At 45.4% G+C, this 248,435-nt stretch overlaps 2 protein-coding genes and 1 long non-coding RNA gene across 7 annotated transcripts; 2 read left to right on the top strand and 1 right to left on the bottom strand.

Annotated features, from left to right (window-relative positions):
* Positions 1–74,599: 74,599 nt before the first annotated feature.
* On the top strand, positions 74,600–199,765 carry SLC9A7 (solute carrier family 9 member A7). Of its 2 annotated transcripts, XM_027053967.2 has the most exons (17): positions 74,600–75,079; positions 136,671–136,870; positions 138,246–138,323; positions 141,835–141,911; positions 144,763–144,875; positions 154,215–154,320; positions 154,661–154,802; positions 156,549–156,654; positions 157,890–157,978; positions 158,071–158,184; positions 160,613–160,724; positions 164,325–164,478; positions 174,995–175,054; positions 179,370–179,433; positions 186,537–186,619; positions 195,755–195,860; positions 199,461–199,765. In XM_027053967.2, exons 1-17 carry the CDS (start codon positions 74,749–74,751, stop codon positions 199,710–199,712), a joined length of 2,187 nt encoding a protein of 728 aa, XP_026909768.1. In that variant the 5' UTR covers positions 74,600–74,748; the 3' UTR covers positions 199,713–199,765. The 2 variants fall into 2 exon arrangements, with proteins under 2 accessions (XP_026909768.1, XP_026909769.1); XM_027053968.2 differs by lacking the exon at positions 174,995–175,054.
* A 6,521-nt stretch (positions 199,766–206,286) lies between these two features.
* On the bottom strand, positions 206,287–229,536 carry CHST7 (carbohydrate sulfotransferase 7). 4 transcript variants are annotated; one of them, XM_027053997.2, is made up of 2 exons: positions 227,775–229,523; positions 206,287–206,806 (listed from the first exon to the last, which is right to left on the bottom strand). In XM_027053997.2, exon 1 carries the CDS (start codon positions 229,265–229,267, stop codon positions 227,807–227,809), a length of 1,461 nt encoding a protein of 486 aa, XP_026909798.1. In that variant the 5' UTR covers positions 229,268–229,523; the 3' UTR covers positions 206,287–206,806; positions 227,775–227,806. The 4 variants fall into 4 exon arrangements, with proteins under 4 accessions (XP_026909798.1, XP_026909800.1, XP_026909801.1 ...); XM_027053999.2 differs by lacking the exon at positions 206,287–206,806 and adding an exon at positions 215,168–217,804 and having other exon boundaries at positions 227,775–229,534; XM_027054000.2 differs by lacking the exon at positions 206,287–206,806 and adding an exon at positions 218,094–220,750 and having other exon boundaries at positions 227,775–229,536.
* Positions 213,709–224,882, top strand: LOC128311591 (uncharacterized). Its single transcript, XR_008290096.1, has 4 exons — positions 213,709–213,910; positions 218,789–218,902; positions 224,372–224,445; positions 224,743–224,882. It is a non-coding gene; the product is annotated as an uncharacterized LOC128311591 (long non-coding RNA).
* Positions 229,537–248,435: the final 18,899 nt, after the last annotated feature.

Here is a 248,435-nt window from a genome sequence, read left to right as displayed (position 1 = left end):
CTGCGGCTGACACAGGAAGGGGCCCTGAAATTCGTTAATTTTCTCCTCATCACACCCGCGCCACACCGTCTGGCCAGCGTCGCCCCTTCCGGAAACTTCCCCCAGCCACACCCCCCTTTGCCCTCTCTTCTGTGTTTTCTTAATACTTCTGCATATCACTCTAAAATTGCACAAGTACTTAATAAAATAATTGTTTGTGTATTCTCTATTAGAAATGTGAATTTCTTGAGACCAAAGAGCCGATCTCAAAGAGCATGTATCTTTGAATTCCCTAGGCCTGGCTCAGCTCCAGGCTAGGTGCTCGATAAGATGTTTGTCAAATGAATGCATGCATGAATGAATGCATGCTAGTGAAGGAAGCATTTACAACCTTTTCTATATTCCTTATCGAAGACAGTGTCTGAAGTGTGTGTGCGATGAGGCGGGGGCGAGATGTCCTAGTAAAGGGGTTCTCTGGAATTTATAGCCTAGGGAAGGACACAAGCATTGCCATATAAACAGCTCTGAGCAAATGGCATAGGGTCTGTCTGAAGGTATTAAATATATGTATATATATATATATATATACACACTAAATATTAACATTTGTTACCCTTGGGCTAAATTTACTACAATACACATGTATTGCTTCTGTAATAGAAAAAAAGGTTATTTTAATTCTCTGAGTACAGTATTTTGACATCTTGGTGGGACAGCAAATGCAGATCAGTTCAGGTTCAAATTTGGTTAACTTTTTACTTTCCCACCCTTATTTACATTTAGAGTATGTATCCTAAATGGGTCTCTGACTTAACTTGAGCATTAAGAATGTTCCCTTTTTCACTTCCTGTCTTTTACTGCACAATCAGGAAGAAAAAGTGCATGTGCTCAGGTATTAGAAATTACTGCAAATATAAGTTCCAGATCTTAGGCAACAGGGTCTTGACCTAGCACATACTTTTTCTTCTTCAGACTGAGATGAAAGGTCTGTGTGACGATGTTTTGGATAAGACCCCTAGATATTTTAGAGTCATAGAAGGTTAAAATTGTGACCACCGTGTAGTAGAGTGGGGGAAACAGGTACACAGAGATGAAGGGACTAATCTGTGGTCACAATGAGAGTGGTTGAGCAGGAACAAGAAAAACCCAGAGCTCACTCGTACCCTGAATGTGTTCCCTTCTGACTGATCTGAAATAAAGAAGTAAAGTATCTGTGTAGGCCATCTGATGCCTATGGGGGCTCTGTCCCACAGTGATGCTGTTCCTCTTAATGAACAAACAACAAAACTAATTTTATTTTTATTTATTTATTTATTTATTTATTTATTTATTTATTTAGAGTGCAAGTGGGGGAGGGGCAGAGAGAGAGAATCCCAAGCAGGCTCTGCACAGTCAGTGCGGATCCAGATGGGGGGCTCAAACTCACGAACTGCAGGATCATGACCTGAGCCAGAGTCAGATGCTTAACTGACTGAGCCACCCAGGTGCCCCAACAAAACTAATTTTAGAGGAACGATCCCTAAAACTCTCATAGTTTTGCAGTATTCATTGACAAGAAACTCAAACCTAAAACAAAAATCTATATCCAGGGGCGCCTGGGTGGCTCAGTTGGTTGAGCATCCGACTTCGGCTCAGGTCATGATCTCATGGTCCGTGAATTTGAGCCCCGTGTCGGGCTCTGGTGCTGACAGCTCGGAGCCTGGAGCCTGCTTCGGATTCTGTGTCTCCCTCTCTCTCTGCCCCTAACCCACTCACATTCTGTCTCTGTCTCTCTCGAAAATAAATAAACACTAAAAAAAAATTTTAAAAAATCTATATCCAACAGTAATCTTTGGGATCCTAAGCAAAAGTGAAGATAAAGTCCCCTTTCTGTTAAATTCCATCCCACCGGGGTGCCTGGGTGACTCAGTTGGTTGAGCATCCAACTCTTGATTTCAGTTCAGGTCATGATCCCAGGGTCGTGGGATTGAGCCCCATGTTGGTTCTGTGCTGAGCGTGGAGCCTGCTTAAGAGTCTCTCTCTCTCTCTCTCTCTCTCTCTCTCTCTCTCCCTCTCTCTCTCTCTCCCCCTCTCCCTCGCTCTCTCTAAAATACAAAAAACAAAATTTAAAAAAATTGTAATCCCAACCCAGGGCAGGGGGGCGGGGGTGAGGTGGCTCAGTCAGTTAAGCATCTGACTTTGGGGCAGGTCATGATCCCCTGGTTTGTGAGTTTGAACCCCACATCGGGCTGTCTGCTGCCAGCATGGAGCCCGCTTCAGATCCTCTGTCCCCACCTCTCTCTCTGCCCCTCCCCCGCTTGTGCTCTCTCTCTCTCTCTCTCTCTCTCTCTCAAAAATAAACACTTAAAAATTTACTAAAAAAATTCCATCCCACCATCACTCCTCACCAAAAATAAAATAAAGAATTAAATTAAATTAAAATTTAAGAACTCAGGATTAGAAAGCCAGGGAACAGAGCTAGTACAGAGCTCTGTCCTGTTCTTTCTTTCTCTTTCTTACTCTTTCTTTTCTGCTCCTCTCTCTTTTTCTCTTCCTTTCCCACCATGGATTCTCATTACCGCTTTTGTGTGTGTGTGCAAACCAGCTCTCTTTACGTACTCATGGGCATATACCATATACATGGCTGAGAACAGCCATCCCACCCTGATTCCTCCTGGCCTTCCTGTCCAAGTGCATGCTACAATCTCTTTATATCTTAGTTCCCATTCTCAAGGAAGATAACCACAGAAACTGCTGGCCAATCAATAACAGAATGGTTATCCATCAGTCAAGTGCTGGGAGCCTGGAGCCTGCTTCAGATTCCCTCTCTCTCTCTTTCTCTCTGCCCCTCCCCTGCTCACTCGCTCTGTCTCTCAAAAATAAATAAACATTAAAAAAAGTTTTTTTTAAGTTGGGTTGTGGGTTTGTACCTAGCCACAGGCTCCTGAGAGAGTCTGGGTTCCCCACGTGTCGCGACCACAGAAGTGACATTGTGGCTTCTCAGAAGACAGACCTGAAGAGGTATACCTCCACAGCATGAATAAATCAATTACGGCAGCAACAGCCGCTGGAAAAAATCCCTACTCTATTTAAAAAAATTTTTTAATGTTCATTTATTTCTTTAATGTTCATTTATTTCTTTTGAGAGAAAGAGATAGAGAGTGAATGGGAGAGGGATAGACAGAGAGGGAGACCAAGAATCCCAAGCAGGGTCTGCACTGTCAGCGCAGAGCCCCAGGTGGGGCTCGAACTCACGAACCAGGAGATCCTGGCTGGAGCCGAAATCAAGAGTCAAGATGCTTAATGGACTGAGCCACCCGGGCGCCCCTTAATGGGGACACTTGAGCTCTGTTCCATGCTGAGTGTAGACCCTCAGCTGGGAGGATTCGGATGGCTAGGGGACTGGCCAGAAATAACTCTATATGAAATCTCAGGGGATCTTCATGTGATCTCTCCAGCAAGATGGCCTTAGGATAGTCAGGCTTCGCATCTCGTGCTGAGGGCTCCAGGAGTAAACGTTCCAAGAGGCCAAGATAGAAGCTGCACGCCACAGAAGCCACGCACTATCACTTTCACTGGATTCTATTGGTCGCACCAGGGCTGGTCCTGATTCACTAAGGGAGGGGACTAAACAAGGGAATGAATGACACCTTTGGGGTGTCATCTCAGAGGCTAGCCACCACAGTGGGAGTCAACTCTGTCAATAAGAATCCCATAGGTACTGAAGAAGGGTATTGGAAGGTTTAAAAAAAAAATTGCTCAGGCAATAATTTTTTTTTCTTTCAGTAGATTTTTGAGCCAACATTCAGCTCATACGTTAGCTTTTAGGTACTTCTTACCAATTTTCTTTTACTACCTTATTCACCAATGCTAATTATTTTTAAAAGCATCAAAAATCGTGTGTGATCAGGTTACAAATGCTGTGCTTTTCTGACTGCTCTTAGCATAGGCTATCTTAGTCACTGCTATTGCTAAAATTCTTAAAGTAAGCCAAGAAAAAAGTATTTGGAAGTTAGTACAGAAGAGGAATGACAGGGGAAACAGACTTCTTACTCAGATTAGGGTGGGGAGGGTGGAAGAGTCTAGAAAGACGTCTCAGCAGTGAATGGATTTAGCAGCATAAAATAAAAATAATTCCAGTAACTTTTTACAAGCAAAGCAGTTCCAATGGAAACTATTTAAAAAAATAGCTTCTGGAATTAAAAAAAAATTTATAGTAGAATTTCCATCTTCCAAATATTCATTTCGATACTTTTCAGGAAAGGGACAAACTAGGATAAAACTAAACCCACAGAGGTAATCAGAGTGTGGAAGTTCATGAAGTTTGTTTTTATCCTTGTGATTTTATTTTTTTTAATTATTTTTAAATGTTTATATTTGAGAGAGAGAGAGAGAGAGAGAGAGAGAGAGAGAGGGAGGGAGAAACAGTGCCTGAGCAGGGGAGGGGCAGAGAGACAGAGACAGAGACAGGATCTGAAGCAGGCTCCAGGCTCTGAGCTGTCAGCACAGAGTCTGACGTGGGGCTAGAACTCACGAGCCGTGAGATCATGATCCAAGCCGAAGTCAGAAGCCCAACCGACTGAGCCACCCAGGTGCCCCTCCTTGCGATTTTATTAACAAAAGAGAGCAACTTCCCATTTCACCCAAGCTAAATGAGAGATCATCTTTTCTGGTTTCCTCTACCCGTGGAGAAAAAAAAGAAAAAAAAGTCTTAATCTGACATCTAGAAGATCCCAACCCACATCGTGGCTACTCATCAACATTTGTATCATATAAAAATAATTCCACAATAGTGAAAAAGAAAGATTTGGGCAAAATAACTGATGCACAAGGCAAAAGTTTTAGTGAAAGGATATTTGATAACATTTCCTAAATATTACACAAGAAAATGGTTATCACATAGATGGCCAACACCTAACTAAGCAGGCCTGATACTTCCTGGGACTTTTAAGAGTAGGATTTCTTTCTTTCTTTTTTTTGGGGGGGGCGGTTGGGTCCTTTTTAAGAAAAATAATACAAAATTATGAAGAGCAAATTGCTAGGGCCCCTTCTAGGATACGTACAGGAGCCATACAACTGAAGGGCCCTACAACTTATGTTTCATTAGCTATACTGTAATGTTGTAGAATTGCCAACGACTTATGAAAAACCTCAATGGGAGTGGAAGTCAACTGGTGCAGCCTGATGAAAGCCAATCAAAAATCAGCTGCTAGAGGGGCACCTGGGCGGCTCAGTCCATTGAGCATCAGACTCTTGGTTTCATCTCAGGTTACAATCTCCTGGTTTCTTGAGTTCGAGCCCCAGCATCGGGCTCGGGCTCGGCGCTGGCAGTGTGGATTTTGTTTGGGATTCCTTCTCTCTCCTTCTCTCTCTACCCCTCCCCTACTCACGCTGTCTCTGTGTCTCTCAAATAAACAAGTAAGTAAACTTAAAAAAATCAGCTGCTAGAGTCAGATAAGCAAAGAACGATTCCTGCTGCAAACTATACTGCTCTGTTAACCATCCGCAGAGACAAGGAGACATTCAGACGACCAGACGTACTGATTTGGTCAAACTCTTAAAAACTTTCCAGTGAGAAAGATGAATTAGGATCTTGACATTTATATGCAGGCCCAGCATTTCAATTCTAAATTGGAATGACTACAGATTTTTCTTTTCTCAAACCGTTCATAAGACCGATGCTTACACTTTCTGTTGAGACAGTGTAAGCTGTTATCAAACCTGTTGTATTGTTCTTTCTTTCAAGCTGAAATAAATTCGATACCTACAACTCTTGTCCAGCTTTTTATTTTAACAAAGGTAACATTCCATTTTATAGTGACTTTCCATATTGTCTCCTAGTTGATAAGAAAATCCTTGCTTGAAGAGGGTACTAACAAAGCCTAATTTTCACAATATTAAAAACATAATTCCTATACCAACTGGCAGTGACCCAGTGTCCGATATTTATTTAAATCATTAACATTAATGAGGAAGTCAAAAGGTCAACCAGCTGGCTCAAAGAGGATACGGGAAGTAGGGCTTTATATAGTTAGGAAAGAAAAAGGACTATTGAAATAACGTTGCTACCATGGATACAAATCTGGTTAATGTCCTAAATGGAAAAAGACACATTAGGGGCGCCTGGGTGGCTCAGTCGGTTAAGCATCTGACTCCTGGTTTTGGCTCAGGTCATGATCTCACGGTTCATGAGTTCGAGCCCTGCATTGGGCTCCAAACTGACAGTGCAGAGCCTGCTTGGTATTCTCTCTCTCTCCCTCTGTCTCTGTCCCCCTCTGCTTGCTCTCTCTGTCTCTCAAAATAAATAACTATAAAAAAAGAGGTCAGAGTGGAAGAGAGCCAAAGCATAGAAGACTCTTAAAAACTGAGAACAAACTGAGGGGTGATGGGGGGTGGGAGGGAGGGGTGGGTGGGTGATGGGCATTGAGGAGGGCACGTTTTGGGATGAGCACTGGGTGTTGTATGGAAACCAATTTGACAATAAACTTCATATATTGAAAAAAAATAAACTTTATAAAAGAAAAAGACACATAAGTTTTGGGATCTTTTCAACTGGGCAGAAAAGAAAATCATCACACTTTACCAGTTTTCTGTAAGTTGGCCTCTAACTTTACAGACTTCTCAAATATCTGAGTACTGATCAGTAGCACATTACATACCAAACAAGTCACATTCCCTTAGAGAGTCAGCTGAACCTTAGTCAAGCTCATAGGACAGTGCTCCAGGACGGTGTTGTTGTTCTTTAAAAAAAAATTTTTTTTATGTTTTATATTTCAGAGACAGACAGAGAGCGAGCAGGGGAGGGGCAGAGAGACAGAGACAGGATCTGAAGCAGGCTCCAGGTTCCAAGCTGTCAGCACAGAGCCCGATGCGGGGCTCAAACTCAAGAACTGTTGGATCATGACCTGAGCCGAGGTCAGACGCTTAACCGACTGAGCCACCCAGGTGCCCCTCCAGAATGGTGTTTAAAGGCCACGAAACCACCCTGCTTATTTCCACATTGTATGTAATTTTTCTGAACGTTACTCAGGAGCAGTGTGATTGCTACTATTTTCCAGTAATCAACAGCTAAATCACAAGATTTGAAGATTGGTATGAGTGTGTCCCTGAAGAATTTTGGTCTGGAATTTGAAGCCTTGTTGGTTAACTCTTCTTTGGGTTTTAGGGTTGCAAAAGAATGTTTCCTCATGATTCGTTTTTCTAACCTCTTGGTCCAAGGGTATACTTGGACCAAATTAGCCAAACTGAGCAAAACTGGTGGCAGAAAAATCAGGAAAATCTTAGGCTGTGTCATGTATGGATTGAATTGTGTCCTCTCAAAACTCCTATGTTGAAGTCCCAACCTCCAGTACCTTAGAATGGGACCCTAATTTGGAGGCAGAACCTTTACAGAGGTAAGCGAAATTGAGGTCATTAGGGTGAGCCCTAATCCAATATGGCTACTGTTCTCACAAGAACGGGAAATTTGGACACAGACACTCATAGAGGGAAAGCAATGTGAAGAGACACAGGGAGAAGACAGCTACCTACCAGCCAAAAACAGAGGTCTGGACAGATCCTTCTCTCACAGCCCTCAGAAGGAACCAACCTCTGCCAATACCTTGATCTGAGACTTCCAGCCTCGGGTACTGTACTGTGAGACAATACATTTCTGTTGTCTAAGCCCCCCACCGCCCAGTCTGTGGTAATTTATTTTGGAGGCCCTAGGCTGATTGTGGGAGTTTCCCTTCTGCAATCATGTGGAATGATGATCTGACTTTGTTCAGGCTTATGATCAGGACACAACATCTCTCTGTGTGAGAGGTTTGGTAGTTATCAACAGGAGTCACGGGATTACACTCTCAAGTTCTGAAGTCCTGTTTCCCTCCATTTGCACATTGGCCACGCTAGTTTATATGTCCCATCCTCCTTGAGGATAAGTCCTCACATTCTCCGCGCACACCAAGCCCCAGGAACATTACTGAGAACGTCAGAGGCCTTCGTGAGGCCAGTGGATACGAGGGGGTACTCGGAACAGGCCCCACGCACCCGCTTTCTGGGCCATATTACGGCTCAAAGCCACAGAAAGAGCCAAGGAGGGTGTAGTGTTAAGGAGGTTCAAACAGGTGCCAATCCACAACAATTAGGATCTCTCTGGCAACAGAATAATTGCTGTAGGTGCAGAGTTTTCATCGCTCTTGTATGTAGTGAGGACCGTGGCTTGTTTAACACTAGTGAAGCTTTCTCTTAACTCTGCAAGTTATAAAAAGGTCTAGAATTCCAAGACCCTTTACCTGCATACCGTATGGTGCCCTGGTAACCTTGCACATATCCACATAGGTTACATAGACAAGGCTTGTATCCCTCTGGATCTAAGTCTTGGCACGAAGCCGCTGATCCTTCTGGAACATGAGACATGGGAGGCTTGTGAGAAGCTGCTTGGAAGCCATTTTGTCACTCACCTCCCTGCCCCTCCTCCCCCGGGGAGATATCAGCCTGGGAGACTGTCATACGATAGTTTTGTTTTTTTTTTTCATGGAAAATATATTTGACATATAGCATCATGTACATTTAAGATGCACACAATGCTAATTTGATTGATTTGTATATTGTAATATGATTGCCACTGTGATAATAATTAGCACCTCTATCAAGTAGCATAATTAAGATTTCTTTTTAGTGGTTGGAATAATTTAGCTCCACTTTCTCAGCCAGTTTGATGATTATAATATTATGAATATTCACTATTCTGTGCATTAGATCCTTGGGACTTATTTCTTACTCATTGGAAGTTTGTACCTTTATTTATTTATTTAGAGAGAGAGAGAGTGCGCGCACACATGCACATGTGAGCACGTGGGGGAGGGGCAGAGGGAGAGAGAGAATCTCAAGCAGGCTCCATGCCCAGCGCAGAGCCCGACTTGGAGCTCGATCCCACGACCCTGGGATCATGACCTGAGCCAAACTCAAGAGCCGGGCGCTTAACTGACTGAGCCACGCAGGCGCCCCGCAAGTTTATACCTTTAAACAGCATGTCTCCTACCCTTCACCCCCACCCCCCATCCTCTGGTACCCACCATTTTACTTTTTGTTTTCACGAGTTTGGTTTTTTTAGAATCCACGTATAAGCGAGACTGTACAGTATCTGTCTTTCTCTGTCTGACTGATCTCACTTAGCATAATGTCCTCCAGATCTGTCCATGTTGTGGAAATAACCTAAGCGCCCATCAATGAATGAATGGATAAAGAAGATATGGTACACACACATACACACACACACACAGGAATATTATTCAACCATGAGAAAGGACCTGCCTTATCATATCCTGGGTACTGACAGGTAAGAGGCTTTTTGCCTTGTCCCCTTCGGGCAGAGCTGCAGGCTATAAAACCATGCTGCAGTCTAGGATAGACTCCTTAGCAACAAAATCCTATTATTTGTGTCATGGTCACTTGGCCTCTTTTGTTTCAGTGCTGCCCTGCTCACTGGCCTTGGGGAGCCGGCACCTTTGACTACCCACTCCCTTTCACTATCTTTGTGAGTAAGGAACTGAGTCTGAAAAGGGCTTGTTAGGGACGCCTGGGGGGCTCAGTCAGTTGAGTGTCTGACTGCAGCTCAGGTCATGATCTCGCGGTTTGTGAGTTCGAGCCCCGCCTCGGGCTCACTGCAGTTAGCATGGAGCCTGCTTCAGATCCTCTGTCCCCACCTCTCTCTATGCTTCCCCTGCTCATGCTGTCTCTCTCAAAAAATGAATATACATTAAAAAAAATAAAAATGAAAAGGGCTTGTTATTTCTTGACCAACGGAATCGGTCAGGTCTGATTTTGCTTTGTGCTTGACACATAGCTTCACCTGCCGTCCAGCCAGAGACAAAGGCTGGGGTCTTGGGGGAAGAGGGAATGTGGAAAAGGTTTACCTGGGGCAAATCCAAGTATGTCTTCCAACTCTCAAATCACAGCACCCTCATTTTCTTTCCCAAAACTTACCCCTACTCACATTCCTTTAATATTTTCATCTACGTGGTATTTGATTGAAATGAAGAGCAAATAAATGGGCAAAGCACATGAATAAACAATTCACAATCACAGAAGTGCAGAGAGCCATTAAATATTTAAAATATGCCTATCACACTAGTAATGAAAATATGGAGATTAAACAAAACCAAATTAGCAAAGTGCTGGAAGGAGTCTGGAGTGGGGCAAGTAGGTATCACTTTTCTGGAAAGCAAATTGTCAATATGTAAAAAGAGCTTTAAAAATGTCTATCTTCAGGGCGCCTGGGTGGCTCAGTCAGTTGAGTGCCCGAGTTCGGCTCAGGTCATGATCTCATGGTTCGTGAGTTCGAGCCCCACATTGGGCTCTTTGCTCTCAGCACAGAGCCTGTTTCTGAACCTCTGTCCCCCTTCTTCACTTGTATTCTCTCTCTCTCTCTCTCAAAAATAAAATATTTTTTAAAAAAGTAAAGAAGAGGATACAGCTGTATCCTTAAAAAATTGTCTATTTCCAGGATGCCTAGATGGCTCAGTTGGTCAAGCATTGGACTCTTGATTTCGGCTCAGGTCATGATCTTGCAGCCATGAGACTGAGCCTCGCTTTGGGCTCCACACTGAGTGTGGAACCTGCTTAAGATTCTCTGTCTTTCCCTCCCTCTACCCCTCCCCTAGTCACGCTCTCGCTTGCTCTCTCAATAAAAAAAATGTCTGTTTCCTTCGATCCGGTAACTTCATTGATAGGAATCTGATGTGAGGAAATGGCCAGAAATGGGGATAAAGATTTATGACCAAAATTTTTTATTGTGATTTTTAATTTTTTTTTTAATTTTAAAGTGGGGGGGAGACGGGAAGTGGGGCAGAGAGAGAGGGAGAGAGAATCTTAAGTAGGCTCCATGCTCAGTGTGGAGCCCAATGCGGGACTCAATCTCATGACTCTGGGATCATAACCTGAGCCTAAATCAAGAGTCGGATGCTCAACCGACTGAGCCTTCCAGGGGTTCCTATTGGATATTTTTTTTAAACAATAATTAAAAATGGATACACGAAATATTCATTAACTTGACTATGGGGACATCAGGACACAGCCATTTAATGCAAGTATTTAGAATTATGTTGACAAAATTTTTGAAGTGTGTGTGGGAAAACATTCATATACCATGTGAAAAATGGAACACAAAGTGCATAGTGATATGAAAAAAATCAATGTAAAAGTTATACAGGCATTGACAAAATGTGCAAGGAGCCATATTAAAATATTAACTGCTTGTGGATGGTAGAGATGTAGTGATTATTATTTAATTATTTGTATGTTCCAAATAAAAATGGGTATGTATTATAGTTATAACCTGCGTCACCAAATTATGTCAAAAATCACATCTTTTTAAATATTTATTTATTTATTTTGAAAGCGGGGTGGGGGGCGTGCCTGGGTGGCTCGGTCGGTTAAGCATCCAACTTCAGCTCAGGTCATGATCTCACACTTTGTGAGTTCGAGCCCTGTGTCGGGCTCTGTGCTGACAGCTCAGAGCCTGGAGCCTGCTTCGAATTCTGTGTCTCCCTCTCTCTCTGCTCCTCCCCTGCTCACGTTCTGTTTCTCTCTCTCTCTCAAAAATAAACATTAAAGAAAAAGAAAGAGAGAGAGAGATTTGAGTCAGCAAGTGGGGGAGGGGCAGAGAGAGAGGGAGAAAAAGTTGGAAACAGGCTCTGTGCTCAGCTCGGAGTCTGATGTGGGGGCTCGATTTCACAACAGTGAGATCGTGACCTGAGCCAATGTCAAGAGTTGGATGCTTAACCAACTGAGGCACCCAGGTGCCCTTGGGCTTGGGTTTCATCCCAATTTCTCCTTTCTTCCCAGTGAGTTCCTTCCTGGGATCATTGGTGTTCTTTCCCACAAGTTATTCTTAACTGGAGTCACCCAGGGCCCGAGAAACAAGCTTCTATAACCATCCGTCTCAGGGATCCAAAGCTGAATTTGATACGGACACCAAGGAGCACTAAGAAGGTTCTAACTTTGACAAACCACAAAAAGATCCCTCACACCCTTGCCTCAGCGTAATGCTCAGCTTCTATGACTTTCTCCAACATCGACATAATGTTTGGAGGTTGCTGATCTTGAGGCAAGAAGCAGGTGGGAGGAGGTTTCTGACATTCTTTTACATAAAATAAGCATTCTTGCAAGGTGTTATGGGCTGAATTATGTCCTCCTAAAACATATGCTGAAGTCCTAACCTGTAGTACCTCAGAATGTGACTGTATTTGGAGATAGAGCCTTTAGAGAGGGAATTAAGTAAAACGAGGTCATATAAGTGGTATAGTCCAATATGACTGGTGTCCACAATGAGGGGCACTTGGGTGGCTCCGTGGGTTAAGCGTCCGGCTCTTGGTTTCACCTCAAGTCACGATCTCACGGTTTGTGAGTTCGAGCCCCGCATCGCGCTCTATGCTAACAGTGAAGAGCCTGCTTGGGATTCTCTCTCTCTCCCTCGTTCTCTGCCCCTCCCCCACTCGTACACACACACTCCCTCCCTCCCTCTCTCAAAATAAATGAATAAATAAATAAACAAACATTTTTTAAAAAAGAGAAGAGATTAAGACACAGACATCCTCCTACGTGGAGGAAAGACCATGTGAGGGCAAAGCGAGAAGGCGGCCATCTGCAAGTCTGGGACAGAGGCCTCAGAAGAAACCCAACAACCCGATCTTGGACCACCAGCCCCCAGAACTGTGAGAAAATACATTTGTGTTGTGTGAGCCACCCGGTCTGTGGTATTCTGTTATGGTAGCCTGAGCAGACTGATGCCCAAGGGAAGAGCATGGATGATGAGACCAAGCAGTGTGTGGTAGAAGCAGGGAGAAGACACTGGAATTGGGCAGTCCATGACTGTGTTGCCTCAGAAGCTTCCTTTCGTCCAGCTTCCTGCCTTCCTGTCCCGGGTCTCAGAAGTGGAAGGAGGCAATGGGAGGCCTCTGACAACTGCCTTAACTTGAGTTACCCCACGGATGTTTTTCTCTCACAGTGGTTATGAGGTGTGTGTGTGTGTTGTGTGTGTGTGTGTGTGTGTGTGTGTGTATGTGTCTGTACTCGTCAACAGTACCGTCTTACCCCCACCTCTGCCTTTCCACGTTTAGAAAATCCTATATTTCAAGGGGCGCCTGAGTGGCTCGGTCGGTTAAGCGTCCGACTTCGGCTCAGGTCATGATCTCACGGTCCGTGAGTTCGAGCCCCGCGTCGGGCTCCGTGCTGACAGCTCAGAGCCTGGAGCCTGTTTCAGATTCTGTGTCTCCCTCTCTCTCTGCCCCTCCCCTGTTCATGCTCTGTCTCTCTCTGTCTCAAAAATAAAAAAACGTTTAAAAAAATTTAAAAAAAAAAGAAAATCCTACATTTCTGGTATATATTGACCAATTCGTTATTTCTGTTCCATGCTATTGCAGCGTTCCCTACCAGCCCCACAATGGAGAATTTTGTCCTGCTCAGTTGTCGACGCTGAGGTCTGAAATGGACCTTGAACTTCCGAGTCATGGTAGATTGATTCTGAACGGCAACAAAAAGCAGAAGAGGTTAATATTCAGAGAGGCAGGACCCAGGAGACTTGGGTTCCTCACTGATTAATAGCCACACCCGTCCCAACCTCCCTGAGGGAAGAGAAGCCAAGTCAGCTGTGTAGCCCGGTCCAGAACCAGGGGTTCTGTGAATCGGTATTCCATGCACTCACTCATGATGGTAGCCAGAGTCCTCTCGTGTGGCGTCCAGGGAAACCCTCATAAAATCTAGGAAGGGAGTGTATTTTCTCTCTTTGTAGCACTGTTGGGGGTCTTGTCACCCTAAGGGGCAGTAGAAGGGAAGAACTGAGTCAAGCAAATACAATTTGCCTATCATCAAAATCATTGCAACTTTATTTTCATGCCAGATTTCTCTTGGTTGGCTCGAGGTTTAAGGGACACAATCCGACTTGCCCTTCCTTCTCTTACTCCTGGGAACTGTACCAAGAGGATAAGCTTTTCCTCTGCTCTTCTGGTGCTTAGCAGGTTTGGAAAATAAGCAAAAGAAATCACTAGTTGAAATATTTCGGTTATAGTTTACAAAGTTCCTTCAAGCAGTGTTTATGAACACAGGAAAAGCTCTTTCCAAACACAGTGTTTTTAAAACATTTTTAAAAGTTTGTTTACTTATTTAGTTTGAGAGAGAGAGATAGAGAGAGCAAGCACGAGTCAGGTAGGGGCAGAGAGAGAAGGAGAGAGAGAAGCCCAAGCAGGCTCTGCACTGTCAGCATGGAGCCCATAGCGGGGCTCGATCCCACGAGCCCTGTGATCACGACCTGAGCCGAGATCAAGAGTCGGACCCTTAACCCACTGAGCCACCCAGGCTCCCCTTGTTTCCAAACACGGTCTTGAAGCATGAGCCTTACTTAGGCTTTTATTGGGGCTCAGGGTGGAAGGAATCGAAGAGGGCAGGAGGCACAGTGTGAGTTGTGGCCCTAGTGCTCTGCTCTCATTATGCTTAAGCTACTTTCCGAAAGTCTGCTCATTTCTATCTGACTGCCAGTTTGTCTCCCCAATCTATCTCTTCCCAGTGCACAGAGCTTCGATTTTTCTAGCTTTATTGAGATATATTTGACATTATTAACATTGTGTAAGTTTAAGGTGTATAATGTGATGACTGGATACGTGTGTGTGTGTGTGTATTGCAAAATGTTTACTATGATATGGCTAGTTAACACATTCTTTGCCTAACATAATTACTTACCATTTTGTTGTTATGTCGAGACCATTAAAGCTCTACTCTCACAGCAAGTGCCAAGAATATAGTACTGTATCGTTAACTACAGTCACCATGCTGTACGTGAGATCCCCAGAACTTCATCTTTTCATTACATTATTTAAAAAACAATTTTTTAATGTTTATTTACACTTGAGAGAGAGAGAGACAGACAGACAGACAGAGAATGAGCAGGGGAGGGGCAGAGAGAGAGGGAGACACAGAATCCGAAGCAGGCTCCAGGTTCTGAGCTGTCAGCACAGAGCCCAATGAGGGGCTGGAACTCACCAACCATGAGACCATGACCTGAAGCATCTGAAGTCAGATGCTTAACCGACTGGGCCCCCCAGGCGCCCCCATTACATTATTTTTAACTGCCGCAGGGAATCCCCACTCATGGTTTTCTTTATTCATAGTTTCTGTTCTCTCATTGGGGCCACCTACTGTCCAATTATTTTGGTATTTCCCAGTTAGATTCCTCAGAGTGGAATATGACCCAGCTAATCTCTTGGTAGGCGAGATCCTCGATTGCTGGCTTATTGATTTGTTGCTTTTGGGTCAGATGAGTCCCTGACCTTCAGTCTAAACATATGTGGCTATACAGAGAAAGACAGATACCATATGGTTTCACTCTTATGTGGATCCTGAGAAACTTAACAGAAACCCATGGGGGAGGGGAAGGAAAAAAAAAGAGGTTAGAGTGGAAGAGAGCCAAAGCATAAGAGACTCTTAAAAACTGAGAACAAACTGAGGGTTGATGGGGTGTGGGAGGGAGGGGAGTGTGGGTGATGGGTATTGAGGAGGGCACCTTTTGGGATGAGCACTGGGTGTTGTATGGAAACCAATTTGACAATAAACTTCATATATTGAAAAAAAAAACATATGTGGCTAGTGGGCCATCACAGGACCTAATGGTGCACACACAAGGGCTACCCCTTGAGTGGAAGCCGTGGGTGGGACCCACATGCATACAAAGTCCCATGCCTACTGGCATTCAATTAACTCAGTGGCTCAGTTACTGTTTACTTACTGTTACCCGAGTATCTTATATATCTTCTTTCCTTGACTTTAATTATCTTAGAAATTTTGGGAAAAAAAAGGGGAGGGGGACGGTGGCACCTGGGTGGCTCAGTCGGTTAAGCATCTGACTTCGGCTCAGGTCATGATCTTATGGTTCGTGAGTTCGAGCCCTACATGGGGTTTCGTGCTGACAGCTCGGTGCCTGGAGCCTGCTTCGGATTCCGTGTCTCCCTCTTTCTCTGCCCCTCCCCTGCTCATGCTCTGTCTCTCTCTCTCAAAAATAAGTACACATTGAAAAAAAAAGAGAAATTTGAAAACCTCTTGAAAGGTTAAGAATGAGTAGGGACTGTAACTGGCTTATCTGCTGGGCTAGGAAAAGTTCTCATTGGCTCTGCCTGTGATTTTGCCGTAAGAGGAGGCTTACGTAATGACCATGTACTATCCTAAGACTTTTGGCATGGACAAGCAGAGCGCCTCTTTCCAGGTCCACGGACCCCCGAGGACTCCACCTCTGTTCTTCCAAGGCACCCGCTTTCGCCACAGGTAAAATCTGTAAACTCCCCTTTGTGTGGCGAGTTTGGGATTAAAGGCGTATATGGTCGGACCACGTGTCAAAAGAGCTTGACAATCATCGGGAGAGTAATTCAGCTTTTGTTTTGAGTCAGGAGTCATCGTGCTTCAGCTCTTAGACAGAATGTATGAGCACAATAATTATTGAGTATCTATTATACGCCGGGTACTGTTCTCAGCCCTGGAGATAAATTAGCAAGTGAAACAGACAACCTCTAGCTCTCAGGGAGCTCATGTCCTAGTGCGGTAAACAAACGTGAATGGTGTCGGGGGCGGGGCGGGGCGGGGGGGGGGGGATAAGTGCTGTGGCAAATGATCTTCGTTGTCACCATGGGCTCCTTCCCTCCCTGCACCTGTACGCTGCTCTTCCCACCTCGCAGTGGGGCCTAGTTTCTCCCTCCTTCTACCGGGGTTGGCCCTGTTTTTCTCCTTGAACACCACAAGCGCTGCCATATTAATGCTGAGTCTGGCTTTTGAAAAGCTTGGCTGGGGCGCCTGGGTGGCTCAGTTGGTTTAAGCGTCCAACTTCGGCTCAGGTCATGATCTCACGTCCGTGAGTTCGAGCCCCACATCGGGCTTTGTACTGACAGCCTGGAGCCTGCAGCCTGCTTGGGATTCTGAGTCTCCCTCTCTCTCTGCCCCTCCTGCACTCAAGCTCTGTCTCTCTGTCTCTCTCAAAAGTAAACATTTTTAAAAAAAAATTGAAAACCCTGGTGATTTTCACTTCATCTAAGGTAAAAGCCAGCCCCCTTGTAAGAAGTCCAGCTACCCGCAAGGCCACCACCGCTCCGCGAGGAATCCCAAGCTAGCCATGGGGTGAGTCCAGCATGAAGGAGAAATGGGGAACCCGGATAGCAGCAAGAAGTGAGGTTCTATACACGTGAGGTCGGCTCCCAGCCATTGACTCCATCCCAGTTGAGGCTCTGAAAAGCCCGGCTCTCCATCCCACAAAGCTCTGAATAAATAAAATGGTTGTCGTGTTAGGCCGCTAAGTTTTGGGGGTGGCAAGTTTTGGGGGTGGTTTGTTGCATAACAACGGATAGCCGGGGCCGATGCTCAGGAGAAGGCTCACTCAGGATAAGCAGATGGGGGAGAGGCAGGGGTACTGTTTTAGAAAGAGTGGTCCGGGAGGGCCCCGCTGATAAGGAAATATTTAAGTAGAAACCTGGGGGTAGGTGAGGGACCAGACCATTTGGCTATCTGGATTAAGCAACAGTACACGCTGGCGCTGAAAGGCAGAAAAATGTTTGGAATGTTCTAAGAACAGCACAAAGGCCAGTGTAGGTAGAGCACAGTGAGCAAGAAGGAGATTGGCAGAAAATCTAGGCGAGAAGGGAGGCAGCATCAGATGAGGTAGGGACACGATACGGGCTCTGAGTTGGACTCAGGAAGTCTGGAGCAGAGGTGAGACGATCAGATTTGCATGCAATAAGGGCTACTTTGGAGTGAAGAACAGAATGTAGGGAAGGCAAGAATGGAAGCAGGGCAGCTAGCTAGATAAGGCTATTCTGATAACCCAGGTGAGAGATATTGGCTTGGACCAGGTAGGTAGCCGTGGATATAAGCTGGGTTTTGGTTTTATTTTGAAGGTAGAGCCAACAAGATGTACTGATGAATTGAATTAAGATGGAGAGAAAGAGGGGCGTCTGGGTGGCTCAGTCGGTTAAGCATCGGACTTCGGCTCAGGTCATGACCTCACGGTTTGTGGGTTCAAGCCCCGCATCGGGCTCTGTGCTGACAGCTGGGAGCCTGGAGCCTGCTTCGGATTCTGTGCCTCCCCCCCCCCTCTCTCTGCCCCTCCCCAGCTTGCATTCTGTCTCCCTCTGGCTCATAAATAAATAAAACATTAAGGGGCGCCCGGGTGGTTCAGTCGGTTGAGCGTCCGACGTCGCTCAGGTCATGATCTCGCAGTTCGTGAGTTCAGGCCCTGCATCAGGCTCTGGGCTGACAGCTCGGAGCCTGAAGCCTGCTTCGGATTCTGTTTCTCCCTCTCTCTACTCCTTCCATGCTCATGCTCTGTCTCTCTGTCTCTCAAAGATGAATAAATATTAAAAAAAATTAAGAAAATTTTTTTTAATGAATAAACATTTTTTAAAAAAGGAGAAAAAGAGAGGACTCAGAGGTGATCTAAGCACCAGACAGAAGAAGCACCAGACATCTCTATTTTCTGAGATGGTGAAGAATGAGTAAGGAGCACAGAAAATCATTAATTTTGTTCCGGAAGTGTTTAGTGTGGGGTATCTATTAGACGTCTAAGGTGGTTGAATATGTGAGTCTGGGGTTCAGGAGAGCACTCATGGTTGACGGCTACTTATGATGCTATAATTAGTCACAGTATTTGATGAGATCACCTAAGGATGAATGTAGCTGGAGAAGAAAAGAGGTCTGAAGAGGGAACCTTGGGGAATACCAGAAAGAACCAGCAAAACAAAACCTGATAATGGGGTGCCTGGGTAGCTCAGTTGGTTAAGTGTCCAACTTTGGCGTAGGTCGTGATCTCGCCATTCCCAAGTTCGAGCCCCACGTCGGGCTCTGTGCTGACCGCTCAGAGCCTGGAGCCTGTTTCCGGTTCTGTGTCTCCCTCTCTCTCTGCCCCTCCCCCGCTCATGCTCTGTCTCTCTCTCTCTCTCTCTCTCAAAAATAAACAAACATTAAAAAAACATGATAATGGATGGAGTAAGCACCATCCACCTTAGTCAACCCAGTCATTAGAAAAAAAAAAATCCCCGGACGATGTTGATAAAACAACAGAAGACTCCAGAAGGTGGAGGAAAGGTACGCTGATTGGGAACCAGAACTTAATGAACAACCCAGTGGTGAGTTCCCTGTGTTTTTTGATCTGCTATATATCATGGCCTGGGCACTGCAGAGGCCCACAGTCCAGACATGTCAATGGGCACAGGTAAAAATATCCCAAAGAGGGGGCACCTGGCTGGCTCAGTTCGCTAAGCACCCAACTCTTGATCCCAGCTCAAGTCACGATCTCAGAGTCATGAGATGGAGCCCCGAGTCTGGTCGTGGAGCCTACGTAAGATTCTCTCTCTCCTTCTCCCTCTGCCCCTCCCCCATTTGCGTGCACTCTCTCTCTCTCTCAAAAAAAAAAAAAAATACCCCAAAGAAAGTCCACTCTCTCTGGCTGAAGAACCAGGAAAAGTGTGGCTCTGCAGGACAGAGACATTTTGATTATACCTTGTGCTCATTTCCAGGTGAACATCTCAAATAAAGCCACCCTCTTCCCCCCTCCCCCACCTAGAGAGTAGAGGGAGGATTACTGAGCGAAGAGAGAGAAAGAAAAGGATGTTTTAAATTATGAAATCCTGGGCAGACCTCCGAGTGTGAACACGAAGAGAGAACAAGCCCATGGGTGAACAAGAGAGAGAAAACGGATTGAAAAATAATGAACGGAGCCTTGGGGGCCTGTAGGACAATGACAGCTTTAATAAACGTCATAAACCTAAGAAATCAAGAAGTTGAGCAACTCTTAACAGGATAAACCCAAAGAAATCCACAGACCAAATTTCTGAAAACCGAAGGCAGAACCATTTTGAAAGCAGCCAGACAGGGGCGCCTGGGTGGCGCAGTCGGTTGGGCGTCCGACTTCAGCCAGGTCACGATCTCGCGGTCCGTGAGTTTGAGCCCCGCGTCAGGCTCTGGGCTGATGGCTCGGAGCCTGGAGCCTGTTTCCGATTCTGTGTCTCCCTCTCTCTCTGCCCCTCCCCCATTCATACTCTGTCTCTCTCTGTCCCAAAAATAAATAAAAACGTTGGAAAAAAAAATTAAAAAAAAAAAAAAAAAGCAGCCAGACAGAAACAACGCATTACCTATAGGTAATGTTCACGCAAGCTTTATTTGTAATGGCCAAGAACTCTAAATGTCCTTCACCTGGCAAATAAACTCCAGTACATCCATTCAATGGAATACCACTCAGCCAGAAGAAGGAATATGCTCTTGATATACACAACGATTTGAAAAGGATACTATTTGAAAAGGATACTATGCTGAGTGAGAAAAAGTCAATCTAAAAAGATCCCGTTTATATCATACTCTTAAAAAATTTTGTTTGAGTTTTTGATTTATTTTACAGCAAAAGAGAGAGAGAGAGAGAGAACATGAGTGGGGGAGGGACAGAGAGAGAGGGAGACACAGAATCCAAAGCAGGCTCCAGGCTCGGAGCTGTCAGCACAGAGCCCGACGCGGGGCTCGAACCCACCAATCATGAGATCATGACCTGAGCCAAAGTCGGAGGCTTACCCAGCTGAACCACCTAGGCGCCCCCGTCAGATGCTATCTTTAGGGAAAGCTGGATTAAGGGTATGCAGGACTCTCTATAGTATTTTTGTAACTACTTGTGAATTTGAAATTATTCCAGAATTAAAAAATTAAAAAGAAACTAATAGTGAATAACCAGCAAGTAGGAGAAGAGCCCAGAGGCCAAAGGAAGAAAGTCTTTCAGGTAGAACAAGATGACCATGGGATTTGGTTACATGGAGGCCACTGAGGACTTAGACAAGAGTAGTTTCAGTACAGAATTAGGGACAAAAGCCGCACTGGATTTTGTGCCAGAGGGACTGGCGGGAAGGGAAGTGGAAAACGAGTATAGTGTGGAAAAAGTTAAGATTTTTTTTTTTTTGTAAAGCAAACAAACAAAAACAAAAACCCAAACTCAATAATTTCCATCTCACACGCTCGTTTTCATGTTATATAATAATTGTAGGTCACCATTAAATTTACCTAAAACACCTGATTATCGAACTTTATAAGTAGACTCTGGGGCTGTAAAATACATGATGTTTTCCTGCCTCGTTTTGTGGCTCTGTTTTTAAAAATATAATTATGTCACTCTGAGAGCCTCTGAGGGATAAATTATACTCCTTGTTAATAACCAGGGTAGCAAGGGACTGTGTGTGAAGAGAAGATCGAAAAATAATGTGGCAGATTAATTAATAATGTGACACATCCGAATGTTTTCAGCTCTCAGACTACACTAATGATCCTGTCTCCTTGACTACCGGCGGTTCTTCATGTTTGTTGTCAAAAACAGAAATGAAGAGCTATGCAGAAGCTTAACTGGAAACGGTAACTAGAAAGTTGCCTTTCCTCGGCAAAAAAAAAAAAAAAAAAAAAAAGCCCCACTGAAACGCCTCCCCCACAATAACAGTACGGTTTGTTATGAACAAATAAATGATACATGTTGAAGACAAAGCCCTAAGAAATATCCAAACTAAGAGATTTATGTGGCCCTTTCAGAAAAACAATGAGCTGAGATCGCAACTATAGCATTTATGTTGAAAGGAAAAAAGTCAAAAAACCCCCATAATCAAAGAATCAGGTTCCACACTCTCCATGATTCTGTCTAATCAGGATCCTGAGACAACTTCATTATGTTTTCATAATAAGTGGAGCTAACAAATGCCTGGATCACTGTTCTTTTTTTCTTTCCTTTTTTCTAGCTTTATTGAGATGTAATTGACATATTCTTTAAGTTTAAGGTATATAAGGGGCGACTGGGTGGCTCAGTCAGTTGAGCATCTGACTTTGGCTCAGGTCATGATCTCAAGGTTCATGAGTTCAAGCCCCATGTTGGGCTCTGTGCTGACAGCTCAGGGCCTGGAACTTGCTTTGGATTCTGAGTCTCCCTCTCTCTCTGCTCCTCCCCTGCTCACGCTCTCTCTCTCTCAAAAATAAGTAAACATCAAAAAAATTTAAAAACAGTTTAAAGCATGTAAGATGTGGATTTGGTACATATTGCAAAATGATTACCACTGTAGGGTTAATTACCACCTGAAGCTCTGTTCTTAAGGAACACCAATCTATGTAGTTTAGCAGTTCTGTTCATTTATATCACATCACAAACAAGCTCGTTGATTTATTCTCTTGCTGATTCATTCATTCATTCATTCATTCATTCATCCATCCATTTACTTATTCATTCATGTCTCCAACAATTATTTATTGACACTAGGGGCACAATAATGGACAAAGTATGGTCTCTGCTGTTCTCACAGTGTTTACAGTCTATAGGGAAAACATATAAACAGACAAGCACAAGACAATGTAATTATTATTATTATTATTATTATTGTTTTCTACTACTAACATTTATCGTGTGCTGTCTATGTGCTAGGTGCTGTTCTAAATGCTTGTTATGCATTCTCCTGATGAATTCACACCAGTCATGTGCCTTGTGAGGCAGGTGCTATTAATGTTCCTGTCTCGAAGACCAGAAAACTAAAACAAAGTGAGTTTTGGTCACTTAACCAAAGTCCGACAGTTTGGACAACCCCAGGGCTATCTTACTCCAAAGTCAAGAGCACAGTGAAACAGCATCTGAAACCTAGGGGTTTAGGTGAGCTTTGCTGGACTGGGGAGTGTTAGCAGGAGGTGAGTTTAGAGAGGTGACCTTTCAAGCCCTTTAAGGGTTTAGGACTTTGTCCTGAAATCAGTGTAATAACATATGTTTTAGTTATCGGTAACTGTAACAATCCACTCCAAAATTGAGGGGCTTAATACAAGTACCACTTAATTGCTCGTGATTCTGTTGGTTAGGAATTTGGGCAAGGCTAAGCAAAGGCAGCTGGCCTCCTCTCTGTGTGGTATCAGCTGAGATGGCCCCACAGAGGCTGAAGGATCCCAGATGGCCTCACTTGCTCCTATGTCTGGGAACTTGGTGCAGGCTGTGGCTGGATGCCTCTGTTCTCCACCACACAGCTTCCAAAAGAGCAAAACTGGAACCTGAAAGGCCTCTTAAGGCCTAGGCCACGAACCCTCACAGCATCATTTGTTTCCCGTTCTATTGGTCAAAGCCAGTTACAAAACCAGATGCGATTCAAGGGAAGAGAAGTGAGTTCCCCCTCTTGATGGGAGGACTTGAAAGATCGCATTGAAGAAAGGCATTCAGGATGGAAGGGATTGCGGTCGCCATCCTGGGAAGCAATCGACCACAGCACCGCAATGCTTTACGAAGGGGTGCTGCTCACAGGAAGGAGGAAGAAGGGTCCCGCAGTGACCTGGGTGACAAGTAGCGTGGCCAGAATTAAAGCGTTGTTCTCCACCTAATTGATCACTAGAATTGCCTGGAAGAGCTTATTAACAATATAGATTCCCAGAACCTATCACAGTTTTATGGAAGCAGAATCCCCAGGGACGCCTCGGTGGCTCAGTCGGTTAAGCGGCTGACTTCGGCTCAGATCATGACCTCAGAGCTCGTAAGTTTGAGCCCCGTGCCAGGCTCTGTGCGGACAGCTCAGAGCCTGGAGCCTCCTTCGGATTCTGTGTCTTTCTCGCTCTCTGCTGCTCCCCTGCTCCCGCTCTGTCTCTCTGTCTCAAAAACAAATAAACATTAAAAAATAAAAGAATCCCCAGGAGCGAAGCCTGAAAATACACATTTTAATGCTCTTTCTTTCAAGAGATATTTTATTGAACACCTGCTTTGTGCTAGACACCATTCTGTGCTCCGAGGATAAGGTAGTGAATGAAACAGACAAGGGTCCTGTTCCCTCCTCGGGGCAGGGAGTGCGGTGAGGGAGACAGACAAAAACCAAATGGACAACTAAATCAATGAGCATCTTTTTTTGGATTTTGCAACCAAATCATTCTTTCCAAAAGGAGAACAATTAAATGCTGTGACATTGTAGTGAGTCATTGAGAAAACAGGTGGCGATAGAATGGACCCATTTGTACAGGTTCTTTATTACAGCATTACTTGCAGTGGCAAGAAATTTGTTAGAAGCAACTTCACTGGTGGGGCGCCTGGGTGGCTCCGTCGGTTGAGCGTCCGACTTCGGCTCAGGTCATGATCTCGTGGTCTGTGGGTTTGAGCCCCGCGTCAGGCTCTGTGCTGACAGCTCAGAGCCTGGAGCCTGTTTCGGATTCTGTGTCTCCTTCTTTCTCTGACCCTCCCCTGTTCATGCTCTCTCTCTGTCTCAAAAATAAATAAATGTTAAAAAAAATTTAAAAAAAAAGCAACTTCACTGGGGTATAGCCTAGGTACAATAAACTATACTCACCTAAAGTATAGGTGAGTATACTATACTCGATGAATTTCAGCAGGCATCATATCCCCTTTTATCCCTGTGTCCCATTCCCAAGCAACCGCCAATCCGCTTTCTGTCACCACAGTAAGATTCTCTTGTACTATTTAGAATTCTACACAAATGAGGGGTGCCTGGGTGGCTCAGTTGGTTGAGCATCTGACTCTTGATCTCGGCTCTGGTCATGATCCCCCGGTTCGTGAGATTGAGCGCCACATTGGGCTCTGGGCTGACAGCTTAGAGCCTGCTTGGGAATCTCCCTCTCTCTCTGCCCCTCCTCCCCCTCTCAAAATAAATAAACATTAAAGAAAGAATTCTATACAAATGAAATCATACAGTACATAATAGCAATAGATCTTTAAATAACTTGAAGGTGCAGCAATGGGGTACTTTATGGTACCTTTATTCAATGAAATGCCATGTAGCCATGGGAACGGGGAGTCAGCTTTTTATATACTAATTTGGAGTGATTTCCTAAAGCTATTGGTAGGTGGGAAAGGCGCGGTGCAGAACAGGGCATAAAGCGTGCTACCCCCTGTAAAGAGAAAAGAGAAAATATATCCATATGTTTGCTCGTTATGTGAAAAAAAAAAGCTCTGAAAAACACTGGTAACTTAGGTTGCTTCACGGGAAAAGAATTGGATGTCTGGAAAACAGGAGGGAGAAGAAGACTTTTCACTAGAAATCCTTTTGCTCCTTTTGAATTCTGTACCTGGGGAACTTATCACCTGTTCAAAGGACAACTAAAATTTAAAAGTTTTAAATCATAATAAATACAATGATCGAGGGATTGCCCCCAAACTTGGCAGAGGAAAGACTGTAATGTCCAGTGAAAGAACATAAGCTTCAAATATTCTAATTAAACTTGATTAAAAATTATAGTTAAAAGCAAAAGCCACAGGGCTCAACTATCGGCTAAAGAGAAAACCCTGAGGAAAAAACCTGTAAGTAAAGAAGTTGCGGATTGGAATCAAACAAGCTGATCCCGACCTTCATATGGAAACAAGCCACCCGAAAAATCTGAAAAGACGAAAACAAAGCCAAAAAACAAAAAGGAGCAACGACAGGGGACCAGAACCAAAAGCTATTAAAACATAAAGCATTAGGGTGAAACTAGCAAATGAAGAGACAGACCAATGGGATAGAAAATCCAGAAAGGGAAATTGATTCATAATGACAGTGATGTCTTGAACCAGTAGAAAAAAGATGAACTTAGTGAGGTACCAAGGGAGGTGGGACAGTGGGAATGGCTCACCTCGTGGGTTCATTGTTATAAAACAATGATAAGCGTGACTAAATCAACCCGCTTTCTATCATTATCAGGCATCATCGATTGTAAACCACGTCAGTGATAAAACAACAAAATTCTCCCTTCACTCCAGCAGCTGGGTGGACGGTTCCCACCTGCCCCTTCTGTGGAATACTGCTGAATGGAATCTTTAATGCATTATGTTGGGACAACTAGATAGTGTCGCAGAGAAACAAAGAAAATGACTCAACTAGAGGGTAAAGGGCTTTATACAGGTCTTGTGCGTCAGAGAACACCTCGAAATCAGGTAACCGTTAGAGCCACGCAGGATTGGAGTTGTCCTGGGGCAAGGAGAAGAGAAGTGTATGTGACTTTGGTCTTGAGTCACGTTGCAATTTTCTTTCTCTGGAATTGTTTGCAAAACTTTCTTTTGGGATGGTTGGGATAGGTCCAGTTTTTCAGCTCTTTCTTGGATGGTTGATGCAATGGGCAATCTCATTTTGACAGGTGCGTGCATGTGTGTGTGTGTGTGTGTGTGTGCGTTCACGTGAGTAAGATCGGGACAGAGAGAGTAAGATAGACAGGTGGGGACTGAGAGAGAGAAAGAAAGAGAGTTATCTTTAATCCACCCAAGGGATAAATGCTCTCTACTTGACACATTGACACATTTGGGGCCAGTTTGGGTCATGAGCCCACCTCTGGAGCACTACCAACTTCCAGAGGGGGAAATGCAGGATTGATTGATTAAAGCCCGGGACTTTGCATCCCTGGGAAGGTCAAAGGGGACAGTGCAACTGGCCTAGGCTTCTCAGGACCCACCTGTCAAGTCGAATCACCTTCGTCCACATTACATGGGCTCAACAGCAACAGGCAGATACCTAAATAAAATTCAAGAAGCTGGACGAGGGACGGATGCTGGGTAGGTAACCAACCGTGTCACCATATATGCTTATTCCAGAGTGAGGTGCACATGTAGACATTTTATTGTAATGGACTTTTAAAGAGTTCTTAAAGGTTTTTTTTAATTTATATTTTTAAATATTTATTTATTTTTGAGAGACAGAGAGAGAGAGAGAGCATGCACAAGCGGGGGAGGGGCAGAGAGCGAGGGAGACACAGAATCCGAAGCAGGCTCCAGGCTCCGAGTGCAGAGCCTGATGGGGAGCTCGAACCCACAAACCATGAGATCATGACGTGAGCCGAAGTCGGATGCTCAACCGACGGAGCCACCCAGGGGCCCCGCATTCTTTTATAAGTGTTTTATAAGTGTATAAATATTACATAAGTATATAACTATTTTCTAAGTTTTATAAATAAATATAGGCATCTCAGAAGGCAAAATAGCACTGTGTTTAAGAGCATGGGCTCTGAGGTCACACTGCCAGAGTCTGAATGCCAGGAACCTTGTGACCACAAGCAAGTTAACGTTCTCGAACTTCACTTTCCTATCATGTAAAACGGTGACAGTGACAATGATGATGATGGTACAGGTGGGATAGGATGCTACAGGTTTCATAGGATTGTTGGGAAGGTTAAAAGAGACGCTTTATGCTAAAGCACAGTACATAACAAGGGCTCAAAGCCACTGGTAAGTCATTGACCAGGGATTGGATTTTTTGTGATACCGAATTTAATTAATAATCGTGTTCATTGTGTTAGGATTTGACAGTATTTCCTGAGACCTTTCCCACTGACTCGGCCTTCTAGCAGATGTTTTCCTCTGCTAGCAGCGACACTTGTCAGTGGAAACAACCAGACATTCCCTTCACCGGACTTCTATGACAAGAGCAAGCTTACCTGACAAGGCGTGGGCTGATCCGCCTGGCCCCTCCGCCTGGAAGTATCAAAGCTCGGATGGCATTTTCATGATAACACTGACTAAAGACCTTCAATCCTTTCTTCACCTTTCAGGACGATGTCTGTAGGCTGACTTCCCTCATCCAACCCAACCTTAGCGCGGCTCCAGAGTTCCAGCAGAGCGCATAGGCTTCAGGCAACAGAAATATTAAGTAATTTTCATTTGTTTCTTTAGCTCAACCTAGCTAGGAGACCGGTCTCCGCACAGCCACGGACATTCCACTGTCCCCCTTTAAATTGAACAGAGTCCAATTTCTTACCTCTCTACCTCTGACCAGAGCAGAACGCGGCAAGATGCAGTGATCGAGGAAAAGAATTGAAGCTCCGCCCCCCTCATAAATTTCCTCAGCTCCTCCCATTTTTTTTCGAACAGTGACCGACGCTCTCAGTTTTAGGTTAACTGGTAAAATGCAGCTCCAAGACGGATCCCTAGAAGACCTTCCTTCACCACGGATTGCCACCGTTCGTTCAGATAGCCCCTTCAGTATCGTGGCAAATTCTGAAATCATCACCACCTGAAATCTGGCTTCTTCCTTCCGTGCTCCTCAGATTCCAGAATGATCCGATTCCTTCTCCCTAATCACAAGAAAGCTACTATGTTTCCCGAGGCTGAATTTCCAGAACATTACTCGCACCCTCCCATCAACTTTGACACTCCTCTCTTTTCCCAACTCATACACCACCCTTAAAAATATGCGCCCCCGAGGGGCGCCTAGGTGGCGCACTTGGTTAAGCGCCTGACCTCGGCTAAGGTCATGATCTTGCGGTTTGTGAGTTTAAGCCCTGCGTCAGGCTCTGGGCTGACAGCCTGGAGCCTGCCTCAGATTCTGTGTCTCCCTCTCTCTCTGCTCCTCCCCGCGTCTCTCAAAAATAAAGAAACATTAAAAAAAAAACAAAACCGTGGGCCACTGACCACCCCTGTTGTGTACATGTGCTGGGCACAAGTCCTATGTGAAGTGGGGAAGATAAAGCAGGCAAGCAGGACAGTGCAGGGGAGGCAAAAGCAACATTTTATAATGTATAAGGATATAGTCAGCATCATTTGATTTTAATCCCTTACCTCTAATGCCTGGGCTTGGACATTTATGTGTTTTCAGTTTTGCCCAACAAATTAGTTTTGTCTGTAAACACAAAATCTACTCTCCGTTCTTGGCTCACCTTACTTCAGAATGGCCCAGGAGTCTGTAAAGTAATTTTTGTTGTGTTTGTATAGCTTTCGTGTTTATGTCTGTGTTAACAATACATAATCTTGTTTTATGTTGGAATGTTTTCAAAACACTTTTGAACATTTTATGAGTGTCAAAGAACACTTGGTACTTGGTATTTTATATCCTATCCACAATTCAACTTATGTGAATGTAATATAACTGCTTCCAGGGAGAAAAGGAGATATACATTTTGGGACTTTTCTTTGGTCCCTTGGTAAAATGAAGTGCCCAAATTTGGAGAGATTTTTCTTCTCTTTATTCAGACAAGGCAGATGAGACTATGTGTAACCTGCACACAGATGAACTAAAAGGTCTTTCTTTTTTTAAATTTTTTTATTTACTGTTTATTTTTGCAATAGAGAGAGACAGAGTGTGAGTGGGGGAGGGGCAGAGAGAGAGGGAGACACAGAATCTGAAACAGGCTCCAGGCTCTAAGTTGTCAGCACCAAAACCTGATGCGGGGCTCAAACCCACCAACCGCGAGATCATGACCTGAGCCGAAGTTGGACGCTCAGCTGACTGAGCCACCCAGGCGCCCCTAAAAGATCTTTCTTTTAAAAATGGGACAGAGTGAATGGGGCGTGATCTCATGGTTCATGGGTTTGAGCCCCACGTCAGGCTCTGTGCTGACAGCTCGGAGCCTGGAGTCTGCTTCGGATTCTGTATCTCCCTCCTCTCTCTGTCTCTCCCCTGCTTGTGCGCTCTCTCTCTCTCTCTCTCTCTCTCGAAAATAAATGTTAAAATTTTTTTTAAATAAAATAAAAATAAATAAACGTTACAAATTAAAAAAAATAAAAAAACAGGACAGCGTGAAAATATGGGAAGGAAAAAAGTTAAGTAGTTGAAAGTCTTATCCCAGGATAGATGATGGGATGTAAAGAACTAAAGTAAAGCCTTTGAACAGAAAACGGGCCCATAGAAGCATTGATGACCACAGCCAGCAGATGGCAGCAGGGGGCCACGTCAGGAGAATTTACCCACCTGCAAAGTCCCTCCTTGGACCTTTGGGCCTAGGAACCAGCATCTAGGGAGAATTGATAGAGGATATGAGGCGTTTCCCATCAGAAAAAAAAGGAAAAAAAAACCAGTGCCAGAGTCTTCCAGGGATATAGTCTGGCATCTAAAACGAAGGGCCCACATAGCAATTATATTCCACAATACTGTATTATTCACTTCAAAGTTGTTACAAGACTAGATCCTAATTGTTCTTGCCACCAAAGAGAAAGGATAATTATGTGATGGGATGGAGGGGTTAACTAACACTATGGCGGTGATCATATTGCAATACATAAATGTGTCACATCTACATGTTCTACGCCTGAAACTTACACAATGTTCTATGTCAATTACACCTCGATGAGTATTTAAAAATAAAGAACAAATACATTGAAGGGCCCAGAGCCCTCGGCTGTCTTAGCCTGCAAGACTAAGAGAGCAAGGGAGGCACAGGAGTCAAGGAGTAGGAGAAAGAGCAGGCGAGGGTCAGCCTCTGACACACAGATGAAAGCGGAGAGCAGGAAGCAGGTCAGAGAGGGTGGGGGTCATTGCTTTTTGTGTGACCTGGTGGTGGCACTGATTTTAAAATGCTCTAAGACGGGCACCTGGGTGGCTCAGTCGGGTAAGCATCCAACTTCCTCTCAGGTCATGATCTCTCGGTTCATGAGTTCGAGCCCCACATCGAGCTGACAGCTCGGAGCTTGGAGTCTGCTTCGGATTCTGTGTCTCCCTCTCTCTTAGCCCCTCTTCTGCTCGCACTCTGTCTCTCTCAGGAATAAATAAACATTTTTTTTTTAAATAAAAAAAAATGAAATGCTCTAAGTGGAAGCAACCCAAATGTCCCTCAATGGATAAATGGATAAACAAAGTACAGTAAATCCACACAGTAGAATATTATTCAGCTTTAAAAAAGAAGGGAATTCTTGGGGTGCCTGGGCGGCTCAGTCGGTGAAGCATCCGACTTTGGCTCAGGTCATGGTCTCACGGTTCGTGACTTCAAGTCCCGCATGAGACTCTGTGCTGACAGCTCAGAGCCTGGAGCCTCTTCGGATTCTGTGTCTCCTTCTCTCTGCCCCTCCCCTGCTCACACTCTGTCTCTCAAAAATAAATAAACATTTAAAAAATAATAATAATAAAGGAAGGGAATTCTGGCACATGTTACAACATGGGTGACCCTGGAGGACAGTATGCTAAGTGAAATAGGCCAGTCACAAAAAGACAAATATTATATGACTACTTCACATGAGGTATCTAGAATGGTCAAATTCATAGAGGCAGAAAGTAGAGTGGTAGTTTCCAGGGGCTAAGGGGAGCGAGGAATGCGAAGTTGTTGTTTAACAGGTATAGAATTTCAGTTTTGCAAGATGCAAAAGTTCTGGAGGTTGGTTGCACAACAATGGGAATATACTTAGCATTACTGGACTGTATACTTAAAAATGGTAAAGACGGTAAATAAGGTTCCATCTCTTCTGATTCTTAAGGAGACGTAGACCATTCCAGGCAGGGTGGGACAGGATGTTGACATCAGGTTAGCCTAGAAAATAATAATGTTTCACTTTCTTTTAACTTTTTTAAATGTGTATTTATTCTGAGAGAGAGAGAGAGAGAGAGAGAGAGCGTGCACACACACGCACGCATGCCAGTGGGGGAGGGGCAGAGAGACGGGGAGAGAGAGAATCCTAAGCAAGCTCTGTGCTGACAGTGCAGAGCCTGACATGCGGCTTGATCTCATGAACCGTGAGACCATGACCTGAGCCAAAACCAAGAGTTGGATGCGTAACCAACTGAGCCACCCAGGTGCCCCAATAACGTTTCACATTTAAATCGCACTTTGCAATTTACACAGTTCTACTGCGGCTATACCTTACCTTGTCAGGTCCTCCTAGCAACCAGTATGGCGGCAGGTGGGTCTCTGGCTTAAAAGTAAACGGGTGGGCTACATGGAGGAAAAGCAGGGTTAACACGGAGTAAAGGGACACATGATAGACTTGGTGGGCAGGTGGCAGAAATGGAAGTCGAAAGAGGCAAAGCGACAGCTCACGATCTACTTGCTTCCTCTGTTTTTCTCCGGATGTGATAGGTGGTCACTTATGTATTCAAGTGTTTCCTACTGTTTCTACGCTCCGCTCTGAGAAGCAGGACGTCTCCATAATTAAAGGTGCCTGTGCTCAGAGTTGGGCAGGTTAGCTATCTCTCTTGGCTTTAGTTGCCCCTCCGATGATAAAGAGTTCCCGACACTTCAAGCCTCCAATGCGTATTTTCTCTGTTCATTTTTCTAGCCCTATGACCTCAAGAACAAATGTCCCCCAGTGACTGAAGCGATGGGGAATACCTCTTTGAGGTTTTGCCTCTTCCGATTTGTCTTGCCACCGCATGCATTCTTGAGAAGATCGCCGAAGGCATTAAGGAGGAAAAGACACTGTTTGCAACATACAGGTTTCAGGTTTTGTAAAACATCCTGATGGTTTCCAGGTTTAGAAGAAAAACAGTTGATGTGAGTGTGGAGTTGGCTGCCTCCCGAAACTTTTCAGAGGTCAGGTGGAAACCTTCCAGGGTGCTTCTTGTAGCTGACCTGACAATTTCCCTAAAGTACCTGCTTACAATAGCTGGGGAGACATTCTGGGTTATAAGGTAGAAATTTTCTTAAGTCCAGCCCAGAGAATAGTAGCCATGTTGAACACCAGGAAGATTTGGCTGACATTTCAAGAGGTAATGCTTGTTACATTGGGCCCGTTCTGACCTTCTGGAAATGGGGTTTTCAGTTCCTTCTATTCACCGAGTCTGTTTTAATTAAAACCTAACGTGGAATTTCTTACTTCTTCTGTTTGTTAACAATATCAAGTATCTTAGCTGCTCTGAAAACAAGAGAACTTCCTGAATTTAGATTTCTCAAACACTGATAGGCACTGGTCATTTGAGTGTATCTGGAAATATTAACTAAAGGAATTTATCTTATACAGGGAGAAAATTCTGAACTTTAGAAACTATTTAACTAAGATCACTTGATATATTTTATGACTAACACAACTGGACCAACCTGTATTTTATGCTCAGTCGCTACAAAAATAAACAAGAACCTAATGGCAACCAGATTAAATTGTAAAACATTCACACAGTATTTAGGATCAGAAACTAAACCTGTGTGGTTGATGACTGATGCCTCCCCGGAGACATCTTCACTCTTGGATTTTTTTAATGTTTATTTATTTTTGAGAGAGAGAGACAGAGAGAGAGGGGGGGGGGCAGCGCACAAGTGGGGGAGGGGCAGAGGGAGAGGGAGACACAGAATCCGAGGCAGGCTCCAGGCTCTGAGCTGTCAGCACAGAGCCTCATGTGAGGCTCGAACCATGACATCACGACCTGAGACGAAGTAGGACGTTTAACCAGACCGAGCCACCCAGGCGCCCCTTCACTCTTGGATTTTTAAGTGAGAGAGAGAGAGAATCCCAAGCAGGCTCTGCACTGCCAATGTGGAGCCCAGTGTGGTGCTCAAACCCATGAACCGTGAGACCATGACCTGAGCTGAAATCAAGAGTCGGACGTTTCAAAATCGGGCTTCTGATTCAGAAATTCCCCTTTCCCGTTCTCCAAAAGGGAGAATTTCTCTAGGCCATTTCCAGGTTCCCGCAGAGCCCAAAGAGGCAGAGAAACATATTCGGTAAGAGTGCACAGCCCGTGCTGAGAACTTAATCACACTCAGCTTTGTTAAGTCATGTATTCTGGTTACCACTGCTTGGTAACAAATTACCCCTAAGACTGAGTGGCTTATCATAACCATTTCATCATGCCCACTAGTTTTATAGGTCAGGAATCGGGACAGAGCACAGCGAGAGTCATTTTCCTCTCTGCTGTATCATGTCTAGGGCCTCGGCTGGGGAGACTGGGCTGGAATCATAGGGAGGCATCACCATTCACGCGCCTGTCTGGCTGTTGGCTGGTCAGGGGAAGGGGTTGACCAGAAACTCTACTACATGACCTTTCTACGCGACTGGGGCTGCCTCACAGCATGGTGGCCTCGGGATAGTCTGCCTTTTTACAGGGTGAGTCAGGGCCTTAACATGAACGTCCCAGGGAGCAAAAGGCAGAAGTGGCACTCCATCTTCTGACCTGGCTTCAGAAATGCGCACTATAACTTTTGCCTCATTCGATTGGTTACAAGTGAATCGCAAGCCATGCCAGTTTCAAGAAAGGGGACATAGGCCATACTTCTTTTTTTTTTTTAATGTTTATTTTATTTTGAGGGTCACGGAGAGAGAGTGAGCGAGCAGGAGAGGGGCAGAGAGAGAGAGAGACAGAGAGAGAGAGAGAGAGAGGAGAGAGATAATTGCAAGCAGGCTCCACACTGCGAGAGCCGAGCCCAACGTGGGGCTTGAACTCACGAAACTATGAGATCGTGACCTGCGCCGAGATCAAGAGTCAGATGCTCAACGAACTGAGCCACCCAGGTGCCCCCAGCCACACTTCTCAAAAAATTTGCGAATGCGCGTGATGGTGAATTGCATACATCGATTTCACTGGATCATGGGGTGCTCAGATACTTGGTGCGTCTGGGAGGACATTTCTGCATGAAATCAGCAATGAAACCCGTGAAGTCAGTAAAGTGGTTTGCCCTTCCCTCTGTGGATGGGCATCATCCAACCCACCGAGGGCCTAAATTGAACAAAAAAGTGAAGGAAGAAAGAATTTGGCCCTTCCGGCCTGATTGCTTGAGCTGGGACATCAACCTTATCCACTCTCAATATTCCTGGTTCTGAAGACTTTAACATCAGTTCCTTCAACGTTCATCCAAGTTGTAAATTGTAGGAGTTCCTTCTTTCTCAGAAGGAATAATAATAATAATTCCAGTGTGTGTGTGTGTGTGTGTGTGTGTATGTATACATACATATATATACATATATACACATACATATATGTACACACACACACACACACCACATCTTTATCCATTCATTCACTGACAGAAATTTAAGTTGTTTCCGTATCTTGGTTATTGTAATGCAATGAACGTAGGAGATCCGAATGCAATGCAACGTAGGAAATCTGAAATTCAATTCTTTTGTATACATACCCAGAAATGGGATTGCTGGATCATATGGTAGTTCTATTTTTAATTTAACTTTTGGAGGAAGCTCCATACTGTTTTCCATAGTGGCTGCACCGATTTATTTTATTTTATTTTATTTATTATTTTTTTAGAGAGAGTGGGGGAGAGGGGCAGAGAGAGAGAGAGAGAATCTTTTTTTTTATTTTTCAATGTTTATATTTGAGAGAGAGAGAGAGAGAGAGAGACAGAGCGCAAGCAGGTGAGGGGCAGAGAGAGAGAGGGAGACACAGAATCCAAAGCAGGCTCCAGGCTCTGAGCCGTCAGCACAGAGCCCGACGCAGGGTTCGATCCCACGGCCCTGGGATCATGAATGTTCATTTTCCCCACACTACCGAGCTGAAATCAAGAGTCAGATGCTCAACCAACTGAGCCATGCAGGCACCCTCATAGTGACTGCACCAATTTACATTCCCACCAACAGTGCACTAGGATTCCCTTTTCTCCAAATCTTTGCCAACGGTTCTTTCTTTGATGATAGCCATTCAAACGGGCATCAGGGGATATTTCATTGTGGTTTTCCCTGATGATGAGTGATGCTGAGCATCTTTTCATGTCCTTGTTGGCCATGTGGATGTCTTCTCTGGAAAACTGTCTATTCGGTTCCCCTGCCCGTGTTTCTTAAATTGGGTTTTTAATTTTTTTTGCTATTGGGTTGTACGAGCTCTTTATGGTTTTTTGGATGTTTACCCTTTATCAGAGATATGATTTGCCAATATTTTCTCCTACTCCGCAGGTTGCCTTTCATTTTACTGGTTGTTTCTTTTGCTGGGCAGAGGCTTTTTAGTGTGATGTGGTCCCACTTGTTGACTTTTGCTTTTGTTGCTTGTGTGTTTGCTGCCATATCCAGGAAACTGTTGCTGAAGCCAGCACCATTTCTCGAAGAGATGATCATTTCCTCGTCGAGTATTCTTGGCTCCCTTGTCAAATATTAGTTGACTGTATATGTGGAGGTTTATTTCCGGGCTCTCGATCGTGTGTCATTGTTGTACGTGCCTGCTTTCATGCCACTACCATACCGTTTTGTACTTTAGCCTTGTGGTAGAGTTTGCAAACAGGGAGTGTGATGCCTCCCACTTTGTTCTTCTTTCCCAGGGCTGCTTTGGCCATTCGGGGTCTTTTTGGCTCCATGCAAATTTTAGGATTTTTTTTTTCCTATTTATGTAGTGTTCAAAAAAATACGGTGAGATTTATCCCCTAAGTCTTCTATTGTTTTTGATGCTATGGTAAGTGGGATTATTTTCCTTATTCCATTTATAACTGTTTTGTTGTTAGAGTAGAGAAATGCAACAGGCTTCTGTATGTTGATTTCGTGTCCCGCAACTTTCCTGAATTCGTTTTTACTTCTAGCAGTTTTTGGTGGCATCTTTAGGGTTTTGTACGTCTAAGGTCATACCATCTGCAAACAAAGACAATTTTACTTCTTCCTCTTTGGGTGCCTTCCATTTCTTTTTCTTGCCTGATTGCTCTAGCCAGGATTTCCAGTACTATGCTGAATGGGAGTGGTGAGAGTGGCTACTCTGGTCTTGTTCCTGATCTTCGAGGAAAAGCTTTCATATACTTTCATCATTGAGTTTGATGTTGGCTGTGGGCTTGTCAGACGTGGTCTTTGTTGTGTCGAGGTATGTCCCTCCTATACCCAATTTGTTGAGAATTTTTTATCGTGAAAGGATGTTGTATTTTGTCAAATGCTTTTCCTGTATCTGTTGAAATGACCACGTGATTTTTATTTTTCATTCCATGAGTGCAGTGTATCACATTTATTCATATGTGTATGTCGAAGCATCTTGGCAGCCAGGGGGTAAATCCCACTTTTCATGGTGAATGATGCAGGGTACTGTTTTTTCAACTTCTATTTGCGATTGTTTATTGCTAGTGTAATAGAATTCGTTTTTTAAAAGTTTCTGTGTGGTGTCCTTGTATTCAGTGACTTTGCTAAACTCAGTGATGAGTTATAAGTCACTTTACGGAGTCTTGGGGATTTTCTATGGAGACAACTATCATGTTGTCTATAAATAGCAAGTGTTTTATTTCTTTCTTTGCAATCTGTATCCTTTTAAATATTTATCTTGCCTACCGCATTGGCAGGACTTCCAGTACCGTCCCTATTTGTAGATACCATGATGAATAATATACCATGAGCACACGGGATGTATCCTGGAAACGCAAAGCTGATTCGATATTCAAAATCGACCGGTGAATTCTACCATATTAAAAGAAGACCAAAACCACGTGATGATTTCAATTTATGCAGGAAATCTTTTGACAAAATCCAACATCTTCTCATTAAAGAATAACAACAACAACACACGACTCTCAGCAAATCGGGGAAGACAAGCAACTTCCACAATCTGACAAAGGGCACACACACACACACACACACACGCACATGCGCACGCGTGCATGCGACAGCCTCTAGCCAACATCACCTCTACCGGTGAAAGTCTAAGTGCTTTCCCCCCTAAGATCAGAAACAAGATAAGAATGCTCACTTTCACCACACTACTTGGAATCAACGTATTGTTTTCTTTCAAGTGAAACGTAGAGGCCTTATTACTGCCATCACCCATTGCTTTTAGGCCAGGTGTAAAAGAACCAAGAAAGCGAAAGAAAAACATAACTGAAGATTTCCGTTCTTTGAGTTTCAGAAGACTCCTTTCCCACCCCTCCAGCCTCAACTAGACTTCTTTTTTTTTTTTTTAATTTATTTTTCCAACGTTTATTTATTTTTGGGACAGAGAGAGACAGAGCATGAACGGGGAGGGGCAGAGAGAGAGGGAGACACAGAATCGGAAACAGGCTCCAGGCTCTGAGCCATCAGCCCAGAGCCTGACGCAGGGCTCGAACTCACGGACTGCGAGATGGTGACCTGGCTGAGGTCGGACGCTTAACCGACTGCGCCACCCAGGCGCCCCTCAACTAGACTTCTTTTGAAGCTCTCTTTGTCAGTGCTGAAGCCCGCTGATGGGTTTTGGGCTGCATTGAAAATTCAGGACAGGGGACGGCAGAGAAAGGAAAAAAACAAAATAGTACACTCACCATTGGTTCCGTGATGCTTTGAGTTCTGGCCTTTTCCCAAAGTGCCTACTCTCATTTACTTTTTTGATTCTTGAAATAACTGCCCCATGCAGTCGACCCCTGGTTTCTAGTTGCATTCGGTGGGAAAGACAGGTAGAGCGGGCCACGCCATAAAGAAATCCAGGCTATACGACTGAAGGGTTAGAGGCTGTCTTAGAACTTTCAGCCGCAGCCGCCCTTAGAGGTCAAAGGTCGCAGATGAACATAGCTACATAGCCATCCCAAGCCACACTACCAGAACCACCCAGTTGAATTCCGGCCCCCCAGAACTGTGAGAAAGAAATAATAATGACCCTTTGGGGCACCTGGGTGGCTTAGTCAGTTGAGCGTCCGACTTCGGCTCAGGTCATGACCTCGTGTTCGTGGGTTCGAGCCCCCCATCGGTACCCATTAAACAACTCCCCACTTCCCCCTCTTCCCAGCCCCGGACAACCACCCTTCTATTTTCTGTTTCTATGAATTTGACTATTTTAGACGCATCACGTGAAGTGGAATCCTACAATATTTGTCTTTTAGTGACCGGCTTATTTCACACGCACATGATACCTGCCAGGTGTACCTATACTAAGTAAATGTTCATTTTAAGGCACCAAGTTTTGGATGGTTTGTTATATGATAAGAGATAACTGATAAGGGCCCATCTGATAAGGCTTGTTTCTTGAAAGAAATAAACATCTTTATTTATCTATCGAAGGAGCTGTACCTTTAAGAGAATTAAGAAAATCAGCTTACTTTCGCTGATAGTTTGTAGCAGATTTCTTTTTAAAAACAAATCGGATTGTAGGATAGTGCCTCGATTAACAATCTACCTTCCCCCCCTTCCCCAGCTTTATTGAGATATACCTGACAAATAACACTGTGTAAGTTTGAGGCGTATAACACAACAAGTTGATGCACGTATGTATTGCAAAATGATTACCCCGGTAAGCTCAGTCAACTCCTTCATCACCTCACATAATTATAATTTGTATGTGTGGTGAGAACACTTAAGATCTATTCTCCTCCCCCATGGTAGGAAAAAAGTTAGAGAGGGAGGGAGCCAAACCATAAGAGACTCTTAAAAACTGAGAATAAACTGAGGGTTGATGGGGGGTGGGAGGGAGGAGAGGGTGGGTGATGGGTACGGAGGAAGGCACCTGTTGGGATGAGCACTGGGTGTTGTATGGAAACCAATCTGACAATACATTTCATATTAAAAAATAATAATAAAATAAACAAAAGAAAAAATGATCTATTCTCTTTTCTTTTTTTTAATGTTTATTTATCTTTGAGAGAGAGACAGAGAGACAGAGAACAGCAGGGGAGGAACAGAGAGAGAGGGAGACACAGAATCCGAAGCAGGCTCTAGGCTCCGAGTGGTCAGCCCAGAGCCCGACGCGGGGCTGGAACTCACAAACCGTGAGATCATGACCTGAGCCGAAGTCGGACACTCAACAGACTGAGCCATCCAGGTGCCCCAAGATCTATTCTCTTAGCAACTATCAAATATATGATACAGTATTAACTATAACTACTGTACTGTACATTAGATTCCCCAAATGTGTTACTCTTATAACCCATTCATCCTTTGACAGATGTTAGGTTGCTTCCATATCCTGGCTATTGTGGATTGCAATGAACATAGGAGTGTAAATACCTCTGAGATTCTGATTTCATTTCCTTGGAATGTATACCTAGAAGTGGAATTGTTGGATCATATGGCGGCTCCATTTTCTAAGTTTTTGAGGAACCTCCATGCTGTTGTCCACAGTGGCTGCACCAATTTACATTCCACATCCCCCCCCCCCCCAGAAGTGCACGAGTGGTCCCTTTTCTCCACATCCCTGCCAACACTTGTTATTTCTTGTCTTTTTTTTTTTGAAGTCTCTCTCTCTCTCAAAAATAAATAAACATGAAAAAAAAAAAAACAACACAACACCTAAGAAACATCTCCAGCCATGGAGATAATAGCATGTTTTCATTCAATGAACATATATTGAGCATCTCGAATGTGCCAGGCTCTATGTGAGAAGAAAAAGAGACAATATTCCTGATCTTTTTTTTTTAATGTTTATTTACTTTTTGAGAGAGAGAGACAGAGAGACAGAGCCTGAGCGGGGGAGGGACAGAGAGAGAGAGAGAGACACACACACACACACACACAGACTCCGAAGCAGACTCCAGGCTCTGAGCTGTCAGCACAGAGCCCAATGCAGGGCTCATGAACCATGAGCTCATGATCTGAGCTGAAATTGGATGCTTAACCAACTGAGCCACCCAGGCGCCCCTTGTCTTTTTGGTACTAGCCATTCAAACAGGTATCAGGTGATATCTCACTGTGGTTTTGATTTTCATTTCCCTCATGATGAGTGATGTTGAACACCTTTTCACATACCTGTTGGCCATGTGTATGTCTTCTTTGGAAAACTGTCTATTCAGAGTCTTTTTTTTTTTTTTTTTTTTTTTTTTTTTGCTATTCAGTCGTAGGAGTTCCTCATACATTTTGGATATTAATTCCTTATACGATCAATGGTTTACAAGTATTTTCTCCCATCCCGCAGGTTGTCTTTTCATTTTGTTGATTGTTTCTTGTGCTGGGCAGAAGCTTTTTAGTGTGATGTAGTCCCATGTGTTTATTTTTGCTTTTATTGCTTATGCCTTTGGTGTCGTATCCAATATAGCATATTTCAAGAACACTGCTTTGACTGGTTCAAACATTTGGTTTGATAGTGTAGCCAAATTTTTGGAGCTTTGACTCTCACTGCTTGGTTCAAGTTGGCTATCCATATAAAGAAACAAGAACTAAAGTCAAGATGCATTTCAGATGGCAGTACATTTACTAATTCATAGGGCTGGGAGGGAACTTCATAGAATATTTATTCAGCTCCGGTCTCTAAGCAGACCTATACTAGACAAATAGATAGCAGGCCTTTTAATTTTTTAAAATTAAAAAAATAGGTTTATTTATTTTTGCGAGACACACACACACACACACACACACACACACACAGAGCATGAGCAGGGAAGGGGCAGAGAGAGAGAGAGACACGGAATCTGAAGCAGGCTCCAGGCTCTGAGCTGGCAGCACAGAGCCCGACATGGGGCTCGAACACACAAACATGACCTGAGCCGAAGTCAGATAATTAACCGACTGAGCCACCCACGCACCCTCATAGCAGGCTTTTTAATTTTTTTTTAACGTTTATTTATTTTTGAGACAGAGAGAGAGACAGAGCATGAACGGGGGAGGGGCAGAGAGAGAGGGAGACACAGAATCCGAAGCAGGCTCCAGGCTCTGAGCCATCAGCCCAGAGCCCGATGTGGGGCTCGAACTCACAGACCGTGAGATTGTGACCTGAGCTGAAAGTCGGACTCAGTTTAACCGACTGAGCCACCCAGGCGCCCCCATAGCGGGCTTTTTAAAAGGGACTAGTAGACTTTTCTTAAAGAAGCAATGATATAGTGGTTAAGAGCACAGGTTTTAATGCTAAACCACCTGAATTTAAGTCTGGGTTCCATCATGAACTATCTCTGTGACCCTAGACAAAGTACTTACTTGCTTTGTGCCTCACTGTCCTCATCTGTGAAATGGGGATAATGATAGCACCTACTTCCCTGTCTCCTAGATGAGTTAACACATACAAAGGCATAGTAACTCAGTAAATACCGTATTAGTCAATCATTCCAGTGTTTACTCACATCTTCATTATCAAAAGCTTCCCTGTACTTTTCAATAGGTGTTTTTTTCTAAGTTTATTTATTTATTTTTGAGAGAGAGAGAGACAGAGAGAGTGAGCAGGGGAGGGGCAGAGAGAGAGGGAGAGAGAGAATCCCAAGCAGGCTCTGCACTGTCAGCATGGAGCCCAACGCGAGGCTCAAACCCCCAAACGGCGAGATCGTGACCTGAGCCCAAACCAAGAGTCGGGCATGTAACCAACTGAGCCACCCAGGTGCCCCCAATAGGTGTTTCTAAACTCATATTACAGAACTAAAAAAAAGAACACCTGGGGCGCCTGGGTGGCTCAGTCTGCTAAGTGACTGACCTTGGCTCATGTATGATCTCGTGGTTCATGGGTTTGAGCCCCTCATTGGGTTTTCTGCTGTTAGCACAGAGACCCCTTGGGATCTTCTGTCTCCCCCCTCTCTGTCCCTTCCCCGCTCACATGTGCATGCAGTCTCTCTCAAAAATAAATAAACATTAAAAAAAAAACCCCACACACAACACCTAAGGAACACCTCCGGCCATGGAGATAATAGCATGTTTTCATTCAATGAACGTATATTGAGCACCTCGAATGTGCCAGGATCTATGTGAGAAGAAAAAGTGACAATATCCTTGATCCCAAACCTGGCAGTGTATGGTAATGGAAGAAACAGAACACATAAATAAGCCAAACCAAGAAAGCAACAGATTGTGAACATTGCCGACACAGAATTAAACAAGGCACGGTAATAGAAAGTAGCTGGCAGGTGTAGAACACGAGTAGCATTTAGGTAGGGCCTTCAGGGAAGGTCTCTTCGCGAGAATGACATGTAAACTGAGGCTGGGACCATGAGAAGGAGCCAGACACAGGGGGGCAGGCGAAGGAACAGGGGGTAGGCATTTGAGGGAAATCATGCCTCTTCTCTAGTTCTCTTCTACTTAAAGGCACAGTTGAAGTTATCTTTTGCTGGAGTAACAGAAAACTACTACCCAGCTTTCCAACATTTCTGTTATTTTATTTCGTTCACGAGCAGATAGCCATGTTTCGTGAGGACGGCAAACTATAAAGACTGTGTGTGCAAAGAGCAAGAATTTAGAACTGCAGTGGGGGTTGATCCAAACCATACTCGCCTTCCAAATGATGCCACCAATCGCTTCATTTCCGAAGCCACGGCCGGAGGACCATGCAATCACCAAGTCCCAGATCCCTTGTCCTAAGTCAGTCTCTCGCTCATCCTCATGCTCATGACTTTCGTTTGGTTCTTATCATTCTTTTCTCTCTCTCTTTTTTTTCTTTTAGAGATAGAGAGCGCAAGTGGGGTAGAGGGGTAGAGGAAGTGGAAGAAAATCTTAAGCAGGCTCCACACTTGGCACGGAGCCTGATGTGGGGCTCGATCCCATGATCCTGAGATCACAACTTGAGCCGAAGTCAGGAGTCGCACGCTCAACTGACTGAGCCACCCAGGCGCCCCTCATTTATCTCCTTCTGAGTTACAAAAAGCTATCTGTCTCCCAGCTGGTGTGGTGACTCGTAGAAGTGGCCACAAGTGATCACAGCTCCTTCCACCACGAGATGGAATCTCTCTCTCCAGTCCTTGACTCTGGGTTGGCCTTGAGACCTGATGTGCAACTGAAGCCAACAATTGTGTGAATGTCCGGTGTGAGCCTCAAGGGAACCTGTGGGCTTCCAGTCTTGTTGGGGGAACCCTTACCACCACCGCCATGTGGGCAAAGCCAGACTAGCCTGCTAGAGGGTGGGAGCCCATGGGGAACAGAGAGGAACCATCTCATCTTGTCTTCTCTTTCCCCATAATTTCCGGCAGTTGCCTGAGGAGAAAATGTAATTTTCGCCTCCATGCCTTTGGGGATGCTTGTGTGGGGCCAACTCATGCACCCGCCCTGCAAATTCACACACTGGACGTGACTGTATGTGCAGGTCGGGCCTTTATAAAGGTACGTAGGGTAAAATGAAGCCATATGGGTGGGCCCTAATCCAATATGACTATTGCCTTTGTAAGAAGAGGAGGTTAGGGGTGCCCCAGTGGCCCAGTTGGTTAAGCATCTGACTTTGGCTCATGTCATGATCTCATGGTTTGTGAGTTTAAGCCTCACTTTGGCTGAGCGTGAGCCCCGCTTCCCTCTCTCTCTGGCTCTCTCTCTCTCTGCCCCTTGTGGGGTTCCCTTTCTCCGCCCCTGGCTCGCTTGTGCCCTCTCTGTGTCTCAAAAAAAAGAGGAGGTTAGGACATAGATAGGAGCAAGTTCTCTGCCAACGCCTTGACCTGGGACTTCCAGCCTCCTGATCTGTGGGGAAATAAATGTCTGTTGTTTAAGCCACCCGGTCTATGGCTTTCCAAACTTCCGACTTCACACTGAATCTACCACCTCCCATAATTCCCTTCAAGCTGGTTCAGTGGCCCTCGTCTGTGATTCCTCTCTACACACTTATCCAGGTGTATTAAAATTGTTTTTTCTCTGTGGTAAGAATACTTGGCATGAAATCTACCCTCTTAACAAAATTTTAACAATACAGCAATTTTAACCATAGGTCTTACGTCGCATGGCAGATCTCTAGAACTTTTTTATTTTTATTTTGTTTTTTTTTACAAACTTGAGAAAGCTTTTACTGTTTATTTATGTTTGAGTGAGAGACAGAGACAGAGTGCAAACGGGGGAGGGGCAGAGAGAAAGAGGGAGAGGGAGACACAGACTCTGAAGCGGGCTCCGGGCTGTGAGCGGTCAGCCCAGAACCCGATGCGGGGCTCGAACTCACGAACGGTGAGATCATGACCTGAGCCGAAGTCGGATGCTTAACTGACGGAGCCACCCAGGAGCCCATTTTTAAATTTTTTTAAATGTTTATTTATTTTTGAGAGAGAGAGAGAGAGACAGAAAGAGTGCGAGTGGGGGAGGGGCAGAGGGAGAGAGACACAGAATCTGAAGCAGACTCCAGGCTCTGAGCTGTCAGCACAGAGCCCAACGTGGGGCTCGAACTCACGAACTGCAAGACCGTGACCTGAGCCGAAGTCAGATGCTTAACCCACTGAGCCACCCAGGCGCCCCAACAGTTCTCTATAACTTAATCATATGGTATAACTGAAACTTTATATTCATTGAACACCAATTCCCCATTTCCCCTTCCTCCAACCCCTGAAAACCACCGTTCGACTCTCTGCTTCTACGTGTTTGACTATTTAGATACTTCATACAAGCAGAATTACGCAATATTGTCCTTCTGTGACTGGCTTTTTTTCACTTCACATCATGTTCTCCAGGTTCATCCATGTTGTCACCTATGGCACGGTTCAATTCTTCTTTAGGGCTGAATAATATTCCATTGTATGTTTGTATCACATTGTCTTTATCCATTCATCCATTGAGGGACATGAGATTGTTCCCACATCGGGGCACCTGGGTGGCTCAGTCAGTTGAGCGTCCAACTTCGGCTCAGCTGAGTTCGAGCCCCACGTCGGGCTCTGTGCTGACAGCTCAGAGTCTGGAGCCTGCTTCTGATTCTATGTCTTCCTCGCTCTCTCTGCCCCTCCCCCACTCGCACTCTTTGTCTCTGTGTCTCAAAAACAAATAAACATTAAAAAAATCAGATTGTTTCCACATCTTGGCTACTGTGAATAATTCTGCAGTGAACATGGGAGTGCAGGTATCTTTTCCAGATCCTGGTTTCAGTTCTTTTGGATATATACCCAGAAGTGGAATCATAAGGTAGCTCTAGTTTCCAGTTTTTGAGGAACTTTCTTACTGTTTTCTATAGTGACTGCACCATTTTATGTTCCCACCAAGAGGGCACAAGGGTCCCAATTTCTCCATACCTTTGCCAACGTGTGTTCTCTTTTGTTGCGGTTGTTAATAGTCACCCTAATGGGTGTGAGGTGATCCCTCGTTGTGATTTCCCCGACGATTAGTGATGTTGAGCATCTTTTCATACACCTGTTAGTCATTTGTGTGTCTTCTTTGGAGAAATCTTTATTTAAGTCCTTTGCTCACCTTTTAATTGGTCCTTCCTTCCTTCCTTTCTTTCTTTTTTCTTTTCTTTTCTTTTCTTTTTTCTTTTCTTTCTTTTCTTTTCTTTTCTTTTCTTTTCTTTTCTTTTCTTTTCTTTTCTTTTCTTTTCTTTTCTTTTCTTCTTTTCTTTTGGCTATTGACCTGAAGGAGTTCCTTATACATTTTGAATATTAACCCCTTATCAGATAGTTTGAAAATATTTTCTCAGGATGCCCAGGTGGCATCCCACTTTTGATTTTGGCTCAGGTCATGATCCCGAGGTCGTGGGATCGAGTCCTTCACTGGGCTTCCCATTAAGCGTGGAGCCTGCTTACAATTCTCTCTCCAGGGGCACATGGGTGGCTCAGTCAAACGTCTGACTTCGGCTCAGGTCATGATCTCACCGTTTGTGAGTTCAAGCCCCGCGACAGGCTCTGTGCTGACAGCTCAGAGCCTGGAGCCTGCTTTGGATTCTGTGTCTCCCTCTCTCTCTGCCCCTCCCCCACTCATGCCCTCTCTCCCAAAAATAAAATAAAAAACATTTAAAAATTAAAAAAAAAACATTAAAAAATTTCTCTCTCTCCCTCCACCCCTCTCCCCTACTCGTATTCTTTCTCTCTAAAATAAATAAAATGAAAAAAAAAGAAAAAGAAAAAAATGATAAAAAGTTCCTCCCATTCCAATTTGCTTTTTCATTGTTGATCGTTACCTTTTCTGTGCAGAAGCATTTTAGTTTCACGTGGTCTCTTCCCTCCAGCCTGAACACCTGAGGGGTAGAGTGTGCCTTTTACATCTCAGCCCCGGTGCCAAACAGAGCGCCTGGTACACAGCATATGTGAAATAAATGCTTGTTGGAATAAAACCCTGTCATTTCCTGCCTCCACATCTCCCCGACTCGATATTTGTTTGCTCACGTGACCCCGTCACTTGTGATGCTCTTCGGTAAATCTTCCCAAATCCAAACCATAGCACCCCACGAGATTCACCTTAAAAATCATCTTTTGGAGAAAATTTTCTCTATTGCACCAGCTAGAAGTAATCTTTCCTTCCTTTGAATGCTCATTACTTTTAACATTAAAAAAAAATTTTTTTTTAACGTTTGCTTGTTTTTGAGAGATAGAGAGAGACAGAGCATGAGCGGGGAAGGGGCAGAGAGAGAGGGGGACACAGAATCCATCTCACAGATGGTGAGATCATGACCTGAGCCGAAGTCGGACGCTTAACCGAATGAGCCACCCAGGCGCCCCTATTTTTAACATTTTTAGAAGTTTATTTATTTTTTTGAGAGAGAGGGAGCGGGGGAGGGGCAGAGAGAGAGAGAGAGAGGAAATCCCAAGCAGGCTCCACATTATCCGCACAGAGCACGACATGGACTGGAACTCAAGAACTGTGAGATCAGGATCTGAGCTGAAATCAAGACTCAAACGCTTGGCCGACTGAGCCACCCAGGCGTCCCTGAATGCCCAGCCAATGAAACACATCTTCCGGGCACATTGTATCGAAAGGTAAATAATTAGCGACACTGTCTCGGGTGGTGGTGACAGTGGCAGCAACACCCAGTCTCCGGGGCAGCAATGGCAATGAGACGCCAGGACCCCATGGTCACGGTCTAAACTGCAGCCTCCAGGAGTCACAGGAAGCAACAGGGGCGCTGTTGGGGGGCACAGTTGGGCCTGTCCTGGCTGCCTAGCTTCCCGTGGTCTCTGCCCCTTTTCTGAGTGTGATAGTCCAGCCTTGCGGCTGGTTCTATGGAAACCCCACATCTGTGGCTGGAACAGAAGAGTCCTGACCTATAAAGAATGATAAGGTCTGGGGCGCCTGGGTGGCTCAGTCGGTTGAGCCGCCGACTTCGGCTCAGGTCATGATCTCTCAGTCCGTGAGTTCGAGCCCCGCGTCGGGCTCTGTGCTGACAGCTCGGAGCCTGGAGCCTGTTTCGGATTCTGTGTCTCCCTCTCTCTGACCCTCCCCCGTTCATGGTCTGTCTCTCTCTGTCTCAAAAATAAATAAACGTTAAAAAAAAATTAAAAAAAAAAGAATGATAAGGTCTTTGAGGTCACTGAATTTGCTAACTTAATTGCAGAGCTTTGTACGCAGGAGAAATGCATTAAATATCTCCTGAGTCAATGAAAAAATAATTAGTGATTATTATAAGTGTATAGAGAAAGCAATTATTTATGGCTTTCATTGCCGTTAGCTTTTTGCAGTTTTCATCAATATCAGTTTTCCTTGATATGTGGATACTTATTTTCAACACACCCCATATTTATTTATTTTTAATTTTTTTTTAATTTATTCACTTTTTTCAAGGTAAAAGCTGATTACATTTATTAATTCATTATATCTGTTGTTCACTAATTCAAATATCACTAATAATATCCAAACTTTGCCAAGCGTGTTATCAGATGTCATAATTTTGTGTTTTTTTAGGACTTCAATATTTTTTTTTCAATATATGAAGTTTATTGTCAAATTGGTTTCCATACAACACCCAGTGCTCATCCCAACAGGTACCCCCCTCAATACCCATCCCCCACCCTCCCCTCCCTCCCACCCCCCATCAACCCTCAGTTTGTTCTCAGTTTTTAACAGTCTCTTATGCTTTGGCTCTCTTCCACTCGAACCTCTTTTTTTTTTTTCTTCCTTCCCCTCCCCCATGGGTTTCTGTTAAGTTTCTCAGGATCCACATAAGAGTGAAACCATAGGGTATCTGTCTTTCTCTGTATGGCTTATTTCACTTAGCATCACACTCTCCAGTTCCATCCATGTTGCTACAAAGGGCCATATTTCATTCTTTCTCATTGCCACGTAGTATTCCATTGTGTATATAAACCACAATTTCTTTATCCATTCATCAGTTGATGGACATTTAGGCTCTTTCCATAATTTGGCTATTGTTGAGAGTGCTGCTATAAACATTGGGGTACAAGTGCCCCTATGCATGAGTACTCCTGTATCCCTTGGGTAAATTCCTAGCAGTGCTACTGCTGGGTCATAGGGTAGGTCTATTTTTAATTTTGTGAGGAACCTCCACACTGTTTTCCAGAGCGGCTGCACCAATTTGCATTCCCACCAACAGTGCAAGAGGGTTCCCGTTTCTCCACATCCTCGCCAGCATCTATAGTCTCCTGATTTGTTCATTTTGGCCACTCTGACGGGCGTGAGGTGATACCTGAGTGTGGTTTTGATTTGTATTTCCCTGATAAGGAGCGACGTTGAGCATCTTTTCATGTGCCTGTTGGCCATCTGGATGTCTTCTTTAGAGAAGTGTCTATTCATGTTTTCTGCCCATTTCTTCACTGGGTTATTTGTTTTTCGGGTGTGGAGTTTGGTGAGCTCTTTATAGATTTTGGATACTAGCCCTTTGTCCGATATGTCATTTGCAAATATCTTTTCCCATTCCGTTGACTGCCTTTTAGTTTTGTTGGTTGTTTCCTTTGCTGTGCAGAAGCTTTTTATCTTCATAAGGTCCCAGTAGTTCATTTTTGCTTTTAATTCCCTTGCCTTTGGGGATGTGTCAAATAAGAAATTGCTATGGCTGAGGTCAGAGAGGTCTTTTCCTGCTTTCTCCTCTAGGGTTTGGATGGTTTCCTGTCTCACATTCAGGTCCTTTATCCATTTTGAGTTTCTTTTTGTGAATGGTGTGAGAAAGTGGTCTAGTTTCAACCTTCTGCATGTTGCTTTCCAGTTCTCCCAGCACCATTTGTTAAAGAGACTGTCTTTTTTCCATTGGATGTTCTTTCCTGCTTTGTCAAAGATGAATTGGCCATACGTTTGTGGGTCTAGTTCTGGGGTTTCTATTCCATTCCATTGGTCTATGTGTCTGTTTTTGTGCCACAATTTATTCATTTTTGAGAGAGACAGAGACAGCACGAGTGGCGGAGAGGCAGAGGGAGAGAGAGAATCCCAAGCAGACTCCAAGCTGTCAGCACAGAGCCCGACGTGGGGCCCGAACTCACGAACCGTGAGATCATGACCTGAGCCAAAACCAAGAGTCGGACGCTTAACCGACTGAGCCACCCAGGGGCCCCCAACACACTCCTTATTTGGAGAAAAGATGTCAACTAGTGAAAGTGATTCTATTAAACTTGAATGTCCACTGTAAACTACAGTGCATATATGTGATTGATCCCAGATATTTCAGTATTTGGCGAAATGGAGAGTGAAGAGCAACACTTTGAGAACAGTTCTTGCATGATCTGTGTGGCTGAATATGGGGAAGGAAGAAACCTGGGGCAAAAGACACACTTTTTCCAGGGCCGAGCACACATTCATCCACGCATCAGTAAGTAGCAGGCTGCACATGAATCAGTGATGTTCTTTTTTTTCTTTTTCTTTTAAGTTTTTGTTTTAATTCCAGTTAGTTAAAGAGGGGTTGAGGGATCAAGGAGTGCGCTGGTTGTGATGAGCACAGGGTGATGTATGGAAGTGTGAAAGAAATGATGTTCTGTGTGAACCGGTGTGCATGCATCTGATTGTAAACATGGCTTGATCCAACCCACGGATAAACTGAATTTAATGGCAGAAGAGGAAGTTTCTCTTGGTCAGTTCAAACACAGCTGAAAGAAGTAAAGATTGAAACAGATAATAGTTGGATATGACGTTTCTTCTTTTGTTCCTGCTTTGTCTATTTATTTTTACAATATCTTACTACAATGTTATGGTAGGAAAAAACATCCAGGTGACAGATGCCCATAAAATGCAAAGCTATAGCAGTTTATTTTGTGAGGCTATGCTTATTATACATGAAGCCTGGGCTCTAAGCTAGAAAGATCTTACAGTTAACCTGATTTTACCTAAAATCAGGTAGTTCTAAAAGCCCATTAAATGCCATTCAAGGATGGTTCTTAGAAAATAGAATAGAATAAAATAGAGATCAGGTCTGTTTTGTTTTGGCTCATTACTTCCCATTTTTTAAAACGTTTATTTATTTTGAGAGAGAAAGCACGAGTGGTGGAGGGGCAAAGAGGGGAAGAGAGAGACAATCCCAAGCAGGTTCCACATGGTCAGTGCAGAGCCTGACGTGGGGCTCGAACTCACAAACCTCTAGATCACGACCTGAGTGGAAATCAAGAGTCGGCTGCCTAACTGACTGAGCCAAACAGGTGCCCCTTCCTGCTGTTCACATGTATTTCTGCAGCACTTTGCTCTATTTTCAGGTCTAGATGTGGCTTCACATAATTTCAGAGACATTTTTGTTTCCTGGCTTTGAGAGATCATGGAACAACATTGGTTTGGTGAAAAGAGGAACAGAATAAAAACCTCTCGCTTCCGTTGTAATCAGAAACAAACCTAGATCTTGTAGGAAAAGGCACACAATTTTCTCTTTGGAAGATGATTTAAAAAACACCCTTTTCTTTTCTAAGCTCCTTTCAAAATACACTGTATCCATGAGGGATGTTTTAGGCCAGCACCGTCAAGCAGAGATTTCTCAATGAGATGTTCTTTTTTTTAACTTACTAATGTTTATTTATTTTTGAGAAAGAGAGAGAGAGAGAGAGAGACAGAGCACGAGCAGGGGAGGGGCAGAGAGAGAGGCAGACACAGAATCCGAAGCAGGCGCCAGGCTCCGAGCTGTCAGCACAGAGCCCAACGCGGGGCTCGAACTCACGAACCGTGAGATCATGACCTGAGGCGAAGTCAGACTCTCAACCGACTGAGCCACCCAGGCGCCCCTTGGTGAGATGTTCTTTTTTTATTTTTATTTTTATTTTTTCAACGTTTTTTTATTTATTTTTGGGACAGAGAGAGACAGAGCATGAACGGGGGAGGGGCAGAGAGAGAGGGAGACACAGAATTGGAAACAGGCTCCAGGCTCCGAGCCATCAGCCCAGAGCCTGATGCGGGGCTCGAACTCCCGGACCGCGAGATCGTGACCTGGCTGAAGTCGGACGCTTAACCGACTGCGCCACCCAGGCATCCCAAGTGAGATGTTCTTAAACTCTGGCTGTTTAACACATTGGCCACTAGCTACATGTGGTTATTGCAGACTTGAAGTTTGGCTATGGGCAAATGGAAAGACTGAATATTGAATTTAATTTATTTTTAATTAATTCAAATTAAAGTTTAAATAGTCACATGTGGCCACTACATCACATAACTAGTATCCAGCCGAGGAGCAATAAAGCCATCTGGTAATACTGTCAAGATGCAATCCTTTCCATGTTTCTGCCTCCATCCTTATGTTCCTTGCCTTGCGGCTGCAAAGGACCACAACGCCTCCAGCCATCACATCTGCATCCCAGTAAGAAAAAGGAAGAAGAGGAAGAAGAGAAACTAGAAATCATCTGTATATGTCACATGGCGACTATCAGCTGTGGTGGGGAGAAGGAAATGGAGTGTTTAGTTTTTTACAGTGTTTAGTTTTTTACAGTCTACAGCAGTAGAAGTAGGCAAAGGAAAATAGAGTTTGCGTCAGTCAATCTATAATGTCTGTCTCAACACCAAAACTTACTAGACCCTCATGGATTATGGAGAAACTAAATATGTGTTTCAAGAAAAAGAGCTGATTAGGTAGCTACCCCAGTGATTCTGGTGTAAAAGTAATCTCACCCATTTTCAGTTGATGAAATCCAAGAGACCTAAGTATAGAAAGGTAAAGTGATATGTCTAAGATCATACAGATAATACCTTAAGGAGCTGGGATTCTCAAACTTGGTTGAGAAGTGGAACTACCTGGGGAGGTTTAAAAAAAAAACAAACCCGATGCCCAGGCTATACCCCTGACTAATTAACTTATCCTCAAGGGGAGGTGTTCGGAGTGTAGCTAAGGTTGAGAACTGTGTTGTGGTTACCTATTGCTGAATAACAAAAATATCCCAAGAAGAATTACACAAAATGGGAACAGACTTAGGGAACTCAGTGACTTCATCAAATAGAATAACATTCTATTATAGGAGTCCCAGAAGAAGAAGAGAGAGAAAAGGGGGCAAAAAAATTTACTTGAAGGAATAATAGCTGAAAATTTCCCTAGTCTGGGGAAGGAGACAGATATCCAGATCCAGGAGGCACCAAGAACTCCCATCAAAATCAACAAAGGCAGACCCACACCAAGAGTTATTGTAATTAAGTTTGCAAATATAGTGATAAAGAAAAAAACCTTAAAGCAGCAAAACAAAAGAACTCATTAACTTACAAGGAAAAACCCATAAGGCTAGCAGGGGATTTTTCAACAGAAATGTGGCAAGCCAGAAGGGAGTGGCATGATATATTCAAAGTTCTGGATGAAGAAAAATCTGCAGCCAAGAATACACTTGATCCAGCAAGGCTATCATCCAGAATAGGAGAGAGAGAGTTTCCCAGACAAACAAAAACTAAAGGAGCATGTGACCACTAAACCAGCCCTGCAAGAAATATTAAAGGGGACACTTCGAGTGGAAAGGAGAGACCCAAAGTGACAGTATAGAGGTAGAAAACACAAAAAGGGTAAAAGTGAATATTTCTGTTAAAAAGTCAGTCAAGGAACTCACAAAAAAGGATACAAAATACAGTAACACACATAAACTGTGGGGAGGCGAGGAGAAAAGAATGGGCTCAAACTTAAATGACCATCAACTTAGTATAGACTGTTATTAGCAGAAATGCTGATTTACAAACTTTAATGGTAACCACAAATCGAAAACCAGTAAGAAGCATGCAAAGAATAAAGAGAAAGAAATCCAAATATATCACTAAAGAAAATCAGCAAATCATGAACAAGAGAAAGACAAGAAAGGACAAGAAAGGATCAGAGAAAATCTTCAGAAACAACCACAAAACAAGTAATAAAATGGCCATAAGTACATATCTATCAATAATTACTTTGAATGTTAAAGGACTAAACACTCCAGTCAAAAGACACAAGGTGACAGAATGGATAAAAAACAAGACTCATCTATATGCTGCCCACAAGAGACCCATTTTAGACCTGAAGTCACCTTTTATTAAAAGTGAAGGGGTGGAGAAACATCTATCACGCAAATGGATGTCAAAAGAAAACTGGAGTAGCAATACTTATTTCAGACAAAACAGACTTTAAAACAAAGACTGTAGGGGCGCCTGGGTGGCTCAGTCGGTTAAGCGACCGACTTCAGCTCAAGTCATGATCTCACGGTTCATGAGTTTGAGCCCTGTGTCGGGCTCTGTGCTGACAGTTCAGGGCCTGGAGCCTGCTTCCAACTCTGTGTCTCCTCTCTCTCTATACCTCCCCTGCTCATGCTCTGTCTCTCAAAAAATAATTAAATGTTAAAAAAAATTAAAAAATAAAATGTATTAAAACAAAGACCATAGGAAGAGACAAAGGGCACTATATAATAATAAAGGGGATAATCCAACAAGGAGGTATAACAATGGTAAATATTTATGCACCAAACATAGAAACACCCAAATACGTAAAACAGTTAACAAACATAACGGAAGTAATGGATAATAATCAAATAATAGTAGGTGACTTTGACACCCCAACTTACATCAATGGACAGATCATCTAAACAGAAAATCAACTAGAAAACAATGGCTTTGGATGACACACTTGGAACAGATGGGTTTAACAGATATATTCAGAACATGCCATCCTAAGACAGCAGAATACACATTACTTTCAGGTACACAGAGCATTCTCCAGAATAGGTCATATTTTAGCCCACAAAACCAACCTCAACAAGTTCAAGAAGATTGAAGTCATACCCATACATCTTTTCTGACCACAACACTATTAAAGTAGAAGTCAGCCACAAGAAAAATCTGAAAAGAGCACAGATATGTGGAAGTTAAAAACATGCTACTAAACAATGAGTGGGTCAACCAGGAAATAAAAGAAGAAATAAAAAAATACATGGAAACAAATGGAAATGAAAACACAATGGTCCAAAACCTTTGGGATGCAGCAAAAATGGTTCTAAGAGGGAAGTTTATAGCAATACAGGCCTATATGAAGAAGCAAGAAAAATCTCAAATTAACAACCTAACCTAAAGGAGCTAGAAAAAGAAAAAAAAAACACCTAAAACCAGCAGAAGGAAGGAAATAATAAAGATTAGAGTGGAAATCAATGATACAGAAAATTAAAAAAAAAGACAGGTTAATGAAACCAGGAGCTTGTTCTTTGAAAACTTAATAAAATTGATAAGCTTCTAGCCAGATATGTCAAGAAAAAAAGAGGGGCGCCTGGGTGGCTCAGTCGGTTAAGCGGCCGACTTCGGCTCAGGTCACGATCTCACGATCCGTGAGTTCAAGGCCCGCGTCGGGCTCGTGCTGACAGCTCAGAGCCTGGAGCCCGGTTCAGATTCTGTGTCTCACTCTCTCTCTGCCCCTCCCCTGTTCATGCTCTGTCTCTCTCTGTCTCAAAAATAAATAAACGTTAAAAAAAATTTAAAAAAAAAGAAAAAAGAGAAAGAACGCAAATAAATAAAATCTCAAATGAGGGAGGAGAAATAACAGCCAATACCACATAAATACAAAAATTGTAAGAGAATATTAGGAAAAACAATATGCTAACAAATTGGACAACCTACAAAAAGTGGATACATTCCTAGAAACATATAAATGTGTAAACTACCGAGACGAAAACAGGAAGAATTAGCAAATTTGAGCGGACTGATAACTACTGAAGAAATTGAATCAGTAATCAAAAAGCCAAAAAACAAAAAACTTGCAACAAACAAAAGTCCAGGACCCGATGGATTCACAGGCAAATTGTACCAAACACTTAAAAAAAGAGTTAATACCTAATGTTCTCAAACCATTCCAAAAAATAGAAAAGGATGGAAAACTTCCAAATTCATTCCAGGAGGCCAGCATTATCCAGATACCAAAACCGGATAAAGACGCCACTGAAAGAGAATTGCAGGCAATATTCCTGATGAACACAGATGCAAAGATTCTCCATTCTACCAAACTGAATTCAACAATACACTGAAAAAAAAAATCATTCACTACAATCAAGTGGGATGTATTCCTGGGTGGCAAGGGTGGTTCAATATTTGCAAATCGATCAACATGATCCATCACATCGATAAGAGCCATATGATTATTTCAAAAGATGCGGAAAAAGCGTTTGACGAAGTACAACATCCATTCATGATAAAAACCCTCCATGAAGTAGGTGTAGAGGGGACATACCTCAACATAACAAAGGCCATATCCGAAAAACCCACAGCTAACACGATCCTCAATGGGGAAAAACTCAGAGCTTTCCCCCTAAGGTCGGGAACAAGACAGGGATGTCCACTCTCGCCACTTCTATTCAACATAGTACTGGAAGTCCTAGCCACAGAAAGCGGACAACAAAAAGAAATAAAAGGCATCCAAATCAGCAAGGAAGAAGTAAAACTTGCACTATTTGCAGAGGACATGATACCGTATATAGAAAAACTGAAAGACTCTGCCAAAAAACTGCTAGAACTGATAAGTGAATTTAGTAAAGTCGCAGGATACAAAATCAATGTACAGAAATCTGTTGCGTTTCTATACACCAATAATGAAGGCACAGAAAGAGAAATTAAGAAAACAATCCCATTTATAATTGCACCAAGAAGCATAAAATACCTAGGAATAAACCTAGCCAAAGGGGTGAAAGATTTGTTACTCTGAAAACTAAACAACGCTGATGAAAGAAATTGAAGACGACACGAAGAAATGGAAAGACATTCCATGTTCATGGATTGGAAGAACAAATATTGTTAAAATGTCTATGCTACCCAAAACAATCTATACATTCAATGCAATCCCTATCAAAATACCAGTAGCATTTTTCACAGAGCTAAAACAAAACAAACAATCCTAAAATTTGTATGGAACCACAAAAGACCTCAAATAGCCAAAGCAACCTTGAAAAAGAAAAGCAGAGCTGGAGGCATCACAATTCCAGGCTTCAAGTTATATTACAAGGCTGTAGTAATCAAACGGGTATGGGACTGGCACAAAATAGATACAGAGATCTATGGAACAGAACAGAAAACTCAGAAAGAAACTGACAACTATATGGTCAATTAATCTTTGTCAAAGCAGGAAAAAATATCCAGTCAGAAAAGAACATTCTCTTCAACAAATGTTGCTGAGAAAACTGGACAGCAACGTACAAAAGAAACAAACTGGACCACTTTCTTACACAATACACAAAAATAAATTCAAAATGGATGAAAGACCTAAATGTGAGTCCTGAAGCCATAAAAATCCTAGGAGTGAACACAGGCAGTAACCTCTCTGACACTGGCCATAGCAACTTTTTTTTAGATATGTCACCTGAGGCAATGGAAACAAAAGCAAAAATAAGCTATTGGGACTACATCAAAATTAAAAAGCTTGTGCACAGTGAAGGAATCAATCAACAAAACCGAAAGGCAACTCATGCAATGGGGAAGATATTTGCAAATGACATATCTGATAAAGGATTAGTATCCACAATCTATAAAGAACTTATACAAATCAACACCAAAAAAACAAATAATCCATTTTAAAAAAGGGCAGAACACATGAACAGACATTTCTCCAAGGAAGACATCCAGATGTCCAACAGACAGACGAAAAGATGCTCATCATCACTTACCATTAGGGAAATACAAAGCAAAACTACAATGAGGGGCACCTGGGTGGCTCAGTCGGTTAAGTGTCCGACTTCCACTCAGGTCATGATCTCACTGTTCGTGAGTTCCAGCCCCGCGATGGGCTCTGTGCTGACAGCTCAGAGCCTGGAGCCTGCTTTGGATTCTGTGTCTCCCTCTCTCTCTCTTTGCCCCTCCCTGACTCACACTCTGTCTCTCTGAAAAATAAATAAACATTAAAAAAAAAAAAAGAACCATTGGCTCAGTTGTAATCATGTGACTTTCGGCATCCCGAACTACTCGTATTGCAAGACATCGCTTGTTTCTCAAGTTAAAATTTATTAGAAATGTTTGCTCGCCTTGTGGAACACTTGTGGAACAAGTTACTCGCAATCCAAGGTTTTACTGTATTTGTTTCACAACTGTTTTGAGAGCCTCTGGGCTGTTGCCCCTCTAAAAGGAACCTTTGTGTGAAATACAAGACTGCTCACCCCGTCGCTGGTGTAGCTCTTCTCACTCAGCCTGGGGAGCCCAGACGACCTTCGTGCAAATTTAAAAAAGGCCCCCTTTTCCCATTGGAGGTATCCCGCACCAGGGTGCAGGCTTGGTGAGCAGAAAGGGCTGTAGTTCAGTCCCGGCTAACCTGCTGTCCCCTTGGTGTGCACTCTTGAAAACGACCCGCATAAACATACCTGAAGCCCTGGGTGACCGCTATGCTCCAGGCCCCGTATGCTTGGTGCTGGTGAGACGGTGGTGAGACCAGCAGACGTGATTTCTGGCCTCAAAGAGCTTCCATTCAAGTGGGGCCAACTGATACCCCACGTTGTACGATCTATTCAGCAGCAACCGGGAAGCAACAGTAGTTAGAAGTCTGGATCCATAGTTGATGAGTGAACAGTCTATAGTTGATAAAGACAGACTGAAAATCCTTCAAGTCCAGATACAAGAAAACACGGACTCCGACCCAATTGGAATTGAAGTCCAGCATGACTGAGAAATGCTTCCTTAATCACATCCTACGGCTTTCTCTTAATGGAGAGAAATTCGAAATTAACATTGGAGCCGTGCGCTGTGTTACTTGTTGTCTGTTATCAGTGTGTCCGTATTTCGGTTCATTGCTAGTGAATCATTTCCTAGTGCAAGCTGAAACATTCTCGGTGAATTCTCTCCACTCCCTCCATTTGTAAAGTCGCAGGTTGAAAGAATCATTTCCAAGGGTGGTCCTCATGAATGCCTTCAGGAGCCCAGGAGGTTCTGTACATAAGTGAGGCAGTCAGTCTGAGAAAATACAGAGTGAGCGGGTCATGGGAACCTAGAGAGTACATGCCCTTCAACCCTATTCAAGTATCTTAAGTAAATAATAAAAAAGAATGACAACAGTATTAGTAACAAAATAAATGTGCTGGTTAAACAAAACATCCTTATAGAATGGGTTTGGCTAATCTGTGACCTCTGAGGTCTGTTGATAGAAATGGACACTTGATATACCCATTGGACAGACCAGGTAAGTGGCAGCAACACCTGTTATGGAACATGCTGTGGCCCAATTTTAACCTTGGAGTGGAGTATGTTACTCACACTCTGGGCTGTGCTATCTTAAATAAGTTAAAGAATGGCGGGGGGCGGCTGGGTGGCTCAGTCAGTTAAGTGTCCAACTCTTGATCTCGGTTCAGGTCATGATCTCACAGTTTGTGAGTTTGAGTCCCACATCAGGCTCTGCACTGATATTGCGCAGCCTGCTTGGAATTCTCTCCCTCTCTAGTTCTCTCTCTCTCTCTCTCTCTCAAAATAAATAAATGTAAAAAACAATAAGTTCAAGGATGAAGAATTGTCTGAAGTTTATGCTGCTGTATCTGCAAACAACAACCTCCTCCCCCCTAACAAATAACACGTTAGAATTTTCTCCCCTATTTCTCTCGGGGGAAGGAAATCTGAAAGCAGGCTCTCCATGAATGGTATAGGATCTTTGGATTTTTATTGGGAACACAGTCTCTTCCCTTTTTGTCCTACCGTACTCAGCATATAGTTTCCATCTTCAAGGTCACCTCATGGTCCAAGATGGCAGGTGGTGCTCCAGCCATCAAGTCTATCTTCCAGGCTGGAAGAAAGAAAATAAAAGAGGAAGGACAAAACGTCTTACACCATTAAGGATCCTACCTGGAAGACCTACCCAATGCAAGTGGGAACTTGCATTTTGCTAAGCAGAACTTAGTCCTGTGGCCATACCTTGCTACAAGGGAGGCTGGGAAACGTAGTTTTTTGTTTTTGATTTTTAGCTGGGCACATTGACTGGTTTCAGTTACTATGGAAGAAAAGGATAGAAGCGGGTATTGAAGGCTAATTATCTCTGCCTCAGTTGCAAATAAGTGGTGCTTATTGAAACTCCTGGGTTTGTAGGAGCTGAAGAATAAATGCTGTTTAAAGATTAGTTGCACAAAGCTAGTCTTAATTCTTTCAGAAGGCAAAAGGAATTCACATAACATCAAATTAACCATGTTTAAAGTTTATTTATTTACTTTGAGAGAGAGGGAAAGAGAGAGCACGAGAGAACGAGTGGTGGAGGGACAAAGAGAGAGAATCCCAAGCAGGTTCCAACACTGGCAGCGTGGAGCCTGATGCAGGGCTCGAACCCATGAACCATGAGATCACGACCTGAGCTGAAACCAAGAGTCAGACGCTTAACCGACTGAGCCACCCAGGTCCTCCCATCAAATAAACCATTTTAAAGCAAACAACCCAGTGGCATTCTGTACAATCACAATGTTGCATAACCATCATCTCTACCGAGTTCTGAAACTTTTTCATCACCCTAAAAGGAAACCTGAAATTCGTTAAACAGTTATTTTTTATTCCTCATTTTCCCCAGCCCCTGGTAACCCCCGATCTGTGTTCTGTCTCTATAGATTCATTTATCCTGCCTAATTCATATGAATGGAATCTTATCACATGCATCTGGCTTCTTTCTCTTAGCATAATGTTTCCACATTGTAGCATGTGTTTGTGTTTTCCTTTGTTCTATGTCTGAATGCAAGGGCAGAATCTTCTTAGCAGGTGCCGTACTACCTCTCCGTGCCACATTCTGAACAAAGGCCCTAGCCAAGATCGGTTGCCTTACATTTGGGTACAGTGTTCCCAAACGTTCTTGCTGAGACAGACGTTGGTATGAGTACCAAGCCCTTGGGATAAGTGCCCTTCCTCATCGCTCATGGATCCTCCGTTTGCTTTGAGGCAGCAATGTCCCAACCTCTCTTGCAGCCACTCAAGCTCTGGGTGGTGAGACCCAAGCAGAAACCTTGCTGGGTCTCAGGGAGATAGGTCTGGAAAAGATTCTGCCTTCCTGATAAAGGAGGCTGAAGGGCTCCTTCTGTCTTTTCCTGTTCTGATTGTTGCCCTGACGGTTGGAGCTGCGGTGTTTACATTTCCATGGCAAAGGCTCAACTATGCGACGATAAGGTTAACATCCTTGAGGCATCGAATCCACGCTAGCAGCTTCCTACAGAGAGAACTCCTGTTATACGAGAAAGAGAAATGCCTTTTTGCCTCAGCCATTGGGAGACAGGCTTTCTGCCACTTCCAGCAAAAGTATTTCTTTTTTTTTTTTTAAGTTTATTAATTTATCTTGAGGGAGACAGAGACAGTGCGAGCAGGTGAAGGGCAAAAAGAGAGAAAGAGAGAGAGAGAATCCCAAGCAGGCTCTGTGTTGCCATCTGCAGAGCCTGATGCGGGGCTCGAACTCACGAACCGTGAGATCATGCCCTGAGCCGAAAGCAAGACAAGACGCTTAACCGACCGAGCCACCCAGGCGTCCCAGTATTTCTTATGAACCTGCCGAGTTCCTTCTCAGTGATCAGTTTCCCTGTACATGTCAGAGGCAGAAACCACTTGTGCCAGGGAGAGAAGGATGATGCCTGCAAGAGGGGAGCCTGAGCTACACTGTGGCCAACCTCTGACTACAGCCTAAGACAGCACTTTCTAGCACAGCTACCGAATCATAACCGGACAGTCTGGCTGGCTCTGAACCGGCATGAAAGCCTGAGTCTTCCCGCAGCTTTCTGTCCCTCTTGGTATTTCTTGGTATTTGGGAGGATGCTAAAAAGAGCTAAAGAAAAAAAAAAAAAGCAATACCTACATTTTGCTTAATGGTGTGAGACAGGCAGATAGAGGAGACAAACCCGAACCATTAATAAAAGATTTAAGGAGTATCTTGAGCTCATAACAAGGTCTTTTTTTGATTTTAAAACATCTTGCTAATAAGGGCATTCTCTCCAGGATTTGCTCAAGTATTTTCAGACTACTTTAAGATAATTAAAAAGGAATCTGGAGGTTCCCCAAAGCTTTGCTTAAATGACTCACATTTAGAGGAATCTCAGTGTGTGTAATGAGGAACATAAAACTAGGAGTGCCTAGAAATGACTTTGCTTTTGTTCCAGAGAATCTGAATTGTGACTGTATTTTGAAATTCAGTCAGGAGGGATTTCTGGTCCTTGGAAATATAATAAAGAATGAAACACTCTGATTTGAGGGATAATATAATAGCTGAAAACCCCAAACCTTTTATTAAAAATTTTTTTTAATGTTTATTTATTTTTGAAGGAGAGAGAGACAGAGTGTGAGTGGGGGAGGGGCAGAGAGAGAGGGAGACACAGAATCCAAAGCAGGCTCCAGGCCCTGAGCTGTCCGCACAGAGCCCGACGCGGGGCTTGAACTCACAAACTGCGAGATCATGACCCGAGCTGAAGTCGGACGCTAAACCGACTGAGCCACCCAGGCACCCCTAAACCTTTTATTTTATATTTAAAGATACCTTTTATTGAATTTGGAACATGTTTCGGGGGGTATTGTAGCATTAAATATAGAAAAGATCCTCAAACCCTTTTCTAGGACTGTCCTGAAACAGAGAAGCAAAAGTAAGATGGGGCAGAAAATACACTAGACAAAAGCAAATAGTAACTAAGAAGATATGAATTCTAAGCAGTGTAGATGACCAAGAATCTTCAAGAGGTAACTTAGAAAGACAGAGAAGGGGCGCCTGGGTGGCTTGGTCGGTTGAGCGTCCGACTTCGACTCAGGTCATGATCTCACGGTCCGTGAGTTCGAGCCCCGCGTCGGGCTCTGTGCTGACAGCTCAGAGCCTGGAGCCTGTTTCAGATTCTGTGTCTCCCTCTCTCTCTGCCCCTCCCCTGTTCATGCTCTGTCTCTCTCTGTCTCAAAAATAAATAAATGTTAAAAAAAAATAAAAAAAAAAAGAAAAACAGAGAATTCACAAAACAACTTCCAGTTAAATGGCATTGTAGGCATCTAGCGAAACATTGAAAAAAAAACCCATATCCTTTGTTTTATTTATATATGTTTTATCATTTACTCAACAGGTGGTTTTGAACGTCCACTACGCATCAGGCATTGAGCTCAATGCATTGTTTAGCAAGAGCTAACCAAACACAAAAAGGAACAGTAAAGCATACAGGGACAACAGAAAGAACAAAAAGATTCAACCCCCTGCCTCCCAAGAGCTTAATGCAAAGTGGGGATATCAACAAATCATCAGGTAATGCAATACAACGTGGGAAGCGCCACATTACAAGTGAACACAGGGTATTTGGGGGAAAATATAGGAAAACAGACCTAACCCAGAACACATGCCGTAGCCCAGAGATGTTAGGATTTCTTGACGCTAGTGAGAGAGTAGGGGGAGTGGCCAGAGATGAATCCAGAGAGGTAGGCAGGGGCAAATCACAAATGTACTAGCCAGGTCAGCCTAGGTTCTCTCTTTTTTTTTTTTTTTATTTTTTAAACGTTTATTTATTATCGAGAGACTGAGACAGAGCATCAGCAGGGGAGAGGCAGAGACAGAGGGGGACACAGAATCGGAAGCAGGCTCCAGGCTCCGAGCTGTCAGCACAGAGCCCGACGCGGGGCTTGACTCACGGATCGTGAGATCATGACCTGAGCCGAAGTTGGCCCCTTAGCCAACTGAGCCACCCAGGTGACCCACAGTAAATGTATTTTTTTAATGTACAGTTATGTGGCTGAGGTTCCTTAGCTCAGGGGTTAGAGCACCGGTCTCATAATTTACAGTTGTCTGAATTTAACACGTGTACAGATTCGTGTAGCCACCACCACAATCAGGATGCAGAACAGTTTTGTCACCTCAAAAACATCCCTTGTGTCATCCTTTTATAATTACACCCTCTCTCACTATCCCCTGGCATTACTGATCTGTTCTCCTTAACTACAGTTTTGTCTTTTCAAGAGCCTTGTACAAATGGAATCATATAGCATATAACCTTGGAGACTGACTTCCACTCGGCATACTTATTTATTTTATTTATTTAAATAATCTCTGCACTCAACATGGGGCTTGAAGTCATGACCCCAAGATCAAGAGTCACATGCTCTTCTTCTTCTTTTTTTAATGTTTATTTATTTTTGAGAGCAAGAGACAGAGTGTGAACTGGGGAGGGCCAGAGAGAGAGGGAAGCACAGATTCTGAAGCAGACTCCAGGCTCTGAGCTGTCAGCCCAGAGTCTGACATGGGGCTTGAACTCACAAACCGCGAGGCCATGACCTGAGCTGAAGTCAGACACTCGACCGACTGAGCCACCCAGGTGCCCCGAGTCACATGCTCTTCTGACTAAGCCAGCCAGATGTCCCACTTTGATTTTTCTACTAATGTTAGATTTTCCTTGTCTAGATTTACAGAAAATTCTGCAGGGATTTTGATAGGAGTTGTATTAAATCTGTACATCACTTTGGAGAAAATTAACACCTTTGCTAGGGTTAGCCTTCCAATCCATGAATATGGTAGGTCTCTCCATTTATCTAGGTCTTCTTTGATTTCTTTCATGAGCATTTTGTAGTATTCAGCATATAGGACATGTTTTCTTAAATTTATATCTAAGTATTTCGTTTTCTAGTATTATAAATTACATATTTAAAAAGTTTTCATCTCAAATTGCACATTGCTAGTATATACAAATATGACTGATTTTTGTGTGCTGACCTTGTATCCTGACACCTTGCTTAACTCACTTATTTAGTACTAGGATTTTATAGATTCCTTGGGATTTTCTAAGTAGATAATCATGTCATCTCTAAATAGGAGAGATTTTCTAACATCCTTTGAAAACTCCTCTTTTTTCCTTCCTTTTCTTTCTTTTTGTTCCTTCTGGGTTGTTTGTTTTTCTGTTTCTCCAATATTCCACTGAAATTTATATATTGTGATTTTTTGCTACATGTGTGCCTTTTATTTCTTTCTCCTGGCTTATTTCACTGGCTAGGAATTCTAATACAATGTTGAATAGGAGTGGCGATGGTGGACCTTCCTGCCTTTTTCCTCATCTTAGGAGAAAGAATTCAGTCTTTAACCATAAGAATGATGTTAGTTGTAGTGGGTTTTCTGTTTGTCTTTGTACAAGCTCTTTATCAGGTTAACAAGGTTCCCTTTTATTCTTACTTTGCTCACAGTCATTATCGTGAATGGATGTTGAATTCTGTCAAATGCTTTCTCTGCATCAACATAACATGTGCTTTTTTTAAAAATTTCATTAGATAGTCAGGATCCCAGTATCCCAGTGGATTACATTGGCTGTTTGATTGACATTGAACCAGCCTTGCAGCCTTAGGATAAACACCACTTTTTAATGTTTATTTATTTATTTTTGAGAGAGAGTGAGAGAAACCCAAGCAGGCTCTGCACTGACAGTGCAGAGCCCAACGTGGGGCTCAAACTCATGAATTGTGAGATCATGACCTGAGCCAAGATCCAGAGTTGGACGCTTAACTGACTGAGCCACCCAGGTGCCCCCCGCCCAGTGTATACTTTTTTTTTGTTTTTAAAACTATTTATTTATTTTTGAGAGACAGAGCAAGACAGAGTACGAGTGGAGGAGGGGTACACAGAATCTGAAGCAGGCTCCAGGCTCTGAGCTGTCAGCACAGAGCCGGACTTAGGGCTCGAACTCATGGACTGCGAGATCATGCCTTGAGCTGAAGTCGGCTACTTAACCAACTGAGCCACCCAGGCGACCCATATACTTCTTTTTATACATTGTTAGACTCAATCTGCTAATACTTTGTCGAGGGTCTTTATGTCTAAGTTCATGAGAGATATTAGCTTGTAGCTTTCTTTTCTCGAACTCTCTGGTTTGGGTATCAGGGTAACATTGGCCTCATAAAATAAAGTGTTCACTCTCTTAAATTTTGTAGAAGGGATTGTGTGTTATCGGTGTTATTTCGTCTTAAAATATTTGGTGGACTTCACCAGTGAAACCACTGGGGCCTGCAGGATTCTTTTCTGGAATGTTTCTCTGACAAGTTGAATTTCTTCAACAAGTATTCGTTTCCAGAGTCCGTGAATATATTACTTTACTGGCAAGAGGGATCTTGCAAACGTTATTAAGTTAATGATCTTGAGATGGGGAGATTACTTGGACTGTCTGAGTGGGCCCTAAATGTAATCACAAGAGTCCTCACACAAGAGTCCTTAAAAGAGGGAGGCAAGGGGGTGCCTGGGTGGCTCAGTCGGTTAAGCATCCGACTTCAGCTCAGGTCACAATCTCGCGGTCTGTGAGTTCGAGCCCCGCGTCGGGCTCTGTGCTGACAGCTCAGAGCCTGGAGCCTGCTTCGGATTCTGTGTCTCCCTCTCTCTCTCTGCCCCTCCCCTGTTCATGCTCTGTCTCTCTCTGTCTCAAAAATAAATAAACGTTAAAAACAATTTTTTAAAAAAAAGAGAGAGGCAAGAAGGTCAAAGGAGAAAGCAGGAGGCGTGACAACAAAAACAAGATGCTACGCTGCTGTCTTTGAAGATGGAGGAAGGAGCCGTAAGGCAAGTAATGCAGTTCCATAAGTGGAAAAGGCAGGGTAATGGATTCTTTTCTAGAACCTCCAAAAGGAGCCAGCTCTGCTGACACCTTGGCTTTCGCCCAGTGAAACTGATTTCAGACTTTTGTCTCCCGTGCACTTAAAGACAATGTGTACCCCGGTGTTGCTGGGTGGAGTGTTATATAGACGTCAATTAGATCCAGTTGGTTGCTTGTGTTGTTCAGATCTATATCCTTACTGTTTTTCTGTCTGTAAGTTCTAGCTCTTACTGAGAGAGGAGTATTGAAGTCTCCAGCTCTAATGGTGGACATGCTTATTTCTCCTTTCTTTTCTGTCAGCTTTTGCTTCATACATTTTAATTTTTTTTAATGTGTATTTATTTTTGAGGCAGAGGGAGACAGAGCACGAGTCGGGGAGGGGCAGAGAGAGAGAAGGAGGCACAGAATCCGAAACGGGCTCTAGGCTCCGAGCTGTCAGCACAGAGCCCGAGGCGGGGCTTGAACCCACGAACCCTGAGATCATGACCTGAGCCGAAGTCGGACGCTTAACCCACTGAGCCACCCAGGCGCCCCTGCTTCATGTATTTTAAAGCTCTGGTACTGAAAAAAAAAAACAAAAAAAAAAAACAAAAAAAAACTCTGGTATTGGATGCATCTAGGATTGTGTGGTAGGCAGTCCCTAAGAAGGAGTCGGGGCAGGACCTGGGACTTGCTTCTGACCAGTAGAAGACGGCAATGGCGATGGGATGTCATGCTCTTGATTAAGCTCTGTTCAAGGAAATGAATTCCGCCGAAACCCAAATGAGTTTGGAAGTGGATCTTTTCCCAGTCAAGGTTACGATGATACTGCAGCCTTAGCAGACACCTGCATTGTAGACGCCCTAAAGCACAGAACCCAGTTAAGCCGTGCCATGACTCCTAACGTACAGAAACTGTGAGATAGTAAATGTGCATTGTTTGAAGTCACTGAGTTTGTGGTAATTTGTTCTGCAACACTACAAAATGAATACAGATTGTAATGTCTTCTTGGCGAGCAGATCTGTGATTGCGTCATGTCCCTCTCTGTTCCTGGTAATTTGTTTTGCTGGGAAGTCTAACCTATTTGATATTAATAAAGCCACTCTAGCTCTCTATTATTAATTTTTTAAATGTTTACTTATTTTTGAGACGGAGAAAGACAGAGCGTGAATGGGGGAGGGACAGAGAGAAAGGGAGACACAGAGTCCAAAGCAGGCTCCAGGCTCTGAGCTGTCAGCACAGAGACCGATGTGGGGCTCGAATTCATGAACTGCGAGATTGTGACCTGAGCTGAAGTCAGACGCCCAACCGACTGAGCCACCCAAGCACCCCTCTAGCTCTCTATAACTAATGTTTTACGTGGTATAAATGTTTTCATCCTTTTATTTTAAACCTACCTATGTCAGGATATTTGACGCGAGTTTCTTGTGAACACTCCTTTTGGGGTCCTAGTTTTTTTTTTAAAATCCATTATGACATTTCTTTTAATCGATTTGTTAAGACTGTTTAAATTTAATGTGATTTGTTAAGACTGTTTACATTTAATGTCGTTATTGACACGTTCGGATTTAGGTGGAACATTTTATGGTATTCTGTTTGTTCCCTCTGTTCTTTGTTCCTCTGCTTCCTCTTTCCTGCCTCTTTGTAGGTTTCCTTGAACATTTTTTAGTCTTCTCTTTTTTAAAGGTTATTTATTTAATTTGGGGGAGGGGCAGAGAGAGAGGGAAACAGAATCAATCCCAAGCAGGCTCTGCGTTGCCAGCACAGAGCCCGACACGGGGCTCAAACTCATGAACTGTGAGATCATGACCTGAGCCAAAATCAAGAGTTGGATGCTTACCCGACCGAGCCACCCAGGCACCCCTATCATTTTTTAGTATTCCACTTAATTTATCTACTACGCTTTTACTGTATCTCTTTGTATGTTTTAGAGAATACAATATACATACTTAAGCTTTTAGAATCAACCTAGAATCAACGTCTACCGATTCAAGTGGAATATGAAAAACACACTAATCTGTAGGTCCCTTTTTCGTTTTCCCTTTATGCCGTGCTTGTGAATTGCATCTACATATTTTGAAAATTCCATTAGGCCATGTTACAACTTTTGTTTTCTTCTTTAAATACTTTTTGTTTTCAATCGCGGATCATATCTTAAAGAACTGGTGAAAAGAAGAACTTCGCTTAGCCGTCTTTTTATAGCAGGTCTTCTGGCAATGGAGTCTCTCAGTTTTCCTTTCTTGGAATATGTCTTTCTTGTACTGTCGTTCCTGAAAGCTATTTTTGCTGGATGTATTATTTTGGGTTGACAGTTCCTTCAGCACTTTAAAAATGTTGTGCACTTCTTTATGACGTTCTTGGTTTCTGATGAGAAATTCATAGTCATTTGGATTGCTGTTACCCTCGATGTAATGTGCCATTTTTTTTCTTTTTCTGCTTTAAATGTATTGTCTTTGTCTTTTTTGCCACCGGCTTGAATATAATGTGTCTGGGCATTGGTTCTTTTGAGTTTATCCTGTATGGAGTGAGCCGAGGTTCTTGAATCTTCAGGTTTCCATCTTTTGGTAAGTTTGGAATGTTTTCAGTTTTTATATCTTTGTATTTTTTTTGCTGCATCACACTTTCTCCTGCCTTGGGGGCTTCAAAGACGTGAATACTAGACTTTTGTTAATATCCCACAGGACCATGTGGCTATTTCATTTACTTCTCAATTTTTCCTCTCTGTTGTTAAGATTGGATCGTTTCTATTGATCTCTTTTCAAATTTACTGACCCTCTCATCTTCATTCTAATCTAATCCTTTTAAAATCTCAGTTATTGGGGCGCCTGGGTGGCTCCGTTGGTTAAGTGCCTGGCTCTTGGTTTTGGCTCAGGTCGTGATTTGACAGTTTGTGGGCTCAGTCTCTGCACTGACAGAGCAGGGCCTGCTTGGGATTGTCTCTCCCCACCCCCCACCCCCGCCCCTCTCTTGCTCACTGTATCTCTCTCAAAATAAATAAATAAATCCCTCTCTCTCTTAAAAGAATAAAATCTTGGTTATTATATTTTTCAGTTTTAACATTTCTTTTTTTTGAGAGAGAGAGAGGGCACAGGTGAGAGAGAGAGAGAGAAAGAGAGAGAGAGGGAGAGAGAGAGAATCCCAGGAGGGGCAGAGAGAGAGAGAGAAAAGGAGGGGAAGAGAGAAGCAGGGCTCACCCCAAGTGGGGCTCAAGCTCACCTGAGGCGTGGCTCGAGCTCACCGGACGTGGGACTCAAACTCATGAACCTATGAGATCCTGACCTGAGCCCAAGTCAGACGCTCCACCGACTGAGCCACCCAGGGGCCCCGATTGATTGCCTTTTCAATAGGCAATCAATAGTTGAGAGTTTCATAGTTCTTCATGTGCTGAATAATTTGGGGTTGTATCCTGGACACTTTTTATAAATTGTTTTTAAAATGTTTTTATTTATTTTTGAGAGAGATAGAGACAGAGTGTGAGTGGGAGTGAGAGAGAGGGAGACACAGAATCTGAAGGAGGCTCCAGGCTCTGAGCTGTCAGCACAGAGCCTGATGTGGGGCTTAAACTCACAAACTGTGAGATCATGACCTGAGCTGAAGTTGGCCGTCTAACCAACTGAGCCACCCAGGCACCCCTGGACATTTTTGGTAGTATGTTATGGGGCCTTATGTTTTGTTTTAATCCCATGGAAGAATATTCATATTTTTGTTTTAGCTTGTAGTCAACATGGTTGGGGGTCCAGATTGCGAGTTCTGACCTTCCTTTGGTGGATGATGGTTCCAAAGTCAATTCAATCTTCAAAACTTTTGCAGAGCTATTTTGATTTGTCCCACTAGTGTTTTATCCAGTGGCCAGTCTAGGGTCTGGGTGGCGATCAGTTTCTTAGTTCAGTTTTCACAGTCTTTGGTATGTCCTTTAGGATAAGATCCACATGCAGGTTAGGGTGAATCTAGGAGCTCATAAACCACCCTATAGGGTTGTTTTCCCAAGTTCTTCCCTCTCCACAATCTCCCTGGGACTTTGCAGCTCTTTGGAGTTCCTCTTTTTAATCCTTCGGCGAGAAATCTGAGTATATTTCTCTCTGCCGTCCACTTCCTGCAACGTCACCCACGTCTGGGGCCAAGCAGCAGGAGGACAGAGAGAGAAAAAAGGTAAATCAATGGGCCTTTGCCCCCACTGTCTTGGGACCACAGCTATTCCAGACCAGAGAGGAAGTGTCCCCCCCTCCGTCAGCACTGCTCCCTCACTGTCACTGTTGACTCAGATGCAGGGGGGGGGGAGGTGACTATTGGCAAGGGTGCGAGAGAACAGGTAAAAGGAAAATTGGTGTACTTCCCTACTTTCTCCAAACATTAGGGGCTCTAGTTCCTATTCTTCCTGGTGTTCTCGCTGTCCATGTCAATGTCCCCTTCTGGGTTTTGGGCTGCCTTGAGTTCAGCCCAGTGGCTCCTGGAGGGAAAAAAAATGGCAAACTCCCTGCCTGCTTGTTGTTTTACTTCAAATTCTGCTGCTCTTCCTAAATTTACCTGGTACAATTTTCTTAGGGTCCTCAAATAGCTGATCCACACATTCCTTTCAGGTTTTATCGCTGCATCCAGTGGGAGAGAATGGGTTGAATGTGATTATTCTGTGTTAGCTGGAATCAGAACCCTTGTATTATATAGGTTAGTCTTCATATATAAATATGTATACATAATGGAGCATTTTCTTGGCTGTATATTTGTGAATACTTGGGACAAATCTTTTCATGCTCTATTTGAGGCAACCACTTTATACTATACATATTCTTCTGGTAATCTACTGCTATGGAAGAAATCACACTCAAACTTAGTAGCTTAGGGGCTCCTGGGTGGCTCAGTTGGTTGAGCGTCCGACTCTTGATTTCGGTTCGGGTCATGATCTCACGGTTTGTGGGATTGAGCCCCGTGTTGGGCTCCGTGCTGAGCTCTCTCTCTCTCTCAAAACACACACACACACACACACACACACACACACACACACACACACACACACTTTGTAGCTTAAAATAACACAAATCATTGTTACCTCATAGATTCAGGCATTGATTAGGCTCAGGTAGGTAGTTCTTCCTTGGGTGTCTCTCAGAGGTTTACAGTAAGATGGAGGCTTGGAATAAAAGAATTTGAGGGGCACCTGGGTGGCTCAGTCGGTTAAGCATCCCACTTCAGCTCAGGTCACGATCTCGCGGTCCGTGAGTTTGAGCCCTGCCTCGGACTCTGTGCTGACAGCTCAGAGCCTGGATCCTGCTTTTGATTCTGTGTCTCCCTCTCTCTCTGCCCCTCCCCTGCTCATGCTCTGTCTCTCTCTGTCTCAAAAATAAATAAAAACATTAAAAAAAAGAATTTGAGGGGCGCCTGGGTGGCTCAGTCGGTTAGGCGACTGACTTCCGCTTGGGTCATGATCTCACAGTTCATAAGTTTGAGCCCCACGTCAGGCTCTGTGCTGACAGCTCGGAGCCTGGATCCTGCTTCTGATTCTGTGTCTCCCCCTCTCTCTGTCCCTTCCCCGCTCACGCTCTGTCTCTCTTTCCTTCCAAAATAAATAAACGTTAAAAAAAAAAAAAGAATTTGAAGGCTCACTCATCAGGTGTGGTATCTGGGCTGGCAACACTGAAAAAGCTGCCGGTCCTATGGTGTCTGTCTCTACTGCTATGTTGTCTCTCCATGGTTTCTCTAGCATGGAAGCTTCCAGATAGATTTTTAAACATTTTCCAGCTTTATTGAGATGTAATTGACATATAACATGGTGCAAATTTAAGCTCATATATCGCACTATGATTACCATCTTAGTGTTAGCTGATACCTCCATATCACATAATTAGCATTTCTTTTTTAATATATATATATATATATATATATATATATATATATATATATAGAGAGAGAGAGAGAGAGAGAGAGAGAGAGAGCATGTACACATGAGCAGGCTAGGGGCAGAGAGAGAGAGAGGGAGAGAGAAAATCCCAAGCAGGCTCCGCGCTGTCAGCCTGGAGCTCGATGCGGGGCTCAATCTTACGAACCGTGAGATCACGACCTGAGCTGAAATCAAGAGTTGGACGCTTTCCCGACTGAGCCACCCAGCTGCCCTATCATTTCTCTTTTTTGTGGTGACCACATATAAGATCTACTCTCTTAGCAACATTCAAATATATAGTACAGAATTGCTATCTGTCATCACAACGCCATGCATTAGATCTCCAGAACACATTCATCTTATAACTGTAAGTTTGTATTCTTTGGCCAACATATCCCCGATCACCTCGCCTCTCAGCCCCTGGTAGCCAACATTCGACTCTCCGCTTCTACAAGTTCAGCTTTTTTAGATCCCACGCATAAGTGAGGTCATACAGTGTTTGTCTTTCTCTGACTTATTTCACTGACTTACAGGCCCCCCAAGATCCATCTATGCTGCTGCAAATGGCAGAAATGTCTTTCGCATGGCTGAATTTTCCATTGTGTGTGTTTATAGCTATGTCTATATATCGCGATCTCTCTATCTACATTACATTTTCTTTGGCCATTCATCTATTGACAGATACCTGTTTCCCTATCTTGGCTATTGCGAATAATGCTGTAATAAATACGGGAATGAAGATGTATTTTTGAGATCCTGCTTTCATTTGCTTCGGATAAATATCCAGAAGTAGAATTTCTGGATCGTATGGTAGTCCTATTTTTAATCTTTTGACGCCCCCCCCCTTACTGTTTTCCATAGTGCCTGTATCAATTTCCATTCGTATCAACAGTGCACAAGTGCTCTCTTTCCTCCACACCCTTGCCCACATTTGTTATCCCTTGTCTTTTTGACGGTAGCCTTTCTAACAGGTGTGACAGCTCGCTGTGGTCTAGATACTTCACACGGAAGCTCAGGGCTCCAGAGTGGAGAACAAGAGTGTGAGAGTGAGTCAGGTGGGAGCTAGACTGTCTTTTACGACCTGGTTTCACGAGTTACGTGGTCTCTATTGCCATATTCTATTCTTTGAGGCAGTCACAAGGGTCCACTGAAGTTCAAGGGGGAGGGAACACAGATGCCACCTCTTGATGGGGGAGTGGCAAGGTTCTGAGAGGCATCTGAAATTGGAAATATGGTTGTGGGCATTTTTTGAAAATACAATCTGCCGGAAGTACTAAGAAGTCTGCAGAGGGGCGCCTGGGTGGCTCAGTTGGTTGGGCATCCAACTCTTGGTTTCGGCTCAGATCACGATCTCACGGTTAGTGGGTCTGAGCACCGCGTCGGGCTCTGCGCTGGCAGCATGGAGCCTGCTTGGGATTTTCTGTCTCTCTCTCTCTCTCTGCCTCTCCCCCACTCACGCTGTCTCTGTCTCTCTCAAAAATAAATAAATAAACTAAAAAAAAAATAAAAGAAGGCTGCAGAAAGAAGTGCTGTCCTTGACTTACAGGAACCCAAGAGGGTGTAATATTAAATATTATGATCAATATAACCAGTTTTCAGCAAACCTGGATTTTAGTGAATCTCCAGAAATTAGTTTTCCTGTTGTTGTATAACTTTTTCTGCGACTCTCCAGGTTTTTAGTGTTTGCAACTTCATTGGGAACCTGCATGGAACTTCAGGAATATGGAATTTTGCAGGGGCTGGGTGATAGTCTGGACGAATAGGGAACAATGCTAGCTAAAATCCCGATGAAGAGGTTGGTACGGATTTCAGAGCAGTTCAACGAACGCTTATGAGCACAGCGTTAGGTGCTGGGGATTCAGTGATTAAGGATTCCATCTCTCTGGGGGCACCTGGTTTGCTCAGTAGGTAGAGCATGTGATGCTTAATCTCGGGGTTGTAAGTTCGATCTGCATGTTGGGTGTAGAGATTACTTTTTAAAAAATCTTAAGAAAAGAATTCAATCTCTCTTTTCTCCCTTGACCAGGGGAACAAGGTGCATTGAAAATTCTAGTTCCTAAGTTATTGTTCCAGAGTCTACTTTATTTTTTTTCTCAGAGCCGTCCTGAGAATCATCCAGAAACTCCCGGGGCTACCAGAAGGTCAACATAAAAGGGCCACCAGGGTAATCCCCACCCCCCACCCCTGGCAAGTGTTTGGTTCCTTCCGGTTCAACCTTGTTCCCCAAAGAGGGTTACTTACACAGTCCACGATAAGAAGTCAGTCTATTCCCCAAGTGGTTAAGGAGATATTTTAATGCTTGCACCCCATTCCAACCCCTTATCAGGCCTCACTTTGGGACAGACTTAGAGCAGAGGTTTGAATGAAGCCTGGCAGAGTCTGCTAAGCCCCCAAAACTGGAAGGCACGGCGGGGGGGGGGGGGGAATCGTGGAAAGAGAGGCGCAGGGGGGTAACCCTGCTTCGCGAAACCTCGCGTCCCCCAGAGCCCCCTCGTTCCTTGGCTCAGGGCAGCCATACACCGGCCTGAGATCGAACACTTGGCGGTGGCCCCAGAGACAGGACTCCACACCGCACGGCCGGCCCGCGCGAATCCAAGCTGATGCTCCTGCCAGGCACCGGCGACCTCTGGCGTCGCGTTTAGGAAGCGCGGCGGCGTCAGCCCAGGAACGGCCCCGCGACCCCGGACGGCCTGGCCAGGTACGCCAGGACCGGGTGAGGCGCGCAGGGAGGCACGGGGCCCGCGACCCGGCCCCCGAGTCGGAGGGCCCCGGCCCGGTAGGCCTCGGCGGCCAGGAGGGCGCTCGGCGCGGTGCGGCGTGGCCGGGGGCCGAACAGGTGCGCGGGCGGGGGGCGGTGCTTGGGGATCCTGCGCACTGCGCGCGCCCCTCCCCCACGCGGTTCCCGGCGCAGCCCCGGCCCGGCGCGCGCGGGGGGGAGGAGCTGCGGCGGCCGCGGCCACGGCCACTCGGGCAGGTCGGCGGCGCCGCGGGAACCCGCCGACGGCGCGGACTGCTGGTCCCCGCGCGCAAGAGGCGCGGGCGGCCCTGGGGCCATGGAGCCTGGTGACGCGGCGCGCCTCGGCCGGGGCCGGGCGGCCCGGGCGCTGCCACCGCGGCTGCTGCTGCTGCCGCTGCTGCTGCCGCTGCTGCTGGGTCGGGGGCTGCGCGCCGCGGCCTCGGCCTCCTCCTCTGGGGCGGCGGCCGAGGACAGCAGCGCCATGGAGGAGCTCGCCACTGAGAAGGAGGCGGAGGAGAGCCACCGGCAAGACAGCGTGAGCCTGCTCACCTTCATCCTGCTGCTCACGCTCACCATCCTCACCATCTGGCTCTTCAAGCACCGCCGGGTGCGCTTCCTGCACGAGACCGGGCTGGCCATGATCTACGGTGAGCACCCCCTACCGCGCCCACCACCCCGACACCCCTCCGGCGGCCGGGCCGCTGCGCTGCCCCCACCCCGCCCCGCTCTGCGCTGCGCTCCCCCCTTCCCTTGCCAACGTGTTTCTTTTCCGTTTCCCGCTGCGACGGGGTTGGTTCCCAAGGTCAACTGTCTGCATTTTTTCTGGCTTTCTATTCCCGTTAAAAAGAATTCCACCCCATTTCGCTGTGTCTTCACTGGGGAACCAGGATAATGAAAGGCACAGAGGTGGCCTGGTTCTGCCCACCGGGTTCTGTTTTGCGCTGCCCCCCCCTCCCTGCATCGCGCTTCCGCACTCGCCTCCCCCCACCTCCCGCCCCAGTTCAGCTTAACAGGGTACGTGTGCCGCGGCGGCAGAGGGTGGGTGACTTCCTTGGGGACCGCGTCACCCCAGGAGGCAGGCCACAGTGAGGGTGGGGGCGAGGACTGAGGGTTTCTGGGGTTGGGTCTTGGCGTCCGGGGCCTGATGGATGCACACATCCATGGTCACCCCGGGTGGGCGCCCACTTCTGAAATCCGCGTTCCTGGGTCTCTTGGTAAAGTCAGAGTGTGAAGCGCTGTGAAAAATGAGCGCGGTCCAGGATCCAGTGTGGTGCACTGCCACGGTCGGGCCTAGTCGGGGATGTGGGCACGCCTCCCACCCGTCTGTCCAGGTGGGACGTTCTACCCAGTTACTTGGCTTCTCCAAGCAAAGAGGAGATTTGTGTTCTTCAGATTTTAACGCGGACGTGACTTTGAAGACACGTTTATAAGTGCATGAAGAGGAAAAGTAGTGGTTTTAATCCTGGAGCCAGCCGTCTTTTGTTGTGAAGGGTGGGCTGATGCCATCATCTTTTTGTGGATTTAATGGCACCCGGTGTGTTACCCGCGGAGCGGTCAGCACCAGTCTGCTGTTGTCACACGGATGTCAGTTAGCTGTAATCTGAATCATCCCTCTCTCCCCGCCCCCACCCCCCATTCTGACTCCAGACTGGAACCCAGTATTCTCTTTTTGAATTGAATTCAGTGGCGTTAAGGCCCAGGTTGGCATCCTCATGTGAAATAGATGAGCCCGCTTCATGACTATTCCCAATAGGGAGCATTCTACTTCATTGCTTTTACTGGAGGGATCTCTCCACTCAATTTCCATTCAGGGTTCCCTGATAAAGAATGGAAAGCTGATGCCTTAATCTTTAATGTGAAAATTACCCTTGGCCCTGGGCCTCGCTTCTCAGGGTTCTTGATGGGTCGTTGACAGCCCAGGCTGGTGGCTTCCAAGGTTATGGAGTGCTGTCGGGAGGCCCTCTAGTTTTAAAGAGGTGGAGGCCTAAACAGATCTTTAACTGAAACAGGACCAGGTCTAAAAGCGAGTTTGGCTTTTGCAAATTACAGATGTGAACTCAGACTTTGGCCTCGATACCTGGCCATTCTTGAGCTCTGGGGTTTGTGTCCGTGGGTGACAAGTGACGGAGGCCAGAGCTGGAGGTGTACTGAGCAGGTAGCAGAGTGGGGAGTTGAAGCGTGTTGTCATTTCGGGTGGTTGACTCTGAGACGTAATGCAAATGAAGATCACCCTTATATGTCTATAGATAACCATGAAAATCTTTTTATTTTATGGCCTCTAGATCCAATTCATTAAATCACAGCGTGAAATACTTTTAGAAGGTAGATTTGACAGGCTCACGAATACATGTTCAAGTGCATGGAAAATAAATGAGGATTTAAAAATATTTTTTTTTTTCCTGAGGACTACTCCATGTTCTTAGCGCAGTCACCGTTATCTTGAGGCTTCCAAACAAGAGTGGAATTTTCCTTTGCTGATGTGTACGGTTTCAACTCCTTTCAGTTTTTTAGTCGCTGGGGCCGTGCTGCAATGTACTGTTTCATTTTGTGAAACTGAAATCTGGTTTAATTGATGTTTGCTCAGAAAAGGCAACATCGTCTCGTAACATTCTGTGTAATTTTGCTCTGCCTTTGGGTTTTAGTGTTACTTCGAAATATACGAAGATATTTTGTCTGCCAATATGTGATACGTATTGCTATTTTGATGTGGATATCTTGCCTGTAACCGTGAGAAAACATTTCTCTGTCTCATGGATATTTAGTCGTCTTTCTGTTTTAGCGTCCTCCTGCCCCATCTGAATTCTAATGTCATTTGATTAGCTAATTGTTCATTCTTTCCTGAAGGCTATTGGGATAGGGATTCTGATTTTTAAAAATTCAGCATGAAAATCTTTGAGCGCTGAAGTCAATACAGTACAGATTTTCAGGACTTCTCTTTGTTAATAATAGTAAGAAAACAGATTTCATTTCTTGATATCAGTAGAGGAAGTGAGTAATTGTCCTGTTGCCTCTGAGTAATAAAGGACAAAAAGACGTAAGGAAACATTTGTTCAGTATCTGCTTTTTTAATTTTTAAACGGGGGCAGTTTTTTTTTTTTAATGTTGGTAAAGTTTTATGAGTGAAAGAGTTCAACTGCAAGTTTCAGAACTGTTCGAAATTAAAAAAAAAAAAAACGTTAAATCCTGCCCCTTTAAAAAAATATTTAAGTGGCACTTTAATCTGAAAGGGAAGGCTTTAATGTTTATAAAAAGTTATGGTAAATATATATTTATATATAGTCATATATTAAGATAAATTGTGATTATATATATTTGTTGGTATACAATATCTCTGGAAGGACAGGCAATAGACTAGTAACATTGTTTTTTTTGTGTGTGGGGGAGGAGCTAGGTGGCTGTGACATGAGGTGGCAGGGAAATACACTGTATACTCTTTTGTGCTTTTCGATTTTTGAATTATGGGAGCCGAATTACCTATTAGCGTGTCCTTGCCTCCGTTCTGTGGCATTCGTGATGGCATTTTTAAGATGCTTCTCAAATCATCCAGTGTGATGCCCACTTCTCCCTACTTAAATTACATTATCTTACCGATTTTTGTGACCTTTCAATTGCGGATTGTACCCCTGGAACTTCTGGAGCCCCGTGCCTGGAATGGAGACAAAATGGGGCGTGGGGAAAGAGATTTTCCTTCCTTTCCCTCTCTCCTTTTTATTTCATTATCCCCCCAAAATAGTTGATGCTATATTAGGAGTGGTGTGCACAACAAATAGATCCCATAATAAGGGCTTGCTCAGATGCAAGGGATCTAAGGACAATAAGAGACACACAGTGAATGCTGGACATCTAAATTGCAAGGGGCGGTTACAAGCGCCCCTCCCTGACAACAGACCCGGGTAGCCATAAGGGAGGGTGACCACAGACCAGACTCTCCAGGGAAGTTGAAAGCAGCCCCCACCCCAGGCCCTGATGGGAGCTGCAGGGCAGTGCACCAGGAGCTTACCTGGCACCAGTCTGACCTGTTTTGTCAGGGCAGGGAGCTCCCAGCTGTCTGCCTCTGTACGTGACTAAGTGCCATCTGAAAGTTATCAGGCCCAGCAAGTCTGTGCAGCAGAAATAGCAAGTGTTTGAGGCAGGGAAAGGTGGTATAAACAGACTGTGTCAGTTAACTGTGGTTCTCTCTCATGCGTACGCTAGTTCCACTTCCCCCGTAATGTTTTTGTGGCAACTGATACAGGTCCAAAATATCTCACTTGGCCGTGGCAGCTTGCCACCTGCTTCTCGCTTCCTCCACGCCTATCAACTTTCCAAGTACGCGTTGGTCAGCCCCTCCAGGTTCTGTGGACCGTGGGCTCATTGTTGCTTTGTTGGAGCCGAATTGCTAAGCGCAGCGTGAGAGAGTGGGTTCATGGGCGAAATCTGCAAGGGGAAATATGACTCTGCACAGTAGCATAAAATTAACGTTTGAGCCTTGCGAGCACACATCTTGGAACCACGCTGTTCTTGGTTAATCGGGAGCCGTCATTTGTGTGTGTGTGTGTGTGTGTGTGTGTGTGTTTGAGTCCCTCACTTTGGCCCCAGTTTGGGGCAGCTCCACATGGTCTCACTTGGGTACCAGATACCTTGGGTTCACGTGCTGGCCGTGTTACTTATAAAGCTGTGTAACATTGGGTAAGCTCTCTACGTCTTGGTTTCCTCTTTTCAAAAATGGAGACAGTATCCCTCACTTCACAGGATTATTATATTATTGAGATATCATAAAGGTCAAGTGCAGTGTCTGATACTTAAACACTTGGTAGATATGAATTCTCATTCTCACTCTAGACTTCGTGATTCTTTGGCCAGCTTTGCTACTTGAGGTTAATTCAGGTAGAGGCCTGCTGTAAATTATTTAAAGTTTATTTATTTATTTTGAGAGAGAGAGAGAGAGAGAAAGAGAGCGAGCACGTACATGGAAGGGGCAGAGAGACAGGGAGAGAGAGAGAATCCCAAGCAGGCACCTCACTGTCATCGCAGAGCCAACTGTGGGGCTCGAACTCATGCACCGTGAGATCATTACCTGAGTCGCAACCAAGAGTCGTTTGCTTAAGCAACTGAGCCACCCAGGCACCCCTGTAATTTAAAAATGCATTAGGAGGGGCGCCTGGGTGGCTCAGTCGGTTAAGCGGCCGACTTCGGCTCAGGTCATGATCTCACGGTCCGTGAGTTCGAGCCCCGCGTCGGGCTCTGTGCTGACAGCTCAGAGCCTGGAGCCTGTTTCGGATTCTGTGTCTCCCTCTCTCTGACCCTCCCCCGTTCATGCTCTGTCTCTCTCTGTCTCAAAAATAAGCAAACGTTAAAAAAAATTTTTAAAAATGCATTCGGATACAGTTAGTAGGGATGAGGAACATTTGATTTTTTTTGGGGGGGGTGGGCTAATTGTTAATACCTAGAAAATATTTACAGTATGCCTACCCTGTCCACACATACTGCCGTGGGGAAAAAAAGAACGGGCAGAACAGTCTGGATAGTATTATCTCATTTATGCTTTAAAAATTATGGAATATGTGTATACAAACATGATGTATACACATTTCTATATGACATATGTGCTTCTTTGGAAGGATACACAAACTTAGCAGTGGTTATCCTTTGCTTGTGGAAACCGTTGTTGGGAGAGAGGGAAGAGACATGCTACTTTTCCCTTTGTACTCTTCTGAATGGCCTGAATTTTCTACCATACTGGCACACGTTACTTTTGTAATTGAAATGTTGTTTAAACATAAAGCAAACAGAGGCACCTGAGTGGCTCAGTCAGTTAAGCTTCCAACTTCGGCTCAGGTGGTGATATCACAGTTTGTGAGTTCGAGCCTGCATCGGGCTCTGTGCTGATGCCTCAGAGCCTGGAGCCTGCTTCGGATTCTGTGTCTGCCTCTCTCTCTGCCCCTCCCCTGCTCACGCTCCGTCTCTCTCTGTCTTTCAATAATAAGTAAACGTTTAAAAAAATTAAAAAAGAGTGCCTGGGTGGCTCAGTTGGTTAAGTGTCTGACTCCAGCTCAGGTCATGATCTCACAGTTTGTGAGTTCGAGCCCCACATCTGCCTCTGGGCTGACAGTTCAGAGCCTGGAGCCTGCTTCGCATTCTGTGTCTCCCTCTCTCTCTGCCCCTCCCCTGCTCATGCTCTGTCTCTCCGTGTCTCTCAAAAATGAATAAACGTTAAAAAAGTAAAAATAAAAGCAAACAGCGTTTATGTAGCAAAAAATACATTAGAACTAAGAGAACATAGTTATGTGGTTGGGTAGCATTTTCCTTGGCTATCAGGATGTTCTTTTTGAAATCTCTGGGCACAGGGAAATCTTTTAGTTATTTCAAAGTAATACACGGAAGCAAAACGTGTCTTAAAGTTAGAAAATGACATTTCCTGAAAGTGTTTCTTAGAACTTTCAGAAGTTAACCTCTCTGGAATGATGTCACTAGAAAACCACCATCTCACAGCCCCCAACGCCTTAGACAAGGATTTTCAAGGAATTCCAAAGCCCCAGGTGAGAAGTTGTTGGGGAACACAGTACTTACACGATGCCAAAGATAACTCCACAGGTTACTCGCCTATCGCGAAGGAAAGAAGGTATCTTTGTAGTGGCGAGGTCTGGCAGCCACTGTCTTATAGCTGAGCCGTCAAATTTATCCTTGCTCCTTGTGAAGCTCTACAGCTTTACCCGTGTCGGATTCATCCTCCAGATGTTCTGTTTGAATCGAATCGAGGTTTTAGGCACATCTTCCAGCTTACAGGAAATACAGGGGAGAGGGAAACAAGTTATCAAATACCGCGTGAAAGCAATTTGACATATCCAAAATGCGGGATAACTTACGAGACAGGTTGTCCTGGTCTCTTCAACAAGTCTGTGTCAAAGGGAAACAAAAAGGCAGGATAAGTGTCTGTTATAGACTGAATTGTAGTACCCTCCCCCTGCCCCAGCCAAGATTCCTATGTTGAAGTCCTGATCCCTAATGTGATGCTATTTGGAAGTGGGGTTTGGGGGAGGTAATTAGGTTTAGATGAGGTCATGAGGGTGGAACCTGTACGATGGGATTAGTGCCCTTATAAGAAGAGGGAGAGACAAGAGCCCCCTATCTCTCTACCATGTGAGGATACAGTGAGAAGGCAGCCACCTACAAGCTAGGAAGAGGGCTCTAGTCACACGCCGAATCTGCCAGCGTCTTGATCTTGAACTTTCCAGCCTCCAGAACTATGAGAAATAAATGTTTGTTGTTTAAACCGCCCAGTCAATGGTATTTTGTCCTAGCAGCCTGAGCAGACTAAGACCATGTTCTAAGCTCATAGAGACCAAACATAAGCAGTCGGAACACAGGAAGCTTGATTGGCTCCTGGTTCATGAAAATAAGCTATAGAATGTTTGGGGGCACAATCAGGGATATTTGAACATGGACTTGGTGTTAGATGACATTAGGGTATTACTGATACTTTTCTTAGGTGAGATAATGGAGGTTATACAGGAGAACGTACGTACTCATTGGAATTGTAGGCTGAATTATTTAAGGGTGAAGTGTATGAGTCCTGACACATGCAGCTTACTTTCAAAAAGTTCAGTCAAAAAAATACGCACACCCATATGTAGAGGAAACCAATATGGCAGAATGCTAGCACTTGCTATACCTGGGTGGTGGATGAAAGGGTGTGTTTTCTATTCATCTTTCAACTTTTTTGTGTGTTTCAAAATTTTCATTAAAATAGAGGACTGGGGACAATGTTAACCTCCCTGCTAACCTGTTAGCTGGTAACCTGTTAACTTTCCTCCCTGAAAGGTTGTACAGGTGAGGCGGTATACAACCCGTTACTCCCATTGAACTCTGAAATTGAGGAATGCTGTTTGACGTTAATTGCTATGAGATGACGTTAGGCTTTCACGACTTGAGAATCAGTAACTTCTTTTGAATTTTAATTTTTTGGTTTGGTTTAAAAAAATTTTTTTAATGCTTATTTATTTTTGAGAGAGAGAGAGAGACAGACAGACAAAGCATGGGGGAGGGGCAGAGAGAGAGGGAGACAGAGAATCCGAAGCAGGCTCCAGGCTCCGAGCTGTCCACCCAGAGCCCGACGTGGGGCTTGAACTCACCAACCTCGAGACCATGACTTGAGCTGGCATTGGACGCTTAACCAACTGAGCCACCTGGGCGCCCCTTTTGGTTTCATTTTAAAGCTCACATGCCTTTTGAAAAATTGCCTCTCTTCCACTTGCAAGAGAACAGGTATTAGGAGACTTTTCTCTTTTGGGTAAAGCATGCTACCTGGCTTTTAATCAATGTGGATATTTGTATTAGGGTAATGCTAGCTGTTAGAACAGACCAACCCCACATTTCAGTGGCCTAACATAAGAAGGGTTCAGTGCAAGGGTCTGGCAGGTGGTTCTCGGTGTGGTCGTTCAGGAGCCAGGTGTCCTCCATTTTCTGGCTTCCTTGAAATCCTCTCTCTCCGGCCAGTGAATGAGGAAAGAAAAAGGGGATCACACGGGAAGACTGCGTGCTAAGTGTGGAAGTGGTTCGTGTCACTTTGCCCACTTCTGTTGGACAGAGCTTGGTCATGAGGCCACATCTAACTGGAAGAGAGGTGGGGCAGTGTAGTCTAGCTGGAGGAAGGGGACCAAGGTGGAAAGCAGCCAGCCAACGTCCGATGCAGTATTTGATGAGTACTTTCTCCCACATAATCCAGAAAAGAGAAGTGGGAGAATTTGCATGCGGTTTGGTTGCTGCTGCTGCTAAGCTAAGTTTTTTTAGTATATGTGCTGCCGAAGCGAGCACAAGCTAAGTTTTTTTAAGTAATCCAGTTTGGAGAGAGTATTCATCTGGAGTTTGTGAAGTTGTCTCAATACACTTATCAGCATCACCTGGGAGCTCGTTAGAACTAGGAGGTCCAGCCTCAGAGTGGGACCCAGAAATCCGTGTTTCATTACGGTAGCAGGGTTTTGTTTTTGTTGTTTTAAGTTGAAGTTCGAAACTCACTGTTGTTATTTAAGTTTTCACCCTTTAAAGTATATTCACTGTGTTGCTTGTAATTAAATAACTGTAGAAAAATAGCAACTATTTTTTTTTTTTAGCACCTGCTATGACGGCCGGGCACTGTGTTCAGGACTTTGCATACTTTAAGCCGTTTGGCCGTGTTGTGGGTCCCGTTTTGCCAGACAAAGAGATCAGAAGTTAGGCCTAGCACCTCATTCGTTTTGGGTTGCCCGTTTGAGATTGGTAAGTGGGGGTACCCTAAAGGATGAGATCAATACGGGTCAGGATGTGTTTGGCCAGGATACGGCACAACCTAAATCCGGCCCCGATGCCCCGCTTCCAGGGGGTCTCCCCAGGGAAAGCTATGCTCAGAGGATAAAACAAAGCATGATGTGCCTTTATTATTAACTGGGGCCTTGGCCCCAAACTCCAGTGTACGGGTGCAAGGAATGAGGCTGACCAATTTGGAAGACTGGCTTTTCCGGTGCTAGATTGGCCTGGGGCCCTTGGATCCTAGTGGGGCCAAAATGCCTGTTCATTTTCATCCCAATGGCCACACTCCAGGTGTTACCCCATTGATATGTGGTATACATTGGTTGGTTGGGCCTCCCCCAATTCATATGTTGAAATCCTAGCCCCTAGTGTGATAGTATTAGGAGCTGTGGCCTTTGGGAGCCCTCCTGAATGCGATTAGAAAAGAATGGGATTTTAAAAGAGACCTCTGGGAGTTCTCTCTGCCACCATGTATACAGTATACAGTGAGAAGTCAGCAGTCTGCAACCCAGAAGAGACTCTCACCAGAAACCTGACCATTCTACTACCGTGATCTTGGACTTCCAGCCTCCAGAACTGTGAGGAAAAATACATTTCGGCGATGTATAAGCCACCTGCTCTATGGTGCTTTGTTATCGCGGCCCTGACCGAGACGATATGGCAGGAAGCTACCAGTTGCTAAGGGGGAAAAAACCAGAAGAACTGCCAAAGGATGTTCAGAGTGGCCATGCCAGCTTCTCAGGTGGGAGCAGGTGCTTAAAATCTCCCTCGTCTGTAGGTCACTGTCACAGAGGTGGGGAGGCCTATCGGTCTCTTCCGAAAGACATTAGAACATAAGCCTGAATGACTGGGTGGGCAGGCATATCTGTCTTTTGTTCACTGCCGTCTCCTCTGTCCCGAGAATGGCGCCAGACACATAGTAGGCACCATGGAAATATTTAACAGATGCTGTTTTGTCTAACAAAAAGAAGGTGCCGTAACACTGCTTCGCATGAACGGTCCTTCAGGTTCTCGTGCCGCAGATTCCCACGGACAGGGAAGTTTCTGAGAGGGAAAACTGTGTGTGCGTGAAAACATCTGCCCGCATCACAGCAAGAGCTGTTTCAGGAAGGAGCACAAAGGGATAGGTGAGTATGTTTGCAGACAATTGTGCATTCAGCTGATAAGCCACATGGTGGTTTGAAATGTTTTTTTATTGTGGCAGCATGCATATGGTAATATTTGCCGGTTTTATCATTTGTAACTGTACAATTCGCTAGCATCGATGGCATTTGTAAAATTGTGTGGCCGTCGCCGCTGTTTCCAAATTTTTTTTATCCCCTCAAATAGAAACTCTGTACCCATTAAACAGCAATGTCTCATTCCTTCCTCTGCCCCCCATTCCCCAGTATCCTCTAATCGGGTTTCTGTCTCTATGAATTTGCCTATCCTGGACATTTCATATACGTGCATGACTTATTTGTACCTGACTTATTTCACTTGGGGTAATATTTTCTTTTTAAAAAAATGTTTAAAATGTGTTATTATTTATTTCTTTTGAGAGAGAGAGAGACAGAGCACGAGCAGGGGAGGGGCAGAGAGAGAAGGAGACACAGAATCCGAAGCAGGCTCCAGGCTCCGAGCTGTCAGCGCAGAGCCCGACGTGGGGCTCGAACCCACAAACCGTGAATCATGACCTGAACCAAAGTTGGATGCTTAACCGACTGAGCCACCCAGGCGCTCCTTGCTTGGCATAATATTTTCAAGGTTCATTCATGTCATAGCATATATATGAACTTCATTCCTTTCTGTGGCTGAATAGTATTCCATTCTGCATTTTGTTCATTCATTTATCAGTTCCTGGACGCTTGGGTTGTTTCCACCTTTTGTCTATTATGAATAATGCTGCCGTGAACATACAAGTATCTGATTGAGCCCCTGTTTTCAGTTCTTTTGAATATACACCTAGGAGTGGAATTGCTGGGTCATATGGTAGTTCTGTGTTTAACTTTTATTTTATTATTATTTTTTAATGTTTATTGATTTTTCAGAGAGAGAGAGACAGAGAACAAGCAGGGGAGGGGCAGAGAGAGAGAGGGAGACAAAGAATCTGAAGCAGGCTCCAGGCTCTGAGCTGTCAGCACAGAGCCCGACATGGAGCCCGAACCCACGAAGCATGAGCTGAAATTGGACCCACAACTGACTGAGCCATCCAGGCACCCCCAAGTTTAACTTTTATTTTGAAGTGTATTTATTTGTTTTGCGAGGAGAGAGCTAGAGCACGTGCGGAGGAGGGTCAGAGAGAGGGAAAGAGAGAAAGAATCCCAAGCAGGCACAGAGCCCGACTCAGGGCTCGATCTCAGGAACCATGAGATCATGACCTGAGCCGAGATCGAGAGTCGGGAGCTTAACTGACTGACCCCACCCAGGTGCCCCTCTTTGTTTAACTTTTTGAGGAATTGCTTAAACTGTTTTCCATAGCAGCTGCCGTATTTTACATTCCCACCCCAGTGCACAAGCATTCCAGTCTCTCCACATCCTCTCTAATACTTTGTTATTTTCTGTTGTTGTCTTTTTCGGTGGTCATCCTAGTACTTGTGAAGTGGTAGCTTATTATGGTTTTGATTTTCATTTTCCTAATGACTGATGGTGCGGAGCATCTTTTCATGGGCATCTTCTTTGGAGAAAAGTTCATTCCAGTCCTCTGCCCATTTTTGAATTGGGTTGTTTATTTTTATATTGTTGCTAAGATGTAGGCGTTCTTTATATGTTCTGGATATTAATCTCTTACTAGATATATGATTTGCAAATACTTTTTCCGATTTCATGGGTTGCCTTTTTATTTTATGATAGTGGCCTTTGATGCACAAAGGCTTTAATTTTGATGACATTCGGGTTACCTATTTTTTCTTTTGTTGCCTAGGCCAAGAAATCTTTGCCAAAACCAGGGCCATGAAGCTTTCTCTTACCGTTTCTATGAAGAGTTTTATAGTTTTAACTCTTAAATTTTGATTTTGGGTTTATATTGAGTTAATTTTTATATATGGTATAAGGTAAGGGTCCAAATTTATTTTTTTGTATGTGGATGTTCAGTTATACCAGCGTCATTTGTTGAAGAAACTGTCCCTTCCTCATTGAATGGTGTTGGTACCCTTAATTCTATCCCACTGGTCTCTGTGTCTGTCCTTATACCAGTACCACTATAGCTTTGTAATAAGTTTTGAAACTGGGAAGTGGTTTTTCACTTCTGCCATTAAGATTTTGATAGGGATTGCATTGAGTCTATATATTGCTTTGGGTAGTATTGTCACCTTAATGTTTTTTAAGTTTATTTATTTTTAGAGAGAGAGAGCGAGAGAGCAGGGGAGGGGCAGAGAGAAAGGGGACAGAGGATCCGAAGCAGGCTCTGTGCTGACGGCAGAGAGCCTGATGAGGGGCTCAAACTCACAAACCGTGAGATCATAACCTGAGCCAAAGTCGGACACTTAACTGACTGAGCCACCCAGGTGCCCCAGTCATCTTAATGATTTTTAGTCTTACAGTCCATAACATGGATATCTTTTCATTTATTTAGGTCTTTAATTTCTTTCAGTGATGTTTTGGGGTTTAGTATACAACTCTTACGTGTCCTTAAATGTTAAATTTATTTTCAACTATTTTCTTGCTTTTTATGCTATTATCAATGAAATTATTTTCTTAGGTTTCTTGTTCATTGCTAATGTATAAACATATGACTGATTTTTTTTTTTGGTGTTGATTTTGTCTCCTGCAACTGTATTGAACTTGTTTATTTTCTCTAACAGTGTTTTGGATTCTTTAGAGTTTTTTATATACAAGGTCATGTCATCTGCACATGGAGTTAGTTTTACCTCTTACTTTCTAATTTGGATGCCTTTTATTTCCCTTTCTTGCCTAATTGTTTTGGTTAGAACTTCCATTACTGTCTTGAATAGAAATGGTGAAAGTGGGTATCCTTGTCTTGTTCCTGATCTTAGGGGAAAAGGTTTCAGTCTTTCACCATTAAGTATGATGTTAGATACAGGTTTTTCACATATATCCTGTATCACATGGGGAAAGTCCCTTTCTATTTCTGGTTTATGTGGGTGTTTTTTATCATGAAAAGATATTATTTTTGTCAAATGCTTTTTCTCCATCAGTTGAGGTGAGTATGTGGGTTTTTTCCTTCATTCTATTAATGTGGTATATTACACTGATTGGCCTTCATATATTGAGCCACCCTTGTGTTCCTGGGATGGATTACATTTGGTCATGGTATATAACTCTTTTAATATGCTGCTGAATCTGGTTATCCAGTATTGGAGGATTTTTGCATCTACATTTATAAGGACTGTTGGTCTGTAGTTTTCTGTTCTTGTCATGAATTTGGCTTTGATATCAGGGTAATGCTGGCTTCATAGAGTCAGGAAGTATTCACTCTGCTTCAGGTTTTGGAAGAATTTGAGAAGGATTGTTGTCAGTTCTTTCTTAAATGTGTGGTAAAATTAACCAATAAAGCCATGTGGTCCTGGTCTTTTCTTTGTTGGGAAGGTTTTGATCACTGATTCACTCTCCTTGTTGTTATAGGTCTATTCAGATTTTCTATTTCTTCTTGAGTCAGTTTTGATAGTTTGTGTGTTTCTAGAAATGTGTGAGTTTCATCTAGATTATCCAGTTCATAGTATTCTTTTTTTTTTATTTTTTTTTAACATTTATTTATTTTTGAGACAGAGACAGAGCATGAACGGGGGAGGGTCAGAGAGAGAGGGAGACACAGAATCTGAAACAGGCTCCAGGCTCTGAGCTGTCAGCACAGAGCCTGATGTGGGACTCGAACTCATGGACTGCGAGATCACGACCTGAGCTGAAGTTGGACACTTAACCAACTGAGCCACCCAGGGGCCCCCATAGTATTCTTTTGTAATCTTTCTAAATTCTGTAAAGTTGATAGTAATGTCTCCTTTTCCATATCTGATTTTAGTAATTTGAGTCTTTTTTCCCCCTTAGTTACCCTAGCTACAGTTTGTCAGTTTTGTTGATCTTTTCAAAGAACCGACTTTTGGTTTTGTTGCTTTTTTTCTTCTATTATTTATTTATCTCCTCTCTAATCTTTTCATTTCTTTCCTTATTCTAGCTTTGGGTTTTGGTTTGCTCTTCCTTTTTTTACTTCCCTAAGGTGTACAGTTAAGTTACTGATTTGAGATCATTCTTCTTTTTTCAAAAAAAAAAAGATGATTTATTTTTGAGAAAGAGTGCTTGCCTGCGCAAGTGGGGGAGGGGCAGAGAGAGAGAGAAAGAGAGAGGATCCCAAGCAGGCTCTACACTGTCAGCGCAGAGCTTGACATGGGGCTCGAGCTCATGAACTGTGAGATCATGACCTGAGCCAAAATCAAGAGTCGGATGCTTAACTGACTGAGCCACCCAGGTGCTCCGAGATCATTCTTCTTTTTTAATGTAGACTCTTACAGCTAAGAATTTCTCTCTGAGCACTGCTTTTGCTGCATCTGATAACTGTTGGTACATCATGTTGTTTTCATTTTTCCCAAGGTATTTTCTAATTTCCTTTGTGATTTCTTCTTTGACTTATTGGTTAAGAGTCTGTTGTTCACTTTCCACCCATTTGTGAGTTTTCTAGTTTTCCTTCTGTTGCTGATTTCTAGTTCATCCCGTTGTGATTGGAAAAGATACTACATATACTTTTAGACTCTTTAAGTTTATTACGACTTGTTTGGTGACCTAACTTAGAGTCCGTCCTGGAGAACGTTCCATATGTACTTGAGAAAAATGTGTTTTCTGCTGTTGTTGGGCAAAGTGCTCTGTATGTGTCTGTAGACCCAGTTGGTTTATAGTATTCTTCAAGTCCTCTAATTCTTTATTGATCTTCCTTCTGTCTCTTTTTTCTATATGTTATTGATAGTCGGTTTTTAAAATCAACTATTATTATAGAACTATTTCCTCCTTTAGTCCTGTCAGATTTTGCTTCATGTATTTGGGGAATCCATTTTTAGGCATGTGTATGTTTATAATTGTTGTACCTTCTAGATGGATTGAAGATTTTGTCAGCATAGATCTTTCTTTGTCTTGTAATATTTTTTTAACTTAAAATCTATTTTGTCAGATACTACAGCCATCCCACCTCCCTTGTGATTACTATTTGCATAGACTGTTCTTTTTACTTTTAGCCTCTTTGTGTCTTTGTGTTTAAAGTTACTTTCTTATACACAGCATATAAACGGATCACGTGTTTTTACCCATTCTGCCAATCTCAGATTTTTTTAATAATAGAGTTTAATTCATTAATATTAAAGTAATTACTGATAAGGTAGGACTTACTTCTGCCTTGTTGCTATTTGTTTTTTATGACTTATATGGTTTTTGTTCCTCGATTTCTCCATTACTGCCTTTTGTGTATTTAGTTGATTTTTTATAGTGTACAGTCTTGATCCTTTTCTTTCCTTTTCTGTATATTGTTATTTTCTTGCTGGTTATCTTAGAGATTTCACTTAACATCTTAAACTTTTAGTAACGTATTTTGAATAATGCCAACATGGGGCGCCTGGGTGGCTCAGTCAGTTAAACGTCCAACTTCGGCTCAAGTCATGATCTCACAGTCTGTGCGTTTGAGCCCCACATCGGGCTCTCTGCTGATGGCTCAGAAGGAGCCTGGAAATCGGTGTTTGTTATTTGCTGATGAACCTAATTGTAACTTCTACACCTGCTCTGAGTTCCACTTGAAACTGGAGTGTGATATTTGGGGCTGTTTTGAGGACCTGATGCAGATGTTCATGACTACAGTAGTAGATAAGGCACTGCTTGGGATTCTAGGGGAGGCCAAAGAGTAGGGAGTTCAGGTCCACAGGAAGGGTTTGAAGAAAGAGTGAAGATTTAACATACCACTTATAGGGGCGCCTGGGTGGCTCAGTCGATTAAGCGTCCCACTTCAGCTCAGGTCATGATCTCGTGGTTTGTGGGTTCGAGCCCCGTGTTGGGCTCTGTGCTGACAGCTCAGAGCCTGGAGCCTGTTTTGGATTCTGTGTCTCCCCCCACTTCTGTCTCTTTGTCCCTCCCTCACTTGTGCTCTCTCTCAAAAATAATTAAATAAACTTAAAAAAATGTTTAAAAGGTACCACTTATATTTGGTAACTGTTTGGGCATATGATGACCACCCACACATCTGATGATTTGCTGGAACGACTCATGGTATTCAGAGACATTTATAGTCAGAGCTATGATTTATTACAGCAAAAGGATAAAAAGCAGGATCAGCAAGTGGGAAAAGGTGTAATGGGTAGAGTCTGGAAGAGTCTAGATGTGGGCTTCCAAAGTTCTCCCTTGGGGGATTATGGGTAGGGTTTCACAGGACACACTTCTTCCAGCAATTAAATACAGCAACACATGTGCAGTGTTTCTGCCCAGAGAAGCTTGCTTAAGACTTCATCTCTTTTTTTAATGTTTATTTTTGAGAGACAGAGGGAGAGAAAGAGAGGGGGAGCGAACACGAGTGGGGGAGGGGCAGGGAGAGAGGGAGACAGAGGATCCGAAGTGGGCTCTGTGCTGACGGCAGAGAGCCCGATGTAGGGCTCAACTCACAAACCGTGAGATCGTGACCTGAGTTGAAGTCGGATGCTTAACAGGCTGAGCCACCCAGGTACCCCGCCCCTCAACTTTTTAAATTAAGGGCTGATCAGGACTCTTACTGAAATTTCTGACTCCCAGAAGGAAAGCAGGTGTTTGCCGTAAATCACATTTGCAAAAACAACAGCCAGGCTGGTAGGGCAGAATTCAGTGTTCTAGGCACAAAAACAGCCTTATCAATTAGTAGCATAGGGAGTATTCTATACACCAAGTTCCCATGAGGTATTACAAGGATCAGTCATGCAAGCTGGCCCTCCTAGAGATCACAACATCAGGCCTGTTAGGTTAACGTTTTCCTGCAGAATAACACGTGGTGTCAGTGGACTGTTAGCTTTTTGTGTTCCTGAGATTTCTTTAGTTTCATCCACACTCTTATTTTTAAAACCATTACTTTTTTAGATTTATCAATTTTCTTTCTTTGTGTGGGCATATGCGTAAATGCCTCTATTTCACCTTCATTTTGAAAGATGCTTTTGCTGGGTATAGAATTCTGGAGTGATTTTGTTTTTCTCCTGTCTCCATTTTCTGCTCTGGCATTTTTTTGCTTATATTGTTTCTGATGAGAAATCTAATGTCATCTTTGTCTTTGTTCCTGTGTATGTAACATGTCTTTTTCTTCTGGCTGCCTTTAATATTTTCTGTTTATCACTGGTTTTGAGCAGTTTGATTACCGTTTACCTTGGCGTAGTTTTCTCTATGTATCATGTGCTTGGGATTCATTTGGTCTTTGGGGGGAGGTGTTTTTTATAGTTTTCATTAAGTTTGTAAAAATTTTTGGCCATTATTTTTTGAAATATTTTTTCTATCCTTTCCTTTTCCCACTCAGGGGCTCCAGTCACGTGTATATTAGACCCCTTCAAATTGTTACACAGCCCACTGGTGCCTTTTCCTATTTTGAGATTATTTTTTCCATGTGTTTCATTTTGGATGATTCTTTTGCTGGGCCCTTAAATTAACTCATCTCTTTCTTCTGCAGTATCTAATCTCAATTAATCCGATCCAGTGTATTTTTCATTTTAGACATTGTAGTTTTTATGTTCAGAAGTTCTTCCATGTCTCTGCTTAACTTTTTGAACATATGGAATATGTTACAATAGCTGTTTTAATGCCCTTCCCTGCTGCTTCTAAAATTTGGGTCAGTTTCATTTAATCGATTGACTATCCTCCTAATTATGGGTTGCATTTTCCTGCCTCTTTGTATGTCTGCTAATCTTTAGTTGGATGCCAGACATTGTAAATTTTACCTTGTTAAGTGCCGGACGTGTTTGCATTCCTACAAATCGTCTTGCACTTTGTACCTAGATGCAGTTAACTCACTGGAAAAGAGTTTGATCCTTCGGGGTCTTGCTTTCGTGATTTGTTAGGTAGGTCTGGAGCAGTGCTAGTAATTCCCACTACTGAAGCAAGACCATCCTGAATATTCTACCCACGTGTCCTGTGAACTGTGAATTCCAATCTGGCTTGTGGGAGCAGGCACTGTCCCTGTAGCCAGGTACTGCCATCCCTAATCCTTTCAGATTGTTCTTTCCCCTCATATGCATATGCTGGTCTCTCCTGAATACCGGAGGGAGAGACCCTCTGTGGATCTCCAGGATTCTCTCTCTATTCAGATTCTCTCTGCCAGTCCCCTGTCCCATGAACTTAAGCCACCTTCACCTTGTATCTAGACCCTCAGCTTTGTCAGTTTACAGAGTTGGCTAGACCTCTGTCTCAGTTTCCCCTCCCTACTTTGTGGCTTGGAAATTCTCTGAAGGCAGTAGGCTGGAGCCGTCATAGCGCTCACCTCATTTTTCCCCATCACTCAGGGATCAGTTCTTCAGCATGACTTCTGGTGTCTTGAAAACCGTTACCCCATGTATTTCTTTGTTTTTGTTTTAGATCTGAAGATAAATCTAGTCCCTGTTTCTCTGTCTTGTCTGGAAGTGGAAGCCTTCGTTCCATAAAGGGATTTTGGTCTTTTTGTGTGTGTGTCATTGTTAACACCCATACGTGTACCCTCTTTTGGTATTTATATATTTGCTTGTTTTTAATGTTCATTCTTGAGAGAGCACGCAAGCAGGGGAGGGGCAGAGAGAGAAGGAGACACAGGCAGGCCGCAGGCTGTAAGCCGTCAGCACAAAGCCCGACGTGGGGCTCGAACCCACGAACCGGGAGATCGTGACCTGAGCCGAAGTCGGATGCTTAACCAACTGGGCCACCCAGGCGCCCCTTTTGGTGTTTTTTTCTTTTTGAGCCGTGGACTTCATGTGTGTGTCTGTGTGTTTATGCAGACACACACTGAACACAAGCCTACCACAGACTGTCATATTCTAGTCTAGGAATGTGTCGGCTGCGGTACATTTTTGCCGTTGAGAGAACTGGGGAAAGAAACAATGGCATTCATTAACAGAGTAGGCTGTGAATGAGCCAGAGGGATTCTCTTCAGTGGCATGAATGAGACAACTGTCTACTTTCAGCGGCAGTGGGCTGTTGGAGTGTTTGTGATGGCACTGGAGAGAGACACCGTCAAGATGGTCATCTGTAGTGATTTGTATCCATTGCGGGGGGGGGGGAATCCAGTAAAAGGCGGGGCTCTGATGTGGCAGATGAAATCCTCCCCCTCCACTATCCCCTCAGGGAAAAAGAGGCAAGTAGTTCAGCAGGGGGCAGCTATGAACCAAGGCATTGGAAGAGTTGAGAAGCCAGACAGGGTGCCCTGAAGCCACCTAGACATAAGTAACAGCGGGAAGCCACCTGTCACCCCTAGGGCTGACCTAGGGAGAAGGTAGCATCACAGAGCCGAGGAAAGAGGTCACCTGGTGGGAACTGGAACCACTATAGGGAGGGCTGTCTGCTGGAAGCTTCGGCCATGGCGATCACACAGCCATTACTTGAAAGAGAGGGTGGGGGGCAGAGGGGACAGAAGGAGAGAGGGAGAGAGCGCATGCATGTATGCACGCGGCAAAGAGATGGAGATACCTTGGCTTCTTTTCTCTCCCGCTCTAGTCTCTCTTTGCGCTGCCCATTGGATGCATCTCGCTGGAAGCCACTTGGAAGGAGGCCTGGAAATGCGGTTTCCCAGTGCTGGCCCCCCCTTTCCCTCCCTGTGCCCCTGCGGCGTGTAGCAGCGCAAGAAAGGGCAGAACGTCGACCTGAGGCCCAGAAGGGAGGAGAGAAGCCGCATGGTCAGGTTCACAGGACTCAGTATCCCTCTCATCGGGCTGAAGGAAGCTAGGTGTTGAGGCACAAGCTCTATTTGCTGTGGGAATATATGCCTAAAGCATGGGATGACGTAATTATGATAAACAGTTGTTCACATTTGAAATGTTAAGTATGTGCATTAAAAAAAAAACCCACTTGGGGCGCCTGGGTGGCTCAATCAGTTGAGCGTCCGACTTCAGCTCAGGTCATGATCTCGCGGTTCGTGGGTTCGAGCCCCGCGTCGGGCTCTGTGCTGACGGCTCAGAGCCTGGAGCCTGCTTCTGTGTCTCCCTCTCTCTGTGCTCCTCCCCTGCTCACACCCTGTCTCTTAAGAATAAAAAAAGATTTAAAAAAATTTTTTTTAAAAATTAAAAAAAAAAACCCACATCCACTATTTTGTAAGCTTACCTGTCAGTGCTGTTTTATTGAATTATATATGACTTGGGGAGGAAATGGTGGTAGATAGGAGGGAAGAATGAAAGGCCCTTTCTAGGGGCGCCTGGGTGGCTCAGTCAGTTGAGTGTTCGACTCTTGACTTCTGCTCAGGTCATGATCTCACAGTCTGCTCACACACTCTCTCAAAATAAGTAAGCTTTTTTTTTTTTAAAGCCCTTTTTATAAAAAGTGTAATTAACATTCTGATTTAATGTATACATTAATACTAGCAAGCACAATGGAAGATATTTCTGTAACACTGTCTGTTTCTCATAGGGCCACCTTAACAGTGATACTTAGGATGTCTAAGACCTTTTTTGATAAGTTCAGCCAGGGAAATTATGCTTGTAGAGGGTACTGATCTCTCTGAATCATGTTGTTTAGTTTTGTTTGTTTGCTTTTAATTTTTTTTATCTTTATTTTTGAGAGAGAGAGACAGACAGTGCGAGCAGGGGAGGGGCAGAGAGAGAGAGAGAGACATCTGAGCTGTCAGCACAGAGCCCGACATGAGGCTCGAACTCAGGAACGGTGAGATCATGACCTGAGCCGAAGTCGGACGCTTAACCGACTGAGCCACCCAGGCGCCCCTGTTATTTAGTTTTATAGTGACATCTCTTCAATTTCTACAATTCAGTTATTGTTTGAAAAATTCATAATTAGAGTTGGGTTTCTGTAAAAGAGGACATCTCTACGGGAGTTGGTCACTTAAGCACCTGCAGTGTTCTCCATCTCCCCCACCAGTATGGGACCCTGGTTAGGCCAGTGACATAAGGTCAAAGGTGTGATGCAGGTTTGAGCATTTTCCTCTACCTCAAAAGGCCACATAGACATCAAGCATTTATATGTCACAAAAACATGTAAGTTTAGGGACAGCCGTGCTGACACCTCGGAGCCTGGAGCTTTCTCCAGATTCTGTGTCTCCCTCTCTGCCCCTCCCCAGCTCGCACTCTCTCTCCCTCTCTCTCAAAAATAAACATTAAGGGGCACCTGGGTGGCTCAGTCGGTTGAGCGTCCGACTTCGGCTCAGGTCATGATCTCACAGTTCGTGGGTTCGAGCCCCGCATCAGGCTCTATGCTGCAGCTTGCTCAGAGCCTGGAACCTGTTTCAGATTCTGTGTCTCCCTCTCTCTCTGCCCCTCCCCCGCTCATGCTTTGTCTCACTGTGTTTCTCAAAAATAAAGAAATGTAAAAAAAATTTAAAAAAAATATTAAAAAAATAATTTAAAAAAACAAGTTTATGAAAACAAGTTCTTTCTTTCACTGGAATTAGAGCAAGTCAGATAAGAAAATCAGTTCTAGCCCATTGATCAGAATCCTTGATTAGATATTAACACTATAGGAATTTCCCATCTCTCTCTGTTTATCTGTTTAACCGAATGTTCAGCGAATTGTTACTTAGCGCATTATAATTCGCCTGACACCGTCTCTCAGTATGTCAGATACCTGATCTTTGTGGGAAAAGGCTGCATATAAGATCTAAGTTCACTTGAAACACCAATGAAAAGCCTTTTGGTTTCAGCTCCGGGATGCACACCTTAGGGCTCCCGTCCTTACAACAAGAAGAAAGCCGCACACACATTGCAGAGCAGCGACTTGTCTTGAGTTGGCCACAGAAAACTGAGATTTCAAGGCATACAGGAGCCAGTGCAGGGAGAAATCAGATTCGAGCGTTTGCTTACTCAGTACAGACACTGCTGGATAAGATTAAACTAGTATTTTTTTTTTTTTTTGAGAGAGAGAGGGAGACAGCATGAGTGGGGGAGGGACCGAGAGAGAGGGGGGGAACAAAGGATCAGAAGTGGGCTCCTCACCGACAGTGGCAAGCCCATCTTGGGGCTGCAACTCACAAGCCACGAGATAATGACCTTGAGCCAAAGTGAGAGGTGCAACCGACTGAGCCACCCAGGTGCCCCTGATTAAACCAGCATCTTTTGAATGAATTGCTAATGGTGGGGGGGGGGACAGAGGTAGAAGAGGCTCTCCCGCTCTTGCAGACTTTTCCTCCAAGATCCCCACCAGGCGCTCACAAGGAAGATCATGGAGAAAGTTTGTCCCATATGCTGGCTGGGAGAGGGGAGCAACAGCCATGCCCAACTCTGCCCAGACACGTCTCCCTATCTCCCTAAGGAACAAAAGTCTTAATCTGCAGGAGGAAGGATAGCAAAAAGTGATGGCACTGTGTTTTGAGGACGATCAGGAATGCTTATGAAGGCCACAGCCCTAAGACCCAGGGTCACAGTGCTGCCTAATAATGAGGCTTCCTTGGAACATAAAAGAATGCCCCCATCTCCCACCTCCCCACTACTGAGCTAAGCATCTAAGCCCTACTAAGCATCAGGTAAAAATAGCAATAGAAGTGATAAAATGGAATCATAAAAGGCGCTCAACACAACAGAGAGAAAGCAGAAAAAGAGGAAATAAGAAACAACACAAATGAAAAACAGCCGGCAAGATAGATTTTAATCCCACCATATCAGCAATCACTTTAAGTATGAAAATGTGAATGGCCTGGGGCCCCTGGGTAGCTCAGACCACCGGATTGTTGATTAGAGCTCAGGTTGTGATCCCAGGTTTGAGGGATCGAGCCCTGCATTGGGCTCTGTGCTGAGTGTGGAGCCTGTTTAGGATTCTCCCTCCCTTCTCTCTCTCTCTCTCTCTCTCTCTCTCTCTCTCTCTCTGTCGCCCTTCCCTGCTCAGGCTCTCTCTCTCTCTCAATTTTTTTTTAAATGTGAATGGCCTAAAAGACAGATTGTCAGATTGGATTAAGAAAAAGAAGACAGCTATATGCTGTTTATAAGAAACCCACTTTATAAAGACATGGGTCGAGGAAGGATAAAGATACACTATGTGACATTAAACAAAAGAGCTAAAGTAGCTACGTTAATTTCCAATGAAGTAGACTTCATAGCAAGAATCAGTAGGGGGGCACCTGGGTGGCTCCGTTGGTTAAGCCTCTAACTTGATCTTGGCTCAAGTCATGATCTTCCCGTTCATGAGGTCTGCACTGTCAGTGCAGAGCCTGCTTGGGATTCTCTCTCCCTTGCTGTCTGCCCCTCCCCTACTCGCGTTCTTTCTCTCTCTCTCAAAATAAATAAACTTAAAAAAAAGGAATAGTAGGGGCTTTATACCTACAAAATCATTTTACCTTTGCCATATAATGTACCATAATTATAGAAATGATATCCCATCACCGTTGCCATATTCTTTTGGTTAGAAGCAAGTTCTAAGCCCCGCCCACCCAGAATATAGGCAGTCCCACCTTCATTGGTCTGGCTGTATGAATTTCAGTTACCACGGTTTAACACCAGTATCCTTGCAACGTGATTCAAGTTGGGGGTACCATGGTATATTAACTGTAACTGCACAAAGGGTACACTTTACTGGCAGTTCTTCGCTCCAGAAATCACTACGCAAATAACGAATGCACGTCAAGATCCATGACCAGCCATGTCCTTTCATTCACAGTCTGCGTGTTATTGGTTACTGTCCTTCTGTGATTCAGTCCACACACAGGCAGCAGAGCATGTAGTTGTGTTGCCTCTTTGTCTCCCAGTGATAAGCCCATGTGACATTTTACAAAGGGTAGGTAACTGAGAGAGGAAATTGGCCAACAAAGATGAAAGCAAAGCAAGAAAAAGTGAGAACACTGGAAGAGAAATTTATATCAAACGTAAACAGAATTACAGTTGACCCTTGAACAACATAGGTTTGGACAGCCCAGTTCCACTTATATGTGGATTTTTTTCAATAAGAAAATATATTTTCTCTTCTTTATGATTTTTGTACTAACGTTTTCTTTTCTCTAGTTTACTTTGTTGTAAAAATACAGCATATAATACAACATACAAAGTATGTGTTAACAGACTGCATTATGGCTAAGGCTTCTGGTCAATAGTAGACTGTTAGTAGTTACGTTTTGGGGGAGTCAAATGTTAGGGACTCTGGGGTGGCTCAGTTGGTTGAGCGTCGGACTTCGGTTCAGGTTGTGATCTCGCAGTCCCGTGAGTTTGAGCCCCGCATCGGGCTCTGTGCTGACAGCTCAGAGCCTGGAGCCTGCTTCAGTTTCTGTGTCTCCTTCTCTGTCTCTGCTCCTCCCCAGCTTGCACTCTGTTTCTCTCTCAAAAATAAACATTAAAAAATTTTTAAAACAAAAGAAGAAAAGACGCTTGCTTTATATTGTAAGCTATAGGATGAGAAAAAGCGAGCACCGTTCGGACTACTCTGGATAAGTTTTTTACAAAGAAATAAACTTTGGTTCTCAGTGTTTCTGATGTTTTAAGTTACAGGGCATTAAATAAAAGTTAGTCTTATTATCTTTTCACTTTCTCTTTACGTTTATAACCAAGAGTAAGAGTCTTTAACTCTTGGCAAACTTTTCTTTTTTTTTTGAGAGAGACTCTTAAGTGGGTTCCATGCCCAGTGCAGAGCCCAACTCGGGGCTCAATCCCATGAACTGTGAAATCATGACCTGAGCCGAAATCAAGAGTTAGAGGCTTAACTGGTTGAGCCACCCGGGCACCCCAGACAAAATTTTTTAGAGACTCTGGGACAATAATATTTGTTTCCGATTAATTATTAAGATTGCTTTTCTTGCTCTCAGCTTGCGTAGTCAGCTTTGTGGTTCCCACCACCATGCAGGACTGCCCGTGCTGTTTAGCAATTAAAAAGAATGAATGCTGATTCACACAGAAATCTGGATGAACCTCATAAACATTACACTACATGAAAGAAGTCATGCACAAAAGGACAGTTACTGTGTGATTCAATTTACGTGAAATATTTAGAAAAAGCAAATGCACATAAGCAAAGTATATTAGTGGTTGCCCGGGGCTGGGTGTGGAAATGGATATTAACTGTAAGCTGGTACCAAGGGATCTCGTTGGGATAATAGTGGTGATGGTTGCATAACTTGGTAAATTTACTAACAAATATTGAATTATACACTTGGGTGAATTTTATGGAATCACAGTTGGTTATTTACTTATTTATTTAGAGCATGCAACTCTTTTTTTTTTAATGTTCTATTTATTTTTGAGAGAGAGAGAGCGAGTGTGTGTGAGCGGGGAGGGGCAGAGAGAGGAGGAGATACAGAATCGGAAGCAGGCTCCAGGCTCTGAGCTGTCCGCACAGAGCCTGACACGGGGCTCGAACTCACAAACCGCGAGATCATGACCTGAGGTGAAGTTGGACGCTTAACCGACGGAGCCACCCAGGCGCCCCTGAAGGTATACACACTTAAAAACAGAGCCCCCATACATATGAACCAAAAAACGACAGACTTGACAGATAAGCAATTCAACTAGAGTGGGTAGGGATTTCTATACCTTTTTCTCAATAATTGAAAGAACAACTAGATAAAAAGTCAGGAAGCTTATAGAAGATTTGAACAATACCATCAACCTACTTGACCTAACTGGCATTTACAGAGCAAAACAACAGCAAAATATACATCCTTTTTTAAAAAAAGTTTATTTATTGTGAGAGACCCAGAGAGTGGCAGAGGGGCAGAGAGAGGGAGAGAATCCCAAGCAGGCTCCACGCTGTCAGCACAGAGCCCAATGAGGGGCTGCAACTCACAGATCGCGAGATCATAACCCAAGCTGAAGTTGGACGCTCAACCAACTGAGCCACCCAGGTGCCCCACGTCCTTTTTAAACATACGTGAAACATTCTACAGAATAGATTCTATACTTGGCCATAAAACATGTCTTATTAAATTTTAGAAGATTGAAATCCTACAAAGAATGTTCTCTGACCTCAACGGAATTAAAATTGGACTCAAAGCGGTGCCTGGGTGGCTCAGTCGGTTAAGCACCGGACTTCGGCTCAGGTCATGATCTCACAGTTTGTGGGTTTGGGCCCCACGTCGGGCTCTGTCTCTCTCGCTCTCAAAAATAAACATAAAATTAAAAAATAAATGAATAAAAATGGACTCAAAAACAACAAAAGAAATTTGGTAAATGTCCGAGTAGACTTTGTAAGCTTATGATGTGTATACCTAGCCCTTAATAATACATTGTTTAGTCTTGCCCGTTTTTGTCCTTGCTGAGTCTCTTTTGCAAATACGCATGTTTTTTGAATACACGGTACAAGTATAAAAGCAAATTTAAAAGAGACACCTTGAAAAAGTTATACCCTCTCCCCCCCATCCATTTCTCCTTGACATTGTAGTAACCACTTTTGTTAGTTCATTGTTTCATCTTGTGGGGGTTTTTTTCATAAATACAAGCAAATCCAAGTGTATGTGCTAATTTCCACCTTTCCCTGCATGAAGCAGTATACCATGTGTCCTATACTATAGCGCCTGTTGCTTTTCATGTAAGTTATCCTGGAAATGTTGTCGTATTAGATCAGAGAAGTCTTCTTCATTCTTTTTTTCCTCCTTTTTTCCCTTCATTCTTTAATAGCTGCAAGATACTCTATTGTGTGGAGGTATCATAATTTAGTCCTTTGTCGATGGGCTCTAGGTTTGTTTCCAGTCTTATTGTAATCAAACATTACTGCACCAGATAACCTTGAACATTTCCTATCTGTATCTATGGGATAGATTCCTCGAAGTAGGAATCCTGGATTAAAAGGTAAATACGATGGGGCGCCTGGGTGGCGCAGTCGGTTAAGCGTCCGACTTCAGCCAGGTCATGATCTCGCTGTCCGTGAGTTCGAGCCCCGCGTCAGGCTCTGGGCTGATGGCTCAGAGCCTGGAGCCTGTTTCCGATTCTGTGTCTCCCTCTCTCTCTGCCCCTCCCCCGTTCATGCTCTGTCTCTCTCTGTCCCCAAAAAAATAAATAAACGTTGAAAAAAAAATTTAAAAGGTAAATACGGTTGCTATTTTGGATAATATTGCCAGATTCTTCCCATTAGAAGTTATACCATTTTTCACTCTTAGCAGCAACATCTTGCCAACAGGGTATGGTGTCAAACTTTAGGATTTTTGTCAATTTGAGAGTAAGAATGTGGTCTTGGAATTATTTTAATTTGTATTGCTCTTACAAATAATACCTTATCAAAAGCTTAAGAGCCATTTGTATTTTTTTTCTTTGAATTGTGTATTTATTTTCTCAGCCTATTTTTTTTTTCCTACAGGCTTGTCATTTTCTTGATTCTGGGAGCTTTTTGTACTTAGAGAAATTAGCCTTTATCTGTGATGAGTTGCGATTTTTTTTTTCATTTTGTCTTAAAAAAAAAACCTTTGATTATGTGTTTCTCCCTCTTACAAGTTTGTTGTTGTTGTTGTTATCAAGAAGTTGAAATGTTCAAATTTTTCTTTTAAGATGTCTGGACTTCATTACAAGGGTACTCCTCAAATGCCTACCCAGTTGTCCCAACACCAGTTACTAGAAAGTCCATATTGAGCCTGCTGATTGGAGATGCTTTCTCTGTCATGCACTAAATACCTGTACGTATTTCTGGACTTTTTATACGGACCCATTGGTATGCCTCTACTCATGAATTGATGCCACCAATATTAATATTGTACCAATATTAACACCAATGGTTGAGGCCTTTAGAGTATTTCAAAATCTGCTAGAGCTGATGCCCCCCACCAACTCACAGACTGTGAGATCATAACCTAAGCCGAAGTCGGATGCTCAACCAATGGACGCTCATTCCACCCCCCAATGAAGTCGGATGCTCATTCCACCCCCCCACCCTGAGTTTTCCTGGTTCTTCATATCTGTTTAGTTTTACAAACAACTCTCTAATCAGCTTGTCTAGTTCCTGCCTAAGGCTTATTGGTATTTTTATTGGAATGGCATTGGATTTGGGAATCAGTGTGGGAAGAAAAATGTTTACAATATTGATTCTTCATATTCAAGGGCTTCTTACGCCTTTCCATTTTTCAAGACTTTTGCGTTCCTCAGGAGTGTTTCTGAGTTTTCCTCTTAAGTATTATACATTTCTGGTTAACCTTATTCCTAGATGTTTTATGTTTTTGTTACTGTTACAAATGGTGTTTTCTTGTTTGTCATACCTTTTAAACATTTTTTTTAAGTTTCTTTCTTTATTTTGAGAGAGAGAGAGGCAGAGATAGAGGGAGAGAGAGAATCCCAAGCACGCTCCACACTGTCAGGGCAGAGTCCAACGTGGGGCTAGAACCCACGAACCGTGAGATCATGACCTGAGCCAATAATCAAGAGTCACATGCTTAACCGACTGAGCCACCCAGGTGCCCCTCTTGTCTGTCATATCTTTAAACCGTATTGTTGTTCTGGATTTCTTTCCTTTTAAATTTGTTTAGCCACATTATTTTTTATTTTCTCTCATCTTAATAGCCCAGGATATTACCTGAAAATTGCCAAGTGCTTTTTACTGTGTTTCCGCCTTGTAATGAAGTATCTTGAAAATTACTGTAAAAAAATGAAAGTACCAAAGATGAATTAGGGTTTCTAGTGTAAATGCTGGTAATGGTGGGATTTATCATAGGTGCTTGAAGACAGAGAAGGTTGAGCCCAGAGTGTATTTTGACATTGCTTTTCGTGGAAGCTGGCTGATCGTGAACCAGAACTTGAGACCCCGAAAGTTAACAGATTGATCACTTGTATTAAGGATCAGTATGTGGCCAGGATCAAACCAAACTATCACCAGCTTAGAGTGAACCTCTGAATTAAATAAAATTGCAGTTATACTCAGGAATACATTATAAATTGCAGTACAATTCAAAATGTCACTAGTCGTATTTTTAAAGTTTGACACTAGAGAGCATAATTTCTCAGCACTATCAGCGGCTAGATTGCATGGGAGTTCATTAGGTCATATGAGGCAGATACCAAAGAGATAACTAGAACTTAAATGCGACTCCAGAAGTTTGCTTTGTGATGTTTTGAACGGCATTGTGCCAAGCAGTTCTACAAAGAGTAGAATTAGGTTATAATTGAATACCTATTATTCTTTTTTTTAAATGTTTATTTTTGAGAGAGAGACAGACAGACAGACAGATAGACAGAACACCAGCAGGAGGAGCAGAGAGAGAGAGGCAGACACAGAATCCGAAGCAGGCTCCAGGCTCTGAGCTGTCAGCACAGAGCCTGACGTGGGGCTCGAACTCATGAACTGTGTGAGATCATGACCTGGGCCAAAGTCGGACGCTCAACCGACTGAGCCACCCGGGCGCCCCTCTATTATTCTATCTTGTGTTGTTACTTAAAGTTTTAGACATTGGTTGACTTCACCAGATATATTGTTTTTTCTTAAGTTATTCAGTGATTGCACTCTGCATTCCTTAATTCATTCAACAAATATTCAGTCTGTTTGCCTATAAATAGGCAATATATGTTCCTTTTTAGTTTTTAATTTTTTTAAGTTTATTTGTTTATTTTGAGAGAGAGGAAGAGAGAGTGAGCAGGGGAGGGGCAGAGAGAGAGGGAGAGAGAGAGAATCCCAGGCAGGGTCCGCCCTGTCAGCACAGAGCCTGTGGTGGGGCTCGATCCCACGAACCGTGAAATTGTGACCTGAGCCAAAATCAAGAGTTGGACATTTAACTGACTGAGCCACCCAGGTGCCTTTATTGAGGTACAGTTTATATACAATAAAATGCATTCCTTGTAAGTATACAGTTTGATGAGTTTGGAGAGATGTATATGCTTGTGTGGCCACCACCAAAGTCAAGATACGGAACGTTTCTGTCCCCCTGAAAAGTCCTGACGCACCTTTGCAGACTGTCATGCCCTCCTCTCACTCTAGCCCTTGGCGACTACTGATCTGTTTTCTGTCACTGCACTTTTTGCCTTTTCTAGAAGTTCATGTAAATGTGATCATACATTAGGTAACCTTTTGTGTCTAGCTTCTTTCACTTAGCATAACACTTTTGCGATTCATCCGTGTGGCTGGATCACAGTTTACTTACACATTCCCCATTCGTTGAACATTTGGGTTGTTTTCAGTTTTGGGTATTATAAATAAAGCTGCTGTGAACATTTGCCTACACATCTTTGTGTGGGCATGTGTTTTCATTTCTGTTGGATAAATACCCAAGAGAGATTTCTGGGTTGCATGGCAAGTGTATGTTTAATTTTATAAAAACCTGGCAACCTTTTGCAAAGGGACCGAACATTTTTGCATTCCCAGCAGCAGTGCATACATTTCCAATGGCTCTACATCCTTTACCAACTTTCGTCATTTCGAAATTTTTAATTTTAGCACATTCAAGGGTGGAGTAGTATTTTTATTATTGTTTTAATTTGCATTTCCCTAATGACTAATGATGTGGAGCATCTTTTCTTTCTTTTTTTTTTTTTAATTGTGTTTTAAATTCCAGTGTAGTTAACATACAGTGTTATGTTAGTTTCGGGCGCACCATATCGTGATTCAACACTTCCATACATCACTCAGTGCACTCAATACGACAAATGCCCTCCTTAAGCCCCATCACCTATTTCACCCCTCCCCCCACCCACCTCCCCTGTGAAGCATCTTTTCTTATGCTTATTTGCCATCTGTGTATCTTCTGTAGTGCTCTGTTCGTATTTATGGCCCATTTTTAATCCTTTTTTTTTTTTTTTTGGTCTTCTTATCGAGTTGCATTTTTTAGATTTCCTGGGTACAAAACCTTTATCAGATAAATGATTTGCAGTATTTTCTCCCTGTGGCTTTTCATTTCCTCAACCCTGTCTTTGGAAGAGTAGAAGTTTTGGATTTTGATAAAGTCCAGTTTGTCAGTTTCTTCCTTTGTGGCTTGTTTTTTTTTTTCGTGTCGATCTTAAAACATTCTTAACAAGCTAACCGTTTCGTATATAAAATTAACCACTCTCGCAGTCATTATTTTGTTCTTAGGATAATAAAGGATATAGCACTCAAGAGACTGATGGAATTTCTCCACGTAAAACACATAAGGCAATCTGCACTCCCAAGTTACAAACAGACTGGATAGTAAGTAGAAAGGAACTGTTATGCTGGTCACATGTGATGGCAACCCATGCCGCCATTCGTCATGAACAGTTAAGGAATACCGAAAATGACATTGCAAGAGATCTTCAGTGACTTCTGAAGACCAAAGCTGACTGTTGTCTAAGTCAAACTGTGGGATAGCCCTAATGTATATTGATTGGTGTTTTTTTTTTTCTCACTGAAGTACAACTGACATACAATGCTATTTAGTTTCAGGTGTGCAGGATAGTGATGGAACAAGTCTGTATGTTATGCTGTGCTCACCGCATGAGTAACTACCACCCGTCACCATACAGTGCTATTACAATACCATGGACTATATTCCCTGTGCCGTGCCTTTCATCCCCGTGACTTATCCATTATGCGACTGGAAGCCTGTACCCTCCTCCCCCTTTCACCTGTGTTGCCCACCCCCCCGTATGGATTGCTTTCGTGTGTGTGTTTATTTTGTTATTGTCTATTAGTTGTAGCTTTCAGTCTTCCCATAAAAGACCCAAGTAAGCCCAATCATGATTTTCACAAAATTAAGTCATATTGACAAGCTTTTGTGACTGTCGTACAGGGATGCACACCCTACTCACAGTGAGTGCTGTGGGAACGCTGTGTGGAGCGGGTTATTAAGAAATTACCTGTGGGGCGCCTGGGTGGCTCAGGCGGTTAAGCGTCCCACTTCAGCTCAGGTCATGATCTTCCAGTTTGTGGGTTCAAGCCCTGCGTCGGGCTCTGTGCCGACGGCTCAGAGCCTAGAGCCTGCTTCAGGTTCTGTGTCTCCCTCTCTCTCTCTCTGCCCCTCCCCAGCTCTCTCTCTGTCTCTCAAAAATGAATAAACGTTAAGAAAATAAAAAAAAGAACAATTCCCTTTATGATCCCTCTGGGGCTGCTGCTTCCTCCTCTGGAAATTGAGAGAGGGGTTTGGATGAGGCTGTGGTCTTTAATATTTCTTGTGCATCCTTACTGTCGTGCAGATAATTGAAACTTTGAAAACTCGCATGAGTTTCCTTCACTGGAGCAGAATAATTGTGACTCCGCTTTATTTGTTGCTTAAATGCGGTTAATGTTTGGTTGGAAATTTTTGTATTTAAGAGACTACGCTAGGGTGCCAGGTGTGGGAAGAAGAAATAAAGAAAAGGTGTTTGCCCCTACTGAGTTGACTCCCTCACTGGGAGTCACTGCACCAAAAGCCAGGTCGGGCTGTGTGGCTGAGGTTAGGGCATGTGGGGATCACCCGTAGGACATAATACGGGAAACGTATTCAGGAAACCGAGTGTGGGCCTCGGTTGCCCTTTTGGAGCCCCAGGGCTCCGTTTCATTAAGAATCGGGTTGAATTTGTGAGTGGAGGCTTGCGTTGATTTAGGCCTGCCTGAGCAATGACCTTGGTCTCCCATACTCTGTGCCTTTGAAGACAGTAGAGTTAAGGCAACTAGAGGATATGGTGTCTGCCTTGCTTGTTGTGGGGAGGTGTGGACTTCTGGCCTGCACGCGGGTGGCATACAGAATCGGCGGGAAAAGGGGCTGTGGCTTCTCCGTAGTGACAAGCTGCGTGGGTGAGGGGATAGAAGAAACCGTGTGCCTGGGTGGCTCCTGGGCCTCCCATGGAGCCGCCGTCCCTGATGTATCTCCTTCTCTAGAGGCGAGTAAATGTTGTGTTAGCTGAGAACCTGTTTGGGTCCCAGGAGTCCAGCTGCTGGCTTGAACCCATCACCGTTCGGAATGAAAAACGAGCGGTACAGGCTGGGGAGATGCCTTTAGAGTAGTCGTGTTGGGGATGACGGGGACCTGAATCGGGATTATAGCGGCGAGGAGGTGAGACATGAACACCTGCACTCGCGACAAGCCCCAAGACACCTGTCAGCAGATGATCTAGGGCAGAAGGGAGATGAGAACTCCAGCTACGTAATGGGCACGCGGGTGGCTCTGTTGGTTAAGCGTCCGACTCTTGATTTCCACCCGGGTCATGATCTCACAGTTAGTGGGTTCGAGCCCCGCATTGGGCTCTGCTGTGGAACCTGCTTAGGATATTCATTCATTCATTCATTCTCTCTCTCTCTCTCTCTCTCTCTCTCTCTCTCTCTCCCTCCCTCTCTCTCCCCCCCCCACCCCCGCCCCACCCATGCTTGCTCATGTGCCTGTGCATGCTTGCTCTCAAAAATAAATAAACATTAGAAAAAAAAAGAACTCCAGCTCTATAGCTCTGGTGAGAAGTCTGAATGGGGCCAGGGGCTCTCCCTAGTTGTGTAAACATTTTCATTTTATTTAATTTTCTTTGTAAAAAAAAAAAATGTAACAGATTCTTGACATGTGCCAAGTGTCATCCCAGGTCCTTTATAAATAATGACTCATTTAATTCCTCGTAACAAGTCACTAGCGGTTACAGTTTACTGATGAGAGCGGTGAGGCACAAAGAAGTAGAGTAAGTTAGTCAAGGGTGAAGCTGAGATTTGAACTTGGGCAGTGTGGTTCTGGTGTCCCTGCTGTGAGCCCCTCCCATTCCTCTAGTCTTGTGCTGCATTCTTCCTCACAGGACACAAGTGGGATAGTTTCTTTTTATTTTATTTTTAAAAAAAAAAAAATTTTTTTTCAACGTTTATTTATTTTTTTGGGGGGACAGAGAGAGACAGAGCATGAACAGGGGAGGGGCAGAGAGAGAGGGAGACACAGAATCGGAAACAGGCTCCAGGCTCTGAGCCATCAGCCCAGAGCCCGACGTGGGGCTTGAACTCACGGACTGCGAGATCGTGACCTGGCTGAAGTCGGACGCTTAACTGACTGCGCCACCCAGGCGCCCCTATTTTTATTTTATTTTCTGTAATGTTTATTTATTCTGAGGGGGGGGGAGGGAGGGAGGGAGGGGGGCAGAGAGAGAGAATCCCAAGCAGGCTCCACACCATCAGCACAGAGCCCGATGCGATGCAATGCGGGGCACGAACCCACGAAGTGAGAGGTCATGACCTGAGCTGAAATCAAGAGTCGGACGCTCAACTGACTGAACCACCCAGGCGCCCCAGTGGTTTCTTTTTTTAAATGTCACTGTTGATGACTGAATCGGATGGCTTATGCAGGTGACTGCCGCCCAGGGTCATCTCACGGGGCAGTGTCCGGGAGCACGGACCCCTCACGTGGTGTGCAGGTGAGGACAGCACCTACCCTTTGGCTGGCACACTCCCAGGGAAGCCCTGCGTTATGGTTGTAGAGCCACACTTCGCATCTGTTGACCTCCTTTGCTAGTGAGACAGCCCCATCCTCAAAATTCTTGGGATCAGAAGGTGCATGTTCCCCCCCCCCCCATCTTGGATCTTTAGATCCTTCCTGGGGCTCACAGCTGTGATGCCCTTGGGACCCCCCTGCTTTGCCTCTTCAGAGAGGAGTGAGTGAGTTTGCTTTTGGAGGAAACCCAGGCAAGGTCTGAGCAACAGGTGTGTGTTTGGGGCTGGCTCAGGGGTTCAGACATTGCTTTGTCACCGTTTTTCGCCTGTTCTTGGAAGCAGTCCTCCGTGTTCACATGTGGGCTGCCTCACCCAGGCCCTTTAGTCATAGCAAAGACTTCTTCTATGAAGTCCTTCCACTTATGTGTGGTGGTGAATTATGTATTTTATTCCCCTTTCTTTTGCTAGGTGGGTAGATCAAATACAGCCTTCTCATCATGGTTTTTGTTCTTTGCTACCAAGCAGTGATGTGGTTGCTAGTTGACATTGTAAGCAGCCCGATGTTTTATCACAGGGAACCAGCTTCCTCACCCTGCTGGCTGAGCACAGGCTGCCCCCACCCACCGATCAAGCTGTTGGTATTTTCACTGTCCTATTTTTCTTTCGAAAGAAGCGTGACCGGTCCCCACTCTGTGACCGAAGCTGTGAGTGTCAGTCGTTTCCATGCGGTGGCCTAAAATGACAGAAGGTCTACCTGCTTGCCAGGGAAGAACGTTCTGGAAGTTCCCCCCACACCTCTGCTTTGAGCCTGCAACACAACTCGTGTGTGGCATCTAGAAAATGACAGTCCCACTGTTAAAATGACCTGCAGGCACAAAGAAGGGCTGACTTTGTCATAGAAAGTTTTGGAGTTCTCAGATCCTCTATTTCACCTCATTTTTAATGGTTTTATCAGTGCACGTGCCTGAAGACTCTCCTCAGCATCCATATCTTATTTTGTTACTTTCTTTAATACTGCAATTCTTTATGTGCCTTGCCTAAATCAAGCATCATAGATGGGGTTGACAAAACCCTTTGTATTTCTTCACTGAATTGTAGTTTTTACGATTAATCTCAGAATAATTCAAGTAACTGTGGCTTGAGGAGGAAACAGTTCTTACTCGTACATGAAAAAGTCCCTGTTACTCGGTATTGTGCTCCATTTTTCTGGAAATAACTATTAGCTAGATTAGCAAACATCATCACAGAAACAAAATGTTTCTTTAAAAGCCATAGATTACGACATTTATATTTACAAAAGCCACAAACGGGCATTTTCCCCTTAATAGAGGGTTTAAACAGGTGTTTAAACATTAAGGCAGTGACGATTCTAAAACATAATGAAAACCTAAGTTAAAGTTTTAGGTTTGTTTTGAAACCCATATTCATACACTACTTCTGCATGGAACATCTTTGCATCTGGCGGCAAAGTACTATTAAGGCTGTTGTTGACCCTGGTACCCAGTTACCCTCCACCTCCCCCCCCCCAAAAAAAACAGGCAAATTTTTTGGGGGCAGAAGATCATCAAAATAGATTTTTGGTTTATCAACCCCTAGACTAGAATAGTAAACCCATGTTTAATCTAGTGTTTGGACAATTAATAGTTCAAACCACAAAGTTATATGTTGTCTGAGGATGTAGGAAGCAAAATGGAAAAATGTGCTTCTCGGGGCGCCTGGATGGCTCAGTCGGTTGAGCATCCAACTTCGGCTCAGGTCACAGTCTCGCAGTCCGTGAGTTCGAGCCCCGCATTGGGCTCTGTGCTGCCAGCTCGGAGCCTGGAGCCTGCTTCACGTTCTGTGTCTCCCTCTCTCTCTTCCCCTTGCTCGTATGAGATTCTCTGTAGTCTTTGGTGGGCTGGTGGTGCCATGTAGAGAGGAGGGTCTTTTCTGAATCCCGGACCTTCACTTTGGAAGCCAACCTGTGTTGTGGTCATGAACTTAAAACCGCACAGCATCTGAAGACGACGCTACAGGAAAATGAATGTTGAAGCAAACAGTTTATGTCTCGGGAGCTTAATGGATGAATTCTAAAAAAGAGAATCATTTGCTTCTGGCTTGGAAGCCAGAGAAACCAGAGGCTGAGGGGTGTGCCCTTTTGCCTCAGTCTCCTCTTCTCTCGCGGCTCTGATCTCGGTCCAAGATAACAGGACATTGGCATCTTTGAAAGTTCTACCGGTTCTGGCTGATGAGAGCGGTAAAGTGGAAACATGTCTTATGTGCTCTCTGCCATTCTGGAGAGCTATTAGTAAAGTCTCTTTCTGGCAATTCTCATTAAATGACTTAATTTTAGGAATGGGAAGTGCCCTATCTATTGGAGCACTTGAATCTAAGCAGACTGTTACATTAAACTCTATTGAGAATAAAAATTACTTCCTGGAATTTTGGAAGACCAACTCAAAGTTAAACTGTATCTTCAGATAGGATCACAAAGATAATCGACACAGTCAGAAAATATGCTTTTTAAAACACAAATATGTATACTTTTAAGTTTATTTATTCTGAGAGAGAGGCAGGGGAGAGGCAGAGAGAGAGAGAGAGAGAGAGAGAGAGAGAGAGAATCCCAAGCAGGCTCTGCACCACCAGCGTGAAGCTCAACGCAGGGCTCAAACCCACAAATCATGAGAGCATGACCTGAACCACAATCAAGAGTTGGACGCTCAACCAACTGAGCCAACCAGGCGCCCCAGAAAATATACTTTTATACTTTTCTTAATACCGTTGTATGAATTTGGACTAGAAATAGTCCTCTGGTGGGAATGGTGATCTGAAGTCCTTTGTTCAGTCCATTCATTCTTAAGTTTGGATTTCTTTGTACCACGAGGTCTCACCTTTCACATCCACTCACGTGATGCTTTTTCTTTTTTTTTTTTTTTTTTTTTTGCTTGAGAGATTTTGCTCTGGGAATTCAGAATATAGGTAGGTTCTCTTCTCTCTTCTTCTCTTGTCTTTATTTTTTCTTTTCTATTCTCTGTGAGGAAGGTCTTGGAGGACAGTATTGCCAACATGATAGGGAGGTTTGTGCAGGGAATCCTGAAGTGTCGACTGTGACGACTGTGACGAATGTTTACACGTGAGGGGCAGATGGTGGTAGAAAGTGAAGTCGGAGAGAGGGGCAGACGCCAGGACTTTGTGGTCCTTGAATGTCCTGTTTCCATCACCGTTGGCATGACTAGCCTTATCTGTGGTTCGGAGAAATTAGGTGGTGGTTGGAGAGTGGATGATTGGGAAACCAGGTGGGAGGCAGGGAGGATAGTTAAGAAATTATTGTGGGAAGTAGTCTCGAGCAGGAGACTTGAACCAGAGTAACGATGGTAAGTTGGATTGGGGATGAACAGGAAGAGTGCTTGGAAAGTAGGGTTGGCAGGACCGGGAAAGGTACCACCAAGCTTTTGTGCTAGAATCAAGTAATTGCATCTATGCCTGGACAAGACTGCTTTCTGAGGAGAATCTTGTGGTTGATTTTAGAACCTCCCTTCAACAGGCAGGAATATACACATCAAGATCTTTGTTTTGTTTTTGTTGGTAGCAAATAGCTTGACAACTAACACACCTGAAAGGGTAGCTTCGTACAGCTATTAAGTGACCTTAGTCGTGTTGGTCATTCATCTTGTCCATCAGAAGCCTAGCTGGAAATGTTGGTATTTGCAAAAGGAATGTTCTTGGGGAATATATTACGTATTAATTCTTCAAAAAATAATTTTAGCCAAAACATCAGGAAGTGACATTGGGCCATATACTATTTCCCTCCAATATTCCGTCCACAGAATTGCCCTCATAGAACCAAACTAACATTATGCCTTTAGTTTTCTCTGAGGGTTACTTATTTGTGGAATGCCTTTGTATTTTGGGGAAAAATGTTATTAAAGCTGTTGTTGACCTTCGTGGCTCCCCTCTCCCCAGATTCCACAAAAACCCCGAGACAGAATCTTCTTGGAGTACAGGACCAACACAATAATTTTGTGATTTATCAACACTTAGGCTAGAATAAGAAACTCATGTTTATTCTTGTGTTTTCCTTTTTGCTCTTGTCCAAAAAGTGCACAAAGCTTTAAACTGATTCTCTCTGGTTTTCCTCAGATAACTTGTTTGATTATGGCTTTTCTTCTATCCTTTGTCTTACTGTGTGCATTGATGTTTTAACTGGATTTGTGTTGCTACTTTAATCAGTCGGAATAGTATTCACTCATTCTGAGGAGGATGAAAACTTTGGATGACCCTATACCAGTATACATTAGGATATTTAAGAGGATTGCTTAGATTTCCTTGAACGACCATTTTTTTCTTAATGACATTAAAACACTTTATTACCCAAACATAATAGAAATTAGCAAAAGAAATACTAAAGCAATTTTGTGGTACTCTGTAGGATTTAGAGTCATTTAATAGTCCTGTGGAGTTCGTATTAAAAAAAAATGTGTCCATTTTATAGGATGTGGAGAACCAGTTGAGTATGTCCGGGAATATAGACACCCCCTTCCCATTTATTTCATTGTTTCTTTGGGAAAATGCAAATACGTGATTGTGGTCAACGTGTTTTCGCAAAGCTCATGTGACCAGACGCCTGGGATGGAGAACCAAGCCTTAGGGTTTCTGTTTTGTTTTGGTCCTGGGCAGCCCCTTTTCTCCTTTTGATCAGACTTCTGGCTTTGTCTGGAAGCCAGCTGACTTCAGGACAGGGTGATTTCCCCCTTCCCAAAACATCAAGGAACTGGAATCCGAAACAACAACAACAAAAATTTTAAATGAAAGAAAGAAAAGGAAAACCTAAATTACGAAAATCTATATGATCATCAAAATAGGAGCACCTGGGTGGCTCCGTCGGTTGAGCGTGCGACTTGGCTCAGGTCATGATCTCGCGGTTTGTGGGTTCGAGCCCCGCGTCAGGCTCTGTGTTGACAGCTCGGAGCCTGGAGCCTGCTTCAGATTCCTTGTGTGTGTCTCTCTCTCTGCCTCTTTCTCTCTCTCTCTCTCTCTCTCTCTCTCAAAAATAAACATTAAAAAGAATTTAATTGATCATCAAAATAGCCTCAGGTAGGATTTGAAAGCCACCTGGGAATCACTTCCTTGTTGACATCACAGTCATCCATCGTGTTTGGGTGTAAATCATTTGCACCTCCAATCTGCCACTGGATATTTTGAACCAGCAGTTGGTGCTCTCACAATAGGCCTAGGGATTAGGATTTAACATATGCATTGGGGTGGGGGACACATTCAGACCATAGAAATCCGTGTTTTAAAATCTAACGTAGCAATCTTTTTTTTTTTTCCAGCATTGAGCATCTATAGTGGTCTCTCTTTTCCTCCGAGGCACCAGCTTTTACCATTCTGTTTGTCTCCTAATGAAATAGTGAAATATCCTTGACATTTGCTCACCGTTTATTTTTGTGATACTCTTGTTTTTGACTCTTTGAAATTTATACTTTGACAAAAATGAGAACCAAGAAATAATATGTACTGCAGTTAAGCCCCAGCACCCCCCCTCCAGATACCTTTAGTCCATGGTGTACTTAGTGAAACATTCAATTAAAGTTTAGAAAATCAGGCTGTTGTAGTGACAGTAATTTAAAGGTAATGTTTTGTAAGTTTATTTATTTTGAGAGAGGGGAAGAGAGAGAGAGCAGGGGAGGGGCAGAGAGAGAGAGGGAGAGAGAGAATCCCAAGCGGGCCCTGTGCTATCAGTGCAGAGCCCAGCTTGGGGCTCAATCCCACGAGCCATGAGATTATGGCCTGAGCCAAAATCAAGAGTCAGTTGCTTAACCAACTGAGCCACCCAGTTGCCCCTAAAGATCATGTTAAGGAATTTTTTTTTCTTGACTTTTTAAGGTCTATTTTATTTTTGAGAGAGAGAGAGAGAGAGGGAGAGACAGAATGCGAGCAGGGGAGGGGCAGAGAGAGAGGGAGACACCGAATCCAAAGCAGGCTCCAGGCTCCAAGCTGTCGGCACAGAGCCCGATGCGGGGCTCGAACCCACGAGCTGGGAGATCATGACCTGAGCCAAAGTCAGACGCTCAACCGACTGAGTCACCCGGGGGGGCCCCTTTTCTTGACTTTTTGATGACAGGTAGGATTGATTAGAGGATGAGGAGAAAGTACATAGTGGGAAACCTCTATAGTTATCTGTTCTGATAGGGCATTTTACATGTGTTCAATACCATTCGATATTTGATCACATTGGTTTTTTATTGTCCACATTTATTTCAGAGCTTCTGGGTTTTTTTTTTTTTTCCTTGATGTGAGTGGATTCTGAGCCACGACTCTTACATTTTTTTAAGTATTTTTTAAAAGTTTATTTATTTATTTTGGGGGGGGGGGAGAGGGAGAGAGGCAGAGAGAAAGAGAGAGAGAAGAAGAGAGAGAGAATCCCAAGCAGGCTCCTTACTGTGAGTGCGAAGCCCAACTTGGGGCTTGAACTCCCCAACCGTGAGATCATGACCTGAGCTGAAATTAAGAGTAGGTCACTTAACCGACTGAGCCACCCAGGTACGCCATGACTCTTACACTTACAGATATCAACGACAGTACAAGGCAAGTACTCTTGTTAACATACCTGCTTTACAAATGAGGAAACCGAGGGGCACCTGGGTGGCTCAGTCCGTTGCGCATCCGACTTCAGCTCAGGGCGTGGTCTCACTGTTCACGAGTTCAAGCCCCACATCCACCCCACTGCTGTCGGCGCAGTGAGCCCGCTTCAGATCTTCTGTCCCCGCTCTCTGCCCCTCCCCCACTTGCACTCTCTCAAAAACAAGTAAAACGTTAAAAACAAAAAAAAAAAGAAAAAACAGAGGAAACAGGTATTAGAAGTGAAGTCATCAAACTAGTAATTGAGAAGCAGAGATTCAAACTGAAGCAGGAATTCACCTACTTAATCTCACTCAAGTAGACCTGTCAATGCTGGCTTGGCAAATAGAGCTCATTTAACTTTGGCTGCCAGGAGGGCCCAAGCAATTTTGCCCAAGGTTGACTAGCTAATTAGCAGTGGTTGGGGCAGTCAGGTGTTTACATCTAGTACTATGCTATTCCATGTGGGAATAGAATATAAAAGAAATCTAGGGGCGCCTGAGTGGCTCAGTCAGTTAAGCGTCCAACTTTGGCTCAGGTCACAATCTCATGGTTTGTGAATTTGAGCCCCGCGTCGGACTCTTTGCTGACAGCTCGGAGCCTGGAGCCTGCTTCGGATTCTGTGTCTTCCTCTCTCTCTGTCCCCACCCCGCTCATGATCTGTCTCTCTCTGTCTCAAAAATAAATAAACATTAAAAAAATTAAAAAAAAAATCTATAGACCCTAGTTCTCAAGGAGTTTACAGTCTAGTTAGGGGTGTGGAATAACATAAGAACTGGGCAGATTACTGTGATGAAAATACATATTGGTTATTTTAAAATAATATGTAGGGTATTTGTTTAGATAAATGAGATATCAACGTGACTAAGGAACTTTAGAGAATTTCTCCTCCTAGTAGAATGTAAAGTTCCATGAGAGCAGAAATTTCGGTTTGTTTTGTTCACTGATATATATCCTCGAGGATTAGAACAGTGCTTGAGACATAGTAAGAGCTGAAAACTTACTCGTTGAACAAATGTGTGGTCCGTAAGTGCGGTGGCATTGATGAAACCTGTCAGGTCAGATCAAGGGGAGAGGTCCTTTTTTTTTTTTTTTAATTTTTTTTTTAATGTTTGTTTATTTTTGAGAGAGACGGAGACAGAATGCGAGTGGGTTAGGGGCAGAGAGAGAGGGAGACACAGAATCGGAAGCAGGCTCCAGGCTCCGAGCTGTCAGCACAGAGCCCGATGTGGGGCTCGAACTCCTGAGCCGTGAGATCATGAAGTCAGACGCTCAACCAACTGAGCCACCCAGGCACCCCAAGGGGAGAGGTCCTTGTAGAGCACACTAGGAAATAAGACACAGGGGATGTATTCATTACGACCAGATCAGGGTAGCATGTTTTGAGGGAAGGTTAAGGCGTTCACTACAATAGGCACATACGTTATTCATCAAGCTGAGCAAAATCTTACCTGTAATTCACTTGTCATCTGGGAGGCATCAGGAAATAACAGAAAGAACTTTTGCTTTGGAATTAAAGTACATTCCTTTGAATCCTATAGTTCCTGTGACCGGATCAGCTATGTGACCTTAGGCAAGTTCCTTACTCTTAACAATTTAGTTTTCTGAACTATAAAGTACTGTAAAAATACTCCACCTACCTCAGGAAGTTGTGGTGAAAATTAAGAGATAATGTTAGAAATAAAACCCTTAGAGTCAAGTAGATATCCAATAAGTGTTTCTTATTCTGCATGGGTTGATGTGAAATTATTATCTTTTAGGGGCACCTGGGTGGCTCAGTCGGTGAAGCATCTGACTTGATTTCAGCTCAGGTCACGATCTCACAGTTGAGGTCGAGCCCCACATTGGGTTCTGTGCTGGGCATGGGGCCTGCTTAAGATTCTCTGTCTCTCCCTCTCTGCCCCTTCCCTCTTGCACGTATGCTCTCTCTCTCTCAAAAAAAAAAATAATAATAATTATTGTCTCTTAACATACTAAAGTATATTTTTTCTATTTGGGGAAAACTACAGTAATAGGAAGAGGTGAACAACCCTGGGGTAATGTATCAGAACTGTGGCTTAGGAAAAATACTGAATATGAGTAAAAATGAAAAGAAGATACCATATCTGGATGCTTCACAGTCATGAAAAAAACTCACAGACATAACCAGTATCTTTTCACTTCTCCAAAATGGTTTGAAACCTTGAGCTAACTTTGAGCTAACAGAAGAGAGGAAAAATCCCCTAATAAGACCGAAGTCCCTAATAGTATGGCCTCCAAAAGCACCGAACCACTGGGAAGCCACCAGGCTCCGGGGGAAATCAGCCTTTCCTGACATCCTCATGGGTGTCCCCTTCCAGGCAGGAATCCCATGTTGACATGAACCTGGGCGCTAACCTGACCCTCGGAAGAAAATATTTTCATGTTAAGTCCTCTGCTCGTTAAGGGTCCACCAACGAAAACATTCTCCTGGAGAAGCCTTGTACATTTGCTACATAACTGGTTGTTAAAGACGTTATTCTCTTTTTGCTAATTGAGCTTTAGATAAGGGCTCATGGGACAGATTTTTTAGAATTGGGATCAAGCGGGGCGCCTGGGTGGCTCAGTCGGTTGAGTGTCCAACTCCGGCTCAGGTCATGATCTCACAGTTCGTGAGTTCAAGCCCCGCATCAGGCTCTGTGCTGACAGCTCGGAGCCTGGAGCCTGCTGCGGATTCTGTGTCTCCCTCTCTCTCTCTGCCCCTTCCCCGCTCATGCCCTGTCTCTCTCTGTCTCTCAAAAATGAATAAATGTTAAAAAAAACATTTAAAATTAGGATCAAGCATTTGTTTCTCATAACTGGATTATTCCCTTTGATCAGATGATGTGAATCGAGTGGTGCACAATGTTTTCTTTCTCTTTCAGTTGTCAAGAAACCCAGAACACCATTTAATGCTTTATTACAACAACAGAAAGCCAAGGAGGACCATAAAATTAACTCCTCCTTCTATATAGTTTAATATTACCAATTTTTGTTTTAATTGGCTTGCTGGAGGGGACTTGAAAGGCTTCACAAAACAACTAGCCTGTACCTGAGACTGACCCATACGTTAGCATTTAGCCAATGTAACATTTCTCCTGATGTGATCCAAATGCTTTGTAAATGGAGTGGGTTTAAAAGTCCCAGGTGTTGGGTGCCTGGGTGGCTCAGTCGGTTACGTGTCTGACTCTTTAATTTTTTTTTTCAACGTTTATTTATTTTTTGGGACAGAGAGAGACAGAGTATGAACGGGGGAGGGGCAGAGAGAGAGGGAGACACAGAATCGGAAACAGGCTCCAGGCTCTGAGCCATCAACCCAGAGCCTGACGCGGGGCTCGAACTCACGGACCGTGAGATCGTGAGATCGTGACCTGGCTGAAGTCTGACGCTCAACCGACTGCGCCACCCAGGCGCCCCTACGCGTCTGACTCTTGATTTCGGCTCAGGCCGTGATCTCATGGTGTATGGATACACCACATTTAGAATATAGATCCCAAATTCTAAAGAAAGCCTGTCGTGTAGGACACGCAACATGGCACTGAGCAGCAGTGTCTATGCACGAACTGCTGTTTTGAACATGGGTAACTCCCAAAAACATGACGTCGAGTGGGAAGAAAGGGAAACGTGGCACCATGCGCTCTGGAACGATCTTTTAGAAGGAGAAATGCCGGGCGGGGCACCTGGCTGGCTCAGTCAGAAGAGCATACAACTCTTGATCTTGGGGTCATGAGTTCGGGCCCCGTGTCAGCTGTAGAGATTAGGTGACTAAATAAAACTAAAAAAAAAAAAAAAGAAGAAGAAGGGGGAGGAGGAGGAGACGACATGGCTTCCCGGAAAGAAGACTCTCTTTTGTCACCTCTCTTGCAGCCAGATGTGACCACGTGACCGAGGCGTGGCCAGTGGGGTGTGAGTAGAAGTAGTGTGCCCAGTTTCGAGGCGGTCTTTCCTCGTCCCGTCCTCAAATCTCTTCCCCTGAAATGTGGGCCCGCTGGTGAGGGCGCCCCCAGTGGAGGATAGAGCAGGAGGACAGGGGCGCCACCATTTCATCCCAAGCAGTGTTTACACTCTGACCCTTACAGGAGAGAAAAGTGGACTCCCGTCTCACGTAAGCCTCTGTTATTTTGGTCTTTGTCCCAGCAGCTGGACCTGTTTCCTAAAAAAAAAAAAAAAGCAAAAGCATACTATATATTTGTGGATATGTATGTTTAGTAAACCTTGTCCTGGGCATAGGCTAAGGTGGGTGGTGGGCACCGCAGGGGCAGAGGGGTGGGATGGAACCAGGGAGAGGAAAGGTACAGCCGGTGTCCAAGTAGGACAGGCAGCGCTGAGCGATGGAGACGTCTGTACGTGGTGATTGAAAAAAAAAATTTTTTTTAATGTTTATTTATTGTTGAGAGGTAGAGAGAGACAGACCAGAGTGGGGAAGGAGCAGAGAGAGAGGGAGACACAGAATCCGAAGCAGGCTCCAGGCTCTGAGCCCCAACGCAGGGATCGAACTCATGAACTGCGAGATCATGACCAGAGCCGAAGTCGGTGCTTAACTGACTGAGCCACCCAGGGGCCCCTCATGATAGCTTTTTAACAGTGTGAGATTTTTGTGATTGCTTAGGCCCAGCTGTTTCCTGGTGGCTTTAAAAAAAAATTAATATTTATTTTTGAGAGAGAAAGAGAGAGAGAGAATGGGGAAGGGCAGAGAGAGAGAGGGAGACACAGAACCCGAAGCAGGCTCCAGGCTCTGAGCTGTGAGACCCTCACTGTCAGCTGAGCCCGACGTGGGGCTTGAACCCACAAATACGAGATCATGACCTGAGCGGAAGTCAGATACTCAACTGACTGAGCCACCTAGGGGTGGCCCCTCCTGATGGCTTTTAACAGTGACTTTTGTCTGTGTATGAAGTGACTGGATTTGGAGAAAATATTGGTATTATCGGGTCCCCTGGAAAACAGACATAGTTGTCATGATAGGAGTGAGCTGCAAAATGGAAACGGGGAAAAGACGCTTTTGCAGTGTGATGTTAAGGCCTGTGGCACAGATGTCACCAGCAGAAGGTTGGCAGGCTGCAAGAGGCCACACCGGTAGGATGTACCTTGGCCCAGACCCTAGACAGTGATGTCGCCCGTTCAAAAGCTGAAACTGTCAGCAGCCCGAGGGACTCTGTCCTTCAGGGCCAAGCTGATGTTCACCAGGCTCAGAGAGTCTGAACCTAACCAGAGTGCAAAGTTCAGACAGAGCAGACTGTTTTCTGTGTGTAGACAAGCAGCAGATCCCTCTGTGTAGATAAGTTGTTGTCAGAAGGTTGCTTAGAAGACGGAATAAAAACAGAAGCAGTTGGTTGTGATCTGCTTATATCTAGACTGGAAACGGCCGATGGGTCTGTCTCCTTAGTAGGGACAGCCTTGTCCCTCCCCCCGCTGAAACTGGTTTAGGTGAGGCATCGTATCCTTTCTGTCAGCCAGTGGTTATGTGGGTTATCTTACCATCTGACTTCTGGAGATTTGCTTTTCTTCTTCTTTTCACGGTATTTTTCAAACTGGATATCACACAGTACGCTGGACTCCCCCCAGATGAATCTCAGGTGCATTCCATCTGGGTCACTTTGTGGTCTGGGGATCCCCAGGCTTTTCAGGGCACATGGGCAGCTGATCTCCTGGTTTACTTCCACAATTTGCCAGTCACATCTAACATATGGCAGTTTTGCTGGCTATCTGAGAAAACCTTCATTCTCTTACCTTTAAATCTTGGGGACCCTCACTTCTGCCCCCACCATTCCAAGTGCATTCCATGATGCTTTTAGAAGTATTTTTGAGTGAGGTTCTTCCTGGCACATAGGAGGGTCTTCTCGCTATCCAGCTGTCCCTGCTTTCATTCTGTTTGCCTAAACGTGGAGATGCCCAGAGGCCAGACCTTGATCTGATCAATTTCTTTCACTCTCTGATCCATGGCGTCAGATGCCATGTTTATGTAGCTGGCTTACAGGTCTTTCTATTTAGTCTTGTATGGAATTCCTACAATATAGTCCTGAAACTCATCACTTATTTAAATGAATTTTGGGGGAACATAATACAGATCACAGTGCAACATGCAAAAGTCCCAAGAAGAGACAAGTGGAAAAAAAGGCCTTTCCTTATTCTTGGATAGAAATTGATCCCATTCTTGGGGCGCCTGGGTGGCTCAGTCAGTTAAGCGTCCAACTTCGGCTCAGGTCACGATCTTGCGGCTTGTGAGTTTGAGCTGCATGTCCGGCTGTGTGCTGACAGCTCAGAGCCTGGAGCCTGTTTCGGATTCTGTGTCTCCCTCTCTCTCTGCCCCTCCCCCGTTCATGCTCTGTCTCTCTCTCTCTCTCAAAAATAAATAAACATTAAAAAAATTAAAAAAAAAAAGAAATTTATCCCATTCTTTTCCTTGGAGGCAAACGTTCTCATTGTTTGGGCCGTTTCCCCCTGAACATGCCATGCTTTGGAATCTGTAGATGATGACAGTGTAGGTGTCATTTTTTTTAAGTTTATTTATTTTTGTTAGAGAGAGAGAGAGAAAGGGCAAGTGGGGGAGCAGCAGAGAAAGAGGGAAAGACAGAGAATCCCAAGCAGGCTCCACACTGTCAGCATGCAGCCCGATGCGGGGCTCGAACCCATAAACCGTGAGATCATGACGTGAGCCGAAGTCAGATGCTTAAACTGACGAAGCCACCCAGGCGCCCCTGCGCTTCCCATTTTTAACACCAGCTTTCCCACGGGACATTCTCCCTTCTGGAAATGCTGTCCGTATCTTAGCCAGCCACCTAAAGCTCAAGGCCTTGGTGTTTTCTTTTACTTCTCTTTCCCCTTTTGCTCGTTCCAATCTTTTTTTTTTTTTTGCCATATTCCACTGACTTATTCTTCACAGTATATTTTGCAACAGACTTTTCCAGATGGTGTGGTGACCTCCCTGCCCACACAGCATTTGACTGTCTGATGATTCCCCTAAGGACTGTGAACGTCCACTACCGTAACGTAACCTTCAATCGGATGATGGCCTCTCAGAGGACAGAAATCATCGTGCACTCGCCCTGGTATATTCCTTTCAGCACTTTACATGGGTTTGTTTATACGTAGGCCGGTTCTCAATACATGTTTGGCAAGTGATGAGCCAAACGCCATTTTTGGTTGGTTTAAATAAGGCATGGGCATTTTGTTTTTAAAAACACGGAAAAAAAATAAGTGGTAGAGAACACAGTGGCAAGAAGATGAGAAGATTTATGAGCGTTTGTTACCCTTTCTTTTCATCGGCATTGTTTCCGTCCTTGCTCTGTGATGTTGCACTCCTGTCCAGTCCCAGGACCTCCCACAACACCACCTGTGCTTCTTCCCTGTTTTATTTTCCTCTTTAGCATCATAATGCACTATTTATTTGCCTTGTTTTTAAAACATTCTTTCCCCTGCTAGAATGTGAGGTTAGGGATGCCTGGCTGGCTTAGTCAATGGAGCACGTGACTTTTTTTTTTTTTTTTTTTTTTTGAGAAAGGGAAAGAGAGAGACAGAGAAAGAGAACAAATAGGGAGGGGCAAAGAAAAGGAGAGAGAGAATCCCAAGCAGGCTCAGCGCTGCCAGCACAGAGCCCAATACAGGGCTTGAACTCACGAACTGTGAGATCATGACCTGAGGCGAAATCAAGAGTTGGTTGCTTCACTGACTGTGCCACCCAGGAGCCCCGGAGTACATGACTGTTGATCTCAGGGTTGTGAGTTCGAGCCCCATCTTGGGTGTAGACATTACTTAAAAAAAACCACACACACACATCTTTAGAATGTAAGCTTAAAGCATTCTTTCCCCTACTAGAATGTAAGCCCACATAGGGCAGGACTTTTATCACTCTTGTTGACTGCCCTATTTTTTAATAATTTTTTTAACGTTTATTTATTTTTGAGAGAGAGAGAGACAGAGCATGAACGGGGGAGGGGCAGAGAGAGAGGGAGACACAGAACCAGAAGCAGGCTCCAGGCTCTGAGCCATCAGCCCAGAGCCCGACGCAGGGCTCGAACTCATTGACCGTGAGATCCTGACCTGAGCAAAGTCGGACACTCAACCGACTGAGCCACCCAGGTGCCCCTTGACTGCCCTATTGACTGCCAGTGCCTGGCATGTGGTAAGCTACTCACTAAGTATTTGTTGAATGTACAACCTGGTGAGGTGCCAGTCAGGTGTGCTGTCATTAAATTGATTACTGTCACCAATCCTAGATCTCTTTGTTCTGTCCAGTGTTACTTAGCGTCAGTGCTTTGAGGCAAGAAAGACATTTTTTTTTGTCTCTCTGCAAGCAAAAGCTGTCATTTGGCACTGAGTGACTGAGAAGCTCATGGGAGGAAGAAATTGACAACATAATCAATGGTGCTGGAGAAAGACATCATGGGCGCAGCTTTCCAGTGGCTGGCTTATTTCTCCAAACACTCTCCGCTTGTATTTTGCTGTATTTTGCAATTTGTTATTCTTACGACAGCTTATGTCTTTTTTGTGGCTTAAATTCTCCTCCTTTTATGATTAGTTTCTGTTTGGATTCCTTTGCTTAGGTGCCGTCACTCTGACATGTAGGAGGCCAGCTGATTGGGTTTGAGTGAGAGCCTTAAACAGATCATTTAGCCTCACAAAGAAAACTTCTGGTTTGTGGCCACATTTTGCCCATCTAGTCAGCCAGCTGCTGTGAACATACGAGCCTTGAAGCCCATCTCCTATGGGGACGGTCAGGCAGGCCTTGGCATGAGTACAGAACTGAGAGGACGCTGGCTGAATGGTGACTCTGGCTTTTCAGTAAGGGCTGCCTGGCCACCCCGCCTCAGGAGACCCACTACTGTGCCGTTCACTGCACGACTCAGACATTCAGCTCGAAAATGGAGTCTGTGTCCTTTGTGAAGACTGAAGTCGCTAAGGTGGCATCAGGAAGACCTCAGGACCTTATCAGACCAACACAAAGAGATCAACAGATTGGGCTTTTCCAGGGAGCAGAGGTTTCGGTTTCCTACATGGTGAGGAGCCCCGGAAAGACTTTTAAGCTAGGCAGAGATGTGGGGCGCCTGGGTGGCTCCGTCGGTTCAGCATCCAATTTCGGCTCAGGTCACGATCTCACGGTTTGTGGGTTCGAGCCCCGCCTCGGGCTCTGCGCTGGCAGGTCAGAGCCTGGAGCCCGCTTCAGATTCTGTGTCTCCCTCTCTCTCTGTCCCTCCCCTGCTCGCGCTCAGTCTCTCTCTCAAAAAAATAAATAAATAAACATTAAAGTTACTTACCAAAAAAAAAAAAAACAAGGTAGGCAGAGATGTTTATTTTAGAGTGGCCATCCTTGCAGTGGTTGGGAGGTAGATGGACGAGAGGAGCATGAGGTGGATGCTGGGCAGCTTAAGGAGGCTGCCAGAAAAATCCATGTGAGAAGAATGGTTGCCACTGTGCATTATAGGTGGCTGCCCGTGGGCGAATGACATGGGGCTGACTCACAGGGACCTGGCACTCAGGGGGACAAGGATGTTCACAGGGAGGAGTGACAGCTACCTCTTGCACCTGGGGAGGTTGAGGTGTTGGGGGGATTTGGCTGTGGGTGTCTGGAGTGGGGGTGGGGAGGTGCAAAGACTGCTGGAGCTACAGTTGCTGGAATCACTGTTTTAAAATTGTTTTAATGTTTATTTATTTTTGAAAGAGAGAGAGAGAGAGTGAGAGCAGGGGAGGGGCAGAGACAGACGGAGACCCAGAATCCGAAGCAGGCTCCAGGCTCTGAGCTGTCAGCGCAGAGCCCGACGCGGGGCTCGAACTCACCGACAGTGAGATCGTGACCTGAGCCGAAGTCGGACGCTTAACCCCGGAGCCCCTGGAATCACTGCTTGACAGCTTCGTGTTGGTTGGATGACTTTTTTACTTAAAAACTTTTTTATTATGGAAAATTTCAAACACATAAAAGTCGAGACCCTAGTATTGTGATTTATAATAAATAAATCCTATTTCTGGCACAGAGCTCCTAAAAGCCTTTTCAAACACTGGAGTTCACATTAATGAGGGGACTTTAGGAAAGCACCTGGGACTGGGAACCCAGCTTGTGATTAGAGGGTTGGAACTTTAGGTTTCCCCCCACCCCCAACCCCAGGGGAGAGGACAGGGGCTGGAGGTTGAATCACTCACCGACAGCCGATGGTTTAATCAGCCATGCCTATGTAACAAAGCCTTCATGAAAACCTAAAAGGCTGGTGTTCAGAGAGCTTCTGGGTTGTGAATGTATGGACACTTGGGGAGAGTGGCGCAGTTGGAGAGGGCCTAGAAGCTCCTGGATCCTTCCCCACACAGCCCCGTGCATCATTTCCAGCTGGCTCTTCCCCAGTTCTAGCCTTCTATAATACACCTGTGATCTAGTAAGTAAGATGTTTCTCTGAGTTCTGTGAGCCGCTCTAGCAAATGAATGGAATCCAAGGGGAGGGTTAGAGGGAGCTCTGATCCACAGTTCTCATCTGTAGCCGGTTGGTCAGAAGCACAGGTGACCACCTGGACTTGTGATTGGCATGTGAAGTGGGCTGGGGGGAGGGGGGACAGTCTTGTGGGACTGAACCGTTACCCTGTGGGAACTGACGTCATCTCCAGGCAGATGGTGTCAGAATTGAGTTGAATTGTGGGACGCCCGGCTCGCGTCAGAGAATTGTTTCACGGTATGAAAACAAAACAAAACAAACCCCACACAGAAATATAGTAAACCACAACCCATGTACCCGTTGGGCCAGCTTCGTTAATTACCAGTTCATGGTCGATCTCGTTTAACCTGTACCCCTCACAGCTACCCACATCGCTGATACAAAATCCCAACTTTTAAAAAAAGCTTTTTTTAAATTTCAAGTTTAATTTGTTAACATACAGTGCAATGTTGGTTTCTGGAGTAGACTTCAGTGGTTACAAAATCCCAAATTTTATTGGTAAATATTTCAGTGTTTATTTCCAAAAGACAAAGAATCTTTAAATACATGTACACACACACACACACACACACACACACACACACACACACAGCTACAAGGGGCACCTGGGTGGCTCAGTTGGTTAAGCATCTGACTGTTGTTGATTTTGGCTCAAGTCATGATCCCAACGTTGTGGGATTGAGCCCCGTGTCAGGGTCTGTGCACTCTCTCTCTTTCTCTCTCTTTCTCTCTCTGCCCCTCTCCCTCAATTTGTGTGCACTCTCATATACATGAAAAATATGTGTGTATATATACACGCGTATAGCCACAATCCTTTACTACCCCTCAAAAATGACAGTAATTTCATATTTGTCAAATATCCAGTGAGTTCACATTTCCCCAATTGATTTTTTTTAGTTTGAATTAAGATGCAAATAAAGTCCCTACAACTGCATTTGGTTAATATGTCTCTATGTCTCAGAAATCTGTCTTAATCTGTACGTTTGGATGGGTGACTGATTTCAGAGCATTCTCAGTCCCATCGGTGTGATCCTGAGTGATAACTTGCACTTGAACAAAAGAGAGATGTGGAGGAATGTGAAATAACGTAGGGTTTCTCTTAGTTGGAAGAATGATTTTTATCTTTTTTTTTTTTCCCCCGAGAGGCATGATACTTTTAGGAAAGCTTGATAAAGTTCTTATACTTGTAGCCTCTCTCTTCCTGCAGCCGTCTCCACGTCTTCCTGCAGCCTGATCATGCCCCTTCTTAGCCCAGAAGTCTGTGGTGTCTCCTTTCTGTGGGTTAAAGTCTGTCCTTGTGAGCTCGAGCCAACCTCACTTTTGGCACACAGTCTCTGCCCTTCCTCTTTCTCCTAACATGGTCTGTGCTCCAGCCACGCTGGTCTGGCTATAACGTTTGCTTCCCCTACATCATGCTGAGGGCTTTCTCTGAAATCTAGCTCACACCTCATTCTTCCTTCATCCACGAAAGTCTGACTCATCTTGAAAGGCCCAACTGAGAAAGCCACCTTCTCTGTGAAGTTTTCCTCTACTATTTGTTTCACCTGAAAGAATTATTTATTCTGTTCCTTACCGTGTCACCTTTTTATGCCTCTGGTTTTCTTTTTTTTAATTTTTAATGTTTATTTTATTTTTGACAGAGACAGAGGCAGAGCGTGAGTGTGGAGGGGCAGAGAGAGAGGGAGACAGAGAATTGAAGCAGGCTCCAGGCTCTGAGCTGTCAGCACAGAGCCCGACGTGAGGCTCGAACCCACGAACTGCAAGATAAGGACCTGAGCCAAAATCAGATGCTTAACCAACTGAGCCACCCAGGCGCCCCGCCCTGCATATATGCATGCATGCATTGATTGATTGATTGATTGATTGGATTTCTTAGTGTTTATTTCATTTTTGAGTGAGAGAGAGACAGCGTGCAGACGGAGGAGGGGCAGAGAGAGAGGGAGACACAGAATCTGAAACAGGCTCCAGGCTCTGAGCTGTCAGCACAGAGCCCGACGTGGGACTCAAACTCATGGACCATGAGATCGTGACCTGAGCTGAAGTCGGATGCTCAACCGACTGAACCACCTAGGCGCCCCTTTATGTGCCTGTTTTATGGTGGTTGTCACTTTGGCTGGCTTTATCCTTAGTTATGTGTTCCCAGGCTGGCACGCGCGCGCGCGCGCGCGTGTGTGTGTGTGTGTGTGTGTGTGTGTGTGGTGTTGGTTGGGGGGCTCAGAAGGCTAAATGCTCCATGCCTGCTTAACACCCAGCCCAAAGCCCTCTCCTCCTGGAATACAGCATACACCTGTTCGGTACAAGCTCTCAGAAGGACGAAAAACAGATTTTCTTTCCTTTCTTTTTTTTTTTTTTAAAGTTTATTTAGGTAAACTCTACACCCAACATGGGACTTGAACTCATGACCCTGAGATCAGGAGTTACATGCTCCTCTAACTGAGCAAGCCAGGCGCCCCCAGATTTTCTGTTATAGCCTCTCCAGTGTGTGTTTTGTTATAAAATAATTTTACCAAGTAGGCTGTTAAATACGATATAGTTGCGAGCTGGGTCAAACTTGAACTACCGAGTAATTACATTTTATTCTGCCCTCATAAACACATAAAAGATTTTGCCGGGCGCACGGTGTGACGTGTTTCTTGATGTGTCATTAATGTCGCCTCTGGTTGTTGACTTTGGACACTTCCCAGATACCAATTTCATGACTCAAGAAATTGCACCCCAAATACAAAAGCAATCTTTTTCAGATGCCGCTTTGTTGCCTGCCAAACCCTAGATGTAAGTTGCAGGGGGGGAAAGGGCAATATGGTCATAGTTTGGGGAACCGATGCTTCCATATGTGTGTAATCTATTAGCATTATTTGTAGTCACATTACGGTTTTTGATTTTCTTTTTCTTTTTTTTTTAATTTTTTTTTAACATTTATTTATTTTTGAGACAGAGAGAGACAGAGCATGAACAGGGGAGGGTCAGAGAGAGAGGGAGACACAGAATCTGAAACAGGCTCCAGGCTCTGAGCCGTCCGCCCAGAGCCCGACGCGGGGCTCGAACTCACGGACCGCGAGATCACGACCTGAGCCGAAGTCGGACGCTCAACCGACTGAGCCACCCAGGCGCCCCACCGTTTTTGATTTTCGTTATTTCATTCTTTCAGCAAACATTTATTGAACAATGACCGCATCCCAGACGTTGTGCTGGGTTCCGTGGAGTTTGCCGTCTCCTGGGGAGAATAGGCACGCACTAACAGCCCGGAGGAAGGAGCGGTTAACTTTGTGCCAAAGCTGGTGTGGTTTCAGATTAGTCCTGCAGATGAATAGGAAGTGACCAGGTAGACAGGGCGGGGTTGGGGGGGAGGGGCACGGTGGGAACTGGGAGACAGACCAGGCAGCATAGACAGCAGGTGCCAAGAGCAGAGAGGCAGGAAATGGCCTGGCTCCCCTTTAGTATTTAGCTGTCATTTGTATTTATTTATATATTTTAGTTTTTAATGTTTATTTTTGAGGGAGAGAGGGAGAGACAGACAGACAGAGTGTGAGCGGGGGAGGGGCAGAGAGCGAGAGAGGGAGACAGAATCCGAAGCAGGCTCCAGGCTCTGAGCTGGCAGCGCGGAACCCGATGCGGGGCTTGAACTCACCAACAGTGAAATCGTGACCTGAGCCACAGTCGGATGTGGCATTGCTGCATTCTTTTTAATACAGTGGTTACAGACTCAGCCATGTGAAGGGACACTATTTAGCCGGTACCCTTTGCAGGAAGCATTTGAGCCTTTTACAGTAGTGTGTTGTTATCCACCCCGTGAAGCCAATTGGAGTAAGCGACGAGTAGTCACAGAGTGCAGAAGTGACGGTCGTAAACATAGTCACCCCTCAGTGCAGATTCTGTCAACAAACAAAAAGTCCAGCGTATTTGCAAAAGAACCAAATTAGAATTTCAAGAAGTGAGAATCCTGCCCCAGAGCCGGATGTCAGTATGGATGACTCTCATAAGCGTATTATGGGGTGAAAAAAGCCAGTCCCCAAATAATTCACATCACACGTCATTAATTCAAAGACATGCAAAATTCGGCAACGTATGGCCTCAATTAAACTCTAAGAGCATAGTGAACACCCAGTTCAGGGTAGTAGTTTCCGGGGGCGTGGGGGGCAAGTTCACGTCTTGACTGGGAAGAATACAAAGCATGCTTAGATCTCTTGGCAGTGTGCTATTGAACTGAGTGATAGCCACAGAGATGTCTGGTAGACCATTCTTACTGATAAGTTCCCTTTTTTAAAATGTGTATTGATTTATTTTGAGAGAGAGTGTGAATGAGGGAGAGGCAGAGAGACTGGGAGAGAGAGAATCCCAAGCAGGCTCCGCACTGTCAGTGCAGAGCCCGACGCGGGGCTCAATCCCACGAACCAGGAGATCACAACCTGAGCCGAAATCAAGAGTCAGATGCTTAACCCACTGAGCCACCCAGGTGGCCCTTATCCTGATAAATTCTTGTGAACTGCATTGAGTATACAAAATAGTGTATATAAGCTAAAAGGTAAGTACAAGCTCTATTTTGTTCATTTCTTTTCCCCGGTGTTATCAAAAACCCTACCTCCTCACTCGTGTGTGTCCATATGTTTGCATTTCTTTCCGTTTAAGACTCGACCATCCCTCAGTGATTCCAGTAACACGAGCGGCAAATGTGGTTGCTGTTGTGTGTCCCAGTTTCATGGCTGTCTAAGGTAACTACGATCAGCGGATCTGTTTATTTGCAACGTTACTTAACTTCAGAGCCTCTAGGAAGGTGGATTCCATGATACGCCTCATAAGACCGTTGGAAGGTTTTTAACCCATGAGAGTACTCGACTTGTGGTCATTAGTTTGGGCCCAATTCTAAAGGCTGATCAGTGTGGGCGTTCTTGGATTTTTATGGCAGCTAAGAGGTTGAAACTAATTGTAGTTGCTTTCTTAGAGTTCAGAACTAAGTATCTTTTTCTATAACTCACATGAGGTAATTCTTGGTTAACAGATGGCTACTCACGAACGTCCCCGTCGTCTGCCGTCATTTATTGCGTGGCCATGGTGGGTCAGGTGCAGGAATGGCTGGCGAGCACTCACTGAGCATTGTCCTCGGGAAAATTAGTCCCGGGGCTGGGGGACACGCAGGTAAAAGGCATTCAGAGCGCAGGAGGGACCATGTTCCAGAGATGCTTCATGAAGAGGGCGGCCACATATGGTTGTGTACGAGTGCCTTGAACAATTCCAAGGAGCATCTTTCATGTCGAATGCTGTGACGACAGCCCTGGTTGTGGACTGTGCCCCATCCTGAGGTGTCACGAAGGGCTTCCCTGCCTGGAAGAAGTGAGGACTATATTGTGACTTGAAGGAAAAGTCGGAGTAAACCCCGTGGGGGATGACTAGGGAAAGACAGAGTTGGGGAGAGACTTCCAGGCAGACGCTCAGAGGAAAGATTGATTAATTTATTTCAAAGGGCAGTTGATGTTCATCTGCAAGTCTCGGCTGGGCCTTCAAAGAGTGGCAGACAGGTCAGGGAAGTATGTGATAATCTGCTGTGGTAACCTTTGTAGTCTAGTCCCTTGGCAATTGACGTGGATTTGATTGATGTGTTTAATTGAAGGAGAGATATACAGCACAGCAATTAAAATGTGTTGAGGGACGACTTAGCCCACGGGTGCTGTCCTTGATTTTGGGAAATGTCAGAGTATGAAGCAGAAGCCAATAAATCACATACCTGATCTAAAGCAGAAAGCCAGCACCGTAGTTTGAAAGGTCCTCAGACCTAATCCAGGGATTTGCTGACCTCCCATTATCTTCCGCTCAAACCTATCTGTGAATTTTATTTTAAAAGCATTCAAATGTTTTTTAATGTTTATTTGTTTTTGAGGGAGAGACAGAGACAGAGAATGAGCAAGGGAGGGGCAGAGAGAGAGGGAGACCCAGAATCCGAAGCAGGCTCCAAGCCGTAAACAGCCTACATGTGGGTACCATATTGGACTCCTCTAGTTAAAAGTTCGGCCATCAAGTTTGTGGGGCGCCTGGGTGGCTCCGTCGGTTGAGCGTCCGACTTCAGCTCTGGTCATGATCTCACACTTAGTGGGTTTGAGCCCCACGTCGGGCTCTGTGCTGACAGCTCAGAGCCTGGAGCCTGCTTCGGATTCTGTGTCTCCCTCTCTCTCTGCCCCTCCCCTGCTCATGCTCTGTCTCTCTCTGTCTCAAAAATAAATAAAAATATTAAAAACATTTTTTTTAATTAAAAAATTTAAAAAAGTTCAGCCATCAAGCCATGTCTACCTCCCTGGGCCTAGTTTCCAATAAAAACCTGTTCCAGATGGGGCTCCTGGGTGGCTCAGTCAGGTGCGCGTCTCTTACTTTCTGCTCAGGTCATGATCTCGCGGTTTCGTGGGTTCGAGCCCCATGTCGGGCTGTGTGCTGGCAGCTCAGAGCCTGCTTGGGATTCTCTCTCTCCCTCTCTTTCTCCCTCTCCCCAACTCGTGCTGTCTCGGTCTCTCTCAAAATAAATGAATAGACTTAAAAAAAAAATAAAAACCTCTTCCAAGAACTTCATGGGACAGTGTAACGGTTTCTCTGTGTCTGCTTTTGTTAAGCAGATATCTAAGACCTAAAATCTTCTTCTTCTTCTTATTCCTGACTGTGACATTCCATATTTGGGGGCACTACTTATAACGGATAGTGGCTTTGAATCACAAAAACGTGTTCCATCTTGGTCTTAATCAAACCTCAGAAATGTCAGCTGCTAAAGAAGAGGGGCATTGGATTGGAGGCCGAACTCTTGACCGACGGGCTTGATTTTCACTATTTTAGTGTTTCATATACTGGTCGGGACAAGACAGAAGTTGGGTCTTAAAGAGCTATGGGCTCACTTTACTTCTTTCATCAAAGTCATCCTCTGGCAGGGAAGTATTACTCCCAGGCTGGCCGTGTGGCGATTCACAGCTTTTCTGGTGTATTATCAAGACTTACCAGGTGGGGAGCAACTAGAACTCTCATTCATTGCTCAGGGGGGAAAGGGATTGTCACAAAATGGTATCTGGGTATCTGCCTTAGAGACATGAAAACCTATGTCCACAGAGACTTGTATGCAAATATCCACAGCAGCATTATTCATAATAGCAGAAAAGTGAAACAACCCAAATGCTTATCAACTGGTGAATGGATAAGCAAAATATGGCATATCCTTACAATGGAATACTACTCAGCAATCAAAACTAATGAAGTACTAAGACCTTCCTTACACACAGGTGAACCTTGAAAACATGATGCTCCATGAAAGAAGCCAGACACAAAAGGCTCCCTATTTTATGATTCCATTTATTTTGTTTTAATTTTTTTTAACGTTTATTTACTTTTGAGACAGAGAGAGACAGAGCATGAACAGGGTAGGGGCAGAGAGAGAGGGAGACACAGAATCTGAAACGGGCTCCAGGCTCTGAGCTGTCAGCACAGAGCCCGACGCAGGGCTCGAACTCACGGACCGCGAGATCATGACCTGAGCCGAAGTCGGACGCTTAACCGACTGAGCCACCCAGGCGCCCCTATGATTCCATTTATATGGAACGTCCAATCTAGAGAGATAGGAAAGTAGATCAGTAATTGCCTGAGGCGGAGAGCAGGAAATAGAGAGTGATTACAAATGGAAACGTTTCAAGATTGTATTCGCTTTCTTTGCACACCGTGTAACTGGGTGTGGAATGAAGTGCTTTCTCTTCTCAGCATGTTAGATGAAGCTTTCAAGCTGAGAACAACTCTGAGGGTGCTGCAAACAAGCCCACAGTGGTAGCCAGACAGTGGCTCATAGGATGGAAGTGAAATCTCATTAGAGGAGAACAGTGTATCCATGCACCTGTTCGCCAGCTCCTTAACAAAGGCTTTTATTAATAGAGACATCTAAATATCACAGCAGGTGGATGGCTGTCTCGAATTACAGCTGAGTGTTGACTTGCTCAACTCTCTTCCCAACAACTTCAATCACAAAAGCAGGAACTGGCACCAGACTAATGGAGGCCAACTTCTTTAATGGCCTCATGGGGTTTTTGAACCACGCTCTGTCCATAATTAAATTCCTTCCTCATACCACCAGTTTTTGGATGGGCATATATATAAACTGTAGAGAGCGGTTATTTTGCTGCTGCTGTTGTTGTTGTTGTTGTTATGTCTTTCTTTGAAAAATTAGAAAAGTTGGCAGTTGTGAAGGAAGTTGGTATTTTTTCTTTACAAAGTTTTTTAAATGTTTTTATTTTTGAGAGAGAGAGAGAGAGAGAGAGAGAACAGGAGAGGGGCAGAGAGAGAGGGAGACACAAAATCTGAAGCAGGCTCCAGGCTCCAAGCTGTCCGCACAGAGTGGGGCTCGAGCTCGTGAAGCATGAGATCATGAGCTATAAAGTCAGACACTTGACTGACTGAGCCATCCAGGTGCCCCTCGCCGTCTTAAGCTTATTAAATGTGAAAGGAATTTCATCCATGCTTGCTTTCTTTAAAAGTTTAAAACGAAATTCTTCCCTGATATTAGTCCTATGCCTGTGAAGTCAGGGATTCTTTCTTCACCAGCTGACATGTTTTTAAAGATTTTTTTAAATGTTTCTTTCTTTCTTTCTTTCTTTCTTTCTTTCTTTCTTTCTTTCTTTCTTTCTTTCTTTCTTTCTTTCTTTTTAATATGAAATTTATTGTCAAATTGGTTTCCATACAACACCCAGTGCTCATCCCAACAGGTGCCCTCCTCAATACCCATCACCCACCCTCCCCCCCCCACCCCCCATCAACCCTCAGTTCTCAGTTTTTAAGAGTCTCTTATGTTTTGGCTCCCTCCCTTTCTAACCTCTTTGTTTATAGCAGCACCTTCAACAGTAGCCAAATTATGGAAAGAGCCTAAATGTCCATCAACTGATGAATGGATAAAGAAATTGTGGTTTATATACACAATGGAGTACTACGTGGCAATGAGAAAGAACGAAATATGGCCCTTTGTAGCAACGTGGATGGAACTGGAGAGTGTGATGCTAAGTGAAATAAGCCATACAGAGAAAGACAGATACCATATGTTTTCACTCTTATGTGGATCCTGAGAAACTTAACAGAAGGCCATGGGGAGGGGAAGGAAAAAATAATAATAAATGTTTATTTATTTTTGAGACAGGGAGGGACAGAGCGTGAGCAGGGGAGGGGCAGAGAGAGAGGGAGAGACAGAATCCAAAGCAGAATTCTAAGCTGTCAGTACAGAGCCCGACGCGGGGCTCCAACCCACAAACCGCGAGATCATGACCTGAGCCGGAGTCAGACGCTTAACCGACTGAGCCACCCAGGTGCCCCAATAATAATAATAATTAATAATGCAGTACAGACAGAGTTTGGCTAAAGGACCTGTGTTTTTTCTAGATTTCATATATTATTCTTCAGCAATGTCTTGTGGGTTCTCCTATGTCTTGGTGATAAGAGACGTTATAGAACATTATGCACAGAATACAGTAAACATTGTTCTCACGGAACTTTCTCCATTAATGGCAAAATGAGATGGCACAGCATTTTACCATTCTGTCTTTTAACACTGCTAGCAAAGAATGGAATACGGAGAGAGATTTGAAGGTTTCCTCCTAAAAGAGAATCATAGAAAGTGTCTCGTGGTGATTTATGTTTTCTTCACATGTCACATGTCACATGTCCAGGACCAGGGGGACAACATTCCTTCACTGTGGAATCAGATGCTTCTACACGATTTTGCTGGGGTTTGTTTTTGTTTTTGTTTTTTCCTAATGGGAAACCCCTCCTAGGAATGGTATGAGACTTAAAGACTTGCAGCTAGGGGGCGCCTGGGCGGCTCAGTCGGTTAAGTGTCTGACTTCGGCTCAGGTCATGATCTCACGGTTCGTGAGTTCGAGCCCCTCATCCGGCTCTGTGCTGACAGCTTGGAGCCTAGAGCCTGCTTCAGGTTCTGGGTCTCCCTCTCTCTCTGCCCCTCCTCTGCTCGCGCTCTGTCTCTCTCTCTCTCAAAAATAAATACACATTAAAAAAAATAAGACTTGCAGCTAATTATCTGAGCTGTATTAGAGCCACAGGTCCAAGAAGCCAGCTCTACACCCTTTGAGTCATGATTGCAAGCATTTGCACTGTGCTGTGCAGCTCCCCAAGGGATGTAATGACTTCCTCCACCCAGTACTTGAAGCGACCTAAACCAAAGCATTTCTTTTCTTTCATTCTTTTTTTTTTTTATACCCCCTTCCCCCTCCCTCTGGTGTGTGGCAAAGCAACGTTACATTTGGAAGAGCTAGAAATTCCTGCGGCCCAGTCCGTGCTGGCAGACGGCAGCAGGACTGGCCTGAAGGCTGCCGGACCAGATCAAAGCTCAGAGGCTGTGCTTTGTGCTGTTCTTGGCAGAAAAACACTGTGCTCCTTATCATTGCATGTTCCTCTGCCAAAAGCCCGAGGAGTGAGATGTGATCACTCGTGAAAATTACTCGGCGCCGTAATAACCAGGGAAGGTACTGTCCTACCTCATCCTCCCAGTGGCCGAGGGACTTGTACGAGAGGATGTTAACCCTTCGGAAGGACTACGCCGCCGCTCTTAAATACACACCTTGTCCCTGGGCTCCGAGATGACTCCTGGGCTTCTTCGTTGTTGCCGGTCGACCGTGTCACTCTTTCCCTGCTCTCTGTCTGTCTTTCCCCAGGCCTGATGTGGTTTTTTGTTTTTTCTCCCACTCTGTTGCAGGGCTCATCGTGGGCGTGATCCTGAGGTATGGCACCCCCGCCACCGGTGGTCATGACAAGTCAGTAAGCTGTACTCAGGAAGACAGGGCCTTCAGCACCTTATTAGTGAACGTCAGTGGGAAGTTCTTCGAATACACCCTGAAAGGAGAAATCGGCCCTGGCAAGATCAACAGCGTAGAGCAGAATGACATATTGAGGAAGGTGAGCTGGGGACACTCAGCCACTGCTGCCCTGCCAGGGGTGTTTGACTTTCCGACTCCATGTTGACCTTGGCGAGAGAAATCCTTTCAGACTCCTGGAGCATTGGTAACATTCCTGGCTCTCAGTTTGGCTTAGGAAGCTTTTTTTTTTTATGATTATTTTATTTTGGAGAAAGAAAGAGACAGAGTGAGAGTGGGGGAGGGCAGAGAGAGAAGGAGACACAGAATCCGAAGGAGGCTCCAGGCTCCCGAGCTGTCAGCACAGAACCCGACGCGGGGCTCGAACCCCCGAACCGCGAGATCATGACCCGAGCCGAAGTCGGATGCTTCACCATCTGAGCCACCCAGGTGCCCAGAAGCATTGCAGTTTTAATTAGGCTGCTTAACATTTCCAGTTTCTAAAGAGACATGCTCACTTGGCTTTTAATAATTAAAGTGAAGCTTTAAGGTTAATTTCAGTAAGAGCCCGTCCATCTGCCAACATGAACAAATTCTTGAAGTTTGGGAGGTTTATAGACTGCTTCATTCTTCTCTAGATGTGATAAGATTTTGCTCTTTTATAATAGTTTCAGGGTGATTTCCCCGTATCAAGCCTAGAAGGTAATTTCAGTCGCCCTAGAGCTGTTGAATTTTTATGTTGATGTTCAGAAAGCCTCTAGTGTCATTGTAGACTTTGATCCAGGCAACATCAAGTCTCACAAAAGGCTGGTCCTCAAAAGAGACTTAAATTCAGTAGAATTATGTCTATAAATGAATCTGTGGGAGGATCCAGAAAATTAATAAAGAACCATGACAGCATCTTCTGTTGCAGTGGAACCTTGAATAAAGGTTTGATAAAAATCAAGCTTTTTATTTCTTGTTTAAAAACATTGGCTAAAAAAAACCCCAAACCATTGGCCCGAAGCTTTCTGGGAAATCTCAGATCGCACTGAACTGTTGTTTTTTTTTTTTAATTTTTTAAATGATTATTTATTTTTGAGGGAGAGAGAGACAGAGCACGAGTGGCAGAGGGGCAGAGAGAGAGAGAAGGAGACACAGAATCTAAAGCAGGCTCCAGGCTCTGAGCCGTCAGCACAGAGCCCAACGCAGGGGCTCAAACCCACGAACTGTGTGATCATGACCTGAGCCAAAGTCTGACGTTTGGTCAGCCACCCAGGCCACCCAGGTGCCCCAAACTGTTGTTTCTTAATATGTATTAAACAACACACCAAGAGCAGGAGTGGCTTCTCTGTTGTGATGAGTCCATGATTTTTCACATCTGTCTTATTTGCTTTAAACATTGAAACTTTAGTCAGTGGCTTAAAATATTAAGCAAATATTATAGCACCAACTGGTACTAAACTGGAAATTGACTTTTTTTCTTTTTAAACTTTCAGGTAACGTTTGATCCAGAGGTCTTTTTCAACATTCTCCTGCCTCCGATTATTTTCCATGCCGGCTACAGTTTAAAGAAGGTAAGAGATTTTTGCCAGTATTTCTTAAAGCATGGGAGTCTCTGTGTTCATGTACCTACACAATTTTCTAGTTTTTCCCTTCTCCCAGATTGCTTATCACTGTGTTCTGCACCCACTCAGAGACTATATTTGTCTCATCATCAGTGATTGGTTTCTCTTTTAAAATCTGGAGTGCTCCCACATTGCCGGTAGGAATATAAAATGGTGTAGCCTCTCAGGAAAACAGTTTCAGTTTCCTATAAAACCAAAGTTGCAATCACCATACGACCCAGCCATTTAATTCCCGAGGGTTTATCCCAGAGAGATGAAAACTTACGTTTGCACAAAAACCTGGGCACAATTCTCCGTAGCAATTTTATTTGTAACAGCCCTGAACTGGAAACAACCAAAATATCTTGCAATACGTGAACGGTTAATCAAACACCCATACCATGGAATACTATTCGGCAATAAAATAGAACAAGCTATTGATACACGCAATAATTTGGATGGATCTCACAGGCATTATGGTGAGTGGGAAAAAAAATCCAACCTCAAAAGATCACGGACTGTATGATTTCATGTAATAGCATTCTAGAAATGACAAAAGTATAGGGACGGGGAACAAATTAGTGGCTGCCTCGGGCTCGGGATGGTAGAGGTAGGGAGTGTGGCTATAAAAGGACAGCCTGAAAGAGATCTTTGTGGTGATGGAAAAGTTCTGTATCCTGATACAGCAATGGATACGCAAGTCTACACGTGATAAAATGACATAGAACTATTTTTTTAACGTTTATTTGTTTTTGAGAGAGAGACAGAGACAGAGCCTGAGCAGGGGAGGGGCAGAGAGAGAGAGGGAGACACAAAATCCACAGCAGGCTCCAGGCTCCGAGCTGTCAGCACAGAGCCAGATGCGGGGCTCGAACCCACAAACAACGAGATCATGAGCTGAGCCAAAATCGGATGCTTAACTGACTGAGCCACCCAGGCGCCCCCAGTTTCCTGGTTTTGATATTGTACTACAGTGACATAAGGTATGGCACCTGGATGGCTCAGTGAGTTAAGCAGTTAAGCGCCCAATTTGTGATTTCGGCTCAGGTCGTGATCTCATGGTTCCTGAGTTCGAGCCCCATGGCAGATTGTGTCTGTTCCTCTCTCTTTGTCCCTCCCCCACTTGCACACTCTGTCTGTGTCTGTCTGTCTGTCTGTCTCTGTTTGTCTAAATAAATAAATAAATGGAACCAAATCACTGGTTGTAAGAGCTGCTCTAATGGCTGAAAAACACTTTGGGTTCTGCAGAGCCTTCCCTGTATCAGACTTATTTCCTCAGAAGGAGAACAAATAACAGGCTTTGCCAGTTACCAATTTAAGTTTGGGATTTAAGTTTAAGTTTTTATTTTTTTAATTTTATTTTATTTTTCAAACATGTTTTAAACGTTTATTTTTGAGAGAGAGAGAGAGAGACAGAGCACGAGCGGGGGAGGGGCAGAGAGAGAGAGGGAGACACAGAATCCGAGGCAGGCTCCAGGCTCCGAGCTGGCAGCACAGAGCCCGATGCGGGGCTCGAACTCATGAACTGTGAGATCACGACCTGAGCCGAAAGCAACAGTCAACCACCTGAGCCTAAGTTTTTAAGATGGCAGTCTTTCAGGCTGCCCGCTGTTCATTCAGTCACTTTCCTTTTTAGATAGTCCTTATAAAGGCACTGAAATAGCTGGTTTTTGTCTGGTTTTGCCACCTGTGATTAAACCTGTTATCAATTAAATGTGTAATAACTCACCACTTAAAGGTAGCTACGGAGACAGATATTCAGACCCTTTGACCTATGCACATATAGTTATCAGGGGGACGTGGGCCTTTTTTTTTCCCCCTAACCTGAACAAACGATCATTGGAATTAGCTTTGATTCGGTCCCGGCCATGGGGAGCCACACATGACTGGCCAAATGAGAACAGGGTGAAAGACAGAGGATTCCACCAGAATCCGGTCCTAGGGCCAGGAGGTGCTGTGCTTTCTTCCCTACGAGGATGTGGTTCTGGAGCCCTTCGACGTCTTGCATCTACACTGTATGTGAAAGCACTTTGGAAGCTGTGAGGCACATAATTAAGTACTGAGTGTAATGAGACACAAATAAGTGGCCTGGCATACCTTTCTTTTCAAGGTATGCCAATTCATATCAGCAAATACGAACAGAGACGGGTAGTTGTGTGTGTGTGTGTGCGTGCGTGTGTGTGTGTGTGCGTGTGTGTGTGTGTGTGAGAGATTTTAGGATATGTCATGGGGGTGTTTGGGGTGGCAGATTTATATTCCTAATGTTTTGTTTGGGCAAATAATCACGGATATGAATTTACTTAACATATTCAAAGTAACCCTAGGGATGGTTACCCAGAAGAAAGCAAAAAAAAAAAAAAAAAAAGACTGGAGACAGTGACTGATTTAAAAGGCAGACATAATGTGTGCATAATATATACAGGCAGCACCCCCATTTGGTGACTGCTGGTGTGGCAAGCCCTTGGAGGATTCTCTTCTGAGCAGGTGGCTTAGGGGCCCTAGGCCTTCCTTGACACCTTCTTCACAGCTTCAGAGAGGGCCAAGCACTGGGCACTTCGTGGTGGCTGCTTTGATCATGCTGAGTTCTTCCCAAGCCCTGTCTTTCCCTGATGTCGCTCAGCTGGTACACTGGGACTCTCCTGCCTTTTAAAATTCTTAGATGAAGTCTTCCTGGCCCCTATTGAATTAGGGTGTTTGGGGGTTTATGGTTCGTCTGGTTTTGTTAAATAGTTCTCATTGTCCGATGAGAGCAGCTTATGCCTTGACGAGTAAGAACCATGGCTCAGGGTCCTAAGAACCCCAAGGACAGGGACTTTCCACATCAGAATGTCCCATGGGCATAATAACTTATAAGAGCTAAAGCCATGTGTGTGTGTGTGTGTGTGTGTGTGTGTGTGTGTGTGTGTGTGTGAAGGTAACCAGTGAATGTACAGAAGCATTGAGAGCATTGCAATTTTGCCATCTATTTCTGAATAATTGCTAGATCTTACATTGGTATAAGCCATGAGGCGAATACTGAGGACACTGTTTTCTGATACTGAATTTAGCAGAAAGCTCCTTAGACAGCACTTTCATACTTTATCAGTTTGAAACTTATATCTGTAATGATCTAAGGTACACCACCACCAGAAGTTACCAGTAAATAGATTGGGCTAAATCTATGAAAATGATTGGTCTACTTACACTCACTCACTCACTCTCTCACATACACTTTCTCTTTCTCCGTGTACTTTAATATAATCAGGGGACTTTTGTCTGAAATTTACCAAGCCCTTGCTTGTTTCCTCAGTGATTAGTGGGACAAGGGATATTTTAAAACCACAATGTTTATAGCTAAACAGCTTTATTCAGGAGTAATTTCACTTCTTACTTGTTATAATGGAGGCAGTAAGTAAAGTCTCACTTTCAAGAGACTTTTACTGTGTTTCTCATGCTCAGTATCAAAAATCACAATGTGATTCCTGCCTTTTGTTTTCTGTAGAGACACTTTTTCAGAAATCTCGGGTCTATTCTGGCTTACGCTTTCTTGGGGACTGCCGTTTCCTGCTTCATTATTGGGTAAGTTGCTCTTTGTCATTAACCAAATTAACATTCCCAAAGAGATGAGATCCACATGGGTCCACAGAGTTGGTGTTTTCCCCAGCTGTACTGAAATACACTTGACACATTCCATCCTGGGAGCTTCAAGTGGACAGTGCGTTGATTTGATACATTTAGAAATTGCACAGTCATTACCACCATCGTATTAGCTACCACCTTCAGCCTGTCACATCGTTACCATTTCTTTCTTGTGATGAGAACATTTGAGACCTACTCTCTTAGCAAAATTCAAGTATGCAATACAGTATTATTAGCTATAATCACCATGTCATACCTTAGATCCCCAAACTTGTTAATCATCTAACCGGAAGTTTGTTCCCTTTGAGCAACATCTCCCCATGTCCCCTGACCCCCACCCCAGCCCCTGAACACCAGCAGAGCCCAGGATTTTGATGTTTATGATGATGTTTTGATGTTTATGACACGTAGCTATTTAAATTAAGACTAGGCTTAATTAAAATGAAATAAAATTACACCTAGTCCCCCAATCTTGATTCCTGATAACATTCTCCAATAAAAAGAAGCAGGACGCCTTGCAGAAATCGCAGATTCTAGGGCTAGGGCAGCAAATACACGAGATAAGAACAGGGCATAGCACAGTGCCAAAAAGGCAAGAGAGCGCCCAGAAAACAAACAGACACATGGAAAAACTTAGAGCATGTCAAAGAGACACAGAGCCAACCTGAAAGTTCCCCCAAGGCCAATGGCCAAAGAACAACAAAATAACATCGTACTGGTCCCAAACCATGAAGCAAACCTCTGAGTGTCTACTGATGTAGACACTGCTGATTGGGCGAGGGGCGCCTGGGTGGCTCAGTCGGTTGGGCGTCCGACTTTGGCTCAGGTCGTGATCTCGCGGCTTGTGGGTTCAAGCCCTGTGTCGGGCTCTGTGCTGACACCTCGGAGCCTGGACCCTGCTTCGGATTCTGTGTCTCCCTCTCTCTCTCTGCCCTTCCCCTGCTCATGCTCTGTCTCTCTCAAGAATAAATAAACATTAAACATTTAAATAAAATAAAAAAATAAATAAATGATTGGGAGAATAAATAAATGGGGGAGAGGTGATGGATTTCCTGTGCAGAAGAGTTCCAAATAAGGTATGTCGATCCCTGCCCCCACCCCGCAGGTGAAGGAATGTACCTCCCCTCCTGCTCTGTTTGCAGGCTGTTCGCAGTGATTTCCTTCCTTCCACGGAGTACAGGGAGGGGGGTTTGCAGGCAGTAGTGGTAAATCGCACTGATACTCTGCCCCCTTGATGTTTGTGATGACAGTGGCACTTTACCCCCCGCCCCCCACCACTACCTCGGTGTAGTCATGAGAAAAAAGTCCAACGCGTCCCAGCTGAGGGACATTCTACAGAGCGCCTGACCAGTGCTCCTCAAAACTGCCAAGGTCATCAAAAACCACACCAGGTCTGAGAGATTGTCATAGCCAGGAGGAGACTAAAGAGACGTGAGGGCTCAGTGTCGTGTGGTATCCTGGCTGGGATCCTGGAACAGAAAAGGGACGTTAGGTAAAAGCTAAGAAAATCTGAAGAAAGTGTGGACCTTAGTTAATTTTTAAAAACTTAGCCGGAAAGCTGGAGATACAAGGCCAGGGCCTTCCATGTGGCCAGAATAGAAGGGGCTCAGGCTTTGTCCTTTTTGAGAGAGACGAGCCATGGAAGAGTGACAGCTTAGATGACTGGCAGGGGTGGCCAGATGGGAAAAGGCCGCCAGAGAGAAGCCTAGCGCCCGAGTCTTAAGTCTGGGGGAGAAGGAAAGGGAGAGGCACGTGTGGTTCTCAGGAAATGTTTGAAAGGTAATTGACGAGCAACACAAGGCAAATCAAACGTGTATCTCAGAGTTACTGGGAATTAAAATTGAACAGTGTATCGTTCTGGGCGCCCGGGGTGCAAAGGAGAGGAGCCACGACGTGGCCCTTACCAGCAAGAGTATCATGATGAGAGCCTTAGCTGTAGTGTACAATGAGTCTATTCTGTGGTTATTTTTACTCCCCTAACCCCTGCAGCTGCCATCACCACACACACACACACACACACACATACACACACACACACACACCCTTAGTGACATGTACTAGGCCTTTGAACACTCCTCACTCCTCCCATTTTGTGAGCTCTCCTGTAGGAAGTGTGCTGTAGCCAAGTTGAAATGTTTAACTTGGTGGCCTGTCTCGGGCCATGGTGCATCCTGCACAGTACAAGAAGAGCCGTGGCTGGCCTGCCCAAGCCACGCAGAGAAGGAGAGGCCGCATGTGTCAATGGGTGCACTGGTATTTCACTACCACATTTAGAGAATTTGGAAACCCGTCCCAGCCGAGAAGGTGGAACGCTTAGACCTCTGTGGCCCACCCGGTTTTTCTCTCTCTCTCCAGCTTCGCCCCGTGCACTCATTTCCACAGCGTTACACACACTGTCTTAGAACCCTGTGAGTTTCGTGGCAATCTATCACCCACGATGCAGCGTTCTTCCTCTTCCTTTCTTCTCCATTACCCAGCTGCTTAAGATGCCTTAAAGTCGTTGCTAACCGAGGCCCGCGCTTTATAGCTGTGAGTAAGCACAACTTTGAGAAATCAAGTAGGCATTCAGATGTGTCAGCGCCACGACGTTAACTGCAAACCATTTGTTGGTGCCAAAGCCTTATCTGCACGTGTTCCTGGTGAGAGTGTCCAACCACAACAGCTGCCCGATGTTTTCACAGATCACTCTCGAACTACGGTATTCCGGTGCTGCTCGGTTCGCGTGTCGGCTAGGCTACCCAGGCGGGGTCTTGTTTCCTCTTCTGATGCAGTTTACCTTCCCTTCTTACAGGAATCTCATGTACGGTGTAGTGAAGCTCATGAAGGTCGTGGGGCAGCTCTCGGATAAGTTTTACTACACAGACTGTCTCTTTTTCGGAGCCATCATCTCTGCCACTGACCCAGGTATTTTGCACATATTGGCTTCGTCATCCTGATATTCCAGTAGTTACATCTTAAAACGTACAGAGCGATCGTTAACTCTGGTTGCGGTACAGAGACTAAATAGAAGTAGCACGGAATGGTGGAGGAAGAGACCGGAAGTGGTCTAACAGAGGTAGATGGCTTTTGTAAGAAGGGTGTGCGTTTCCCTTTTATTTCTTTTTTTTAATTTTTAAAAGTTTATTTGTTATGAGGTTGGGTACGTGGGAGTAGGGGACGGGGCAGAGAGAGAGCATCCCAAGCAGGCTCCCGGCTGTCATTTTGCACCGCTGGAACTCTGTACCCGTTAAACAGTGACTCCCCCCGTTTGCACCTGCCTCCAGTCCCTGGTAACCGACCATCCTGCTTTCTGTCCCTGTGACTTCGACTACCGTAGATATGTTGTTAGAGAAGTGAATCGTACAGCGCTTGTCTTCTTGTGCCAGGCTTATTTCACTCAGCGTAACGTCTTCAAGGTTCATTTCTGTTGTTGCAGGTGTCAAAGCTGAATAATATTCCATTGTGCATATATACCACGTTTTGTTTATCTGTCCATCGGCAACGGGACACTTGGGTTGCTTCCACCTGTATTTCTTTCCCTTTTGTCTTTCATTTCAGAATGTCTAATTTGGTCATAATTTCCGCACCAAGACTGTCTTCTTCCTCCGTGCCTTGCCTTTGGCCTCATTTAGGAAATACATCATTTCTTTTTTTTTTTTTAATGTTTATTTATCTATTTTTGAGAGACAGAGAGAGAGAGAACGCACAAGCAGGGGAGGGCCAGAGAGAGAGGAGACACAGAATCCGAAGCAGGCTCCAGGCTCTGAGCTGTCAGCACAGAGCCTGACGCGGGGCTCGAACTCACGAACCGTGAGATCATGACCTGAGCCAAAGTCGGACCCTCAACTGACTGAGCCACCCAGGTGCCCCGGAAATACATCATTTCATTTAAATAAGGCCTTTTCTTGGGGCGCCTGGGTGGCTCAGTCGGTTGAGGGTCCGACTCTTGATTTCGGCTCAGGGCCATGTCGGGCTCTGTGCTGAGTGTGGGTCCTGCTTAGGATTCTCTCTCCCTCTCCCTCTCCCTCTCTCTCTCTCTCTCTCTGCCCCTCTCCCCCACTGGCACTCTCTCTCTCTAAAATAAAATTAAAAATAAATAAGCCCTTTTTGTAGTGGAAATGTACTCTGGTACCACTGGAGTGAATGTAATGTTATTTGTAAACTCCTTTGCTCCGTGACCTGGTTCCTATTAATAAATCTCTTACCTTGTATTTTTCAAGCGTTAGTTGAGCCAGTTCTTAAAAGTGGAATTATTATATGCCCCTCTTCCTCCGCAGCTCAAAAACAAACAGAAACCCTCTCCTCTCAAAGGTGGAACCTACAATTAAATCAGTTCGCATAAAGTAGTCACAGCTATTCCTTCCTATAATGTCAACCACCGAGAGTACATCGTAGGCAAAGAATTTGCAGAGACATGGTGGAGGCCCAAGAGTGGCGGTGGAAAGGCCCGCTAACCTTCTGGACAGCAGTGATTTTAAAGCTACTAAGATTCTCCCCACTACACAACTGCACCACCTCTCGGGGGAGTCCCCTAGGTCAGTGCGATGGTGGAAATGTTCTATGTTCTGTGCCCAGTCCAGTATGGTAGCCAGTAGCCACGTGTGGCTATTGAGCACTTAAAATATGGGGTAATGCAACTGAAGAACCGATTTTAAAATTTTATTTCATGTTAAGCAACTTAAATAGCTACCTGTGCCCAGTGGCTACCATATTGGGTGGCACGGCCCTAGACAGTCGTATGGGTCTGAAAAACATTACTGTTCCAAAAACCATTGACCTCTCTTAGCCCCATAACTTATTAAAAGCACTAAGCAAATTGATATCGAAGGCTTGGCTGGTTGAAGCACCCTGGTTTTTGAGAAAGAGCGCGGGGTGTGGAGTTACAGGGGTAAGTTTGAGCTCCAGCCCTACCAGTCACTGACCAGGGTGGCCTGGGCACACTTTCTCTGCTCCATGTCTGTTGCTGCATTCATGAGGTAGGAGTAATGATATCTATTTCCCAGGGCTATTGCGAATAGTAAATGAACTAACAGGTATAAAGCACTGACCATAGCATCTGCTAATCACGTTGGTCTCTATCCACATCTGGCTCAGGCAGAAATTTCTTTGTTCTCCCCATTTTTAAAACAAATGGTCTCTCCTTTTGGTTTTGCTATCCCAGTTCTGTTTTGTTTTGTTTTTAAGCTTATTTCTGTTTTTTTTTTCAACGTTTTTTTTTTCATTTATTTTTGGGACAGAGAGAGACAGAGCATGAACGGGGGAGGGGCAGAGAGAGAGGGAGACACAGAATCGGAAACAGGCTCCAGGCTCCGAGCCATCAGCCCAGAGCCTGACGCGGGGCTCGAACTCACGGACCGCGAGATCGTGACCTGGCTGAAGTCGGACGCTTAACCGACTGCACCACCCAGGCGCCCCAAGCTTATTTCTTTATGTAGCCATCTCTACACCCAACATGGGACTCGAACTCATGACCCTGAGATCAAAAGTTGCGTGCTCTACCAACCAAGCCAGCCAGGCGCCCCCCCTCTAGGTTTTTTTATTTTATTTATTTATTTATTTATTTATTTATTTATTTTTTTTAACGTTTATTTATTTTTGAGACAGAGAGAGACAGAGCATGAACAGGAGAGGGTCAGAGAGAGAGGGAGACACAGAATCTGAAACAGGCTCCAGGCTCTGAGCTGTCGGCACAGAGCCCGACGCGGGGCTCGAACTCACGGACCATGAGATCATGACCTGAGCCGAAGTCGGACGCTTAACCAACTGAGCCACCCAGGCGCCCCTAGGACATTAACTTTAACTGCTTTTTAATGGAAATCTTTCTGAAATGTCGACACAGGATTCCAAATCGGTGATCGGTGGTGCCAGTAATTTTCTAGTCGCATCACCCGGGCTGCCCAGTCAGTCTCTTGCTTGTCTTTTGAGGCTCAGGTCCCATCTGCCACCTGCCTACACGCACTCCCCTACCTCCTCCAGTGACTCGCGCCCACGGCTCTTGAGTCGAGCCTATTTTGTACTTAACGCTACTCACCACTGTGTACTGAGGGTTCGCAAGTGCTAAGTGCCCTTTAGTACACACGTGAAGTGTTCAGGCCAAGTTAGTCGAAGGAACAAATCCCGGTTCTTGATTTTCCCTTCTTCCTCTGTCTGCTCTTTTATTTTACCCCCGCTACTTTTTAGATACCCGTACCAGAGGCCTTCGGTCAACTACTCGTCGTTCCTTAGTCCGCGCCCAGTTAGAAACAGCTGTTGTGATCCTGCTGTCCCTGATTTCGGGGGTCCCACTGTACAGGGGAGCAGTCTGTTTACTCCCCGCCTTGAGAGGCCACTCACCCAGTATGTCACCCCCGCCCCGTCATTTTCTGGTGGTCCATACCCACAGTGCTCCTTCCTCTTGGCCGTGCACAGGCTTGCTCAGAAGGGGCACTGCGGGGTTCGTGCCTTGTTTTATAAAGTGATGGGCGGGGAGGATGAGAGACTGAAAACCAGAGCAGCCACATTCAGAGCAGGACTGTGTAAATATTCATTGTGATTGGTATTAATTATGCAAGCTAGCCTTTATGGTTATGGGTGAGTTAACTGTTGTTTTTTTTTTTTTACTTCCAGTAACTAGTATTTTAGGAAAATAGTGTTTAAAGTCAAAAGGGGGGCGCCTGGGTGGCTCAGGTGGTTAAGCATCTGACTTCAGCTCAGGTCATGATCTCCTAGTTCGTGGGTTCGAGCCCCACATCAGGCTCCACGCTGGTGGTATGGAGCCTGCTTGGGATTCTCTCTCTCTCCCTCTTTCTCTCTGCCCCTTCCTCATGTGTGCGCCCTCTCCCTCTCTCTCTCAAAATAAACTGTAAAAAAAGAAAAAAAAACATTTCTAAAAAGAAAATAAAGTCACGGGGGCTCTGGAAAATCACAGAGCTTAAACCCCCCACTTCACTAAATCTTTGGACTTTGCTGTGTGCTAAGCTCTCATAGCCAGTTGGCGGCTATGTGGGATGGCTCCTCTTTGCCCCTCCAGATTTACTCACCACCCTCCTTTTGGCACCAAGAGGCTGGTTTGTGTGGAAGATTTCAAAGTCCCTTTGCCTGCTGGTTTCCCCTGGGACGTGTCCACAGGGGAGCACCAGTGGGAGACCAGAAGGAGGGTGGAGACATAGACCGGCTCCTGGTTCGGCAGAGTCACGCCTCCTCTGGACCCTCCAGGCCGAGGGATGGTATAAAAGCTCCCCGTTTTCACCCGCACGTGCTGTCCTCTCTCTCTTGTGGTTTCCCCATAGTTTGCCCACACTTCTGTAAATAATCCCTTTATTAAACGCTTCTCAAGTTGCTCAGTTCGAGGGTGCTGTTTCCTGCCAGGACCCTGATTGATAAAGTCCTGGGCCCCAGGTCTCCTGGGCCGCCCGTCCATTGAGACCAGCCTCTAGCAGTCTTGTGTCCCTGAGTGACTGGTGTGACCACAGGCCTCCAGTGCCAGCCCCCCAGTGGACGTGTCACAGGAATGACGGATAAAACTTCTCCTGGGTTCGACCACTGAGATTTTAGGAGTTTGGATGCTGTAGCAGAAAGCAGCCCATCAGACCCGTTTTCTCATCTCTGAATTAGCGGAAATAATAGTACTGCCCACCTAGGGTTTTGTGAGGCCTAAATGACACTGTCCAGTGTTCAGCAGAGGGGCGCCTGGGTGACTCAGTCGGTTGAGCATCCGGCTTCGGCTCAGGTCACGATCTCGCAGTTTGTGAGTTCCGGCCCCGTGTCGGGCTCTCTGCTGTCAGTGCAGAGCCCGCTTTGGGTCCCCTGTCCCCCATTCTCTCTGCCCCTCCCCCACTCTTGCTCTCTCAAAAATAAGTAAGCGTTAAAAATAATGTTTAGCATAGTGCCTGCTTCATGGTAAGCCCTTAGTAATTGTGGTTTATTATTATTAGCATTGTTAATTTTTCTTTCGTATTGGGTTAAAACAAGATAATTCTTGGGGCGCCTGGGTGGCTCCGTTGGTTAAGTGTCCACCTCTTGATTTCAGCGCATGTCACGATCTCACGGTTCATGAGATCGAGCCCTGCGTCTGGCTCTGCACCGACATGGCAGAGCCTGCTTGGGTTTCTCCCTCTCCCTATCTTTCTGCCCCTCTCCTGCTCTCTCTCTCTCTCTCTCTCTTTCTTTCTCAAAATGAACAAACTTTTTTTTAAAAAGAGAGTTCTTGTCACAGAGTGATGAGGTACTAGAATAAAGGTTTTGTGTTAGAGTTCTTCACAGAAACAGAATATATAGGTGTGTGTGTGTGTGTATGTGTGTATGTGGAGAGAGAGAGAGAGGGAGAGAGAGAGAGAAAAGAGATTTATTGGTTATAAAGAATTGGCTTCTGTGATTATGGAGGCTGAGAAGTCCCCACATCTTCTGTCCAGAGGCCTGAGAACCAGGAAAGCCAATGGCGTAGTCCCAAGCCGAGTCCAAAGGCAGGAGCCTTCTGCCTTCAACTGAAGTGTTAATCTCATCCCAAACCTCACAGACAAACCCAGAATAATGTTTAATCAAATATCTGAGGTCCCCATGGCCCAGTCAGGTTGGCCCATAAAATTAACCAGCACGGATTTTCTCTAAGGAGCCACAGATACTGTTCATGCAGTAAATAATCCAGGGGCGCCCGGGTGGCTTAGTCGGTTGGTTGAGGGTCCGACCCTTGATTTCGGTTCAGGGCATGATCTCACAGTCGTGAGATCTAGCCCTCGGTCGGGCTGTGTGCTGGGCGTGGAGCCTGCATGGGATCCTCTCTCTCCCTCTCCCTCTGCCCCTCCCCAACTCGTACTCTTACAGTAGATACATAGATAGATAGATAGATAGATAGGTAGATAGATAATCCAGAAAATAAGATGTTTTCAGTCAAATCCCTAAAGATTTTTTTCCTATTGTGTCACCCAGTAAACTGTATTTAAGGGTGGAGGAAAGAGATTGACATGTCCTCTAGGAACTGTGGCTTCTGGTAGTGCCCCCCTGTTGATGTCCCGCTACTGTTCGAACGGTTAGAGTAGCAATTGGAGCACGGAGGGGCATCATTGCCTGGGGCAGCCTCTGGACACAGTCAACATCTTTCATATCCACATCACTTCTTTCTTCCCCTCTATAAATGAATTAAACTTACTTGAAAAGGAAAGCACGACGGGGAGAGTGTAGTTTGGGAATCTTCCTTAACCCCTAACAGAAATAGAGAAAGCAGGAAAGCAAAAGGAAAACCAGAGCTCCAGCTAGCTGACGGAGGGCCCATGAATCCCCAAATATTGAACTGCCAGCAGCAGGGGGACTTAGGGATCCGAACAGCAGCTGTACAGGAGGAAGCAGAGGTGAGAATAGGAGGGAACTTTCCTACAAGTATTCACCCTCAAAAGGAGGGGTCCCCGCCTGGAGTAAAGAACTTTGTAGGCATATCGGATAACAACCGTTACAGTTGGGAGGTGCTTTACAGGCTCTGATTTGTGGTTGACAACGGGCGGGCGAGGACACTGGAGGAGGTGTGAGGCTGCTAGAGAGACCTGAGCCCTCAAGGCTCTCAAAAAAACACCCGGTGAAAATCTCTCTGGAAGGACAGAGCCACTCCCTAAAAATGAACCGTTGGGACCACGGACCCTGCTTGACAGGGCATTAAAGGAGAAAGCAAGCTCAGATGCCAATAGAACAAAGAGGAAGTAGATTTCATTGAATATTGAAGAGGTGGTGGGGCGCCTGGGTGGCTCAGTTGATTAAGCGTCCGACTCCCAGCTCAGGTCATGATCTCTCATTCGTGGGTTCGAGCCCCGTGTCGGGCTCTGTGCAGACAGCTCGGAGCCTGGAGCCTGCTTCGGACTCTGTGTCTCCCTCTCTCTCTGCCCCTCCCCTGCTTGCGCGCGCGCTCGCTCTCTCTCTCTCTCTCTCTCTCTCTCTCAAAAAAAATAAACACAAAGAAAATTATTGAGAGGGTGGCTACGCTCAGGGGCCATATTTTCAGTATTTCAATGTAAAACCAGGAGAGGGAGCCCTAGAACCATGAAAGGAGAAAAACTATTCTGGGTCTTCCCATCTCACCTAACAGCGAGCAGCAGACACAGATTGGTGAATCGGACGCAAGCATGTTGTAAGAAAAAAAATGAACATCGCCCTTCCGAATAATAAAGTTGCAGATAATTAAGTCGTATCAGCAAAATCGGGTACCAAAGCACACTAAGACTAATATTCCAATAGAAGCTAAAGGAAATTGAGAAAGCGATAGAGGTTATGAAAGAACTGTATATCTCAGGATTGGAAAATTCAGAAATTAGAGGGGTAAAACAGTGGAGCATTATGGAAAGAGTTGACAGGAAGAAACAGACAAGGAACCCGGGCATAAACGAGATGTAAAAAAGCATTAAAAAAAATAAATTTAGGGGAACCTGGGTGGCTGTTAGTTGAGCATCCAACTCTTGATTTCGGCTCAGGTCATGATCCCAGGGTCATGGGATCAAGCCCGGCATTCGGTCCCCATACTGAGCGTGAGGCCCGCTTGGGATTCCCTCTTTCTCCCTCTGCCTTCTCCCCGGCTCACACGTGTTTTTTTTTTTCTCTCTCTCTCTCTCAAATGAAAAAAATAATAATAAGGGGCATCTGGGTGGTTCTGTCGGTTAAACGTCCAACTTCAGCTCAGGCCATGATCTCGCGTTTCATGGGTTCAAGCCCCACGTCGAGCCCTCTGCTGTCAGTGCCGATCCTCTGTCTCCCTCTCTCTGCCCCCCACTCACTTGTGCTCTCTCTAAAATAAAATTAAAAAAAAGCAGAAGGTAGTTGGGTGTGAATGTTGAGAAGCTTTCAGGGGGTCTGCGTAAGGTCCAAGCTGGTTTAATAATAGTAAAACGTTATTTGTCTTTCTTAACGTCCATTTTTTTCGTGAGCGTGCAGTACTGTGGCTTTTCCCAGAGGCTACATAACATGTAGTGCTGCCTATCCGTTGATCGGACACAGAAACATAAGAGAACCGTCTGTCTCCCGTTAACCTGGATAGTAAAGAGATTTGAACAGCTGTAGAACAGTGGCTCTCTTCTCACTAAGTTTGTTTTGTTTTGGAAAATATAATTAGTTTTCGTTACACGCATGGACGTTAACGTATGACGGGTTCGTTAGTAATTTTAAGTGCGTAAGTATTTAAATGTTTGTTTTGCTTAATACAGTAACTATCGATAGCTAGAGTCCACAAAACTAAAGGTTGCCGGGCGCCTCAATAATCCTTAAGAGTATAAAGGAGTCCTGAGACCAAAAGTTTGACAACTGCTTATCTGGAGAATAGCTGCTTTTTATTCATTAAAACTTTTTTTAATTTTTTTTAATGTTTATTTTCTGGAGAGAGAGAGAGATGAATGAATGAATGAATGAATGAATGAATGAATGAATGGGGGAGGGGTACAGAGAGACGGAGATGTGGAATCCAAAGCAGGCTCCGGGCTCCAAGCTGTCAACATAGGTCCCGACGCAGGGCCCGAAGCCACGGACCACAAGATCGTGACCCAAGCTAAAGTCGGACACCCAACCACTGAGCCACCCAGGTGCCCCTAAAAATTGTTTTTAATGTTTATTTGTTTCTGAGAGAGAGACAGAGCATGAATGGGGGAGGGACAGAGAGCAAGGGAGACACAGGATCCAGAGCAGGCTCCAGGCTCCGAGCTGTCAGCACAGAGCCCGACGCGGGGCTCGAACTCGTGAACCAGGAGATCATGACCTGAGCCGAAGTCGGGCGCTTAATCAACTGAGCCACCCAGGCGCCCCTGGGGGATAGCTGTTTTTTAAATGTCCAAGACACGTCAAGACTATGAGCTATGACAGACATCCGCTCTGTCATAAAAGAAGACTTCCATTATCTCACAGACCTTTACTAAAGCCTTCTCCGTACCTATACTGGGTTCTGGGGATGCGGTGGTCAATGAAACAAGGTTTTTGCCTTCAAAGAGATTTCAACCCACCAGTGGGGCCAGATCACATGAACTGTGATTATTTCTCTTAAGTTCTGCAATAGCGGTATTTTCAAAGCATGATGGGATTGCGGTAGAAAGTGCAGAGTCGCAGCGCAGTGTTACTGGAATCAAGCACCACATGAGACCTCATCCAGACCAGGAAGACTGTCATTTTCATTTATCCCGCAGATACGCAACCTGTCCTTGACTCCCTTACTGTCTCCCAAACCACCCTGTCCCGCCAAAGGCAGGAATTGCCTCTCTGCATTTGTCATCAGTGGCCTAAAGTCAGAAACTGAAACGAATTTATTTGCTTTGTGCTCATTTTTAGTGACCGTACTGGCGATATTTAACGAACTGCACGCAGACGTGGACCTCTACGCACTCCTGTTTGGAGAAAGCGTCCTGAATGATGCTGTTGCCATCGTCCTGTCCTCGTAAGTAACAGCATTTCTTCCCCGACGAAGAGAGAGTCTGGCTTCCTGAATGCTCTGCGCCACATTCAGAGGCTTATCTTAAAAGCATTCAACATTGAACTGGCTGGTTTTTTTTTAAATGAGGTTTTATCAGCTTGGTCGATAAAAGTTATGTTGCTTTGTCCGCTTGGCAGCAATCTGAATGCTGATACCAGCGTGACAGGATGGCTGTGGATGAAATGAATTACACCACGGGGAGTGCTCGGCAGAGTGTAGATGCCTATGTTTGTGGGTACTTTGGGGGACCGTGGTGTAAAGACAGTGCACTCCGTTTTAACTCTCTCTTCTGTTTAAACCCCAGGTCTATCGTTGCCTACCAGCCAGCGGGGCTGAATACTCATGCCTTTGATGCTGCTGCCTTTTTTAAATCAGTGGGCATCTTCCTAGGTATATTCAGTGGCTCTTTTACCATGGGAGCCGTAACTGGCGTCGTGACGGCTCTAATATCCTTTTGGTGGTCATCGTGCCCGCCCCGGGTAGGATCGTGTGCTGTCGCGCTCGCGACAACAAGGTCTTGGTTCTCCCTTTCAGAGGTGGATTTTTTTTTTTTTCTGCAGGATCCCGAAATGGGTCCCTTTGGTCAAACGTGACCGTCGAGGGTGTAGCTAAGAGTCTGAGAAAAGGTTGGGGAGTGTGACTCTGGCCGAAGCTCGGTGCCCCCGCTTTGCATTGGCTCCCTGCTGTGAACCAGTTGGGGATGTGAGTTCAGGGAAAACATTGGCTTTAGGGGGTGGTGGTGAAAAGGGCCAGGAGGAGGCAGGGGGTCAGGGACCACCACACAGGAGGCCGGGAGGGAGCAGGCTGGGAAGTACTTTAGATTCCAGCTCGCCACTGCCACCTACTGTTATGGGTCACGCGGGCTACTGTGGCCGCCACCACCTGCGGCCATTGGTGGGAATTACTGCAAGGTGGCCTCCCTCAAGCGAAGGATGGTATCATCTTGAGTTAAACGCCGACCAAGCGACGTAAAAGCACAGTGTGGAATGAGCAGGCGGCCCCCGGGCAGATGTGCTGAGTCCTTCGTCATATCTTTTGACGGCGCCACTGCCCAGTACAAGGTAACAGGAGCCGCACGTGCCGGCCGCATTGTCTCAGCCTCTGATCATTGTACAAATTATCAATGAGACTTTATACATTCATCTGTATATTAAATCTTTGAGACGTGGCACATATTTTGCGCTTCCCGCGTATCTCAGTTCGGACTAGCCACACGCCACGCGTTCAGCAGCCACGTGTGGCTAGCGGCTGCCATATTGGATGGCGCGGATCCAGTTACTTTCTTCACAGAGGCCCTTTAGATGCCCCGGGGACTTCCACTGTTTGGTGAAAGCACTCGTGAGATAGTTCCGTGCTGGACCACTGTGGAAGGGCAGTGCTATGAGGGCAATCTCTGGTCCCAGAAAGTGACACAAGCACCTTGTCGTTGCCCCTGGGGGTGTGCTTTCTTTTTCTTTTTCTTTTTTTTTAGTGTCTCATGCCTTCAGGAGACGCCTGCTGTGAACTCTGGTCATGGTGGCCCACAGAGGTCAGAGTCTCACTGGCCTACTCTCCCCCGGCCTGCCTATGGTACCCCTCCCCCCCGGCACTGCTAAGACTGACCTGCCAGTCACCCCTCAGGCCAAGATCGTGCTCCTCAGAGCCAGGGGGCATTGCAAAGAGCACAGAAGACCTCTTTCTGGTTTCCTTAGAAAGTTCAATTTGTAAAGACAGCTTTATTAAGATAAAATTCACATACCGTGCCATTCACCCCATTTGGTTTTCGGTATGCTACATTATCAGTTTGTTTGTTTGGTTTTTTTAATTGCGATAAAATACCTATAACACAATTTGCCCCTGTAACCACTTTTCAGTGTCCACCTCGGTGGCATTACGTGCATCCACATTGTGTAAGCATCCCCTCTGTCTGTTTTCGGAACCTTTGCATCATCCCAGACAGAAACCGTGGACCCAAGAAACGGTATCCCGCTTTCTCCTCTCTCCCAGCCCTCAGTAACCTCTTTCCTGCTAGAAAGAACTCAGTTTTTATGACTTTAAGAACCGAGCAGCAGCTGTGGGGCCCCCAAAAGAAGCGTTGGAGGGAAAGGATAGCCCTTAGGGAGGGGGAGGGGAGTCCCGGGCTGATGGAGCGTGGTTCTTGGTGGCCCTGATAACTTGTTCCTGGAGCCGAGTTCCTTGACGGGGGGGCCCACGTGACCAAGTTCACCAAGCTGCACTGCTTCCCCCTCCTGGAGACGGCACTCTTCTTCCTGATGTCCTGGAGCACGTTCCTTTTGGCGGAAGCCTGTGGCTTTACAGGTGGGTTCACACTACCCTTGGGCTGCCCTTCCCCTTACTGTAGCGGGGGCTGTGTTTCAGTGCTGTGTTTTTATGACGCCAGTTTCATGAATTATTAGTGTAAGTAACTGTGTGGTTTTAGCACCTCACAATCTCTCGTCAAAAAAGAAAAGAAAAGGAAGGAAGGAAGGAAGAAAGAAAAGAAAGAAACAAAAGAAAGAAACAAAAGAAAGAAAGAGAAGGAAGGAAAGAAAGAAAAAGAAAGAAGGAAGGAAGGAAGGAAGGAAAGAAAGGGAAGAAAGGAAGGGAGGGAGGGAGGAAGGGAGGAAGGAAGGAAGGAAGGAAGGAAGAATATCACAGGAGCACCTGAGTAGCTCAGTCGGTTAAGCGTCTGACTTCAGCTCAGGTCATGATCTCACAGTTTGTGGGTTCGAGCCCCACGTCAGGCTCTCTGCTGACAGCACAAAGCCCACTTCGGATCCTTTGTCCCCCTCTCTCTCTGGCCCTCCGCTGCTCGCTCACTCTCAAAAATAAATAAACATTTTTATTAAATCCCTGAAATTTTCCACTAGAAAATCAACTACAATTACTATACATGAGCCAGGTAGTTGGGGGAGCCCTTTTATCCTCTTTTCAAAATAGTGCGACATGCATTTATAGGCAGCATTGTAAAATATCCCAGTTCTTTAGAACTTGACAGTTATCTGTAAATGTATAGGCAAAGGCCCCCGTGTCAGCTGTCTTGCACAACAAAATGGTTACCATTAATCAGAAATTGAGGTAATGAAGGCTCGGATAAATGGAACGGTACTCTGGATCCATTTGGTCTCAAGCCCTAGACGAGGCAAAAACAGAAAGCGTTTGCCTGGAATGAAAATCCCTGGCTTCTGAGAACCGAGAGGAACAGGACAAAAGGGCATGATGGGCCCTCATGGCCTCTTTGAAGAAATGAACGCTAAACGCCAAATTCGGGAGCAGTTTAGAGGAGGGGGAGACAATGCCCTTAAAACTGTAGCAAGAAGGGAAGTCAAGGACCTTGGCTTTATAGGCGGGCAGAATGAGAAGAAGGAAAGGTTGGTAGGAGTGGTGGGGGCAGGGGGCACCTTCAGGAACAGGAAACTTTTCCAAACTGTTCTAGTAGCTGGATATGTTGGGCCTACCCTAACTTTTTTGTTTCAGCGGGGATTTTTTTCCTGCTTTTTTTTTTTTTCATCATTGATTTTTTTTTTTTTTCTTTTTTAACAACCCCTCCCCAGGCGTTGTGGCTGTCCTTTTCTGTGGCATCACGCAGGCTCATTACACCTACAACAATCTGTCGGTGGAATCAAGAAGTCGAACGAAGCAGGTGAGAGCGGGCCCTGGGTCCTCACGAGTGCCCTGTGACTAGCAGGGAGGGGGCCCACACGACTTATGGCTTCCTTTTCCCTTTCTGTGCAGCTCTTTGAGGTGTTACACTTCCTGGCAGAGAACTTCATCTTCTCCTACATGGGCCTGGCTCTCTTTACCTTCCAGAAGCATGTCTTCAGCCCCGTTTTCATCATTGGAGCTTTTGTATCCTTTTTTGTATGTGTGTGGTTCTGCTGTTTTCTGTGTGGACAGGCAACCGCCGCTGGGGAAGCTAGTTCATGGTGTTTTCATGATGAGAAAAAAGAAGGCTTATGTGGGTTCGTAGACCTAAACGTATTTCAGGATCTGCATCAGTCCCCGAATCATTTTTACTTCAGTGCTGCACGAATCCCAATCCAGGAGGTTCCCAGTTCCAAAGACCCGAAGGTTCTGTTAGTCTTGCTCCCAGCCGCACATGGGAGCGAGCAGCCTTTCCTCTGGCTGCCCAGAGAAGCCCGCAGGCGTTACAAGCACGCTTTCATGGGAGCATCCCTACCGTGACAGCTCACTGTGGAAAAGACGTTTCCCCCCCTCCCCCCAGGGGGGGAAAAAAAAAGGAAAGGAAGAGACCACAAAATAGAAGAATACTCATTTCCTTGACTCAGTTCCACTGTGAGCACAGTTTTTGGAAGAGAGACACAGTTTAGGGGATTGGCTTCTCTCAAGTCAGGAGGGCCTTGGAACTGGAGTGATCTAGCTCAGCCTGGAGCTGGAGTCCCCTATTGCTGGGCATTTGCACTTGCCTTTTACTTTTGTAAGAAAATTTTTAATGTTTATTATTTATTTTGAGAGAGAATCCAAAGCAGGCTCTGGGCTCTGCGCCATCAGCGGAGAGCCCGGCGCGGGGCTCGAACCCGCGAACCGCGGGATCATGAGCCAAGCCGAAGTCGGACGCTCAACCGACTGAACCACCCAGATGCCCATACTCTTGCCTTTTCTGAGGCCTCGTGGGTAACCTTAAAAAAAAAAAAAAAAAGGAGTGTTTTTCTCTTCTGGGCTTTTCGTTTATGGTGCAGGCATAGCTGACCCTCACCAAGCAGCTAGATAGCGATAAGTGGCCAATGCCACGTGGAGGCCTTCCAGTTAAGAGTGTTAATCGGCTTCCACCGGGGCTCCTTTCTCGGGTTTATACACTCACCAGAGTGACAGCTGCAAATCTAAGGGGATCAGTGTTTTTATTCTCGATTCAGAAAGACCTCCTCACATGCCTCCTGGATTTGTATTCCTGGCACAGCATCCTGCAAGGGATAGTGAGAGCACCGCCCTTGTTTGCAGATGAGGGCCTCGCGGCAGGGGGGGGGGGTGGGCAAGACGGGTCCCCTGGGAATCTCAAAGGCCACTTCCCACTGGAGGACAGTTGCCTGGCTTCTGGGATGGAATCGAGCTTTCCGAGCACTACCTTCTTTCCTGCCATTCTAAACAACACAACACAACACCAAAGGAGAAAACAAAACAAAAAAAAAGCTAAAAGCAGAAAAACAGTCCGTCCTTTACCCTGGAGAAGGCAGAGGACAGTTCCGCCCTGGCTTCTGTCTGAAACAGCTGCGGCCCTGGGCAGCTGGCACTCAGCTGGAACGGAAGCTCCCGGTCCCCACGGGTCCCATGGCAGTTTCCTCCTGTAACCACGGCTCCCTGCCGGGCTCTGTTCTCTACTCAGCGAGTGACGAATGGCCCATTTCCCTGAATTTTTTGCTTGCCACACTCCTCTGCCTCCATGGGCTCACGCCTCCAAAAAGACATCTGAGCCACCCGGGTAGAGACATCTACCCCCTCTTGAGTCTTGGGAGGGACATGAACGCATCTGAAGTGTCCCAAGTGCTCCCAAGTTTCCGCACCTCTTAGCCGTAGCATCTTCCTGGTCATTTCGAGCCCCTCCTATTTACTTCTGACTAAAGCTTATGAGCTCTTGACCCACGGGTTAGAGATTTGTTCTTCTCGTGACTTTCCTTCTTCTTTTTTTTTTTATTTTTTTATAAATTTTTTTTAATGTTTTATTTATTTTTGAGACAGAGAGAGACAGAGCATGAACACGGGAGGGGCAGAGAGAGAGAGGGAGACACAGAATTGGAAGCAGGCTCCAGGCTCTGAGCCATCAGCCCAGAGCCTGACGCGGGGCTCGAACTCACGGACCGCAAGATCGTGACCTGAGCTGAAGTCAGACGCTTAACCGACTGAGCCACCCAGGCGCCCCATGACTTTCCTTCTTCTAATGGAGCCCAAGCCACTGTTTGCTCCTCTCAACTCCCCACCCCTGCCAGGGCTCCTCAGCTTAGGTGTAGATAGGGGGGAGACTTGGTCCACACCTGCTTAATGAAATCAAGAAGTTCCAACAGTGCGTCTAGCAGGCCAGGCATTACCTCTGTGAGCTAGGAGGTCGGGAAAGGTGGCCACCTGCGTCCTGCTTGTAGCTGACACGCGTTCCGAGGGCACCGGGTCTAGCCCGGCTGCCTTGAGCATCCCTCCTGATCGTGGTGCGGTTAGCTGCTGGTCACAGGGTGTCCCAGCATTCCTAAAATTCTCTGCTCCACCAGAGGCCGGGCGAAGCTGCCGTTCTAGAAATCTGTTGGGCCCTTAACCTCCACCTGGTGGTCAGGTTGCCATCTTCCTGGGCCGAGCTGCACACATCTACCCGCTCTCCTTCTTCCTCAACTTGGGCAGAAGGCATAAGATTGGCTGGAACTTTCAACACATGATGATGTTTTCAGGTAAAACCCCTGGGAACGTAAAGAAAATGAGCTTTCTTCGGCAGGCGTGTCAGCGTGACTAAACTATGATGGATAAGGTTCGTAAAAAGAAGTTGAAATTCCTGGTTCTTTTTGCCTTCTCCCACAGTGCTGAGTAGACCGACCTACGCGTCACACAGAGGTAATACCGATTTTGCGAACCATACTACCAAATGTGAACATTCTCCCCTAAAACAGCCGCGTCTTCATGTTTATCTACCGCCCACGGGGCCTGGCGATATAGGAGTATTTAAAGTGCTTGATTGTTTTCTAGTTGATGTGCATAACCCTTAATCTTCCAGAAGGGCTCCAGACCTAAACGTAGAAGGGAGATAGGTCTGTTTTAAAAAAAATTTTTTTGATGTTTATTTATTTTTGAGAGAGAGAGAGAGAAACAGAGACAGAGCATGAACAGGGGAGGGGCGGAGAGAGAGGGAGACACAGAATCGGAAGCAGCCTCCAGGCTCCGAGCTGGCAGCACAGAGCCCGACGCGGGGCTTGAACTCACGAGCTGTGAGATCATGACCTGAGCCGAAGTCAGACGCTTAACTGAGTGAGCCACCCAGGTGCCCTGGGAGATGGGCCTTTAATGAGAAAGAACACAGGCCACATCACTCAGTACCTCCCAGCTGCAGTATCCACTCTTGGACAATAATGAAATTGAGCTAATTGTTGAGCTTCCTCCTAGCTCCAACTTCCCGTGAGGCAAAAAATAAAATTCACTTGAGGAAGCAAAGATGAGCCCCAAACCGGAAGTTAATGGCCGTGATAATTCTGCTTGATTTATACTGTCTCCCAGATGCCCCCCTCTCCACTCTAAAGCTGAGAAGTGTGCAGAAGCCGCTGAGGCGAGAAAGGACAGAAAATAGTGGACATATTTTAAGTTTATCTTGGTGAATGAGTTCTCTCCAACGCATCTTGCTCTTCTCCACCAGAGCTGTCTGTCTGTCTGTCTGTCTGCCTCTCTCTCTCTCTCTCTATTTGCCCCTCCCCTGCTTGTGCTCTCTCCCTCAAAAATAAATATTAGAAAAAAGAAAGTTCTTTTAAAAAATTTTTAACGTTTACTTATTTTGGGGGGGGCAGAGGGGCAGAGAGAGGGAGACACAGAATCCGAAGCAGGCTCCAGGCTCTGAGCTGACTGCCAGCACAGAGCCCGGCGTGGGGCTCAAACTCACGAACGGCGAAATCATGACCTGAGCCAAAGTCAGACACTTAACCGACGGAGCCACCCAGGCACCCCCTTCCCCCCTAAAAGAGAAAGTTCTAGTGGAGAAGAGCAAGATGCGTTGGAGAGAACTCATTCACCAAGATAAACTTAAAATATGTCCACTATTTTCTGGACTAAAAGGCAGTACACAGTGCTGTTTAAAGGCATCTCCTATAAAGATTATTTCCTGCTGGGAACAATGTCGCCATCAAAAGGAACTCCAGACAATGCAGCACACGTTGTCTCTCCCTGACCCCTAACTTTTCTTCTTTGAGACAACATCCCTTTAGAGGCCAAAGTATTCATCGGTGACGAAACTGGCTATAGGGCAATCTAGATGTGTGTGTTATTTCCCAAGTACGGATTAATAGAAAACATTAACTTGGCTCTGTTTTTTAACGTAACTCTTTTTTAAAGTTTATTTATTTATCTCGAGAGAGAGAAAGAGAGAGAGCAAGCAGGGGAGGGGCAGTGAGAGAGGGAGAGGGAATCCCAAGCAGGCTCCGCACTACCCGAACAGAGCCCAGGGCAGGGCTCGAACTAACGAACCTCGAGATCATGACCTGAGCTCAAAGCGAGAGTCGAATGTTTGCTTAACCAGCTGAACCACCCAAGTGCCCCTTTGATGTAACTTTTTTGAATCATGTTTTAGTGAATTGTGAAGTTTGCAGATGAGGGAATTTACCAAACTTTTAGGAAAGGCGGGAGAATATGCAAACAGATACAGTGGTTATTGCTTTTTATTCTCTCATATAATATACACAGTCTGGCCAAAGGTGAATAGGAACTTATACCAGATGTCTATTAAAGACCACGGATTCGGCCTTTACCGTAAAACAAATGGTGAGCATGGTATGAAGAAGGAACAAAAGAACTTAGAAAGGTAAACATTAAAATGTGGGAGCTTAATCTTTTAAGCAAACAGCGTTTTATTAAATGTAATTAAAATCTAGCATAAGATGAAAATATGAGAACTCGCATAAAAGGAGAACAAATATTTGTGAATATATATTAACCCGGGTGGCTCAGTCAGTTAAGCGTCTGACCTTGGCTCAGGTCATGATCTCCAGGCTTGTGAGTTCGAGCCCCGCGTCGGGCTCTGTGCTGACAGCTCGGAGCCTGCTTCGAAGTCTGTGTCTCCCTCTCTCTCTGCCCCTCCCCCACTCGCTCGTGCTCTCTCTCTCTCTCTCTCTCTGTCTCAAAAATAAATAATAAAACATTTAAAAAAATTCACTGCTGTTTCAGTTCCTTTGTGAGTGTTGCACTCTGTAGGTCACAGCATCTGCTCTGAAACTTAAACGCAAAGATGAATATACTTAACTGCGTACATTTAATTTCTATCTCCCAGGGTTGTTTTTTTAGGATAGTTGACACATAGTGTTATATTAGTTTCAGATTTAGGATAGTTGACACATAGTGTTATATTAGTTTCAGATGTCCAATATCATGACTCAGCTTCATTCCAGGCTATGCTGTACTCACCGTGTGTTTGGCGCTTAGCCTTAATACCCGTTAATGTAGAAAAAGGGCCAGCAGACTACATCCCCTGGGCCAAAGCTGGCCGTTGCGTATTTTCATATACTCCACGGCTAAGAGTGGCTTTTACAGATGGACGTTTACAATCTATTTGACGATAGAGGACACTAACTTTGAAGTCCAATTAAGTGAAATATAGTCCTCCAAAAGAATTTACCTATATCACAACACATTATACTGTGTTGTCATTATTCTCTTTTTGGTTTTTGCCCATAAGATTTGGTAGAAATTTGGGTTGTTTTTTTTTTTTCTCTTCTATGTAAGTACCTACAAAATAGCCTTGATTTTTCCTCTTGACCCCCAAAGCCTAAAATATTTATTATCTGACCCTTTACAGAAAAAAATTGCCAACGCTTGACGTAGATCAGGTTGTATTGTTACTTCTCTGTGTAGCTTTGCTAAGGAAATGCTAGGCTGCTCTGTGGGTCCTGGGACACAGATCACAAATATGTATTTGATGTATTCAGACCTAGCCTGTTACTTCAGTTTATAATGAATCACAGACCTAGAGAGCTTATATTCATTAGTTCTTATTTATCTTTCTTTTTATTTCATGTTACTAGCAGGAGAATGATCTCCGTAATAAGAGTGGTATTGTTCTAGAATGTGCCGGACAAAGTAGTGCAGTGTTTTTCTCATCGCATTTGGGCATTTTGCAAAAGAAGACTTCAAACAAGAGAAAACCACGTTCCCTTAAGGTCCTTCTTTCTGAATAAGACCGTTTGACTCCCAAAACATACGTGGATGTTATAGTTTATTAGCCCTGAGTGGCAGCAACGGATCTGAGGACACATTGTCATCCGCCCTTATAACCAGATCTTCCTCTCTGGTCCCCGCAGGCCTCAGGGGCGCGATGGCATTTGCGCTGGCCATCCGCGACACGGCATCCTATGCTCGCCAGATGATGTTTACGACCACCCTCCTCATCGTCTTCTTCACTGTCTGGATCATTGGCGGAGGCACGACACCCATGCTGTCGTGGCTTAACATAAGGTCAGTTTGAAAGCACGGCCAGTTTTGCGTCCGACTATGTCCCTGTGCTCACACACAGGGGGAGACAGCTCAGTGCATGGAAGGTTTTTACGTTTGTTTTTGTTGTTGTTGTTGTTGTTGTTGTGGGTTTGCGGGAGGGCTTAAAAATAAAAAGCAATAACTGAAAAGTCAGAGTATTGAGTTTTCCATGAGAAAAAGGGTTGCCATGTAAAATGTTTGTGAGTACAGACGCACGGGGCGTTAGAAACACCTGGACCTTGCTGGAACAGCGACAGGGCCAGAATTCAAAAGTCTCAAAGCTGCTGGCAGAGTCTGGCATTTGACATTCCTCTGAAATCAAACCTGCGGCCTTCAAAAGAAGCTCATCTGCTTCAGATGATAACAAATAAAAAGAGGCAATTAGGGTTTTGTTTTTCAGAGGAAACCGTGTCTCCTCTCGCTTGAGTGCACAAAAGAGGCGTGGCATTTCCTGCGTAACCCTTATTTGTTGCAGCCTCATGGATGTCCCCTGCCTGTGGTTTGGCAGCTGTGTCGGGAGAGAGAGCAACTGACCTAAATTTGATTTTGTTTCAAAGAGGGTTTGGATTCCAGAGCGTGCTTCTGCGCCCCCAGCTCCTTAGGGGACAGAGGAGCCTGGAGCAGGGGTCAAGAGCCCCAGAGCCTAACCCCGGCTCTGGTTCAAGGCAAGCCCTTCACGTCTTTGGGCCTCGGTTCTCCTGGACATGAAGTTCTGCCTCCCCGGAGGGGCTCCCACCGCGCCCCCTCAGTTTTGGGTCTGCAGAGGTTGAATGCGAACAGAAAGACGGAAAGAGGAAAGCACTGAAGCAGTGCTTAGGTGTGAAGGATCCTCCAAAGAGCCACAAGGTGGCACTGTTTCTTCCTTTCTCTCCTGGCCTTTCGTCCCTAGTCCCTTCTCTGGAATACAGAGCGCACTGGCCTAACGGTGTCCAGCATACCTACCTTTGGAGGAGAGAGGACCTACAAAGATCTCGTAGTCATCCTTAGGGTGAGGGGGACACGTGGAACTTGGGAGAAAGCTGGAATTTGAGAGAACAGTCTCCCCCACCATCAGGGACTTTTGTATCGATGGCGGGCAGGGGTTCCTGGGCTTGGCGCCTGCCAGCCCCACCATTTCTGGGCTAGCGAGTCTCAGCCTCGCATCCTGGTGGGTCTGCAGAACCTAGTGGGGGGGTGGTCAGAGACAGTCGTATCATAGCTAACACTTGCGATGCTGGCAATAACTTGCCCGGTCGCAGAGCTTTCGGTGGATGAGCTGGGACTTGAACCCGGGCAGTCTTGCCACACAGTCCACAGCCTTAACCTTAAGAAGGTCGGCTGTGTTAGGGACTGCCGCCGCGTTGTGAAATGGGGGGTGATGAGAATTTCGATCTCCTAGGCACGAGTCTCTAGGGAAAATAATTCATCGTGGGAATACAAACCTAAAGAAGAAAATGGACAGATTTTTGGCGCTAACTCTGAGACCTAAGACGGTACCATCTTTGTTCTGTGTAAGAATAAGCGCAAGAGAGGAGGCTTGTCCCCCGCACACACTTGAGGATCTTTGCATTCGGTGACCTCCGAGAGTAGAGAGGTGACTGGGGACATTTTGCAGTTCTGGTAACCCTTTTCTAAATCGGGCCATCAAAACTGCCCTACCCAGAGCTGAGAGTGTGGGCAGCTTTCCATGAGGCACACGAGCCGTACGTGTACAAATATAATCACTGTTGTGTTGTGGAAATACTGATGTAACATATAGATAGCACCCAGAACGCACACACTGAGGGGCCCGGAAATGAGTGTGTGTGTGACCGGGTGTACGAGAGATCTAGTTCCCCCACCTCCTCGCCAGCATTTGGCGTTAACCACCATTTGTCATTGTAGTTGTTCTAACAGGTGGGTGGGGATACCTCCCCGTGGCCTTCGTGTGCATTCCTCTAATGACCGATGATGTTGAACATCTCTTCATGTGCCCATTTGCCATTCATCTGTCTTCCTCGGTGAAACACCTGTTCACACTTTTCATCTATTTTCTAATCAGATTGTTTGGGGTTTTTTTTTTATTGAGTTCTGAGTGTTCTTTATTTATTATAGATACTAGTCTTTTCTCAGAGATGTGGTTTGCAAATATTTTCTCCCAGTCTGCAGCTTGTCTTTTAATCCTTCTAGTAGAGTCATCGAAGAACAGAAGTTTTAGTTTTGAGGGAGTGCAGTTTGTCTTTTTTTTTTTCCCTTTTACACATCGTGCCTTTGGTGTTATATGTAAGGACTCTCCGTCAAGCCCTAGGCCATGAAGATTTCCTTCTGTGTTAATCTTCTTTTTTTAAATGTTTATTTTTGAGAGAGAGCAAGTGCATGAACGGGGGAGGGGCAGAGAGAGAGGGAGACACAGAATCCGAAGCAGGCTCCAGGCTCTGAGCTGTCAGCACAGAGCCCGACGCAGGGCTCGAACTCATGGATGGCGAGATCGTGACCTGAGCTGAAGTCGGACGCTCAACCGACTGAGCCACCCAGGCGCCCCTCTTATATGTTATCTTCTAAAAGTTTTCTTAGTTCTATGCTTGACATTTGAGTCTGTGGTCCATTTGGCGTTAATTTTTATATAAGCTGCGAGGCTCAGGTTTAGGTTTTATTATCTTTTTTATTTGCCTATTGGCCACCCGGTTGTTCTGGCACAATGTGTTAAAAAGACAAGTCTTACCCTGTTGGATTACTTTTGCTCCTTTGCCAAAAATCAGCTGGCTCGATGCACGTGGGTTTGTCTGTATTCTGCCCCACTGATGAATGTGGTCACCCCTCCACACTGTCCTGATAACTATAGTCATGTAATAAGCTGTAGCATCAGGTAGAGGGAGCCCTCCCACATTATTCTTTTTCAAAACTCTCGTAGCTGTTCTCGTTGCTGCCATCTTGTTTTCTGTCTTCCAATTCATGAACGCGGCACGTTTCTTCATTTATTCATGGTTTGTGAGATTTGTATCTAAGTACTTATTCTCTTCTGAGCAATGATAAATGTTATTCTGTCTTCAATTTCAGGCTCCATGTGTTCATTGCTAGGATATAGAAATACAGTGGGTTTTTGTATGTTGATCTCGTATCCTGTGACCTTGCTGGACTCGTTTGTTAGCTCTGGGAGGCTTTTGTTTGGTTTTGTTTATAAATTCTTTGGGATTTCCTACATAGACCATCACATTATTTGCAGACAGAGACAGTTTTATTTCTTCCTTTGCAATCAGTGTACGTTTTATTTCCCTTTCTTGACTTACTGTTCTGGCTAGGACTTTCAATATGATGTCGAGTAACAGTGACATGAGCTGACATCCTGATCTTGTTTCCAGTCGTAAGGGGAAAATATTCAGTCTTTGACCAATAAGTATAATATTAGCTGTAGGGTTTTTGTAGATGTTCCTCATCAAGTTGAGGGAGTTTCTATCTATTGTTAGATTTTTGAGGTTTTGTTGGTTTTTTTTTTTTAATCATGAGCGGATGCTGAAGTTTCTCAAATGCTTTTCCTGTATCTACTGATATAATCATATGATTTTTCTTGTTTAGCCTGTTAATATGGTGGGTTACATCAATTAGTTAAAATACTTCCCTAAGACAAACCCCACTTGGTCGTGGTGTATGAGTTTTTAATACACTGCTGAATTCTATTAGCTGTTATTTTGTTAAGGATTTTTGTGGTCTGTGTTCATGAGGGATATTGGTCTGTAGTTTTCTCTTGTTTTGTACTACCTTTGTCTGTTTTTGGTATCAGAGTAATCTGGCCTCACAAAATGAGCTGGGGCATGTTCCCTGCTCTTCTGTTTTCTGAAAGAGATTGTGTAGAATTGGTGTTAGTTCTTTTTGGAAGTTTAATGGAATTCTCGTATAAAATCGTCCGGTCCTGGAGACTTCTTTTTCAGGAGCTTTTAAATTGTGAAGGCAATTTCTTTAATACTTATAGGGCTATTTGGGGCGCCTGGGTGGCTCAGTCGGTTAAGCGTCTGACTTCGGCTCAGGTCATGATCTCGCGGTCCGTGAGTTCAAGCCCCGCGTCGGGCTCTGTGCTGAGAGCTCAGAGCCTGGAGCCTGCTTCAGATTCTGTGTCTCCCTCTCTCTGACCCTCCCCCGTTCATGCTCTGTCTCTCTCTGTCTCAAAAATAAATAAACATTAAAAAAAAATACTTATAGGGCTATTAAGATGATCTGTTTCCTACTTGAATTATGGTAGTTTGTGAAACTGTTGATGTCTGTGAGCTCTACGGTGATATCCCTTGTTTTGCTGCTGATATTGGTAATTTGTATCTTTCTCTTTTTTTCTCTCAGTCTTGCCAGAGGTTTGTCAACCTTGTGGATCTTTTCAAAGAGCTAGCTTTTCACTGCCTTGATTTTCTATATCGTTTTCCGGTTTCTGCCCCTATCTTTATTCTTTCCTTCTTTCTGACCAACTTCACCCAGACAGCGTCATGAAGCAAATTGGTGAAAAATACACATGGCATTAGTTCATTGCATTTTCCTGATGTGTATAAATAGTGATTACGTAAGTGTGGAAACTGACATATGTAGAGATTACACGGAAAGACATTCCCTCACAAATAAACTAATGAGATTGATTGGTTTTTCTGGCCTGTAGCTTGTGATGTTACCTGATGGCCATGAATCATTTATGTGAACCAGGTTCTTATTCTAAATTGATTCAGAAACCCCGTGAAGTTCAGTGTGGGGTTTTGACCTCCGCGACCTCGGTAAACTTAATACCTACTTGTTCCTTACTTCTCTAGGCTGCTGACAGAGGCCCTGATGAGGTGTTAAGTGGCTGCTCAACATCAGAAGCCCAGGGTGGGTCTCAGAGTTCCACCATAAATAATTAGGAGTTAGTTGTGATTTGTTTTTAAATTTTTTTAATGCTTATTTATTTTTGAGAGAGAGAGAGAGAGAGAGAGAGAGAGAGAGAGAGAGAGAGGAGCAGAGCGGGGGAGGGGCAGAAAGAGAGAGGGGGAGACAAAGACTCCAAAGCAGGCTCCGGGATCTGAGCTGTCAGCACAGAGCCCAACACAGGGCTCGAACCCACGAACCGCCAGATCATGAGCTGAGCTGAAGTCGGATGCTCTACCGACTGAGCCACCCAAGGGCCCCTTGGGAGTTAGTTGTGATTTTTAACCATGGCTAAATTCTCATCTGTCCATAACATAAAAACGAATGCAACACAAACCCACAGGCAGGTCTCTGCTTTCCAGAAATCCAGCTTACCTTTCTAAACTGGTAGGTCGTGATTGATATTTTAAAACATAATAGCAAAAATGCTCCAATGGTTTTCCGTTAATGCACAGACTGCATATTTTTCTTAGTCTCTTGAGCAGGTGTTGTTATTCACAAAGGACATAATTTTGGCAATTAAAAAAAAAAAGTGACCACAGGATTGCTTCAGCAGAGGAGTCTCGTATGTGCCCAGAGCACATTTTGGCGGTATGGTGGCTGTTCTCTTTGGAGCCCCCGCTTCAAGTGACACAGTCCAACGAGCAGTTGCCCTTCATAGCCCAGTGTGCAGGAACGCAAACACTCAAGGACAAGTAAGGGTAATCCTGTGACACAGAGAATTTACGATAAAGCTCTTTGCGAGATAACTTGAAGAATAAAGGCAGAGAAAAGCCCTGAGCTCTTTATGTAATAGCATTTGTAACTGGATTATTTTAAGAGACTTTAAGGACGCCAGCATGTAATCAAAGGGCAGATTCTGTGAGGTGAGGGAATTGGGCTCCTGGGTCTAAGAGCCTCGGTGTCGCAGCCTTGATTCCACCATTTTTTCTTTCCTTTCCTTTTCTTTCCTTTCCTTTCCTTTCCTTTTCTTTTCTTTTCTTTTCTTTTCTTTTTTCTTTTTCTTTTTCTTTTTCTTTTTTTTTCTCTTTTTAGACTATTTTATAGCATGTAGTAAATTAGCATTTACGTTCATTTTCAGCTTTGTCTTCTGGCTTTTTGTTTTTCAATATATGAAATTTATTGTCAAATTGGTTTCCATACAACACCCAGTGCTCATCCCAAAAGGTGCTCTCCTGAATACCCATCACCCACCCTCCCCTCCCTCCCACCCCCCATCAACCCTCAGTTCTCAGTTTTTAAGAGTCTCTTATGCTTTGGCTCTCTCCCACTCTAACCTCTTTTTTTTTTCCTTTCCCTCCCCCATGGGTTTCTGTTAAGTTTCTCAGGATCCACATAAGAGTGAAACCATATGGTATCTGTCTTTCTCTGTATGGCTTATTTCACTTAGCATCACACTCTCCAGTTCCATCCACGTGGCTACAAAGGGCCATATTTCATTCTTTCTCATTACCACGTAGTACTCCATTGTGTATATAAACCACAATGTCTTTATCCATTCATCAGTTGATGGACATTTAGGCTCTTTCCATAATTTGGCTATTGTTGAGAGTGCTGCTATAAACATTGGGGTACATGTGCCACTATGAATCAGCACTCCTGTATCCTTTGGATAAATTCCTAGCAGTGCTATTGCTGGGTCATAGGGTAGTTCTATTTTTTAATTTTTTGAGGAACCTCCACACTGTTTTCCAGAGTGGCTGCACCAATTTGCATTCCCACCAACAGTGCAAGAGGATTCCTGTTTCTCCACATCCTCGCCAGCATGTATAGTCTCCTGATTTGTTCCATGTGCACTCCAGAAGAAAGTATATTCTGTTGCTTTGGGATGCAGAGTTCTAAATATATCTGTCAAGTCCATCTGATCCAATGTATCATTCAGGGCCCTTGTTTCTTTATTGACCGTGTGTCTAGACGATCTGTCCATTTCTGTAAGAGGAGTGTTAAAGTCCCCTGCAATTACCACATTCTTATCAATAAGGTTGCTTATGTTTATGAGTAATTGTTTTACATATGTGGGGGCTCCCGTATTCGGCACATAGACATTTATAATTGTTAGCTCTTCCTGATGGATAGACCCTGTAATTATTATATAATGTCCTTCTTCATCTCTTGTTACAGCCTTTAATTTAAAGTCTAGTTTGTCTGATATAAGTATGGCTACTCCAGCTTTCTTTTGGCTTCCAGTAGCATGATAAATAGTTCTCCATCCCCTCACTCTCAATCTGAAGGTGTCCTCAGGTCTAAAATGAGGCTCTTGTAGACAGCAAATAGATGGGTCTTGTTTTTTTATCCATTCTGATACCCTATGCCTTTTGGTTGGCGCATTTAGTCCATTTACATTCAGTGTTGTTATAGAAAGATACGGGTTTAGAGTCATTGTGATGTCTGTATGTTTTATGCTTGTAGTGATGTCTCTGGTACTTTGTCTCACAGGATCCCCCTTAGGATCTCTTGTAGGGCTGGTTTAGTGGTGACGGATTCCTTCACTTTTTGTTTGTTTGGGAAGACCTTTATCTCTCCTTCTATTCTAAATGACAGACTTGCTGGATAAAGGATTCTTAGCTGCATATTTTTTTCTGTTCAACACATTGAAGATTTCCTGCCATTCCTTTCTGGCCTGCCAAGGTTCAGAAGAGAGATCAGTCACGAGTCTTATAGGTCTCCCTTTATATGTTAGAGCATGTTTATCCCTCGCTGCTTTCAGAATTTTCTCTTTATCCTTGTATTTTGCCAGTTTCACTATGATATGTTGTGCAGAAGATCAGTTCAAGTTACGTTTGAAGGGACTTCTCTGTGCCTCTTGGATTTCAATGCCTTTTTCCTTCCCCAGTTCAGGGAAGTTTTCAGCTATGATTTTTTCAAGTACACCTTCAGCACCTTTCCCTCTCTCTTCCTCCTCTGGAATACCAATTATGCGTAGATTATTTCTCTTTAGTGCATCACTTAGTTCTCTAATTTTCCCCTCATACTCCTGGATTTTTTTGTCTTTTTCTCAGTTTCTTCTTTTTCCATAATTTTATCTTCTAGTTCACCTATTCTCTCCTCTGCTTCTTCAGTCTGAGCCGTGGTCGTTTCCATTTTATTTTGCATTTCATTTAAAGCGTTTTTCAGCTCCTCCTGACTGTTCCTTAGTCCCTTGATCTCTGTAGCAAGAGATTCTCTGCTGTCCTCTATACTGTTTTCAAGCCCAGCGATTAATTTTATGACTATTATTCTACATTCACTTTCTGTTATATTATTTAAATCCTTTTTGATCAGCTCATTAGCTGTTGTTATTTCCTGGAGATTCTTCTGAGGGGAATTCTTCCGCTTGGTCATTTCGGATAGTCCCTGGCGTGGTGAGGACCTGCAGGGCACTTCCCCTGTGCTGTGGTGTATAACTGGAGTTGCTGAGCCGGACCGCAGTCCGACCTGATATGTGCCCCCAGCCCACCGCTGGGGCCACAGTCAGACTGGTGTGTGCCTTCTCTTCCCCTCTCCTAGGGGCGGGATTCACTGTGGGGTGGCATGGCCCGTCTGGGCTACTTGCACACTGCCAGGCTTGTGATGCTGGGGATCTGGCGTATTAGCTGGGGTGGGTAGGCAAGGTGCACGGGGGCAGGAGGGGCAGGCTTAGCTTGCTTCTCCTTAGGTGATCCACTTCAGGAGGGGCCCTGTGGCAGCGGGAGGGAGTCAGACCCGCTGCCGGAGGGGTGGCTCAGCAGAAGCACAGCGTTGTGCGCGGAGCAAGCAAGTTCCCTGGCAGGAACCGGTTCCCTTTGGGATTTTGGCTGGGGGATGGGCGGGGGAGGTGGCGCTGGCGAGCGCCTTTGTTCCCCACCAAACTGAGCTCTGTCGTCCGGGGGCTCAGCAGCTCTCCCTCCCTTTGTCCTCCAGCCTTCCCGCTTTCGGAGCAGAGCTGTTCACTTATGACCTCCCAGACGCGGAACACAGTCCGTCTGGCCCCTCCGCTTTTGCAAGCCAGACTCGGGGGCTCTGCTTGGCCGGCGAGCCGCCCCTCCGCCCCGGCTCCCTCCCGCCAGTCCGTGGAGCGCGCACCGCCTCGCCGCCCTTCCTACCCTCTTCCGTGGGCCTCTCGTCTGCGCTCGGCTCCGGAGACTCCGTTCTGCTAATCCTCTGGCGGTTTTCTGGGTTACTTAGGCAGGTGTAGGTGGAATCTAAGTGATCAGCAGGACGCGCGGTGAGCCCAGCGTCCTCCTACGCCGCCATCGCGATTCCACCATTTTTCTACCTTTGTGACCTTGGGCAACTTATTGAGGCTCGTCAACTCACTCTCCCTCACCGGTTTCGATGGGGACACTAGCGTGAGGCCAAAATGTGACGACAAATAAATGTGATAAAGAATTTGCTCATTAAACATACCGTCTGGCACAGGGTAAGCATTTGTTGTATTTTAGCTCTTCTATCACCGTTAGTACTGCTACGCTTGCTGTTGTTCTGGTCATTAGTGACTCTTACACTGGTGGCGTCGGCTCGCTTTTCTGGAATTTGTTACGCTTTTTCAATGGTCCCGTAAAATACAGAGTCTGGTTTAAGTCACGTTCTGAACGTGTGACTAGTTAAAAGTAGCACCTGAAGAAGCATCACATTCTCACTCATATATTTCAGGGGATGTTAGTAGCATGAGAGTTTGGGCATTGTCTTTGCCCTCCTGGTTTTCATTATTGCCCCCCCCCACGCCCCCCACAGGGAGTCCTTCAAAAATATCTTTTTCCCAAAGACCTCTTCCAGTGAAAACTTAATACCACAGATCTGCTATGTACCTGTTTATGTGCTATCACGCTTCAGAGGGCTAGAAACCACTGTAATATCTAAAGGGGTTTTTTTTGTCTCCTAAGAACCAATTTTCACACCCATGGGGGCAATAGCACCCCTAATTGGTTTTGCACATGATTTAGCTCAGTGGTTCTCCACCAAGGGCAGGTTGCCTCCCAGGGGACATTTGTCAATGTCTGGAGATATTTTTGGTTGCCTCAACGGGGCAGGGGGGATGCTACTGATACCTGGTAGGCAGAGGCCAGGGCCCAGAATGTCAACAGCGCCAAGATGGTGAAACCCTGCTCCTAGAGCACGATGGCAAAGTTCAAATGAACCCTGAATAACCCAGAAATTGTTAAGGAAGGTGCAGATGGGCCGTGCCAGCTCTAAGGCACAAGACAGAGAATAGCAGCAGTTGCGCTGCTGACCTTCAGGTCAAACCTGTGGACAACATGGTTTACTTTTTGCTGTTTCTGTCCAATATGTGTCAAAATACGTGTAAACACTTCAAGTGTGTGTTTAGTGACAACTTTGTCTCCCGGTTTTCCTACGGATGGATCTTGCTTTATGAAACAGATGAATTCCTGAAAAGTAGGAACTCATCACCTGTGCGTTGCACTTAGTCCTCTGATGTCCTTCCGTTATATCTTGAGAGGCTCGTCTTCCTTCCGAGTCGATCCTCATTTGAGCTAGCTCCTACCATTGTTGCTTTGAATCTAAGTTTGGTGGCCCCTCGGCCTCTCCGGGTTTAAGCCAATGGGGACAGCTGAAGAGAGGGTCCAGATTTATATTCAAGGTGAGCCAGCCTGTTCTCTGATGGGCATGGTCCCGGTCCCGTGTCCGTAGCTCCTGGCTCCCCCGTGTCCCTGTCACACTCACACTCCCTTTTTCTGCTGCCCAGAGTTGGCGTCGAGGAGCCCTCCGAAGAGGACCAGAACGAACGCCGCTCACAGTACTTCAGGTGACACAAGGGCGTCCTCAGAAACCAATTAACCGGGCCTGGCTTCTCTCCTCCTCCTAACCTGAGATGTTTCTCTCCATGCTGTTTTGTCTCTTTCTTCTTCCCTGTGTGTGCCACCCCCCTGCCCCTTCCAGCAAAAGGGCAAGAGGTCGGGTCACGTCTAACCCTTTTTCCCGCCCTTTCTCTGGGTTGATTGATGTGTCGGTGTTCCTGAGATTCTGTCCCCTTGCCCTGCATATTGGACAACATGTGTCAACACCAAGGCCGGAGATGGCAAGTGTCTCTCCCTTCTTTTACCACTGAGCTTAGCGTTGAGAGCAGTCCATTTTCAGAGCCACGGATCTTTTCCCACAAAGTCTTGTTTCTGGTCTAGTAGACAAGGCTTTTAACTCCTGAAGACAACTAGAATTGTTTTTTAATGGTTATTTATTTTTGAGACAGAGAGACAGACAGACAGAGTGCGAATGGGGGAGGCGCAGAGAGAGAGAGAGAGAGAGTGGGGGAGACACAGAATCAGAAGCAGGCTCCGGGCTCCGAGCTGTCAGCACAGAACCCAACCCGGGGCTCAAACTCAGGAGATCATGACCTGAGCCAAAGTCCGACACTTAACTGACTGAGCCACCCAGGCGCCCCAAGAGAACTAGCATTTGATATTTCCGCTGTGACTGGAGAATCAGTCTTAATCAAGCACCAACACTCTCTTAGATTTTTAAGTCTGTATTTGTGTACTTGTACCTTATGGTGAATCAGAAGATACAAAAAGAGTTGTTTTTTATTTTATTTATTTTATTTTATTTATTTATTTTTCAGTATATGAAATTTATTGTCAAATTGGTTTCCATACAACACCCAGTGCTCATCCCAAAAGGTCTTTATCTTCTGGTTTAAAAAAAAGAGTTGTTTTTTAAACCAGAAGATAAAGACTCTTTTAATGCAGTTTGTTTCTCAGTGTTCATCCAAGTTTACGATTGGATTAGGCTTAAGAGTGGCAATGTTGAGCAAGCAGAGCAAAGACTTGAATGTTTCTTTTTTTCCTTCCTGATCTGATTCTCAATGCTGGTAGATAAACCAGCGCAGAATAGGCTTGAACTCTGTTCTCGCCACTGTGAAAGTACGTCACTGAGGGCAGCAGAGAGAATAGCGATGCCTGTCATCAGGCATGTTCATCACGATATCACCGGGCTCCAGATATACTGTAATGATGTGCATATAATTAAAGGAAGCTGTTAAATTCCCTGGGTTCACATTTTTCTCTACTGTTTAAAATACACATGCATGCGCAAACACACACACACACACGTTAACTTTTGGAGACCTGACTGTAGGTACCAGTTAAGTTGCAGAGGAAACCCTTTCTTTTGAAATATCCCACCTTCAGGAAGGAAGGTCCTTTGGGCAAAGTACAAGTTATTACCCTTGGGACGTTCGAGAATTCCGACTATGATCTGGTGTTCAGGGTTTTCAATGAAGGTATGTGTCTCATGGTCCTCCAATTATTTAGGACCTCAGCCATTCAAATTTTTGAAAAGTTATCAATTAAAGTGGAACACTTCTAAAATTCCTGGCATTTCATGGCATTTTATACAGCAGCTGATCCCAAGGTACTTAGACCAGAAGGGAAATTATTCACCTTCTTTCTGTATTTATTCATTCCAGAATGAGCACACTCGTTTGCTTGCTTTGTTTTCTCTTTTGGTGTGAAACTGAGTGAAATTTCAACTGCTCAGTGGCCGGCCCCATGTGGCCCGTGGCTAGCACATTGGACAGCGCAGATGTAGACCACTACCATCGTTGCAGAACGTTCTGCTGGACAGCGTGGATCTGGAATCATTCCCAGGTTCCCCCAAACAAAATGTTGAACATTGCGGGTTTGAGATGAGGTTAAGGTGGCCCTACTTTTGTGAGTTTATCAAGTCCTTTCAACGTGTTGTGCGTTGTTGTTTTGCATTCCGGCCTGGCCACGGCGGGCCCAGGAGAAAGAGTTCCACTGACATTGCCAGGACTCGAGTGAGAATAGTCACCACCTAGTCTTTCTAAGCAGCTCTTGTTCCACAGAATTTGATTCTTGTGAAACAAGTTGTTTTCCTCTTAATAGAGATTCGTCAAAAGAATAGAGGGGGCTAAATTTCATGTGGCAGCTTTTATTGTATTTGGTTTTGTTTTCGTTATCGTAATACAGGGCATACGTGACCTTTTCTCTTACCCGTCGCCTTCCTGTTTCATCTAGGCCAGCAAAGTCCATTTGTTTCATCTTTGCTGACATAGAAGCCACTTATGAAGGCTCATTACACCTGTTTCGAAATTCACAGTACAGAAAGGAGAGATTATGAGGGGCAGGTCTGGGCCGCCATGTCCTTGGCCATACTGCATTCCATGCCCTTCAGATCCCATAATCTCATTGCTCCTGCCCCACGGTATGGTTAGGCCTTTTGGTTAGGCCGAGGACTGCTGTGTCACCTGGCATTCTGGCAGGCCGTCTGAAAAATGCCGGGGTAACCGCTGCTCCGCCCCTCTGAGTCTGCATGGGGGAGCTCATCCAAGTGAACTAGCCTGCCATTAAGTGGCTTCGTGCTGCTGTAGAAGCCAAAGAGCAAGGCCTCATACTGGATTCCTAGCCGTTGATCTTACAAATGCTGACAAACTCACCATACAGAGGACTTTTGTCTGCGAACTGTATGTTCATTCATTCAGAGTCTCCAAAACAGGTGAGGGCTCAAAATCAAGAGCGAGGAAGCCCATATGCGACCCCTCCTCTAGCACTCTGATGCATTAGACACATCGGGTACATGGAGGCCCTGGTGTGACGTTTTTAAGGGGCAGCCCTGAGGCCCCTTAATTGGACGGATTTCCGGTCAGAAAATCTCTGTGAGATTTGTTGCGCGGAGGTCCCCCGGATAACGTCCGGTGATGACAACAAGCCTCCAAGCCTCAGAACCTCCTGCCTGGAGGCAGCTCCTAGACACAGAGCAAAGTCCATCTAACTCCCTGCAAAGGTCCTCCCAAGCCCCAGGCCCGTAGGGAGGAACTCTTGTGTCAGGTACACTAGGTTTTAGCTAGAAGAGTAGAAGTTTTAGCTAGAATAGCAAATATTTGCCAGATGTGTGCATTCATCCTGTGGTTTTCAACTCCGCCTTCCGTGACATCTGGGAGATCTGTCCCCTTTCCCTCCAGAGCGCCCCTTTCCAGGGCTCCACGCCTTGGGTGAGTGCCGGACAGACCTGGAATGAGACAGGGCAGAGGTTGGCTTTGCGAGGAGGTTGTCCTCTATTCCCCTTTTCCATTCGTCTCTTTTCTCAAGACGTGACGTGGCCTCACAGGTGGGAAAGAGGGAGGGAGAGGGAGAAAAGTAAGGTGTGCACACGGGGCTGCAGAGACCCTTGGTTGAGGCCACTTGGTACCTCCCTTTAAGCTCAAGTTACACCTGCCCCCCCCCCCAAAAAAAAACCCAAAAAACAAAAAAAGCCGCGTTCTCAGTTTACAGTTCTTTGCAGCACCCGAGGGAGTGAGGGAAGACAGAGAATGTTCCTGGCCTCTTTGTTTTCTCCCCCATTTCCCCATGCTCTCCGTGTCATGGGCATCACAGCTCTCTGCCTCCGAGTGAGGAAGGTACAGGGCAGCTCAACCCCAGTAGACACATGGGATTTGAGCGGATCTCGCCACTTGGCCTTTTCCGTCTGCCTTCAGTTGTTGATCTCGAATGTGCCGGTTCTCAGGTCGTCTCTGCTGCAGGAGGACACGGGGGCCACCAGGATAAAACGTTAATGATGTGCACGCTCGGGTACTGAGGCAACGTGTACGGATGGCTGCAACTTTATTTGAATGCCTCTGAAAAATTAGCCGATAGAGACATGGCTAGATATGCGATAAAGAAACTCCAGCAAAATATCAACGGTGGCGTCTAGGTGTTCACTATGAATTCCTCCAGCACTTCCCTGGACATGTGAAACATCCCGTAGCAGATGTTTGGGGAATTCAAAGGTCAGGGCAGAGGGGAGGAAGCAGCAGAAAGGAAAAGGTGGGGGGCAGCGGGATCCCCCCTCGGATAACTCGGACCATCTGGTGCCGTTCCCCAGAGGCCAGGGTAGGGTGTGAGCACACGGGACTTCTTGCCTCTTCTGCCCCCTGGGCTCTGGCATGGTATGTGACCTCTTTCTCACGACTTTTGCATGGCGGCCTTCCTCTTCTTTTAGCTAACTACTCCTTCCGCTTCCGGGAGATGGTCAGCCCTCTTGGCTACTTGCCGCCAGCATGGCCGCCACGGTCCAAGCTAACACTCTCCGTTTTTCTCCTTGTCTTTCTCCCTGGCGACTTCTAGAGTCGGTGTTGACCCCGATCAAGACCCACCACCCAACAACGACAGCTTTCAAGTCTTACAAGGGGTAAGTCACAAGAGATGCTCCTTCCAGGGGAAGACATTGTTAAAAACAGCTAAAGTTGGGGCGCCTGGGTGGCTCAGTTGGTTGAGCGTCCAGCTCGGCTTGAGCTCGGGTCATGATCTCACGGTTCATGGGTTCTAGCCCTGCGTTGGGCTCTGTGCTGACAGCGCAGAGCCTGCTTGGGATTCTCTCTCTCCCTGTCTCTGCGCCCCACCCCTGCTCATGTTCTCTCTCCCTCTCTCTCTGCCCTTCCCCTGCTTACACATGCATGTTTGCTCTATCTCTCAAAATAAGTAAACTTTTTTTAAAATAGCTACAATGTATTGAGCATTTACTACATGCCAGGCATCTTTACATGGATTCCCTCACTGTGAGCATGATAACAACCTCATGAGGTAGGTACCGTTATCCCCATTTTACAGATTAGAAGCTGGAGTTTGAGAGTCTAAGTGAGTCGTCTACAGTTGGAGAATTAGAAAGTCATGAAGGCGGGACTTGACCGTGGAGTCAACGTTCTTAAACAACATATTGAGGGGTAGGCCGGCCAGGAAGAGCATTCAAGCTAAGTCCCTGACTGCCTACTTTCTGAGCATGGGTATTTGAATACACTGGTGGTGGGCTCGCCGTCACTGGGTCAGAGTCTGTCAGTGGTGCCCACACAGGGGAAGGAGAGGGCTGGGGTCTGACTCTCCAGTGCAGGGAATCTGAGGAAGAGAGGAAGGATGTGGCTGATCACAGGCCGTCCTGTTCTCCGGGGGCTGGAATCCTCTACAACTGAGTTCCCCTTGAGCCCGCTAACGGCAGAGAACAAGACTCATACCCCCCACCTCCCACTGTAGGGGCTGAAGGTCATAATGGTTAAGGCTTAGGCGGGGTGGTGCCAGCCGGGACGGCCTGGGACAGAGTGCCAGGGAGTGCAGCTGTCGAGGCTGCCAGCAGAGGAGCCCCGTGGCAGCATCGAGTGTGACGGGCAGGGAAGAGTCGTCCCCGCTGCTGCAGAGAATCTGCTCCGGTTACTGTTGCTGCATATAACAAACCGCACCAGGCATAGGAAAGTGAGCAGCAGATTCTCTGGCTCATGGATTCTCGAGGCCAGGAAGTCGGAAAGGGCAGAATACGGGCTGCTTGCCTTTGCTCCGAGTAGAAAGCTGGGGGCTGGCATCATCCAAAGACTCATTCACTCCTGTATCTGGCACCTGGGCTGAGAGAACCCTAAAGACTAGGGCAGCCGGCCGGAATGCCTGCGCCTGGCTCCGCCACGTGGCCTCGGGGTATCGGACTTCTTACACGATGGTTCAGGGTTCCGAAAGCCAGCGTCCCAGCAGGCAAGGTGGAAGCTACATGGCCATTCCTGACCCTGGATGTCTCCCGGCGTCACATCTGTGACTTTCTGGCGGTCACAGTGAGCTGCTCGAGCCAGCCCAGATTCAAGGGGGAGGGGAGAGGGACTGTCACCTCTTTATGGGAGGAGCGTCAACAAAGGGGCAGACGTGATTCTGAGCTGCCGCGACACCCTTGTCGTGTGTTCAGGTTTGCCCTTTCCCGAGGCTGGCATTTCCCCGGGCAGGCAAGGTTGGGCGAAGAAGGGTTATGACAGGAGCAGACATTTGTTACAAAATGCTATTACTTGGCCTTAGGCATCAGGAAGTCTTTTATTTGGGACGGAATCTCCAGCGCTGAGCACAGTGCCTGGCAACGAAGGTGGGGGTGGGTGGGGTGTTCTCGGTGGGTATTTGATGGGCAGATGGGGGGACGGCAGGAGTTAACAGTACCGCCGGCAAGGTTCCCGACCCCTCGTGTGTGTTGTGCGTGAAGCCATGGCGGGCATTTCCCTCTTTTCCAGTCAGCTTGGAATTGCACCGAATCCTAAATCCAGACTACATATTGAAGATTCCAGGGGACCTTCTAAACGGCTCCATCCTGCACACCAGATTTAGCAAGTGTTGCAAAGTGTTGTGCTGTGCCGGGCCGGGAGGTGCCGCTACGGCTTTTTCGGATCTCCTTCTCAGGGGTGGTCACATCTCGGTGGTGATGCTCCTTCAGGGACACAAAACCACGACCTCTGAAAGACCTGGACATTTTCAGAAGAGATTCTATTAGAACTGGCCGTTGTGTTGGGAGCTTGAAGTTTCAATGAGAAATTCTTTGTGAAAAGTTGCCATTGGACTCTAGTTTTGATTGAGGAGTTTGGAAAACAAGCGTTCGGGACTTGTGCACCTAGAAGCTAATTTAGAGTATAACACTTAGGGGCGCCCGGGTGGCTCAGTCGGTTGAGCGCCCGACTTCGGCTCAGGTCATGATCTCACGGTTTGTGAGTTGGAGCCCCGCGTTAGGCTCTGTGCTGACAGCTCAGAGTCTGGAATCTGCTTCGGATTCTGTGACTCCCTCTCTCTCCCTCCCTCCTCCCCCCGCCTCAAAAATAAATAAATAAACTTTAGTGTATAACCCTTAGGGAGATCTTGAAACTCACTATAAGAAAACCCTGGGTGAAGTGTCTTTATTTCACTCAATGGAAAATAATGGCTCTGGTGGGATATGACTGCCCTATTCCAAAGCCTCCTCTCCAGGACCGTGGCTGGTCAAGATGAATTTTGTGAGAAAAACAGGCCAATTCCAGCTGGATAGCCAGGGTTTGGAGAGATTTCAGCTTGTCAGTTCCAGATGAGTCAAACTTTCCCAGCCCTTTTGCTGTTGTTGTTGTTGTTGTTGTTGTTGTTGTTGTTGTTGTTGTTGTTTTAATTGCCCCTGCCTCTGGATTTAAGCATGTCTGAAAGGAAGCACCTGAAATGGTTTGGTTGGTTTCATGTGGCGGAACCTACTGTTCATCTCAGAAGAAATTCACATGGCAACGCTTGGCTTGTAACGAGACTTAGAAACAAACTGGCTTGTCACTTCTCCATGGAAATGTTTGAGAAAGCTGTGGGTCCCAAGTGCTAAGGGTTCTGGCACTGCATTCAGCCCATGCAGTGACAGCTAAGATAATGCACCCTGCCCCAGGCGGGGTGAGTTTCAGGAGCCTCCCTAGATGGGTCCGGAGGGGTCATCAGTGTTCCCGATGGCTCCCTGGAGGGCCCTTTGGGCCAATTGCGAATGGACAGGCGCTGGTGATTTCTGCTGAACTCCCAGTGGCACCCGTTGGCTGCCTCTAACCAGGATCTGCTGTCACATCAGCCCCTTGACCTCCCTCCTCCCAAGCCTCTCACACAGTCATGCAGAGGGCCGTCAAAATGAGTTCCACTGGCATTTTGAAAGTCTTTCAACATTGCTGTCAGACTGGGGGGGGGGGGAAAGGCGAACTTCAAGTTTGGTTTCCCGGGGCACCTTCTTAAAGGTGACTCATGCCCTTGTACCTCAAGGGCCTTATTTCTCTCAGTCCTCCTGGCCTGACCTTCTCGGTCCAGCGAGGCGCTAACAGCAGGGCTGGGAGCACTCAGTGGTCACGAGCAACAGGAAAACAGAGAAATAAATGGGCTCCTCATTTTTGGGTGAAATCCTGGGTTCTTGCAGTTTCCCCTGAAAGGGATCCAGGTCACACGCTCAGTGATGTCATGAAACTGAAATCCTAAATGGGGGAAGTCCAGATGTTTGTTCCCCATCAGCAAAGAAAGGGCAGCTTTCTTCACCGCATGTTCCAAATGATCTTCTGAAAAACAAACAGGAAAGTGACATCTGAACATCTGACGGGAGCGAATTTGTTATGACAGTGCGGTTTTCCTCACTGGATCTAGAAGCCCAGAATGTTAGCTCATGTGAGCGAGGGAAAGGGGCTTCTGGCTAGGACTTTTGGCGTTTCTGTGAGGGAAGCATAAGAATATCGTGGGCAGACTTCGGCTTCACCTCCCTGGCAAGTTTGACTCATTAGAACAAAACAAAACAAAAACCTCAGTTGCTTTGTTTCTCCGGAGGTCTTGGTGACTTTGCAACCAAAACAAAAACAAGCCCAGCTGGAGGCAAGCTGCCTGGGCCTGGGGGTGGCCTCTCACCCCATTCAAGGGGGGAGCTGTTCCTGCCAGACAGAGCTGAGATTGACGTTGGCCGTTGGCCGGACGTGCAGACAAACCATTCACTTCCTTCCCCAAGTTTACAGAAGAGCACTCATCGATGGGGCCGCTTTGGAGTAGCTAGGAGCACTTTGACTCTGAATTTATCCTGGCTTTCTCATCTCAGCAGGGCAAGATCACAAGCAGGATATTAATGGAATGTGGAGGAAAGGACAGCACCGTGCGGGTGCGTGCACACCCTCGAGCAGAAAATCAGCTGTTATTGACCTATAACTCTTCTGGGTCCTTCTCCAGCTTTCCTCCAGGCTGAAATCTGATACCCAGTCACTTAAATCTTTGATATCAAACAGTTGCTGTAGTGCCTTTTTTTTTTTCTTCAAATTCCTACTCTGACTCCGCCACCCCCACCACGCTTTTCTTTTTGTTCTGATTGCGTCCCTTGGTCCCTAATTTCCCTTTTGGCTATTCTTTTTTTTTTTTTTTCCTAGAAGTTCACAATTAACATTAATTCACTCATTTGACAAATGCATACTGAGCACCTGTTCTATTTCAGACATTCTTTCAGGCTCTGGGAATACATCTGCAAAGGGGACACATGAATCCGCATCCTTAAGGGCGTGGTGACAATGTGGTGAAGGGTAAGAGTGGCGACTGCCAGATGTGAGATCAGTAGATGTGTCCTTGCCGCCCCGAGTGTCCCCATGGACCAGAAGCCTGGGCATCATCAGAGAGCTTGTAAAAATGCAGACTGTCAGGACCCATCTAGACCCACTGAACCTGAACCCGCATTTTTAAAACCTGTTATACTCCCTTCAGAGAAGCGTTGGCCCCACCATCCCAGGGACATGAAAAAGGCCCAAACTGGGTCATATCACTTATTTTACTCTTTTGTTCTGCATTAGACTTCTAGAGCCACCGTTAACGGATCCCCAAAAACTCAGTGGCTTCAACCAACAGTCTTATATTCTGTAGGTTAAAAGTCTGGTGGACTCCGCTGGTTTCTCCGTTTCAAGGCCAAAATGAAGGCGTTGGGTGGGGTTGGGCTCTGGGCAAGAACCCCCTGCCAAACTCATTCAGACTACTGGCAGAATTCAGTTCCGTGTGGTTATAGGACTACAGTCCTATTTCCTTGCTGACCATTGGCCCAGGGTCAAGCTCATGTCCTAGAAGCACATGCATTTCCTGCTCTGTGGCCCCCTCTGTCTTCAAAGTCAGCAACAGCAGGGTGCGTCCCTGTCACACTTCGAATCCTTCCTGCCCCTTCTTCCACCGCAACTCTCTCTTTTGCCCTCTTTGTCTATTTTTAAGGACCTGTGTGATTGCACTGGGCGTCCTAGAAAACTGTAAGTCCATCTACAAAGCCCCTTTTGCCGGGTATCATAACATACAGGCTCCGGGGATTCGGAGATAGAAATCTTTGCGGGGGAGGGGGGCAGTGTGCTGCTCTACCTCTGAAAAAAACCATAAGCTGTTCTCACTACTCTACTGACCTTAAGGTTAAACTTTTCTATCTTTTAACAGTAAGAACTCAGTTCTTTAATCTGCTTTCTTTTTCTTCATCACGCTTGTCACTGTATACATATCTGTCTGTCTTCCCCCGCTCTCCCCGCCCCGCCCCCCACCTCGGAAACGTGCTCCTTGAGGGGCAAGTGCTAACATCATTCCTTTTTGTCTCCAGTACCCATCATGGTGCCTGGCACACAGTAGGTGCTTAATGTATGCAGAAAAAAAATACACTCATTGTTATATCCCTGAAAATTGGTGATAAGGAGAGCCAGCGGTATTTTCTTCAAGGGGCTTCTCTGTTAGTAAGGTCAATACAAAGTTTAAGAATAAATCCCATGTGTAACTCACAAGAACAGAGGGTAGAATGGGAGTGACCAGGAGTTCGGGGGCGAGAGAATTGGGGGGATGTTTAAGCGGACAGATCTGCAGCTAATAGATAAATACGTGCTGCAGATCTCATGCCCAACATAATAAGTACAATCAACAGCACTGTGTCGCCAAAAAAAAAAAAAAACAACTGATAATTATGTGACAGGAAATAGATGTTCGCTAATGCTACAGTGGTAATCATACAACAGGGTCACACAACTAGACAATGGCACAGCCAGGGGTAGAATTAGGATTTGGACCCCCATAGTTGGTTGAGGAAGCCTGTGACACTCATTACGTATACCCCTTGGACTGCAGTGTTGCCTTTGAAACATTTCTCAGAGAGGCCAGCCTTGTACCCAGCCCTGAAGGATGAATAGGGATCGCCCCGGCAAGGTGTTGTCAGTGGGAGAAGGTGACCGTACGAAAGGATGTTGCGCTGAAGACATGGGGTGTAAACCCTCCCGTGGGAATGCAGGTTTGGGGAGGGGGTATGGTGAGAGAGCAGGTCCCCGCTTTGTCTGTGGGCAGACACTTCCCCTGATTTCTCCAAAGCCACCATACGTGGATTTATCCACATTCTTCCTGTACCTAGTCCTGCTTCTGGCACCATCTCTCAGAATGAGAAGTTGTTAGGCACCCCTGTTACAAAGTCATACCTGATACTTGCTCGGAACTTACAACTCGTAACATTTCAGGGCTACAAGGTGTCTCTTAGTTTCTTGCATTCAAGGTCCCTTTATCTTCCTTGTGGACGGCAGGCAGAGCTCTCTGAAGACCTTTCGTTAGTTTGTCTTCAGAAAGAAAGCTTTCCTTTGCCTTGCTCATTGTAATGGTCCTTCTTGGGACCTACCCGAGTCTCCTGGACAAGAGCTGCAGCGTTCCAGGTGATGGTAACGCATTGGGTTTGGCGACAGGTTAGGATGGGCTAGATGGGCAATGGGCATTAAGGAGGGCACTCGTGATGAGTACTGGGCGTTACATGTAAGTGATGGATCACTAAATTCTACCTGAAACCAATACTCTACTATATGTTAACTAACTTGAATTTAAATTTTAAAAAAGGCATTACCTCCTAGTGTATCTAAAACTTTGGTGATATAGGATGTTTGACTCTGAGCTCAAAATCTCTAAAACTTACGGTTAAAAAAGAAGCTTCCGTCCCCCTCCCCACACCCCATTTCATTCCCTTTTCTCCAACTAAGCGTCTGTCCTCTTGTCTGTTCCTAGGATGGTCCGGATTCTGCCAGAGGGAACCGGACGAAGCAGGAGAGTGCGTGGCTCTTCAGGCTGTGGTACAGCTTTGACCACAAGTATCCTTTTCAGTGACCTCCCTGTACTCGTGAAACAGCGGTGATGAAATTCTCTTGTTGAGTCATCCGTGAACAACTTCTGACGAGTAAGGAAGGCTGTGTGCGTGCTATAAGGTGCAGTCATGCCTCTCTTGGGCCACAGGCAATGATCGTTCAACCATAGGTAGTCCCGGCAAACATCTCTCTGGCCAAGAGGAATCATTAGTACATCATTAGGGTAGCTACCCCACAGCCTGGTAGACTTGGGTGGTTCTTATGACCAAGGGAAATAAGCCTATGTAGGTGAATTAGTTAAAATCACACGATGAAAGGTGCCGCAGTCGGGAAGGAAAGTAGAACCTGAGCACTTTATCCGTGTGGGGAAGGTCACTTCTATGGGCCACCTGCATGGCCAACTCTACACTAGGAGATTTGCTTGGCCCTCAGGTGAAACTTAAAAACCCGAAAGTTCATTCTCATAGTTTAACTTGACATCATGATCTAATGGGTAGGTAGTTCGCATACAGTCTTGGAAAACAAAAAAAATTCTTGAACTCTGTATGAATGGGACTGCAGACTATATATATCCTAGTGTCTGGTTTATTTCGCTTGACATCATTTGTGTGACTCATCCATGTTGTCACGTGTAGCTCTAGTTCACCTGTTTTCATTGCCGTATAGTATTTCACTGTATGAGTATACCGCCATTTACTTACCATTGATAGTTGATGAACACGTAGATTGTTTCTAGTTTAGAGCTAGTATGAAAAATACAGCTACGGGGGCGCCTGGGTGGCTCATTCGGCTAAGCGTCTGACTCTTGATTCTGGCTCAGGTCATGAACTCACAGTTCATGAGATCGAGCCCCGCGTCAGGCTGACATGGAACCTGCTTGGGATTCGCTCCCTCTCCCTCTCCCTCTGCCCCTCCCCACCCATCTCAAAAAAGAATACTGTTTATGAGCATTTTTGTCCATGTCTTCTGGTGCACGTATACATATATTTTTTTGTTGGGAATATACCCAGGAGTGAAATGGCTGGGTAATAGGACATGCATTGGTTCAACTTTAAAAGATAGTGCCAAACAGTTTTACAAAATGGTAGTACCACGTTACACACTCACCTCTAGGGTATGAGAGTTCTAGTCGCTCCACATCCCCACTGACTGTTGGTGTTGTCAGTCTTGCTAATTTTAGCAATTCTATTGAGTTTATAGTGCTATTTTATTATAGTTTTAATTTGCATTTATCTGATGACTGATAAGGCTGACCATCTTTCCATATATTTACTGGCCATTTGGTGTGTTCCTTTATGAAGCACCTGTTCAAGTCTCTTGCCCATTTTTCTTTTGGGCTGCCTACCTTTTCCTTACCATTTTGTAAGCATTCCTTAGGTATTCTGGATGTGAGTACTTTGCTAATTATACGTGATACAAAAATCTCTCCTTGTGACTTGCCTTTTCACTTCTAAATAGAATCTTTTGATAAACAAAAGGCCTTCATCCAATTTATTGATCTTTTCTGGTTAGTAGTTTTTGTGTCCTGTTGTGAAAATCTTTCTCTACGCCAAAGTCACGAAACCAGTTTCCTCTCTTATCTTCTAGAAACTTTATTGTTTATCTTCTGCACATCCTTTTTTTTTTTTTTTACTGAGTGATGGACATGGGCAACAAAAAAGTGTAGAGATCATTGATCATTTGATATGCTCTTGAGGAGGCTGTCATCCTTCAGAGCTGATGAACTTACATCTGGTCAGTGGCTAGGCAAGGGCAAGTGGCTAGGCAAGTTCCAGGTCACTGTAACCCAGTCAGGAGTAAAGGTGATTTGAAGCCGGGAATCAATTCCTGTGAGGATTAGTCTGTTTTCTGGTGGCCTTTTTTTCCCTAAGGTTCTAATGCAGAGCCTAAGGTGTTTCCATAGTCTTCCTCAGAAGGATAGGACTCCAGTTTTTGTCAGATTCACTCTATCTTTGTCAGTCTGTCAGATGCTCTACTCAGCTTCTCAGGTGCCTTTTGGGGAAATGTGGCTCACCAAGTACCAGGCTCACCTCTTGGATGTCTTCCACCAGATTCTGGCCCTCGTCACTGCCATGGCATCTATCTGATGCCATTAAGCAGCCGATTTTGTTGTGTTTTATTTTATGTTTTTATCTTTTGCCCAGCTCTTGTAGTTGCTCTCAGTGGAAACAGTGGTTCAAATTATCTTGTTTGCTATTAACTGAAATAGAACACCCAGAGATTTTAAAAAGCCATATGTACTTTATCTACATCATGATTCAGAATGCATGTTACTCCCCGGGCTTGGAAAGGACGTGGAGAAAATTGGAGAGAGTTCACAGAAGAGTGACAAACTGCGAACGTGATAAGAAATTGATTCTTATGGGCGTTTAGTCCTGCACTTTCAACAACGGGTAGATTGTTCAGACATAAAATCAGTACGGAAACATTGGACTTGAACTACATTGTAGACTAAACGGACTTAACAGACATATGACTTATGGGATGCAGTGAAAGCAGTTCTAAGAGGGAAGCTTATAGTGATAAATGCCTACATTAAGGAGAAAGAAAGATCTCAACTAAACAAACTAACTCCTCAAGGAACTAGAAAAAGAAGAAGAAAGTAAGCCAAAAGTTACCAGAAGGAAGGAAATAACAAAGGTCAGAACAGAAATAGAGACTAGAAAAACAATAGAGAAGATCAATGAAAGTAAGAGTTATTTTACTGAAAAGATAAACAGAATGGACAAACCTTTTGTTAGACTAAGAGAAAAATAAATAAAAGTAAATAAATAAAAATCAGAAATGGAAGGGAAACATGACAACTGATAGCACATAAATACAAGGACTCATAAGAGACTCCTATGAACAATTATACACTAAAAATTGGATAACCTAGAAAAAATGGATAAATTTCTAGAAACCTACAGCTTAACCAAGACTGAATGAAGAAGGAATAGAAAATCTGAATAGCCCAGTAACAAGCAGGAGATTGAATCAGTAATCAAAAACCCCCAACAAATAAAAGCTTCCAAGATCCAACCTCCTTTCATGATAAAAGAAAGAACTCTCAACAAATTAGATATAGACGGAATGTATGTCACCATAATGAAGTTGGCTTCATTGGTGAATTCTACCAAACATTCAAAAAATTAATACGTTCTCAAACTCTTCCAAAAAATTGAAAAGTTGGGAACACTCCCAACTTCATTTTATGAGGCCAGCATTGCCCTGATATCAAAGCCCAAGGACACTACAAGAAAAGAAATTTACAGGCCAGTCTCCCTGATGAGCATAGATGTAAAAATCTCCAACAAAATACTAACAAACTAGGGCACCTGGGTAGCTTGGTGGGTTAGGTGTCAGATTCTTGATTTCCGCTCAGGTCATGATCTCACAGTTCAGATATATTCTCTCCCTTTCTCTCTCTGTCTCTCTGTCTCTCTCTCTCTCCCCCCCTCCCCTCTATCTCTCCCTCCCTCTCCCACCCCCACTCACGCTCTCTCTCTCTCAAATAAATAAACATTAAAAAAACACTAACAAACTGAATTCAGTGGCACATTAAAAGGATCATACACCAAGTGAGATTTATCCCTGGGATGCAAGGGTGGTCCAACATAAGCAAATTGATAAATGTGATACATACACCACATTAACAAAATAAAAAATAAAATTATATGGTCTCAATAGATGCAGAAAAAGCATCTCTTGACAAAATCCAACAGCCTTTCATGATAAAAAAAATAAACTCTCAACAAAGTAGATACAGATGGAATGTATGTCAGCATAATAAAGTCCATTATATGACAAGCCCACAGCCAACATCATACTCAAGGGCAAAAAGCTGAAAACTTTTCCTCTAAGATCCAGAACAAGGCAAGGACACCCACTCTTGCCACTTCTATTCAATATAGTATTAGAAGCCCTAGCCAGAGCAATTAGGCAAGAAAAAGAAATGAAAGGCCTCCAAATCAGAAGGGAAGAATTAAAATTATCTCTGCAGATCACATGATCTTATATATAGAAACCCCTAAAGACTCCACCAGAAAACTGTTTTAAAACTAATAAGTTGCATTTCTATACACTGACAATGAGCTATCCAAAAAAGATATTAAGAAAACAGTCTCCTTATGATACCGTCAAAAACAGTAAACCACTTAGGAATAAATTTAACCAGGTAGGTGAATATCTGTACACTGAAAACTGAAAAACACTGATGAAAGAAATTGAAGAGGACACAAATACATGGAAAGATATCTGTGTTCATCGATTAGAAGAATTAATATTGTTAACATATCCATACTACACAAAGCAATCTATGGATTCAGTGAAATCTCTATCAAAATTCTAATGGTGGTTTTTTTTTTTTTCACAGAAAATAAGAAACAATCCTAAACTTTTTATGGAACCACAAAATACTGTGAATAGCTAATGCAATCTAGGGCAAAATGAACGGAGCTGAGGTGCCACACTTCGTGATTTCAAATTATATTACGAAGGCATTGTAATCAAAATGGGATTAGCATTAAAACAGATATACAGGGGCACCTGGGTGGCTCAGTTGGTTAAGCATCCAACTACGGCTCAAGTCATGATTTCCTGGCCTGTGAGTTTGAGCCCCATGCCGAGCTCTGTACTGACAGCTCAGAGCCTGGAGCCTAGATTCTGTGTCTCCCTCTCTCTCTGCTCCTCCCCACTCGCACTCTTTGTCTCTCTCCAAAATAAATGAACGTTAAAAAATAAAAACAGATATACAGACCAGTGGAACAGAAGAGGGAGCCCAGAAACGTACCCTCACATATTGGATCGACTAATCTTCAACCAAGGCGCTGAGAATATGTAATAGGGAAAGGGCAGTCTCCTTGATAAATGGTGTCAGGAAAACTGGATATCCACATGCAATAGAATGAAACTGGAACTTATCTTGCACCACTCACAAAAAGGAACTCAAAATGTTTAAAGACTTAAGTGCAAGACCTGGAACCATAAAACTCCTAGAAAAAAAAAAACCACAGGGGAAAGCTCCTTGACATTGGTCTTGAACAGTGCGTTTTTGGACTTTACTCTACAAGCGTAGGCAGCAGAAGCAAAAATAGACAAATGGGACTACATCAAACTAGAAGATTTCTGCACAGTATAGGAAACCATCAATAGTATGAGAAGACAACCTGTATAATGGAAGAAAATATTTGCAATCCATATATCTGATAAGGGGTTAATATTCAAAATATATAAGGAGTTCCTATAACTCAACAGCCAAAATCCAAATACCCCAATTCAAAGAGGGGCAAAGGACCTGAATAGACATTTTTCCAAAGAAGACATACACTTGGCCAACAGATATGTGAAAAGTTGCTCAACATCACTCATCACCAGGGAAATGCATATCAAAACCACAATGAGATCTCTCCTCACATCTGTTAGGATGGCTGTTATCAAAATGGGAAAAAAATAACAAGCCAAGTTGGGAGGATGTGGAGAAAAGGAGACCCTTCTGCACTGTCGATGGGATGTAAATTGGTGCAGCCACGGTGGAAAAACAGTATGGAGGTTCCTCAAAAAATTTCCCCAAGAGAAATCCGCACTCCCATGTTCACAGCAACATTATTCACAGTAGTGAAGATATGGCAACAACTTGAGTGTTACCAACACTGTATTGTATGCTGGAAATTTTAACATTTTCTGAGAGGGTAGATCTTAAGCGTTTGCACCACACATAGCCAGAAAGATGGTAACATGTGAAGTGATGGATATGTTAATTAGCTTGATTGTAGCAATCATTTCACAATATACGCATATCTAAACATCTTGTACACCTTTCATGCATTCAGTGTTTGTCAGTCGTACTTCAGTGAAGCTGAGTGCGGAAGAAACTGACTCTTTGCGGGGCAACAGGAGTGATCTCTGAAGTCTCTGAATGTAAAGTTTAGTGACTGGGATTTCTACTTGTTTAGTTTGGAGGTGGGAGACCAAGAATGGAAAGCGTCTGAGGAATTATACCAGGAAGGTGCCCACGATTCATTCTATAGCTCCAGAGATGATTAAATGAGAAGACTTGGCTTTGGCTACAACAGAAGAGGATCCAGCTGGGCGGGAATGATCCCCACAAGCCGGCAAGAGGAAGCATGGTACCTCCTTCCCGGAACAAGCCTGAAAATGGAATCGATGGCCTTCCGATGTAAGATGAGAGGCTCAGTGCGCACATACAGCTCTCCCGGGGCTCCTGGAAATCACAGAAGAGATATTCGTGACTGCTTGCAAGACCAAAGCTGTAGTTTTCTCTGCTCCGACTCCATCTGTCTTCGAGTCTTGAGACAGTTTGTCTAGCTGATTTATTAAAGAATGTTGTTTAGTGACGACTGCAGCCAGTACTTTCTGTGTCAGCAGATCGGCTGATAGCTGTTAATTTTCTCCTCGGGCCATAGCTCTCTAAAGAAAGGAGAGCTACTGCCTGGGGAGGGATTGGTAGAGAAACAGATCTTGAGGCGTGTGTGTGTGTGTGTACTTACATATGTATATTTTTTCACTAAGTAAACTCTATGCCCAATGCAGGGCTCAAACTCATGACCCTGAGATCAAGAGTTGCATGCCCTACCAACTGAGCCAGCCAGGCACCCTACCAGATATTTATTTTTTAATTTTTTCTTTTTTAAATTTTTTTAATGTTTGTTTATTTATTTTTGAGAGAGAGAGAACACAAGCAGGGAAGGGGCAGAGAGAGAATCCCAAGCAGGCTCCGAGCTGTCAGCGCAGAGCCCGAAGCAGGGCTTGAACCCACCAACCGTGAGATCATGATCTGAGCCCAAATCAAGAGCCAGACACTTAACCAACTGAGCCACCCAGGCACCCCTATTTTTTTTAATTGTTCTAATAAAAGCCTTGGAGTTGAGAGGCTTTTCCAGTCATGATGTAAGAACGGGTTATTAGGAAAAGCACTCAGGGCACCTGAGTGGCTCAGTAGGTTAAGCGTCTGACTTCTGCTCAGGTCATGATCTCGTGGTTCATGGGTTCGAGCCCGCATTGGGCTCTGGGCTGACAGCTCAGAGCCCGGAGCCTGCTTCAGATTCTGTGTCTTCCTCTCTCTCTCTCTCTCTCTCTCTCTGCCCCTCCCACTCCCTCGCTTGCTCACTCACTCGCTCTCAAAAATAAACATTAAAAAAATTAAAAAGAAAAAGAAAAAGCACTCAGATGAGAAGAAGCTCTTAGAAATTAAAGTTTCTGAAATGAGCCCCAAAATGTAATGGATAGTTTAATTACATGGTGGAGACCAAACTGTTGATCTGGAAGATGAAGTTGAGGAAGAGAATCTGTAAGAATTCAAGCACAAAGTCAGAGATGTGCAAGAAAGCGTTGCAAGACAGGGAGGTTAGAGCCAGAAGGTCCACAGTCCTTGAACAGAATATGAAAGGAGAAGATAGAGACCATGGAGGAAAAAAAGAAGCAAAGAAAGAATGAAAGAACATTCCAAAACTAAGGAGGAAAAGCGGGGCTCTTCAAGGCTTCCAAAGAGAAAAACTGGCATCCTCTAAAGAGAACGAACCAGGGGCACCTGAGCGGCTCAGTCAGTTAAGCATCCGACTTCGGTTCAGGTCATGATGTCACAGTTTGTGGGTCCAAGCCCCACATCAGGTTCCGTGCTAACAGTTCGGAACCTGGAGCCTGCTTCGGCTTCTGTGTCTTCCTCTCTCGCTGCCCCTTTCCCACTCACACTTTGTCTGTCTCTCTCTCTTTCTCTCTCTCTCAAAAATAAGCATTAAAATTAATTAATTAAAAATAAAGAGAAGAACCCAATGTGGCATCAGCAAACTTGAATGTTAGAATACCATCTAGCATTGCCAGAGTTCTAGGATGAAAAGAAAAAACTCTGAGCCTAGAAAAAAAGTCAGGTGGCTTTCAGACACCCAGGAATTCACAAAACTTTGGCACTGTGCAGACTCTAGTAGAAGGGGGGAAAAAACCACCAACAACACAAGGATCAAACAAAATCAAAATCAGACCCAGCTAAGGAGACAACATTGAAGAAGAAACGATTTGTTATAACCCACAAGAAATGTACAAGATCAAAAGGAAATTCAAAGAAGAGCCTGTATTTAGCTCATGTTCTCTTCTCAGGAACAAAGTTTAAATGACATTGTATCACATTTCCTTTAATAGTGTTCTAACCACTCTGCTGGGTTACTAGCAAATAGTATTCGTTAAATAATATTACCAATGCTAGTTACTGGCTTTTAACATTTAGACTCAATCCGTAGACAAAGCACAGAAGCTTTACTTCTGACTTATAGAGTAGAATGCAGGTGTTACGTGTCTATAGTATAAAATTAAGTATAATAAAAATCAGGAAAAAATGGCAAAGCCAGAGTATAGGGGCGCCTGGGTGGCTCAGTCGGTTAAGCGTCCAACTTTGGCTCAGGTCATGATCTCACGGTTCGTGAGTTCAAGCTCCGCATCGGGCTGTGTGCTGACAGTTCAGAGCCTGGAGCCTGCCTGGGATTCTGTGTCTTCCTCGCTCTGTGCCCCTCCCCCGCTCATGCTCTGTTTCTCTCTGTCTCAAAAATAAATAAACATAAAAAAAATTTTTTTTTAAAGAAAAGCTGGAGTATAAATGAATTAAATGTACCGTCTTTCACAGGAGGGGGTTAAAAACCTCTGACTAAAGTTTATACATCAATAAATAGGAAGAAAAAATAAATAAATAAAGAATAAATAAATAGGAAGACACACATACACACACCTGCAGTGGAATACTACTCAGCCATTAAAAAGAATGAAATCTTGCCATTTGCGGCAACATGGATTGACCTTGAAGCTATCGTGCTAAGTGACATAAATTGGACAAAGACAAATGCTCCATGATGCATGATTTCACTTACACGTGGAGTCTAAAAACCAAAACAAAACAGAATAAAACCCAGATTCACAGGTAACAGGGAACAGATTGGTGGTTGCCATTGGGGCCGAAGCAGGCTCCAGGTTCTGAGCTGTCAGCCCAGAGCCCAACGCGGGGCTCGAACTCACAGACCATGAGATCGTGACCTGAGCCGAAGTTGGACACTTAACCGACTGAGCCACTCAGGCGCCCCTACTCTTTGGGATTTCTGAACATGTTTCGTTGGGTGTGTGTTCTCTTTGCAGGCATTTTCCTTAATCCTCTTTTCAAAGTTACTTGAAGCCCATCCTCACACACACCGGCCCCCCCTTAACCACCACGCTGCCCGCCTGGTGTGGCCTGCTCGCTCGGTGTCTGACCAGTCCCCAGGTGTACGACGTAAGTACAGCACGTCAGGGTTGTGTTCCTGATCACGGAGCCAGGGTACTGTCTTCCCCAGGAAGAGGAAACGTGTTGCACGCAAGCCTCCAAACCCACAAGTTTTGCTTTTCTAAATAAGATGATTAGAAATGGCCAAGTTAACATATGTTTGTGTATTTTGCACAGTAATGGAGAAACCTTGTACCTGGGCTGCAGGGCTCTGCGGTGTCTGCAGCCATGGTGTAGGAATTCTGGATTTGGAAACAGAACAGCTACATTCAAATCCAAGCCCTGAGGCCATCTAAGTGTTCTTAGCAGCCTTAGTTTTCTTGTCTGTAAAGTGGGCCTCGTTGTCTGGGCTTGGCTGTGAGATTAAAGGCTAAGGTATGGAAACATATGGTGAACCACAAAGTGTTTAGCAAGCATGAAGATTCCTTTTGCGAATGGTGTCTTTATGTTGAGATGGTTAGGTCCTTTCCGTTTTCCGATTCAGACTCAGCACAGTACAAAAAGAATATCCACACCGGTGGACATCTGAGCTTTGGGGCTGACTCGTGAGCTCTTCACGGGGGTTGCTGGGCAGAGGGGTTGTGGAGAAAGCAAGAACCTACCTCCATAGAAGGACTGGAGGAGAGGGGAAAGGCCCTTCTTCCTCTCTCTCCTCCACCATCCTACATAACCATTATACCCGGGAGAAAAGAACTCCTTACATTTATGTAGAGCTTTCCAGCTCACAAATGGCTCTCTCGGCCATACCGTAAATAGGCAGATAACTACCATCTTACAGAGGAAGAAACTGCCAAGGTCCCAGGATTGGTAATTGACAGAGCTGTGACCCTAATGCAGGTTTCAGAGTATTAGTAAATAACCTGCAATTTACTTGGTTAGTGTTGAGACAGCAGAATCCAAAGCCCAGGTCTGAGCGAGAAGGGTCCTGATCAGGTAACGGGGCAGGGCAGCGGGCTTGGAAACCGTTGCATTCGGATGGTACGGAGGGAAAAATAGACAGTGTAGCTGGGCAATAAGCAAGAATCCCTCCATACTGCCACTGCTGCTTTGGGCTGGGGTCCCTACCAGGGTCTCAGTCTGCTCCAGACACGGTGAGGGTTGCTATTGTTGAGAGAGGAGGAGCAAAGGGTCTTTGAAAAATTAATTGAGGAAGCCACAGGTGAGAGAGTGGAGGGGCTCCCTGCAGGCTTTTGAGCCTGGTGAGGGTCTTGGGCTGGGCGGCTCTCGTGGCTGTTTGACGCACTGTTGACCTCACCCATCACCTAGAGGGCGTTTGGACTTCCGGTTTATTTGGGAGATCTTGAAGATGTTCATTATTCACTGTTTGCATGCACCTAGGAAACCGTGTTCTTCCATTCAGGAAAGTGTGACTTCTGGTTATTTCAAACGCCCACGTTCCTGCAACACGCGCGTTTGCAAGGTTATTCCACAGCATTTTCCTAGCAGCCTTCAGTGGACAGCCCGTTACATAATTATTACAAGCCTCCAGCTTAACAAAACTTTTGTTGATCTTGTCATCTAGAATTGGAGGCTCTGACTTGGAAATCCCTCTCCACTGGGTTTTACTAGGTCCTTGTTTCGGAATGACCTTTCCTTGGGTACTCTTTGTCCGGGCTTGTGAGTTTCGTAATGGAACGGGTCAACATCCAGTCCCGTTTCCTCCTGCCGGTGAATTTCAGCCCTGCTTTCCCCTGCCAGGGGTCAGCGAGGGTCACCCAGGGGCTGGTGTCTGGGGGCCTCCTCTGCGCTGCTGTAGAGGGCGTGGCCCCATTTGCAGACACCGCCTGCGAACAGAGACACGGTTAACGCTAAACCAGGGAACGTGATCTCATTTGTTGTTAAGAAAACTGTCACAGGACAGATCGAATTTCAGGCCTTTCTCAACACTGGTGGAGAGTAGGAATCTGGGGAGTTTGGAGTGAGTTTTGGAATGAACGCTCTGCCTGAGTGCAGGATTGTTATTTAGTTGCACGTGTGTGCCCTGCCTCATTCCGCGAGGGTTTGAGGCAGCAAGCGAGAGGAGGCGCGGGCTTGCCTATCCAAAAAAGCCGGGGAGCACTGGCTAAGTGGAGTCATGTTGTGAAGCGCGGAGCAGCCGTCATCACTGAGAAGCAACGCAGAAAACAAGCTCGAGCTTGTTACCAGCGAGTGTACCCAGACAGGCTGGGACAGGAGAAGGAGCTAGGCAGACCCAGAAGCCCTTCCTAGGCCGGGGCATTGAATAGGTACTCCTCTGGCACCTCCTGTGACTTAAGCATCTCGAGGAAGGGTGCCAAGAGGATGCGGTCATGTGCTGTGCTGGTTTCTCACCTAGATGGGAATTCAGGCATGGTTGGGGGGAATCTGCCCGTGGCCTTGGGCAGCAGCGTGACTGGTGCAGACAGGGGAGGAGGGAGCAGGAGGCTGTCAGGGAGGCAGGTTCCCGCGTCCTGTCCCGAGGACACCCTGACACGTAGAGGATGCAGGTGCCTTTTGAAGAACAGATGGCAGATAGGAGAGCAAGAGCGGTGTGCCGGCGCATTTTGAAACCGTGTTTGCCATTCAAGAGAGGTGCTCACAGCGTTTGACCCTGTGTGCAGTGGGGACGGCAGGGGAGCGAACTGCCCCTTGTTTTGCTGGTTAAACCCATTAGAGGGTGAAAGGTTTGTGTCTGACCCCGGGCTGCTTCCTGAGCTCTCCCCCACGGTCTGGTCATTTGCGGAGGCTGCCACTCTGGCTAGAACGAACGCCTGCCTTGCTCCGCCTTGCCTGGTTTTTTTTTATTCTCACGCGGCTTTTGTCCATCCTCCTCCCGATGGGGTGATTTTTTCACATCCTTTACCTGGGTCCGACCAGCATAAATCCTAACTCTGCTTCCCACCAGCTGGGGAAACCTCGGGCACATTTCCGAGGTTGTCTTAGCCCAGGCTTTCTTCTCTGTGACAGGAGTGTTCCCGCCCTTCACAGGCAGGGAGGGGTAAGGATCAAGAGAGCCCTTCCCTGACCTTCCCGGCAGGCATAGAACAGATTGTTTGAGAAAACAGACCCTCCTTCTGGATGCCCCGCCGCATCTGTGCCGCCGGGCTTCCCATCAGGGGGGTTTTCTGTGCGGACAGGATATTTCCCATCAGGGGGGTTTTCTGTGGGGACAGGAAGGATATCGTAATTATGCTTTGACCCCTTCCCTCAACCGCTCACTGGGACAAAGAGCGGCTCAGATGTAAATCAGGTGGGTTCAGGGGTGGTTTATGGGGCCTCCTGCCCAGGGAAGGGGGGCCCTGAAACCTATCTGTAAGTTCACCCAGTGACCTTGCCCTGCCTTCCCTTGTGGGCCGGGAACCTGAAAGCCCCAGCTGGCCTCCCTTTCTCCCCTTGTGTCACTAACCTCAGCTGTCAGGCATTTGAAATCAGAACTGCTTCCTGGGGTTCAAAGGCTTGGTTTCCGGCAGCAGCACCTTGCCTTGAATAGCACACTACAGTTTGCAACCTTCATGCACACCAGAGGCTCCGGGCAGGCAAGTTTCATGGGCCCGGGTTTTCAGACGAGGAGCTGAGGTCGGGGGTTGGCCCCAGCCCTCGGAAGATGCCGGTCTCCCATTTGTCGTTGTCGTTCGTTGTTGCACTTTTCAGAACCAAGAGCCGCTGAGAGAGGAAGACTCCGACTTCATCCTGACCGAGGGCGACCTCACCTTGACCTACGGGGACAGCACAGTGACTGCAAACGGCTCCTCAGGCTCCCACACGGCCTCCACGAGCCTTGAGGGCAGTCGGAGAACCAAGAGCAGCTCCGAGGAGGTGCTGGACCGAGCCCTGGGGATGGGAGACCAGCCGGTTTCGAGCCGGGGCACGCGCCTAGTGTTCCCCCTGGAGGACAGTGCATGACTCCCCCCTCCCCCCACCCCAGAGCCCGCAGCGATGAGGGGCAGGGTGAGGACGGCTGCAAGCCCCAGGGTTGTTTGAGGCGGGGCACTGACTGAGTGGAACTAACGCTTCTGTTTATTGGGGTCTGAAGCTATCTTAATAACCTTTACAATTTAACCCAAGATGGTGGGGCTAAAGTGTCTCTAAATCAAGACAGATGCAGACCTATTCCCACTTTTTCACATAGTAGTGTGCTGTTCAGAGTTAAACAAACAAACAAACAAATAGCATGCTTTAATGGTCTAACTCATTCACCTGCAGTATCTGAACAAGGTGTGGGGCGGGTGGGGGGGGTTGGAGTCCCCCCAGGAGAGGCTTCAGATCCGTACACAGCAGTGCAAGCCTGGCTGGCTGCAGGAATAGCAAGGTGGAGGAGAGCAGGCTAGAAGAACGATCGAGAAGGAAGGCAGCTGAGATCGGACCTCCACGGGTGACGGGAAGCCGGTGGTAAATGGGACGGAACTCACGAAGAAGCAATTGCCGCAGGCGCTTCTGGCACCGAGGGCTGTGGGACTGCGACCTCACGTCAGGCTTCTGGACTCTTGCAACCCGGGTTTCCTCTAGGCTGAAGGATGGAAATCTATCCGTGAACATTTCGACATGGGGAAAGAATTGGAATTCCTTCTCTGGAAGCCTCCATCCAGAAGAAGCTACCAAAAGCAAAACCAAAGGCAAAAATCATGTTACGCTGTTGGGTTTTTCACATTAATCTGGGAACAGCAGAAACTGGTTAGAAACTGATGGCAAAAAATCAGTCAATTCTTCAGGGCCACCGTACAAGCTGACTGCCTGGCAAATGATTCCGAGGGCCGAGATACCTACTGTGGGTTTAGGAACAACACCAAAATTGGTTGGGATGCTTTTATCTGGGGACAAGAAAGCAAAAAGAAGCCTAGGAGACAGTAGGCTAGTATTGGGGGGCGGGGGTGGGAATCACACTGCGAACAAAATTAACTGCAAAAACGAAATACAGGATACTGTTCTAAGGACCCGAGTAGAATTCCAAACCTTGAGCCAACGAATGCATGAGATTTCAGTGGCCACGTGAGAAATTAGAGGCAAGTCCCTAGAAAATTAAGCATTATTCAGTCCGGTGGAACGTTCTGTCTACTGTAAGGTTAAGTCTCCGGATGTCTTGACACTTGAGTGCCATGTAAAGAAGGGTCGTCCTCTTGGTATCCGGGGAGGCTTGCACCAGCTGAATGCGTGAGCATGGTTTGAAATTTAGGTTATTTGAAAACCCGATTTATTAAAAAAAAAAATGCTTTCATAAAATGTGGGCATTTTTCTTATAGTGGCAGACAACATAGTTTGTGATAGTTTGTGTAAACCAGGCAAAAATTATTACTAGGTTGAGCCATATGAAATTGCTGATATTGAACCATTAAAAAGAAAAAAACAAATGGCAGTTTCATATGGTTCAATATAATTAGATGCTTTTTATCCCCCCCCCCTTTCCTTTCTGTCTACCCTAAAGTCCATTTTGACTTTATCAGGGGCACCCGTGGGATTTGTAAGCTTGAAAAACAAGCTAAACCACATATCTAACCCCATGAGGCTCAGAATTACCTAGGCTAGTGAAGGACTTAAGACCTACGAGCAGCAGCCAGAGAAACCGCTTTTTTAGAGAGCCCCTGGATGGGAGGTCATTGTGTCGTGGGTGTTGTGTCAGAGTGCAGAGAGCAGCTTGCCAGGCTGGAGATGTGCATATGTGCCCGCGCCCCAGAACCGGCAGAAGTTTTATTCGGTGGAGTTCTCTCAGTAATGACCAGTCAAGCCTATAAAGGTGAGGCTTGTGTGTGTGCTGGGTATTTGCAGAGATGGATAGGCTGGCCGGCTCTTTGGTTGGGTCTTTATAAAGCCTTGTTTATCTCTTATGTCGCTTACTTGTTTAATTTTGGAGGAAAGAAACTACAGGAAAAACCCTGATATGATTATGAAAATAGCCACCCTGGCTGTTTAGGGACCCCTCCCCCCCCCCCCGGTCTTAATTAGCGTCAAGGCTATGTTGTCATTAATGGTTTTCCAGGAAGCTTTCGGCAACTTAATAAGAAATCAAGGAGGAAAAATAACCAGAGTTCTCCATCCGAGGCCTACGTCGATCCACAGATTGTTGTGTTTTCCCCAAAAGGGTCTTGTAGTCTTGACTGCAAACCTTTTATTTGGACCTGCTTAAATATAAGCAAGTGGAGATTTGCCAAGACCAAAATGTTGCTAGGGTTGTAGTTACTTGGTTGGACTTTTTTATTCAGTGGATAGGAGTAAGTCACTGACCTATGGTTCTAATTTTTGTTTGCAAGATGTGGGGAATAATCCTGACCTTACTAGAGGTCCTGGGAAATGAGTCCATTCATTGAAACGCTTCCGTGTTTCTAGAAGTACTATGCCTATGCTGAGTGGGGGAAAGTGCATGCCACAAAGCCCAGAAACCATCTAACGCAAGGCCAACTATCTGCAGCCAGCCTGGCCTAAATCAGGTTGAAACAGCTGAGTGCATCCAATTTCACATCTTTTTAACACGTTTAACATCTTATAAACATATTTGTTCCAGGTTGGGGGTGGGGGGGTGACAGTTCAGCAGAGCTGGATAATTCTAGCACACAAGTTCTCAACCATGGCTGCCCATTAGGATTACCTGGCTAGTTTTTTGTTGTTTTTTTTTTTTTTTTAATATCAGCGCAAGGGCCCTATCCTCAGAGATTCATATTCGGGAGGCTTGGAGTGGGGCCTGGCTTCCGTGCTTTGTTTGGATCTTCAGGGATTCTAATGCACAACCAGAGTTGCGAGCCTTGTAGCCTAGACCTTGCAGTGGACCCTATTTGGAACCTTAAAGGATGGCCTAGCAAATTAAGTTTCCTTTAGTTGCAAGTCACGTGGACCACCCCGAGGGTTGACCAGTAACCCAGCCTTGACGGCCGTCAAAGAGTTTCATGTAGACGCTCTTGGCAGAACTCCAGAACTTTCTCCCTAAAGTACAACTGACGGTGTCACATTTGAAAACCTTAGTGCGTGAAAGGGAGAGAAGGGTGATGTGAGGGGATGTATTCGGGTGGGGGCGGGGGGGCGGGATGCAACACCTGTCCTCTTTGCCCCCGCTTGTGGAAAGAAAAGGGGTTCGGTCTTAACCGAGCAGCCAACTCTCAGGTGGAAGGTTTTGGAGAAGCTGGCTGTTCCACTCAACGTGTGACTAAACGGGGTCCCCTTTGCGGCCAAGTCAGCTTTCTTTCTGGCCACACTCAGCTTGCCCCGCCCCCCCCCCCCCCACTTGCCTGCATCCACGCTGGAGACCTCAGGGTAGAGGTTGGGCCTGCGGTTAGTGGAAGCTTGTGATCCCTTCGCGCTCACGCTCACGAGGCACCGGCGTTGCCAGAGGGGAGGCATGAAGCCCGGCTGTCCCTTTTAATACTCTTTTCGAGCACTACAAGGCGACCCGAACTTTGTCTCCCCCGGAGGGCAATTTGGACTTTAAACGAGGCTGCGTTTCCTCCTAGGAAGCCAATCTAGGAAGAGCACGTACGTAACTACACAGTCTCTGCCCATCCAGGGTACTCCCTGGGGCGGCCAAACAGCACTGACGCCTTGCAGCCGAAAACCACACTGCGACATCAAATGTCTCATCAAGCAGACTGCAAGGAGCTTTCAGGCTGTGTTCTCCGGCCCCGAAAATGCCCTCTGTGGTTTGGTTGACAAATGAAGTCTCTCTGGAAAACGTGAAAAGCGTTAGCTGAGCTGTCCATGTACATTTCAGTCTAGGGCAATCTCCTTCCAAAGTAGAGGGCTGTTTCATGACATCCTCCCACCCCCAGTCATCTCTCCCTCCCCCTCTCTTTGTCCACAGGGGCAGTTAATGTCACCATGTCAGATATTCAATACGAACAGGATGATTTCTAAAGGTAGAAACACCGCCGATGCCCTTAGGGGAGACTGGTGGCGGGGCCAATGTGTGGGGGGGGATCATCCTCTCAGACACCTAGCTTGGTCCCCACTGTGAGTCCTAAGAGGCACATCACAAAGCTGACCGTGCCATCTGTTGTAAGATGGAATCTGGAACGAGGGCTTCGAAGGTCAGCTTGCTGATCCAATAAGCATGTGACTTCCCGTTCCACTTTGGAAAAACGGGGAACTTGACACGTTTCACGCCTGCCTCTTGATGTTGATTCTGAAGATGAGTTCGTCTAGGAGCGAGTCTGTCACATGCTATGAAAGTGGTATCGCTGACTTCTGATCTCTTACGTTGGTTTTTAAGTGAAACTCTGGCTCCGCCCATATCCGGTGCTGTGGGCTCCGACACAGTCAGTCGAAGGAACCTAGTGGCCAAGAGTTAGAAACAAGCTTTCTAATCTGAATGTGCTTTCATAGTAGCTGAAGAGACCTTCCCCTTTCTAAAACCCAATAAGGACAATACTCAGAGACATACTCTAGAAAGCTCTGCTAGTCTCTCACTAGGAAAAGCAAGTAGGGCTCTTCTCTTTGACAATCTTTTTCAAAACCACACCTAGAAATCAACGCCTTTTCCCTCTTTCGATTTTCATAAGGAGAGCTTTTTATATATATATATATATATATATATATATATATATATATATATATACACTAACACGTCTCGTCACCCAGTGCTAGCAGCAATCGTGAAAAGCAAAACCAAAGCTTTTGATGTTAGTTTTATTTTTGTAAGCAGGGTTATAACCATGGCCCACATGGAGCACACAGGCAGCCACTTTTCTGCCGCATTTTGAAAAGCCCCGAAATGCACATCAGAGCACCCGGCAGGGGCCGTCTTCTCTTTCGGATGGCCGCCTTTTAAAACAGGTTACACGGAATTGCCAGTTGCCAGGGTCAGTGGAAAACGACTGGGCGTGTACATACGTTGGAGGAACTCCGCATCTGCCGTCTAAAGCACTGAAAATTTGAGACCCCCGTGCTACTGGGTGACCGTCCGTCCGACGGCTTGGACATTTGGGGGTGGACTTCTGTTGCGATGATTCCAGCTGTGGGCTTCGGGGAAGCAGAGGAATGATTTCCAGTCGTATGGGTGAGAAGTCTATGGATTCGGAATTCAGCACTGAAATCACTGCTTCAAAGCCTGTGACTTCAGGATCACCTCCTCCTAGGTTGTCTTTTTATTTTTTTACTTAGGAAGGTTCACTGTGTCCAATAAAATGATCGAATGGGAAGGCCACCAAGATTCATTTAATAGCTGCAAAGCAATTTTTAAAAATAGAATAGGATGGATTTACCGTGGGATGACAGGACTGTCCGGGGGTGGGGGTGGGGGCACTTTTTATAAAGCACTTCCATAATGTAACTGGGGAGAATGTTATCTTCTGTTTCCATTCATCAGTAGCAAACCGGTGGTTTTATAAAATTAACAGTATAGTATGTTATATAAATAAACATGTTCCATGAAATAAAAGTATGTTTAACTGTGAAAAGGTGAGGACTTGGAGTTGTCAGCAACCTTTACGTGCAATAAGGAAAACCGAGGTTAGGCCCCGAAAGTGCTAACTTTCCCTAGCATTTTACTTAACGTTTGCCTTTGTGTATATGTTTAGATTGGTATTGTAAATCTAGCCACACGTCTTCTGGCCTTTGACCGGTAGTTAACACGTTTTTCTCAAAGCTTTTTTTTTTTTTTTTTTTTTTTTTTTTTACAAAACTCAAAATAAAAAGATTAACTGGCTGAGCTCATCTTGTGTTTGCATTTTATAAGTATCGTCAGTTAGTAGAAGAATGCTGTGTGATCTGTTTCTCAGTGTGTTTCTAAGACAAAGTAAGGCTAGCCAGCCCCTCTGGACCCAATCCGGCCCACCACCTATTTTTGTAAATAAAGTTTTATTGGAATGCCCTAGGCGCCTTCATTTGCACAATGTCTGTGAGTGCTTTCATGCAGAGCTGGGTAGCTGTGACAGAAGTGAGCAGGTATTTGTGCATAAAGCCCAGACCATTTACTATCTGACTTTCTACGGAAAAGGATTTTTGCCAACCCCCCGATTCAGGTGCTTTAAACCGTAAGTTTTAAAACAGGGTCTAAAAAATCACAGCAACTGGGGCACCTGGGTGGCTCAGTCGGTTGAGCCTTCTGACTTTGGCTCGGGGTCATGGTCTCATGGTTCGTGGGTTCAAGCCCCACGTCGGGTTCTGTGCTGACAGCTCGGAGCCCGGAGCCTGCTTCGGATTCTGTGTCTCCCTCTCTCTCTGCCCCTCCCCCACTCAAGCTCGGTCTCTTTCTGGCTCAAAAATAAACATTAAAAAAATATTTTTTTAATCACAGCAACAGATTTCGGAGATTTTTTTGAAATGTGCCTTAGGATTAAGAGAAACACTTTAAATCTGGTCTGTGTTGTAACTTCTGGCCTACAACAGTTGTTAACAGGCTTTGAGTGTTGGATAACTGCTAAGGTTCTTGAACTCAATATAGTTTCCTTCATATTCCTTTGTATGTAGACTAGCTTCTCCCTCCCACCCTACCCCCCCCCAACCACGCAACTGAACTTCATCATGAAATCTGCATCCTAGCAAAACAAAACAAAACAAATCTTGTCGTTAACAACGACCCCGGGGTCATTTAATAGCACAAAAAACAACACCAGACAGAAAAACTTGAAAGCAAAATCTTGTTTCGGTCCGTGGGGTTCTCCCACCCCAGGGAGAGAAATTACTTTTCAAAAATTGGTTTGGGGGCAGGTGTAAGGGGGGGGCTATTTGAAGAAAAGCCGAATGAGTCCACTTTAAACCAAATCGCATCTCTTCTTTGTCCTGAGAACGCGCTGTTGCAACGGCTCCAGGAGAGGCAGGTTCGGGCTGGGAACTCACGTTCTTCCTATTTTACGGGCGTAATTATCCACATTGTGCGGTCACTTCCTTACTGACAACTGCGTTGCAACCAATGCATCGGTCATTATCTAAGAGCTCACCATATCCCCGCGCTGCAGAATTGCACACCCGTGGGTACCAAGCCAAGTCGCAGCCTGTGACAGCGTGAGACACCGCCTCCACAGTGTGGCTTCTCCGGTGCTGGGGCAACATGCTGAGCGCCCCGGTTCATGGTGACTGACCTGGAAGGGAAGGAACAAAGGACGTTTGAACTTCAGGACCCAGAAATCCACAGACAGAAAAGCCTGTTGAACCCTGACGGCGTAAAGTCCTCTTAAACATGAAGCCTGTGACCTTCCGTACGGAAGCTGCATCATCCAGTGCTGGGAATCCACACCGAGGCAGTAACTGTCATTTCTGCTTTGTGAGGACAGGCCAGGAGAAAATGTGGCCCAAGAGGTGTTTGGTGAGGATAAAGATAGGAGAACGATGGGCACCCCCGTCCGCATGACTGCACTTTCTACAACTGCTGCTGGAGGGGGCACCTGTTGGGAAGAGAACGTTCTTTTTTTTTTTTCTTTAATGTTTATTTTTGAGACAGAGAGAGCAGAAGCGGGGGAGGGGCAGAGAGAAAGGGAGACAGGGAATCCGAAGCAGGCTCCAGGCTCCGAGCTGTCAGCACAGAGCCCGACGCGGTGAGATCGTGACCTGAGCCGAAGCCAGACCTTCAACCGACTGAGCCACCCAGGCGCCCCGAGAAGAGAACTTTCTGAGACCAGCTGCGCAGAGCGGAGGAAGGCCTGGGATCAGAGCGGTACCTTCAGGCACTGACCACGGCACCCTCCATCCTTCACACGTGCACGATAAATCATGCCAACAAGAGTCGGCTGTTCCCTAAAACGGGGGCTGTCTGTAGGCAACAAGTCCAGCTTCCTACTTTGCGGCATCTGAACTTTATTCTTTGTCTCCTTACAATACCCTGTGCTAGTCCTGCCACCAGTTTCTTGCTCCCTTGTGATCCTTCCCCTTGCCCTGGTCATGTGCCAGATTTGACATTATGTTCTAACATGCTGAAACTGGCCATCGGCTCAAGAGGACTAGTGACGCCAAGCCTGGGGAAAGAGGCGTCTTCAAGATGATGAAACGTGTGCCGTAAAGATTCACATGGACAAGGTAATTTCGGGGCGCCTGGCTGGCTCAGTCGGTTCAGCGTCTGACTCTTTGGTTTTGGCTCAGGTCATGATCTCACGGATTTGTGAGTTCAAGCCCCGAGTCAGGCTGTGCGCAGACCGCTCACAGCCTGCTCGGGATTCTCTCTCCCAAAAAATCAATAAATATTTTTAAAAAAATTTTTTTCCAGAAGGGTTAGCGCTAGTTCCAGATAAGCTAGAGTAAACACCCTTCTCCTTATTCCTTGTACAAAGTGTAACTACAATCCCCCCACATGATATGTAAGACAGAGATAAAACTCTAAAGGGTGGGGGAAAGAAGGTGGAGCGACCACAGACAATAAGGGACGACGGAGCCATGAGTTCCCTGGGTTGCCTTTCTGTTTCTCGTGTCCCGGAATAGACGCTGAAGATGCCAGCAGGCCGGAAACGTAAATGGTCTCACACACACACACACACACACACACACACACACACACACGCACGCACGCAATCCCCCCTCCTGTCAGCAGAGGCCCAGGGGAAGCTAGGACTTCTAGATTACCGCCCCCACCTGCCAGGAACCAGGTGGTGCACCCCTTCCTCCCCTAGCAGTGTCCGCGGAGACCTGCTAAAATAGATCTAAATAAAATTCAGAGATTCAAATGTATCCCAAATAGGATACAATTGAAAAACCACTTGTCCAGGCGCCTGGGTGGCTGAGTTAAGCGTCCACCTTCGGCTCAGGTCATGATCTCGTGGCTCATGGGTTTGAGCCCCCACTTAGGCTCTGTGCTGACAACTTGGAGCCTGCTTGGGATTCTCTCTCCCTCTCTCTCTGCCTCCCCCCTGCTCACACTTGCTCGCTTGCTCTCTCAAAATAAACAAACATGAGGGGAAAAAATACACTGCAGGGGTGCCTGGGTGGCTCAGTCACTTAAGTGTCCAACTTCAGCTCAGGTCATGATCTCATGGTTTGTGGGTTCGAACCCCATGTCAGAGCCCACTTGGGATCCTCTGTTCCCCCTCTCTGTATGCCCCTCCCCCACTCATGCTCTTTCTCTCTCTCTGTCCTTCCCCTCTCTCTCAAAAACAAATAAACATTTAAAAAATCACTTATCGAGCCAAGAACCAGGGAAATTTCAACTTGAATGAGAAAAGGTAAGTGACAGGTGCCAACACTGAACCAACACAGACTCTGGAATTATCTGCAAATGATGTTAAGCCACTCTCATAACTATGCTTTAGTTAGCCATCAGGAACACACTTGATACAAATTTAAAAATAGAAATTCTTGGCAGGAAAATATTTTTAAAAAAAGAACCAAATGGAAAGTTTAGAGCTGTCAAGTACAATAACCAAAATTGTAAAACCCTACTAGATGGGGGGCACCTGGGAGGCTCAGTCGGTTAAATGTCTGACTCTCGATTTTGGCTCAGGTCATGATCTCAGTTTGTGACCAAGTTGGACTCTGTGCTGACAGCTCAGAGCCTGCTTAGGATTCTCTCCCTCTCTCTCTGCCCGTCCCCGACTCGTGCTTGCTCACACACGCACTCTTGTCTCTCAACATAGACATTAAAAAAAACACTGCAGGGGCACCTGGGTGGCTCATTCGGTTGAGCGTCCAACTTCGGCTCAGGTCATGATCTCACAGCTCGTGCGTTCGAGCCCCATGTCGGGCTCTGTGGCGACAGCCCGGAGCCTGGAGCCTGCTTCAGATTCTGTGTCTCCCCCCTCTGTCTGCCCCTCCCCGGCTTATACTCTTTCTCTCTCAAAAATAAATAAACTTAAAAAAAACAACTGCAAATAAGATGAATTTTTTTTTAATTTTTTTAACGTTTATTTATTTTTCAGACAGAGAGAGACAGAGCATGAACAGGGGAGGGTCAGAGAGAGGGGGAGACACAGAATCCGAAGCAGGCTCCAGGCCCCGAGCTGTCAGCACAGAGCCCGATGCGGGGCTCGAAATCACGAACCCTGAGATCATGACCTGAGCTGAAGTCAAACGCTCAACCGACTGAGCCACCCAGGCGCCCCAAAGATGAATTTTTTTTAAATATTCAAGTAACTAACAGGAAGGCACAAAAAGGGAAATGGGAACAAAAAACAGGGAACAAACAGTAATTAAGTTTTATAAATGGCAAATTGAAGCCCTATAATATCAATAATAACATTAAGTATCAGTGGTCTAAGTTCACAGATACACAAAAAGAGATGAGCTGCGGCGCCTGGGTGGCTCTGTCGGTTAAGTATCCAACTCTTGATTTTGGCTCCGGTCGTGAACTCACGGTTATGAGATCGAGCCCGAGTCAGGCTCCAAGCTGGGTGTGGAGCCTAAGACCCTCTCTGTCCCTCTCCCTCTGCCCCTCCCCAATTCTCCAGTGTGTGTGCTCTTGCTCTCTCTCTCTCTCTCTCAAAAAGAACAAAAACAAAATCAAAAGAGAACAGTAGAATGGTTTTAAAAACATGACCCAACCATATGCTGTCTACAAGAAATTCACTTCAAATACCTTATAGGTAGGTCGAAAAGTCAAAGAATGAAAAGGATTAAGTCATACAAACATTAATTGAGAGGGGAATCGGTGGTGCGAGACCCAGACACTTGCCACAGAGGGGTCTAGTGAGCTGCTGCCATAGCCAAGTCCAAGGTCACCAAGCAGCTTACAGGTTTTCAGGTTGCAGCGGTGCTAAAAGTGGGGGATCATTCAGGTCAAGTAAAGAACAAGTGCTTTGAAACAACAATGCCATCATTTCGGAATTTCTACAGGTGGTTCGAGGAAATTGCTACAGTTATTGAAATTGTGTGAAAACTGATGACTTGGTTGATAAATTGCTACTTTTTAAATAAATTTTGTTTTAAGTTTATTTACTTTGAGAGAGAGAGAGACACAGCGCAGGCGGGGGAGGGGCAGAGCGAGAGGGAGACTGAGAATCCCAAGCGGGCTCTGCTGGGAGCCCGATGTGGGGCTCGAACTCACGAAACCGTGAGATCCTGACCTGAGCGGAAACCAAGAGTCGGACGCTCAACCGACTGAGCCACCCAGGTGTCCCAATAAATTGCTACTTTTAAATAATAATCAGACAAACAGGAATTCGATAGTGGTGATCAATGTACAGCCTTCCGAATGTGCTAAAAGCCATTGAATCGAACACTTTCAAGGGTGAACTGTGGTATGTGAATTCCATCTCAATTTTTAACAATCAGAAAAAAGGAAGAATGGTTATATTAATATCTGGTAAAATAAACCTTGGAGCAAAGAAAATTACCAGGGACAGCAAAGGACAGTATGTAATGGTAAAAGGTTGAACCCACCAACAAGATAGCAATCCTAAATGTGTGTATATGCAGCAAACGACAGAACTTCAATTTTTTAAAAGCAAAACCTGAAAGAACAGAAAGGAGAAATTGACATGCTCACATCTATAGTTGGACACGTCAGTACCTCTCTCTCTAACAAGTGATACAATTCACTAGACAGAAAATCAACAATGATATAGAGGAACAAAATAATACCATCAACCAAGCAAGACTGAATTGACATTTATGCAACATTCCACCTAATAACAATAGAAACACATTCTTTTTGAGCACGCATGGAACATTCACCACCTAGACCATATCCTGGTTCATAAGACAACCCTGAACAAATTTCACAGAATTGAAATAATACAGAGTGTGTTCTCTAATGATGAATCAAACTAAGAATCTATAGTAGAAAAAGAGCAAGAAATTCTCTAGACCCTTGGAAATTAAAGAACACACCTGTAAATAATCCGTGGAATATTAAACAACACCAATATATTGAATTAAAATGAATATGCAACATATCAAAATTTGTGAGACACAGACAATGTAGTGCCGAGAAGGAAATTTATAGTATTAGATGCTTACACTAGAAACAATGTAAGGTCTCAGATGGATGATCAACACCCACCTCAAAAAACAAGATGAAAATAAATACAAGAAATCAGTAAAACTGAAAACAGAAAAACATTAGAGAAAATCCTGAAACAAAGCTGGTTCTTTGAAAAGATTAAAAATTAGATAAATCTTGGGGTTCCTGGGTGGCTCAGTCGGTTAAGTGTCTGACTTCGGCTCAGGTCACGATCTCAAGGTTTGTGAGTTTGAGCCCTGCATCAGGCTCTCTGTTGTAGCGTGGGATCCTGTCTCCCTCTCTGTGCCCTTCCATCCCCTCTTTCTCTCAAAAATAAGTAAACATTAAAAGAATTTTTTAACTTTTTTAAAATATTTATTTATTTTTGAGACAGAGACAGAGCATGAACAGGGGAGGGGCAGAGAGAGAGGGAGACACGGAATCCGAAGCAGGCTCCAGGCTGAGGTGTCAGCACAGAGCCCAATGTGGGGCTCGAACTCACGAACTGTGAGATCACGACCCGAGCCGAAGTCGGACGCTCAACCAACTGAGCCACCCAGGTGCCCCTAGATTTAAAAAAAAAATTTTTTTAAAGATACGTTGTGTATATATGTGTGTGTGTGTGTGTATTTTTTTGTGCGTGTATGTGTGTATATATACATACATGTGTATATGTGTGTATACATATATGTGTGTATCTATATATATATATATATAGATACACACATATATAGATACACAAACATACACACACAATGGAATATTAACCAGAAGAAATGAGATCTTGCCATATGTGACAACATGGATGGACCTAAAGGGTATTATTGCTAAGTGAGATAAGTCAGACAGAGAAAGACAAATACTGTGTAATCTAAAAAAGTAAAGGAACAAACAAAACACATTCATATTGAGACCAGAGGAAAGGGGTTACCAGAGGAAAGGGGGTGGGGTGGGGGAATCGGTGACATAGGTGAAGGGGACTAAGGACACTGAATTTCCAGTGAAAAAATAACTAAGTCACAGGCATGCAAAGTACAGCATAGGGAACGTAGTCAATAATATTTTGTAACAACGCTGCATGGTGACAGATGGTGACTATACTTATCGTGGAGATCACTTTGTAATGTATATAAATGTGGACTCTTAATACTGGAACCTAAGACTTCAATTTAAAAAAAGACCTACTCTGTAGGATAACAGGAAGGAGATGATTTTATTTATTTAATTTCAGCGAGCACATGTGGGAGAGGGGCAGAGAATCGCAAGCAGGCTCTGCACTTAGTGCAGAGCCGGATGTGGGACTCGAACCGGCAAAACCATGAGATCATGACCTGAGCTGAAACCAAGAGTTGGACCCTTAACTGAGCCACCAAGGGGCCCTGAAAAGAGATAATCTGCAAAAGTTAGTGCAACTAATTTCCAGAAGTCTAGAGATTTCGGTACATTACTGTTTTGTGAAGCATGTGGAAAAGGGTTGTTTTAAGAAAATGTGGCCTTGAAGTGTGAAGTCTTTCCTTCATGCTCAATTCACAAATTTGCTTGTACTTTTACTTCTTTAAAAATGTTTTGAACATTTTTGAGACAGACTGCGAGTGGGGGAGGGGCAGAGAGAGAAGGAGACACCGAATTCGAAGCAGGATCCAGGCTCTGAGTTCTCCGGACCGAGCCCTACCTGGGGCTCAAACCCACAAACTGAGAGATCATGACCTGAACCGAAGTCAGGCTTGACTGAGCCACTCAGGCGCCCCCACCTTGCGCTTTTAGGAAAAGGATTGTTGGGGCGCCTGGGTGGCTCAGTTGGTTTAAGCATCCGACTTCAGCTCAGGTCGTGGGGGTTGATGCGTTTGAGTCCCCCCATGGGACTCTGCGGTCAGCACTTCAGATCCTCTGTCCCCTCTCTCTGGCCCTCCCCTGCTTGTGCGCACTCTCCCTCTCCGTGTCTTAAAAGAAATAAATAAACTTAAAAAATGCATTTAAAGAAACGGTCGTTGACTTACAGATTCAAAGTCATACTCCCAAGAGTTGCGTGTATTTTCCCTCCTGTGCGGCAGTTTCCCTGATTATTGAAATGAGCAGCCGAACGGAGCCTCACTGCGATTGCGTGCAGTTGGCTTGGCCGAGGCTCCCTGCCCTCCGGTAGAATAACTCAGGGAGGCACACGCTTAGCATTTTAATCACACTTCGGCCAACCTTCGAAGCTGGCATGGGGGAGGGGGGAAGATCAACTTCCTGCTGGCTTTCAAGTTTGACGACAGAACGGCCACACCAAATGAACTTGCAGCCCTGCCGCTCTCGGTGGCCTTCTTGGCCCGGCTGGAGTCAGGTACGGCCCCCCCACCCCCCCCACCCCCCCCCCCAGGGGCACGGGACAGCTCACTTCCCCCTCCCACTGCATTTGTAGATCGCCGCCCCCTCCCCCCCCCCATGCCCCTTTCCAAGTTTTTCTTCCTTTCGCCTCCGGAGGTACGCACGTGTCCCGGCCCACACAGTTGTGCCAGGTGAGGCACCCCGGCTTGATCACCCCGAAAGCTGCTTCCCAGATGGTATGAGTCGGTGCGACGACGTGGTGCTTGGGCTGGGGGGGGGGGCTGAGATTTCCGGGTATTCAGCAGGGCCCCGCTATCACGGGTGAATTACTTTCCAGCCCATTGTAACAGCCTTCCTCCTGGATCCCCTCCAGGGCAGATGGGCTGAGGACAGGCGTTGGGCTCCTTTTCAGTGGCCACGGGTGCTCGTGGGGTCTTCTCCCAACATCCCAGCCCGGCCTCACCCTCTGTGGACGGCGTTCCTGACATTATCTGTCAACCCGTTTTTAAGTTTTCTTAACCCTCCTGTTTTAACCCCCAATGGGTGAAATGCGGCGCTAAGTAAAACGGAAATGACTGACAGTGTTTACGACAATAGGGCCATTAAGATTTTTTTTTTTTAAGGAAGATGCTTGGGGATGATGTTAAAATAATACTTGAAACCCCAGAAATGTGAAAGGGCAAGCATTCCCTCACTGTGACTCTAAAGCGAAATGTAATAGGAAACATTTAGTTTGCTAATACAACCGCACCCCCCAAATAGCTAGAAATGTACTTAAATAGCATAAACGTTATAAATTATTTCCAGACTTTCCGCCTGACAAATCAAGTGGCAGGGCGGAGGGGGGAGGGGTGTTGCCACTATATTTGCACTAGTGGGATTTAATCCTTGAAGCAACTCTCGCTTAAGTTGAAAACAGGGACTGAATTAAAAAAAAACAAAACAAACCCACATGGGTGCCTGGGTGGGGCAGTGGGTTAATCATTGGACTTGGGCTCAGGTCCTGATCTCACCCTTCGTGAGTTCAAGTCGGCACTGGGCTCTGTGCTGACAGCTCGAGCCTGGAGCCTGCTTCCCATTCTGTGCCTCCCTCTCTCTCTGCCCCTCCCCCGCTCGTGTTCTGTCTCTCAAAAATAAACAAATGTTAAAAAAAAATTATTTTCTATTTTTATTTGTTTTTAATTTTTTTAATGTTTACTTTTGAGACAGAGCACAAGCGGGGAAGGGGCAGAGAGCGGGAGACACAGAATCTGAAACAGGCTGCAAGGCTCTGAGCTGTCAGCACAGAGCCCGACATGGGGCTCAAACTCACGGACCATGAGATCATGACCTGAGCCGAAATCAGACACTTAACTCACTGAGCCACCCAGGCGCCCCCCCAAAAATTTTTGTAAATAAAAAATAAATTAATAAATTAAAAAAAAAAACACAAACAAAAACGCGTGCCTGGGGAGTAGGGGGAGAAACTAGGGGAGAAGCCACTTGCTGGCAGCCCTCCAGGAGCTGAACTGCCCCCCCGCCCCCTTCCCTGCTCACGGTGCGAGAAAAGGACTCACCTCGCCACTCCAGAATTCCAAGGAAAACCTCAACCCATGCGAGTCATTTGGTCAAGCTCCAGAGTCAGCCGGAGCCCAAATTAAATGGCCATTATACTTCCCCAATAGAATGGGATCACATAATGGCATGTTTTTAGTTTTATCATGCCCACCCCCAGCGAAAAATGTCCCAAGTTTCTGAGCTCGCTTGAGAACAAAATGAATAAAATGTGCTCCAAACCAGTATTTATAAAACTTGGAAACCGCGAAGTCTGCCTAAGTTGACTTTTGTTTTTTCCTTTCATTGAGCTGCTCCGAGGTCTAGTTTTAATTGGCATACATAATTGCTTTTGTGAGTAAAGTTGTTCCCGACTCAAGTAAGGGAACTGAGTCAGGATCTTAGAACATAGATTTGATGGCCCACCTGCACATGTTTGTCATCTACCAAGCGGGGGCGGCTCGGGTTGGTGTGGCTAGGAAGTGAGGGAGCTTGGATCTGTCATTCAGGCAGCCCTTTGGCCCCCACAGGGGCTACTGGTCCGTGGAGTTAGCTGCAGGTGGGGGAGGGGGTCCCTGGGGTGCCCCCCCCGATCAACTTTAGGGTTCACAGGTTAGGATGTCTAGCCAGTATACGGCATCCATGCCCATCTCTTCCTGTAGAGTGAGGCACCGTGTCAGCTCTACCCGGATCTAGCCCTGTCCAGAGTTCAGTGGGGGATAAAATGGCCCCATGGCCAAGAGCAGGTTCACGTTGGCACAGGGTGTTGGCGTGGGGAAACCGCTCTTCCCCTGGGCCCGTAGGACTGCCGGAAATTGCCATATTTAGGAGCAGGATGTGAATTTTTCCTGAGTTCAAAACTATTTCTCTTTCCCTTTGTTGGGAAATAAAAAGAAAAGAAAAGAAATGTAAAAGGAATTCAGTAGTGCTGGGAATGCTGTTATCTTTGGGAGGGTGTGCTTGTGTGGGTTTTTTTTCAGCCAACCACCTCCTTTTTTGCGAGATAGTCCCCTTTGCCATCCCTAGCTGGGGGTGGGGTGGGTGAGTGGGGGTGGGGGGAGAGGGCACAGAAAGACAACAAAGGGTAACCTTTTTTATTGTTTGCAGAACCTGAAAAAATGTATTATTTTCCTTTATTACATCCATGTTGGTGATATCCTTCATTGGAGCAAGAAAGGGCCATCTACTTTCATTGCTTCTAAAATCCGTACATTTCACATATGCCAGCTCTAGGCTGTCTGAAAGGAAGTCCTATTTTTAAAACACTCTTGATTTTAGTAGTTTTGGCTTACTGTTCCCATGATCTCTCTGAAACGGTGACGAGTCCTTTCTCGTAAAGTCTGGTCTCAGCCATGGGGAGAGTGACCTCAAAAGCTCTGGGGTCTTTCTCCCTGTAGCTCACCTGATCTGTCTGGTATGTAAAAACTGCTTCGGTTGGCCTCCTCCCAAGTTCACGCTGGCACCTGCTCCCGACTTCCCTCAGTTTACCACCTTTACAAAAGAACTCACGGTCCCGAGCCCCTACCTGCTCCCTACACCTTAAACGTTTCTGTCATGTTCCGTTTCTGACTTTTCAGGTAGGCTGGTTCCTCTGCTTCTGGCCTGCTGGTTGCCACGACCAAATGACATTAATCACACCATATGAATCTCTCCAAGCTGGCCTTCTAGACAATCTCATTTCCGGCCGGATTTGAGGCATCTGGCCAGCAGGGCCCAGGGACTGCCCTGCGTCCTCACGGCTCGCCCGGTGCCTTCTGGGGCTCCTTTTAGCACTGCTGTCCGAAAGAAAGGCTTAATAGAAAGGGCTTCCATTGCACGCACAAACACACGTTCTGCCTCAGTGGCTGTTTCCAGAATGTCGCAGAATGTCGCCCTACAGCAAAGCTCCTTGCTACTCATGTTGATTTCAGGGGAGGGCAGTCTGTTCACTCTGAATGCGGTCATCCTTGAAGTCAGACGTGGTGGTCGCCCTTCACAGCCCCTTAACCCCCTCACTGAGAAATATCCACTATCAGCATCCAGCACGACGGTCTTTAATGTGAACGAGGGCAGCTGCAGAAGCTGTCACACCCGGATGCTGGCGTGGTGCCTGCGGGGCCGGGGGCGGAGGTGGGGGGGTAGGCAGGGAGCAAAGCCGAAGTGTTCCAATTCTCATGAAGACATCCCTGAGCTCTGCAACTTTTCTCCAATTGAAACTGCTTCCTGTTCGGCTCCCAAAGGGTTCTCCACTTCCCCATGTTCTTGAACTTGGGCCAGGGCTATTTCTTAGTCCTTACTGTTCTTACTCTATACCGCACCTAGGCAGAAATGTTTCTCTCAATAGAGCTAATTCCTTCAGTTCCACTACAAAGCAAGAGAATGACGAGCCAGGAGACCTCTGAGAGAGAGAGAGAGAGAGAGAGAAAGAAAAAGAGAGAAGTTCATTTCTTTTCTCTTTACTTTAAAAAAATGTTTATTTAGGGGCGCCTGGGTGGCTCAGTCGGTTGGGCATCCGACTTCGGCTCAGGTCACGATCTCACGGTTTGTGAGTTCGAGCCCTGTGTCAGGCTCTGTGCTGACAGCTCGGAGCCTGGAGCCTGCTTCGGATTCTGTGTCTCCCTCTCTCTCTGCCCCTCCCCTACTCATGCTCTGTGTCTCTCTGTCTCAAAAATAAATAAAAAATTTAAAAAAAAATTTTTTTAAACTTTATTTAGAGGGAGTGGGGAAGGGGCAGGGAGAGAGGGAGAGAGAATCCTAAGCACGCTCCACGCAGGGCTCGAACTCACAAACCACAAGACAATGGCCTGAGCCAAAATTGAGAGCCAGATACTTAACCGACTGAGCCACCCAGGTGCCTGGAGAGAGGTTCATTTCCAAGTCACTTTGTCAGCTGGAACTCAGACCCATAAAAGACCAGTTGTGCGTTTTTCAGTTTCTGGTCTTCTCTGGGCTGTTCATGCTGCCAGCAGCCCGAGAAAAGGCATACTGAGGAAGTTTAAGCCAGCTGCTTATAAATGTTTTTTAAAAGCATCGCTCGGACTATTTATATGACATTTGTATTCATGGGAAGAAAATCTCTGCCCAGACTGAAAAAAACTTCTTTGAAAACCCTCTGAATCCTTCCTCAACAACTGCAAAGGGGCATTTGTGCCCTCCCGCTGCCCCAGACAACAAAGAGGGCTCTCAGGAGCACCGAGACCATGCACAACGGGTTAAACCTTATTTAAAATCAGCCAAATCCCCCCAGTGATAGCGTCCCGAAATAGTGGAAGTTCAAAGTCAATAGGTAGAACCCACTGCAACAGTACCACAAGGCCAGTCCTAAGCCGGCGGTCACGTGTCTGCCTGGTTTTATATAAAGATGATCATTTTGATTTCACAGCGTACCCAGTCCTTCAGAAGGGATCACGGGAACGACACCTGCCAAATACATGTGGAGTCCAGGAGGCTAAGAAGGCGATTTCGTCGGGGCATCCTGGTCACCACAACTGGACATGTAGGCAATTATTTACGGTCTGAGAGGCGCTGTGGGATCAGAGAGAGCCCGGGCTCTGGGGGGAAGCGTTTTTCCACCCATCACACTAGCCAAGATGAAAAAATTAGGGAAAATCCACGTTGTTGAAAGTCTGGGAAACAGACACGCCCAGAAACGCTGGGAGTGAACACTAGAGCAACTTCAAAGAACTTTACCTCTCAAAATGTAAAAAGTGTGCACCCTTTGCTATGCAAGGTCACCTGTAAAGCCATCCTACTGTAGCGTTTTTCTTAGACACATACTTAACACTTACGCACGATTACAAATGTAGCAATGAGGGGCGCCTGGGTGGCTGAGTCAGTTAAGCGTCCCAACTCTTGATTTCAGCTCAGGTCACGATCTCACAGTTCACGAGATCGAGCCCCGCGTCAGGTTCTGCACTAACAGCACAGAGCCTGCTTGGGATTCTCTCTCTCCCTCTTTCTCTGCCTCTGTCTGTCTCCCCAAATAAATAAACATGAAAAAACGTAGCAATGTCACGTTGGGACTGGGAACTAATGAAATATGTTAAAGTACACTCCTATAATGTTTTACCAAGTTTCATTATTTTAGTTCTGTAACCTTTGTTAGTTTTTAATTTATTTTTGAGAGAGAGAGCGTGCACGCAGGGGACGGGCAGAGAGAGAGGTGGGGACAGTGCATCCAAAGCGGGCTCCAGGCTGACAGCACAAGCCCAGTGAGGGGCTGGATCTCGTGAACCAAACTGTGAGATCATGACCTGAGCCATCCAGGTGCCCCGATTCCTGTACCCTTTGTATCATACCTCACACATTAGATTTTGTCACAACTGGATTAGTGGAAGCAGAGGAATCCAGTTCGCAATTTTCTGAAACACTGGCACAAAAAAGGTAAGAGAACAGTGCCTTAGAAAAGATTCTTCGTAAAAGATCACCAGAAAAACCCCTAAACAAAAGCTAAAGAATCGTGAAGTTTAATCTGAATAGGTAAAAACTTATTACAGCGAGCTGGTACTAAGTTTCTTGCTTAAGCCCATAAATCTTTCCCTAAACGTTACTGATCCTCTAAAGGATAAGTGCATGGACTCAGCAGTACGTTATGACACTGATAGGTGCTGGAACATTCCACAGAAAAACAGAAAATAATTTTGTAAGAACATAATGGCAACCATCAGCAGCCGGTATTCTCAGACTTTCAAATTCCTGAAAGCATATACAATTTTAGTCTCGAAACAGTCAACATTTTTTAAAAACCCAGCTTTCAGAATGAAAAGCAACCTCCCCTCCCGTCTTTTCCCCAGCACAGAGATACTGAAAGAGTTCCTAAAAATGTCCCTAAATAGCCTATGGAAAGAAAAATATGGCTTTGTATTTATTTTTGAAAACTTTTTAAATGTTTATTTTTTGAGAAAGAGTGAGCGAGTGTGCATGTGAGTGTGGGAGGGGCAGAGAGAGAGGGAGACACAGAATCCGAAGCAGGCGCCAGGCTCTGAGCTGTCCGCACAGAGCCGGACGTGGAGCTCGAACCCACGAACCACGGGATCAAGACTTAAGCCGAAGTCAGACACTTAACTGACTGAGCCACCCAGGGGCCCCGCCCTCATATTTATTAAATGCAATCACTACTGAGACTCTCCAAAACACAGGTGACATCCGTGCCCTCGGCTGGTGGCCAGGGGCTGGCGGAGAGAGAATGTACAGCAGCCGACGAATTCCCCGGGGGTGTTCTGTCCAGCGCCGGACTTCGAGGACTTGCCCAAAATAGCGATTTAGAATCTGGAACTTGTGACTTCTCTCCACCCTCTTCTTCAGACTCACGTTCTTGATTACTCTCATCAGAGCCGTCATGTTTCTGGACTTAAGCAGATGGAAGCAAAAATGCATGATAGCATGGAAATTGGTGCAGCCACTACGGAAACCAGTATGGCAATTCCTTGAAAAAGGTAAACCCACAACCGCCACATGATCGGGGAAGTCTGCTTCTGGGTATTTCTCCAGAGGAAACAAAAACACTAACTCAAAAAGATACCTGCACCTCCGTGTTCACTGCGGCATTATTTACAATAGAGGAATGGATAAAGAAACTACGGCTTAGATATACACGATGGAGGATTATTCAGCCACAAACCACAAGGGAATCTCGTCATTTGCGAGAATATGGATGGCCCTTGAGAACATCATGCTTATGAAATAAGTCAGATGGAAAAAAGACAAATACTGTATGATCTTACGTATGTGGGGAATCCAAAAAACAAACACATTCAGAGAGAGACCAGGTTGGTACTTTCCAGAGCCAGGCGGGCAAAATGGGCGAAAGGGGTCAAAACGCACAAACTTCCAGGTATGAAATAAATAAGTCGTGGACATGCAGTATGGTACCCTTGAAAGTTGGTAAGAGAGTAGATCTTAAAAGTTCTCATCAGAAGAAAACAAATTAACTACAAGCGGAGGCTTGTAGACGTTAACTAGACTGTGATCGCTTCACGATGTACCCGAATATTGAATCAGTATGTCGTTCACCTGAAACTAACACGGTGTCCTAGGTCAATTATCTCTCAATTAGAAATGTTTTAAGGAAATAAAAATAAGAAGACTGAACTAGTCCGCAAAGGCTATGTTTGATTTCACGTAAAACGTTTCTAGACAGATACCCCAAGACATGTCTGTCTTCTAGGAAACACATGTGGTTGCTTCTGGGAAGTAAGACTGGCGGGTTATTTTAAGTTTTAAGCTCTTTCTCCACCGTGTGCTTATGTTATTTCTAAAATAATTTTAGATGCTAGTTTCAAGATAGCACCTGATTGCAATCCTCCGGCTGTGTTATCCTTGACAATTACCCAACCTCTCTGAGCTGGTTTCACCATCCAAAAATGGGGATACTGTGTACTTCATAAAGCTGAGGTGAAGACACACTCAGACAACACGCATTAAGCATGTAACAGTGCACAAACTAGGCACACAATAAATGTCGCCTCCCCTCAGCTCCAAGAAGCCCTGAAAATCCTCTTGACCTCCTCTTCTTACTGGTAAGAACACTAAAGCCAAAAAAGGTTTAGGGACTTGCCCAAGGTCAGTCAAGAAGTAACCAGGGAGCACCTGGGTGGCTCAGTAGATTAATCGTCCGACTTCGGCTCAGGTCATGATCTCACAGTTTGTGAGTTTGAACCCCGTGTCAGGTTCTGTGCTGACAGCTCAGAGCCTGGAGCCTGCTTCAGATTCTGTCTCCCTCCCTCTCTGCTCCCCCCTCTCTCTCTGTCTCAAAAATAAACATTAAAATTTTTTTTTTAAAAAAAGAAGTAACCAGGAGAGGGGTGCCTGGGTGGCTCAATCGGTTAAGCATCTGATTCTCGGTTTTGGCTCAGGTCATGATCTCACAGTTCGTGAGTTGAAGCCCCGCATCGGCTCTCTGCCCACTTTGGATCCTCTGCCACCCCCCCCCCCCCCGCCGACTCTCTCTCACAAAAATAAATAAACATTTTAAAAAAAGAGGTAACCAGAAGGGCCAGGCTCAAAATCCTGGGTTCCTGCACCTTAACACAAAAATGGATTTTCATATGTGTCAAGAAATGACTTGGTTACTACCTTATGGCCACACCTCACTTCGCAGGAGCAGCCTCCTCCCCAGCCTCACCTGCCACGCTTGACGAGTCTGGATTTTTCCTAAACACCAAATCCACCATCAACTGAGGGGGTCCTGCTTGGGAAGGCAGCCCCACCCACAGGGGAGCTTGGAGAATGTCTTGATCAGAGGCAGCACTAACCTCACAAGGGGACATTAAGGATTTGGATGTGGACGGGTTTTAAAAACCTGTTTCACTTTTCAGTGCCTGGATGGCTCAGTGGTTACGCATCCAACGTGGGCCGGGGTCATGATCTCATCGTTCTTGAGTTGGAGCCCCACACTGGGCTCTCTGCTACCGGTGCAGGAACCTGCTTCGGATGCTCTGACTTCCTGTCTTCCCCTCCCTAGCGTGTGCTCTCTCTCTCCATCTCCCTCTCTCTCAAAAAAAAAAAAAAATCTTAAAAAAAAATGCTTTGTTGGGGATTTGGTGGTGGCTGGTCATTTCTTTTTCTGTCTGGATAGTGTCCTTAGAAAGCTTTCTGATCGTTGGGTTATTAGTTTACAGTGCGCTTACCTCCTGTTCTAAATTCATTCAAAGGGCCCATCTATATCTTGTCAAGAACAAAGACCAGGGTGTCTTTTTTTTTATTTATTTTGAGAGAGAGAGAGAGTGTGTGTGTGTGTGTGCATGGGAAGGGATAGAGAGAGAGGGAGAGAGAGAATCCCAAGCAGGCTCCACACTGGCAGCCCAATGAGGACTGGAACTCGGAACGGTGAGATCATGACCCCAGCCAAAACCAAGAGTTGGACGCTTAACCGACTGAGCCACCCAGGCACCCTAAGACCAAGGCCTCTTAAATGCCTACAGGAATGACATCTTGGGGCTTCCCAAGGGCAGAAATCAAAGGGAGACACGCTGAAAAGGACAGGACAGCGCATGGGTCTGTTTGGAACAGCACCGGATCGCGGGCACAATGATGGATTATTAAGTAAGAACCTAGAGACAACAAAGCATTCGAAGGAATGGGAGAGAGTGATAAACGGGGCCATGAATAATTGAAGATGTTTTTCCCTTTCCATATTAACACCCTCCAGCTTCTTGGAACCTCAGAGCTCCAAGTGCCTTTACTTAAATTGCTGTGGCCCACAGTTCTCTGCTCATCAACAACCCTTCAGTCCCTATCTGGATCTTGTTCCAGGGGCAAGAGCACCGCCTGGGTGATGACCCATGACCAGTCCAGGTCCCACCGTGGTTCTCAACTTTGGCCGCACAGTACAATCCCCTGGGAAGCTTTTAAAACACCCCAGTGCCTCGGGGGCCCTGGGTGGCTCAGTCGGTTGGGCATCTGACTTTGCCTCAAGTTGCGATCTCATGGTTTGTGAGTTTGAACCCCGCATTGGGCTCCATGCTGCGGGCTCGGAGCCTGGAGCCTGCTTCAGATTCTGTGTCTCCCCCTCTCTCTGCCCCTCCCCAACTCGCGATCTGTCTGTCTCTTTCTGTCTCAACTATAAATAAACATTAAAAAAATAAGTAAATAAAACATTCCAGTGCCTGGACCCCACCCCACACCCGTAAAATCAGAATATCTGGGAGTGGAATTCAGGTACTAACATTTGAAAATCAATCAATCAATCAATCAAGCTCCTCAGGTGACTGTACTGCTCAGGGGGAGCTGAGAATCTCGGGTCTAAGCCGATCACAAGGAGCCCCCTCCTTTTCCCCAATTAATGGGCTAGTGCCGGTCATGTGACCAAGTGCTAGCCAGTGAGAGGTCAAAGGAAGTCGGCTGGGGGTGGGGGTTCTGGGAAGGTTTTATAACCAGATTGAAGGAGAGACAGGCGAGGGAAAACTCCTCCACCCCTTCCTTACCCGCTAACCAGCTTCCTTCCTGCATTTTAACAACGCTGCAGCGTCCTTGTGTGAGGAAGTGATGCTCGCTGCCGAGGCTATGATCTTGTAGCCTTATCCTTGGGAGGATAAGCTGGTAAGTGAAAGCCGAGAAGGTGGAAAAGACGGAAGAGTCCTTGGGGACTCGGGTTGATGGTGCTCTGGTCCCCACCCAGCCCGGAAAAAAAGTGCACCCCCTCCCTCCCTGCCAGATCCTGGCTGTCCGGGATGGACCATCCAGAAGGTACTCGGGTGAACTGACGCGGAGCACCCTCCCCCCTTCACTGCTGAGCTAGGGGTGTCACCAGCTAGACCCCAATGCCTGACTTTTACTGCCACCTGCATGTACTCACTGACCTTTGTTCCACATTTTTCCTTAAACTCTTCTTTCCAGCTTCTCTCTTAGGCAAATGGGAACCAAAACCACCCTGACCAGTTTGAGCCTAACCCCTCCCCACTCGCACCTGTGGACCCCGGAGCGACCTCTAAAATGACCTACAACTATCAGTACCTCATTGTAATATAAAGTCTCCGCCCAAGGAGGAGCATAAGCCTCATTGACATAACATACAGGGCATGGATACGCATGTTTCCTTCAGGCGCATGCGAAGCCGTGCACGGCGACACCCGCCGTCCCCAACCAGGCTCCCCCATCTAAATATTCGTCCTGACCCTTGGGGAGTCATGGTTTTGGAAGTTATTCCCGTGCTCTCCTTACTTGATGCAAATAAAGCTTCCCTTGTGCAACAACTCCACCCGGTGTGTTTGCGACTCAGCAAGGAGCAACCCCCCCTCGGTTCTTGGTCGGGTCACAGGGCACGCGATGATGTCCCATGTGAAGGACAGCCAGGGGGAAGGTGAATAGGTGCCGTGGGCAGCCCAGGGACATTTTATGGATTTGTCCAGTGGCTAGAACTCACTAACAATAAAGCTAATTGTGTCTCCCACTCCAGCCTGGCCGGGGTGCCAAAGGTACCACCAGGGGAAGCCAAGGGGCCCAGAGAAGGAGAGATTCTGAGCTCTGGGGTCTAACACCAAGGCTACCCCACCCTCCCCAGCCCTGGTGTGACTTTGGGCAGGTCACCTGGCTTCTCTGAGTCCTGGATTCGTCATCTGTAAAACTGATGATAGACCAAAGTAATGGCACGTGTACAGTGCTTAGCTCCATGCATGTGTCCCTAGAGCAGGGCGTGACAGGTTTTTGGAAAGTCCTGGCCAGCGACGTTACCTTTCTAGGAACCAGGAATACATGCATTTTAACGAATCCACTGGTTCGTTGGGGGTGACATGGTAGCGGCCGATAATTTTGGCAGAAGTATGGGAAGGAGGGCTCAGTCACTAACGTACGCAAGAGCCTAAGGCTTGCTCCCAAATGTCCCTGCAAAGGGAGCCTTGTTGGCCTTCCAAACAGCAGCACCAGCATCTGCTCCATAATCACTGTTACCAACACGGATTCTAACTTCCTAGAGGGTGAAGATTATACACTCTGTCCTCTCTGTTCTCTTTCTTACCTTGCCCCAGCCAGAGCTGAATAACTGATCGTAAAAATGAAAACCATAAAGGTGTCTGGGAGATAGTTCTTTTCTTTTTTAAAGTTTATTTATTTTGAGAGAGAGAGAAAGAGAGCATGCGAGCCAGGAAGGGACAGGGAGAGAAAGCAAGGGAGAGACAGAGAGAGAAAGAGAATCCCAAGCAGGCCCTGAGCTGTCAGCACAGAGCCCAATGTGGGACTCGAACCCACAAACTGTGCGATCATAACCTGAGCCATCACTTAAAAGACTGAGCCACCCAGGCCCCCCCCCCCCCCCCCCCCCCCCCGGCTTCTTAAAGTCATAAAATGCTGCAGAATTCATCCTGGAGAGGCTGTCTTCCCTCAGGCCTGTGAGAGAGGGTGAGGGGCTGGTTCATTACTTACATCTGCAAAAACAGGATTAGCAGATGAAAGGATGTTTTTGTTAAGACGTGACAAGTCATACTGTGCCTTACCTTCCTCTGCTCTGGAAATCAGGAAAGAACACAGACTTCCTAGCAATTACAGAAACTGACCCAGAAAACCACTTGATTGCTGGGAGCAAAATCGCTCTGCAACCCTGGTCTATTAAAGAACAACAAAATCCGTCTTTATTAACATCTTCCACTTTGTCCTCAGAGCTTCATCCCAGGGGAATACTGAATTACACCATAAAATAATGAATGGAAACTTAAGTCACTTCCGCCCTCGAGGCTTGGCTTTTCCTCCTCCTCCAGACTGCACAGTGCAGAAGGCTGCACCCTCCCAAGGCACAGAGTCGCACTCAGTTTGGGGAAACACGTTCCCAAGCCACTAACTAGACCCCTAAGGTCAGCATCATGCAGAACAAACTCTTCCCTCAGCCCAACCATGTACGGACACTGAACACATTTTGAGGTCATTTATGACCCATCTTAGCGTCTTACGACACATGCTTTATAGAGAAAGAACAAAACATCGAGGGTGGGGGCTGTCTTTTCACAGCCAAAGGTGCTACTGTCCCTCTAAAGGTTCCGTCTCTCAAAGGGATGCGGCAGAATGCGGGAAGCCCGGCGCTAAGGTCTTGTGGGCGCTAGAGGAAGCTGACCAGGCAGCTTTTGTGACCTGATGTAAATGGGATGTGGTCAAATATCCTGCAAACGCCAGCCTTTGGGGGGCGGGGGGAAGGAAAATGCTACAGGAGCCAGGAGAAAGCAGAGTCCATTCTCTGCGACCAGACCAGACCATGAGACACACACACGTGCAAAAACCGTTTCAAGAGAGGCCTTTGTGCACCTGTATGCTTGGTAACTTAGAAGGAAAGCCCTGGAGCTGAGCATTAGAGAGAGACAGAGAAGAAGTATGAAACAGATTAGGGGTAGGGAGGAGAGGAGCCCATAACTGTGCACCAAACCCGGCTTTGGGCTTTCTCCGTGTTGCCAAGTTTCCCCACAGGACAGAGCGGTGTCAAGGTTAAAAAACAACAACGACAACAAAAAAACCAGCTTCAAATAGTCCCCGAAATCCGATACTTTTCTTGTCAATTTTCAGTCTCAAGTTCCATTGTGACGGTTTCAAATCTTTGTTCTCTTCAGACCTCTTCCCTCCTCTCCCTCTCTTCCCCCTCCCTCTCCTGCCCCATGCTCAACAGGTGCTCAACAGGTGACCGACCCCTCCTACTTCATAGAGGGGACCTATGTTCCGCCTCAGCCAAACTTAACCCCCTCCTTCTCGTCGCAGGGCCCTCCTCGGAGGGGGCAAGTGGCTAAGCTGGAGATCCCGACACTCTCTTCCAAATTCTACCAGCAGCGCTTTCCCACCCGCTCGAATCTATTCAGACAGGGATCTGGGATGGCACCCACCCCCATTCCCCACCCCCCACCCCCCCGCAGGCTGGTCTGAGCTCCCCAGAGGCCCTTCCCTAGCCCGAACCTTACCCGGATCCGTCCCGGGGGCGCACGACGGGGGGCTACGTGGCGCCGTCGGCCTCGGTCTCCAGCGGCTTCTCCTCATCCACAGGCGGCTCCAGGTCGTCGTCCTCTCCGCTGCGAGGATAGGCCAGCAGACGCATGGCTGGAGCGCAGGCCGCCTCCACCTGGCGCACCTGCTCTCGGCTCAGGCGCTCCCTCCAGGCGTGCACGGCCTCGCGGGCATCGCGCGCCGACAGGTGGAAGGGTCTGTCTGCGCCGTAGGCCGCGCCCCGCGTCATGTTGAGCGCGAAGGCTTCGAGGGCGGCGAGCGCGCGCAGCCCGGAGAAGCGCAACAGGCGGCGCAGCTGGGTGCGCGGCTGCCGCACCAGGTCCTCGTAGCGCAGCCTCAGGTAGCGGCGCCGCAGCCAGGCGGGCGCTCCGCGCGCGAACAAGAGATCGCGCAGCCAGGCTTCGCAGATGACCTCGAGCGCGCCGGTCAGGAAGAAGTCGGCGCGCGGTGCGGCGGGCAGGGCGCGGGACTGGCCCCCGGGCCGAGCGCCCACGCCGTGCGCCAGCAGCACGCGGTGGAAGCGGTCGCCCCGCTGGCGGGTGCGCAGCACCTGGATGCTCTCGCGCAGCAGCCCCTGCCTGGACTTGAGGCGCGAGTTGTGCACGGCCCGTGGATCACGGAAAAGCTGCACCACCTTCAGGTTGAGGCCGGGGTCACGCAACAGAGGCACCAGCACACCCAGGTCGAGGAGGCGCACGTCCTTGATGACCACCACCGGATACTTGCGGCACTCGGCCTCCAGGGCGCGTAGAGCCACGGGCGGGCAGCTGCGCTCGCAGGCGGCATCTTCGACGAGGCCGACCTCGGCGCGGGCACGGGGCGCGCCGGGGCAAAGCGGCGGCGAGCAGATGACCTTGTTGGTCCGCCAGCGGAAGAGGGCGGCCGTGGTGAGATTGGCCGCGCCCGGGGCGCGCGCGGCCGGGTCCCCGGGCGGCGAATACAGCCGCAGCACCGAGAAGTCGCAGCGGAAGAGGGAGCGCAGCATGTCGCGCAGCGCGCCCTGCAGGCTCTCGGCGTCGCCCGGATACAGCGCCTGCCATAGATGCCACATGGGCTCGTACAAGTAGAAAACGTCCGGGTGCTGGTTAAAGAGCTCGCCCAAGAACGACGAGCCGGTGCGCCAGGTGGCATGCACGTAGATGTGCTGCTTCTCGCGAGACACCGCCTCCGCGACATCGCCGCTGAGGTTGCCCAGGGACTGGGGGGACGGGCCCGCGCCCCCCGCGGCAGCCGGCCGCCCCTCGGCGCCCTGCTCGCGCTCATCCGCCGCCGCCGCCTCCAAGCTCCACACTCCCAGGCTGTGCTGCAGGCCCGGGCAGTGCCCCGCGCCCTTGTCGCCGTCGCGGCCGCCGTCCAGTACGGAGGGGACGAGCAGCAGCACCAGCGTGTAGAGCACCAACAGCAGCGCAAACTTGCAGTACTCCCGGCGCCGCCGCCGCCGGCCCTTCATCGTTCACCGAGCCCCCCACCCTGCGAGCGGGTGGGGCGCCCGTCCTCTCCCCTTCCTCACAAATCCCGTCCCGAGCCCGCTCCTCCGGCCTCTTCGGGGCCCTGTGCGCCGGGAGGAGCGGAGCCACCCGCGCCCTGCATCCACAAGGGGAAACTTGGGAGGCGATGGTGCTAGTGTCGGCGCCCCTGCCCTCTCTCGGCTCAGCCGCTGGAGAGCCGCCTATTGGCTGGTTTGGCAGCCGCCCGCCCCGCCTTCGACCTCGCAGCTTCTCCCCGCCTCCTCACCCGCCAGGGATCGCCCAGGGCTCTGCCAGATCTGGGCGGGGTTGCTGCGGGGTGGGGACGGTGGTTGGGGCGCACCGAGCCAGACCCCACCTTTCCCCAACTCCTCCGTAGTGAAGTCAAGTCTTCAGGAATCGACTTCAGGCAAGGGAGGGGCTCGTGTGTACAGAATGTACCCAGTGACGGGACGTGGACCCCACCCGGAGAACTCCACCGACTCTTCTGTTTTATGTCCCCCGCCTGGTCGTCTCAGTCGTAGGCAGACTCGCCCCCACACTATTTAGAGCGGGGCTCCTGGTCACTGTCCACATCCAGCGTCCCCGTCGGCCCCCCGGGGTGGGTGTTCCTGAGTTCTGGATGGGAAAACTTCTCCGCTAAGATAAAGATACGCAATTGCACGCTGCATGGTGCACCGGAGGAATTGGAGGCTGCGTATTCACGTAGCGCAATTAATTGGCCAGGAGGAGCCTTTGTGAAGTGTTGTGTTCCTTAGGGTTTTGCCCGCTGAGGGCTATGCACCTTTTCAGACACCAAAGATCAGTTTACTCATTTGTAAAATGCAGATGATTTTTAGCATCCCCGTACCTCCTGACCTTGTGAGATTGGGGGGGGGGGGCACCTGTTACCGCTGCATAACCTAGCCCGTTCTGACACGTGAGCGAAAGACATTTACAGAACTCGAGTGGTAGGGTGGTGGACTGTCTCGGGAGGTCAGTGTTTAAAAGGACCCATAAGCAGGGATATGTACTCAAGGATGGATGAAAACGTGACAGGAAGTCCGAGAAGCAGATTGAAGTTCCTGAAATCTACAAGAGAACTAAAAAGGATAATTTTGCTCTGTTTCAGCAGGATAGTGAACACCCCCTTGGAGGAAGCTGTTGTAAGATTAATGGAAGATAGAAAGCAAATCTGCCCACCTCCATCTGGGGAAGGTGTTCCAATTGGAAAAGTAAGAACATCGCCAAAGATCTCTGGTCTTTTTCATCACAGAAACTATTCCACCTCTGAAATCATTAGCTGAAGCATCCTGCTGTCTGCCCACACTTTGCCTCTCCCTAGCCATTCGTTCAAATCCTCTCTGTTCCCCAGCCTCATTGACCACTGCGTCCACCTTGGTCTCAGTTTTTCGTATTTGGCAAAGAGACCCCAGACCATTGTTTTAATAATGCTTCTGCCAATAACCTAAAGTCCCTGACCTTCTGGCTTTTCATTACTCATTTGGCAACAGCTCCCCACCTCCACCCCGCCCCGTTTAAACCCTGCCTTGGGCTTTCTCTGTGCCTGCAAACACTGTTGCAACAAGTTTCCCCACAGGGCAGATAAGTCATAATCGTCAACCTCAAGTGGTCCCTGAAATCCCATACTTTCCATGTCAATTCCCAGTCTTGGGTTCCATTATGACTATTTCAAACCTGGTCTGCTCACCTCAGACCTCTGATATCCCTCTTTGCACCCTCTCCCGTTTTCAACAAATGAACTTCCCTCCTACTACATAGAGAAAATGAAACTATTAGACAGTCTCTCACTTTCCACTATAGAGCCATATATCCACTTACCTCTGTCCCCATCTTCTCTTTGGTGGCAGGGATATTATTTTCCAATATTAAAGTATAACTTTTTCCTTCCCTATATTTTTACTTTTCCCTCCTCTCCTCTTTTAAGCAACTGGATGGCTCCCTGCTCACCTGAAGGGAGGGATGTGGCTGGGCAAAATGCAAAAAGTCTCTGGTATTTTTTTCCAAAAGCCTAAACTCCAGGCGCGGAGGGTGTGGTCGGTTTTAAAATAGCCACAAATTTTTCCCCTCCTCTCACTGCGCCCTTTGGCAGTGTCTATCTACACTGACTCTGGGGAAAGAGCAGAACTCTACTGGCTCTTCCCCTGGGTTGGGGGTGGGTGAAGGGAGAGAGAAGTCTCTGGACCCCACGGCAAAAAGCACCTGAGCTCTTCTTCCTGACACTGAGTCAGGGAAGAGCAGAACTCATGGAGTAGCTGTATGGTTCATCTCGACAGATGATCGGAGGCACTATCGCAAACGTTCCTGGGCCCCAGATGCAACTTGGAGGCAGCAGAAGGGTCGCAGAGACAGTGTAGGTGACATTTCAGAGGCACCTATGTGGACCAAGACCCAATGATCCTAAGACCCCAGGTCTATGGCACAACCGTAGGAGTAGGGAAACCCTAGGAATTACCAAGGCAAATTGCCCAGCAGAAAGCTCAATCAGAAATAAAGTTGTTTTCTGGGGTGCCTGGGTAGCTCAGTCGATTGGGTGTCTGACTTCAGCTCAGGTCACGATCTTGTGGTTGGTGGGTTCGAGCCCCACATTGGGCTTGCTGGCTGTCAGCACAGAGCCTGCTTCGGATCTTCTGTCCCCCCTCTCTCTGCCCCTTCGCCGCTTGTGCTATCTCAAAAATAAACATTTAAAAGATTTTTTTTTTTTTTAAGAAATAAAGTTGTTTTCTGGGAGATACCGGCTTCCAGTTATGGAATGAATAAGTCACGGGGATGAAAGGCACAGCGTGGGGAATATAGTCAATGGTATCGTAATGGCATTGTATGGTGACAGCTGGTAGTTACCCTTGTGGTGACCACAGCATAATGGATAGCACTGTCAGTCACTACGACATACACCTGAAACTAGTATAACATTGTGTGTTACCTATAGTTCAACTGAAGAAAAGGAAAGAAAAAGTGGTTTTCTGTAAAGTGACTTCTGGCACACCTAATTTAGTAGACCTGGTACCCCCCCCCCTTTTTTTTTCCTTTCTGGGACAATCGCATATGCCTAGTCCCTGCTCTCAATCACCACCTCTCTTTCCTGTTCGTTCAACCACATGCTCTCAACCAGAGTGTTCTCACCAACGAGAGAATTAAACATAGTCAAATGTCTCTCTCTTTGGAAAAAAAGAAATCCCATTGATTCACACCCTCCCCTAGCACAACTGCCGCAGAGACTTATGGGAATCAGAAGGTGCCCTCACCAGGCAGATGAATTGCAAACATGGGACCGAGCACCTTGAAAAAGGTACCCCTTCCTTTGGCCCCAAGCCAAAGCTCAAATTCAGAGCTCGGCTGGCTTCCAGCCTGGATCTGCGTCCTTCAGCCCCGCCCTTGGCCACGCCCTTAGCCGCGCCCCTGTCCTGCCTGCCGCGGGTTCCTCCACCCGAGCCTCACAGCCCAGCTTCTCGCTGGAGTTGTTTTGTACTTGTTCTCTCCTACTCATTCCTCAGCACACTCCAATCTGGATTCCGGCCCCGTATTGCTGCATAAACAGCTCATTCTAAGCTTCTCCGTGGCTTCCGCGTTATTGAATCCAGAGGACAATTTCATGTCCCATCTTGGTTGACCCTTCAATAAGTAGCATTTAACCCTTGACAGCTCCCGCCTCCAAACTGTCTTCTTTCCGTTTCTAGGACATCACGCTTGCCCAGCTCTCCTGTCGTTTCACAGCTGCACCTTCAGAGCAAAGCGTTTGGGAGACCAGGCTCTGTAAAACAGGGGTGCTACTGCTAGTAGGGTTATTGCAGGGTTATTGGAAGAATTAAATTTTCCAAGACAGATAGATGGAAGGATACAACAGTGCGTGAGATGAAATAAAGCGTCAAGTATGAGTTCCAGTCTTTGTTGTCGCTGTTGTGGGAAGCTCATCCTCTTCCACCCGGCCATTCGATGTTAGGATATTTGTATTCTTTCAGCTTCAGGGGCGCCTGGGTGGCTCAGTCCGTTAAGCGTCGGACTCTTGGTTTCCGTTCAGGTCATGGTCTCACGGTTGGTGGGTTCCATCCCCACGTTGGGCTCTGTGCTGACAGCCTGGAGTCTGCTTGGGATTCTCTCTCTCCCCTTATCTCTGCCCCTCCCCTGCTCTCTCTCTCTCTCTTTCTCTTTCTCTCAAAACAAATAAAATAAAAAAATTATTTCAGCTTCAGCCCTAGGCCCTATCCCTTCTCACTCTATGGTGTCTTCAATAAGCCCAGACTGACATTTCCTGCCCAGACTTCTCCTTGGAGCTCTGAACTTAGAAATCCAGCTGCCTCCCTGCTGCCTCCTTGACGTTCCTTCTTGGTGGCCTCAAGGGCATTTCGAGGTTAATGTGTGAATGGGGGAATCATCTCTTCTATTATGCAATCAGAAATGTAGGAAGAAGTTGGTTTATAGCACCTGCCTCTTCGTCAGCCCCCTTCCCTCAAGGCAACCCATCACCAAGTCAGGTTGGTTTTACCTTCAATCCATTCATGTGTCTCCATTGCCAGTACTAACACCCTAGCCCAGGTGAGTCTCTACCAACTGCCTAGCCTGCCTCTGTGTCCACTCTGCCTTCCTCTGATTTGGGGTCTTAAAGATAATCAATTGGTTGGGGTGCCTGGGTGGCTCTGCCGGTCAAGCGTCTGACTCTTGATTTTGGCTCAGGTCATGATCTCACGGTTCGTGGAGCCCGCCTGGGATTCTGTCTCCCTCTCTCTCTGCTCCTCCCCTGCTCGGGCTCTTCCTCTCAAAATCAGTAAATAAACATTAAAAAAAAGATAATCATTAAGACTTGTAAAGTGAGTCATGAGGGGTCTTGAGTGCAAGAGCTTACGAGGGTGTCCAGTATACAGCAGATGTTCAATAGGTTCCTTTTGTCCGCTTGACAGCTGAGAGGAAGCACTTTTTTTTTTTACCTTTGGTCTTTGAAAGCAAACCACTATTTTTAAAATGTTTTTTAATGTTGACTTATTTTTGAGAGAGAGAGACAGACGCAGAGCATGAACAGGGGAGGGGCAGAGAGAGAGGGAGACACAGAATCTGAAGCAGGCTCCAGGCTCTGAGCACAGAGCCCTACGAAGGGCTCGAACTCATGAACCGTGAGATCATGACCTGAGCCGAGTCGGACGCCTGACCAACTGAGCCCCCCGGGCGCCCCGACCACTATTTTTATGGAGGAGGGGGGAAGTCATATTAACAGCAATGAGTTTCCCAAAACCATCTTCTTTAAAGCTTTAAAAACCCTGAGCCTGGAGACCAAACTTCCTCAAAAATGGCTGCAGCTTCTGTTCATGGTTTTTTTCACATCTTGATATTTATTCAAAAGTATGCATGGGGCACCTGGGTGGCTCAGTCGGGGAAGCGTCCGACTCTTGATTTCAGCTCAGGTCGCAATCTCACGGTTGGTGGGTTCGAGCCCCACATCGGATTCACACTGACAGGAGCCTGCTTGGGATTCTCTCTCTCTCCCTCTCTCTCTGCCCCTTCCGCTGCTTGTGGGCTGTCTTTCTCAAAAATAAATAAATAAACATTAAAAAAATAACTGAGGTGAGACTGGAACAAAAGAAGAGAACATAGCCAGTTCAAGAAACTTGGGCCATTTAGCTATTCTTGCAAATTAATGTTTCCATGTAAAATTTAGTATCAACTTGTCGAGGTCCCGAATAGAAGCTTAGAGGTATTTTTACCAAGAGTGTGGTAAATTTTTAAAATAACTTAGGAAAGAAAATTATCTTTAAGATATTGGCTTGTCCTATCCAAGATGAAGGCACGTCTTTCCATTTGTTTAAGACTATTTTTGTGCCTTTCAGGAGCGCTTTAAAATTTTCATGGTGTAGATGAGCATATTTCTTGTTCAATTTTTTCTTAAGTATTCTATCTTCTTGGTTGCTATTGCAAATGGATTTTTCTCTAAGATTATGTCTGCTACTTGGTTATTGTGTACATAAAGCACTTGATTCCTATATGTTAATTTTATTTTAATTTTAAAAATGTTTATTTATTTTGGGGAGGGGCAGAGAGAAAGGGAGACAGAGAATCTCTGCACCGTCAGCACAGAGCCCAACACGGGGCTCGAACCCACGAACCGTGAGAAAGTGACCTGAGCTGAAATCCAGAGTCGGAGGCTTAATCGACTGAGCCACCAAGGTACCTCCCTATATGTTAATTTCATATCCTGCTAAGTTACCGAATTATTTCATTGTTTGAGTTAGTTCTTATTACTGATTCGGGAAGGGTCTCCACGTGCATTATGTCATCTGCAAATAGAAATGGTTTGACTTGTTTTTCAAATTCTTATGTCACTAATTAATTTCCTTTGTCTACTTCTATTGGCTATTACTTTCAGTTTAATGGTAAATACTCATGGAGGTAATGAGTATCCTTACCTTGTTCCTGATCTTAGCAAAAATTCCTCTAGTGATTCTCATTATGCAAGATGCTGGATTTAGCATTAAGGTGTGTGCACTCACACATGCATACATGTGACATCATGTGAAAGAAGTATCCATCAATTTCTATTTTCTTGAGTGTTTTTAAAATCAGGAAAGAAAGTTAAATTTTGTCAAAGGCTTTTTTAGCATCAAAGGAAGTAACCAGGAGTGGCTGGGTGGCTCAGTTGGTTAAGTGTCTGACTATTTTTTTTTAATGTTTATTTATTTTTGACAGAGAGAGAGAGATAGCAAGCACAAATAGGGGAGGGGCAGAGAGAGAGGGAGACACAGAATGGGAAGCAGGCTCCAGGCTCTGAGCTGTCAGCACAGAGCAGGAGGCGGGGCTCAAACTCACAAGCCATGAGGTCCTGACTTGCCGCTTAACCCACTGAGCCACCCAGGAGCCTCTGTGTCTGACTCTTGATCTCAGCTCAGATCTTGATCTCAGGGTCGTGAATTCAGGTCCTGCGTTGGGTTCTTCGCTGGGCATGAAGCCTAATTATGAAGATATTTTTTAAAAAAAAGAGATAATCATGGGGCACTGGGTGGCTCAGTCGGTTGAGCGTCTGACTTCGGTTCAGGTCATGATCCCACACCTCGTGAGTTTGAGCCCCACATCGGGCTCTGTGCTGACAGCCCAGAGCCTGGAGCCTGCTTCTGATTCTGTGTCTCCCTCTCTCTCTGACCCTCCCTTGCTCACTCTGTTTCTCTTTCTCTTAAAAACAAATAAAAACATTAACAAAATTTCAAAGAAGAGATAATCATATGCATTTTCTCCTTAGATGTATTAATATAGGATATTATGTTAATGAAATTCATAATATTGAATGCAAATTCCAATTAGACATGGAGTATTATTTACTTAATGTCATGTTGGATTCTGTCTGCTTACTTTTCATTTACTATTTTTGCACCGATATTCAGAAGTGATTTAGTTTGTAATTTTCTTTGTTGTGCTGTCTTTACAAGGTTTAGGTATCAAGATTATACTTGTTTCCTAAAAAAGAAAATAAAGATTTTCCTTAATTTTCCATCTTATCTTTAAATGTTTGGCAAATTTCTCCTGTAAAATCATATGGGCCAACTGCTGTTTTGTGAGGTAGTTTTCGTATAACTTTAAAGAAATTGATTTGTTTAGTCTTTGTTTCTCTAATGGTGTCAATTTTAGCACATGTGTTTTCCTAGGGAATTATCTGTTTTACCTATGTTGTTCAAATTTATCTGCAGAGAAGTCTACAAAAGGTCTCATGACTTAAAATTTTTCTTTTGTTTCAATGACTATTTCCCCCATGTAATTTCTAATCTTGTATATATGTCTGCTACTGTTTTTATTCTTGAAACACTAGACAAATTTCTGCTAAGATCAAGAACAAGGTAAAGAAATCCATTATCTCCACAATTGTTTAACATTAAACTGGAGATAGGGGCACCTGGGTGGATCATTCGGTTAAGCATCTGACTTTGGCCCAGGTCATGATCTCACAGTTCATGGGTTCGAGCCCCGCGTCGGGCTCTGTGCTGACAGCTGGGACCCTGGAGCCCGCTTCAGATTCTGTGTCTCCCTCTCTCTGCTCCCCCCACCCCGCCCTGCTAGCGCTCTGTCTCTGTCTCTCAAAAATGAATAAACATTAAAAAAAATTTTTTTTAAAGAGTCCAAAGGGCTAAGAAGTAATGCATAGAATGATCACAGCCCTGGCCCCTCATCACTACCTTTAGAAATTAAATGCTGAGGGGCGCCTGGGTGGCTCAGTCGGTTGAGTGGCCGACTTCAGCTCAAGTCACGATCTCGCAGTCCGTGAGTTCGAGCCCCGCGTCGGGCTCTGTGCTGACAGCTTGGAGCCCGGAGCCTGCTTCGGATTCTGTGTCTCCCACTCTCTGACCCTCCCCCATTCATACTCTGTCTCTCTCTGTCTCAAAAATAAATAAACGTAAAAAAAAAATTTTTTTTTTAAAGAAATTAAATGCTGAAGGGACACCTGAGTGGCTCAGACAGTTAAGAGTCCGACTCTTGATTTCTGCTCAGGTCACGATCTCACGGTTTGTGAGTTTGAGCCCCGCATCAGGCCCTGCGCTGACAGCACGGAGCCTGCTTGGGATTCTCTTTCTCCCTCTCTCTCTGTCCCTTCCCTGCTCGTGCGTGCACGCTCTCTCTCAAAATAAAATGAACACTTAAAAAAAATTAAAAACAAATTAAATGTTCAAGCCAATGCTCAACCCTTAGAGCATTTGTCCCAGGCAAACTGTATTACCATTGCCAAAGACCAGAGCAGAGAGTGGCTGTTTGCACTGTGTCTTGCTTAGGTCTAGGGATGATTTTTTTCCCCATACATATCGCAAAGTCTGGTGCGTCTGTTGGCTGAAGAGACGCTGAAGGAATGCCCCTTTTTTCTTCTGCTAGAGACTGACTTCTCTGTTGAAGCAGCCTCTGAGAGGGAGATTAGCCCCCAGGAGATGTAGTCGAGAGAGCTCTTGAGAGAGAGAGCTGAGATCGACACCTGTTGAAGGGAAGGGTGCAGGGCTGGACAGAGGGTAAGGCTGGGTTGCCGGAGGACCCCAGCAACACCTGTGGTTTTACCGCATGGGGACCTTTGCAGCTGTAATGGCTATTCAGTGTTGTCCCAAGTTGAGGGAACAAGCCCCATGACATTCGGTTATTAGATGCAGGCTGGCCCATCGAAGGATGCAGCTTAATCCCTGAGGAGGCTGACAGCTGAGGGCTTTCTGCGGGCACCACTCGCAGCAGCCGGGGAACATTTCCTTTATTCCCGAAGGAGAAGCTGGACGGTATCCACCACACTCCGACATTTTCTAAGATTTTTTTTATTCTCAAGGAGGGTCCTCCACATTTTATTAGGGATACGGCAGAAGAAGAGGCTAGAACAGAACAGCCTCGTTTTTAATGACAGATAAATTAACCCCAGTGTGGGGACGGAGGGTGGGCCCTGGGCAAGGTACTTTACTATATATATGAAAAGACAGACAAACGGACCCCAAAGACATGGGGCAGGGGAGGGCAACAGCATCCAGGCAGCAGGAATGGTGATTCCCTGTCAAAATCCAATTACGACTCAGTTACCAGACCCTTTGGTATTTTCTAATAGAAACACAAATCCGCATTTTCTGGGCAAAGAGGGTCTTTTCACAGGAATTCTTCCGATTTTGCACATTTTCCTTCCTTATATTGTTATGTGTATATTTGGGGGGGGGGAAGAAGGCATACATTTTAGCGGAACAGACTTAGCGAAGTTTGTTAGTTTCAACTTTTTTTCTCATCACAGAGGAAACATTCGTTACATGCTATAGGTCAGGACATCTTTCATAATACCCTGACTTCTCCACATCCTTAGGATGTTCCAAAACCCAATCCCTGGGCCCCTCTTCTCATTGTGCTCAACCCCTTGAGGCTCGTTCACGATGGTCTCTTCCAACGAGTTCACATTGTTCGCTCAAGTGTCACTCTCAGATTTCTTTCTTGAATTCCAGTTAGGCTCGTATTGCCACTTCGGTCTCAGCACCTTCACCTGGACGCCTGCCAGGCACCTCAGATTCCTTTCACCCCTGCCCCCCACCAAATTCTCTACAACCCTCCACAAATCTATTCCTGGTGGATGTCCTGTTTTGAACAATCCAATCTTTATACACCAAGATGCCAGAATTAGACAGCTCGTAGTCTCAGGCGCCACATCCAGCCATTCACCTTGACCCAGAAAGTCTACCATGTGAATTTCTCTTAAATAGGCCTCATCCTTAGCCTTCCCCCCTCTGACCCCGCATTCGTCAATCCACACTGTGTTTTTCCTCTCTAGCTTTGTGTGATCCATCATCTCTTATCATTAGTGACTCCGTACCTTTATAAGACAGCTCTCTGAGGCCCACAAGATCGATTCCAGACTCAGCACACCTCATAAAGGGTTTCATAGTGCTGTCCTTGCTCCTTAGCATGCTTTCTAAGGGGTTTGCAGTCTGGCCCCAGCCAACCTCTATGTTCTCACTTCCCACCACTTCCTGATTCTTTCTCTTTCATCCTCCGTTCTAGTTGTGTTGGCACGCTGTGTGATTTATGCTGTAGGTTCTATCCAAGCTATTCTCAGTTCAGCAAAAATGCCTGCTTCTCAGTCTGAGCTCAGGTTGTTCTTCCTACCTGACATGCCTTGTGTGCACAGCTCGGTCTATGATATCCCACTCAGAGTTGGAGTTCACCTGTGGAGTCCCTTCAACAGAATTGATAATTTCATTTCCTGGGTTCTCACGGAATCTTGCACAAACCTGACCTGGAAAGTGGCTTACTGTGTGACTTTGTTTCTTTTACTGGATAGACGCTGAACTCTGCAACTAAACTCGAAAACATAATAGATGTTCAATTGATGTTTGGTTCCAACTTGTGAATTGCCTATCCTTAATGTATAGTTAGCACATTAACTTGAGACTACTAATTACATACACCAAAGAATGAATTTAAATTAGGTGCTGTAGGCTAAGTTAGAAACTAGGGAAGACATCAATGTGTTGAGCTTCAAGGAAGGGAGAAATAATTCTGAGGAACTAATTTGGGAAAGAGAGGAAGGAGGGGCTTGCATAGAAGAAAGAAATGAAGAGAAATCAAACGTGGACATTATTTAAAGACAGAGTACCCCCCGTTAGCATTCTGTTCTTGCTGTTCTATTTTTTTTTATACATGTTGATTCATTTTTGAAAGAAAGAGTGAGTGGGGAAGGGGCAGAGAGAGAGGGAGACAGAGCATCCAAAGCAGGCTCTGCACTGACAGCAGTGAGCCTGGCACGGGGCTTGAACTCACAAACCATGAGATCATGACCTGAGCTGAAGTTAGATGCCCAACCGACTGAGCCACCCAGGCACCCCACTGTTTTATTTCTTTTTTATTAAAACTTTTTTTTAACGTTTGTTTATTTTTGAGAGACAGAGAGAGACAGAGAATGTGCAGGAGAGGGGCAGACACAGGATCCGAAGCAGGCTCCATGCTCTGAGAGCCAGCATAGAGCCCGACGCAGGGCTCGAACACACGAACCGTGAGATCATGACCTGAGCTGAAGTCAGATGCCCAACTGAGCCACCCAGGCGCCCCTATTTTTGTGACCTAATGCCAAATGAGAAAATATCAGGTAAAAACACTATGCAGCTAGGCATTGAAGAAGTTGAAGATTTTTACTGTCTGTATTAATCATAATTTTTTATTGTTCTTAGTTTCCTTTTATAGATATAACTTCTTGATGAATCCTCCTTTTTGTAAAGGGGTTCAAGAAATCGACAAAGGAAAAATGAAATAGAGGCAATTTTATTTTAGTCACTCAGCTTGCTGGCTCCTCTGGACAATTTATCCATAGTCTATAAAATATCACCATCTGCTGGAGGAAGAAAATATGTACAATTCAACTTTGTGTGAATATTGTTTCTAGTCAACATGATTACCTACTTCGAACTATATAACTTTTAGCAAGATGATGACATTAGCTCAGCCAGTGAAGGATTACCGGATCACCTAGGCAAATATTACCACTTTATTTGAAGAGACACTTTTTTCAATGGGCAATTCAGACCAAGTGTCCTTTAAAATGTTTTAACAAGCAGCAGTTTCCAAGGACCACTGGCCTTCTATTTTCTGCGGTTGGTGGTTAGCATTTAACATGGAAGTATTAGGTATTAAAATCAGCTACTTCAGAGGTGGGACTTCCAACATGGCTTAGTGAGAAACTCAACAGAGTCCTTCCTCAAAAGGCAATGATAAAACTAACAAAGTTGCAAAAACAACCATTTGGGGACTGTGGAAACTGACTAGAAGGAGAGGAAAAAGAAAGAGGGGCAGAAAGAAAGCATTTCAGGGGCACCTGGGTGGCTCAGTCAGTTGAGGGTCGAACTCTTGATTTCACCTCAAATCAAAACCAATTTCTCATCAAAAACTCTGGAGGCCAGAATGCAGTGGGACGACATATTTAAAGTACTCAACCCCTGTCAACCAATTATTCTAAATCTGGCAAAAGTATCCTTCAAAAATGAAAGAGAAAGTAAGTTAAACAAAAGCTGAGGAAGTTTGCCACTAGTGGATCTGCCCTGTGAGAAATGTTAAAGGGAGTCCTTTGGGATGAAACGAAAGAACACTAGACAGTAACTTGAAGCCATATAAAGAAATAAAGAACACCAGTGACGGTAACCTGCAACTACATATATAATTATAAAAGCCGGTATGATTGTATCTTTGGTTTGGAACTTTTCTTATTTTTCCCAAAATGATTGAAAAGACAAATGCATAAGGGGCACCTGGGTGGCTCAGTCGGTTAAGCGTGCGACTTCCGCTCAGGTCATGATCTCGCGGTCTGTGGGTTCGAGCCCGGCGTCGGGCTCTGTGCTGATGGCTCGGAGCCTGGAGCCTCCTTCGGATTCTGTGTCTCCCTCTGTCTCTGCCCCTCTCTTGCTCGACTCTGTCTCTATCTCTCTCTCAAAAATAAATAAACATTTAAATTTTTTAAAAATTATTTTACATTTTTATTTATTTTTGAGAGAGAGACAGGGCACAAGTGGGGGAGGGGCAGAGAGAGAGGGAGACACAGAATCTGAAGCAGGCTCCAACCTCCAAGCTGTCAGCACAGAGCCTGACATGGGGCTCGAACTCACAGACTGTGAGATCATGACCTGAGCTGAAGTCAGACGCTTAACCGACTGAGCCACCCAGGCGCCCCCTTTTCTTTTTTAAATTTTTTTTACATTTTTATTTATTTTTGAGAGAGAGGAGAGAGAGACAGAACACAAGTGGGGGAAACATTAAATTTTTTTTAAATATACAGAAAGGGGAGTGAATAAGTAATCGAAACAGTACACTAGGAGAAAAAACATCAATGAAATATGAAAGAAAGCAGTAGTGAAGGAACTGATGAATGAAAATGACATATAGAAGACAAATGGTAAAGTGACAGAAGGAAGTTTTTCCTCAAGAGTAATCATTTCAGATATAAATGGATTGAACTATCCAATTAAAAGGTAAACATTGGCAGAATGTATTTTTAAAAAACCCAACATGACCCAACAATATGTGTCTACAAGATAATCCATTTAGATTAAAAAAAAAAAACCTACATGTGGGGGAAGTGAAAGGATAGGAAATGATATCCTGTGCAAAAGTAACCAAAAGATACGAGATGGCTATATTAATCTCACACAGCATACACTTTACGTAAAAAACTGTTGCAAAGGGGGTGCCTGGATGATTCGGTTGGTTGAGCATCCGACTCTTGATCTTGGCTGAGGTCATGATCTCACGGTTCATGAGTTCGAGCCCTGCATCAGGCTTTGTGCTGACAGTGCAGAGCCTGCTTCAGATTCTCTGCCCATGCCCCCCCTCTGTCCCTCCCCTGTTCTCTCTCTCTCAAAGACAAATAAACATTTAAAGAAATTGTTACAAAAAATAAATAAACATTAAAAAAATAATAATAATAAAAAGGGGCGCCTGGGTGGTTCAGTCGGTTGAGCATCCGACTTCGACTCAGGTCGTGATCTCCAGTGCGTGAGTTTGAGCCCCGCATTGAGCTCTGTGCTGATGGCTGGGAGCCTGGAACTTGCTTTGGATTCTGTGTCTCCCTCTCTCTCTGCCCCTCCCCTCCTCACACTCTCTGTCTCTCAAATATAAATAAATGTTAAAAAAAAAACTTTCAAAAATGATAGACCTCAAATCAACAACCAAACTTCACACTTTAACAAACCAGAAGAAGAAAAGCAATCGATCAAGTCTCAAGAGTTAATTTTTGCTTTTGTTTCCCTTGCCTCAGGAGACCTATCTAGTGAGAAGTTGCTGCGGCCAGTGTCAAAGAAGTTACTGCCTGTGTTCTCCTCTAGCATTTTCATGGTTTCAGGTCTCACATTTGGTCTTTAATCCTTTTCCAATTTATTTGTTGTGTATGATGTAAGAAAGTGGTCCAGTTTCATTCTTTTGCAGGTAGCTGTCCAGTTTTCCCAACACCGTCGGTTGAAGAGACTTTTTCCCATTGGATGGTCTTTCCTGCTTTGTGGAAGATTAATTGACTATATAGCTGTGCGTTCATTTCCAGGTTTTCTAGTCTGTTCTGTTGATCTATGTGTCCATTTTTGTGCCAGTACAACACTGCTTTGCTCACTACAGCTCTGTACTATAACTTGAAGTCTGGAATTGTGATGCCTCCAGCTCTGCTTTTCTTTTTCAAGGTTGCTTTGGCTATTCAGGGTCTTTTGGGGTTCCACACAAATTTTAGGGTTGTTTCTTCTAGCTCCATGACGAATGCTGTTGGTATTTTGATAGGGGTTGCATTAACTGTGTAGATTGTTTTGGGTAATATAAACATTTTAAGACTATCTTTTCTTCTTTTGTGTCAAGTTTTTATTCAAATTGTAGTTAGTTAACATATAGTGTTATATTAGATATTAGTTTCAGGAGTAGAATTTAGTGATTTGTCACTTACATATAACCCCCAGTGCTCATCACAACAAGTGCCCTCCTTAATACCCATCACCCATCTAGCCCATCCCTCCAACCCAACAATATTTGTTCTTCTTTTTTAAAATTCTTTTAAACATTTATTCATTTTTGAGAGACAGAGGGAGACAGAGTGTGAGCGGGAGAGGGGCAGAGAGTGGGAGACACAGAATCGGAAGCAGGCTCCAGGCTCTGAGCTTTCAGCACAGAGCCTGACACGGGGCTTGAAATCACAACCCGTGAGATCGTGACCTGAGCCGAAGTCGGACACTTAACCGACTGAGCCACCCAGGCACTCCGATATTTATTCTTCTGATCCATGAACATGGAATGTCTTTCCAATTCTTTATGTCCTCTTCTTAGGGTACAGATCTTTCACCTCTTTCGTTAGGTTTAGTCCTAGGTATCTTATGGTTTTTGGTGCAGTTGTAAATGGGAGTAATTCCCTAATTTCTCTTTCTGCTGATTCATTATTGGTGTATAGAAATGCGACAGATTTCTGTACATTGATTTTGTTTCCTGTGACTTTACTGAATTAGTGTATCAGTTGTAGCAATTTTTTGGTGGAGTCTTTTGTGTTTTATATATAGACTATATGTTGCAAATAGTGAAAGTTTTACTTCTTCCTTGCCTATTTGCAAGCTTCTGCACAGCAAAGGAAACAATCAACAAAACTAAGAGGCAGTCTGTGGAATGGGAGAAGATATTTGCAAATGACACATCTGATAAAGAGTTAGTACCCAAAATATGTAAAGAACTTATAAAACTAAACACCCAAAAAACAAACAATCCAATTAAAAATGGGCAGAAAAAGGGTGCCTGGGTGGCTCAGTTGGTTAGGTGTCCAACTTTGGCTTGGGTCGTGATCTCACAGCTCATGAGTTCCAGCCCTGCTGTGCTGACAGCTGAGAGCCTGGAACCTGCTTCAGATTCTGTGTCTCCCTCTCTCTCTGTCTCTCCCCCGCTTGCACTCCATGTGTCTCAAAAATAAAGATTAAAAAAATTAAAAGCAATTTTTTTAATAAAAAAAATGGACAGAATACATGAATAGACATTTTCCCAAGAAGACATCCAGATGGTCGATAGACACATGAAAAGTTGCTCAACATCACTGATCATCAGGGAAATACAAATCAAAACTACAATGAAATACCACCACACATGTGTCAGAATGGCTAACATCAACAGCACAAGAAACAACAGGTGTTGGTGAGAATGTAGGGAAAGGGGAGCCCTCCTACACTGTTGGTGGGAATGCAAACTGGTATAGCCACTCTGGAAAACAGTATGGAGTTCCCTCGAAAAGTTCAAAATAGAACTACCCTATGACCCTGCATTGCACTACTAGGTATTTACCCAAAGAATACAAAAATACTAATTGAAAATGATATATGCAGCCCAATGTTTATAGCAGCATTATCAACGATAGCCAAACTATGGAAACAGTTCAAGTGCCCATTGACTAATGAATGGATAAGGAAGGTGTGGTATATATATATATATATATATATATATATATAGGAATATTACTGAGCCATAAAAAATGAAATCTTAACCATTCACAAGGACAAAAATAGAGCTAGAGAATATTATGCTAAATGAAGTAAGTCAGAGAAAGACAAATAGCATGTGATTGCACTCATATGTGGAATTTAAGAAACAAAACAAATGAGCGTATGGGAAAGAGAGAGAGGCAAACCAAGAAACAGACCCTTAACTATAGAGAACAAACACATGGTTACCAGAGGGGACTTGGGTCAGTGGATTGGGTGAAACAGGTGATGGGGATTAAGGAGTGCACTTGTGATGAGCACTGGGTGATGTATGGAAGTGTTGAATCACTAAATTGTACACCTGAAACGAATATCACACTGTATGTTAGCTAACTGGAATGTAAGTAAAAACTTAAAAAAAAAAGTGAGATCCAAAACTAGCAGAAGAAAGTAAAGAATAAAAATTAGAGCAGAGATAAATAAAATAAAGAATAGAAAACAATAAGGAAAATCAACTAAACTAAAAATTGATTCATTGAGAATAACAAGGTTAACGAACCTTTAAGTAGACTTTAAGAAAAAAAGGGAAAAGATGAAAATAACTGCAATGACAAATGAAAAGAGGACATTACTACTGACCATACAGAAATAAAAAGTTTTGTAAAACAATACTATAAACAATGGTACCAAAAAATTAGACACATTAGATGAAATGCACAAATCCCTAGTGTCACACAAATTAACAAAACTGTTTCAAGAAGAAATGAAAAAAATTAAACAGATGTATAACAAGTAAGGTGATCGAATCAGTAATCAAAAAACTCCCATCAAAGAAAATTTGAAGACAAGATGGCATCATTGATGAGGGCTACCAAACATTTAAAGAATTAATACTGATCCTTCTCCAACTATTCCAAAGACAAAAGAGGAAGTAACACTCTGATACCCAACCCAGGCAAAGAAACTCCAAGAAAGAAAAAATTACAACCTATTACCCTTCAGGGATATAGATTTAAAATTCTCAACAAAATCAGGGTGCCTGGGTAGCTAAATTGGTGAAGCATCTGACTCTCAATTTGGGCTCAGGTCATGATCTCATGGATCATGAGTTCAAGCCCCACATCAGGCTCCATGCTGACAGTGCAGAGCTTGCTTGGGGTCCTCTCTCTCTCTCCCTCTCTTTCTCTCTCTCTCTTTCTCTCTCTCAAAATAAATAAATAAAAATTTAAAATCTTAAAAAAGTTCTCAACAGGGGCGCCTGGGTGGCTCAGTCGGTTAAGCGGCCGACTTCGGCTCAGGTCACGATCTCGCGGTCCGTGAGTTCAAGCCCCGCGTCGGGGTCTGTGCTGACAGCTCAGAGCCTGGAGCCTGTTTCAGATTCTGTGTCTCCCTCTCTCTGACCCTCCCCCGTTCATGCTCTGTCTCTCTCGGTCTCAAAAATAAATAAACATTAAAAAAAAATTAAAAAAAAAAAGTTCTCAACAAAATACTTGCAAACCAAATCCAGCAACATATTAAAAGGGTTGCACACCATAACTAAATGGGATTTATCTCGGGGATGTAAGGATGATTCAAGATACGAAAATCAATCCATGTAACATAACACCTTAATAGAATGAAGGAAAAACCACATAATAATCTCAACGGCTTCAGAAAAGCGAAAAGCATTTGACATTACCTAACACCCTTTTATGATAAAAAAAAAATCAGTAAACCAGGAATAGAAAAAAATTTCCTTAACATAATAAAAAACATCAAACTAAATGGTGAAACTTTCCATCTAAGATCAGGAACCAGACAAGGATGTCTGTTTTTGTCACTGAAATTCAACGTTGTCCTGGCAATTCTAGCCCAAGCAATTAGGCAAGAAAAAGAAATAAAGGCATCTAAATTGGAAAGGAAAGAGTATAATTATCTCTAATCACAGATGACATCTTCCTATAATAGAGAAAATCCTAAAGAATCCCATACAAAAAAAGCTATTAGAGCTAATACACAAAATCAGCAAAGTTGCAGAACATATTATCAACATGCAAAAATCAGTTGTAGTTTTTATACTAGCAATGAAAAATCCAAAAAAGAAGTTAAAGGATTCCATTTACAGTAGCATCAAAAGAATAAAATACTTAGGAATCAATTTAATCAAAAAGGTGAAATCTTGTACATTGAAAACAACAAAACATTGAAAGAAATTAAAGACCTAAAAGGAAAACTATCTCATGTCCATGGCTTGAAAGACTTAATATTGCTAAGAGCCAGTAGTCAAATTTATAGATATAATACAATCCCTATCAAAATCCCAATGGCCTTCCTAATTTTGCAGAAATAAGAAAGCTGATCCTAAAATTCTTATGGAATTCTTACAGAATTCAAGGGACCATGAGTAGCCAAGTCTTGAAAAAGAGGAACAAAATAGGAGGATTAACATTTCCTGATAACAAAACCTGCCATAGTAATAAAAACAATGTGGATAGGGGAACCTGGGTGGCTCAGTCAGTTAAGCATCCGACTTTGGCTCAGGTCATGGTCTCACGGTTTGTGAGTTCGAGCCCCGCGTTGGGCTCTGTGCTGACAGCTCAGAGCCTGGAGCCTGCTTCCGATCCTGTGTCTCCCTCTCTCTCTGCCCCTCTCCCACTCGTGCTTTCTCTCTCATAAATAAATAAACTTAAAAAAAATTAAGAAAACAATGTGGCTAAGGATAGACATACAGATCAACGGAATAAAATTGAGACTCCAATATATGGACATCAATGGCCAATTGATTTTG

This window comes from Acinonyx jubatus, chromosome X, assembly GCF_027475565.1.
Source record: "Acinonyx jubatus isolate Ajub_Pintada_27869175 chromosome X, VMU_Ajub_asm_v1.0, whole genome shotgun sequence".
Classification (NCBI taxonomy): Eukaryota; Metazoa; Chordata; class Mammalia; order Carnivora; family Felidae; genus Acinonyx; species Acinonyx jubatus.
Note: the sequence above shows the minus strand (reverse complement) of the source record. Positions and strands in the feature narration are given on the sequence as shown.

Excerpts from the sequence above, each read along its gene's own strand:
- CHST7 (XM_027054000.2), bottom strand. The coding sequence starts at position 229,267 with ATGAAGGGCCGGCGGCGGCGGCGCCGGGAGTACTGCAAGTTTGCGCTG.
- SLC9A7 (XM_027053967.2), top strand. The coding sequence starts at position 74,749 with ATGGAGCCTGGTGACGCGGCGCGCCTCGGCCGGGGCCGGGCGGCCCGG. Across the intron at positions 141,912-144,762 it reads GTTTCCTGCTTCATTATTGG|GAATCTCATGTACGGTGTAG; the intron begins GTAAGTTGCTCT and ends CCCTTCTTACAG. Across the intron at positions 144,876-154,214 it reads CATCTCTGCCACTGACCCAG|TGACCGTACTGGCGATATTT; the intron begins GTATTTTGCACA and ends GCTCATTTTTAG.